The sequence below is a fragment of the Ovis canadensis genome, chromosome 1 (genome assembly GCF_042477335.2).
Source record: "Ovis canadensis isolate MfBH-ARS-UI-01 breed Bighorn chromosome 1, ARS-UI_OviCan_v2, whole genome shotgun sequence".
Lineage (NCBI taxonomy): Eukaryota > Metazoa > Chordata > Mammalia > Artiodactyla > Bovidae > Ovis > Ovis canadensis.
This window is the reverse complement of record NC_091245.1, coordinates 161,454,206-161,742,563: the sequence shown is the minus strand read 5'-3', so window position 1 is coordinate 161,742,563 and position 288,358 is coordinate 161,454,206. Positions and strand designations below refer to the sequence as shown.

The window sequence follows — 288,358 nt, the reverse complement described above, 5'->3', positions numbered from 1 at the left end:
TTGCTCAGTCATGTCCGACTCTCTGCGACCCCATGAATCGCAGCACACCAGGCCTCCCTGTCCATCACCAACTCCCAGAGTTCACTCAGACTCACATCCATCGAGTCAGTGATGCCATCCAGCCATCTCATCCTCAGTCGTCCCCTTCTCCTCCTGCCCCTAATCCCTCCCAGCATCAAAGTTTTTTCCAATGAGTCAACTCTTCGCATGAGCTGGCCAAAGTACTGGAGTTTCAGCTTTCGCATCATTCCTTCCAAAGAAATCCCAGGGCTGATCTCCTTTAGAATGGACTGGTTGGATCTCCTTGCAATCCAAGGGACTCTCAAGAGTCTTCTCCAACACCACAGTTCAAAAACATCAGTTCTTCGGCGCTCAGCCTTCTTCACAGTCCAACTCTCACATCCATACATGACCACAGGAAAAACCATTCCTTCTTACCTGTTTTGCTAAATCCAACTTTATTCCCTTCCTAGGGATCTCAACAGTAAATTAAATCTTCTTTTGTATATTTTGTATATTTATCCAACTTGACAGTAGAATTTTCCTGTAGCGTGGATAAAAGCCATTTCTTTTCCTCCCATAAGTACTGTAGAAAGAGCAACGTGGTAAGCAAAATTCCAAGTATCCCTCTGGTGTTTTCTCCTTTGAGTGGGGGCAGGACCTATGATTTGCCTCTAGCCAAAAGAATATGGTAAGAGTGATTGGATGTCACTTTTTTGATTAAGATAGACAGATAATAGATCTCCTATAAAATTCACTTTCATACTGATGCTGAAGAACCCAGCCACCATAAATTCTAAAACTACCAAAAGAAATAGAATTATAGCAATCTGTGAGAATATTCAAGTAGGTCATTTCTCAGACGAGCCCTCACTCTCAGCCAGGATCTTTACTGCAGCCTTATGAGATTTCCAAGCAGAGGAGTCAGCTGAGCCAGGCCTGGAGTCCTAACTAAGAGAAGATGTGAAATAATAAATGCATGTTGTTTTAAGCTGCTAAATGTGTGATCATTTATTTTCAGTATAGAAAACCAGTCCAATTAGACAGGTTATAGTTTCTTGGATACAAAGGAAGAGAAACTTGGGTAAATGGAGCACTGGTGATGCTATTTCTATCACGCAAAATGTGAGGGAAAAACTTGTGCGAGAATAAAAATTATTTTTGGATAGAATGAAGAAGTCTTGGAAATGAGGAAAACTCATAATAAAAAAGAACAAAAAACCAGGTCAGATGCTTAAGACATGTCAAAAAGAAGAACTATGAAAAGTCAAACAATATGGAACTTCAAAATCAGTATTGTTAGGAACTGGAGAGGGGATAAATGGTGCAAAGCTGGGAGATAATGAATACAGATAAATAGAACAATTTTGGAATTTAAAGACAGAAGAGATATTTTAACAGAAATTGAGTGATGCAGAGTGCAGGGTTAAGAAATGCATATTTCCACATGGTGGAAGTAAGGATGAAGTGGAGATAAAAAGACTAAATAAGGATGCTCTAAGGAGAAGTGATTACGGCATGATACCTGGGGTTCAAGTGGAAGCATCAGTCCTAAAGAAAGGCGCTTTTTACTCCCAGACTGTTGTTAAAAAAGATAAAGGATATGTAAAGAGGACAAGACATTTTAAGAAGCTCACAAAGAATTGTCTCTTAACTTTTTGATAAAGAAGGAAAGTTGTCCACTTCAAAATGAAGGGGAATGATTGGACCCTGAATTGGAGTGAGTGAAGGTTTGGAATGCTGTTGTGCAGACGGTGTTAGAGGATCAACAAGAGATTAATGAAAGGATTAAGAATCAATTAAAGTCAGACAGCGTGAACTGGTGGTAGGCCAAGTATGTAGAGTTTTGCCTGAAATCTGTCACTGATGCTGGGTAAGAGCTAGTAGAGGAGCTGGATTAATGGCAGCTCAGTGGCTCATAGAAAGCACATCACTAATGATGAGACCTGCATACATGACTCGATTCGAAAAGGACAGCCAGAAGACGGAGATTTTAACAACAGATGGCAAATGTACTTTCAGCTAGCTATGACACTGGTAGTTTTTAAAAATTCAACCACTAGAAAACAGAAAATACCCTAGAGTGCTTTAACGAAAGCTTATTTTAGCATTGTCCTTAATAGTCCAGCTAACTTCCTTAGACCAGTCCTTCCTATTCCCCAGTTCCTCATATATTTTATTTTTAAATATGTATAAAGGAATTGTCATTTTCTTAAAATGTGTTAAACAGAAGCTGCATGGTCTACTAGGAATTTCTATGTAGAGCTTAGCATCCTGATTCTATAACTTGACTAGTGCACTGAGAAAGTGATTTCATCTCTTTGTGTCTTAAGTTACTTATCATAAATGGGGATAATAATCTCTAACTCTCAGTGTAGATGTGATAATTAAATGGGATAATTTATGTATTGATACAATGGCATGTATAATGGATTTTCAAATAACGTTATTTAAATTTTTTCGCAGAAGCAATGAAATTCCATGTGTTACTTTTGCTTTTTAAAACAAGCCAGTAAAAAATACTAAGAAAAATTGGAAAACACAGAAAAGTAGAAAAGAAAAAGTGATCAAAAATCCATCATGCAAGCATTAAAACTTTTATTTTAGTACCAAGGATAAAATTGTATAACTAAAGAGACCATTGTAGGCCAAAAGGTTCAATCCTTGCATTTTACAGATGAAAATACTGAGGCCCTGAGAATAGAGCTGGCCTTTCTAAGAGTACAGGGCTTCCCAGGTGGTTCAGTGGTAAAGAATCTGCCTGCAATGCAGGAGGCTCAAGAGAGGTTCAATCCCTCGGTTAGGAAGATCCCCTGGAGTACGAAATGGCAACCTGCTCCAGTATTCTTGCCTGGAAACTTCCATGGGCAGAATAGCCTGGCAGGCTACAGTTCATGGTATCACACAGAGTTGGACATGACTCAGCAAGCATCCGTCTTTTTTTCTTCTTCTAAGGATGCAAAGCGTATTGACTATTGAGCCAAGGCTAGAAATTAGGTCTTCTAACTCCAGTGTCTTTCCGCTCACTGTGATGAGGGAGGTGAAAACATTGCACTGTCAACAGCCAACATTTACTGGGTCCACAAATACTCAGAGAACTCACTACTATGGGTGTATAATCATTATTTGTTGTAATTTCACACATTAGGAAACCAATCGAAAGTATACATGTAGATCAGCAAAAAGACAATCTTTCTAAATAACATGGGGGAAAAAAACACCTTATACCTATACCTGCAGCATAAGCTGTACAAAATTCATTTCCTCCAGTATCATAGTTTGCAAATAGTCTATTTCTGCAAGAGAAAAACATCAATTTTTCAACTGCCCTTGATATCAAGGAAAGCACGATGGCCATAAGTCATCCACTTTGTAAGCTCTTAAAACTCACTCCCAAGAGCACCTGTGCCTTATCAACAGGCATAAATGATGTAAATTAGTCCACTGAAAATTCAGAAAAACTATATTTTCCAGATTGCTAAAGACCTTGAGCCTAGCCCACAGACCTGACATTTAGCCTGCAATGTGGTATGACTCAAATTAGTTTTCTGAGGTGAACAAGGAAAAAGAAATAAAGAAATATGGAGCAACCTCCAAGTGATGTTCCCTGGAGGTCCATGGATGAGTTAATTTGCAGATGATAATTTAGCAAAAGAAATAACTTCAGCATATTCTCTTATAATGATTTAGATGTTAGTCCCTCAAATTTTGTTTGTTTTTTAAAAACTATTTATAAAAAGAACACTTCTGTTGGCTTCTTTTTAAACAATAAGAAGTTGAGGATTGCTACTTGGATGGTGTAACAAGTATTACATCTTCCCTGGTGGCTCAGACAGTGAAGAATCTGCCTGCAATGCAGGAGATCTTGGTTCAATCCCTGGGTCAGTAAGACGCCCTGGAGAAGGCAATGGCTACCCACTCCAGTACTGTTGTGTATTACCCAAGCCTCTAGCCTAGGAGCAGCCTTTCAGCTCAAAGTATGTTTATGGAGTGTGTGCGTCATGTGTGTGGTGAACTTTGGCCAGTATAAGAGTATTTTCATTTGTTTTCATTATCATCTGCCTGCCATGTGCCAGATCACTTTAGGTACCTGAAGAAACAAACCTAAGCAAGTCTCAGGCCCTGCCATCTAAGCTATCATCTCCTGAGAAAAGCAGACACATAAAAAGATAATTTCAATATGTTAAATTAGAGAAATAATGAGGGTGGTATTTGGAGCACAGACACGAAGGAGGAGTAGGCATTACTTAGCCACATCTTTGGTTCAGGATTCCTACAAAAGAAAATGACTAATGTGCTGGAGAGGGTGACTAAATTAGCAAGGCAGAAAATGATGAAAAAGCATCCAGGTGTGGACATATACCTAAGCCATTAGCCAATATAGTAATTCCGAGAACAACAACCGTTACATATAGCTAGAATATTAAAGTTCAGAGCAGAGAGTGGGAAGAAATAAGGATTAAGAAGTACTTAAAAGCCAGATATTGGAGAGACTTATGTACTATGCTGAGTAGCTAAAGAGTTTGGTCCTGATTCTGTAGGTCACAAGTAGCTAATCAAAGCAGGAATCTGTGGTAGAAAGTTCACTACGGGTACAGTGGGGTGATGGGGTGAACTTGAAAGGAACTGTATGAAAAGGATGGGAGCAGCTAGAAGGGTCCAGGTGAAATATGGTAAGATCTGATGCCAGGTAAGGGAAGTGGCCATGAAAAGAATTAAATAGCTGAGTCAGTGATTAAAGAGAGAAGCAAGGAGGGACTTTGGATGTGTCAGACAAGGAGAGGAAGAGTCCAGAATGAAGCCATGGTTTGGGGCATTGCATGCCTTGATATGACTGCCTATGATTATGAAGACAAGAAAGAATAGGGCAAATAGGAAGAAAATGAGGTCAGTTGGGGACATGTTGAAAGTAAGATGCCTATGAAACATGCAAAATAAAAGGTTTGGCAGATGGAGGTTATGTGAGACTGATGCTCTGGGGTTTCTCTTGAGGGCATCTTCCTCCTGTTTTGATGGCTCATGGCAACTCTCCCATGTTACCTGCCCCTGGAAGAACTAACCCAGAGAATCCAAAACAGAAATTTATCCCCTTTGCAGTTGATACGTTTCCTTCTAGGAAGCATCCTCCACCTTTGATAGAAGCCTGGGCTATAGACAGGGACCAAGAGAGGACAGTAAGATCGTGTTACAGATAAACTGTGGTGCCTCCCAGGACCACTGTCATAACCAGTTACTTCAGTCCCCCCGTTTCTACTGCGTGTGGGAGAGCTTCAGGTACTGAGCCAACGGGGTTGCCGATCATACTCTCAGTCACAGCACATCTCTGGGCTCTCCTGTGTTCCTGTCTCCCTACGTCATAACAGAATCCCTTCTGATGGAATTGAATTACTCGAGATCATTCAGGTCAAATTTGCATCTCCCAGAAGCCCAGCTTTCCCTCCCCGCTTGTTTCCCTCTTCCGCCTTGGCCTATCCCACTGCCTCAGATCAGTCAGCTTGTTTGGTCTTGGATTTCACTCACAACATGAAAGATTATAGATATAGATTCTATTTAGTAACAGATTTAATTTTTCTCCTCCCATTTAAAGACTTTGCAGCCCATTTCATAAACTCAAAGGCAAAGTGACACAGTAGACAGATCTATATTTGACTGCCAGTCCTATCACCCACTGGCAAGTCGCATAAGCTGATAAATCTTCATTTCCTTATCTGTAAAATGAGGCTAAAACACTTTCTTTCCAAGACTGCTATGAAAATTAAATGAAGAAGCATGTTAAAGGGCCTAGCATGTGGTAGGTAGATAATAAACATTCTTTCCCATCCTGCCATATTTTATAATTGAAGTAGAGTTGATTTATAATTCTGTTAGTTTCAGATGTACAACAAAGTGATTCAGTTATATATATATATATATATATATATATATATATATATATATACATACACATATATTATTTTTCAGATTATTTTCCCTTATGGGTTACTATAATATATTGAATGTGTTATACAGTAAATCCTTGCTGCTTACCTATTTTAAGTATAGTGGTCTATATCTGTTAATCCCATCCTCTTAGTTTGTTCCTCGCCCTCCCTTTCCCTTTTGGTGACTATAAATTTGTTTTCTATGTCTGTTAATCTATTTCTGTTTTGTATATAGATTCATGTATTTTCTAGAATCCACAGATAAGGGACATCATATAATATTTGTCTTTCTCTGACTTCACTAAGTATAATAATCTACAGGTCTATCCATGTTGCTACAAATGGCAATATTTCATTCTTTTTATGGCTGAGTAATATTCCATTGTGTGTGTGTGTGTGTGTGTGTGTGTGTGTGTGTGTGCTGGGTTGTTTTCATGTGTCTGCTATTGTAAATACTGCTGCTACAAATATTGGGGTGCATGTAACTTTCAAAATTGGAATTTTTGCCTTTTCTGGATGTATACCCAGGAGTGGGATGGCTAGATTATAGGGTAGCCCTATTTTTAGCTTTTTAAGGAACCTCCATACTGTTCTCCATAGCAACTATACCAATTTATATTCCCACCAACAGTGTAGGAGAGTTCCTTTTTCTCTATACCCTCTCCAGCATTAATTTTAAGCTTTTTGATGATAGTCATTCTGACCAGTGTGAGTAATATCTCATACCCCATAATATCTTACAATGAATTCTCCAGGCAAAAATACTGGAAGGGGTAGTCATTCCCTTCTCCAAAGGATCTTCCCAACACAGGGACTGAAACCAGGTCTCCCACAATGCAAGCAGATTCTTTACTATCTGAGCCACCAGAGGAAGCCCAAAATGGGAAACATGACTCTAACCCAAGACTCTACTGTGAGTGTGCATGCTAAGTCGCTTCAGTTCAGTTCAGTTCAGTTCAGTCGCTCAGTCATGTCCGACTCTTCGCAACCCCATGAATCACAGCACGCCAGGCCTCCCTGTCCATCACCAACTCCCGGAGTTCACTCAGACTCACGTCCATCAAGTCAGTGATGCCATCCAGCCAATCTCATCCTCCGTCATCCCCTTCTCCTCCTGCCCCCAATCCCTCCCAACATCAGAGTCTTTTCCAATGAGTCAACTCTTTGCATGAGGTGGCCAAAGTACTGGAGTTTCAGCTTTAGCATCATTCCTTCCAAAGAAATCCCAGGGCTGATCTCCTTCAGAATGGACCGGTTGGATTTCCTTGCAGTCCAAGGGACTCTCAACAGCCTTCTCCAACAACACAGTTCATAAGCATCAAGCATCTTTTAATTTCATGGTTGCAATCACCATCTGCAGTGATTTTGGAGTCCAAAAAAATAAAGTCTGACACTGTTTCCACTGTTTCCCCATCTATTTCCCATGAAGTGATGGGACCAGATGCCATGATCTTCATTTTCTGAATGTTGAGCTTTAAGCCAACTTTTTCACTCTTCTCTTTCATCAAGAGGCTTTTGAGTTCCTCTTCAACTTTCTGCCATAAGGGTGGTGTCATCTGCATATCTGAGGTTATTGATATTTCTCCCAGAAATCTTGATTCCAGCTTGCGTTTCTTCCAGTCCAGCGTTTCTCATGATGTACTCTGCATATAAGTTAAATAAGCAGGGTGACAATAGACAGCCTTGACATACTCCTTTTCCTGTTTGCAACCAGTCTGTTGTTCCATGTCCAGTTCTAACTGTTGCTTCCTGACCTGCGTACAGATTTCTCAAGAGGCAGATCAGGTGGTCTGGTATTCCCATCTCTTTCAGAGTAGTGTCCAATTCTTTAAGATTCTATGGACTGTAGCCCACCAGGCTTCTCTGTCCATGGGATTCTCCAGGAAAGAATAATGTAGTAGGGTGCCATTTCCTCCTTCAGGGGGATCTTCCCAACCACAGGATTGAAACTGCATCTCTTATTTCTCCTGCATTGGTAGGCAGGTTTACATATTTAGGTGCTCGTATATTATGTTAATGAGTAACATCCTCTTCTTATATAGACCTCTTTACCATTATACAATGTTCTTATTTTTCTTTAGGACCTTTGCTTTAAATTTTATTTGTCTGATATGAGCAGTGCTACTCCTACTTTCTTCTCATTTCTATTTGCATGAAGTATCATTTTCCATCACCTTACTTTCAGTCTATGTGTTTCTTTCATCCTGAAGTTTCATGTAGGCACGTTATAGGTTCTAGTATTTTTTTATTCAGTCACTCTGTCTTTTGATTGGGGCAGTTAGTCCATTGACATTTAAAGTGATTGTTGATAGGTGTGTATTTATTGTGATTTTAAACCTTGTTTTCCAGTTGTTTTTGCAGTTCTTCTCTGTTCATTGTTTCTGTTTGTCCGTTGGTAGTTTAATGATTTTTTTCTATAGTATGCTCTCTTTTGATTTTTGTGAACCTATTGTCTGTTTTTGAGCTGTGGTTACCATGGAGTTCAAGTATGTTGTCCCATAACTATATCTACTTGCTACAAACTGATAGTAATACAAGTTCAAACATTCTAAAAGATATATATTTTTATACTCCCCTTCTCCACATTTTGTGATTTTGATGTCATATTTAACACTTTCATGATGCCTCTTTTCCTGTTAATTGGAGCTAGAGTCACTTACAAAAATTTTTGAATGTTTCTAATCTGTTTACTGGCTTAAGTGATCTTCAATCCTTTTACACATCTGCCTTTCCTACTATGATTTTCCCTTATACAGTCTTGCTTCTTTTTCTATTTAATTAAGGCCTTTCAACATTTCTTATCAGTCCAGTTCAGTTCAGAGGCTCAGATGAGTCCGACTCTTTGTGACCCCATGAATCGCAGCACGCCAGGCCTCCCAGTCTATCACCATCTCCCGGAGTTCACTCAGACTCACGTCCATCAAGTCAGTGATGCCATCCAGCCATCTCATCCCCTATCGTCCCCATTTCCTCCTGCCCCCAATCCCTCTCAGCATCAGACTCTTTTCCAATGAGTCAACTCTTCACATGAGGTGGCCAAAGTATTGGAGTTTCAGCTTTAGCATCATTCCTTCCAAAGAAATCCCAGGGCTGATCTCCTTTAGAATGGACTGGTTGGATCTCCTTGCAGTCCCAGAGTCTTCTCCAACACCACAGATCAAAAGCATCAATTCTTTGGTGCTCAGCTTTTTTCACAGTCCAACTCTCACATCCATACATGACCACAGGAAAAACCATAGCCTTGACTAGATGGACCTTTGTTGGCAAAGTAATGTCTCTGCTTTTCAATATGCTATCTAGGTTCATCATAACTTTCCTTCCAAGGAGTAAGCGTCTTTTAATTTCATGGCTACAATCACCATCTGCAGTGATTTTGGAGCCCCAAAAAATAAAGTCTGACACTATTTCCACTGTTTCCCCATCTATTGCCCATGAAGTGATGGGACCAGATGCCCACCAGATGATCTTCATTTTCTGAATGTTGAGCTTTAAGCCAACTTTTCCACTCTCCTCTTTCACTTTCAAAAGAGGCTTTTTAGTTCCTCTTCACTTTCTGCCATAAGGTTGGTGTCTTCTGCATATCTGAGGTTATTGAGATTTCTCCCGGCAATCTTGACTCCAGCTTGTGCTTCTTCCAGCCCAGCATTTCTCATGATGTACTCTGCATATAAGTTAAATAAGCAGGGTGACAATATACAGCCTTGACATACTCCTTTTCCTATTTGGAACCAGTCTGTTGTTCCATGTCCAGTTCTAACTGTTGCTTCCTGACCTGCATACAGGTTTCTCAAGAGGCAGGTCAGGTGGTCTGGTATTCCCACCTCTTTCAGAATTTTCCACAGTTCATTGTGATCCACACAGTTAAAGGCTTTGGCATAGTCAATAAAGCAGAAATAGATGTTTTTCTGAAACTCTCTTGCCTTTTCGATGATCCAGCAGATGTTGGCAATTTGATCTCTGGTTTCCCTGCCTTTTCTAAAATCAGCTTGAACATCTGGAAGTTCGTGGCTCACGTATTGCTGAAGCCTGGCTTGGAGAAGTTTGAGCATTACTTTACTAGCATGTGAGATGAGTGCAATTGTGCGGTAGTTTGAGCATTCTTTGGCATTGACTTTCTTTGGGATTGGAATGAAAACGGACCTTTTCCAGTCCTGTGGCCACTGCTGAGTTTTCCAAATTTGCTGGCATATTGAGTGCAGCACTTTCACAGCATCATCTTTTAGGATTTGACATAGCTCAACTGGAATTCCATTCACCTCCACTAGCTTTGTTCATAGTGATGCTTTCTAAGGCCCACTTGACTTTACATTCCAGTATGTCTGGCTCTAGGTGAGTGATCATACCATCGTGGTTATCTTGATCGTGAAGATCTTTTTTGTACAGTTCTTCTGTGTATTCTTGCCACCTCTTCTTAATATCTTCTGTTTCTGTTAGGTCCATACCATTTCTGTCCTTTATTGAGTCCATCTTTGCATGAAATGTTCCCTTGGTATCTCTAATTTTCTTGAAGAAATCTCTAGTCTTTCTCATTCTGTTGTTTTTCTCTATTTCTTTGCATTGATCGCTTAGGAAGGCTTTCTTATCTCTTCTTGCTATTCTTCGGATCTCTGAATTCAGATGTTTATATCTTCCCTTTCCTCCTTTGCTTTTTGCCTCTCTTCTTTTCACAGCTATTTGTAAGGCCTCCCCAAACAGCCATTTTTTATAGGGTAGGTTTAATAGTGCTGAATTTTAAATTTTTGTCTGTCTTAATTTCTTCTTTTATTTGAAATTATAATCTCGCTGGGTAGTCCTAGATTGTGGGCTTTTCCCTTTCAATTTCTGCAGAAAAATCAGCTGAGAGCCTTATTGCTGGTGGTGTGGTGGGGGGTGGGCGGCAGGGTCGGTTCCCTTGTTTCCTTTGTTTGTGACTCTTAAGTCTCACTCTCCAGCAACTAGGGAGAAGACCCTGCCTCTGACAGCCACAAAGCAAAGAGGAGGCATGATTCCTTTCTTTGAAAAACTGTTTTTCTCTTGCTTCCTTTAGAATCCACTCTCTAACTTCTGCCATTTTAATTATGATATGTCTTGGTTGTGTGTCTGTGTTCAGCATTTTGGCAGACTCTCTGTCCTTTATGTACCTAGATATCTGTTTCCTTCTTTAGGTTTGGGAAGTTTTCAACCATAATTTCTTCAAATATAGTCTCAATCCCCTTTTCTCCCTCTTCTTCTGGAGTCCCTTTATGGGTACGTTGGCACACTTTATATTATCCCATAGGTCCCTTATGTTCTTTTTGTCATTCATCTTTCTGTTTGCTCCTCTGATTGGGTGATTTCCATTATTCTATCTTCCAGATCACTTCTCTGTTCTTCTGTGTCATTTAGTATGCTACTCATACTTGGTTTGTATCTCAGTAATTGGGTTGTCTAATTTTGATTGGCTCACCTGCATAGCTTCTAGGTCCTTGTTACACTGATCTGCATTTCTATCAAAAATATTTCCTCAATTCTTTAGCATTTTTATAGCCTACTTTTTGAACTTGGGGTCTAGCAGACAGGTAAGGTCTGTTTTATTATTTGTGCTTCCAGGGGATTTCTCTTGTTCTTTTAATTGGGAGACGTTCCTCTGATTTTTCATTTTACTTTTCTCTCTTTCTATGAATTTATAAGTAACATCTACCACAGTCTTGAAGGTGTGTTTTTATGTGGGAGCATCTCTGTGCAAAATGTGTGTGTCCAATATTTTTGTGGCAAGGACTGTCTTTTGTATGAATGCCATCCACATCTTTCCTCAGTCTTCTGGCCATTATCCCCTTGATAGGGGGTGTGATTGATGTGGTGTCCAAAGCCTGTGTTGTATTAATATTTGAGGTTGGGCCTCCTCTTTGCTTTGTGGCTGGCAGAGGCAGGGTCTTCTCCCTAGTTGCTGGAGAATGAGACTTAAGAGTCAGATCTGATCAGGTTCCATTGTCCTTGAGTGGGCGATCTGCCCTAAAGGCAGTGATTGCTGAAGCAAGTGAAACCCTTACAGTCATAGTGAACCTATGGAGGACCTGTGTATATGTTCATGCAATTCTCAGAAGCAGTCCAGATCACATCCCTCCCTCTTGTGTTCATCCCAGATAACAAGGCTGTGGTATGGAGTAGACTGGAGCTGGGGATCAGGGCATTGTGGCTGCAGGAATCAAGGTGGCTGTGCCTGGCTCTGTGGATCTGTGTGCCTGGCTCTCCCAGGACCTGTCTGCCTCAGATCTGGGGCTAAGCTGTAGTGTGGAGTGGGCAGAGCTGGGGCACTCCTGCAGGGAAACAAATCACCATGTACTCCTGCCCAGGACTTTACTGCCAAGATTCAGCATCTAACCGCTGCATGTTCCTGTGGTGCCAGCTGGTGCACATGCCATGTCTGCAGAAGCTGAACTTGCAGCCACCACACCCACACTGACAATGGGCTCCACAACTCTGCCTGGATCACATTCCAGGCTCTCAGTTGCCCTGTCTCTTTCATTTTCTCTCATCTCTTCTTCATAATGCATGCTATTTTTGTCCTTCTGCTTTCATATTTTCTAGGGTTTTATTTTCCTCATCCAGTTCTCTAGCCTCCCTTCTCTCCCTTTGTTAACTCCTGCCTGATTTCATACTCCCAGTGTAGATAGTCCAGCAATGGAGAAAACCCTAGATTTTTAAACATGTACCAGTCATAATATCTTTGTTTTCTTCTCACATCTCTTATTTCTTCCAAAAATAAAGTTTCGATGAACACAAAGTCTCTCTTTTTATTTCTGTGGCAAAGTGGCCATCAAGAGTGTACTTAGCAAGCTTTTCTAAATCACTGCTGAGGTGTATCTCAGTATATTAAATACAAGTGAGATTTCTTTTCTCCACCAATTTTCTATGTTGTTCCTATTGTGCTCACATTGTTAAACAAAGGTACTCTGCTTATTACCTGTGTTTCTCACCCCAGTGTCCTGAGATTCCATCTCTGTAACAAAAAGTTGCAGGTTTCTTGCTGTATTTATTAATACCAAGCCTGTGACTATTCAGCTTACCTCACAAATTAAATTACATTGATTCATAAGATCTCAGCTCTCCTAAGTTGTTATAGTTTCTTTAACCATGCTTGAAATGAAAGGAGATATTCTATACGTTGTTTAATTAAAGCATTAAGGAAGTGGTAGTCTCCCCCACAGGCAAAACTCTGCAAATTCAGAGTATTTGGTTGCATCAAATATACTTTCAGCTTCAATTAACAGGAACTTGACTAAAAATGGCTTAAAACATTATTTCGTATATTTGAAGTCCAGAGGTATAGCTTTGGTGCTGCTGCTGCTGCTGCTGTTAAGTTGCTTCAGTCGTGTCCAACTCTGTGAGACCTCATAAACGGCTGCCCACTAGGCTCCTCTGTCCCTGGGATTCTCCAGGCAAGAATGCTGGAGTGGGTTGCCATTTCCTTCTCCAATTCATGCATGCATGCTAAATCACTTCAATCATGTCCAATTCTGTGCGACCCTATAAACAGCAGCCCACCAGGCTCCTCTGTCCACAGGATTATCCAGGCAAGAATACTGGAGTATTCTTGGGTTGCCATTTCCTTCTCCAAGGTATAGCTCATTTGTGATTAATTAAAATGTCAGCCTTGTCATTAAGGACCTACGTGTTTGACGTTACTTTTATCTGTTATCTCTAGCAAGTCCACAATCTATTCCTCATGGTTGCAAATGGTTGTAGCAAGGCTAGGCATCATTTACCAATATGTTTAGAAAAGAAAAGAGGCTTCCCTCCTGTATATTCCTTTTGATTAGGGAGAGTACCATTTCTGGAGTACCCCAGAAGAACTCTGCTAAGTTCCACTCTCCAGGACTAGGTCACATGCTCATGGGATCCAATCATTGGGAAGAGGTGTGGGCAGCATGCTTGCCTTAGACTTATCCTGCCTCAGAAAGATAATGACTCACCCCCAAGGGGAGGGCAGGGAACCTTTGTGAACACAGAAATCTGTGGAGGCAACTGAACAAAACTTGGTATGTTATGAGCGTGACCAAACGGAGAGAAATGGTTGTTGGGGTTGCAACCAGCAGTGTCTTGCCACGCTCATAGCAAATGTTGGTAAGTACTATGGCCTGCATAACACGGCAAACCAGGGCTGAAACAGGTTTGGGGTACAAAATTTAGGATGGCTTTCACTCTTGGTACCAACATGACCCTGACAGTAGATGCCTTCTTAATTTTAGTGTCCTAGGAACTTTGCTGGTTTCACCCTAGTCCTGACGCTAGCTGTGGACATAGCTGTAAGGTATGTGAGGAAATCCGTTTTGCCTATAAATACCTCAATTGATTCCGGAAATTCCATCACTAACAGTTTATTTCTTTGAGTAAAGCCTTGTCTCCTCTCTGTGGTATATTTTTCTACATTCAGATGCAACTTAAGAGAGAGTTTATTACACTATCACATTCCTTCTTTGAAATAGAACAGATGAGATTTGGAATCAAACCAGTAAGTTACTTGCACTCAATATCTGCGTTAGATATGGGATGCTTGAGGCAACTTCTCTACATCTCGGTGAAAAAAATGTAATACTGAGAGATGCTAAGCAAAGGCTGGGAAAAAATGTACTTCAGCAGAGTGTTTTCAGAGCACCACAGTAATCTCCACAGATTTTTGAGGATAGTATCACCGGAAAGGGATGAAGTAGGAAAGTAAATGGCATGGTACTGTAAGCAGTTAGTTTTGACTGCAGTGCAAACCATCATACAGGGCTTCCCAGGTACCTCAGTAGTAAAGAATCTACCTGCAATGCAGGAGGCCAGGGTTCAATCCCTGGGTTGGGAAGATCCCCTGGAGGAGGGCATGGCAACCCACTCTAGTATTCTTGCCTGGGAAATGCCACGGACAGAGGAGCCTAGTGGGCTACAGTCCACAGGGTCACAAAGAGTCGAACACAACTGAAGCGATTTAGCATGCACACAAACATGCAAACCATCATACAGCAAGGAGACTTAAAACAGTAAACATTTCTCATACTCCAGAATCTATGCATCAGAACAGGAGGTTCTGCTGATTTGGGACAGATTCAGCCGGGACAGATTTCTCTTGATTCACTCATGTGTGGTTTAGACAGGAGCTGCATAGTCTGGGATGTGTCTTTCATCCTCCAACAGCTGAGCCCCCACTTTCTCACTGGGTTTTTCCAGTTTTCTATAAGAACATGAGAGCAAACTCCCAAGTGCAAGTGCTTTTCGAGGCCTTTCTTTTGTCATTTTGCTCATGTCCCACTGATCAAAGAAAATCACACCGTCAAGCTAAGAAGCAGTGTTGGGGGAGGTGTTGGGTGTTGGGACATAGCTAGAAGGGTATGCGGATGGATCTTTATGGCCATTTTTGCAGTACAACACAGGAGGGGTTCTTGTTTGGAAGTGACTGCAAGGTACCCACTGAAGGATCCCAGAAATTGTTTGGAGGCTTACTAAAGATATAGATGAACCAGAGAAAAACCCATTACATAGAAAGTGTGCCATCAAGAGTTGCTGCTTCTACAGGAAACAGAAAAGCTTCCATTAGAGCAAACGCTGGCATTTAAGTACTGCCTAGGGGAGAGGTCAGCAAGAAAATGCAAGCGGACCCTCTTGTTGCCTATATCAACACCTGTGGAGATGGAAGTACCAAGTTATTTGAATTATAACTGTCTTTACTCAAGTTTCCTGCTCATAAAGCAAACTCCCTGTGCTCTAACTTCTTATATATTTGGCCCATAGAGAGAACAACACAGGAAAGACAATACGAAGACTTGGTCTGCTGAATACTTATGTAATTCTTCTTTGAATATTACTACATTAGCATTCTAGCTTATATACTTCAGTATCCTGTGAGATTTTAACAGTATTTAAGACTTTATTTCCAAAACAAATCACAGATCTTCTCATATGACATTGTGATGTGAAGTATTATTTATAAAATAGCATTTATGTTCATCACTACTTTACTAGATCCTATTATTTACTGAGTTAACAAAAAAGTATATATTACCATAGCACAAATTATTTCTACTTTTATAACTGTATCGTAACATTTTTTCATTATCAACAATGACTGGATATTGTATTTTATTTTAAGCCTTTAAACAACTATTCTGAAAAAGTGATCCTTAGGTTTCATAAAACTGCAAAGGTGAAAAAGGGCTTTAAAAAAGTTAATATCCTGAGTAAACATGAGCCAGCTTCATCTGGTCTAATAAAATCAAAAGCACTGATAAATGTTATTAGACTTGCAGAGCCTAGAAGCAGATCCTAAACCAAGTGAAATCACCAGGGATCTGCCACTCTTTGTACTGTACTATGACATATATGTCCTAGCATACTTAATAATAAACTAGAAATGCTAAGGATAATTATTAAAGTAAGAGTTCTGGACTAGGCCATATCGAAAGACCATTTCAATCAAGCATCCCACAATTATATAACACTCTGTCCTACTCAAGCCCTACACACTCATTCCATAACTAAATGGAGACGCATATACAGCCTTCTAGAGTGGGATCACAAACAACCATCCGTGGGTCCACTGACTATTTTTGTCCTGCCTGTGAGTAAGAATGTTTTCTATGTTTTTAGTGGTTGCAAAAGTCAAAAAAGAAAAGAAGAAGAAAATTTTGTTGCACTTCAGAAGTATATGAAATTCAAAATTCAGTGCCAATACATTATGCTCTAGTGTGGTACAACCACATCCATTCATTTACTTAATGTCTATGGCTGCTTTGGGGACCACACCGGCAGAGCTCAGTAGATGTAACAGAGACCACATGGCTTGCAAAGCCTCAAATATTTACTACTTGGCCCTTTATCAAAAATTATCACCAAATCCCTGTTTTGGAGGAAGAAAATTGAGTATCTGATCCTCTGTTTCTCCATTCCCATTAATGTCTCATACTTTTTCTAAATTTTCCCAGATTAACCATCCCTAAAATACCTTGTTCTCCTCCCCACCTCTACTGCTGTGTGGAGAGGTTTTTGTGTGTGTTCCACTTCACAAGTAGCATGTCAGGCAAATCATGCATATAATTCACATTTTAAATGAGTTAATTATTTAAGTGCTCAATCTTTTAGTCCATCTATCTGCCAGCATTACAAGGAGGAAATGAATAAACATGAGGGCATTTCATACTCCTCCCTCTATCATTCATTAAAAATATTTCAGAGACTCATTAGTCAGGAGCTTAAGCAGCCTCTATAGTAGGCTGATAAGATGCCAGACATTACTCTCCAAACTACATGAGGATCACCTAAATGGAGGGAGTAAAATTCCTATCAGCTCAGTAGAAATTAACTGTGACTCAGCCTCTCACTGCCTTTCTCTAGCTCTTCAGGAAAATCTAATTCCATCTCTGTGATTTATTTAAATTGCTGGAAAAAATGGTTAAGCGAATAAAGCACTTGGATGCATAAAATGATGCGTCACTTGCATACCACAGAGTGCTTTCTGTTCTATCGTCAGGAAATGAAAAAGAGTAAGAAAAAACGGGCAGTCTTTAAAAGGATTTTAAATCAGAACACGGCATGCCCCAACTCTCTCATGACTCCTAAAAGCCTGTGGTGTACTCTCTCTCTTTTATGGTGTTAAGATGGCAAAAAGTATTCTTGTGCTTTAAATTCACTTTCCAAAACATGTTGTCACTTTTAAACAGCCACACTGGCAGTGCCTCTTGAGTAGCTTGGACTGAAAGGCACACCATTATCCGCATCTTATTCTCATCCGACTGCTGGTTCTCCCACTCGTCACACAGGCACATATCACAGCAGTGCTGTGGACAGTGACTTAAGAAAAGGCCCTTGGGTCCAGGAGATTTTGGTGGCATTTGATGATAATTAGTGTTCACGACCTCTTGCAGTTTTTCTGGTCACATTTGTTTGTTGTGCTCCTTTGGGAGTTTATTAAAATGAGCACTGTTTTCAACAAAGGAGAAATCACTTGAGAAGCGTAATGAGGAAGGGGTTCATGCTTCCGTTTCTTTTTTAACAAAATGCCACCGTCTGGTGAATTAAATAAGTGCCTTTTGAATGCTTATAGTTTTCGCAGTTACTTTTAATGTTGCGAATCCCCTGAGTTCAGCCTGTGTGTACCTAGCGCCAGTGTGGCATCTGTTAGCAAAGGTGGAACAGATTAATTTGTAGACTCCTGATAGCTGCTTCAAGTTCCAAGGGTTAAAAATGTATGCCTTGTGGGGAGAAATGTTTGTTTTGGCAGGGAGGGGAAAGGATGGCGGATTGGGGCCAATATGAACAGAAAAGCATAACAGAGCCTTTTGCTGCCACTTAAATTGAAGTCTGCCTACCTTCTACAAAATGGTAGCAGTTGGCAGCGAAGTACTTCCAATGAAAAATAATGAGCTCTCTCATTAAAAAAGTAATAGTTTGTAAAGCAAAATTTGAAAGCATAATTAATAAGCTTGTGAAAAGTGCCAGGAAAACGGTAGCCTAAATGTCAGTGTTGAGAGTTACACAAGTTTATATATGGCAAGAGATATTAGCTGGCAAGATCTGGAGGCTTACCCAAAACTTCAAGATATTTTTTCTTTTGTGAAAGTATTTTGTTATATAATTACCACCTACGATTAACCATGTTCCCCTTGAGTTTATATTCTAGCACATTTTAATTACAGGTTTTTTAAAAAAAATACCTAGACTGTCAATGTAAGAGAGTTCAAAAGGTTTCCTTTTGTGAGAGCCAATCCCTGTATGCCTGACAGTAGAATGATATCTAATTTTCCAATCCAATACTTTGAACGTGGGGTTACTCAGTGGGATAGACTGTTTGAAATCAGGATTGTTCTAGAAAACCCAGGATGTTTGGTAACTGTAATGAAAAGTTAAATATAATATTGAACATCCCTTTATTCTTAGATAGTGCGGTAAACCATGGTAGCTACCATATTTGGCTGCTTAATCTGCAAGCATGCCTTTCTCATGTTCAGTTGATAAATATTGCCTGATTGCCCATCCTCTAACCAAAAGAATGACTCAGGATCAGTCACGGTGCGCAATACCATTTGGCCTCATGATTCATTCACAGGTAGGTGAATAAGCAAATCCCAGCAGAGTCCCTTCCTGGGTTTGCAGTGTGGAAACTGAGGGGAAAGGGTTGGTTCTCCTTTCTTTGAAGATGCTACGCTGGCACCTACAGGAATGAGGGTGCCAGCAGAAGAAAACTGCAAAACAGTAGGAGAGACTGAGGCTCACACACAGAGAGAGGAAAAGCTGAGAGAGATCTGAAAATAACATTGGTGTCCTGGATCTGGTCATGCTTGGTTGCCATTTCCTTTTTATTTCTCCACCTGAGAAATTCACCTGGTGGTGAATCAATAATGTCCACTGTCTTGCCTGGGTTGGTTTGAGTTGGGTTTCTGTCCCTTATAATCAATAGGTAAGATATTCTCTCATAAAGAGTGCAAGATCTAGCCATAATGAGAAAGTTATTGAAATTGTATTTAATCAATTCCACAGCAACTGTATACAGAGAATAGCATAATGTGCACTTTCCTAGTTAAAATAAAAAGGATATTGAGCAGGAAGAAAGGGAAGATTAATGATGGCTATCTTCAGAACAGAAACACCATAGAATAATATTAGATATACAGACAACCTTACAAGTTTACAGAATTCATAGAAGATGAGTTTGAAACTATAAAACAGACAATAACTGATATAATAATTTTTCTGAATTTTCAGAATTTGGGGCTTTTGTAATTTTCTACTGTTTACCATTGCCGTGCCCAATAGACATTTCTCCATATTGATTATAAGGAAAATCTCTGAGAAGTTCCCTGTCAATAGAGGATATATAAAAACTGAAGATACATAGTACATGAAAGCAAAGCAATATCTAGGGCTGAGTAGCCAAAACTTAGAGAAAAAAAACTTTTAAAATAATGATTTTAAGGTTGTGAAATCTTAAAATTTGTGATATATATATATATATGTTGACAGCACATGCACTTCCTCAGCAGCATAAAGCATAACTGAGCCTAGTTAGCAAGACAAATTAGTCAAAAAAGGGAAGCTGCCAGATGGCACACATTGTTAATAATGCCCATCTGTGAATTACAAAGCTGATTTGCGGGTGCTTTGGGTGCTTCTTTTCTTGGGCAGCAAAGTTGCTAGTAACAACTTTGTAGAGGTGCCTGGTTTCACAGGTAACTTTAGTTTATTTCCAGCCTGGAATTTCTTTTTTTTAAAAAAAAAAAAAAAGCTTCTTCTAACCCAAAAGAATCTCATACTGCACTGAAGGAGGAAAAAGTGCCATCCATACTTGGGGGTTATTGTGAATTTATCCCCTTCTTGAGTAAGTGAATGAGTGAAAGTCGCTCAGTTGTATCTGACTCTTTGAGACCCCCATGGACTATACAGTCCATGGAATTCTCCAGGCCAGAAACCTGGAGTGGGTAGCCTTTTCCTTCTCCAGGAGATCTTCCCAACCCAGGAACTGAACCCAGGTCTCCCACATTGCAGGTGGATTCTTTACCAGCTGAGCCACCAGGAAGCCCAAGAATACTGGAGTGGGTAGCCTATCCCTTCTCCAGAGGATCTTTCTGACCCAGGAATCGAACCAGGGTCTCCTGCATTGCAGGTGGATTCTTTACCAACTGAACCATCAGGAAATTGGTAAAATAAAAAAGTCCTTAGACTTTCACTGTAAGCTGGATGAGGGCATAGCTATGCAAAGACACTCAAGTGAGCCAATGCTCTAGAGAAAGGGATTTGGATCCAGTCTGGAAGCAAAGATAAAGGAAAGGCACAGGGTTTTCAATTTTGGCAGAACCTAACTGTGCAACATACAAGAAAAGGGAGCCTTCAACACATCAACAGATTTCAGGGAGTCCTAGTCCAACTGGTAAGGTTGGGTGGAGGTGTTATACGGAGGTTATAAGCAACAGAGTTTGAATCTCCAGGTAGGTACATAGATAATTCAGGCTACCTTATTCTGATATCATTAGACAGCTTAATTTTTCTGATACCTTACTTATTCTGATTTCACATTCAAAATGTAAATTTCCAATTCCAAAGCTTGTCAGGCTATATGGTAGAATTTTCTAATTATTAGAACCTCAAGTATATCTGTGCAGGTGACAGTAATTTCAATACTAATGAGTAGAGTGGTTATTGATTATTATTATCTTTCCATGTATTACATTAAACATTACAAATGTGCTAATATTTGACTTTTTTGATCTACAAAACAATACTCTCATAGCTTGGCTACATTAAGAAAATGAATTAATAACACAGATTGTGAGGATGTTTGTTCACATGTTATTTATTTTTCAGGCTAATAAACTGGTACTCTCATGTCTACCCTAGATCACTTGCCTTTTACTTAGGATAAGACAGATAAACTGCATAGAATCATGGAAAGTCAGAAATAGAAAGGACTAGATAAAAAATAATCCAATTTTTGAATTTTACAAAGAAATAAACCAAAACCCCAACTGGCTAAGGGACTCATTTGGAGGTGCAGATTGTATTAGTGCCAGAGGTAGAACCTGAGCCTGGCTTCCACTAGAGCTGTCTTTCTATCATCAGATCAGTTCAGTTCAGTCACTCAGTCATGTCTGACTCTTTGTGACCCATGAATAGCAGCACACCAGGCCTCCCTGTCCATCAGCAACTCCTGGAGTCCACCTAAACTCAGGTCCATCGTGTCGTTGATGCCATCCAGCCATCTCATCCTCTGTCATCCCCTTCTTCTCCTGCCCCCAATCCCTCCCAGCATCAGTGTCTTTTCCAATGAGTCAACTCTTCACACGAGGTGGCCAAAGTATTGGAGTTTCAGCCTCAGCATCAGTCCTTCCAATGAACACCCAGGACTGATCTCCTTTAGGAGGGACTGGTTGGATCTCCTTGCAGTCCAAGGGATTCTCAAGAGTCTTCTCCAGCACCACAGTTCAAAGGCATCAATTCTTCAGCACTCAGTTTTCTTCACAGTCCAACTCTCACATCCATACATGACCACTGGAAACACCATAGCCTTGACTAGACAGACCTTTGTTTGCAAAGTAATATCTCTGCTTTTCAATATGCTATCTAGGTTCGTCATAACTTTCCTTCCAAGGAGTAAGCGTCTTTTAATTTCATGGCTGCAATCACCATCTGCACTGATTTTGGAGCCCCCCAAAATAAAGTCTGACACTGTTTCCACTGTTTCCACATCTATTTCCCATGAAGTGATGGGACCAGATGCCATGATCTTTGCTTTCTGAATGTTGAGCTCTAAGACAACTTTTCCACTCTCCTCTTTCACGTTCATCAAGAGGCTTTTTAGTTCCTCTTCACTTTCTGCCATAAGGGTGGTGTCATCTGCATATCTGAGGCTATTGATATTTCTCCCTGCAATCTTGATTCCAGCTTGTGCTTCTTCCAGCCCAGCGTTTCTCATGATGTACTCTGCATAGAAGTTAAATAAGCAGGGTGACAATATACAGCCTTGACGTACTCCTTTTCCTATTTGGAACCAGTCTGTTGTTCCCTGCCCAGTTCTCACTGTTGCTTCCTGACCTGCATACAGGTTTCTCAAGAGGCAAGTCTGGTGGCCTGGTATTCCCATCTCTTTCAGGATTTTCCACAGTTTATTGTAATCCAAACAACCAAAGGCTTTGGCAGTCAATAAAGCAGAAATAGATGTTTTTCCATGCTGAATATACTATGTATCAGAAAAACTGATCCTAAAATAAGGGAGACCAAAGTCTTGTTCTAGTTCTTTCTTCAAGCTTTAACTATTTATGCTTTTAATATTATAAGTATAGTAAAAGACACTACACTACTTACAAATATATAACATTAAAGTTACAATTTTTAAATATGTCTTTAGTATTGAATATTTGGAAAATGTATGTAAAATAATGATTGATTTCTACCCATGGGAAGGTTCCCTTGGAGAGGGAAATGGCAACCCACCCCAGTATATTCTTGCCTGGAGAATTCCATGGACACAGGAGCTTGGCGGGCTCCAGGCTATGGGATCACAAAGGGTTAGACACGACCAAAGCAACTTAGCACACAGCACATTTCTACCTACACAGAAAAATCAATATTAATATCTGGTATATGTCTTTCCTGACTTTTATTAGGCATCCATTTGTGGTTTTTCTCCCTCTCCAGTGCCCAAACAGGGCCTAGGAAAGAAGAGGCACAACACACATGATTAAGGCAAAATTAAGACCTCCCTGGTAGCCCAGTGGATAAAAATGCACCTGCAAATGCAGAGGATACAGGTGGGACCGCAGGTCCAGGAAGATTCCACATGCTACAGGGCAACAAAGCTCATGGGCCACAACTGCTGGGCCTACGTTCTAGAGTCTGAGAGCCGCAACTACTAGCCCCAGTGCTGCAACTGCTGAAGCGCACACACTACAGCCTGTGCTCTGCAACAAGAGAAGCCACCACCACGAGAAGCCTGCATACCACAAGGAAGCCCCCGCTAGACGCAATTAAAGAAAGGTCATGCAAAGCAACAAAGATCCAGTGCAGCCAAAAATAATTTTTGTTTTTAAAAAAAGATACTGAATCAGAGTAAAACCATTCCCTGCTTGTACTGACCAGTGACCTTTGATAATTAATTAGCATCTTCCCCAATCATGAGGTCAGAATAGCTCCTACTTTACAACAAAATTATAAAGACTCATGATATTAACATAATATTTGGAAATGCTTAGAATAGTGCCTGGAATATTATAAGTGCTAAATAAATCTGTGTGCATTCTCTCTCAAGCAGTTTTCTATGTTTGAGCACCTTCAGTAACTGCAAATACAAACCTCCTGAAGCAGCTAATTACCTTCTTATGCTTTTAATTCAGCCTATTTTCTTCCATGCATAGGTTCCAGGTCCATATTTTGAAAACTTAACTGAAAATATAATCCTTGAATCCACAGAGATCATTAAACATTTGAATACACTTCTCATATGACATACATTTTAAATACTCCAACATCCTGAATTTTCTTATCTGAGTACTGACTTTATTTGCTTCTGTTCCTTTAATAATTCGCTAGTCAAAATACAATGTAATATCCTAACAACGGTCTGAGCAGAGCACACTATTGCCTCCCTCACTCCAGATAGAATTTTTCTGTTAATGCCCATTAGCTTTATTGGCTGCCACAACACCCTGCTGGTTCATTAAGTTTCCTGCTAAACACTTCCTCCCACCCCATTTGGTTATTTGTGCAGACACCCAACCTCCTCTTCTCTATACTTATGTCCTTGTATTTCTGAAGTTAGGTTCAACGCCTTATACAGTGTTAGTGACCATAGAAAGCAGTCGATTATACATTCTATTACAACCATTTGCTTATTTCTAGATGGTTTTCCCAATTCTATTTTAATCTCATGTTTGTAAGAGGCATTGTTCAGAAAGAAAATGGATATGGTATATTTTATGTAGGGTACGTGCCATACACAATCATCAAGTGATTTTTCAGCATTTTCTGTTGCAAAATTCTAAGCCAATTTTAAAGGATGCTGACTGTGGAAAACTGACAGAGGAAATAAGTCAGCAAAAGAATTTAAAACACAAAGGACAATGGGAGTATTGAGCACAAAAAATGGCAGTAAGGGGTGGTTCATATATTTAGGGAAATTAGACTGTCATTTTTAAGCACTCATTGGTTCGATTTGAAGCTTGCACCTGTTTCACATAGTTTTGTGTCTAAATCTCATGTAAACATATTAAACAATTAGAATATGTATCTAGATTCTCCACTGGGAGAATTACTTTAATTACATTTAATCCTATTTTGGACTGATAGGCATTATAACAGGGAGACTACATATGGAGAAAGCTCAGGTCACGGATCTTTTAATGTTCTTCACTCCACTAGCATACAGGATCTTAATTCCCCAACCAGGTTTTGAATCCAGACCCTCAGCAGTGAAAGCACAGAGTTCTAATCACTAGGTTGACAGGGAATTTCAAGATATAACCATTTTTAAGATAAAACATTAGAGAAGCAAATCCAGGAAACCAATGGAAGCTATTGTAAGAGGCTACACTTACTTTTAAAGAGACGCACCTTTCTTTGAAAGCCAGACTTGCTGGAGAATTTGTGAAATGATGGAATATCACATTTTAAAATCATGACTTCAGTGTATCTGTTTCTTCTCTCAGGATCGTTCATTATCCCTGATCTACTTCTATCATTCAAACTTGCCTACCTCGTGTTCCATTGCATTGGGAACCAGTTAGCTGACTAGCTAGTTTATTAAAAACTTAAGAATTGTTATTACAGAGAATCTATGTATTTATCTTTGGGGACTCTGGGAAGCTTTGTATAATACCTAAAACTATAGTACCTGGATGCTTTTGCCTTTTGCCTTAAAAGGAACATTACAGAAAGTGGTTTGTGGTTGCCAAGTTTCCTGGGCACCATGTTCAGACACTGCTAGCAATTGCTTTATACTCTAAAGATTATACTACTCAAAACAGCATTGTGGTTAAAAATAAAAGCCTTTATTCAAATCCTTTACTCAAATACGTTCACTCACTGGAGGTATGACATAACCTCTCTGGACCTCCATTTTCTCCTCTGTATGAGGCTATGGCTACCAACTCATTCATGTAAGAATGAAATCATAGACTTTCTCATACATGGAAGGCTTTCAAGAAGTGTAGTGATGATTATATAAGCTCTCCACTACTGTGTAACAAATTACTTCAAGATGTAATAGCACAAAACAACAAAAATCTTCTTTGTCTCATAGTTCCTATGGATCAAGAGTTTGGGAGAAGCATAACCAGATGGTTCCGGCCCAGGGTCTCTCATGAAAGTGTAGACAAAATGTTGCAGTCATCAAAAGCCTTGACTTGGGAGGAAGCATGCACTTCCTGGATGGTTTACTCACAGGCATGTTGACAGAAGTTCTCTCTTCCTTGCCATGTGGGCTTGTCCTCATACTCTGATACCTGGCTTTCCCCAAAAGAAATGATCCAAGAGAGAAAGACTAAAGCTGCTGTATCTTTTGTAACATAGCCTCAGAAATTGCACATATTTATTTTCATAGTGTCCTATGGGTTGTCTATGTCATCCCTGTTTAACATGGAAGAGGACTATAGAAGAGTGTGAATCCCAGTAGAAAAGGACCAGTAAGAGCTATCTTGGAGACTAGCTACCATGATGATGACGGTGACGATGGTGGTGATGGTGATGCTAATGATGGCATAGATCCCAGGAGATCAAGAGCCCACAGAGAAAGTGAGCAACACTCCATTTGCCTCAGAGTACAGAAAAAGTTGAATATTCAATGCGAAACTCTGATCATTTTAAGGAGAGCCAAGAAAAGTCCTGAGTGGTCTTTCATTGGAAGAACTATGTAATTTACTAGTTCCCATGCTCATAAAATTTATTGTAAGGTCTTTCAACAAATATTAAAATATTTGAAATAAATAGTATTAGGAACTGTTCTATTAGTTTGATATATGTCAGTAAACAAAACAAAGATTCTTGGTGGAGTTTCTATTATAATGAAGAGAGATGCAGACCTAGAGAACAGACTTGTAAACATAGTGAGGGGAGGAGAGGGTGGGACGAACTGAGAGAATAGTATGGAAACATATACATTCAGTTCAGTTCAGGTCAGTTGCTCAGTCATGTCTGACTCTTTGCAAAACCCCATGGATTACAGCACGCCAGGCCTCCCTGTTCATCACCTTCTCAGAGTCCACACAAACCCATGTCCATTGAGTTGGTGATGCCATCCAACCATCTCATCCTCTGTCGTCCCCTTCTCCTCTCGCCTTCAATCTTTCCCAGCATCAGGGTCTTTCCAAATGAGTCAGTTTTTCGCATCAGATGGCCACAGTATTGGAGTTTCAGCCTCAGGATCAGTCCTTCCAATGAATATTCAGGAATGATTTCCTTTAGGATGGATGGGTTAGACGTCCTTGTAGTCCAAGATATTCTCAAGAGTCTTCTCCAACACCATATTTCAAAAGCATCAATTCTTCGGCACTCAGCAAAGTCCATTTCTCATGTCCATACATAACTACTGGAAAAAACATAGCCTTGACTAGATGGACCTTTGTTGGCAAAGTAATGTCTCTACTTTTTAAAATGCTGTCTAGGTTGGTAATAACTTTTCTTCCAAGAAATAAGCGTCTTTTAATTTCATGGCTGCAGTCACCATCTGCAGTGATTTTGGAGGCCCCCAAAATAAAGTCTGTCACTGTATCCATTGTTTCCCCATCTATTTCCCATAAAGTGATGGGACCAGAGGCCATGATCTTCGTTTTCTGAATGCTGAGTTTTAAGCCAAATTTTTCACTCTGTTCTTTCAAGAGGCTCTTTAGTTTTTCTTCACTTTCTGCCATAAGGGTGGTATCATCTGCATGTCTGAGGTTATTGATATTTCTCCTGGCAATCTTGATTCCAGCTTGTGTTTCTTCCAGTCCAGCATTTCTCATGATGTACTCTGCATAGAAGTTAAATAAGCAGGGTGACAATATACAGCCTTGACGTACTCCTTTTCCTATTTGCAACCAGTCTGTTGTTCCATGTCCAGTTCTAACTATTGCTTCCTGACCTGCATACAGACTTCTCAAGAGGAGGTCAGGTGGTCTGGTATTCCCATCTCTCTCAGAATTTTCCACAGTTTCTTGTGATCCACACAGTCAAAGGCTTTGGCATAGTCAATAAAGCAGAAATAGGTGTTTTTCTGGAACTCTCTTGCTTTTCCCATGATCCAGCGGATGTTGGCAATTTGGTCTCTGGTTCCTGTGCTGACTCATTGGGAAAGAGTCTGATGCTGGGAGGGATTGGGGGCAGGAGGGGAAAGGGATGACAGAGGATGAGATGGCTGGATGGCATCACTGACTCGATGGACAAGTCTGAGTGAACTCCGGGAGTTGGTGATGGACAGGGAGGCCTGGCGTACTGCGATTCATGAGGTCGCAAAGAGTCGGTCACGACTGAGCGACTGAACTGAACTGAACTTGCATGAAATGTTCCCTGGGTATCACTAATTTTCTTGAAGAGATCTCTAGCCTTTCTCATTCTGTTGTTTTCCTCTATATCTTTGCATTGATCTCTGAGGAACGCTTTCTTATCTCTCCTTGCTATTCTTTGGAACTCTGCATTCAAATGGGTTTATCTTTCCTCTTCTTCTTTGCTTTTCACTTCTCTTCTTTTCTCAGCTATTTGTAAGGCCTCCGCAGACTGTCATTTTGCTTTTTTTGCATTTCTCTTTCTTGGGGATGGTCTTGATCCCTGTCTCCTGTACATAACCTCTGTCATGAACATCTGTCCATAGTTCTTCAGGCAGTCTATCAGATCTAATCCCTTGCATCTATTTTTCACCTCCACTGTATAATCATAAGGGATTTGATTTAGATCATACCTGAATGGTCTAGTGGGTTTCCCCACTTTCTTCAATTTAAGTCTGTGTTTGGCAATAAGGAGTTCATGATCTCAGCCACAGTCAGCTTCCTGTCTTGGTTTTGCTGACTGTATAGAGCTTCTCCATCGTTGGCTGCAAAGAATATAATCAACCTCATTTCGGTGTTGACATCTGGTGATGTCCATGTGTAGAGTCTTCTCTTGTGTTGTTGGAAGAGGGTGTTGGCTATTACCAGTGCATTTTCTTGGCAAAACTCTATTAGCCTTTGCCCTGCTACATTCTGTAATCCAAGGCCAAATTTACCTGTTACTCCAGGTGTTTCTTGACTTCCTACTTTTGCATTCCAGTCCCCTATAATGAAAAGGACATCTTTTTTGGGTTTTAGTTCTAAAAGGTTTTGTAGGTCTTCATAGAACTGTTCAACTTCAGCTTCTTCAGCATTACTGGTTGGCACACAGACTTGGATTACTCTGGTATTGAATGGTTTGCCTTGGAAATGAACGGGGATCATTCTGTCATTTTTGAGATTGCATCCAAGTCTGCATTTCAGACCCTTTTGTTGACTATTACGGCTACTGCATTTCTTCTAAGGTATTCTTTCCCTCAATAGTAGATATAATGGTCACCTGAGTTAAATTCATCCATTCCAGTCCATTTTAGTTCACTGATTCCTAAAATGTCAACATTCACTCTTGCCATCTCCTGTTTGACCACTTCCAATTTGCCTTGATTGATAGACCTAACATTCCAGGTTCCTATGCAATATTGCTCTTTACAGCATTGGACCTGGCTTCAATCACCAGTCATATCCACAACTAGGTGTTGCTTTTGCTTTGGCTCCATCTCTTCAATCTTTCTGGAGTTATTTCTCCACTGATCTCCAATAGCATATTGGGTACCTACCAACCTGAGGAGTTCATCTTTCAGTGTCCTATCTCTCTACCTTTTTATACTGTTCATGGGTTCTCAAGGCAAGAATACTGAAGTGGTTTGCATTCCTTTTTCCAGTGGACCACATTTTATCAGAACTCTCCACCATGACCCGTCCATCTTGGGTGGCCCTACATGGCATGGTTCATAGTTTCACTGAGTTGGACAAAGCTGTGGTCCATGTGATCAGATTGGTTAGTTTTTTGTGACTTTTGTTTCCAGTCTGTCTGCTCTCTAATGGAGAAGAATTGCCATATGTAAAATAGATAGCAAGGGGTAATCTGACACAGGGAGAACTACCAGATGCTCTAGAACAAACCAGGGGGTGGGGTGGGTGGGAGATTTTAGGGGAGTTCAGTGGGGAGAGGACACGTATATACCTCTGGCTGATTCACACTGATGCATGGCAGAGGCCAATGTAATACTGTAAAGCAATTATCCTCCAATTTTAAAAAGAAGGCTGGCTAAAGTGAAAATAAAACGACGAAGAGAGAAGCAATAAAAATCAATAAATTATGTGGTATACTGAGAATAAGTAAGAAAAAGAAAAAGTGCACAGTGTGCCGTAGGGTTGTAATGTTGGTAAGGAGTAGGGGGCAAACTGTAACTCTAAATCTTTGTTAAATGAATGAATGAACAAGTTATAGGTCTACTTCTGGAGCCTCTGGTAGAGAGAACTTCAAGTTATATATACTGATGAAAAACAGCTTAAAACATTAATTGAAAGCAGTAGCTTACAGGGTCTGGGGATGCTGGGCCTCAGAACACATTAGGGACTGCATACAAAGGCCAACGTGCCAGACCCTGTGTGTGTGTGGCCACCAGCAATTATCCAGGGGAGCCAGGCCACTGTGAATGAAGTCCAGTCAAGAGAAAGGGTGAAGGACTGGGAAGAGTCCACCTGCTTAGAGGACTCCAACTTCTAAACCATGTAGTAACCTGCAAAGACAGCATTACCATCTCCATTTCACAGAAGATGAAACCAGCATTCAGAAGTCAAATAGCTTTACTAAACATCTGACTATTTTAAAGAGAGTGTTCTTTTTTATTAGGGTAGTTCTTCTCCAAGATCTTCTTGGACATGTGTGTACATGTGATGGGAGATGAACAGCATCAATAAAGGACTCGAATGAACAAAGACATCGTTTGTGATTTGGAACATGGGACTCAAGAAGGAACCACAAACTTAAATTTTATGAGTACAGTATGGCAGTGTTTGTGTTGATCTCCCTTTAACATCTCGAACAAGATTTCTTAAGCCTCATGAGGCACCATGCTAGACATGACTCAGAACTGTTGTCTTCTCCCAAAGGATCTGGAAATATAATAGAAACGACAAGCAGCAAAACAGAGAGATTACTCTGCACACATGGAACTTCAAGACTTCCCTTCATGTATAGAGGGAGGGCCACACTCCCTAGAACAACCTGAACTCAACATAGAAGTAGGAGCTGATATCAGGGAGAAAAACTTCTCCTCTACTCTCTTAGGATCCCTGGATGGGCTGAAAAGTAAAGTGACAAAGACAGATTAACATGAGAATGCATATTAATTTATTTAATACGTTTTACATGACACGGAAGCCTTCATAAGTAAGAGAGTTCAGTTCAGTTCAGCTCAGTCACTCAGTCGTGTCCTACTCTTTGCGACCCCATGAATCGCAGCACACCAGGCCTCCCTGTCTATCACCAACTCCCGGAGTTCACTCAGACTCACGTCCATCGAGTCAGTGATGCCATCCAGCCATCTCATCCTCTGTCATCCCTTTCCCCTCCTGCCCCCAATCCCTCCTAGCATCAGAGTCTTTTCCAATGAGCCAACTCTTTGCATGAGGTGGCCAAAGTACTGGAGTTTCAGCTTTAGCATCATTCCTTCCAAAGAAATCCCAGGGCTGATCTCCTTCAGAAGACCAAAGAGTAAGAGAAGACCTTAAGAAATTATTAACCTTGCAAATTTTTATATTAAGTTTGATAAAGGGCAGGAAATGATGGGGAAGTGTCATAGGACAAAAGGGCAGGGACTAAGAGTAGTACACTGAGGGAAACAGAAGCGTTCACCAGGTTCTTCTTTAAGCTCCTCAACAGATAAGGAGGCTTTACTTAGGGATTAGGCAGGGGACCTGTCACATGAGAGTGTGGTGGTGAAGATGGAGTCCTGAGACTCTTTCCTGCACCTTCTCTTTGTCAAGTTCCTTCACCTTAAAATACATGCCAATGTGCCATATTTTGGGGTATCATGTTCTGAACCCCATCAACATGAATTTGGATCAAATGATTCTCACTTAGCTCTTTCGACAATCAGAATAAAACTAGTCCTTAATACTCTATTGGAAAATGTCATATGCTATCATATTCATGATTATCAGTTAATAAAGGTAGACCATGTGATTCAGAATTCCTATTTGTGACAAGTAGTTTGACTGCTAAAATAGTGTGCCATAATGGGGAAAGAGATAAAGAGAGCTTGAATATATATTTCTAAGGAATTTCTAAAGATTAGTGATCCTTATATCAATTTTTCCACTTGTCAGAGGTAAAGGTTACTGTTTGTAGCATTGATAGACAAGAGAGAGGACGTCCCTGGTAGTCCAGTGGTTAAGAATCCACCCGCCAATGCAGGGGACACGGGTTCAATCCCTGCTCCGGGAAGATTCCACATGCAGCAAGGCAACTAAGCCGGTGCGCCACAACTACTGAGTCAGCACTCTAGAGCCCCTGTGCTGCAACTAGTGAAGCCCATGCACCCTGTAGCCTGTGTTCCACAACAAGAGAAGCCACGCCAAGGAAAAGCCCATGCACTGCAACTCGAGAAAGCCCCTTGCGTAGCAATGAAGACTCAGCTGAGTCAAAATAAAAAAATTAAAATTTTTTTAAGTCAAGTAGGAGAGACACAGCTAAAGAAATCATGCCCCTAGGAACAAAATGAATGGCATCGAATATGCATAACATGGAGGGACAGTCCTCATCCCAGGGAATCCTTGGCGACTTCCTGCAGTAGATGAGCACCTGCCCTAACTTTGTACAGGAACACGCATATCCTTGCTGTGTGGTGTTAAATAAAGGTACATGACATACAAAATGCATGCCAATGGCTTGAAAGTATAAGAGTCAATATTAGTTTGTCAAATAAATACAAGTTCAATCTCATCTTGTTTTTTGCCAAAAAAATTATATATTCCTACACATAAATCACAAGCTCACTAGGCACAGCCTCATAATTTGACACCAATCTTTCCTCTTGAGAGTTGTTACTTGGGTTTTCATCTCTGAAAGAGAATGGTGACATTTTTGCTTTAAAAAGAACTCATTTTAATTTCTACCCACCGTGCATTTTAAATCAGGATACAGAGCTGAGGACTGCTTGCCTCTGCCCCTGTCAGGCCCAAGGAAGCCAGTCCAGGGGATGGAAAGGGGAAGAAGGGAAACACCTGTCAAGACCTTGAGAGGCCAAGGGTGCACAGGAGAGGCAGAGAGGCCTCGCTGATCAGCACAAGTTTTTGATAGGCATCGTCTCCCCATTGTCATCTTCCCTCTTCCAATTTTTGGCTCTTATCATATTCAAGAATTAAATTCTCAGCTTTGAAGTTGGGGGGCAGTGGAGGGGAAAAAAACGAAGACAATATTTATTCCCCATATTCTTAGCTCTGGTTTGCCAAGCTGATTCCCGAATATGTAAATACTTTGCCCACGGAGATGCAAAAGACTATGTTCTTGGTCTTGTTAAAGATAGGAATTAAGTCAGAACATCCTCAGGGAAGACTGGCAGAGAAGTCAGGAAGATATATTTTCACCAATGTAGTTGTTTAAGCTAATTTATCTAGAAATAGCTAGGTACTTTGTGATTGCTATTTTTAGAAATACAGGTTTACTTAGGCGCTGGGGTAGTGAGCAAATAAAGGGTTTTAAGGAGGAAAAAAAAAAAAAGTGTTTCACTGTTGCCAAGGCTTTTCTTCCAAGGTAACTCACCAGTGAAGTGGCCTGCCAGCATAATGCATGGTTCCCTAGCAAAGCATGGGCCTTTGCTTAGCAATATCGGGCTTTTGGTGAGACATGTGGGAGTCATTAGGCCTTTGAGGTATTTTAATCTCGCTGTGCTAGAAATATGTGACATTAGAATGCTATGGGTTGACAGCATATCATACTCAGGGAAAAAAGAAAAAATTCTTATAGCACAGGGTAGAAAATATGATTAGTACTTCACACATTTCTTGAAATAAGGCATGTCTGTGCAGTCTATCTGAAAAAGTGGTAAGTATTGATAAGCCATTTTCAACAGAGACTTTCCAAGTAAAACTGGACTTTCTGGTATATCTTTTTGCCCTCTAGATTGCATTTCAGAAGAAACAAAAAAGTCCAAAGGAGACAAAGAAATATATAATAGGATAGAAAAAGAAAATTATAACAGAATATTAGAGGCCAGGATCAATGCATTCCACCACCACCCCCATGACCTCCTTCCCAAGTCTCAAATCTTTCTTTGGGGTTACTACTTGCTACCAAGGAGTAAAATCTGCTAAGGATATTTCTGAGAAAGAATTCGAATTTATTCCTTTGATTGCAGGCTACCACTTGATTTAAAAATATGCTGAGGGCTATTTCTATCGGAGTTGAGTCAGAAAAACAAGCCCACATTAGGTCAGGAGGTTGAGCCAAATATAAATACCTTTTCTCAGCACTGTTCCTGGATGAGGTTTACTGAACACTCCCTTATTCATTTACATTTATTGAACACATATTGTCATGGGCAAGGCCCGCTGACAGTTCCCGGGAAATAAAAATAGAATCTGGGTATGAAATAAATCTAACCTTTTTCTCCTTGGTGTTTCCTCATTTCACTTGCTCCTAGAGTGCGGCAGCAGAGGCCTCACACCTAGCCCTTCACACCAGCGTTCCTTGCTCGAAAGGGCTATGTCAACCCCTCAGCTCTGGTGTTGTGTTCAGAAATGCCTTGCAGGATGCTCATCTCAAGATGGTGGCGGCAGGCGGTGTACAGATAACGCTGCACCTAGCGCTGCCGTCTGGAGCGTGAGCTGCACAGCTTAGAGCACTGCCCCACCTGCTGGAGATCCCGGAGTTCCCTATAAAGCAGCCCCGCCCAAGGCACGTGGGGAGAGCGTGTGCTGCGTGTGATTTAGAGCAGGTTTTCGCGTGTCTCCATTCCTTTACTTCTGAACCCAGTTTTCTCCTTCAATTATTGATGGGCTCAAGCAACATGGCGCAGAAGGGCTGAATTACGGAGTGTTGGCAACAAAACTCTGCTCCAGACATTGTTACAGTGTGTCAGAAATAAAAGATAAGATAAAATCCCTGCCTTGAAGGAGCTTACTCTCAGGTGGTGTTCCTTCCTCTTAAACCTCTTAAACATTGGGAATTCTGCAAGTTATAGACATTAAGCCTAAGAAAAATGAAACTACTCAAAATTTAAGAACAGCGTGACTAATCTGTAATGGATACTGATGCAGAGGAAAGTTCATTGGGTTTACTGAAAATGATAATATATGAAAGTGTAAGATTTTCAATTTCTCATAAAATACTAATTGTGTGACAGGCAAATTAGTGTAAAGAAAAATGCTTTATAACAAAAGTACATGAACATATATGTAAGAGATACTGCTTTTTTATACTTGAGCTGCTTGGTGGAGGAGCTGCTTAGTACTTTCTTCTGTACTAAGTGGGTTGCCGGACTCTGTGGGCTGAATGACTAAAGGTGTCATTCAAACATCACCCTTAGGTGCTGCTTGACCCTGCTTGGATACTAAGGCCCAGCAGACCCAGCCCTAAACTGGGAGTCTCAGTACTCATGTTCTAGTCTTAACTCTGCAACCATTATCAGAACCTTTATCTGAAGTGGTAAGCCTTATCACTTTAGAATATGGGCATCCTTACCTGCAGAGCAAGTAAGTGAGTAAGTAAGTGAAGTTGCTCAGTCGTGTCTGACTCTTTGCGACCCCGTGGACTGCAGCCCACCAGGCTCCTCCGTCCATGGGATTCTCCAGGCAAGAATACTGGAGTGGGTTGCCATTTCCTTCTCCAGGTGAGGGATAGAAAATATGCTCAGATTTAGCTGGGACATTCTCTGATTCTTTTCCTCTTGTGTTCCTAGGTCAGCTGCGAATGAACATAATCAAGAGGTAGTAAGATCCAGGTGTGGCCACTGCCATTCCCCCTTACATCCACAAGGTTTCTGTTTCCTCTCTGCTGGCAACTCAGTTTACACAGTCATCATCTTTGAACTCACCAAATTACCAAATCCAATGTTGTTCTGTTCTTTTCTCTGATCTTTTTGTACCCCGTGACTCTGGTGATCAACTGCACCTTCTTAAAATTAAGTCTTTCCTTGGCAGCTCTTGAACTGTCCTGCTTCTCTTCCATCTCAAACTATTCCCACTGACTTCAGCCCTGACTGGCCATCTCCACTGTGATAGCTCCACCAGGGCTTTCCATGACATGTATTGTGTGCATATCCCAAGTATCAATAATCCACTGCTTTTTCCCATCCTCCCCAAAACTTTTCTAGGAGATTTCATCCTTCCCATGGCTTAAAATTTCACTTATATATAACTCCCACTTGTTTGGCTGAAATTCCAATCAGGTATCTCCAATTGCCTGGAAAATAGTTTCACTTAGATGTGAAAAAAAAAAACCCCAAAACAAAACAAATTACGCCCAACATATTTAAAGCAATTCTTTTTCTCCCTCAAAATAGTTTTCTCTATGTTTTTGTTTCCATCAACAATAGTACATATTCACTCTTCTATACCCAAAATCCTTGAGCTGGATGTAATTTGAAATTAGATATTTTCAGTTATTAGGAGAGTAATGTGTTACATGTGCTATATATATTTTTAAGGCTTTCAGGAGTATCTCAGTCGGTCCTCTTTGATTGAACTAGATAACAATACGAAGGCTACTGTCATATTTATACATCTGCTGAGGAGCTGAGTCAGGGAAACAGGAAAAGCTGGGTTATAAGGTTGAACCAAGTATCTTTTCTCACCATAAATATATGAATATTTAGGGAGCAAAAATATGGTTATTTACATGGTAAATAAAGATACAAACAACTTCTCAGTTCAGGTAAATATTTGCTCCTAAAAGATTTCAGGTTACTGAACAAATTATGAAAAATATTTTTTTCAGAGCATTTTGAATTTGGAGGTTATGAATTAAAGACTATTAATCATGAAAATAACAATATTTAAATACCAACTATTTATTGAAAACCAACCATCATTCAAACATTGTGTTAGGCATTTATGTACCTAACAATAGAAATGAGAGTATTTTAAGTATATATTTTTATTTGCCTCATTGTATATATAGGAGCTTCCCTGATAGCTCAGTTGGTAAAGAATCCACCTCCAATGCAGGAGACCCTGGTTCAATTCCTGGGTTGGGAAGATCCACTGGAGAAGGGATAGGCTACCCATTCCAGTATTCTTGGGCTTTTCTTGTGGCTCAGCTGGTAAAGAATCTGCCTGCAATGCAGGAGACTTGGGTTCAATCCCTAGGTTGGGAAGATCCCCTGGAGAAGGGAACAGTTACCTACTCCAGTTTTCTGGCTGGGAGAATTCCATGGACACAGTCCATGGGGTCACAAAGAGTCGGACACAGCTGGGCAACTTTCACTTTCATATGTCGGAAAACTGTAAAATGTTATCATCATTTTAAAAAACACCAATCATTTTTAATTCCCCTGTCTTTCTCCCCCCCATATCTAATTAATCTTGAAATTCTATTAATTCCTCCTTTCCATTCATCCCTCCCTTTGAAGCCCCATTATTATGATATAATCTAACCCTGATCCCATGACTACATAAGCATGTCTCATATCTTTATTATTCAGTATTTTACAAACTGCTGCTGCTGCTGCTGCTGCTGCTGCTAAGTTACTTCAGTCGTGTCCAACTCTGAGCGACCCCATAGACGGCAGCCCACCAGGCTCCCCCGTCCCTGGGATTCTCCAGGCAAGAACACTGGAGTGGGTTGCCATTTCCTTCTCCAATGCATGAAAGTGAAAAGTGAGAGTGAAGTCGCTCAGTCGTGTCAGATTCTTAGCAACCCCATGGACTGCAGCCCACCAGGCTCCTCTGTCCATGGGATTTTCCAGGCAAGAGTACTGGAGTGGGTCACCAGTGCCTTCTCCGTTTTACGGAGTAGACCAATATTATTTTTCCGCAAGTTTAACCTTCCTCAAACTATTACTCTCCTTAGTATATTTTTATGCATTCACTCATTCTTTCTACAGATACGTATTCAATACTTACTCTGTGCAGCATTCCTCTTCTCAAAGAGGTTTAATGGGTTGCCATTGTCTCTTAGGTCCAAACTCCTTGGATTCATATTTGAGGTTTCAAATAATGTAATACCTACATTGTCAATTTTATGTCTTCCAATACAGTATATTGAACTCTGTAATACAGCCAAACTGCCATTCCATGAATACATTTCAGGGCTCCCATGGTGGCTCAGAGGTAAAGAATCTGCCTGCAGTACAGAGCCGCAGGAAACATGAGTTCAATCCCTGGTTCGGAAAGATCCCCTAGAGGAGGGCATGGCAACCCGCTCCAGTATTCTTGCATGGAGAATCCTATGGACAGAGGAGCCTGGAGGGCTACAGTCCCTAGGGTCACAAAGAGTTGGACATGACTGAAGCGACTTAGCATGCACACATATACAAATACATTTCACTGAGTATGAATCTACATTTCTGTTCATGCCACTCCAGCCTCCTAGAATGTCCTCTTCAAATGTCTCCATCTGGTGACACCTTTCCCTTCTGTATAAGTTTAGTTGTGGTCGCCTACTTCCCTTAGCCATTCTTGGCATCTCCAGCTTATAATTATGACATCACTTAACACTCACTATTCATTTTACTTATAGTTATGCATTGCCTTCTACTGTGACTTAATTTCATATTTGTGTCTTACATTTGCAACTAGATTGAAAATTTATCGACAATAAATATAATTTCATATTCCTCTGTACTCCATTCAACATTGAATATATCACATACAAGTGAAATTTATAACAAATTTTCTGTTTAAATTACTTGGTACAGGAGGATAAGAAAGAGAACCAATACCTTCCTAACTTGATATACTTTCAAGTTGTATCAAAGTGTCCCAGATGATGGTGATAATAATATAGCATATAATCGAACTTCCCTTAGAAAAATCTCTTAGGAAAGGGCTATACAGTTGTCTCTCAGTATCTGTGGGAGATTGATTCCAGCACCTCTCCACCTTCCCACCATGAATACCAACATTAAAAATGGTATGGTATTTGCATATAATCTACATACAGGCTCCCATACACTCTAAATCATCTCTGCTGCTTCTGCTAAGTCACTTCAGTCATGTCCGACTGTGTGCAACCCCATAGACAGCAGCCCACCAGGCTCCCCCATTCCTGGGATTCTCCAGGCTACTTATAATACCTAATACAAGGTAAATACTATATACATGGTTGCTAGTGTGGCAAATTCAAGTTTTGAGTTTTTAACTGTCTGGAATTTTTTTGGAATATTTTAAATCTGGTTTGTTGAATCCACAGATACAAAACCCATTAATACGGAGGGCTGATGGTATTGTAAATTTACCAACTGTGAATAAATTTAACAGTCAGATTTTCCTCTCATCACAAAAAAATTACTTTAGCACCTGATAAAAGAGTAAAGGGTCACACTGTATAATTAATATGTGTATATAAATAGTACAATCAGACTCAGCATCAGACGATGCTCACAGCAACAGAGGCACACAGTGAGGGTACATCAGCCACGAATCTCTCATCTTACACTCACTGCCATGCTCACACTCACTGAATATGGAATGAATTGTGACTCTCCTTCTCTTTAGAGACCAGTTTCCCAAAACTTAAATGCTTGTTCATAGGGGATCTGAAATTACCTCTTGTTAGGCAGAATTCTAAGATGGCCCCCAAGAATCCCACCCTCTGTAACCCAAACCCTTGTAGAATTCCCTAGCTTTACGAATTTAGAGCCAGGCCTATAAATATAGTGGAATATCACCCCCATGTTTGGATTAGTATTGATTATTATTTATCAGTTTACTTTGAGTTCATCAAAAGGGAGGTTACCCTAGATGAGCCTGACCTGATAAAGTGAACAGTTAAAGACAGTGGTGCTCAACTGTTTCGGCACCAGGGACCAGTTTTACTGAAGACAATTTTTCCACTGGGGGAGGGGAGGGGGAATGGTTTGGGTTTCTCCGATCGCACACCTCCTGTTGTGTGGCCTGGTTCCTAACAGGCCATGGACCAGTTTGGGGACTTCCTGGTTAAAGGGCTTTTCCTGAAAAAAGAGATCAAAAGATTCACAAAGCGAGAGGGCCTATACAGGGAGCCATGGGACAGGACCTGCCAGTGCCTTATAGTTGTTGGGAGCTAGTATGAAAATTAGCTGAGCAAGCTTGGAAACACATCTGCCCCTAGTCAGACCTCTGGATGAGGGCACACCTGGCTCACATCTTGATTTTTAACCTTTCGATGCAACTATAATCAGAGGGCCCCATTAAGATGATTCATGAAAGCTGTGAGAGCAGTTTGTACTCTTTTTAAGCTGTTGAATTTGTGGTGAATTGTGGAAAGAGAACTGCCATACGACCCAGCAATCCCACTGCTAGGCATACATGCCAAAGAAACCAGAACTGAGAAAGACACGTGTACCCCAATGTTCATCACAGCACTGTTTACAATAGCCAGGACATGCAACCTAGATGTCCACTGGCAGACAAATGGATAAGAAAGCTGTGGTACATACACACAGTGGGATATTACTCAACTATTAAAAATAACACATTTGAATCAGTTCTAATGAGGTGGATGAAACTGGAGCCTATTATACAGAGTGAATTAAGTCAGAAAGAAAACCGCCAATACAGTAAATTAACACATATATATGGAATTTAGAAAGATGGTAATGATGACCCTATATATGAGATAGCAAAAGAGACACAGAGGTAAGAACAGACTTTTGGACTCTGTGGGAGAAGGCAAGGGTGGGATGATTTGAGAGAATAGCATTGAAACATGTATATTACCACATGTGAAATAGATCACCAGTCCAAGTTCGATGCATGAAACGGCACTCAAAGCCGGTGCACTGGGACAACCCAGAGGGATGGGATGGGGAGGGAGGTGGGAGGGGGGCTCAGGACAGGGGGACACATGTACAGCCATGGCTGATTCATGTCAATGTATGACAAAACCACTACAATATTGTGAAGTAATTAGCCTCCAATTAAATTAAATAAATAAATTTTAAAAATTTGTGAATTGTGATACGGCAGAAGAAAACCTAATACATCTGCTTTCCGTATATCAGACACTGTGCTAAGTACTTTAAATTCACAACATATCAATTATCCTGTTCCAGAGCTGAGGGATCTGAAGTTTAAAGAGGTTACATAACTTGCCCAAGTTTTTTGTTGTTTTTTTTTTTAAATTACCTTACAATACTGTATTGGTTTTGCCATACATCAACATGAATCCACCACAGGTGTACACGTGTTCCCCATCCTGAACCCCCCTCCCATCTCCCTCCCCATACCATCCCTCTGGCTCATCCCAGTGCACCAGCCCCGAGCATCCTGTCTCATGCATTGAAACTGGACTGGCGATTCGTGTCACATATGACAATATACATGTTTCAATGCCATTCTCCCAAATCATCCCACCCTTGCCCTCTCCCACAGAGTCCATAAGGCTGTTCTATACATCCGTGTCTCTTTTGTGGTCTCGCATACAGGGTTATCGTTACCATCTTTATAAATTCCATATATATGCATTAGTATACTGTATTGCTGTTTTTCTTTCTGGCTTACTTCACTCTGTATAATAGGCTCCAGTTTCATCCACCTCATTAGAACTGATTCAAATGTATTCTTTTTATTGGCTGAGTAATACTCCATTGTGTATATGTACCACAGCTTTCTTATCCATTCATCTGCTGATGGACATCTAGGTCGCTTCCACGTCCTAGCTATTATAAACAGCGCTGTGATGAACACTGGGGTACACGTGTCTCTTTCAATTCTGGTTTCCTCGGTGTGCATGCCCAGCAGTGGGATTGATGGGTCATATGGCAGTTCTATTTCCAGTTTTTTAAGGAGTAGGACGGGGAGACCACTTACTCCCCCACAAATTCATCAAAAGAACATAACTTGCCCAAGTTTTGTAGGAAGTAACTGAGACAGGATTTTACATCCAGATTTACTAACAATGCCCATGTTCTGCACCACCACTGACAGGAAAGTTGGGCATTCTACTTTGGCCTCACCGCCTCATCTAACATTCTGAAAGTCAAGCTCAGTGTTTTCATCAAACTGTGTGGATTCTTACTCCTTTCTACTGAGAACTTTCTTACTTCATTGATACTGAAAAGTCCTGTTTAATGTATTTCATTAAACATTTATGAAACATGTATGCTAGGAAAGCACCGAATGAAGAGATGGGGGAATTCAAAGATTGATAAGATAGCCCTTGACCCTCAAGTTTCTTATATACTAGTGGGAAAACAAACTCATACATAATATCACAAAGGAGTAATCTTATGCAATAAGATGCAGAAACACATTTACATACTCACTTCAGATGACACTAGATTTATGGGAGCTTCCTGGTCCCTAAGATTGAGAAATAAAGGAATCCTTAACTAATTTTATGTTTGCTCCTAAAATTTTACTTGTTGTCCTCTTAATATAGGCTAAGCATTGCTCTAAGTACTTAAAAGTATCATTTTATTTACCTCTCCCAAAAATCTATAACTGTAGATATTATTATGGTTATTATTATCATTTTACTGATAATATAAGGAAACTATGATACAAAGAGGTTAATAATATGCCTGACATCACAAACTCTGCAGTTTGATTCTGATACATATATATTTAACCAGTGTATATATACTGGTTATGTATACATAATAATATAACCATTTTATTAAACAAAAAAAAGAGGATAAAGGGTGAATAAAAGCCATGCGGAGAATGGGGTATGTGAAGGGAGATAAACAGAGATATTTGCTGCAGTTGAACATGGAATTGAAATATGTTTCTCTATACCCAAGGCAAAATGGGAAATAACTTGATTTACATAGACTTCCTAATCTTAAAATATTCACTAAAAACTAAGAGAAATTCATAATTAAGGCCTTACATGGGAATGACTTTGGATGATACCATATACAATGTCTTATATGAGATTTATTTAAATGTCCCAAAACTGACTGTTATTTGAGCCAAGAACAAGGCAGGAAATTCTGGGAAGTCATATGAAAATGAATTAACATAGTATGATATGTACCTTTTTACTTGATGAAGAAGGGAATGGCTGGTTAGCATTATCTTCAAACTGTAGGTCACAAACCATTAGTGGGTCATGAAATCAACTAAGTCAGAATCAGTTTGTTTTGTTTTGTTTTTAATTGTATGTGTCAGGAACATACAATTTGGACATACAACTTGGCACATCTCAAGTTTAGAGATAAATATTTTGTAATAAAAGTTTCTGTGTCTATGGGTTTATATGTGTGTGTCATCTTATATATGGGATTCACGTTTCTTTACAAAATTTGAGAGCCACTGCCCCAGCTTAGCTCATCTTGACTATTAGTTATCTCAGTTGGGATCTTGTCAAACTCCATAAAAAACCGTACCATATTGAAGTCACTAGAGAGTGTTTGGAATGTAGCTTGAGTTGTTGATTAAAAGGATATCCTCATGCTTTAGATTTCAGGCAAAAAAAGTGGACATGAAGTTGCTTTGTTAGCAAAGATGTTTTTATTTGTGCTTAGATAGAGGAGAATCTCATTCCTGCAGACAGTGGGGACTGCAGGAATGGGTAGCAAAGGGACAGAAGTATTTCTCATGAAGCAGGAGATCTATTTGCTCTATTCAAATGCTTGAGTGCCTGCCCTGACCCTGCCCATCCACAAGATGACCATGTGACTGGTGTGTTCACGAAAGTCCTAGTTACATCAGTTGTCCTGGTATAATTATTAATAGCTTACCCTTCCACTCTCAAACCTGTCCTGGTTAGATGATACATTACATGACCATCCTTTCGGCAAGCAAAAAAAGAAAAAGTCCCTGGTCTGCAAAGAAATATTTGTAGGGAAGGGCTATGGACCAAAGACATGTTATCCTTTTATTTAAATTATGATGTCCACATGCTTCTCTCTCCTGGCAAACTCTCTGAGCCACATTTGTCAGAGGATGCTCCACTTTCCTACTCAAGAATATCAGTAAAGACTAGAGAAGTGTTACTCACATCAAAGCTCATGATTCATAGTTAACAGCACCTATGAGAATTTGGTTAATTTTATATTTCATTTGAGACTATTCTAAACTTCAATAAAAAACACATGTAGGTATACTATGCATCATCTTGATAGTCACAATAATGTGCGTGTGTGTGTGTGCATGCTCAGTCATGTCCAACTCTTTGCAATCCCATGGACTGCAGCCCACCAGGCTCCTCTGCCCACGGTATTTTCCAGGAAAGAATACTGGAGTGGGTTGCCATTTGCTTCTCCAGGGAAATCTTCCTGCTGCTGCTAAGTCGCTTCAGTTGTATCCGACTCTATGCAACCCCATAGACAGCAGCCCACCAGGCTCCCCCGTCCCTGGGATTCTCCAGGCAAGAACACTGGAGTGGGTTGCCATTTCCCTCTCCAATGAAGGAAAGTGGAAAGTGAAAGTGAAGTCGCTCAGTTGTGTCCGACTCTCAGCGACCCCACGGACTGCAGCCTTCCAGGCTCCTCCATCCATGGGATTTTCCAGGCAAGAATACTGGAGTGGGGTGCCATTGCCTTCTCCAGGGAAATCTTCCTGACCCAGGGATCAATCTTGCATCTCTTGCATTTCCTACATTGGCAGGCAGATTCTTGACCGCTCCAGTGCTTATGGTGTTTCTGTTATCAGTAAGTGAAAACCAAGTAGTACTATTTTAAATATTTGTGGAAAAATAACCTAACAAACCTCAAAGTGTTCTTAATAAACAAACCTAGATTCACGGACAGTTGGAGATAAAATGGCATCCTAAGACACCACAAAAACAATAAAGATTTTTTGGAAGTCCAAACAGAGAAAACTGGTGGAAGAATGCAAAAATGATGGGATGCATGATAGCCAAGACACTGAACACAGAGCCCTATACCTTAATAACAGATATCATACCCAGATTTTAAGTGGCAATGTAGTTTTTCAACAGAACAGCATCCTCTGAAATTTTAAATGAATGCTTATTTCAACTTTATTTTTCAACTTTTAAAACTTTTATAGGGTGTTATAGATTTTAAAATTGTATAAAACTATAAGTATACAGAATATTACACACAGTTCTGTTTGTAGCTAAATAAATACTTAATAAAAGCACTGGGGCCACAGAGAATTTTTTCTCTTTAAGGGGGTACTTATATTACCAAAGTTTGAGACTGATAAGAGTGAAAAATATCATGCTTGGAAATAGACTGGTTTTCTGCAAAAAAGCAAGAGAAACAATCAGACTCTCTGGTACATCGATATGTGAGCAAAACAGAATATAATTCCAAAGAGTGTGAGCCAACATGGGCAGCTGTACTTGTCAACTGGACTCTCTTGCCTGCTTCTCCCTGGGATGGTTCCATTGCCTACTCGGATCTTCCTCTTCTGTTTATCAACTTCTCTTAGATTTATGTTAGTTCTCTACTACTGTCTGTCTCTTTCTGCCCATGACTTTTATACCCAATATTAGTCTTTAACTTCAATCTCAACTATAGTCAGAGAAATTTTAAAAAGACATTGGATTAAATAAAACAATACTTAAATAAATACTTGGAACAATGTCTATGATATAGTAATAACTCAAAACATTTTCACTTCCCATAATCTATTTTACTTGAAAACTTAGGTAACCAAGGTTTAGAAAGTGTAAGACCTATTTACTGTCACAGATCAATTTAAAGGCAGAAGTAGTTCCAAATAACAATAATTTTCACATTAAAAAAAAAACCTGGAGTAACTGATAAGTTTATAGAGAATAAGATTTTTCTATCATTCTGCAAGTGCTACTTTAATAATCTGTTTTTTTTTTTTACTGTCCTTGATGTGCTGAAGTACAATTTCCTTCTATTTTAAGACATTCTCATCTACTGTTCTGCCCTTGGATATTCCTTGTAGGTTTGAAGTATCCTCCAGAAGACAATTATGGATTTATCCATTGGCATTCCAACCTTATTACTGAGCCTATTTCATTTTGAGATTTTCCCATACTGTATGCATGCCTAAGCATGCCCATAATATAGTGGATTCTCTATTTAATTTACATCTCTCAGTCGAATGCACAAGCTTTTAAAAATGGTTTCACTATTCTTTCCATTTGCTGTTAAAAAAAAAAAAAACAGTATTGCAGCCCAAAATATATTTATACAGCTTTCAGATAGGAGTATAAGAGCAAAAAAAAAAAAAAACTATTTTAAAATGTTTAGATCACTTTGAAAAAATTACAGCATATCTTCTAGAAGAATTCTAGCTAATTATAGAGTGGGAAATACAAGTTATTTAAAGGGTATCCTTTAAGTATCCAATCAATAAGCTGGAACACTTTATACACTGTGATAACAGACTTCCTCAGTAGAATTATTCATATTTTTATGAGGTTAAAGAGGATGTAATTGTGTTTGTATATCTGTGTGTGAGAGATCTCAAAGCAAGAGAACCTAGCATTAAATGCTAGAAGGATTCAGATTTCATCCTGAAGGCAATGGGGAGTCACCGAAAAATTTTAAGCAGGGGTTTTGTTGTAGGGTTTTTTGTTGCTTCAGCTGCAATAGAAAGCATGGATGGTGTGGTGTGAGGCAGCAGGTGGAAAGGTGAATTGTGAAGAAAATTCAATAGTTCAGGTGACCTTAACTGAGGCAATGCCGAAAATACCGAGAGAGAACAATAAAAAAGGTAAGATTTGGTTATTATCAAGAGGTGAGAGTGAGGAAGAGGAGAGAAAAGATTAACTTCCAGGTTTCTAACTTGTGAGGACAGAAGGATGAAGGTGCTTCTAAACAGAATGAGAAGGAGTATGCATAGGAAAGATTTAGGACATTCACTCTGATGGCCATAATTTTTCTCAGAGAACTAAGACGTGGGAGCACCTTCTGAGAGAAAAGAGCAGAGTGTTTATACAGATGAGTTGTGGAGAACAGCGGAAACTGGGAAAAGTCATTAATGAGAATGGAAAAGGAAGCTGGCCAAAGAACAGTCAAAGTTATTAAAAGCAAGTTAAAGTCTTAGGAAAGGCAAGTGAGCATGCATTTGTAGTGAAATCAATCTGCACAGGTGTGTGAATTTACAAAAAACATCAATCTGCACTACTATATGATTTTCTTTTTTTTCCCAAATAATGATCATCCATCTCCATACATCAGTATAAGCATGGACCACTGGACTTATCTAGAGTTGTAAGTTTAAATACCAGACAGAATGCAAAAGCAAGAAGGAGGTGAAAGCACTGTGAGCAAAATTTTAAGTTATCAACCATAGGGTCGAGGATGGGTTAAGGAAAAGAGACCAGGAGAGAAAAGACAGTAAGGATTTAAGAACAGGGGTGTCAAGAAAATTGGACTGCAGCTTTATTGAGAATGAGAGAGTAAGAAAGCTAGAACAGAAGGTACTGAGATTAAATTTCCCTAAATGGAAAAATTCTAGATTTGTTTTGTCCAATATGGTAGCCACTTGCCATATGTGGCTATTTACATTTAAATTCAATCGAATTAAAAATTGTGTTCCTTAGTCACACTAGCCACATTTCTAGTGTTCAATAACCATGCAGGGCTACCATACTGTCTGTATTGGCCCGGGGGAATAAAACATCTCCATCATACAGAAAAGTCCACTGGAGAGTATGGCTCTAGATAATGCCAAATTCTAGGAAAGTTCCAGGAGTGTAAGTTGAAGACAAATGGAGACAAAAGCCATTGGGCAAGAGGCAGTAAAGGAATCAGGAAGGTGGAATATTTGATTTGTTTCCCACAGTGATACTGAATTCAGCCTGTGGTAGGAACTCCAATGAGGAAGATATGAGCCAGATGCTAAAGTCCTCATCAAATGTTGGGAGCGTGACCAGATAGATGAATGTGTAAACTCTGCTAAGAGTTGTAATGTTTTTCCTAATAGTGTATCTGAAACCCTTCAGGACTGTATAAGTGTCCTTTGCTTCTGAAACATGCTAGATGGACTCAATCTAGACCCAACCTGAGTGATGTTCCAAACCCCACTTAAACCTCTCCTGACCCATTCTCCTGGTTCAAAAATCACCTCTGTTGAAACTATATCAACAGTAGCTTCAGCCAACTGAATACTGTGGGGTGAAAAAAGAACCTGTTAACTCTATGTTGTCAGGTTAACTAGGCAGCTGAAAATAACACATCTATGGCACAGCTTCAAATGCAAGATTTAACAAAAACTATTTGTGCTAGGATATACGACAAAAAGTCATCACTTTGAAGAAGATAGGTAGTTTGGGTATGTCAGTTGTGTTTATTGGGCTTCCCAGGTGGCACTAGTGGTAAAAAATCTGCCTCCCAATGCAGAAGATGTAAGAAACGTGGGTTATATCCCTGGGTGGGAAAGATCCTCTAGAGAAGAGCATGGAAACCCACTCCAGTATTCTTGCCTGAACAGTCCCATGGACAGAGGAGCCTGGTGGGCTACGGTCCATAGGATCGCAAAGAGTTGGACACAACTGAAGCAACTTAGCATGCACACACATTGTGTTTGTTAAACACATTTGTTATAATCTAGGATTTACACTTAACACTTTTTATGATCAAGAGGGATGGCTATCAATAAAACTAGTTATACTAGCTCTTCATGGCTACAAATATCACACAAAACAATTTCCAGTGGCATATGAGCTAGGTGCCACCAGCCTTCCCTTTTCTTAAGCATTGACAGCTATGAGCTACAAAACCACAGCAATCCTGCCCTACTAACATCAATTAACAAGTCAGCACAAGTACTCCGGTCCTCTCATTCCTCAGTCCCTCACCCCAGAAATTACTGTAGTACCAGAATGAGGGTCAAGTTTACCATTTCGCAAAGGTTAGTAACACTCTGGATGAGTAAATTAACAATCACATCACTTAGCAATTATAAGCTAAAATAAGCCCAGTCCCTTTTCTCCTATCACCATTGCTAATTCCATCTTAATTTGCCCATTCTTGTTAGTATCTGCAATTTTACTTTCACTTGTTTTTAAGAACTAGGATGTTTTTAAGAAGCTGGATGTTTCTTATTTTTCAATAGGTTATACAGTTTTAGTCTGTTGATTCTGCTAGGTTATATAGTTATTGGTGTGTAATGGGCTCTTCCACAGCAATATGCAGCAGAAAATTCCTTTTGACAAGCCATAGCAAGTTTAATTGAGTCATGACGTACGCCATCAAACAGCTTCCAATGAGGCAAATGGTCTTTTTCCTAAGGTAGCATATGCTTTCACCCAGTTTCAACATGGCTATATGATCTCACATGACCAAGAAAATTACTTTCTTCACTTATGAAACGTTACAGAAAGGTATGGAGTTAATATTTGATTGAGCTAATTAAATTTTCAAGAGGAATATGCTCCACGAGGCTTTCTTCCCCCTTAGATTTAGTGAAACTTCTTTTTACAAAATCTTAACATTGAATTAACAGGTCAATTTTTTAAGTTTGTTTTTCCACTCTATAGTTTAATCATTCCCTAGTGAGAATCCCAAATCAATTCTTTTAAAATTTCCACTCTATTTTAAATGTTGCCTAAGCAATATTAATAGAAATGACTCTTGTCAATATAGCATCTATGATTCTTTCCTACTGACTTTGCAGCCTGAAGGCATTCCAAATTCTGACATCACTTTTAATGTTTTCAGGACAGATGCTGTTAGGGCTTTCAGCACAAGTAGTAGATAATCAGCAGACATTAGTTAACTTGTGAACCTTCATCTGAATATCCTTCAGATACTCAGGGGATCTGGGTGCTATTAGAGCTCCAATGTCAGCCTGAAAAGTAACATCAGTAATGGGCATCATCCTTACTTCCCTCCCCAGTACAGCAATAAGGCAAGGAAAAGAAGATAGTAAACCATTGATTTGAACCATATAAATGAGATGAACATAAATTGTGCTATCTGTTATATTTGTCCCCAGTGCAAAATTTACCTAACATATAACACAAGTACTCCCATTCAACTGCATCAAAGGACTTCTTGGCATCTAATAAAATTGTTGGTACTGGTTCCAATTTTCTTTTGTATTTCAGATGAGTTGCATTAGCCTATGCAGATTATCTGATGCTTATCTCTAGACATAAAGTCTTTCTTGGATAAGGGCCTATTAGATTTGTGATTACTTCATGTAGCAAGTGTTGTGGTATCTATTATTTTGCGCCTGCTGACATTGTATAAAAGGATATTTTTCATAATTCTGTTAAGGGAGTAGCATGCAATCTTCAGTATAAGGCTATATGGATATGTAATAGTATAAAGATCCATAGGCTGCCTTGATTTCTAGCCACAGATAATATCTGATGCTTTAAAAATTCAGTACAAACCATTTAAATGCATTACACTTATTCACAGTCTATTTCTGAAACTATGGGCTGTTCAGTGTGCTGATGGCAGAGAAGTTAATGTGTTGGTAAGCAACCTAAATTTTTATACAGCTATTCTAAAAGTAACTCAATGCCACAGAAAGTAATATCAATTACTCCTTGCTTTTCAGTTGACATTGGCAGGCTGCTCCAAACTCCTACTCTTCAATTCAGCACCTGCAAAGAAAAAGAAGGCACAGAATACCTCTATGGGAGATTTCTGGGCATTGCAATCACAAGAGGTACTTCCTTCAAACATGGCCTGAAACACTTCAAAGTTGGGGTTCTTCCCCCAAGTATTACTTAACCCTTTCATGCCCTGAGAATAGGGAATTGCATATACCGGGAAGGCTGAGCAATGAAGAATAAGGATAAAGCCAGCTGATAATCTTTAGGGTTCCTATAAACTATATCCCATGAGACATAGCAGAATAGTGAGAAGGAGCTGGACTTTGCAGCTAATTTTAACCTTGGTTCCATTCTTTATTTACCAGCATAGACTTGGCTATCTAGGAACACCACTAAACTTGGGTTTTCTCATTCAGAAAAGGTAGTCATGATACTCACTCCTGGAGTTGTTTTAAAGTTAAAAAAAGTATTATATGAAGAAAAATATTTAATGCTCAATGAATTGTCAGATGTTTCACTGTAATTATTGCTAACAATAGTGAGCTATGCTGCTGCTGCTGCTAAGTTGCTTCAGTCGTGTCTGACTCTGTGCGACCCCATGGACTGCAGCCCACCAGGCTTCCCCATCCCTGGGATTCTCCAGGCAAGAACCCTGGAGTGGGTTGCCATTTCCTTCTCATAGGTATATTTAAATTTGCATTTTTCAGGAATCATAGAAAGGCCTAATCCAACAGTATACCAAGTATTCAAATTAGGCATTGTGTTGGGAAAACAATGACATTCAACAAAGTACACTGTGACAACTTACTTTGCGATTAATCTACACAAAATGGACTTTTTAAACATCACAGTAAGTGAAGGCAGGATTCCAAATTGAAAACACAAACCAATAAGGACAAACTAAACACACATACACACACGTAAAAAATATCTTTTCCATTATTATTACTCTTCTGTATTTATCTGGTATATCTGATTGAGTCCAAGAGATCCAGCTTTTCTTCAAATATATTGGTTAGATACAGAGAAAACAAAATGGTTAATGCAATGAATATACAAAAATAATTCTTTCTAGGACTCCCCAGTTATAGCAACCCAGTTATACAGGTTTGCAAATCAAACAACAACAACAAAACAGTAAATGAGTAAACAGTCTCTAGTGTAAATGCACAGACTGTAATAGTTCAAAAAGATTCAGATTTAACAAAATTTTGTATCTATACAGTTTTTTTAAGCTATTTTTAAATAGATGGAATCTTTCAAAATATACCACCTAAATTTTCTTAATAGTGGGAAAAGGATGTTCGGACTCTTGAGTGAAGCAATTTCTAGAGAAAACAGAAGATCCAAACCTGAGGCCAAAACTCTAAGTACATACACAGAAAAGTACACAATATTCCCAGGATATGTGTAAACAAGGAGAGCCGCTTTGTAAATGGTATTCAGTTTTGGTAATAGTATAATCCACTTTCATTAGGCATTTCCCTCTTGTGCATTAATATGTGACATCATACTCTCAGATAACATTTCATAACAGAGTGAAATAAAAAGCCCCTCCAGATTGCAACTGTAAGATAATCAGATTCTGTAGTGCTCATTATGACTGCAATTATGTAGCAAAACTCTCCAAATATAGTTCAGTTATTGCGGTTATTAATCATTCTGGTTTTGTTTCAAGTACTTGCTTTATAGCCTGCTGGATAGACTCCATTATTCTACAAGCTGAATGTCGAAAGTCAAACATGTGCGTGTGAATCTGCTGTTCTAACGGCCTTTCAACATAATTTACCCTTTCAATTTGTATTTGTGAATACAAAAAAAAAAACGGGGGAGAAATAAAGCTGGTGTCAATAGAGTCACTGACCTTTGCAGTAAACAGAAGATAGTTCGTAACAAAAAACAACTTGGCAAATAAGAAACTTATTTTGCTAGAACTAGAAATACTGCTGCCTAAGAAGTTAGTGTCAGAATACCAATCAGTTCTTACAGAAAAGGAAAAAAAACCTCAGAGAATCTGTATATTTGATAAGGAGAAAAATGATAAGAGGGCCAGGAAACATGCATTTTTAAAGGGTCAAAGCACCAACATTATGGATAGAATGTATTTCTAAACATTTTATGCCTAAAACCATATATTACTATTAATTTAACTACAAAAGGCCAAGTAAGATACAGTAGATTTATTATATAGAACAAACACCAACTGCAGCATCTTAAATCATTACTATAGAAACATTTCTAGGAAAAACATACACCTGAAAAGTTCTGAAATGCCACAGTATTAACTAAATAGGATTCCAATCATATCCAGCGAAAGTGACTTCATTATTATTTAAATGTTTACATGCAGAGAGACTAGAAAAAGAAATATAATAATACAGGCATGTCTTATCAATGTAATGGTTCACAAAAGGCATATCTCCAATTTCAAGTTGTCCATGATTTTTTCAATTTCGCAAAATACATTGGGCCCCAGGCTTTACCCTTATCTGGAATCACCAAGAGCCCACATTCCTGGCCAGTGGGAGCAAATGTGAAGTCGTGGGAGCAAGCCCTTGCCATTTCCTTAATGTCCACAGGCATGATGTTACTGTAGGAGTTTAAAACTTCACTGATCACATCTTGATTTTCTGCCTTGGAAAGTGTGCACGTAGAGTATACAAGCAGCCCTCCAGGACGTAAGGCCTTAATTGCAGACCTGTGTGTCATCAGGAAAATGCAGATTGATTAGATACATTAACACAGAACTATGGAAGCTGAGGGCAAAAACGCTATGTACTTGAAATTAACTGCACTCTGACTCTGACTGTAACAACTTTGGGTGTATAGCCTTACAAACAGCCTTACAACTATTCCTTTCTAATAAATCCCTGAGTGACTAGAAAATTGATAATCAGACCAATCCACATGGGGAGACAGACAGCATGTTTGTGTACTTTCTTGTTTTGTTCTTCTAAGGACCAGAGGATGGAGGTGGAGTACGGAGTAACTCATTTTCTTGGAATACACTGAGTGGTTCTAATGGATAAATGTCAATAACCTCAGATACGCAGATGACACCACCCTTATGGCAGAAAGCAAAGAACTAGAGAGCCTCTTGAATGTGAAAGAGGAGAGTGAAAAAGTTTGCTTAAAACTCAACATTCATAAAACTAAGATCGTGGCATCTGGTCCCATCACTTCATGGCAAATAGATGGGGAAATAGTGGACACAGTAGGTGACTTTATTTTGGGGGGTTCCAAAATCACTGCAGATGGTGATTGCAGCCATGCTTACTCCTTGGAAGGAAAGTTATGACTAACCTAGACAGCATATTAAAAAGCAGAGACATTACTTTTCCAACAAAAGTCCATCTAGTCAAAGCTATGGTTTTTCCAATAGTCATGTATGGATGTGAGAGCTGGATTATAAAGAAAGCTGAGCACCGAAGAATTGATGCTTTTGAACTGTGGTGTTAGAGAAGACTCCTGAGAGTCCCTTGGACTGCAAGGAGATCCAACCAGTCCATCCTAAAGGAGATCAGTCCTGAATATTCAATGGAAGAACTGATATTGAAGCTGAAACTCCAATACTTGGGCTTCCTGATGCGAAGAGCTGACTCATTGGAAAAGACCCTGATGCTGGGAAAGATTGAAGGCGGGAGGAGAAGGGGATGGCAGAGGATGAGATGGTTGGATGGCATCACCAACTCAATGGATGAGTTTGAAGAGGCTCCAGGAGTTGGTGATGGATAAGGAAGACTGGCATGCTGTGGTCTATGGGGTCGCAAAGAGTCGGACACAACTGAGTGACTGAACTGAGCTGAACTGAAATGAACTAATGGGTAGGTGGAATGGAGCACCTGAATGTAAGGAAACTGGTTAGGGCTCAATAACAGATGAAGTTATGGGAACAAACAGGATTTCCCAGGAAAAGGACAAGAGAAAAAAGTGGACTGAAGACAGACATCAAGAGAATACCTATATGCAAAGAAATCAGAACTTAGAAAAAAATTTAGAGGGTTTTTCCACCTGAACATGTAGCTTCAAGGAAAAGATGGGAAGGAAGGTTTTTTCCCCACACCAAAGGGAAGATTTGAACATATCTGCAGATGCAGATCCAGGAGAACAGTCCCAGGACTTCAGGCTGCAAATGGAGGAGATCGCTTCAGAAAAGATGGACTCCAGCTCTTCACCTGAAACAGCAAGAGAGAATGAACTGGGAACTGGGATGTTCTAAGGTAAATGGAAGTTCACGATAGAGCGTCTTGTTAAAAGCAGAGTAGGAAGCAAGGTCATCTACTGAGAGAGAAAACTAGAAAAGTTTCAGCCCTGCTGCTGTGGTTATAACCCCAGAGAAGTTACTAATCAAGAACTTCTCTCTACTGAATTCAAGAGCACAGACAGACCCATCTCACACCTATATTTAAACAACTAGAGCACATCCCAATAATTGAGGCTTCTAATGAAGACCCCGGAGAAGGCAGTGGCACCCCACTCCAGTACTCTTGCCTGGAAAATCCCATGGATAGAGGAGCCTGGTAGGCTGCAGTCCATGGGGTTGCGAAGTCGGACACGACTGAGCGACTTCCCTTTCACTTTTCACTTTCATGCGTTGGAGAAGGAAATGGCAACCCACTCCAGTGTTCTTGCCTGGAGAATCCCAGGGATGGGAGAGCCTGGTGGGCTGCTGTCTATGGGGTCGCACAGAGTTGGACACGACTGAAGCGACTTAGCAGCAGCAGCAGTAGCAATGAAGACCTACATTATGCCCGCAATGCAGGAGACCTGGGTTCAATCCCGGGGCTGGGAAGACACCCTGGAAAAGGGAATGGCTACCTACTCTGGTATTCTGGCCTGGAGAATTCCATGGACTGTATAGTCCATGGGGTCACAAAGAGTTGGACACAACTGAGCAACTTTCACTTTCAAAGTGCTTTGTCGCTCAGTTGTATCTGACTCTTTGCAACCCCATGGACTGTAGACCTCCAGGCTCCTCTGTCCATGGGGACTCTCCAGGCAAGAGTACTAGAGTGGATTGCCAAGTCCTTCTCCAGGGCATCTTCCCAACCCAGGGATCGAACCTAGGTCTCCCACACTGCAGGTGAATTCTGTACCATCTGAGCCACCAGAGAAGCCCTTACTTTCACAGAGCACATCCCAAATAACTGGGGTTTCTAATGAAGATCCACATTATGAAAGTAAGTTCAAATTCTGTTTTCTATATTCAATTATTAAAGGACTGAAAAATTCTAACTCAAGACAAGCAAACTGATGACAAGATTTTTCCCTCTCTCCTTTAGACATCCTTAAATATGTGTTGAAAAATGTACTAACTCAAAACAATAAAGTAAAAAGGACTGAGAAACTCATTAATTAATAGTGACTTTGAACACTTTTCTGAAATATGATATGTAGATAGAGGAGTAGGAGTGAATGAAGAGAGTAGAGAGAGAACTACAGCCACAGAGGGCATAATTTGACCTGTTGAACTACAGAGGAAAAGCACACAAAATGTTACAGGAGTAGGAAGTGAAAACAAAGATATTAATTGAAAGCATATATAATAAACTACAGATTTCACACTCTTATTTATGGCAAGTTTGAGAGCCAGGTAAAAAGTTGGAAGGTTTGTTTTTAATTGAAGCATAATTGATTTACAACGCTGTGTTCATTTCTGCTGTACAGCAAAGTGATTCGGTTATACATTCTTTTCCATTATGGTTTATCATAGGATACCGAATATAGCTCCCTGTGCCATACAGTAAGACCTTGTTGTCTATCCATTTTATGTATAACAGGTTGCACCTGCTAACCCCAAACTGCCAATTTATCCCTCCCCCACCTCCTGACCCCCTTGGCAATCACGAATTTTTTCTCTATGTCTGTGAGTCTGTTTCTGTTTTACAGATAAGTTGATTTGTGTCATATTTTAGATTCCATATATGTGATATCATGGTATTTGTCTCTTTCTGACTTACTTCACTTAGTATGATAATCTCTAGCTTCATACATGAAGGCATCATTCCATTCCTTTTCATGGCTGAGTAGCATTCCATTATATATATATATACACACACACCACATCTTCTTTATCCATTCATCTGTCAATGGACATTTACGCTGTTTCCATGTCTTGGCTATTGTGAATAGTGCCGCTATGAACATGGGAGTGCATGTATCCTTCAGAATTACAGTGTTCTCAGGATATATGCCCAGGAGTAGGACCGCTGAATCATATGGCAACTCTAACTTTTAGTTTTTTAAGAAACCTCCATTCTGTTTTCCATAGTGACTACACCAACTTTCATTCCCACCAACACTGTGGCAGAGTTCCCTTTTTTCCACATCCTCTCCAACATTTGGTATTTGCAGACTTTTTATTGATGGGCATTCTGACTGGTGTGAGGTGCCATCTCATTGTAGTTTTGATTTGCATTTCTCTAATAATTAGTGATGTTGAGCATCTTTTCATGTTCCTATTGGCCATCTGTAAGCCTTCTTTGGAGAAATGTCTGTTTAGGTCTTCTGCCCATTTGCTGACTGAGCTGTCCATTTTTCTGTTGTTGTTGGACTGCATGAGCAGTTGTGTATTTGTGTATTTTGGATATTAAACCCTTGCCAGTTGCATTGTTTGCAAATATTTTCTCCCATTCTGTAGGTTGTCTTTTGTTTTGTTTATGGTTTCCTTTGCTGTGCAAAAACTTTTAAGTTGATTAGGTCCCATTTGTTTATTTTTGGTTTTATTTCTATTGCCTTAGGAGACTGGCCTAAGAAAATATCGGTCCAATTTATGTCAGAATGTTTTGCCTATGTTCTCTTCTAGGAGTTTTATGGTGTCTTAAGGCTAATAGAGTTTTGCCAAGAGAATGCAGAATGAAGCAAGGCAAAGGCTAACAGAGTTTTGCCAAGAGAATGTACTGGTTATAGCAAACACCCTCTTCCAACAACACAAGAGAAGACTCTACACATGGACATCACCAGATGGTCAATACTCAAATCAGACTGATTATATTCTTTGGACATGAGTTTGGGTAAATTCCGGGAGTTGGTGATGGACAGGCAAGCCTGGAGTGCTGTCGTCTATGGGGTCGCAAAAAGTCAGACATGACTGAGTGACTGAACTGAACTGAACTGAATGGTGTCATGTCTCACATTTAAGTCTTTAAGAATTTTAAAATTATTTTTGTGTATGGTGTGAGGGAGTGTTCTAACTTCATTGACTTACATGCAACCGTCCAACTTTCTGGGAGAAGGCAATGGCACCCCACTCCAGTACTCTTGCCTGGAAAATCCCACGGATGGAGGAGCCTGGTAGGCTGCAGTCCATGGGGTCGCTAAGAGCCAGACAAGACTGAGCGACTTCACTTTCACTTTTCACTTTCATGCATTGGAGAAGGAAATGGCAACCCACTCCAGTGTTCTTGCCTGGAGAATCCCAGGGATGGGGGAGCCTGGTGGGCTGCCATCTATGGAGTCACACAGAGTTGGACACGACTGAAGCGACTTAGCAGCAGCAGCAGTCCAACTTTCCCAATATCACCTGCTGAAGACAGTGTATTTTTTCCATTATATATTCTTTCTTCCTTTGTTGATGACTAATTGTCCATAGGTGTGTGGGTTTATTTCTGGCTCTCAATTCTGTTCCCTGATCCATGTCTGTTTCTGTGCCACCACACCATTTTGATTACTGAAGTTCCGCAGTATTGTCTGAGGTATTGGAGGGTTATGCTTGCTTTGTTTTTGTTCCTCAGGATTCCTTTCATAATTCTGGGTCTTTTATGGCTCCATATAAATTTTTGGATCATTTTTTCTATTTCTGTGAAAAATGTCACAGATAATATGATAGGGATTGTATTAAAAATATAGTTGGCTTTGGGCGGTATGGCCAATGTAACAATATTAATTCTTCCAATCCAAGAGCATGGGATATCTTTCCATTTCTTTGAATCATCTCCCATTTCCTTATTTAATGTTCCACATAGTTCTTAGCGTACAAGTGTTTCATTTCTTTAGGTTTATTCCTAAGTATTTTGCGAGCAGTGTGATTTTACAAGGTTTTGTTTTTTTTTTTTACATTTCCTTTCTGACATTTCATTGTTACTATAAATAAATGCGACTAAATTATGTGTGTTGATCTTGTCTCCTGCTATATTGCTGAAGTCATTTATCAGTGCTAGTAATTTTTGTGTGGAATCTTTAGGGTTTCTACATACAGTATCATGCTACCTGCATATGATGACAAGTTTATCTCTTCCCTAAAAGCTGGAAAACGTTTAATCTAAGAAAGTTGAATAATTATTTAGGAAGACCTAAGGCACTCCCTCAGCACTGGCCACAGGACTGGAAAAGGTCAGTTTTCATTCCAATCCCAAAGAAAGAAAATGCCAAACAATGTCCAAATTACCACACAATTGCACTCATCTCACATGCTAGAAAAAACAGCCCCAAATTCTCTAAGCTAGGCTTCAAGAATATGTGAACTAAGAACTTCAGATGTTCAAGCTGGATTTAGAAAAGGCAGAGGAACCAGAGATCAAATTGCCAAATTCTGCTGGATCATCAAAAAAGCAAGAGAGTTCCAGGAAAACATCTACTTCTGCTTTATGAACTCCGCCAAAGCCTTTGACTGTGTGGATCAAAACAAACTGTGGAAAATTCTGAAAGAGATGGGGATACCATACCATCTTATGTGCCTCCTGAGAAGCCTGCATGCAGGTCAAGAAGTAACAGCTAACCAGCTATGGAAAAATGGACTGGTAATTGGGAAAGAAGTACATCAAGGCTGCATATTGTCACCCTGCTTATTTTACTTATATGCAGAGTACATTATGCAAAACGCCAGAATGGATGAAGCACAAGATGGAATCAAGATTGCAAGGAGAAATAACAATAACTTCAGATATGCAGATACCATCCTTATGGCAGAAAGTGAAGAGGAACTAAAGAGCCTCTTGATGAAAGTGAAAGAGGACAGTGAAAAAGTTGGCTTGAAACTCAACATTCAAAAAACTAAGATCATGGCATCCGGTCCCATCACTTCATGGCAAATAGATGGGAAAACAATGGACACAGTGACAGACTTTATTTTCTTGGGCTCCAAAATCACTGCAGATGGTGACTGCAGCCATGAAATTAAAAGATTCTTGCTCCTTGGAAGAAAAGCTATGACCAACCTAGACAGCATATTAAAAAGCAAAGATATTACTTTGCCAACAAAGGTCTGTCAGTCAAAGCTATAGTTTTTCCAGTAGTCATGTACAGATGTGAGAATTGGACCATAAAGAAAGCTGAGCACCAAAGAATTGATATTTTTGAACTGTGATGTTGGAGAAGACTCCTGAGAGTTCCTTCAATAACAAGGAGATCAAACCAGTCAATCCTAAAGGAAATCACTCCTGAATATTCACTGGAAGGACTGATGCTGAAGCTAAAGCTCCAATACTTTGGCCACCTGATGCAAAGAACTGACACACTAGAAAAGACCCTGATTCTGTGAAAGAATGAGGCAGGAAGATAAGGGGATGGCAGAGGATGAGATGGTTGGATGGCATCACCAAGTTGATGGACATGAGTTTCAGCAAGCTCTGGGAGTTGATGATGGACAGGGAAGCTTGATATGTAGCAGTCCACAGGGTCACAAAGAATCAAACATGACTGTGCAGCTGAACTGAACTGAAGGCACCCCATAAACCAAAGACCTCTGCATTCAGCAAATCATAAAGTCACATCACCAGGCAAAAATATCACCCCTTAAAATAACCTCCACATATTTTTTGTCCCATTATTAAATAAAAATGAACAATGACAGATAATTAAGAGAAATGCTTATGTAATATGTGAGATGAAGAATAAAAGAAATAGTGGGGTGAGGTGGAATGTGGGACGGAGTCTCAAGAAGGGAGGGACATCTGTATACCTATGGCTGACCCAGGTTGATGTATGGCAGAAAATCAGCACAATATTGTAATTATCCTTCAACTCAAAATAAATGAATTAAGAAAAAAAGAATAAAAGAAACAAACAAAAAATGGCCTATAAAGAAACAGAAAATTGAGGGACAAAAGAGACATATTAATAACAAGACCTGATAAATGCAGAAAGGTCAGCAAAAATATAGCACCCTCAAAAACAAGAAGAGAATGAATGCCATGAAACTGATGAAGAAGAGAGCTCTTAGGAATGAAATACATGTTATCAAAGTAAAGGAAGTTATGGTTGAAAAATCTTCCAAAAAAGTGTTAACAAAGGATTGACTGCAAATGAGACAGGAGAGACGAATCAAGTAGGTCCGAATTTCAATTAGTAGGATTACTGGAAAGATAGCAGAGAATTGGGGGAGGGGGACTTGAATTAGTGCAGTCATAAAAGAATTTTCTAGAGATGAAAATAAGTGTTCAGATTAAACTAACTCATCAAAAGGCTAGAACATTCATTATTATTTATTCATTATCTATTATGGTGCTGGGCATTGTTCTAGATGTTAGATATACATTAAAACACAACAACAACAACAAAAGCCCTAACTTTCATGAAGCTTACATTCCAACTGGAGGAGATAGACTATAAACAATAAGTCTCTCATGGATTGAATTGAGTTCCCTTAAAATTCATGTGTTGAAACCCTAACCCCTAGTATCTTACAATGTGACTGTATTTGGAGATAATAGCTTTAAAGATGCAACTGAGTTAAAATGAGGTCATTAGAGCGTGGCTCTAATCCAATATGTCCAGTGTCCTTATAAGAAGAAGAAATTTGGACACAGAATTACAGAAGGAAGACCAAGTGAAGACACAGGGAAAAGACTGTTATCCAAGCAGAGAGACCTCAGAAGAAACCAACCCTAAGGACTCTTTGATCTCAGACTTCTAGCTTTCAGAACTGTGAGAGACTTCTGTTATTTAAAGCCATGCAGTCTGTGGTACTCTGTTTTGGTAGTCCTAGCAAACTAATACAAAGGATTTATATATATATGCACATATATATCAACACATACACACATAATTATATATACACATACTCACATACATATATATGTATGTATGTGTGTTTGTTTGCAGGTGTGTTTTTCCCTTGCCAAGCAATCCTCCAGTTTTCTGCAAACACTAACTTCATGTCCTAAAATTTAATTCAATTTTGGGGGGGCTCCAAAATCACTGCAGATGGTGATTGTAGCCATGAAATTAAAAGACACTTACTCCTTGGAAGGAAAATTATGACCAACCTAGATAGCATATTAAAAAACAGTGACATTACTTTGCCAACAAAGGTCCGTCTAGTCAAGGCTATGGTTTTTCCAGTGGTTATGTATGGATGTGAGAGTTGGATTGTGGAGTAAGTTGAGCACTGAAGAATTGATGCTTTCGAACTGTGGTCTTGGAGAAGTCTCTTGAGAGTCCCTTGGACTGCAGGGATATCCAACCAGTCCATTCTGAAGGAGATCAGCCCTGGGATTTCTTTGGAAGCAATGATGCTAAAGCTGAAACTCCAGTACTTTGGCCACCTCATGCGAAGAGTTGACTCATTGGAAAAGACTCTGATGCTGGGAGGGATTAGGGGCAGGAGGAGAAGAGGACGACAGAGGATGAGATGGCTGGATGGCATCACTGACTCAATGGACGTGAGTCTGAGTGAACTCCAGTTGGTGATGGACAGGGAGGCCTGGCGTGCTGTGATTCATGGGATCACAAAGAGCTGGACACGACTGAGCGACTGAACTGAACTGAACACTATACACCTGGTCCCATAAGACTGTCCTTTGAATGCCAACTGCAAGTTCAAGTCTCTGGCACTTCTGATCCACCGGCTATAAAATGGGGGATCCCACAACCCTCTCCTTACCTTAAATAATTTTCTAGAATGGCTCTCTTACTATGTTACTGGTTTATTATTAAAAGATACAATTTAGGAACAGCCAGATAGAAGAGATGCACAGGGGAAAATCTGGGAGAGGCAAGCAGAGCCTCCATGCCCTCTCCAAGCACACTACCCTCCCAGCACCTCCTCTTTATCCTGAAAGCACTCCAAATCTCTTCAGCGACAGGCTTTTATAGAAGCTTCAATAAACACACACAGTTGATTAAATCATTGGCCACTTTGACTGAACTCAATCTCCAGCCCCCTTTCCCCTCTTTAAAAGGGGTGAGGGGTGGCGCTGAAAGTTCCAACCTCTAATCACATAGGCAGTTTCCCTGGCAACTGGTCCCCTATCCTTAGGGGCTGCACAAAAGCCACCTCATTAATGTAAACTAAGGTATGGTTGAAATGGGCTTGTTATGAATAATAAACATTGTTCCTTTCACCCTTACCAAAGCCAGGTATTATAATAAGACATTCCTATCATTCTCATCACTTAGGAAACGACAAGAGTTTTAGGAGCTCTGGCCCGAAACCAGGAACAAAGATGAAATATATATTTACAATATCACAGTTTGCATATATTTTTAACTTAGTGATAGGTTCTATGAAGAAAAGTAAATCAAGATAAGATTTAATTTTCAAGGTAAGAGGACTGACTTCCTTGGTGGCTCAGATGGTAAAGCGTCTGCCTACAATGTGGGAGACCCAGGTTCAATCCTTGGATTGGGAAGATCTCCTGGAGAAGGAAATGGCAACCCACTCCAGTATTCCTGCCTGGAAAATACTATGGATGGAGGAACCTGGTAGGCTGTATAGTCCATGGGGTCACAAAGAGTCCAAAACGACCACGACCGAGAGACTTTACTTTCTTTTTTCAAGAGGATTAGAAGTACTTAGACTGTATCAGAGATTGCACTTTTAAGTAGGATAATTAGAAAAGGGTGACACTTCAGGAAGCGACATCTGAACAAAGATTGAGGAGATAAGGAAGTGGGCCATATAGATATTTGAAGGAAGAGCATTCTGCATAATTGAAATGGCCAGTGCAGAGACATTCAGACATGTGTGAGGAAGGAGGGGCGGCCAGTGTGGCTGTAACACAGGGAGGAAAGAGGAGGAAGGATGAGATCAGGGAGAGCTAAGAGGAGAGTACGCGGAGGATTTTACGTAACACAGTGAAAACGCCAAACTTATGAATGGAAAACATACACACTTAGATGCATTACTGTTAAATTTTAGAACTTTGGGGACCAAGGAAAAATGCTAAATACCTACAGAGAGGAAAACTGGTTACCTCTAACGGTCCAGGAATCATACTGGCATCTGTGGAGTAGCGCGCTCCAAATCCTGGGGGAAAAGCAGTTTAAAGTGGGTGCTATTTTTTGCCATACTGTCAAATAAATATACAGGAGGGAGAAAGAAGCTTTCAGCTATTTGATGACTCAGAAATTTTACCTCTAGCAAAAGGAGGAGGTAAATAAAGAAAGAGGAGAAAGGTGACACAGAAACCAGTGGACACCACAGAGGAGAACAGTGAAGGGAGTGAAGTCCCGGAATGATAACTGCACGGAGCCCTTAGAGAGTAACTGCTCCAGATTAAAGGAGAGGGAGACTCCAGGGAGAAGGGAGTGAGGAAATGAAATAACTGGGAAAACACTGAAGATCTGGCACATGTACCTGGGGCGGTGGGGATGGGGTGGGGAGAGAGAGAGGGAGGGAGAAGAGAAAGCGGGAAGTGGGGGAGGAGGAGATGAAGGGAAAGAGAGAGTCTATTCGCCTAACCTAACTGTAAGAAAATTTTCCTCTCAGTGTCACTCTGATTACAACATTAAACCAACAGAGAAGGAAATTTAATTCTAACATATTAGTTCATTCTGTGGTGAATAATATTTACAATATTAAGTAATTTATATCACTGGCCCTCAATGTTCAGAATCACTCCACAGATTGGTAATGTTTCAAAATAGATTATAGAATCTCAGGAAACATACTGTCAACCTTGGCAACATAAACATAAAGGTGCAGGTAAGGGAGAAATGAAAGACACGGTGGGGGTGTACATGCTCCTATATTACAAAGAGAAATCAAGAGTAATGCCCTGATTATTTCAAAAAAGATTATTTCAAAGTGTGTTTAAAGATACTTTCTACCACCAATAGAACAAGAAATGTAGATCTAAGTGTGCGGCACTAAACTTCTGAGCTCACCGAGGGAGAAAGTGTAATAGGGTGAGAATACAGGTTGCAGAGAGGTGTGAAGAGGTGAGGGAGGTGGAAGTGAGAAAAGCCCCACCAAGAAGTCAGTGCAGGTACACCTTGGAGATAACACAGGTTTGGTTCCAGACCACAAGAAAGCAAATGTCGCCACAAAGCAAGTCACAAGTTTTTTGGTTTCCTGGTACATATGAAAGCTACGAAAGCTAGACTGTAGTCAAATAATCTGGCCTGGCAGATGGCTCAAGAATCTGTCTGCCAGTGCAGGAGATGCAGGAGATTTGGGCTGATCCCTGGGTCGGGACGATGCCCTGGAGGAGGGCATGGCAACCCACTCCAGTATTCTTGCCTGGAGAATCCCATGGACAAAGGAGCCTGGCGGGCTGCAGTCCATGGGGTCGCAGGAACAGACAACTAAAATTGTATGGTATCTAGTATTTCTAGTCTTCTCATGGACCCATTTATTGATTTAAAAAAAAAATTTGGGAGGTGACTACCACTATAGGCTTACTACTTAATCTTCACTGTTTGTTGTTAGTTTCTAAAAAAAGGTTTTTTAAATCTGTCTTCTTGTCACTGCTCCCTAAATATTCTCCACAGAAACTTTTTAAAAAGGCTCAGATCTAGACATCAGAGATATGAACTGTTAACAGGGTAACAGCGTCTGGGAGGAAGAATAATGGACTCTCAGGATGTCCATATCCTAATCCCCAAACCTTTAAACATATCATATCACACGGCAAAAGGATACAAGCAGATGTGATGGAATTAAGGATTCAAAATGGGAAGATTACATTGGATTATCTGATTGAATCCAATATAATTATGAAGATCCTTATAAACAGAAAAGGGGAGTAGGTGAGTCAGAGAAAGAGAGGTGATAACTGAAGCTAAGTTTGGAGTAACAGGAATGCTAGCCAAAGACCAAGGATATGGGCTGAATCTAGAAACTGAAAAGGTAAGGAAATCATTCTCCCTGTCTCAGTCTGTTTGGGCTGCTATAACAAAAATACCAGAGACTAGGTGGTTCAAAAAATAAACAGTTATTTCTCATAGTTCTGGAAGCTGGGAAGTCCAAGAGTAAGGGGTTCAGCAGGTATCAGTGAGGATACCTGCCTCCTGGCTCATAGACGGCCCTTGTGTCCACATTTGGTGGAAGGGGGTAGGGAGCACTCTGGGTTTCCTGTTACAAGGGCAGTGATCCCTATTTTTGAGTGCTCCAACTTCATAACCTGATCACCTCCCAAGGCCTGATGTAATCATACATGGGATTAGGATTTCAACATATGAATTTTGAGGGACACAAACATTGTAGCACTCCCCTAGAACCTCAAAAAAGAAACTGCAGCTCTGCTAACACCTTGATTTTGAACCTATGACCTTCAGAAGTATAAGATAAAAAATTTGTGCTAATTTAAGCCACTAACTTTGTGGTAATTTGTTAATAGTAGCAATAGGAAACTAACACATCTGTTGATGACTTCTTAATTTTTTTTTTTTATAGTGACATACTAAGGCATCAGTGATGGGAAGAAAAAAGTGTTAGTCACTCAGTTATGTCAGCTCTTTGTAATCCCATGGACTGTAGCTTGCCAGCCTCCTCTGTCCATGGAATTCTCCAGGCAAGAATACTGGAATAGGCTGCCATGCCCCGCTCCAGGGGATCTACTGACCCAGGGATCGAACCTGGGTCTACCACATTACAGGCAGATTCTTCACCATCTGAGCCACCAGTGAAGTCCCACAGCATCAGCAGATTTTGCCACAACTGTGGAACGACTACACTCATTTTCATAGCATTAGGTATAAGATCGTTTTTTAAAAAAACTAGATTACTGTACAAGGGATATATACAATTTGAATGAAGGTATCTTTAAACTCCCATTTAAAGGATTTATTTTGATCCTAGTTCCACAGTTAGCGAAGCCAATGTCTAATCAAGTAAGCATGATCCTTTCTCACGACAGTTGTACAAAAGCACGTAGAAGCCTCATCACTTACAAACAATATGTTCCTGGCTTGATGCAAATTTAAGTTAATTTCTAGAATGTTGCCAACATCGGCTGATTCTTCTGCTTTGTTTTCGTTCCAGTTTTCATAATTTATCTTTCTAAAATTAGGTTGGTATAACTTAACTGGCCACATTAATTTCTTAACAAGGAAACTGTGTGTGGTAGCACAAAGGTATTTTTATGAATTGGGCTAATCTCAATGTCTCAGAGCAAAATGTTAGGAATTCCTTTCAAATGGCTGTTGCTGTTTTGCCACTGCTGATTGCTGTTTAAATACAATTTTTGTCCTTTTGCTTACAGTAGTTACAGACCTCAAAAATACCATAATTCTGTATTCAAAGATCAAAGAAAACAGGTAATATGAAAAAAGTTCATATAGAATTCATATAGCCAAGACTTTTCTCTACTGAGAATTATTTTCTTTCATAGTGTCTAGGATAAATCATTTACTTCCATAATCAGTCACATGTATTTTGAAATAGCCTGTAAGAACCAAGTAATTATACTAATTAATTGATTTGGATAGGTTTCATCCAAATCAAAAAGAGAAACCTTTTTAAAAGGCTTTTTAAAGACTGTCCTTTTTTAAAGGCTGGTTAGCAGGTGTGAAAGAGGTGTTACTTCAAGAGAGAAAATATGACAATCAGAAGATATGGCTTAGTAGGTCTTAACAAGCCCAGTAAGAAATTTTAAATTCTAAAAGGGAAAAAAGATTTAGAAGTTATTTAGAGATTTGAATAATACTAAAATTAAACTGGGAAAGTCATGGTAATGGCCATATAAAAACGTAAGTCAGGACTAGAGAAGAAAAATAAGCAATGTTGGACCTGGGATCTGGTAGAAGGCAAAAGGTTGCTCTATGCTTGTGTAAATTTCTATGCCATGTAGTTTTGTGTTTTTTTTTTAATAAGAGGAAGTAAAACTAAACAACTAAGCGACATCCATTCTGGCATAATGGTATCCTCTGCTAACCTTTTCCGAATGAGCTATGTATCTTGACCTCTCAAAGACTTATGTTTCATGGCTTAACAAGATCCTGAATAATGGGATATTTTTCACTTGTGCTATAACACTAACTATATTACATGAAATAACAGGTTAAATTAACATGGGCTTTCTTTACTATCAACTTACAACTGATGGTGGAGAAATGGTCAATAGTGCTTTCTACTCATACTTATCAGTGGAAGGCAGAAAAAAAGTCATGACTAATTATAGAAGATGAAGCAAAGTATTATTTTGATCAGATGAGGTTAAAGGCTAACCTAATATTTTAAACTGAAATGGGAACTAGTAGACATTATCCTGGGTTTTATATATTATTCAGTACACAATGTCCAGCTCTAATGCAGAGCTGGAGGAAGTACTTCAAAAGGAAGCAGGATGGCCACATAATACAATCCCTCTATCGTTTCCCCAGAACACATATATTCCCCTCCTAAGGGGAAGTCTTAGGAAGAAGTCTCCCACCTAAGTGCTGCTCAGGCTTAATCCTACTTGAAATATGAAATATTCTATCCCACAACTGTACTGCAGGAAATAAAGCTGATCTTGATTACCAGTATAGAATAAAATAGTGGGAAATGCTTTTACCACAGTACTCCTAAGAGAAAAAGAATGATGGCTTTCTTGCCACAGAATGTACATCAGATACCCTGTTGCTTCATGGCAGATAATGGCTATACAAATTTTTCCACATCTTTGGTTTTCTTTCAGTGTATTATGGTATTTGCTGAAATGCATTTTATACTTAAACCACCTAGTCAAAGTAAAATGTATTCTTAAAAAACGAAACCATTAAATAGAACATAACATTAAATTAAATTTTTCCCATTTACAAACAGAAAACTGAATTGATTTTTGGCAGTTCAGAGAGTAGACCGAACTGGCACTTCAGATGTACTATCTCTTACACTCCATGGTGAAATCCAAAAAGCTCTGTAAACTGCAGCTTTTTTCTTAAGTTGATGGCAGATTCATTTGGCCTCACAACTGACCTAAAGTGAAGTAAGACTGAGCCCATGTGGTATACCCACTCAAACGTTTTGCTAAAAACATACAAAGTTTGATTGCAGGGTGCTGCCCCAGACCCTATCGAGAAAGGTGGGTGATACGATGAAACAAATATGTACTATACCACTTTTTAAAAAATCAGAATTCTGAAATACATCTGGCCTCAAAGATTTTTAATAAGATTTTTGGGCTTGTAGTTTAGATTCAAGTGAGTCACAATGCAAAGCTAATTAGAATATTTTCTGTACTATAGCTATATGATAAACTAGACACAGAGTTATTTGTTGAAAGCTTAATTATTTCTTAAAGTAAATCATTTAAATGCTAACTTTAAAAGGCATCAAATAGGCAAATCTGCACTCTATATGCAGAATCCAACAGTATTTTCTTATTCTAATGTATATTAAGAAAAAAGCTGGATTATTTTGTGTTCTCTCAATACACCAACAGTTCTTCCTCATCACCCCCTCCCAAATGTATTATGATTTACATGTTTGTGTTTTTGAAAGAACACTTTACACAATCAACAATAAAGCCACTTTTTTAGGAGTTCACTTTGCAATTTTTTTCCAGTGATTTTCACTGAATTTCTCTGTCCTTGAAAGATCTGCTTAGAGAAAAACAGAGCATCAAGCCCAGAGAGCCATTTATAATACTGGCTTAGAAACAAGGCGAGAACATGTTACTTTCCCAGCAAAAAAAAAAGAGAGACCACCTTTATATTTCCAGACTACCAACAAGTAAAGTATAATGACCAAAGAAATAGAAAGAAAAATGATTACCTGATTTTAACATTTGAAGAAAAAAAGTATCGCCTTAATGAAAAAATAACTTCGATGACCTTTAAAAACTAAAAACAAAGAAAAAAACCCTGTAAGACATGTTGGAACCCTGACAGCCATCCAAGTATCACAGGGAGGGTATTTCAAGCCTACCAAACTTGAAACCGTGACACAAGGTGTTTTATTTTTTCTCTGGCAAATCTGAGTATTAGAGAATGTTAGTTTTACAAAGAGCTATTAAAACAATCTAAAACATTTTAAAAATATAAATTCCACTTTTCTGATTTATTCTTCTGGTCCTTGATTAGAAATGTGGCATTCCGCTGGAAGGGTCACTGTTAATTAGATCACTAAATCTGTTTTTTGCATTAAAAAAAAAAACTGAGCCCAAAGAAGAAAACAATGAGCACAGCAATACTGCCATCTTTTGACCAGAGCAGAAAACTGATTTTTCTCCCCTTATACTAATTCCTTGTGATTTACCATCAAGGGATAAACATATTTTTATATCTTCCTGTAATGGGTTTGAAGTTACAGGCACAGCGTCTCCTACCACAACTGCCGGTACAGAAGTAAAACAATCATAGATTCTATATTCTTGAAAATTCAGATTACAGCTAAACTCTACTGTGGTTAATATATTTAGTCCTCACATGAATATGTGCTCAGTCGTGTCTGACTCTTTGAGACCTTATGGACTATAGCCTGCCACGCTTCTCTGTCCATGGGATTTTCTGGGATTGAACCTGGTCTCTTACGTCTCCTGCATTGACGGGCAGACGCTTTACCACTATCGCCACCTGGGCAGCCCCATATTTACTCCTCATCTTTCTTCCTGTCCTTTCTATCACCATTAATGAATCAGGCAATGGAGAAGCAATCGGGTGAACTAGACCTAAAAAATCCCTAAACTGACACAATATTAGCAAGCCTGTTCCCTTCAACTTAGAAACTTCAGCATTAAACATTTTTTTAACCAAGTTAGAATACAGTAATTTCAAAAACTTTAAAATAACATCAATCTTGCAACTGGTCCCTTGTAAGCATTTAATATTCAAGTAATGTTTCAGAAGTCCTATAAAAGTCTACTTTATGAGCCTACTTGCAACCTATGTGAAAAAGAAAAGCAGTTATCTAATTAGTAATGTGAAAAATACATAAAAACTACTGGCAGTCATTGTATTAGTATCTTGCCCAAATTAGTATTTTGCCCAAATGACAAAAACTAAATCCAAAACCAAAAAAAAGGTGAAATGCTTCCAGAGTACATGTATTCTTCCATGAGGAAATTCTTACACTTTCTATAGGATAGAATATTCCTTCATTAATGGGAACATGGATTTGGTCCAAAAATCAAATGAGATGCTGATTCCTATGTTAGCCAAATGAAGGACAAGTGACAAGCCAAATTAATAATGTTACCTTATGTTTATTGGGTGCTTAACTTTAAAGAGCATTTCACACACGGAGTCTTAATAAAACCTTATGAAGTGTACAGGGTAAATCGTCTGACCCAATTTATCAAATGAAGCGTCACGAAGACTCAGGGACTTGCCTGAAGTTACATAGCTAATTAACATAGCACAAAGCTGCCACCCTAACCTAATACTACGAGAAGGACTGCAAGCTTTCCCATCGCTACATACCTTGAAGCAAAGTATCAGTTCAGTTCAGTTCAGTCACTCAGTCGTGTCCGACTCTGCGACCCCATGAATCGCAGCACACCAGGCCTCCCTGTCCATCACCAACTCCCGGAGTTCACTCAAACTCACGTCCATCGAGTCGGTGATGCGATCCAGCCATCTCATCCTCTGTTGTCCCCTTTTCCTCCTGCCCTCAATCCCTCTCAGCATCAGTCTTTTCCAATGAATCAACTCTTCACATGAGGTGGCCAAAGTACTGAATTTCAGCTTTAGCATCATTCCTTCCAAAGAACACCCAGGGCTGATCTCCTTCAGAATGGACTGGTTGGATCTCCTTGCAGTCCAAGGGACTCTCAAGAGTCTTCTCCAACACCACAGTAAAGTATAATGATTGCTAAAATAAATATGGAATCTGGGGCAGTAAGAAAGAGGATGCCACATGTATACATTTTATCATCCCAATGTCCCAAATACTCATTGAAGGTAAAGAATATGAACATTTAGACACTTTTAATAAAAAGGAACTAAGAATTAGTAGGTCTGAAGCTATGACCTGAGAATCCTGGCTACCTGTTGCTTTTATAGAGCATACAACCTTCACCTATTAAAGTGTTATTGAACTGAATTTATGATGAGATCAATGAAAGCAAATTTGGGATATAATTTGAATCTCTTCATCTCAGATTTACATAAAAATCCTCATCCTGAAGAATTTTAACAAATTAGATTTAATGGTTAGAAACTCAAAGGCAGTTACTCCTTCATTAAAATTCCAAATCAGTTCAGTTCAGTCACTCAGTCATGTCTGACTCTTTGCGACCCCATGGACTACAGCATGCCAGGCTTCCCTGTCCATAGGGTTGGAGCTCCAGCTTCCCTGAAGCTTACTCAAACTCATGTCCATCGAGTAGGTAATGCCATCCAACCATCTCATCCTCTGTTGCCCTCTTCTTCCGCCTTCAAGCTTTCCCAGCATCAGGGTATTTTCAAATGAGTTAATTCTTTGCATCAGGTGGCCAAAGCTTTGGAGTTTCAGCTTCAGCATCAGTCCTTTCAATGAATATTCAGGACTGATTTCCTTTAGGATTGACTGACTGGATATTCTTGCAGTCCAAGAATAATTTGGTAATTATTCCAAATTCCAAAGAATCTGGTAATTCCTTTAACCAAATTTTGCTTCCATAACTCTAAATGGTAGATTAAAATATGTTTTCTCACAAGTTTACTGATAAAATGAGTAAAAAGACACCATTGAAAAAGCAAGAGAGTTCCAGAAAAAGATCAATTTCTGCTTTATTGATTATGCCAAAGCCTTTGACTGTGTGGATCACCACACACTGTGGAAAATTCTTAAAGAGATGGGAACACCAGACCACCTGACCTACCTCTTGAGAAATCTGTATGCAGGTCAGGAAGCACCAGTTAGAACTGGACACGGAACAACAGACTGGTTCCAAATAGCAAAAGGAGTACGTCAAGGCTGTATGTTGTCACCCTGCTTATTTAACTTATATGCAGACAGAGTACAATCATGAGAAACTCTGGGCTGGATGAAGTCTAAGCTGGAATCAAGATTGCCAGGAGACATATCAATAACCTCAGATATGCAGGTGATACCACCCTTATGGCAGAAAGTGAAGAAGAACTAAAGAGCCTCTTGATGAAAGTGAAAGAGGAGAGCAAAAGAGTTGGCTTAGCTCAACATTCAGAAAACGAAGATCATGGCATGCAGTCCCATCACTTCATGGCAAATAGATGGGGAAACAGTGGAAGACTACTTTTTTGGACTCCAAAACCACTGCAGATGGTGACTGCAGCCATAAAATTAAAAGACGCTTGCTCCTTGGAAGCAAAGTCATGACCAACCTAGACAGCATATTAAAAAGCAGAGACATTACTTTTCCAAAGATCCATCTAGTCAAAGCTATGGTTTTTCCAATAGTCGTGTATGGATGTGAGAGTTGGACTATAAAGAAAGCTGAGTGCCGAAGAATTGATGCTTTTGAACTGTGGTGTTGGAGAAGACTCTCGAGAGTCCCTGGGACTGCAAGGAGATCCAACCAGTCCATTCTGAAGGAGATCAGTCCTGGGTGTTCATTGGAAAGACTGATGTTAAGTTGAAACTCCAATACTTTGGCCACCTCATGTGAAGAGCTGACTTATCGGAAAAGACCCTGATGCTGGGAAAGATTGATGGGGAGGAGAGGGGGATGACAGAGGATTAGATGCTTGGATGGCATCACCGACTCAATGAAGATGAGTTTGGGTAAACTCCGGGAGTTGGTGTTGGACAGGGAGGCCTGGTATGCTGTAGTCCATGGCATCACAGTCGGACATGACTGAGAGACTGAACTGAACTGAAGTTAAGAAGTTTATTTTCGCAATCACCTCACCATAGTATTTGATCCTGTCATTCATCCTCAGCTTCGAGAAACTTGCTCTCACTTTGTCTTCCTGGATACTGTTCTTTTTTTGTTCATCTCCTACTTCTCCGAGGTTCCCTTTTAGCTTTCTTATCTACCGTTCCTCTTCTTCCTATGCCTGAAATATCAGTCTTCCCTATAACTTTATTTTTGGTTTATGTTCCCCTAAAGTTAGATGTTTTACATACATCATCTCATTCAATCTTTCAATTAAGTTACTATTCTCACTTTGCAGATGAGGTAACTAAAATAAGAGGACTACTTAAGCAACTTGTATGAAACCAGTCTAAGTACCCAAACCAGGATTCAAATCCATGTAATAGTGCTATACAGCTCATGCTCTTAAACAGTTACCCTCAATACCTTCTTTTTCTTCCCACTCCAGAGCCAATGAATCACCAAATCCTATTAATTCTCCATTGACAATATCTTGCAAATCTGACCACATATCTATATTTCCTTCCCATTCACTTAGTTAAGGCCTTTGTCATCTACTTCTTATTGTGAAATCTTCAAAGTGGTTTTCTTGCTGAAGGATTTTCCTTGTTAATTTTTTTTGCATATGCCAATGTCATCTGATCAAGGAATTTCTGCCTGCAACAGACATTTCTAATTGTTCTTCAACATCTGTTCTCACTTCCTTCTGTAGTAATGAAATTTTTAACTGGGCACAGCAAAGGCTAATTTCCTAAACTGTCTTTCACTAAAGGTAGTCATATGTCTAAGTCTGACCCATTAGATGTGAATGGAAGGAAGTAAGGTGAGATGTGCTCTTTCTCTCCTTCCTACTAGTTGCAATGCAGATTAAACAGTAAGAGTTGGAACTGTCCCTCTGGACCATGAGATAGAAGACAGATAGGGCCTGGATCCCTGATGACTGTGGAGTCCCCTGATGATTCTCTGCCTCATTTCTCTAGATGCTTAGTGAGTTCTAATGCCTAGATAAATTATTTTTCACTTTGCTTTTGAGCAGGTGAACTTTAATTCAAATTTCCAGATCCACTTCAAAGCTCACTTAGTCTCTGAAACCTTCACTGATTCGTATTTCCAGACTTACTTCAAAGCTCACTTAATCTCTGAAACCAAGTAATTCCTCCCTCTTATGTTTTTCCTAAGCAATAAATTTTCAGCTCCTTGAAAACAGGATTTACGGTCTATTCATTTTCTATGTTTTTATTTATAGCACAACTAGAAAGTATATTCTCAAAATATATTTTTTGAAATAAGTGAATGAATGAAGGTTACCTTAACTAAGAGGTGGGTCAACAAGAGAACTTTTCAGCGCAAAACAAAGGAATATACTGAATTACAAGTAACTCAAAAATTCTGAGGAGGGAAGAGCTCAAGCAATCTACAACTCTTATATAATAGAACAGATGGACAAAATAGAAGCGAGAGGGTTTGTTTAGGAAAAATAATAATGATAAAACCTTTGCTAACAAGTGATTTATAGGTTTACATCATTTTTATAATTAGTAACAAAGATTTTTCCTCTTGCCAAAAATAAATTTCTACAGAAAGTAAAACAGCCTGTTAATGAAGGTTGCTGCTGCTGCTGCTAAGTCACTTCAGTCGTGTCCAACTCTGTGCGACCCCACAGACGGCAGCCCACCAGGCTCCCCAGTCCCTGGGATTCTCCAGGCAAGAACTCTGGAGTAGGTTGCCAAGGTTACAGCCTAGTAGTTGGGCTCTCATTTCTCATTGAGTGGAACAATTAGGTAATGTTTAGTAAGCGAACTTGTCTTTATAGAAAACTATGGCCATTATTTTAAAACTGAGACATGTGGTACCAAAAGTGCAGCTAACATCTATTTAAAAACAAATGTTGACCCTGACACTCCCCTTCTAGTAACATACGGGAAATTAACAAAGGAGGTAGGGGCAAGAGGAGAGGATCAGTTCAGTTCAGTTCAGTTCAGTCGCTCAGTCATGTCCAACTCTTTGCGACCCCATGAATCGCAGCACACCAGGCCTCCCTGTCCATCACCAACTCCCAGAGTTCACTCAGACTTGCATCCATCGAGTCAGTGATGCCATCCAGCCATCTCATCCTCTGTCGTCCCCTTCTCTTCCTGTCCCCAATCCCTCCCAGCATCAAAGTCTTTTCCAATGAGTCAACTCTTCACATCAGGTGGCCAAAGTACTGGAGTTTCAGCTTTAACATCATTCCTTCCAAAGAAATCCCAGGGTTGATCTCCTTCAGAATGGACTGGTTGGATCTCCTTGCAGTCCAAGGGATTCTCAAGAGTCTTCTCCAACACCACAGCTCAAAAGCATCAATTCTTCAGCACTCAGCCTTCTTCACAGTCCAACTCTCACATCCATACATGACCACAGGAAAAACCATAGCCTCGACTAGATGGACCTTTGTTGGCAAAGTAATGTCTCTGCTTTTGAATATGCTATCTAGGTTGGTCATAACTTTCCTTCCAAGGAATAAGCGTCTTTTAATTTCATGGCTGCAATCACCATCTGCAGTGATTTAGGAGCCCCCCAAAATAAAGTCTGACACTGTTTCCACTGTTTCCCCATCTATTTCCCATGAAGTGGTGGGACCAGATGCCATGATCTTCGTTTTCTGAATGTTGAGCTTTAGGCCAACTTTTTCACTCTCCACTTTCACTTTCTTCAAGAGGCTTTTGAGTTCCTCTTCACTTTCTGCCATAGGGGTAGTGTCATCTGCATATCTGAGGTTATTGATATTTCTCCCAGCAATCTGGATTCCAGCTTGTGTTTCTTCCAGTCCAGCGTTTCTCATGACATACTCTGCATAGAAGTTCAATAAGCAGGGTGACAATATACAGCCTTGACATACTCCTTTCGCTATTTGGAACCAGTCTGTTGTCCCGTGTCCAGTTCTAACTGCTGCTTCCTGACCTGCATACAGATTTCTCAAGAGGCAGGTCAGGTTGTCTGGTATTCCCATCTCTTTCAGAATTTCCCACTGTTTATTGTGATCCACACAGTCAAAGGCTTTGGCAAAGTCAACAAAGCAGAAATAGATGTTGTTCTGGAACTCCCTTGCTTTTTCCATGATCCAGCGGATGTTGGCAATTTGATCGCTGGTTCCTCTGCCTTTTCTAAAACCAGCTTGAACATCAGGAAGTTCACAGCTCATGTATTGCTGAAGCCTGGCTTGGAGAAGTTTGAGCATTATTTTACTAGCATGTGAGATGAGTGTGATTGTGTGGTAGTTTGAGCATTCTTTGGCATTGCCTTTCTTTGGGATTGGAATGAAAACGGACCTTTTCCAGTCCTGTGTCCACTGCTGAGTTTTCCAAATTTGCTGGCATATTGAGTGCAGCACTTTCACAGCATCATCTTTCAGGATTTGAAACAGCTCTACTGGAATTCCATCACCTCTACTAGCTTTGTTCGTAGTGATGCTTTCCAAGGCCCACTTGACTTCACATTCCAGGATGTCTGGCTCTAGATTAGTGATCACATCATCATGATTATCTGGGTCATGAAGATCTTTTTTGTACAGTTCTTCTGTGTATTCTTGCCACCTCTTCTTAATATCTTCTGCTTCTGTTAGGTCCAGACCATTTCTGTCCTTTATGGAGCCCATCTTTGCATGAAATGTTCCCTTGGTATCTCTAATTTTCTTGAAGAGATCTCTAGTCTTTCCCATTCTGTTGTTTTCTTCTATTTCTTTGCATTGATCGCTTAGGAAGGCTTTCTTATCTCTTCTTGCTATTCTCTGGAACTCTGCATTCAGATGCTTATATCTTTCCTTTTCTCCTTTGCTTTTCACCTCTCATCTTTTATAGGCAGTTTGATTTAAAAAGAAGAAAACAAACCTACTCTTTTAAAAATATATTTAAAAAAATAAAAAAAAATATTAACCTAATTTGATGTACTAAGAGAAATAGTTTAATTACTACAAAATCTAACAAATGGTCCTGGAGAAGGGAATGGCAACACACTCCAGTATTCTTGCCTAAAGAATCCCAAGGACAGAGGAGCCTGGCAGGCTACAGTCCACAAGGTTGCAAAGAGTTGGACATGACTGAGTGACTAACATACTTGACAAATGATAAAATCACACTTTTAACCAACTGTTGCTGCTGCTAAGTCACTTCAGTTGTATCCGACTCTACGAACTCCATAAAGCTTGTACCTCTAAGTTGTTCCCTCTGTCTGCCCTCCACCATAATGTTTAATTCCACTACATTTCATATCTTTTCTTTTGGGGAGTTCCGTTTCATTTACGTTTCCTTATCATTTCATATATTTTTTCCTATATCATACTGTTGGCTTCTAGTATTTCTTTCCAATTTTTCTATTTTTGTTCCTTTTCAGCAATTCCCATTTCTTTCATTCTCCCACTGCCTATTTCTTATCACATCACTCTGTATCAGTTTACTACTTCTGCTGGTAAACAGCAGCCACAGCAAGAAAGTAAATATAAAAATCCCTACCATTATTATGTTCTACAGCGAAAGAAAGCATTAAGGTGAAAAGTTGAAGCTCATGTACAATCTATCATATAAATGTAGATGCAAAATTAAGTTTCAGGTACTGTAACTACCTAAAACAAAGATATTTCTAGGTTGATAGTTACCCAGTGCTATCATCAGTTTCAAAAGTATTATTTTACAAGCCTTCAGGGTAATCTTCACTGTGCTCAGAGTAAATAATCAAATATCCAGATATCAAACTGTTTATTATCAAAGAAGTTCTGTAAATTCAAGATAAAGAAATGTGATGGAGCTTGCTATTTTCAGAGACACCATACCCAGAAGCCATTCCTTTGTCAGCTTAAGAAACAAAACTGATAATGCTGATAATTATCTCCTTTCTACTCGAAGTAAGTTTTTTCCTTAAAGAAGAGTTATTTTTAATATAATACTGGTAGAGCAGAGTAATGACACTAGACACTCCTGAAATAGATTATAAATGACAAGTTCTAACATATTTATTATCAATTTCTACTTGTACAAGATGTACAAGTTTAGCATATCTTCCCAACAGTTAAATTACCTCATTATGGGTATGGCAGGGTGGGTTAGGAATTAAAATCTCTCTGCTAAGACTGAACATGAGGAATTTAGTTTTGTGTTGCTTAAATTAGAGAAGAGTGACAACAGAAGACATTAGGCCTGCCAAACTTTTAAGATAAGGTCTTTTATCTAATACCAGATATAGCCTGTTTACTCTTACAAAGAAAAAGTACTAAAAAGCTTTAAAGAAAACCACCAGAATTGACTTGACTTTGGCCCATGAATAAATAGATTGCTTATTAATAAATAGATTGCTTATCACTAGAAAAGAGTTTTTCAGACTTTAATTTTTTTTTTTTTAGTAATAAGAAACTTCTTCAAATAAAATCCCACCAGTTTAATCAGATGGAAATACCATGGTTCTACTTGGATTTGCTGTGATGAACTAAGAGACTGTCCTGGTCATTCCCCCTTCTTCCCTCAAGATGCTCCAAAAGCAATGCTATAGAACCCCTATATAGTTACAGAATAGAGTCTGAAAACCACTGTTCTGTAAATAATTCTTTGGAGGAAAACAACAGCTATCTCCTACTAAAGAACGAAATCATTTAACTCCTGCAGTGGTTGAGTTATAAAAGAATGAAAAGCCCATAAAGTTTACCAAAGGCATTTTAGTGACTCTGTTTTGGTTAAAGGCATGGCAAGTTCAGAGACCTGTAAGTAACTGTCAGAGTGAGGCCAAATGCCAGGAAAACCATTCTGATGGGAGGAAAAAGAGTCACAGGGACTCTTGAGGGATAGGCTGGTCTAATCTTCCTTCTTCAGCCTTAGGTCAAATCCTTTGGATTATAAAAATCATTGTTCCCAGCAGAAAGAAGATTCAAAAGATTCAGCAGAGGCGAAAATAACGCAGACCACCAAATGACAGGAATACTCAAATGACAAAGAAGCACCTCCTCCCAAGTCAAAAACAGCCAGGTCATCCTCAGCCATACTTTTCAATCACTATTTAGAAATCTTGAGAAAAAAGCTTACATTTTTTAAATAGAAAAATTTATGTGCTCCCATTGTCAAATACTTATTATATACTTATACTAAACTTATTTGTTCAGCTTTATTTTGTTTGATATCCATTGGAGGCTTTTCAAGTTATCAATAAAAAATAAATTCTTGTTAACAGTGATATTTTACAAACTGAATCAACTATGATGAGTTAATGAAATGCTTAAGTATCACTTTACTTTGAATACCTTTGTGTCCTAACATAACCCACTGATAATCATTAGTCACCTTGTAAATTTCAACAACTTCCTAATTAGCTTTCCTTTGTGTTTGCACCCTTGTATCCATCTACTATATGGAATTAATAATTCTAATATAAATGTAATCATGTCACTCCAGTATTAAAAATACTTCAGGAGCTCCCCACTATACACTTAACAGTTAAGTCATAGAATAAGCTATTCAAATTAAACATCATTCAGAAGCACAAATCAGTAAAACAAATAGAAGCAGTACTGTCTGACTTGGAGGAGGGCATGGCAACCCACTCCCTACTTTTGACTGGAAAACTCCATGGACAGAGGAGCCTGGCAGGCTACAGTCCATGGAGTCACAAAGAGTTGGACACAACTGAGCATGCACTATCCAGCTAAAGACTAAGTAGGGAGACTAGAACCCCACTTTTTAATAGCCAAAATAGGGTGACCCCTAAGGGTTCTAAAGTTAGTAGGAAAACCACTAACGAAACAAAACTTGTATGCTACAATAACATGTAGCAAATATATAAAGTGCAACTTTATATAAGCAAATATATAAAGTGCAACTTGACTGAGCTACAAGGAAAAATGTACAAATTCAAAGTATACACATCTCATTCAATAACTGACTAAGAATCAGGGTTATTTTTAAGTAACACCATAAAAGATTTGAATAACAAAATTAACAAATTTCACTGAATGAATATTCATTTTATTGAAATGAACATGTCACTGAATGAATAGTATAGAACACTGTACTAATAAAGAAGTATAAAATTCACATTCTTCTCAAAGCACCATAAAATATTCATAAAAATGGACCTAAAGCAAGCCAAAATAAATTTCAGAGAGCAGATATAACATTTGCTTCCTTATCATAATAAAAATAAGAAAATAATAAGAAAGGCAGCCAGAAAATCTCCATATGTTTGGAAATAGAAAACAGAATTACAATAAAAAAGATGAACAATGTTTTGACTACTGGATCCTGATAAATTTTAACAAACCTCAGGAAAGACTGATTAACAAAAATAAAAAGAAGACATCATTATAAATCCTACAAATATTAAAAAGATAACAAGGAGATATTGTGCACAGTTCTATGTCAGTAAGTTTATAGACTTGGATGAAATGGGAAAATTACTAAAAACACAAACAAAAACAAAACCCCCAAACTCATGGAACTGATTCAGGAAGAAAGAAAAAAATTAAGAGTCTTATAACCATTAAAGAAACTCTATCAACATTCAAAATTCATCCCACAAAGGAAACTCCAGGCCCATATGGCTTCAATTGGAGATTCTGCCAAACATACATGGAAAAAAAAAATAATTGCAATGTTACCTAAACTATTCCAGAGTATATAAATGAGCCCACTATTCAATTCATTTTATGTGGCTAGTATACCCTTGATTCCAAACTCTAATACTATTTTAAGAATAAAAAATTATAGGTAGTCTCACTTATGAAATAAATAGAAAAATCCTAAGCAAAATATTACCATATAGATTCTAGAAAAATTATATATATATATATATTTCTACATAATACATAATGGTGTAAGTTTTGTTGAAAATCCAAAAGAATCTAAAGACAAATTTTTAGACTTAATAAATTTACCAATATTGTTAAATAATAGAAAATGTCTATATTCTACAAATTTTAGTAGACTTAATGTAATCCCCAAATTAAAGCCAATGATGGTAAAATAAGGCCTAAAAATTAAAAAAAAAAAAAGTGTATGTTTCTAAGGGACATCCAGAGTATGAAATTCCAGAGATATGAAACAACAGGCCATGAAAATATGAAAACACACACTGTGGAATTTCACAGATGGTGGCTCAGACAGCAAAGAACATGCCTGTGACACAGGAGACCCAGGTTCTGTCCCTGGGTCGGGAAGATCCCCCGGAGAAGGAAATGGCCACCCATTCCAGTACTCTCACCTGGAGAACTCTATGAACAGAGAAGTCTAGCAGGCTCCTCGGGAGTCGCAAAGAGCTGGACATGACTAAGCAACTAACACACTACAAAACGTAATCCCAAACAGAATCCCAACAAGTTTTTCAGGAAACTTGACAAGCTGACTCTAAAATATATAAGAAAGGTGTATGAGACCACCAAAGACCCCAAATAGCCAAGCAATCTTTACAGAAACTTGAGGCAAGGATGGCGACAGCTCTTCCCTATGGTTAATGCTGTCTTCGTGTCCTGGTTAGTAAGTCTGTCCTTTTTCTAGTACTCTGAATTTGACCTCTGTCATAAATCAAATGTCCACATTAACATGGACCAAACTTTATTCTACTTAATTGCTTTACTGATCCTCAAGCTAGTGCTACATTAACTTAATTACCATAGTATTTGTATCCTAATATGTAGGCACAAATCACATCCCATCATGAAGAAAAGAGATACCATTCACTGACTGCATTAGCTGCTTCTCTCCTTATTTCAAGAGGCTCAAGTACATAGGTGGAGACAACCTGAATTGTTCACCCAGAAAACGGCCTACCTGCTACCTTGTGGATAGGTTAGGGGGAGATCTCTTTTATAGAAACTTGAGACATAGATATAATAAATTACATAAAAAGTAGTAACATCTTTCTGTAAAAGACAAAAACATAAAACTCCAAAAGAGTAAAAGGGCAAGCCACAACATGGGAGAAGATATTTGTACTACAATGTCAAAAACTATGAAGGGGCTGATATTTCACCCTGCGTGCAAACTAAAAAGTAAGCCCATCAAGTTTCATGGCTGTTGGCAGAAGACATGAAACTCTTGAATTAGAAATGATGGACAGTTAATTACTCACAACAACAAATGCAGCCAAGTCAAACAAGGTTTGCATTTGCCCTGTTTACCACTGGTACCTCGTGGTCAGTCAGTCAGTTCAGTCACTCAGTCGTGTCCGACTTTTTGCAACCCCATGAATCGCAGCACGCCAGGCCTCCCTGTCCATCACCAACTCCTGGAGCTCACTCAAACACATTTCCATCGAGTCGGTCATGCCATCTAGCCGTCTCCACCTCTGTCGTCCCCTTCTCCTCCTGCCCCCAATCCCTCCCAGCATCAGAGTCTTTTGCAATGAGTCAACTCTTCGCATGAGGTGCCCAAAGTATTGGAGTTTCAGTCTCAGCATCAGTCCTTCCAATGAACACCCAGGACTGATCTCCTTTAGAATGGACTGGTTTGATCTCCTTGCAGTCCAAGGGACTCTCAAGAGTCTTCTCCAACACCACAGTTCAAAAGCATCAATTCTTCGGCGCCCAGCTTTCTTCACAGTCCAACTCTCACATCCATACATGACTACTGGAAAAACCATAGCCTTGACTAGACGGACCTTAGTCGGCAAAGTAATGTCTCTGCTTTTCAATATGCTATCTAGGTTGGTCATAACTTTCCTTCCAAGGGGTAAGCATCTTTTAATTTCATGGCTGCAATCACCATCTGCATTGATTTTGGAGCCCCCAAAAATAAAGTCTGACAGTTTCCCCATCTATCTCCCATGAAGTGATGGGACCAGATGCCATGATCTTAGTTTTCTGAATGTTGAGCTTTAAGCCAGCTTTTTCACTTTCCTCTTGCACTTTCATCAAGAGGCTCTTTAGCTCCTCTTCACTTTCTGCCATAAGGGTGGTGTCATCTGCATATCTGAGGTTATTGATATTTCTCCCAGCAATCTTGATTCCAGCTTGTGCTTCTTTCAGCCCAGTGTTTCTCATGATGTACTCTTGTGGTACTCAATGAATACTTAAAGAAAGAATAAATGGTTAGGGAAGAACTATCACCATCCTGCCTCAAGTTTATATAAAGGAGGAGATGCCCCCCTAACCTAACCCCAAGTTTGCTGGAGTGAACAATTCAAGACTCTCTCCATCTGTGTGCCTCTTCAAACAAGGAGAGGAGAAATAGCTAATACAGTCAATGTATGGCATCTATTATTATTTTTCATTTCAGTTCAGTCACTCAGTCGTGTTGGACTCTTTGCAGTCCCACAGACTACAGCACACCAGGTTTCCCTGTCCATTATCAACTCCCAGAGCTTGCTGAAACTCATGTCCATCAAGTCGGTGATTCCATCCAACCATCTCATCCTCTGTCATCCCCTTCTCCTCCCTACTTCCGTCTTTTCCAGCATCAGGGTCTTTTCCAATGAGTCAGTTCTTCACATCAGGTGGTCAAAGTATTGGAGTTTCAGCTTCAGCATTTATCCCTCCAATGAATATTCAGGACCAATCTCCTTTTGGATGGACTGGTTGGATCCACTTGCAGTCCAAAGGACTCTCAAGAGTCTTCTCCAACACCATAGTTCAAAACCATCAAGGCTTCGGCACTTAGCTTTCTTTATAGACCAACTCTCACGTTCATACATGACTACTGGAAAAACCATAGCTTTGACTAGATGGACCTTTGTTGGGAAAGTAATGTCTCTGCTTTTTTTTTTTTTTTGTCTCTGCTTTTTAATATGCTATCTAGTTTGGTCACAGCTTCTCTTCCAAGGAGCAAGCGTCTTTTAATTTTATGGCTGCAGTCACCATCTGCAGTGATTTTTGGAGCCCAAGAAAATAAAGTCTGACACTGTTTCCATTGTTTCCCCATCTATTTGCCATGAAGTCATGGGACCAGATGCCACGATCTTAGTTTTCTGAGTTTTAAGCCAACTTTTTCACTCTCCTCCTTCACTTTCATCAAGAGGCTCTTTAGTTCTTCTTTCCTTTGTGCCATAAGCTGAGGTTATTGATATTTCTCCCAGCAATCTTGAATCCAGCTTGTGCTTCATCCAGCCCAGTATTTTGCACGACATACTCTGCATATAAGTTAAATAAGCAGGGTGACAATATACAGCCTTGATGTACTCCTTTCCCGATTTGGAACCAGTCTGTTGTTCCATGTCCAGTTCTAACTATTGCTTCATGACCTGCATACAGATTCCTCCAGAGGCAGGTAAGGTGGTTGGTGTTCCCATCTCTTGAAGAATTTTCCATAGTTTGTTGTGATCCACATAGTCAAAGGCTTTGGTGTAGTCAATAAAGTAGAAGTAGACGTTTCTCCACTTATTATTTTTACTAGTGGTTAAAGGCAAAATGGAAAAAAGTCACAATTCCTGAACATCCCAACCTCTCTTGTTCTTTTGGACCTAGTTGAGCTCTGGCACATTGGATCCTATCCCTTCATCCTCTTTTTAGGATTATAGCCAAGAACTTTTATTCTACTTATAAAGTATTTTTCCACATTAAGAAATCTCTTAATTAATTCCCTTCATCCTCTTAATCATATTTCCCTGCAGAGGACATAAGGTGGAGGGCTATTACTTTCTAACAGTTGGCTGGATGAGTTGACTGAGTTCCAAGACTTAGATGTAGGACCGGAATAAGATCCTTGCACTTGGGACTCAGGTCTAAATCATGTTCCTCAATTTAGTTTCATCAGAGATGACTGGCTGGGGTTTGGGGATGAGCCTACACAAAGGACTTTCTTGTCTAATCAGATTCTCATGAACCAGAGATCTTACCTTCAAGCTTTACTAAAATAATTTCAAGTATATAAGCAATCAAGTGGCACAAAAGAAGTAGAGACATCCAATGTGGCTTAAGTCTTGCTTCTATCTCAGAATGTTTTCTAGCTGAGAATAACAGATGATTTCTATAAGCAAAGTTGATGGGTCACTTCACACATGGGGAGCATTTAGGTTATGTCACACATCTCCAGTATACCTTAGGGAGTTAAATGGCTTACACAACATCCTCTAGGAAAACATGCCTCGTAAATCTATAGACTCTAGGTTGTGTTTACCACAGGCAAACCTAACTAGGGACATTCAGTTCAAAGTATGCCATAAGTAAGAGTTCTCCTCTTAGCAAAATTCATTAGTCTATTTACCAAGGAGGTCAGTTATCAACATGTTTAACTGGGTCACCTCCCTTCTTCTTTCTGTGGAAGTATCTCCCTGGATCAAAAGAGAAATGGATCACAGGCCAGCTGCTAACTCCTTCCTCAAAGAATTATCAAACTCTTGCCTGGATCATTAAAAAAAAAACTGATGTTTTCATCTCCACTAGGATATGTTTTTGTAACTATTTCTTGCATTAATGAGATTCTATCATTAGGAAGAGCTATCTTTGATACTCTTAACTACCTGAATGAATGAAGAGATTTTATATGATGTAGTCATTTGAAGAGTATGTTTTCAAAGACTACTTAATATAAACTGTTACTAAAATAAATAAAATATTCCTAATGAAATAAGTGATAAAGATATCACATTATATATCACTATGATTTCCATTATTGTAAGTACTATATGCAATCAAAGGAAGTAAATCCAACTAATAATAGCTTCTTTCAATGGATGGCTTATTTTCTTCTTTATATTTCTTTGTACATTCTAAGTGCTTTACGTGGCTTGATTACTTTCATGATTAGGAAAAATTATTAGAAAAATATCTTCAGTTTAAATATTGATATTTATCCGTTGCTTATTTTGTAAAATGTTACCTTACAAAATGCCCACACCCCATCTTTAACCTGAGCAAAGTTAGGTGTCCCTCCTTTTGTACCCTCTGCACCCTAACTGGTCCCGCTACCACTAAATTTATACCATATTTGATGATAACTTCCCTGAGGATCTTGAAGACAAGAATCATTTCATATGTATTTTAGTATCGTCATGTCTAGCAAAGCTCCTGACACAAAGTAGGTATTTAATAAATGCTGACAAAAACCCTATTTTCAAGATTGTCTTTTACACTGTCAATCTGCCCTTGAAACATATTTTTATGATTGAAAGTACAATGGCTAGAAAGTATAGCTATGGATATTTCCTCAACCCTTTACAATTTCAGTCAATGCTGAATATTTTGATGTATAAACTCTTATGAAAAAGAAACATGTACTTTGCCCAAGTTACAGATTTTTAATCTCAGAATTTCTGACTCCTGCCACCTCACTTAAAGAAAAAAAAAGAAAGAGGAGAAAAACAGAAGGAGGAGGGGAAAGGAAAAGGAGAATTAGCAGCAGCAGCAATAGTAGCAATAACATTAAAAATAGCTTTTGTTTTCTGGATTCCAAATATATGACCAAGCATATAAGGGATAGTATGCAAAGTTAACTAAGTTAAATTTTAAAAAGAAAATATGCACACTGCTGAGGCAGCACTGGCAATCTTCCATTCTGTTAGAACAATATGCCCAAAGACTATGCTTCTAATACATACGTATCATTGGTCACTGTGTTGATGAATGATGAAGACCATGCTCCACAGTCCAAGGTATCCCTCATCTCAGCTCAAGAGCATGACAGAAGAGATGTTATTGATTTTTTTAATGTTTCTTTTAAAACACAACTCTTACTGCAAGAGTAACACTTTTTAAGGACTATTATCTGAATGATTTATACAAATTTGCAAAACATTATCAAATAATCTAAGCTTCCTTTTTCAATGACTTCACAAATCCGATTTTACTTGTCAAGTAGTGAGAAAAGAAAACCAGAAGGGGTCACTATCTTAAACATGATCGATTTCCTCTGAGGAAATGGGTGACATGATACATTACTGCAATAAGACGCTTATATTTTTGTTATAAATCAAACTCTTCAGTTCATGCTTTTGCATCTAAAAATTATGTAAACTTCTTTTGCACAAACGTGGAGCTTTCTAAAAAGACTATGTCTATATCACTTTCAGTATCTTTTCCCATTTTGTTTTCTTAATGTAGTTAAATAAAAATGAGGCAAAAGAATTTTATTATGTAGTGTGCACATACACAGTATGTTACTGAAATGACTAGTCTCAGAAATTATTTTGAGAAATGATAATAAATGTATACTTTCAAATGGCACTTCACTGCTAGAACTGGCTTGCTGCTGCTGCTGCTGCTAAGTCGCTTCAGTCCACTCAATTAATTATTCCTTATATCTTCATTCCACATTCTCATGATATGAAACACGTATGAGAGTTGTATATATCTTATATATTCATGTTGTATGAATTTAATAGAAGATTCTAAATTTTCTACCTCTGTATGGATAAACTGAAGAGTCCTCAATAAGTGTACAATGAATTAATATGGTTTGGGATTTCCTGTCATCACTATGCCTTCCAATAAGCTTTTCATGCAAAAAAAATCAGATTACTATTTTCTTGATTATGTATAATTATATACATGCATTAATTTTTTAAAAGAATTTCTAAAAAACAGTTAATACTACATATCTACTAATATTACTCCTTTTAAAAATTTAACATCAAGAAACTTTTAACTAAGATATTGATTTTCACTGAAGCATCACATTCATAAACAATAGGTGCAAGATTAATGTTTGGCTGTAGAATAATCAGTAACAGAGTATTGGGTTTTCAAAAGCTAAAATTCTGAATATTATACATGTTGCCTATTTAATGTAAATATGAATGATTTCTGGTAAGTGAATAATAACCACGGAAGGCATAAAATATTTTTGAGCATCGTATCTGTCAGCAGACAAATGCAGAAACGTACAAATCCAATCTTTGACAAAACAGTACAAACAAGAAGCTTTCCTTATTTGCCGCTTAACTGTCCTTCTCACTTCTTTTCTCTCTTGAGTGTCATCTTCTGTCTCCAGTATCAGGCTAGGCAGTGTTTGCTTGCTTGCTTTCTAATTGTTCTTTGCAAATGCAAATAAGGATCTGTATCAATCCTTTATACCTCTGACTAAAACTCATACACATCAATGTATTCACTCTCTTGCATGTGCTTGCATTTAAACCTTCTATTCCTTATTGGAATAAAATGACTGCCTTTTATTAAAAGATGGTAAAGCAATAACTAGATGAGGAAGACTTGGGAGAAAAGAAATTTCACTGTACGTGACATAGTAGTAAAAGAGCTATCTTTGATGAGAAAATTACTAGAGTTATTTTTCATTATTTGGAGGCAAGGGCAGGAAATAAAAGAGAGATTATGGCTGGCATTATCATTTCTTTTCTTTATCTTTTTAACCTGCAAATTTGTAGATGTCAGGGAACAAGAACCATTATCTGTGACTACAGCATTGGTATTACGCTCTTTCCCCTTCAGCATCATAATCACAAAGCCAAGGGGCTCAGAGTTTCAACTGCTTCAAGTGGCTCTGAAACCTCTCAGGCAGACCAGCATCAGAGGCACTGAATGCAGAGTAGCGGCTCAAGGAAAAGAATGGGAGGGGGCTGATGTGATGGTCTTTCCCAATCATGTATAATTACATGAAAACCAACATTCACTGCGATTGCTATGTCAATTCTGCAGCCTATTAATATGTTACTAAACTGATGTGGTCCTGAAGCCATTTCCTTTAGGGAGTAAGACGATGGGAGAGAGGGGCAGACAGTAAAGAAGAGCCTCAGCTTTTGTGGAACAAGGCTGTGTGGATGTAAGGTTTACAAAGATGCATGATCTTTGTGCTGATGATCAAAACATTATATGATGTCAAGGGAAATGTATTAAACATCTCTAAACAAACTAAAACCACGCTTGGGTTATGTAAAACTAATACTAATCAAAATAAATCGTGTGAATTGCTTTACATTTATGCCTAATTACCACGTAACATAATAATGATTATGTGATTATTTTTGTCAGATTAATTTTTATATAAATTTAATTACATGTGTAAATTCTAAATATTCAGCCCTCAAAATTTAGTGCTTTTAAACAATTATTTACTGACCCCACTCCCTCTTCTACATGCCAGATACCAAACTACATACTGGGAATAAAAACAAGACAATCCTTCCTCCCATGGGGCTTACAGTCTTGGGAAAAAAAAACAAGTATGAGGCAAATGTCAAACAGAAGAACTGACAATCGATGAACTTTTAAATGAAGGTAAAGACATGAAGGGAATACCAATGCCAGTCCTAGGGTATCAGGTAAGGCTTCAGTCCCTCAGAGCTGATCCCTGAAGACCCAGTAAAGTTAGCCAAAAGAAAGAGGAGAATGAGTTAGTAATCCAACACAAGAAACAGGAAACTCACAGGCCTCAGAAATGAGACCCTGCAAGGTGAGTTTGAAAAACTGCTCAGCTGGAACACAGTGCAAGAAGAGTCCTGAGATAGTAAGGTTAATGAAATAAGAAGAGGCCTTGAATATCATGCTGCTGCTGCTAAGTCTCTTCAGTCATGTCCGACTCTGTGTGACCCCATAGACGGCAGCCCACCAGGCTCCCCCGTCCCTGGGATTCTCCAGGCAAGAACACTGGAGTGGGTTGCCATTTCCTTCTCCAATACATGAAAGTGAAAAGTGAGAAGTGAAAGTGAAGTCGCTCAGTCATGTCCGACTTTTAGCGACCCTATGGACTGCAGCCTACCAGGCTCCTCTGTCCATGGGATCTTCCAGGCAAGAGTACTGGAGTGGGTTGCCACTGCCTTCTCCGGAATATCATACTAAGGAATTTGAAATCGTAATAGTAATGAGGAACCACTGCAGACTTCAAAAAGGAGAATGACATGATCAGATTTACGTTTCACATCAGATGTGGCTTTACTGTAGGGAGTGAAGTAGTAAAGCTCATACCTGGAGGTGAGCAGGGCAGTCAAAAGAAGCCAATTGCAATGATTTAGATGACAGTTGCCAGGGGTTCAGGTTAGGCTATTAAGAACAGAAAGAAGTGAATGGGCTTGAGAAATATGTAACAGGTAGAATTGAAATGTCTTAGTGATTGATTAGGTATAAGAGAAAGAGGATTTGGGGATGGATTCCTGACTTAGTCAAATGCATGATGCTATGGTATCTCAGCAAAGCGATCTATTACTGAGATAGAGAGGAGAGGAAAAGAGGCAGGTTGATGGGATTTCTATTTGATTTTTGTTGATTTTGACAGAGAGGCATAGGAGAGCATTCGAAATTATGAGTTCCTCTAGGCAAATTCAGTTCTATGTGTCTGAGGAGCGTGATCTCTGATAGATGATTGGATATAGAGGTGTGAGGCTAAGAAGAAAGACCTAAGAAGAAAGACACATGTTTGGGAGACGGCATCTTATATCAGCTGAAGCCATCAGATAAACAGAGAAGAGGGCCAACATCAGCAGCTCAAGGAAACCCAAAATTTATGAGATGACCTGATTAAGAGCCAATTAGGAAAATAAGTAGGAAAAAAGCCAGTAAAGCACATGATCACAAAAATCAGGGAAAGGAATATTTTAAGAAGGAACAAGTAGTCAACAAAGTCAAGTACAAAAGAAAATGCAGACTGGTATAGTCATTTACAATTCAATAATCTGTACCTATTAAAATGTCTGGTTCTTAATTCCATTTCTTGATATTTAATCAATAAAAATGTTATCCTGCGTATCCAATGAGACAAAGAATAGTTTATAGAAGTAAAAAAGAAAGAATGTAAATATCCAAAAACAGAGAATTGACTCAAATATTATAGACTAACCTTGTTGAATATGTCACAGAACTTGAAGAGAACAAAATAGATTTATGAGAAAAAGACTTTAACGAATGTTAAATACAAGAAGTAGCCAGTTTTAGAACAATGCATACATAATAACAGAAGTTATTTTTTAACATATTTCTCTATGCATATATAAGAAAAACTACAGAAAGAGTTGGAAGAGTATACACCAAAGTCCAATAGTCAACTTTGTGAAGAAAGCTGGTATTTTGTTGGGTCTCTGGTCAAGGAGACCTTTTGCTTTATTTGTATTTTTTTTTAATTTTTACAGTGAAAATGTTTCCATGTAACAGTTGCATAATAAAACACATTTTTTAAAATGCTATCAAGAGATCAAATGAAATTAAAATTGAGAAATAACAATTAATTTAATGGTTGTTTAGTAACTTTAATAAGCATAGATTTGGAAGAATAAAGGAAATAGAGGTTACATTATAATGAATTGAGACAAAACAGAAGGAAAAGCAGTACACAGAATATAAAACAGGAAGTGTGGTATGGTACAGAAAGAAAAAGAAGTGAAAGAAGGATTTTTTATGAGAAGGAAGAAAAATGATATTCTCAGGCAGCCTCTCTGCTGAAAGGTTAAAAAAAAATTAGAGATAACAAAGCTAATAAGGCACCAAAAGACCTGGTGCCTGTTACAGTGTCAGGCATAACAATAGCAAAGTCTGGAATAACAAGAGTAACTTACTAAAGAGCCAGATCAAGGAAGTTTAGGTGAGAAAAAAAGATTTATTATGGTTGGATCTATGCAACATCCCAAAACTAACAACCAAAGAGAAGAGAAAGGTGGAAAAGAATTCTCAAAATATCTTAGGGTTATAGCAAATGAAGGGCTGACATTGGAAGAATACAAATAAACAGTCTAATTGCAAGATGATAAATGTTTTACGGACCAGCTGGTTGGTGCCACCTGGAATGACCAGAATGAGCTGAGACATAATCCGGTACAAGAACAAGACTATTAGTATTGGCTGTAACACTTAGGAAATGGTGTATATTCATTGCTGTGAATCAACCAGAATTTGGAAGTAATGTATGTTGTCAGCAGGGCATATTAACTGTCACTCATTCTGCTTCAACATGTAAGAAGTGATGAGTGATGAAGCATCATTTAGGTATATTTAACATAGTCCAAGAATTTTGGTTCACCATTAAACACTAGGAATTGCTTAGGATTAGGGTATAAATATAAATCTCTTTTGAAACCAAAGCAAGATGTCCCCAAATGGCTCTGTTCTGAAGAACCCAAGTCTCTCTCAGTGGTCATGCCTTTCTGGAAAAGTCTTAGATGGGAGATAAGTGCTAACAACAAACTAAAACTTCTTACTCACCCAGAACAATGTGTCCTTACTGAAAAAAAGAAAAAAAGAAAAAAAAAGAAATCCTGGTCCAAAGCTACTCCTACAGAGTGGCTATTCACATCCTGGTAAAAGAATAGGGTGATGAACCCTATGCTTTGGATGGTCCTGATAACCGAACAACTTTAAATCACAATAAAATCATTTGTGTCCTTTAAAAGACAATGCATAGCAACACTGGATTTCATTGAGCGGGAGGGCAGAGGTGACATTACAACATGAGACTCAAAAGGAAGAGACAGAATCTTCTGGGTGCAGACGTCAGAGAATTAATTATTGACACCTACACGGGAAATTCTCCATTTGGGCACTGCCCTGTGTCATGTTTTGTCATGACTACTGAAATTATATTAGAAACCAAAATAAACTTTTGTATTAATAGCTCTCACCTTAAGAGTTCTATCTGTAGAAGAGGCAAATTTCTCCTTTGGCTTATCCTACAGGCAGCCTTCTGAGAATCAGAAGAGAACAACCAACTTCGATCATTTGAACATGGAGCATCAACTAACACCTATAGAAAAAGAGGACACATAAGGCATACATGCACTGAAAACATATCCTCAGACACAAAGTATACAGGGAAGCTACATAAATTGTGGCAAAAATTAGAAACTAAATAAGTAAATGTATTTTAAAACTAAAAATACACCTTGGTAAGTTGTTTACAACATTTCTTCACTAATACCTTACAAAAGAATTTCCTGTGACTTTCAGCATTTAAGTCTTTTTCAGTGGAAAAGGGGAATGAGAGGACTAAAAGTCTACTAATGTCTACCAACATTTCATATTCTTGTTGACTATAGCAAAAACTTTTATAAAAGTTACTCATTTCATTTTTTTAAGTTACTCATTTCAAACAGATGTTACTATATTCCTGAATTCTCAGCATTTATATTTAAGAACTAATAATTCAATTTCAGTTTACTGAAATGCTGTCTTTTTCTTCAACTGTCATACTCTGATACGAAATGTCACCGAATTAAAGCAATACAGTGCACAAGCTTGTGTACTGACTCAGATAATATCTGATCTCTTCCTGAGTATCTTTGAGGTACCTGGAAATAAAAAGCATTCGATAATCCCCAATCCCAATGTTACTGCTTCCTTTGAACATGCTGACCATCAAATAAAAACTGCTTCCATGTTCACTTTATCAGAATTTCCCAGGGTACTGAGAAATTGTATCCAGCTATGTCTGGAAGCAGATGGGAAATAACCACAACAAAGCAACATAACAGTAGTATCACTGGGAGTCTATCAGTCTGTCACAATGTAATAAAAGTACCTTGTCAAAGGTTTCAGGCTGGGCATCTCCCATTTCTCTGCCATCCAATTCAGACACTTTAATTACATTTACCAAAGGCTGTGGGATGAAAGATTCTAACGTCTGCCTCAGCCACCTTAATCTCAGACTATCGTATTCGTTACAATGAAGATAACCTAAATATAAAGGAGTAAAAAGTTTAAAAAAAAAGAAAAAGAACACAATAGAATTGTTAAATTTCCGCTTTTGATCAAATAAACTTCAGAAATACATTGGTTCATCATAGTTATACAGGAACAGGGCTGAGAGGTAAACATTATGATTGTCGTGTTTAAAGACTTAAGTACACTCACAAACACTACATAAAACATTTACCATAGTCATACCTACAGAGCCTCTCAGAAGCTCTCACCATTATTCATTCAAATTTAATTCTGAAGGTAAAAACCTTTAGAAAATTATAGATTCCTAAAGATATATTATACAACCAATACCTTAGACACAGTTCTCTCCTAACACTCTTAAGAGTAAATGATATATAAAGTTCCTTCCAGGTCAGAACACCTTGATTTTAAATAAAGGAAGGTATGTGGCATGTGGAAAAAAGCATGTAAAGTGTTAAGTGGCTTTATGATAAGAAAGGCATAGGCTCAAATTAAGAATGGTGAGACTCCGGAAACCTGACTCAGCTCTCCTACAGAGTCTCACTTTCCTTATCTGTAAAATGGGGACTATAATAGTGAAGGAGTTTAGAACACTCCACTCCAAAATATGCTGCTTTGGCATACTGATTATTTTGAGTAAAAAGCACTTGAATAACAGCAGATGTGGGAAGGGCATTGTGACCTATCTTTTTCTTCCTGAAAGCAAGAGATGAACTCCTATGTGAAAGACACCCTCCCTATACCAAGAGGAAAGAATATTCTTATCACCAGAGATAGAGAGTCAAGGCCAAGAGAAAAATGCATGTATGCTTTACTCCTGTCATCCCGTCTTAAGTCAGTCACTGCCAGAAGCCCTAATAGGATACAGGAGAAATTTTACTACCCCTGCCTTACAAAGTGGTTGTTAAGATGAAAGGCTACACCTTAAACTTATACAGTACTATATATATGTAGATTGTATCTCATAATGAAACTAGAAGGGAAAAAAAAAGATTAACTGTGATAGTTTAGTAACATATCTAGCATGTGTGATGTGCTTAGTCGCTCAGTCATGTCTGACTCTGAGACCCCATGGACTGTAGCCTGCCAGCCTCCTCTGTCCATTGAATTCTCCAGGCAAGAATACTGGAGTGGGTGGGTTGCCATTCCCTTTTCCAGGGCATCTTCCCAATCCAGGGACTGAACCCAGGCCTCCTGCATTGAAGGCAGATTCTTTACCATCTGAGCCATCAGGGAAGCCCAGTTCTTTTAGCACGAGTTCTTTTAGCATTGAACTGTAAAAGTAGTAACAAGAAATGTTCATAATGATTATTAACAACACATGTAGTAGTAGTGGCTGCCCTGGAGGCTCAGTTGGTAAAGTCTGCCTGTAATGTGTGAAACCTGGGTTTGATCCTTGGGTGGGGAAGAGCCCCTGGAGAAGGAAATGGCAACCCACTCCAGTAGTATTCTTGTCTGGAGAATTCCATGGACAGAGGAGCCTGGTGGGCTATAGCCATGGAGTCATAAAGAGTTGGACATGACTGAGTGACTAATTTTCACTTTCTTATAGTAGTAATTATTATCTTGAGTCCCTATTAAGGGCTAGGCACTGTTCTAAGACTTTACATGTAGTAACATATTTAATCCTCACAAACCTCGGGTAGATAATTTTATTATCATTTCTCTTTTACTGATAAGGAAACTGAGGCAAAGAGAGGTTAAGTAATTTGCTCAGGTTTACACAGTAGGAAACCAAGATACCTTGGTTGCAGAGCCTACCTACTTTTCAGCACCATGCTATGCTGCTTCTCAGAAATAGAAGGCATTTAGCAAATTGTTCTCTCCCTAATAAAAAATTGTTTTGTTTTTCCTATAGTTAAATATACATTTATAAATATTTGTATATATTTATTATAGTAACATAAATTTCATATAACATTAAAGACAAGCATATTTTCAAATGCACAAAAGTATAAAGAACACCAAAAATTACCTAAAACTCAGCCTTCAGATAAGCATCATTTAACATTTTCATTAAATAATCCTACCATATCTCTTTATGTCTACACCTACATATAAAACCAATATAAATGGAATTATATATTTTTGTAGTGTCTTTTTTCCATCTTACTCTTTATCTCCCCACTGTCAACTGCCCAACCACCCATCAAAAGGAACCTATATTATCAAACTGATATACATATGCTTATATAATTATCTGCATATACAGAATTTTATTTACACACTTTTCTGTCTCCTGACTCTCCACGTCAATACTTCAAAGGCAATACCACCAACTCAATCAGCAGAGATGCGAATCACTCTTAAAGGCTAATGAATAGTATACAGACAAAAACGTGTCCTCTTTTATTCAACCATTGCCAATTTCAGGGCATTCACACAATAGTCATTAATAATAATATGCTTTTGAACTGTGGTGTTGGAGAAGACTCTTGAGAGTCCCTTGGACTGCAAGGAGATCCAACCAGTCCATCCTAAAGGAAATCAGCCCTGAATAGTCATTGGAAGGACTGATGCTGAAGCTCAAACTCCAATACTTTGACCACCTGATGCGAAGAACTGAGTCATTTCATGGCTGCAGTCATTGTTCACGATGATTTTGGAGCCCAAAAAATAAAATCTGTCACTGCCCCCATTTTCCCCCTTCTATTTGCCATGAAGTGGTGGGATTGGATGCCATGATCTTAGTTTTCTGAATGCTGAGTTTCAAGCCAGCTTTTTCAGTCTCCTCTTTCACCTCCATCAAGAGGCTTTTTAGTTCATTTTCTGCGATTAGAGTCGTATCATTTGTATATCTAAGGTTGTTGATATTTCTCCCAGCAATCTTGATTCCAGCTTGCGATTTCTCCAGCCTGGCACTTTGTATCATGTATTCTGCGTATAAGTTAAATAAGAAGGGTGACCCTATACAGTGCTGACATACTCCTTTCCCAATTTTGAACCGTCCACTGTTCCATGTCCAGCTCTAACTGTTGTTTCTTGACTCGCATACAGGTTTCTCAGAAGACAGGTAATGTGGTCTGATACTCCTATCTCTTCAAGAATTTTCTACAGTTTGTTGTGATTCACACAGTCAAAGGCTTTGAAATAGTCAATGAAACAGATTTATTTCTGGAACTACTTTGCTTTCTCCATGATCCAACAATTTGATCTCTGATTTCTCTGCCTCTTCAAAACCCATCTTGTACATCTTTAGTTCTCTGTTCCCATAGTGCTGAAGCCTAGCTTGAAGGATTTTGAACTCAGAGGAGGGCATCAATTTAGGGAGCGGTTTCAGAAAGGAATAGAAAATCACCTTAAAGCTTCATTTGTACAGGTAGAACATTCTTTTTTATTCAGTCTACATTGTTTATTTTGAGTAGTTTTTGGAGGATTCACTAATGCAGCTTATGGATAGGTAGCTGAAAGCTTTTGTCTTAGCCTGAAATCACTAGAAAACAGCCTAAGACAAAAGTTTACATCACAGAATAGTACAATCCCAGGGAAGCAAGAGTGAGAAATAAAAAGAAGTAAATCATGCAAGGAGGGAGCACAAATGTAAGAGGGTTTATAATCAAGCTAGTTATGGCATTGTTCAGTTAAATTTCATTCCACTTTTCTTTTTTCTGGTTTAAATATCTTATATTCTATTTCTGTTCTTTTAGTGGTAACCCTAAAGCATTTAACATGCATATGTAAAAGAAAAACCTAAAATAAGTCAATCTACACCATTTTTCCTAAAAGATGCAAGAATCTCATAACATTTCCTCCTAAATAAGATGCTATTGCATTGTATATTGGGATTTATTTGCGCTTATATTTTTTAACTGTATAAAATGTTATTATCATTGTCTTCTATATCCAATGACTGTTAGATTTTCCCCATGTATTTCTCACTTTCTTCTTTCTTCAATTCTTTTTGTATCTTCCATTTTCCACCTAGGATGGCTTTCCCTTTTCCTTCAGAATTGCTGGTGACAAACTACACTCTTACTCTCTTTCTAAAAGAAAAGTCTAATTCACTTTTTTTCTTCAAGGATATTTTGATGTATGTATTTCTGGATTGACAGTCATCTTTTCTTAGCACATTGAAAACATCATTCCTCTGAATGCCAGCTTCCATTATTACACTAAGAGGTCATTCCTCAGTCCAACTGTTGTCCTTTGAAGGTAAACTGTCTTCTCTGACTGCTATTAAGATTTTTATTTTCATAATTCTGCAACTTCACTATAATGGTCTACACTGGCTTAACTCTGGTTACAAAGTTTCAGAGGGTATGTCCACTCCTCCCCTACCACTAAAACTGAAAACAATCTTCCTTTCAGTTCTTTGGAGAGGACAATTTCTTCCTAGTTTACCTTACTGGAGGGAAAAGTATTTTGGAGTCTCAGGTTTATACAAGTTAATTTCCTAATAGATGGTTTAATTGAGCAGGCTCTGGCTTCTTTTATCCACACATGTTCATGAAGCAGTAAGTTTTCCAGGTGAAGCAAAAAAAAAAAAAGAAAAAAAAGTGCTCTCAAGTGAAAACCCAGCTTCAATGCTCAATTTACCTCCCAGGTTCTCAAACTGTTAACTTTCGGCCACTGAGTATTTGGGGAACGTTGACAGACTTTAAAAAGATTTTGCTTTTCTTTAATATTATATCCCATACTTTTCAGTTATTTTCAACAGGAGACTTGGCTAAAACACACAGTTTGTCATATCACAGGAAACAGAAGTCTTAGTTACCTCTCTGTCCTTCAGAGCTCTACACCTACCATGCAATGCCTCACACATAGTATGTGCTCACCAAATGTGGCTCACTTGATATAAAATATGGCATTATAATAAAGATATTTAAATTGCTAAAACTGAAAATCAGGGCAGCTTTTCATTAAATTGTAGCTTAAGTCAAGATCCTCAATTCAGCATTTTAAAGTAACTCTCAGTTGAAATACAGCTTTATGCTATATTACAGTTTGGTCTAGACAGATTTTATTTGAAATAGAATTGGTGAAACTTTAAAAAAATATACAATATAAGGCATTACAATCCAAGTTGCATACACACACACACACACACACACACACACACACTCAGACTCACTACATTGAGAAAGAATTAATTTTCAAGCTTAAATTCCCAAAAATAAACCGAAATTTTTTTTTTCTCATCTAAGTAGAAAAGGGGATAAATTTAACAAATTCTTGAAAAAGTCATTGAGCTTTTTCGGGAATAGCATTTGGAATCTCAGCTTTACTTTTTCTTTTTTCTACTACATGCTCAAATTTATCACTGTTGTTATTATTTCCAAAAAGAAGATGCATCTAATGCAGGGAGTTCTTGGAAGGCTTTCCAGGAAAGCTGATTTCTGAGTGAAGACCTGAAGAATGGAAAAGAATTAGCAAAGAGGAAGAAGGGGAAAATGGTACCTGTAGGGTGTGCAAAAGGCTCAGAGGGAGAAGGGCAAAAGCAATTCAATAAAGAGTCTGATTAATGTTCTCTACCACCAAAAGCTAACTAGATATAAAAAGGGTATTATTGACAGCAAAGAGAATTTCATGTCAACCCTCAGCAAGAAAGCTGATCAAGCCACTCTATCAGGCTGGGTCATTCTTAACTTTTTAATGCTTTCCTATTTAGAATCAAAGGTGGTTGTTTTTTTTTTTTTTTCTTTTTCTGTGAACACCAGGACATTACAAAGCCTCCACTGACAAAAACAGAACAATAAAAAACACTGGACAGTCCCTCACCATGCTAACAGGTAGGAGCAGCTAGACCAAAAGAGTAGACTAATTTTTTTTAATCATCCTAAAATATGAGCTTTTTAATTATTCATAGCTGTGAGCCTCCTGACCCAGAATAAAGGCCAGTACTGATCTGAAGAAATTCAGAGGATAAATGCACATTTAGTGCAGCCATCATTTAAAGTTTTGCTTATAAAAGCTTTTTTTAGCATGGCATCTGCATTCCAGATTCAAGCACTGTAGCTAACCTAATTTGGGATTTGAGCATCAGCATGAAGACATCTGTACTTCTTAGTAAACCATTATCATTAGCCCTTCTTAGATGAAAAGCTACTTTACTTGGACTACTGCCTATAACTCATTGCCCTTGATGTAAGAAGAGGAAGATTCTTCTATACTTCAAACTCCTAGAATATATCCATTTGCCTTTGGATTCTTAATCTGAATTTCTTTACCATAAACATGTTAAATATTTATAGCCTACTAATGAGGATAATCTAGGATTAAAATGCCCTCTTTTCAAAATGGTACCCAAATTTGGCATTTCTCTTCCATTTTTCACAATACTAAAAATTCTATATTCAAGACTGATGTAAGAAACAAAATAAGCATGCTATCAAAGAATAGAGGGTAAAAGTAGTAACAAATACTCCTTATAACACGATTCCATAAAATTTCATTTTCAGCTCAAATCGTAAAAATAATAAAATAAACTTACAAAATAATCTTATGTTGTGATTTCTTACCAAAAAAAAAAAAAAATACAGCAAGTTTCAATAACAGTTATAACCACAATTTGAAAACACAGTATTTTTTCACCTAAAATATACATTTAACTAGTATACTTATACCAATGCCTAGTACAACTGGATTCAGAGTTCTCATAAAAATGTTTATAAACTATTTCAACAGGAATGCTCTTGAAGGAAGATAAATATTAGCAGTTCTCAAACTAGGATATGCATGCCCTGGGGATACATAACAACTTTTAAGGGATAAGCATTCTTAATAGCCTAACCTGAACCCCTGGCAACTGTCACCTAAATCACTGCAATTGGCTTCTTCTGACTGCCCTGCTCACCTCCAGGTATGACCTCTACTAACTTCACTCCCTACAGTAAAGCCACATCTGATGTGAAACGTAAATCATGTCATTCTCCTTTTTGAAGTCTGCAGTGGTTCCTCATTACTATTACGATTTCAAATTCCTTAGTATGACAATCTGGAGAAGGCAGTGGCAACCCACTCCAGTACTCTTGCCTGGAAAATCCCATGGACCGAGGAGCCTGGTAGGCTGCAGTCCATGGGGTCGTTAAGAATCAGACAAGACGGAGTGACTTCGCTTTCACTTTTCACTTTCATGCATTGGAGAAGGAAATGGCAACCCACACCAGTGTTCTTGCCTGGAAAATCCCAGGGACGGGGTGAGCCTGGTGGGCTGCCGTCTATGGGGTCGCACAGAGTCAGACATGACTGAAGCGACTTAGCAGCACCACCAGCAGCAGGCTTAGATAGTTTCAAAGGAATCAGTTTTCAGATCATCAGCTTCTTAAAAAAGAACACCTCTGGTCAAGGCTTCTCCTAGCTCTTCACCAACTTTATAAATAAGGAGCACACTTCCTACCCATCCAGAATCTTATTATAGCAATTTGTGCCAGGGCACAGAAACCCCCCAGAGCACTCCAAAGGCAGTTCAGCACACTAGTGCTTTGGCTGAGAAAGTGAATGAGTCTCCTAATTAGGCAACACAGTCTTAAAATTGGTTTCCAATCCTTTGCCTTCTTCAAAATCAAAAACAGACCTAGTGTTTACACAGGTTTACATAGTTCTTACATTGGTTTACATAGAGTATCTATATAGTAGATGATTAAAATAATGCTTAGTGAACGAGATCTATGTGATTAGGGTTATAATTCAGGAGTTTAAAGAATTAGTGAGATTACTATAACACAGTTCTCACCATTTCATCTTTTCATCTCTGTGAACAGCATTTGCACTTATGAAAACAAAACTATGAAACAAAAACCAGATAGAATTGAGGCTGAACCCTGTCTAATCTACCCATAAGTAATTTTCACCCAGGGAAATCTGAAGTAATAGTGTAAAAGTCGCACTGTCTCATTAAGAAAAGAATTCGCAATGAATGCATTACTTTTAACAAATATATAAATGTATATTACATATATTTCATCCTTTTTGTACTACTAATAATAGCAATGATAAGTCATTTCAAAAGAACTTTAAAAATCTTTAGAATTGCACCATCCAATACTATACCCACTTGCTACATGAGGCTGTGAGCACTTGAAATGTGACTAATCCAAATTAAAATGCACCCTATGTGTAAAATGCATACCAATTTCAAAGACTGTAAGAAAGAGAATGCAAATATCTCATTGATAACTTCTATTTTGATTACATGTTCAAATAATATTTTGAATGTGTTAGGTTATAATGTATTATTAAAATTAACTTTACTTGTTTCTTATATTAATGAGATTGCTCAGAAACATAAAATTATATATATACTTCATGTTATATTCCTATTGGACAGAACTCTCTTAGAACCTTATGGTCCAATAATACAAAAAATGAGTTTAAATGTGTATGTTTTTGTTGCATAAAAGTATGACCAGGACATCAATACAAGACTCTGAAGTGTAATAGTAACAATAAAACTTTAAAAATCTCATCAGGTTTCATATTATCTGATAGATCTGTGTTCACAAAATGTTGTAGTTTTGTTGTAGTTTCCCAATTACCTGTAAGGACTAAGTAGCCGGGGGGGAAAAGTTATTTACACTATTTCCTCAGTAAAACTTCCACTCTTCTCCACACTGTCTTGGTTTTTAGGCTTTCAAAGTCTGAAAATTCAATCTTACATTTCTCCCTGCATATTCTGAAAGTATTCTGCAACGTGGATATTTAAAAGCTGTCAGTTATGGAGAGAAAAGTACATTACCTGGATAAGCGCACTGCAGCAGAGCTAGAGATTTCCCTCCAGGGGCAGCACACAGATCCAGAACCTTCTCCCCATCCCTCAATTCCAGAGCCAGTACTGGGAGAAGGGAGGCAGCATTCAGGAGATAGTATTGTTTTAGGTTTCCAACTTGGTGTCTTTCTGAAGGCATTCTGTGAGGAGTTCTGCTAAGGTAACATTTCATTGATTGAGGATAGTAGGGTAAAGATCCTTGAAAGAGGGAGTGATAGCCCTTCAAATGTAAATTCTTTTCCAGTTCAAAAGGGTAATTGAATCTGTTAAGAAGAACAGCATATTGCCAACAAGATGGAGATGTTAGTATGTCCCTAGGGAGAAAAAGAAAAACAAAGGGGTATTAAGATAATACACGGTAATACAATTTTATACTAAGTCAGTGAACTAGGTCCTAGTCTTACGCTTTATTTACCTATGATTTCAGAACCAGGAGAATTACTTTTTCTTTTGCCTCAGGCTCCCAAATGACTCAACACAGCACTGTTTTGATCCTGTTTTTAAAACTTTGATATTTTGTTCATCGTGGGTTTTTCTCTTTGGTATCAGTTTTGGTCATTAAAACAGTATTTATCTTGGTTCCTAAGTTTTAGGGGCCCCTTAAAATCTGCACCAAAGAGGAATGCCTCACTTGCCTCTCAATCTTGTCCCTCCCTGCACATTATCTTGCAAAAAAAACATGACCTGTCTTTCAGTTCAGTTTAGTCACTCAGTCGTGTCTGACTCTTTGTGATCCCATGAATCGCAGCATGCCAGGCCTCCCAGTCCATCACCAACACGCAGAGTCTACTCAAACTCATGTCCATAGTCAGTGATGCCATCCAGCTATCTCATCCTCTGTAGTCCCCTTCTCCTCACGCCCCCAATCCCTCCCAGCATCAGAGTCTTTTCTAATGAGTCAACTCTTCACATCAGGTGGCCAAAGTACTGGAGCTTCAGCTTTAGCATCAGTCCTTCCAATGAACACCCAGGACTGATCTCCTTTAGAATGGACTGGTTGGATCTCCTTGCAGTCCAAGGGATCTCAAGAGTCTTCTCTAACACCACAGTTCAAAAGCATCAATTCTTTGGCACTCAGCTTTCTTCACAGTCCAACTCTCACATCCATACATGACCACTGGAAAAACCATAGCCTTGACTAGACGGACCTTTGTTGGCAAAGAAATGTCTCTGCTTTTGAATATGCTATCTAGGTTGATCATAACTTTTCTTCCAAGGAATAAGCGTCTTTTAATTTCATGGCTGCAATCACCATCTACAGTGATTTTGGAGCCCAAAAAAATAAAGTCTGACACTGTTTCCAGTTTCCTTATCTATTTCCCATGAAGTGATGGGACCAGATGCCATAATCTTCGCTTTCTGAATGTTGAGCTTTAAGCCAACTTTTTCACTCTCCTCTTTCACTTTTATCAAGAGGCTAGTTCCTCTTCACTTTCTGCCATAAGGGTGGTGTCATCTGCATACCTGTCTTTAGCATACTTCAAAATCCATCAAAATAAGATTTTAGTCTATCACTCTTTGCACAAGGAAGTGTTTAAGAAAAAATTTTAAACCTGAGTCTTAATTTTAAAGGGAAAAGTAGTACATTAAAGGCTGTTCGAAAGAGTCAAGTATTCAAGTTTTCCTCTGATGAAGATAAAAGTATGGAAAGCTAACTACAGTGAACACTACAGTAAAAGAGTTAATGAGGCAATCAGTGGCTCAGAGGATACAAAACCAAGGATGGTTTAAAAATCACTGATGGACTGATGGTGCAGGTTTTCCCTGCTCTCACCTCCCCAGCAGATGTACCATCCTAATTTTTTATTCGGTCCAACAGTTAGATCTCTTGACAATCACAAGCTCACATCAACTGACAAATGATACCGCAGGAAATATTTATTTACGAGCTGACCTTTCTAGCTGAGTTATTTAGGAGCCTCATTAACCATGGTCAATTAAATAAATTCCAGCTGCTACTCACCCTGGTGTTGCCTATGTGAGGAATGGCTGGATTGAAATGCAACACCTGCGACTCTTAGAGTGCCATGTGAATTTCAATTGAGGCTAACATGTGGAATTGCTTTATCTCATCACTTCCACTTACTATGACAGTGCATCACAGAAGCCCAGCATTTCAGCTCTACCGGAGGATGACAATCTCTTTCTTTAAAAACATGCTTCATAAACTTTGACGTGCATCAAGTGACTGTAAGAGATTGCTGGGCCCCATCTGGGGTTTTCTGTTGTAGGTCTAGTAAGTCTTCAGGTGATACTAATGATGCTGATCCGCAAACCATACTTTGGGAACCACTGAATTAAAATGGACCCTAAAAGGAAATCTATTGTTGCAACCTTATGTCAGTCCATCCTAATTATACTCTCCAAACTGGCTGAATATTGATCCAGAGTTTTGAGTCATGTAGTAACAGGGAAATAATGCTCAGAAGTACAATTTTACTAATACAGACTGGAGCAGCTTGGTTTACATCATGTGTCCATCCCTCAGCCAACAAATGGCTTTACACACTTCCAATTGGTTAACATCTGGCAGGGCACTTTTAATTGCCTTTATACACTTTCAACTGGCTTTAAACACTTCCAATTGGTTAACATCTGGAAGGGAAAAATCTAATTTTTTTTCTTCATAATTTCCAAAGCTCTTTTAGAAAGTTTATTATTTCAGGTGAACATGAAAAGCAGTTAGTTAAAAAAAAATCATAAAATATTTGTAAAGATATATTTAGCAGATTTCCTTTAGGATGGACTGGTTAGATCTCTGGCAGCAAGGAGATCAAACCAATCCATCCTAAAGGAAAGCAGTCCTGAATATTCAGTGGAAGGACTGATGCTGAAGCTAAAACTCCAATATTTCGGACACTTGAGGCAAAGAACTGACTCATTTGAAAAGACTGATGCTGGGAAAGATTCAAGGCAGGAGAAGATGACAGAGGATGAGATGGTCGATGGTATCACCAACTTGATGAACATGAGTTTGAGTAAACTCTGGGAGTTGGTGATGGACAGGGAGGCTTGGCATGCTGCAGTCCATGGGATCACAAAGAGCTGGACACGACTGAGCGACTGAACTGAAGTGATTTAGACAGATAAAAACTTTGACTAGGATTATATTAAATGTACTAAATTTGGGGAGAATTAACATCTTTATTGTATTCACTCTTTCTAACTTTCATCACAATATGTTTCTCCATTTATTCACATTTTCTTTCAGATCCCTTAGCAAAGGTTATTAATCTTGCATATTTTATTTAACCTTATTGTATGCAAGGACTTTAGTTCAGGAACACTATAGATTCTTGTACACTATCCAATATGCTAAATCTTGAAGGATGAGGAATTAGCCGCAGGATGAAAAGAGAACACAAGTTCCGAGGCAAACACCACAGCGTATGTACAGGTACCAAGGTATGATAGAGAACAGTACGTTTGGGGAATTAAAAGTAGCCCAGTGTAGCAGAAGATTACATGAGACAAGTCCAAGATTATCAAGTTTTAAAATTTTATCTTATAAATTTTAAATTCCTATAGATGAGAAGTCATTGAAAGACTCTAAGAGGGGACAACCTCTTTAGATTTACTTATAGCAGGATGTGGCAGGAATCTTCAGAAATTAATCCTATCTCGTTCTCTAACAACTAGATAAAATAAGCCCTTGTTCAGAACAAACCAATTTTCTGATCCCTCCTAATCTATACCCAGCCAACTGAACTACCTGAATTTCCTGGAGCAAGTTTTCTTTAGTCTTTAACAATCTTAGGATTAACTGGCCCCTCTGCACTAAAATGACCTTTCCTCTCTCACCCACCTGCAGCCTGGCTAACTCTTCTATTTGCTATTAAGCCTTCTCTCTCCAGAGAAGCCTTTCTACCTACCATCCAATCCACTGGCTCCACCTCACCCTGACAATATTAACAATAATAAAGACTACTGACCAGATGCTATGTGCTTTTTTGTGAGGGGCAACTATTATGCTTATTTTAGAGGGCAGGCTAACTGAGGTTTTCAGAGATTTGGCAACTTCCAAGGTCACATCACTATTGAAGCAGAAGTCTTTGATTCAAAATCCTCTGGCTTTAAAGTCTAGTAGGAGTGTGAGACTGTAGCACAGTAGCACAAGTGGTACAGGACAGGAAGAGGAAGAGAAGTTCTTCTCCAAACCTCAGTGCCAGAGCCCTTCCTCTCCGAAGCAGCCTATTGTCTAACTAACAACGGGAACAGCTTGACTTAAGTGGCCCTTAAGGAGCAGCTACAACAGGATCAATTCAATGATGGGACTGCTAAGGTTGCTCAGGGTGGCACTTACCAGCCCTGAGAAAGAAAAGCTGTGTATTAATGTGAATCTCAGCTCTCCCTGGCACTCTAGTGTCTGCTCTGGTGGGTTGATGCCCCAGAGCCTACTCATTTTGAAAGCTCTGATGGATGGGCGAGTAGCCCAGCAGAAAGTGGAGAGAGCATATACTAGAAGACTTAAGAAGACACTGGCCAGATGCCATATTTCAGGCCTCCTCTCAAGATTCTGAAGCTGCTTCAGAATCTGGTCTCCAGATTCTGGTCTCCAAGCCAGAAGTTCAACTACACCAGCAATCAGCAGAACTGGGACCTAGATGATCAGTGACCTGCAAATGTTTTGCTAGCATATTCACTGACATCATTTGGGAAAAAAAACTCTGTACCCTCTGCAAAATTTTAAGTTGATATCAAAATCTTCACCGTATGTTTAAGGATGTAACTTCCAGCATACTGTAAAAATTGACATTTTAAAATATAAATTACACTACTTTTTAAATCTATCCTGTGGAACCTAAATACCAGAGTGATTTTAAAACCCATCACTGTCCATTTAAAAATTCATGGACTGACTCTTCTTGAACAGGTGGAAATTTTACACTGTTCCTTTCCCTTTTCTTTTTATTTCCCCACATAACTTTTATAACTTTAAGTCCTAATACAATTTTGTGCTTTTAATCTTTATTACCCTATATTTCTCTCTCACACATACACACAGACACATGTGCATGCATATACTAAATTTATTTTCATTGTAGCCTTAAAGTTCTAAGTGTTAAAACAGTAGCTTCCAGAGTAGTTATCAACAAAATTATTAGTACAAAATTGACCAAAATAACTTATACATTTGATAATTATCTATACATAAAAAGGGGCTTCCCTGTGGCTCAACTGGTAAAGAATCTGCCTGCAATGAAGGAAACCTAGATTTAGTCCCTGGGTTGGAAAGATTCCCTGGAGAAGGGAAAGGCTACCCACTCCAGTATTCTGGCCTGGAGAATTCCATAGACTATATAGCCCATGGGGTTGCAAACAGTCGGCCACAACTGAGCGACTTTCACTTTCCTTCTAAACATAAAAAGAAAAAATTCATAGGAAATGGCTCCCTTAATGAAATTAGATGCATCCAGGAATGAATATTACCCAGTGCTATAATGATCAGGGTTCAACATCAATTTCTGTGGTGGCTCAGTGGTAAAGAATCTGCCTGCAATACAGGAGATATGGGTTCAATCCCTGGGTCAGGAAGATCCCCTGGCGAAGGAAATGGCAATCCACTCCAATATTCTGGACTGGAAAATCCCACGGACAGAGAAGCCTGGTGGCTGCAGTTTAGGGATCTCAAAAGAGTCAGGACACAACTGAATGACTAAATAACAACAACAAATGACCAGGGTTCAACATCAATTCTTATTTTATGTTTTTAGAAGGGGTAAGAAAAACCTTCACTTATGTAAGTAGATGAGAATTAAATATATTTTGTTACAGCAATGTCTCCCTTTTGTTAAAATATTTTCTGTTATGGTCTCCAATCACTAAATTAAATATCTTCAGAAATATTTTAAATGATTTGTTAGCTAACAGCTCAATTGCAAGTCCTTTACTTTTGCTGAAAGCAAAACTTGAAGACCATCTGATCTGTCAAAGAATCCCGTAGTAGTCATTTACACTAGCAGTCCCATAGTTTCTCGCAGAGGGATTTTTGACACCCTGGCGGGAATGCAATGTGGAAGAGTCAAGAGAGTGAAAGTGAGACAAAGACAACTGGAGAAGGACAGACTGGGAAAGAGGAATAAGCACCCCCTTAATCAAAGGAAGCAGCGTAATCTTCTGAAAGAGCATATATGAAAGCTGAGCATCCGGAAGTCAATTACCATAACTTGCCTGTGCTCACATATCCCTTGAAAATTGCATATTATTTGAACAAAGTCTGTTACATAACATGATTTTCAACTTTTCTATGATTTCTTTTCTTTACTATTCTATTCTCCATTCTTTCTAATGATGAGGATAAAAAATTATCTTATCTAGACATTGCTAAGTACCATTGCTTAGTTCTGTGTAACTGCACAGATTATAGAACCCACAGAGTTCATAGTTAAAATAGAGATCCCTTTTGCTTTATTGCTATTATTGCCCACTAGAGAGCGCTCAAACAATCATTTTAAAAGTCTGGTTTAGAAATCCAGAAATAATCAGTTCACAGAAGTGCCTCAAGATACGTTCTTGAGCCACTTTCCCTTCAGTCTTCAGGGACTTCAACAATGAGCTGATGGTCTCCTACTCTAGCCTGACATTGTTTCCTCCTTTCCTCCCATGTAAGGGCTGCACCACAGGAGATGACGGCCTGCTGCTGCTGCTAAGCCGTTTCAGTTGTGTACGACTCTGTGCGACCCCATAGATGGCAGCCCACCAGGCTTCCCCGTCCCTGGGATTTTCCAGGCAAGAACGCTGGAGTGGGTTGCCATTTCCTTCTCCAATCCTCGAAAGTGAAAAGTGAAAGGGAAGTCGCTCAGTCGTGTCTGACTCTTCGCAACCCCATGGACTGCAGCCTACCAGGCTCCTCCGTCCATGGGATTTTCCAGGCAAGAGTACTGGAGTGGACTGCCATTGCCTTCTCCGAAACAGCATACTGAGGGACCTTTAAAGACGTGACATGAATGGGCTCACCTGAAGAGCATGTAAGTAACAAGGCAAAAATCGAATCAGGGTAAATTCAACTTCAAAGGGCTGGTCAAAGAATGACGGCAAGAAAGATTTTTGCGGAGCAATAAAATTAAACACTAAATCTTCCTCACTACTATAACTAAGAATACTGAGCAAATTATTAGCTTTCTAGATAGCACAAGAACCCACTCTCCCTTCCCTGGTAGTACATAGCCTCTGCAAGCACAATATTATGTCTTGGAAATAAATAGTTAAAAAACAAAAACACTTCTGTTCTTATTTCCCTGTGCCATGCTCCGTGCTCACGCTACTTTCTAAGCAGAGAAAGCCTTTATTTTGCTTACGGCAAATTTAGCACATGTTTATGCAAAACTTAAATTACCATGAAAACCCAACAAAAAGGTAGTTGAAGCAGAAGGCATGGCTAATCAAATGGATTTGAGGTTCACTGCTCATTTTGGTTAGGGTCAAATAATAATTTATAAATCTGTCTGAGCACATTAAATATAAAAATAACTCATTACAGGGTCTGAGTAGCCAGATTACTGTTAAGTCTGAAGACAATACACCTCTTGAAATTTTTTTAAAATCATACATTTATGCCTAATTACATCTGAGGTATGAGAGGTATATGGAATAGGAGTGAGCAGGAGTTTGTGAACCAGAGAGGCACACAAACCCTTGTTCTGTCACTTAGTAGCTGAGTGAACCTGGGCAAATTTTAATACTTAAACTCTGTGCAGTTCCCTCATGTGAAAAGTAGGAAACCTGGGAGCTTTCTTCCAAGCATCAAATAAAGGCACTATTGCCTGGCACATAATAAGCACACTGAAGATGTCTGGCTATCTGGTTCTTATTCTATCTGAGTTAACTCTGCATACTGAAAACCTCATGAATTAATTACACACTCCACTGTTCATCCCTCTTTTCTTCTCTGTGACAGAAGACACTCATTTCACTCACTTAAAAACTCTAGTTTTGAAATAAATCTCCAACTATAAACTACATTTTCAAGCTACAGTGTTTACAAGTTTCTAAAACAGTTGGTCTAAGATTACTTCAGAACCATCTCATACTTTGTCAAATTACCAAGACCTGGCTTCTCCTTAGGTCTTTGCTGTCATCAGGCCTTGTTACATGGGACTGGGTACTCCTGCCTGCTTCTATTGGGATACTTATGGAATTAGCAGTTTATATAGTTTTAATCATGTTCCTTCTCTCCTATGAATACCAGAACACTGGACATGGGGACTGTCTTCCTGTGTTTCACAGGGTATGGTATAGTGCATCAGACACTCAATGTAAAGAACCCATAAGAGTTAACATACTGACCAAATGCAAAACTCACTGACATACAAATCAAACTTCTCTCATGTCTATGCATTATTTCTCATTTCTGTTTTCTATAAAATATTTAAATTTGTGTGTGTGCGTGCATAGGCATGTATGTTCAAAACACATAAAGCTAAAGGCATACAGAAGAAACATGATCACCCAACAGTGACTTCAGCCATGATAAAGCAGTGATGGCTTTAAAGATTTGTCGTGTTATCTCCTGAACTTTCAGAAACTAGTCAAATATCCTCAGAAGTTTAAAAACCTTTCTGTTACAGTATAATTAATTTTGTCAGACTGGTGGGCAGTCCTGTTTCAAAGATCAAAGCAATTAAACAGGGCTAGGTATAACAATTTTTGCTTATAACAAAATTATGACTACAAAGTTTTCTTTCTCCCCTTTCCATCTTCCTGATTCAAGCTATTTCCTCCTCCTCCTCCTTCTTCTCTTCTGAAGCTACAGCAAAAAATGGTTTAAATTCTTTTATCTTCACAGTACCCCTATCCCAGAAGGGTTTGTTTCTTGTTCTTTCATAAAGCATCAAAAGATTAATTATACTAACCTTACTGTATTCCATGCATCTCCAAGTTCTTTGGAATACTGCTTTTCAAAATGATCCAGAACAACTTTGCAAATCTGTTTTGCAAGCTTCCTCTCTGGTTTTGCTTTCAGCTAGGATGATAAGAAAAGTTTGCTGACACACTCTATTACAAATTTACTGAATTTCAACATTACTAGCACAGTCTTTTTTCTTAAGATAACACCCTTTCTTCCCCCTGATAATTACCAGTTAATATAGGAGCTATACCTTACACTTAATAAAACTATATTATCATAATCTACTTATAAAAAACGTTTCTCCAAATGATTGTTGCTCAAATGTAAGGCAAAAGGTGAAGTGGAATTGTGGTGCTAACATAGGAATGTGTGTCAAAGGAACAAAATTAATCTAAGCCACTCTAGATGTTAACATCAGGGGAACTCAGGAAAAAAGCATGTATTATCTTAGCAATATTTTTGTAAATGTAAAATTATTCCAAAATAAAGTGCATTTAAAAGAAAAGTTACGTTAGTTTCCTGTGGAAACTTCGCTGCAGTTTTATTTCATTTACTAATCCAAAGAGTTTATCGAAGGCCAATTATGTAACAGACATTCTTCTAATCTCCCAGGATAACACGGGGACAAGGGCAGTTTCAGCCTTCCAAGAGCCTGCATTCCGCTCAAAGTTGAAAGGATATTAAAGCCTGCAGGCTAGAGTGCAGACTGGTTATTAGCAGCGGAGGTGAATCGGGAGAAAATAGAAAACGCTCAAGAGCAAGCGTCGAAACACTCAGCATTATTCTACAGCCTTGGACTGAAGCTAAAGAAAGCCTGAAATCACCAAGTTCCCCGCATCCCAGCCCCCTCCCTCGCAACGTCATCGGTCGGTAATGCTTTTGGCTCAGGCACGCGGCTGGGTGCCAGCCCTCACCAAGGTTAACACCATCCCGTCAGGAGAGATCAAACAAGAAATCAATTCCACAGGGTATCTAAAGCTTCCTGGGAACAAATGGACAGCCTGTCTTAGGATGTTCGCCGGAATTCTCTACCATCCCTCACGTTTCCGGTTTAACTTCTCGCGAGATTCTGCTTTGCCCAGGTTACGAAATCTCGCCTTTTAAAAGATCCCGATCGCGCGAGGCTTTACCTGGCGGCTTAAAAGGTAAAGATTGCGTGCAGTGCAGAATGCGTGGGTTCAATCCCTGGGTCGGGAGGATCCCCTGGAAAAGGGAGTGGCAACCCACTCCAGTAATCTTGCCTGGTGAATTCCATGGACAGAGAAGCCTGGCAGGCTATAGTCCATGGGGTCACAAAGAGTCGGGCACGACTGAGCAACTAACACATGTCCCGCGAGAGGCAAGAGCAAGTGAAAGTGAAGTCATTCAGTCATGTCCGACTCTTCGTGACCCCATGGACTGGAGCCTACCAGGCTCCTCCGTCCATGGAATTTCCAGGCAAGAATACCGAAATGAGTTGCCATTTCCTTCTCCACGGGATCTTCCTGACCCAGGGATTGAACCCGGTTCTCCCTCATACCAGACAGACACTTTACCATCTGAGCCACCTGACCAGAGGAGGCAGTGCCTACTTACTCCGGGGGCGTGGCCGGAGCCCCTGTTTGGAGCTTTGGGCAGAGGGTCTTCAGAAACCATGCCTCACTCTGAAAAATTTGTTTCTGCGCTGTATTTGAAGTTCAGAAAAAGAATGGAAGTGTTTGTCACTGTTGTTCAATCGCTCAGTCGTGTCTGACTCTGCGACCCCATGGACTGCAGCTCGCCAGGCTTCCCTGCCCTATCACCAACTCCAGGAGTTTACTCAAACTCATGGCCATTGAGTCGGTGATGCCATCTAACCATCTCGTCCTCTGTTGTCCCCTTCTTCTGCTACCTTTAATCTTTCCCAGAATCAGGTGTCTTAGTCAGCTTGTATGATGGTTGTTTTAAGATGTTCTCAGAGGCAAAGATAGCTACTGCTAATATACCAAATCTGAAGATTCCCATTAGCCCAGATTCAGGACTCAAGATAAAAGGACAGATACGATGAAAAAAATTGTCACGTGTTTCTTAGAGATGGCTCAGTGGAATAATCTCTCTTGTGGGGAGAGGTAAAGGATTAAACTGATTTAAATACACAATTAAAACGTTTAGCATAGAGATCAAGAAATAGTTAACACCCAAATGTTAGCTGCTACTGTGTTTTATATTCACTATCTTGATCTTAGTGATTATCATCAAGTTCTGATACCAAATGCTGACTAACAAAATGACCTTACATTCGATCACCCTAAAAAATGAACCTCTTCACCCACTTTTACTAGGGAAAGTGTTACTGGTTCTCTGGAAAGGATCACACCCATTCTGATAGGAATAGCAATTTATTTGCTCTTTTAGTGTTACTCTTTAGTTGTTCCCTTGTAATATCAATTAGCAATTTATCAGAGAAAGTCAGTGCTAAGGTAGTGCCTAATATTTAATGAGCATCATCATTTTGAGACCCTTGATGCTCAAAATATCAATGTTTAAGTATATACTATAAGTACGAATCTTAAGACCATATAAAAAGACAATTTTATTATCTCTAATCTGAAGCTTAATGTATTTATTTAAACAAGTTATCCAATAACCTAAAAATGAATTTAGATTTGGTATAAAAAAAGTACAGTATTAAGGAGTGAGATGATTAAATGAATCATTTTGTTGAAAGTTTAAGGAAAAGTCATTAGTCTACCTTTAAGCCTCTAAGAGATTTCATATAGTTTTTTCCTGTACTTCTTACAGATGGTTGCATTTAATGAATCAATGTGCTAGTAGTATAATTGCAATGTAGACATATAAAAAACTTAAGGTAAAAATCATATAAACTTTTTCTTTAAGGGAAAGGGGATATGTTGAGGATATGGAAAGAGGTCATATTAGTTATTACATTGTTTTGTAACTTCTTTAGCATAATTGTTTTCTGATTTTTATTGAAGAAAAAACTTTTAACCCTATGAGAATGAAAATCATGCATAATGCCAATAGTTCAGTTCAGTCGCTCAGTCATGTCCGACTCTGCGACCCCATGAATTGCAGCACACCTGGCCACCCTGTCCATCACCAACGCCTGGAGTTCACTCAAACTCACGTCCATCCAGTCAGTGATGCCATCCAGGCATCTCATCCTCTGTCATCCCCTTCTCCTCCTGCCCCCAATCCCTCCCAGCATCAGAGTCTTTTCCAATGAGTCAACTCTTCACACGAGGTGGCCAAAGTACTGGAGTTTCAGCTTTAGCATCAGTCCTTCCAATGAACACCCAGGACTGATCTTTTAGAATGGACTGGCTGGATCCCCTTGCAGTCCAAAGGAATCTCAAGAGTCTTCTCCAACACCACAGTTCAAAAGCATCAATTCTTCAGCGCTCAGCTTTTTTCACAGTCCAACTCTCACATCCATACATGACCACTGGAAAAACCATAGCCTTGACTAGACAGACCTTTGTTGGCAAAGTAATGTCTCTGCTTTTTAATATGCTATCTAGGTTGGTCACAACTTTCCTTCCAAGGAGTAAGCGTGGCTGCAATCACCATCTTTAGTGATTTTGGAGCCCCCCAAAAGAAAGTCTGACACTGTTTCCACTGTTTCCCCATCTATTTCCCATGAAGTGATGGGACTGGATGCCATGATCTTAGTTTTCTGAATGTTGAGCTTTAAGCCAACTTTTTCACACTCCTCTTTCACTTAATCACTATTAACATTTTGGTGTGTTTCTCTAATTCTATGCATTTTCAAGTTTGCTAAAACTATGTGAAATTGTATCCTGTTTTTATAAGTATTTTATTAAAAATTCTTCATATACAGTATATAATTTCTAGAAGTTGCATAGTATTTGAAAGTATTTAGGTTAACATACTATCTTATTGATAGACTTTTTTTTCATGATCTTTGCATGTCTGATAATCTTGTAATTTTCAATTATGTCCTTAGTCTGGTAGATCTTCAAATCTTATTACTATATTTCTGTTGTAAATTACCTACTCATATCCATTTATCTGGAGCTATCTTAGTGCTATTTAGGTTTACCTTTATATTAGAGCTATTAACCATATCACATTTTCAAGTACTCTTCCAATTTTTCTTAAAATCATGATTTTAAACATGAAAATTTTAAAAATAAATAAACATGAAAATATTTTAAATTTGTATGCAATTGTTTGTAACTGATACCACTGCTTGGAAATTTCTTCTCACAGAGGGGAGCTGCTTCAGTTTCTTTCTCTTTTTTCTTTAGTTTGACCTTTCTCATTTAACCTGCTAATCTATTAGAATCAATATCAGTATCATAAGAATATTAATGGATTTCCCTTACCCAACACCAAATAGCTACTGGAGAATAAACAAAGTTCTACACTTAGTTTTAAGAACAGAAACTATTAGAGAAAGACTTGTTTTTGTAAACATGAGATAAGAAATTAAACTGACACAAACACCAGAAATTGTACTAGGGTTTTAAAATTGTTATGATAAAGACTGAGGCAGCTTAAGAATATAAGGACTTACTGCTATACGGGAAAATAAATTTCTACATACTTATGCAACTTTATTGTTGAGGTCATTTAATAAGTGTTTCAGAATAAACTGAATTTTCATATTTATATAAAATACCTCTGAAAGTACTTCATGTTTAGGTTTATGCATCAAAAAGGTACAGACGGGATCTGTAAGTAAAACAATCTGATATCAAGAGAGTGTTAGCTTCTTAAATTCAATGGCAGAAAAACACAACAGAGAAACTTACCATCAAAGCAAGAGAGCAAAGTATAGTTACAGGTGAGGCAATCTTGGACATCACTTTAGTAGTCAGCTGAGGCTCTCACTTTTTTAATAACAGCCCTCCAAAATGGTGTCTACAAACTACAGCTGACAGTAATCCTCTGGAGCTGGGAAGTGAATGTAGTAACTTGTTTTAACTTTTTTTCTAATCTTTAAAAAAAAGTTAGGAAGGCATATATACAAAATATGGGAGAATATGTATATTAATGAAGGGCTGAAACTTTTCCCCTGAAAATTCATTATGTTGAAGCCCTAACTCTCCCCTTCCCTGCCCTCTCCCATCCATTACCTCAGAATGTGACTATTTGGAAATCGGGCCTTTTCAGAAGTGATTAAGTTAAAGGGAGTCCTTTAGGGTGGGTCCTAATCGAATTGATTGGGGTCCTTATAAAAGAGGAAATTTGGGCACACTGAGACACTAACAGCAAATGCACACAGAGAGAAGATGATGTGAAGACAACAGGAGGAGGCGGCCACCCGTAAGTAAGCCAAGGAGAAAGGTTTCAGAAACGGTTACCAGCGTCTTGATCTTGGACTTCCAGTCTTCAGAGCTATGAGAAAATAAATGCCTGTTGTTTAAGTCACCCAGTCTGTGGTACTCTTTGTTCTGGCAATCCTAGCAAACTAATACAGTAACTTTATATTTAATGTATACCAAGAGTGTTTACTGAAAAGGACGTATAAAATTTGGAGATCACTGTTTCATTTACCCAGGACATAAGTTGTTTTCTCATCAGCAGGCAAAAGGAATTCACAACTCCTGCTGTAACCTGACAAGTGACTTTCTTCATATTTTCCCTTTAACATAAACTCCCATTCAATAAAGAAAATTCATTTCTGATTTACTATTTTTAAAAAAAAGACTTCTATTGTGTTTCCACAAAGACAATGGATTATTACTATTTTGATAATTTAAAGCATTTTTAATGTAAGCTTTGAAATATATGATTTTTTGGATACACTGGAATGTATTTCTTGATAAACTAGAGGGTATTCGCAGAATCTCAACTGCAAAGTATACTTCAGTTAGAGAAAAATTTAAGTGGCAGAGCCAAGGATAACACAATATATAACCTACAGCTTTATTTACATAGGCAGTGTCATTTTTTATAAGCTTTTGCCATCTGCAGGAATAGTATTTCTTTAATGGGAGAAACTGAGTAATATAAAAAGCATAGCAAATAGAACCAAGTAGCAAATAAAATACTGCCACAGTAAAAGAATACTAAGTAAGAGATCAGCCTCAAACATAGTGGCATATTCTAATGCTGAATGAGTCTCAATTATTCACAGAAGTTTTACAAATTCAGTTCAGTTCAGCTGCTGTTTTGCGACCCCCATGGACTGCAGCAAGCCAGGCTTCCCTATCCATCACCAATTCCTGGAACTTGTCAAACTCATGTCCATTGAGTCAGTAATGCCATCCAGCCATCTCATCCTGTGTTGCCCCTTCTCTTCCTGCCTTCAATCATTCCCAGCATCAGGGTCTTTTCTAACGAGTCAGCTCTTCACATCAGGTGGCCAAAATATTGGAGCTTCAGCTTCATCATCAGTCCTTCCAATGAATATTCAGGACTGATTTCCTTTAGGATGGACTGGTTGGATCTCCTAGCAGTCCAAGAGACTCTCAAGAGTCTTCGCCAACACCACAGTTCAAAAGCATAAATCCTTTAGCACTCAGCTTTCTTTATAGTTCAAATTTCACATCCATACGTGACTACTGGAAAAACCATAGCTTTGACTGGATGGACCTTTGTTGGCGAAGTAATGTCTCTCCTTTTTAATGTGTTATCTAGGTTTGTCATAGCTTTTCTCCCAAGGAGCATCTTTTAATTAAAAGCATCTTTTAATTTCATGGCTGCATGCAATGTTTACAAATTAGGTGAATTCTATTCCATAATTTGGCACTTAAAAAGCATTTAATCTTAAACCTGCAGAAACATGACATTTAATTTTTACAAAATAATGAATTTGCTTCCTCCATTATAAGAGACAAGTTTAAAAAAACCTAGTTTGAAAAGCTGAGGAGAAAACAATAGCTAAAATAGTTTAGCATTTTTCAACATTTCTTTCTACTGTTGTTTCTAGAAATGGTATAAAAAAGTATTTGATACTCATAGCGATGACATACAAAATTGTATATATGTTATATATTTTACACATAAAGGTATACAGAATTATCCTCCAAATAAGTGAAGCTGTATCTTTTGAATAATAGTTTTATCTCAAGAGACAGACCTTGAATCATCTAGAATCATAAGGCAATACGATCTTGTTTTTCAGTCTTTAAAATAATGTTTGTTTCATATATGTAAAAATGTATGCAGAGGAAAAAGTTTTTAACGAAAACAACAAAAATGTATTATTTTAATTTCTCAACTTGAAATATCAACAATCATATTTTTTCAAATCCTTTATTTTACTACCAAAAAGAAATCTTTAAGTTTCTCGAATGAAAAACAAAACAACATACTGATACAAGCTATTTTTATTGTGTGAAAATGTCATAATTCATAGTGATTAAGAATGAAAAGGCAGCATATAACAAAATAGGCATTTGTTAAAAGCCACGTGGACTTACAAAACTAAAAATATTTTCAGAATGCGTTAAGAATACAAATTAATTTTTGAGATATATAAAACATTCTATTTTACCATATGTTTAATTTCAAAATCTTAAAAATGATTTTATTTTTATTAAGTGAATTCAGTAATTATTGTACACTAATCACTGGTAGGATACAAAAATTTTAAAGATACATGTATTCCCAAACAAGATGAAGAGTAAAAATGCAAAAGTATGAGTTTAGGTTTTAAAAAATGAACTAATGTAAATGTTACAAAAAGGAACCAAGAAGATATACAAGCCAGTTTTTTCTCTAATGCCAATAGAAAAGTTACATTCTGACTTCCTGTGTTACTTTTCCTTACACTTCAGTCACCTATCAAATTTATTATGAATTTTGTATCTGAAACAGAATGCTTTCTACTCAGTGTGCTAGGTAAGCTCCATGTACAAAACTCCAAAAAACTCTATATGATGCTCAAAACAAAAATTTTTTAAGTAAATAATTGTATTAAACTGCCTTAGACATGCTTAATCGTGTTACTGTTAGGTATCAGTGTATGTATGTATATATATATATATATATATATATATATATATATATATATATATATATATATATATATATATGTTATCAGTACAAGTTGCCAAACTGACTTACCAATTTTAACAAGGTGATTTCTGTTTACAGTATTTTCACCTTGATGTATATGGATGCTTTTAATTAAACATTTTAATCTATTATTCAAAATATATACCTAAAAGTTTGTCTAAATGCCAGTTGGAAGACAGAATATATAGATGCCATTCTTTAGTGCAAGGGAAGTACTATTATTTGAAATTAATTATTTTGGAGTTGTTTCTTTATAAATGTAATTTAAACTAACATTTTATTCTTATTTTGGTAGTACCCAAGCGTTTCCCACTTATAAAATAAAGTTTTGGACTATAGTAGCTTTCTCAGTCTTTTTGCCTTTAATTTCAAGGCACAAAAGAGGTAGAATAATCTACAAGAGTTACTGAAACTTCTGACAGAACAAGGGAGTGAGAAGGAGCACCTTGATTTCTGAAAAGATCTAATCTTTGAAAGAGGGGTTTACTGGGATTTTTTAATAGTATCTCATAAAACATTCCTACTAACTTAAAAAGCATTTAAGTCAAAAGGAATTGCAAGTGTCTTTCATTTATTAGAATGTCATCAAAGAAAACAAACAGCAATAAACATTCAATTAATTAGTGCTTTCAAATAATAATTTGGTAAAATAAAAATGTGAGAATCTATTTTAAAAATATCTTAAGGTCAAATTAAGATGTATACGTAAAGAACAATACTATTATAAAACATACTTTAAACCATATAAATATATCTCCTTTGTATAGTTCATGTCTGTCAAGTACATCAATTCCATTTTCCAGACACAGTTGAAACGAAGTATCTATAGAAAAGTGCACAGTCAATATCATAGTAATTAAAATCCTTAAAACTTTTAGAAAAATATAAAAAGTTAAAAATTGAGGTTATAAATTCCCAAGAATCCCCTTTCCATGCACATATATCTTACAAACATTTAAAATAAAGACATAAAGACTATTAAATAGTAAAGGAAATGTACAGAGTCCATTGGCTCTTTTTCTGAACAGGCTTTCCTTCAGGAATACACCCATATGTGGGGATGTATAAACCAGAGTCAATACTAACTCTTGCTAACTTGTTCCAAATGCTCATCCCATTTGCTGGTCTTTTTTTTTTTTTTTTTTAAACCGTGAAGACCATGGATAAGCAATTTGAACAGTCAGGTCTTTGGCTCACTGATATTGCTATGGTTATCTTGCCCCAGTCATGGATGTTCAAGGTTTTCCTCTGTTGAGAAAGGCCCTCCAGTTCATCCTGCTGATGTAAAGAGAGCACATCCATATGACTTGGTTATGAGATGACATCGTGAGCATCACTGTTAGGTCTCTGTCGCACAGCCACGGGAGGTAGTGGCTTTCCATAGAAATCTATATAAAGAAGGTATACCAACAATATATAATTGTTATGGTAAATCAAGATTTCTAACACAATTCATTTATTTCCAACCAACACCTTTAAAAGAGTAAGAAACTGGGACCTTGTAAGTGAAGCATTGCATAGGGCAGATTGGGGAAAAAAGTCTGAACTGGAAAAAAGTTGAATAAATTCAAAAAACAACCACTAGGGTAAATTTTTAACTCAAGGTTATAAATTAATCTCTACTGATTTAATATAAAGCTGCACCTAATATATATATTATTATTATTTCCAAGTAAGTGTTCACATCAGAACAAAACAAATAACAAACATCCAAAACTAATGGAACCTGTTGCCAAAGCCCTGATAAAATCAGTATTTGTACAATCCATGTTCTTATCCAATGTCTATTACTTCTAAGAATTTGGTAAGAAAAATTAATTATCTTACTGTTCTGGTATTAGGAATATTTTACAATGATACTTCAGTATAATTCATTGATATAGGGCATATCTGAGACAAAAACAGTCTTTTAGTTTTTACTTCATAATAAGTTCCCAGCCCTTAATTATCATAAATAGGTTTATAAATTTATTAGCATATGGAAACTTCAGTTTTTCTGGCCTATTACTCAAAAGTTATTCTAGAAGCAAAGGTGTTCAAGGTCACTTGAAATAAATATATTAAAAATGTATTTAGGGACCCATTTCCAGTTTCGCACGTGCCAGAGTTCAGCTAAGTGGCTCCATGATACTGCTGCCTCAGCATCCGTTTTGTCTGGCCAAGTGGCCTAAGGGGGTCTTAAATAGATACTAGCACCACATGCAAACAGCCTGCAAAATTAGATTAGTTGTAAATGTATATTGCAAACTCTAAGGCTGCCATTAACAAAAGTCTATGACAAAGGAGGCAAGAATATACAGTGGAGAAAAGACAGCTTCTTCAATAAATGGTATTGGGAAAACTGGAGAGTCACGTGCAAAATAATCAGACTGGATTACTTTCTCACACCATATACGAAAATAAACTTTAAATGACTAAAAATAAAATCCAAAACCATAAAACTCCTATAAGAAAACACAGGCAGTACACACTTTGACATTGGTCTTAATATTTTTTTGGTATGTCTCCTCAATCAAGAGAAACAAAGGAAAAATAAAAAAGTGGGGCTATATCAAATTAAAACGCTTTCACACAACAAGGAAACTATCAACAAAAGCCTACTGGGAGGAGATACTTGCAAATAATACATCCAATAAGGAGTTAATATCCAAACCACACAAAGAACTCATACAACTCAATATCCAAAAACAAACAAAAAAAATTTTTAAGTGGGCGAGAAGATCTGAAAAGACTTTATTCCAAAGAAAACAGACAGATGGCCAACAGACACATGAAAAGACGTTCAACATCACTAATCATCAAGGAAATGCAAATCAAAACCACAATGAGATTATCACCTCACACCTGTTAGAATAGCTATCATCAAAAACAACACAAATAACAAATGTTGGTGAAGATGTGACGAAAAGGAAACCTCATACATTGTTGGTAGGAATGTAAACAGCACAGCAGCCACTATGCAAAACTGCATGGTGATTCCTCAAAAAATTAAAAATAGAACTACCATACAATCCAGCAATTCCACTTCTGGGTATTTTTCCAAAAAAAAAAAAAATACTAATTCAAAAAGATATATGCATCCCTATATTCATTACAGCATTATTCACAGTAGCCAAGATATGGAAGCAAACTAAGTGACATTCAACAGATGATTGAATAAAGATGCGATACATACACACACACACACACAATAACTAAGCCGTAAAAAAAAAGGAAATCTTACTATTTTTGACAACACAAATGGACTTACAGAGTATTATGCTAAGTGAAATAAGTCAAAGAAAGACAAATAGCGTATAATTTTACTTATGTGAGGAATCTAAAAAACAAACAAAAAAACAAAGGAACAAACAAAAGAGTCACAGACACAGAGAACAAACGGGTGGCTGCTGGACAAGGGAGCGGGATGGCAAGGCAGCAGACGGGGTGCAGGAGTGAGGGAAACTGGCGAGGGAAATTAAGAGGCACAAACTTCCAGGTACAGAATAAATAAGCCACAGGGATGAAATGTACAGAGTGGGGAATATGGTCAGTAATAACGTAGTATCTTTGTATGGTGATTAAGGTGGTCAAAAGGTACAAACTTCCAGTTATAAAATAAGTACTAGGAATGTAATGTAAAACATTATTAATATAATTATATAATTAACACTGCTGTATGTTATATATGTAAGTTATTAAAAGAATAAATCCTACGAGTTCTCATCACAAGGAAAAAAATTTTCTTTTTTTTTCCTTTTTAATCTGTATGAGATGATGCATACTCACTAAATTTACTGTGGCAAACATTCCATGATGTATGTAAGTCAAAACATTATGCTATATACTTTAAACTTATACAGTGCTTTAGATTAATTATATTTGAATAAAACTGGAAGAAAAAATAAAAAATAAAATAATGAAATTGAACAAATTTCAAGGAAAGAAAGAGTAATAGACAATTACAATTACGCAAATACCACAGTAAAAATTATCGCACACACAATCCAATGACAGATGCTAAAACGGAAGCTAAAGTTGTGGAGAAAAGAATACTTGCATATCCCAAAGCATCACTTCTATGACATCTACTAATTACAAAGAAAATAGCAACACTTTACAATGTGGCAAATGTCACCTTATTCAAATGATGAAGGTTGGCACCACCAATAATGAGACTTATCAACATCACATACACCCCTATTTCAAACATTGTATCAAGTTGGTTCAACAATGACAGGTGCTCTTGTGTCATCAGTTTGCAGCCTCTACCAGAGGGTACCGTAGACAATACTATATTTGCCACAATTATGTCATTACTTTAAGAAAATTTAAAATAAACTGTATATTCTCTCCTTAAAAAAAATTAGGAGAAAATGATTGTTCAAGCAACTATAAATTTAAAGCAAATACTAAGCTGCCATGATGCTCTAACAAATCTTAATATAACAATGTCAATAAAATGAATTAAAAGTATGGATTTCAAAGCTGGACAGACCTAATTTCAAATTCTGTGTCATTTATAGCTGTGTGAGCTTGGGTGTAGGTTTCTCACACACAAACTGCTCATCTTACAAGGCTATTAGAGGAATTAAAATGAGATAATGTACTTGAAAGTGCTTAGCAATATGCCAGGGACATAGTATACAGTTATTAGTACTGCTATTAATAAAATTATAAGATACAATTATTTTGATAAATTTAAAGTATGCCTTTTCTAATTTCTTGCTTTCAAAATTAATGAGAATTTTAACATATCACAGAACTCATGATTAAACCAGAATGAATAGTTTCTATTATGTTTTACTTCTAGAATTGAAAAGTACCCAAATCACATACACATGACAAGAAGTATCAATTGCAGTTGATTCTGTATTATTTCATTGCCAGAATATTGTATCATTCTATACAAAATAGGTTTCTTATTGCCTTAACTGTACGGGATATAAGTTGACCATACTGACCAACTGATATGACCAAATTAATTGATACCCATTTTAATAAAGGGCTTCAAACTTCACATACAAAATGTAATCTTCATTCATATTTTAATATTTGAAAATATTCTTTAGTTTTATACTTGGCACTTTTGGCTAACAATGTTTATTTCTCATAATGTATAACATTTTTGAAGTATGGATTAAGAGTATTTACAAAGTGAATATAGATTCAGTTTTTAAGCCTATTCTCTGAATGTATGTCTTATGTATTACCCAGAGTGAGGTTTAGAGAAAATAAAGCAATTAGAAAAGTAAAACTGCATATAGGGTTGTCATTATCATCTTTCTAAATTCCATATATGTGCACTAATATTCTGTATTGGTATTTTTCTTTCTGACTTACTTCACTCTGTATAATAGGCCCCAGTTTCATCCACCTTATTAGAACTGACTCAAATGTATTCTTTTCTGTAGCTAAGTAATATTCCATTGTGTATATGTACCACAAATTTCTTATCCATTCATCTGCCAATCGACATATGTCCTAGCTATTGTAAACAGTGTTAAAATGAATATTAGGGTACACGTGTCTCTTTCAAGACTTGTTTCCTAGGTGAATACGCCCAGCAGTGGGATTGCTGGGTCATATGGCAGCTCGGAGGGGTGTGGGAGGGGGTTCAGGACGGGGGGGAAACATGTACACCTGTGGCTGATTCATGTCAATGAATGGCAAAACCATCACAATATTGTAATTAGCCTCCAATTAAAATAAATTAATTTTTTAAAAAGGAAAAAAAAAAAGAAAAGTAAAACTAAATTGCCATCAAGGAATCAGTGTCTATAACCAAAGAATAAACAAGAATCTGCCTTAATTCCTAATTTAACTATAAAAAATTATTTTTCATCTCAATAAATTTTAAGTGCCAAACCCAAATGCAGTTAACTTAATTATTTCCCTTTGCTCATTATATGTCTGTCGTCTACTTCCCATCAACCACATTCAAATAAATACATATTAATACAGTTAGGAAAGAGAAGAGGATGCAATGATAAGATTGGCAACTATCAGCATCTCAAACAAAAATCTCACAATAAATACTAAAAATTAATTTAACTTTTTAATTAAAATTTTAAATTTACTATACCTACTTTCTTCTCCATAATGAAAACAGAGTTGATTATACTTTTTTTTAGCTATACAAGGTATACTTTGACTTAAAATTTACGGAAAAAAATAATGAAGATATTTAAAAACTTGTAAAGTTAGAATGCTTAATTTTCTGCTTTAAGAAGTTAAATTTATTGATTTACTTAAATTAACTGATATATTAGAATAACAGTGGTCTTAAATTTAACTAATTCATTATAATTCTTTTCTAGGAGTTCTAATTTTAAAATATAGGAAAGCAAAGAAAAACAAAAACAACTAAAAACAACCTTCTTATTAGCCCATTTTCAACCTCTTTTTTAGTTGCTTTTAACTAATGTTCCCCCAGATGCTACCATTCTTTTCTCTTTATTCTACATACTTTCCCTCAGAAACAGGAAACTATCATTTCTTCAACTGCATTCATTCAGTAAACAAATATACAATATCTATTAGGGACAAAGCATTTCTATTCCGTGATGACAACTGGAAAACAAAACAAAAACTACCTACATACCCTTCCACCCACCTGAGTCCCCTTTCTCCAGAGTTCCAGAATCTTATTTGCACTGATTTATAGACATTTCCAAATAGATAAGCCTACAGACACCTCCAAAGCAAGTTTCCTTTCTCCTCATGTATTGTCAGTATTAGAGATAGCACCAACCTTCTAGCCCCTTCAACCAAATAATATTCTGTTCCTATCTTCTTTCATCCCATACATTCATTCTTCATATAGAACTTACGATTGTTTAAATATTCTCTCAACACATTTTTTATTCTCCATTCCCATCCCCAGTCTTCACTTCTCACTCTGACTACTGCAAAGCTTCTAACTGGGATCCTAACCTTAGTGTGGGCACAATCTAGTCTATGCTGCTGCTGCTGCTGCTAAGTCACTTCAGTCATGTCTGATTCTGTGTGACCCCATAGACAGCAGCCCACCAGGCTCTGCCGTCCCTGGGATTCTCTAGGCCAAGAACGCTGGAGTGGGTTGCCATTTCCTTCTCCAACACATGAAAGTGAAAAGTGAAAGTGAAGTCACTCGGTCATGTCCGACTCTTTGCGACCCCATGGACTGCAGCCTACCAGGCTCCTCCATCCATGGGATTTTCCAGGCAAGAGTACTGGAGTGGGTTGCCATTGCCTTTTCCAATCTAGTCTATACATACATAGTGACAAAAATTACTTTCCTAAACAATAACTCTTGTAATACTATTTCCCTGTTAAAAATGTATATTGTCTCTTGTAAAATTATAGCGAGTCTAGACATCTTAAATATATTTGTGAGGCCCTAAACAATCTGGCTATAAGCCATAAATTCTAGTTTCAATATCTCTCTATAACTTTAAACTTCCTATTTCTTACCTGTTCCACCTACAAGAACCTAAGCTCTAGTCACAAGTAACTTCATACTATTTTCCAAATTAAGCAATGTGTTTTCCCACCTCTCCATCTTTGAACAGTTTATTTCTTCTCCTTATTAACTCTTCTCACACATGTACGCATGTATATATATTTATATACACATACATTAGCACTACCTAATTGTTTCTAACAATATAGTGAATATTTAAGCTTATAATATATTCTAACACAATTTCAAAATATAAATAGGAACTAATCTATTATAGTCAACAAAAACATAATGATGTTAAGTTAGCACCAAAAAGACATGTGACTTCCCTGTTATTCTGAAGTTGAAGGACAAACCTTCTGTCTTTAGAAATTAAAAAAAAATCTTTTAATTTTCACTGCAAAGCGATCAAATCAGTCAGTCCTAAAAGAAATCAGTTCTGAATATTCATTGGAAGGACTGATGCTAAAGTTGAAGATCCAATACTTTGGCCACCTGATGCGAAGAACTGACTCATTGGAAAAGACCCTGATGCTGAGAAAGACTGAAGGCAGGAGAAGGGGATGACAGAGGACAAGACGGTTGGATAGCATCACCAACCTGATAGACATGAGCTTGAGCAAGCTCCGCGAGTTAGCGATGGACGGGGAAGCCTGGCGTGCTGCAGGCCATGAGACAGCAAAGAGTCGGACATGACTGAGTGACTGAATTGAACTGAATGATTACGAAGAAATATTTCATTATTGATACAGTATTCAGAAAAAGAAAGCAACCAGCACATTTACATTTAAATACTTTTTGAATAAAATGTTTTATATAGTTTGATATAATCTCAAATTACATACAATGTTTTTCGAAAGATTAAACTTCTGAATTTTTCTTTTCTAATAAATGGATCTTCTTAGGAAACCAAGTTCGAGATTAGGTAAACAGGGTTATCAAAAAGGAAATGAGATGTTCTTGATGAATTTTATTGAGCTACAGTTCTATATGTATAAATCATCCTTTTGCGTGTTAGAAATCAGAACTTCTGCCTGTTGTAAAGGGCAGTTCTATATTCCCCACTGTCCTTTTTCAAGTTTCCAGGTGGAGCTCTTATACCCTACACTGGCTGTACTATACCTTATGTTAATTTCATCCAAAAAAGTGTTTGCTTGATTCAATGAAGACTTTAGTAATTTTCTTTCTAGTAAGCTGAATTTCCCTGGTGGCTCAGATGGTAAAGCATCTGCCTACAATGCGGGAGACGTGGGTTCAATCCCTGGGTCAGGAAGATCTCCTGGAGAAGGAAATAGCAACCCACTCCAGTATTCTTGCCTGGAAAATCCCACTGGACGGAGGAGCCTGGTAGGCTACAGTCCATGGGGTCACAAAGAGTCAGACACGACTGAGCGACTTCACTTTTACTAAGCTGAACTTTCTTTGGTTTACTAATTTGGTTTCTGATCTTACAAACTGCATTACTCTTTTTTGTAATTTCAGCAGCTGAATATCATTAGAAGCAGAGAAAGAGCAATTACATGGTATTATCATCACTGGGGCCTCCCAGGTGGCGCCAGTGGTAAAGAACACTCCTGCCAATGCAGGAGACATAAGAGATGTGGGTTTAATCCCTGGGTTGGGAAGATTCCCCTGGAGAAGGAAATGGCAGTCCACTCCAGTATACTTGCCTGGAGAATTCCATGGACAGAGGAGTCTCACAGGCTACAGTCCACGGGGTCACGAAGAGTTGGACATGATTGAAGTGACTTAGCATGTATGCATCACTGGGTATACTGAGCATATATAGGACAATGAAGTTTTTAACACCATAATTATACTGTCTCATATTTAAGCTGCTTAAAATCTTTCTCTTTTACAACTATTTACATTAATATATAATGGAGAAACACAAGCTATGATGGTCTTTACCTCTGTTTTCTAAGATAAATGTTAAATCAAATTATATTGAGGCAAAGGACACTTAAGAATAAAAAATTAAATAAATGAAAGTGAAGTATAATGAAAAGGATGGTTGTGGATTTGAAAGGCTCCCCAAAGTAAAAGTTTATTGAAGCAATGAGGTAAAGAAAAATAAATGTGATGTGTATAAATATTTGAAAACTGATCCTTTTGCATTACCATTATGACGTGTTTCACCAAGAGGCTCAAGTTTTGGAAGTCTAGTGACTTTGGGGGTTCCCCAGCCAACTGAAGAAAAAGAAAGACATTTAAAAACACTGTTAAACAATATTTCTTTAGGTCTGTTAAGAGGATCCCTCTCTTGACAGCAATGTTTACAACTTTAATGTCAATTCATACATATTGACTGATATAGTACCAAATAACCATAAACCCATTTTAAATGGTTTCTGTTTTAAAATGTAATTTTAGGTTGGTAATATTTGCTTTAAGTTTTTGTTTCCCTTTAGTAAAAAATATAAGCATCCTCACCACCATCATAAATAACCTTAGGTTACTAATCTAAGTCCCAATAAAAGCTAAAAGAAATATACACTTATTAAATGGAATATCAGAAATGAGTCCTAAAATGGGGCTCAAAGGAAAATGTTACCATCTTACACCTTCTAGCAAGACTAACAGAAAACTACAAACACATACATTGTAAGGTATTTACTGAATATGTGAGGTACAATGCTTAGTGATGAAAAATTTCTCAAAATTACTATGCCCCAGTGTTTTATATACAGCATTTCATTTAATCTCCATAATATTAGTTAGAAGGTCAGGATGTATGTTGGAAATATAATGGAAACATTCAAACATCTTGGCTTCAAATGTTAATTTTCAGGATGAGAGATCCAATTTTTTAAAAGGTCATACTAACCATCCATTCATTACAATTACATTCCTTTTAGCAATCTGGGTACTGATATTCCAAACAGGACCTGAATCCATTATAGGAGGTACTTAAGAAATTTGTCTTATTAATTTTTACTATTTTTTTACTTTCATAAAGCATTTTTTTCTGAATTTAAAAAATCAATATCTATGATGATAAATTCTGAACTAACCAGACGGAACAAAGAATTCTACCTTTCTCACAAATTCATGAGATTATGAATATGCTGAATAAAAACTGCAAAAATTTTTTTTTCTTCACTGTTTAAGGCAGTATTTCTAAATTCAGTATCAATATCAATTTACTCACCAGGAGGAGGAGGTGGGGGTGGTGTTGGACTCTTAGGAACAGAATCATCTGTATTAACAGGTTCTACACGGTGGCTCCTTTTCATCCTTAGTTTCTTAGTTTTCTTTTTACTGTTATCTATAAGAATATAAACATGAAACTTTATGCCTTTTGGAAAAAGTTACTTCCATAATAAAAAAAAAGAACAGAATTAGAATACTGATATTATTATTACCAGAGAAATATAACTTCAACTTAAAAATTACCAATAATGAAACTGTGAACTTGTCTTTTCTAAGAATAAATTTGTAAGTGCTTATTGAATCAATGATTAAAAATACGATGCAAGTAGCAAAAAGTTATATTTTAAGTTCTATGAGAAGTGATTCAGAATACAAAAAAAATCCATATTTCCAAAGGTAACATTTTTTTTCAAGGGTCATAATAAATAAATGGGAATATCTAATTACAGAGACTTCTACAAAGCTAGGGATGACCTGGGGGGGGAAAGAGAGGTATCAGTTTATCTCAGTAGGATATACAGAATGATTCCAGCTCTAAGCCCAAAAATAATCCTTTGAAATGTGAAAAAAGACCCTAATCAAACTGAAGCACATTATCTATGAAAATAATGCCCAAAATGTTCAATATAAATGTATGTAACCAAAACTCAGATCTTACAGAATTGAATCTTAATCTTCCTAAAAAGATTTACAAACTCTCGCTTAAGCACATATAGACATTTTAAGTTAATCTATGTTGTTAACATGTAAACTTTAACAACATAAACCAGGATGGTATAGTAGTTAAATAATCAAACAGCAGAGCCACTGAAATATTTTAATTGATAATCCCAAATCACTACATTTATACATATAATACATTTTCTAAAATGGAAATTATCTTACACAAGAAACAGCTAACATCTATGAAACCTATAAAGCAGTAAGAAATACAAGTATATTTAGAAACTCATTATTTTTCTAAATAAATTAGAGTCACTTGAGAACATAAACAGAGACATCCTTTTACAATTAAAGCTATAAGCTTTGCAGCTGGGAGAAAGGAAAGAGAGCTTCCAGAATCAAATGGTACTTTAGCATGGGCAATAAGTCAGGGTCATGGAGGAGCACAGGCTATGCAACAGAGGATCAAAAGTTGAGGGAAGTGTATACCAGCACAGCCACAGATGAGACGTGTGATCTCAAATTACTCAGCCTTTCCAAGTCCCTGGTGTCCTACTCTACATAATGGGGAAAATACACCCCAGGATTGCTATGTGAAGTAACAATTTTGTGTTAAATAATATTTTCAAATCATCTACCAAAACATTTTGTTCTTTAACAATGTATTAATGTTATCAGAAAGAGTTCTTCCAATATATTTAGAGACCGCTTTAAGTCTATATTTTGTTTTATTCTGTTAACAGAGTGATACAGGTACAAATGCGGATACCCTAACTTCCCAAATTACAAAAAGTATAACTTTCAAATCTGTGTATTTTTATATAGCAAAACATCCATGTTAGGTACTCTGCATCTCAGGGACTGAGATCTTGTTTTCATAAACTCTTTGAAAGTGAAAGTGAAGTCACTCAGTTGTGTCCGACTCTTTGCGACCCCGTGGATTGCAGCCCACCAAGTTCCTCCGTCCGTGGGATTCTCCAGGCAAGAATACTGGAGTGGGTTGCCATTTCTTTCTCCAGGGGATCTTCCGCACCCAGGGATCAAACCCAGGTCCCCGGCATTGCAGGCAGATGCTTTACCTCTGAGCCACCAGGGCAGACCCCATATTAAATTCTTTAATACTATACAAAAATTCTTATATACCATCCTTATAAATACATCATATACCTAGTTATTGTATCACCAACTAAGAATGGCAAGGAAGCAATGGTTACTGGGTATCTCTCATGTATCAGGCCCTGTGCTAGGAACATTGTAGAGTTACTTTTATTATAAGGAAACCTAAAAGCCTGATGCAAAAAAAAAAAAGATGAAAACTCCATTTTTGAGAGGAGAAAAACAAGGACTGAAGAACACCACATAACATAACATACATCTAGTAGATGAGAAAGTCTGGATGCTACCTCAGGTTGTATGAGTCCAAAGACATACAAAGACACCAAAAGACATAAATTTCCTGTTAAATCACATAACTAGTTTAAAAAAAGAAAAGTAACTATAAATTAAAGATTTCATATAATATTAAAATAAGAGGAAAATGGGTATTTGGTAATAAAATAGCTTTTAAATTATATTGTTTTAATTTACTTTAATTGATGGATAATTGCTTTACAATATTGTGTTGGTTTCTGCCATAAAGCTTTCAAAATGTTCAATTATGTCTGCATCCCCTAAAAATCACAAGTAAATAAAGAAAATGATGCTGACTATAACTTTATGAAGATTAAGAAAAACAAAACAAACCCTCCAAAAATTTTAAACATTGTAAATATACTCTAAGGATTTCTGGGGCTATGCAATATTCCTAATTATTGAAAGTGGAATTTTCAGCTGAAATTCTTTTCAGTTAAAAAGGGCTAGGTTTTAAGACACCATGAATAAAAACATAAATTAGCAAACTAATGAACTAAAATTCATGAAAAAAACATAATAAACATTGCATTTGGAGATGAAAAATCTTATGATACATTTCTTTGTGAAAATAACCGTGACAAAAGAATATTTTTAAGTTTTATATAATGTTATTTATGTCACATATAATACATAAAACTTAAATAAAAATAAATGACCATAAAAATAAATACTTTATATATTTTTAATAACTAGATTTCTGACCTGATTCTGATGACCTCCAGTCTGTCTCATCTTCATTTTCCAACTGCTGTGTTAGTGCTTCCTTATAATTTTCTACTACTCCGAACTCACAGTTTTTTTGGCTGCTGTCACTGATCTGGCTCTGCGTCTCTATTTGCTCATGCTCCATTTTATGTTTCAGGGGGCAGCCGTCACCGTCTTCTGTATTTTGCCTCTTTTTCTCTCTTTCAAGTTTTTTTTCATTCTGACAAAAATGAAATGTATCATTCTTAATATAATGGTCATATCTAAGATAGCTTAAGGGAGAAATCAAATAATTCATGAGCATTATGTAACTTCAGGGCACTGTGATATTTCCATTAAAAATTATTTGAATGTATCATTAAAACATGCTAATTGCCAAACACTCAGAAAACAGAGATAGTATAAAGAAAGAACACTTATATTACTAGTAATTCCACAGTCTAGATATGATCACTATTTGATGTACAAATCACTGAGAGGTGCTTTTCTTTGCCTATCCCACACATACGACATACACATCCACAAACATACACAAATGTGACTGTCTCTCTATATATACATATTTATGTATATTTTTGGAGAAGGAAATGGCAACCCACTCCAGTGTTCTTGCCAGGAAAATCCCATGGATCGAGCAGCCTGGAGGGCTATAGTTCATGGGGTGACAGAGTCGGACACGACTGAGCAACTAAGCACAAGCACATGTATATTTTTAAACAGAAAAGAGTCAAAGATTTAAGAATACATACTTCTTTCTCTGCCAATCAATTTATGAAGCGCTTACAATATTGCATGGCATATACATAGTTAGTGTTAGCTATGAAAGTATTATATTATGCTACGGTTTAGTCGTATGCTACGGTTTAGTCACATCTGATTCTTGCGACCCCATGGACTGTAGCCCACCAGGCCCCTCTGTCCATGGGATTTCTCAGGCAAGAATACTCTGGTGGGTTGCCATTTCCTTCTCCAGGGAATCTTCCTGACCCAGGGATGGAACCAACATGTACTGCATTGCAGGTGATCTACTGCATTGCAGGCAGATTCTTCACCACTGAGCCGCCAGGGATTCCCTATATTATAATGTACATGTAAGCTACTACTACTTTCATCAATTACACTATTGTTTTGAATAATTCTATCATAACTTATTTTACCAACTCCCTCTCAATGGACAAAGACGTGATTTTCAATTTTTCATTATTACAAGAAATACAATTATTGAATTAGTTCTCCAGAATAAATTCCTAACAGTCATGCTGCTGGATCAATGAGTAAAGCACATTTTAAAGTGTGACTAATGTCAAATTACACCCCTGGAAAAGGATTGAAAGAGTGACATTTTCCCACATCTTTCCTTGTTTTGATTGCACAGTGCAGCATATAGGATCTTACTTCCTCAACAAGGATCGAAACTGCATCCCCTATACTGGAAGTGTGCAGTCTTAACCACTGGACTGCCAGGGAAGCCGCCCACCCCACATCTTTTTCAGTGCTTTTTTAATCATCGTGCTCAGTTATTCAGCTGTGTCCTACTCTTGGCGACCCTTCGGACTACAGCCTGCCAGGCTCCTCTGTCCATGGGATTTTTCAGGCAGGAATACTGGAGTGGGTTGCCATTTTCCCCTCCAGGTTTTAATCATTATCAATCTTTTATATCTCCACCAAACTAATAAATACTTTTTTACCTCAGTGTTGATTTATTATTTTTATTACTACTGAAGATGTTATAAAATATCCTCATTGTCATTTAAATTTTTTCTATGAGGAACTACCCATTATAACCCAATGACCTTTTTTCTATCATATACTAATTATTTACCCAGTAATTTTTTAAGGATTCTTTTTTTTTTTGGTCCCATGTTTCTCAAATATTTTTCATTACCATTAGTTTGGTTTGTTTTTTTTGTCCTTAACTTTGTAGAACATCTTTTTAAAAACTGAATATAATAAGATCTACTTTATTTTTCCCATTTTATGATTTTTCACTCTGTGATTTGTGGCCTCACTGTCCTGCTTTGAAAGTTTCTCCTCCTCCAAGTTTACAAATGTCTAACTGTATTATACCAAAGTGTTTTTAAGGCTTCTTTTTTCTATGTTTAAATCTTTTAAAATTTAATTTAGTATACAGTGTTCAATAAGTTTGCTTTTTTTCCAAATGACTCTTCAGTTGTTTCAATATCTTTTTTCTCCCAGATTTGAAATGCTACCTTTCTCTTATACTAAATGTTTATATATAACTCTGTTACTATTGTTTCATTGTGTATTCTGGAACCAACATCTCACCATTTTCATTATCTGTGATAAAAATCAAAGGAAAAAAATGTCAGGTAACATTTTAAAGGAGAAGTTTTGGGGGGAAGAAAACTTGCTTGATAAAAAGGATAATTTATTTCCATTTATTTCATTTCTTAAGTAACTTAAAACTAAATATCTCATATTGGCAACTATTTTGCAAAAATAAAGCAACCAAAAACTATACAATCATCTTCTTACCTGTGGAGCTGCCTCCCTCCTCAGCAGCAGCCCCAAGGAAGAAATATCATCCACCTTTCCAGATGAATACCTGTGTGGAAGGAGGCAGTGATAGGGGAAGAGGGATGGAGAACACACAGGTGGGGCATGCGAGCCACCTGCCACATTAAGCTCTGAGTGAATGGAGAGGTGGTTCAGGAAGCTCTGCCACTGAGGAAGCATAGCTGCTGGGAGTGACTAAAGCAGGACCAATGCAAACTCTGAACATCAGTAGAAAATGAAAACAAAGACACAGATACACAGACAGATATAGAAACACACACACATACGCACACACACATACTTTCTCTCACCCTTAATTTATGATTAAGATCTACAAATTAATTTTAAACTTCTGACATTTAAAATTAAAATAAGTGATATTCAGATATAAAAGAACATATAGTTTCAAACATTAAGTATCCTGGGAAAATAGCTAGTAAGTCATTTACATACTCTAATGTTTCATAAACATCTAAATATTACTGTAAAAAGACAGTAATAGCAATATACAGGGATAAAGACAACGTAAATAAGAGTAAATACTACTATCATAGGATACGTGACAAAATATATTTATCAGAACAATAAGATAGTTGTACATCCTATCTTCATTTTCATTCTCAGTGAATTCTGCAGCCATCCTTCCTTTTTATACTAGATCAGAAGGGAAGATTGAAGAGGAAGAAAAAGCAGCAAACCTTTAGCCTGTCTCCCCCTTTTAACTTCTTTTACAAATAATTAACCCTGGTGAAATACTTCTATCTCCCTGCCTCCTTTCCCTACTCCTCACCTCCTTTCTGAACTTCCAACTTTATAACATATAAAAATTAATTTGCCACTATCCATACCTCAATGATTACAGATGCTATTGGCTGGAAAGGATTAACAATAACTGGTTCTGGGTCCAACTCAGCCATACCACTGGTTCCATGGAGTTCAGCCCGTTCTTGCTCTCTTTGTTCTCTATATTTTGAAGGAAAGAATTTGGAATTCCTTATGAGAAAGTGATAAACCATGTTTAAGAACACTTGCAATAGGTTTATGGCTACTAAATTCAGTATTTAAACATATGGATATGGCTTTGAATTACTGGTTTTCAGATATCCTTATGCAGGTAACAGGCCTCTATCTCCATGTAAAGATTGATCGTTTGAATTTTAAACGAAAGAAATGCTGACAAAAATGACATTCTCTATGACTGACTTCTTAATGTCTGCAGTACAGATTATTTTTCTATGTAATAAAGATTTATATTTATCAATTTATTAATTACCCTCCCAAACCAATGCTATCCTCTTCTCTAATGGTAACTAGATATGTTCTACTGTTAAACCTCTTAAGAGCTGTGTACAGTTATATATCATAAATGAACCAGATAACAATTATTGCTTTGCATAAGTAGAAAAGGCTATAAAAACAAGTTGCCCTTTGTCACTCAAACCAAATAAATATTTCTATATTAGTTACTACTGAGAATTTTATTACCTGTGACTTAAAATTAATGTTGCCCCAGAGATAAAGGTAATAAATGATTAAAAGAAGCAGCTATAGACAGAAACATGACTATTTTAGATCTGCAACTAGACGGTAAGTATAGTAGAACAATGTCAATGTTCATTACTATGGCATTTATTAATTAAGTTCTCTGATGGGAAGATATATTCTCTCATCCTAAACCTAGAAAGCCAAGATTTAGTGATCTGCAATTTACTAATTCTGTGACCTTGGTCATTTATCTGCATACTTGAGCCTCAGCTTTCCCATATATGTGGACAAAATACCTATCTCATAGAGCTATTCCAGGTAAATTAATGCATGTGGAAAGCTCTCTGTATATAAACATACTTACAGGACACTTATTCATTATTAATGTTATTGATTTATTAGTAAGTAATTTCAGGTATCTGGTTTTAACATACTATTTTCAGATACCAATAATAGCTGCTATACTTTTTTTTCAAAATTAGCTAAACCTATAAAAATCTAAAAACCTATTAAATTGTATTTAACAATCAAAAGTTCTTTTCACTCTCATCTAAATTTAATTATGGATTCTGTTAAACAGGAAAGGATTCAGACCACAAGTGGCATGGCTAAGGGAAAGGAGGAAAGGGGAGAGGGGTACCAGAAAAGCCAGCCATAACGTGATCTGGAATATCAAAAAAAATCTAAATTTCTTTTATTCAATCTTTTTTTTCTTTTTGCTTGTTTTCTAAGAGGAGGAAAAGCAACAAAACTTTTAGAAAACTATGGCCATATATTTTGTTTTCATAAATACATAGAAGGTATATTTACATGAATGGTTGGGTGTATTTAGCTTTATATAATGAAAATATACACTAGAATAGAAAATCAAAGATTCTCACAGGAACTAAAACCTCTTGTTGGTTCAAGAGAGACCTATGTCACTGATCTGCTCATGTTATTGAGCACTTAAGGATAGAAAAGTTATCTCTCCAAGAGATAAGTCCTGACTCTGAATTAAATGAAAGATACCAGTAATCAGAGGATTTCCTTGACAGTGTGAAGGAGGACCTCACAAAGGCATCACCAAGGACAGTTAGTGGGTTCTTGCCTACCAGGCTGCAACTGTTAAAGCACACAGAAGGCCAGTATTACTTAGGTAGATGGAAGACAACTTTGGATGCCACAAGGGCTCACTTGGAAATCTTTTTGTTTCTTCCCTCCCCTGACATGTAACAATCAAATGAAGAAAGAAAATCTTGGGATTATGAACTAAATTCAACATCTAATCAAATCTGAGAAGCCAGTTCAATCTCTCTGTCAGGAAGATGCCCTGGAAAAGGGCATGGCAACCCACTCCAGTATTCTTACCTGGAGAATCCCATAGACAGAGGAGCCTGGCAGGCTATGGGCCATGGGATCGCACATAGTTTGACACAACTGAAGCAACTTAGCATACATGCATGTAGTCAAATCTGAGTATTATTTTACTCCAGCATAAATATTACTATAACTGATTCTGTGATAGAATTTATGTAAACATTTTTTTAATTTAGAGTTTTAAAAAAATGTTTTTAAAACCTGAGATAGTGCAATTCATTCTCCTTTCAGACAAAAACTAGTGTTGAAGATCAGATTTTGCTTCAGCTGGTTCATCCACTAACAGCTTACCTTCTATTTTCACTAGAAGGTAAGATATGAGGAGTATCTCAGTCTATAACACATCCTTTCCTATGGGAGATTGTCCTGTGCATCACGGAATGTTTAGCAGCATCCCTGGCCTCCACCCTCTAGATGCCAATTACATACCACCTCCCAGCCATGACAAGCAAAAATGTTCCTAGACATTGCCAAATGTCTTCTGAGGAGCAAACCACCCTGTGGATTGAGAACCACTGCACTAAAGGTTGTCATAAGAAATTCAGAAATAAAAATTATAAAACGGTGACAGATAAATACCTCAGCAATAAATATAACTACTATACCACCATTAGGAAAATTAGAACTGTATCAACCAAACCTGCTAAGTCTACAGAAATAAAAAAAATTTACCAAGAAAAACCTGAATAGGCAAACTAAAAAACTATTCATAAAAGTGAGGTGTTTCTGGCTTTTCATACGCACTGCGCTATATAATTAATCTACTTACCTTTCTTCTCGTAATTTCCGTACACGTTCAGCCCTTTCTCGCTTCTCTTGCTCCTCAAGAGCACGTTGTTCTGTTGTGTCTTTTTGGATGCGTTCATTTAAGGCATCAAAGTCTCTTGCAATGATATGTAGTAGCCAATAAAGGCCCTTTTTAATGGACTTGTCAATTTTCTTTCCATATCCCAAGACTGCTGAACAAGGTTCCTTAAAAATAGAAGTTTATTTGACTTAAAGATTAAAACTAGAAGTTCTCTATAAATATTTATTCATAAACCATTAGTATAAGTACTGGAAAACCAAAATCAATTAACTCGTTAAATAATGACATAAGGCACCTGCTTCTTTCACTTATAAAATACATCTTCGCATTTGTACTACATTAGTATGTATATATGAGCTGAAATATTTTATGGATTATACCTGCAAGCTTCGAGAGTGATTATGACTCAAGCAGTTGGCAGTTCATTATAAATTTTCCTAAGTATAAATTGTCTATTTATACTTCCACCATTTTACAATATTTATAGAATAACATGTTTGTATAGCTTACATATTTGTCAGCAATGTTTAAACAAAATCAAATCTAAAGACTTTGAAATGATGGAAGATATTTTAAAGAAGTCAGTAACAACTAAAAAGAAAACAAATATCACTGTATTAAGTAATTTCAAATGAACAGTGAGATCATGTATTTCCTGAGTAAAATATTTAAAAAAGAAACACTAATAAATTATTTTGCTAGCTGCCTACCCTCTAATTGCTTATCACCTTTACAAAAACTAAGTTATACCGAATATAATTTATAGGGCAAAAGAAGCCTCAAAACTTACTATCTGACACAAGCACTTGTGCTCATTGACCAGCTTTTCCAGAGAAAGACATTCAATCACATCAGCTTCTCCTAGAGCCCCTTCCTTATCCTGTTTATTTGCCAACCTAGAAAGACATAAGTGAAGTGGATTTACAGCAAATATATAACCAGACAGCTGCTTAAAAACACTCTCACCAAGTTCCTACTCCAAAGTTTTAACCCTGCTGATTACAGAACATGCTGGTTTTACAGAGCAATGTACTATCTTTTATTCCATCATTTTTCCTTTATTAAGTTTGTAAACATTTTTTTAAGATTTGGCCTACAAGGGAAATCAAGTAAACAGAAATGTCAAGAAAACAAGCAATAGGCCAACAACAGGCCAACAACAAAGTACAAACAGAAAAAGAAGTGGACTAGTTTCCACAGCACTCAGCCATCAGTTACACCTTTCACCTTAGAGCCTTATCTTCTTAAAATACGCTGCATCATGATGCAAAGGCCCTTATCCCAAGTCTTTTTTCTTCTTTAAAATACAAACTGCATCATGTTTCACATACCTAAATATTCATTCAAAGCTTGTATTATTTGAGCTAACCTGTATTTCCAGGGTGTGGATGTGTTCACATAAAAGTGCAATTTACTGGAGAAATGAGGTCACTTTTATCTAATTTATTTAGCACAGCACTGGACATAGAAAACCTTACACTCAATTAGGAACAAGCAAAAAAAACAAAACAAGTTCTAAAAAGAGTTAGGAATTACCACAAAATACTGTTTCCCTGGAAGCCTGGCATGCTGCAGTCCATGGGGTCACAAAGAGTTGGGTACAACTGAGCGACTGAACAACAACAACTATTTTCCAATCAGATGGCAGAGGTCAAAAGGTAATAAAACACTGTCTTGGAAATGGTTTGATAGTATTTCAGGAAAACATATATATCATAAATATGTAGAATAATCAATCTAATGAACCCTATCACCTATCTTTAAAAATTTATACCATTTTTGCTCATCTATATTATCTTCCATGTTCCCATCAGTCATATCACTTCACCTCAAAATTTAAAATTTTCTAATTCTATTAGAATTGCTGTTCTAATACCACTGTCACACTTAAGCTCTGAAAAAAAAATTAATATTCTTCAATACCTTTTTTAAGTGTAATGTCCAAATTCAGACCCAAACCAGATACACATTACAATTTATTCTTTTACGTGTTTTTGAATCAGTATCACCCCCAATGACAACACTGCCTACTCCTGCAACATCACTATCAATACCTCTGAAAAGACTGAATAAAAATGGCAGTATCGTCAATTTTACTTATAATATCTAACTATAAAAACAAGTCAGGGAGGGTACAGTGGAAGGATGAATGAACTTTCATTAGTTTTTTATTAATAATATAAACATGTACATGGGAAAAATGGTATTTTAAAGATCACAATTTGGACACCTTGGCTATTCACTGGTAGTGATTGGTTAATAGTTGTTTATATGTGTTTCTATACCTTCCCTTTCTTCCTCAAAAGTCAGCATACTATACATACTCCTGCGAATCACTATGCTTTTTTTTTTCAAACAGTAAATCCTAAAATTACTCTGAAGCAGTATAAAGAAATCATCTTTATTACTATATTCTTTACTAATAAAATGTTCATTATATGCATGTTTCATCATTTACTCAGCCACTAAAGAACTACATGCAGTGTTTATGGGTAGTTCTCAATGTTTTGCTTTTACAAAAAGGGCTGTGAGGAATAAGTGTGTGAAGGTATTATTCCTTATTGTGGGAACAGACTTCAGGAAATGGGATTACTAAACCAAAGAATAAATACAAATGATATTTTGATAAGATATTATAGCAATGTCCTGCCTCTCGTCCTCAATTCATAACACCTTAGGCAAAGAAAAAGTGTAAGAAAAGTTAGTCATGCAAGAGAAATTTCATGTCTGATTTTTCCTACAAATATTTCACTCTGGTAAAACTTAATTTTGAATTTTTGATATAATAAACAGCATAACAGCACTGTGCAATTTCAGTCTTTTCATGTGGAAAATTATGAAAGAAACTTAAAAATAGCAGGCATACCAAAAAGAAAAGTAAAGTTGCCAGTTTAAAGATACTATCTCTTTTCTGGCTGTTATAGTTCTGAAATTTGGTAATTTTCTGAGTTAAGAAAATAAGATGGAATTCAACTATTTAATTCCCTAAGTGAAAGTTGCTCAGTCATGTCTGACTTTGCGGCCCCATGGATTACACAGACCATGGAATTCTCCAGGCCAGAATACTGGAGTGGGTTGCTGTTCCCTTCTCCAGGGATTCTTTCCAACCCAGGGACTGAACCCAGGTCTTCTGCATCGCGGGCGGATTCTTTACCAGCTAAGCCACCAGTGAAGCAAATTCCCTAAAATAAGATGGAATTCAATTATTTTAAAGTAAACTGAACAAAAAGCCTTCACCCAAGGTTCTTTTCATTCCTATTTATTCCAAATTCCAACAATTTAGCAAAGTTTCACACCTTTAGAAAACAAAGTAATCTTTGTTTAATTACAAACGCCCTTTTCTGTGAGTAATGTATTTGATATATACTATAGGACAGGAATTTCAGAGACTATGCCAAGTTTTCTATAGCAGACAGTTTAACAAGGACTTCCTGTTACCAACTAGCTCCAGTGAAAACAATCTTCCTTTAATCTAAAGAATAGGGAGCTAACAGGCAGAACCGGATTCTCCAGGTGTGAGGTAAGCAATCTGTTCTCACTTGATACGAACTGCAAAACAACTTTATATCTAAATTATTTGACTTCATTATGTGGCTTTCAATTACATTAACTAAATGAAAACCATACAGAGATTAGCCTGTGAACTATAAGACAGAGATTTAAATAAAATATGAATAAAATGTTCCAGGTAATACTCAAGATTTTCTCTCACAGGCAAGACTCCAACTACGCAGGTGGAAAAGCAACAAAAACAAGCCAAAGGAACAAGACAAAGGTAAACAAACCACTCTTTTCTGTACTTTTAATGTGAGACATCCAGAGATTGAAATCTGTGACATTTAAAAAGAACTCAACAGATAATTGAAGCTACCTGTTTTGTTCAGATTTGGATCAAGCTACAGGCAGCTGATCCGTTCACATATACTATCGATAGGCTGAATGAGATAGGAGTTTAGAGTCCCTAGAAATAGACCACTACAAACAAAATCAACATTTCCTTTTAAGTCCTTTAAAAAATATCTTTCCATTTTGGAAACACTAGAAGGTCAGAACCTATAAAAACAAACTTCAAATTCTTTCCTCTATAAACAGACTATATAAATTATACTGTGCTTGCTTTAGAGAATATTTTTCTGCTTAATTCCGAAAAGAAGTTTATACCCAACTTGCCACATGTGTATAATGTTTAAAAATTAAGGAAAATTTTCTATAAGGCCTTAATTTCTTCATTGCTGTTTCCTAGACTCTTTAAAATTAATTTGAGGAAATTAAAAAATAATCATGTTGTAAAAGGACTACTGTAAAATATCGACATAATTTCTTTTTAAGTACTCAATTTTAGATGTTTTAGTACTTAAATTATAAAATTTAATATCAATATTATATTTGATTTGATAATTTTAAAAACTTAAGTCACCATCACTTAAATGCAAACTACACAGGTAGTTCCAAATGTAAGTTTAGAGGCTTAATCAAAACATGTTTTATTTTTTGATATTTCTTCAAAGTTATTTTACAATTGTTATGTGAGATTTTAATATATAATATTTCAAATCAAAATAATATTTCCATTAGTAAATGCTTTAAGGGTAAATGTGAAAGCTATGTAATACCCAGAACACATTACCTCTGTGACAATGCAGTTTTAAATTTAATATAAAAATGTTATATATGTACAGCTTACTTTAGTCAGATATGAGAGTTCAAAATTACATGAGTCTTAATATTTAAACAAAATAGTCTTACTGTTAAAGAGTTAATTTTACAGTTATTTACACTAAACAAAAAGTAGAATTTAAAAAGCACTCAAAGGTTGCATTACCAAAAACTGTATAATAATTTTAACTGGTGTAATTAACATAATTCGCAATATTTTTTTTAATTTGTTTTCTTCCTGTAAGCAGCCAAACAGGTGAACATTCCAATAATAGCTGCTTTCACCTTGAACTAGGGAAATGCTGCACACTGTCTTCATATACAGAAGCAAAAAAAATTCCATTTTTTGTTAAATAAACATTTGTTACATTTCTTGAAATGTTTATTCAAAGTGAAAAGTTAAAGTGTAGTCACTCAGTTGTGTTCGACTCTCTGAGACCCCGTGGACTGTAGCTAACCAGGCTGCTCCGTCCATGGAATTCTTTAGGCAAGAATACGGAGTGGATTGCCATTTCCTTCTCCAAGGGATATTCCCAATCCAGGAATCAAACCTGAGTCTTCCGCATTGCAGGCAGATAATAGTAACTATAAAAAGAAATGTCTTACTTTTAAAAACTCTATAAATTATATAAAGTATCCATCCAGGGCATATTTCCTAAAGCATTAGAAAAATTTTACTCATATTTCTGTTCCTAGAAATGTTCCCTATCTGCAATAGGGTGGAGAAACTTTTTAGTCATATGTTTGCTTTTGTATTTCAGAGAACAAATTGTCAATTTACTTACTGTATTTATAAATCAGTGTTCTAACTTTCTTTTTGCAAATATTACATTTAAGCTCAAAGATACAATCAGTTGTTAACAGTAAAATTCAAAACTGTATAGCAAAGCAGTACATTAAACATGCTGAAAGATGACATATTTGAATAGAACTCTCCTGATATTAAAAAAATAAATTTAAGGTACAGAAAAGATTGCATAAAATGGTAGTATCATCAATTTCACTTACCTAAACAATTAAATGATTTCACAACTATGTGCTTAATATTTTATGCCTTCATGAACTCTGTCTCTTCCAACTTTAAATTCTAATACTTAGATATCTCACTTTGTTTATATAATTTATAAAGATAGAAGATCATAAGATAAATTGGAAATAGTTATACATAAAGTTATGAGTATGCAACCACTGGAAAATGCAATTTATCTATAGAATGAAAGTATACCCAAATACCTACATTAAGTTAGTTTCTACAGAGATGAATATAAGGATTTAAGGAATATCTGAATTATGTAAACTCTTTAAAGTAATCACCTATGACTTTCAGTGAAGATGCACATATAAAGAAATTCCTCCTCTTGCTAGAAACCTAAAGAAGTGCTTGATATAATCTTACGGGGAAAAAAAGAAAGACAAATTTCTAAACTACATTATTATATCTGAAGTAAGAAAAGGAAATTTCCAGGTGCCAGAAATGAAGAGCAAAACCACTCAGAGCCAAAGTGGAGAGCAGGAATTAAAGCTAACTCCACTGGTTACTGGGCTTTCCTGGTGTGTTAGTGGTAAAGAATCCACCTGTCAGTGCAGGAGACTCTGGTTCGATCCCTGGGTCAGGAAGATCCCCTGGAGAAGGGAATGGCAACCCACTCCAGCATTCTTGCCTGGGAAATCCTATGGACAGGGGAGCCTGGTGGGCTACAGTCGATGAGATCACAAGAGTCAGACATGACTTAGTGACTAAACAACAACAACAACAACCAACCACTGGCAACTAGGGGCAAACACTTTTATCTTAGAGGCTGGGGTTTAGAGTGTGCATAATTGGGAACGAAAGTCAAGTTTCCTGTATAAAGTATTGAACCAGAAAAAAATAGAACACAGTCTGCATACAGAAAAAGGAAAATCTCTGTTGGTTTGTCCAGGACTACAGCAAGGAGTGATGTATTCACTCAGGCTACAAAATCACTACAGAAAAATCAGGCCCATACTTATACTACCTGAGCTATAGAGATCCCTAGAGAAAGGTCAGGCCCACACACTCAGTATCTGCAGGTCCTATGTCCATGGATTCAACCAACATCGGATTGGACAATATTTAGGAAAAAATCCAGAAAGTTCCCAAAAGCAAAATTTGAAATTTCCATGCACCAGCAACTATTTACATAGCATTAACATTTTATTTACAAACATTTATATATGTTACATTGTATTAGGTATTATAAGTAATCTATAAATGACTTGAAGTATATTTTTTTAGTAAAAACATACAAGAGGATATATATAAGTTGTATGCAAATATTACATCATTGTATATAAGACACCTAAGTATCCATGGAGTTTGGCATCTGTGGGCGTCATGGAACCAATCCCCCACAATATGCAGGGACAGCTGTATACTAACTGGGCTATGATAGTTTGAGTATGTCAAACTCATAGTTGCGGCAATCATAAAAATGAGGTTAAGAACATATCCATAATGCAAGGCCCTAGGGGCATTCCTATATAATTCCCTACTGAAGATAAACTGCTGATGAAGTTTACTAAACACATTTGTCCATCACCAAGAAAAACAGTTGGTGACCACAATAAACAAGGTAACTATTTCTAAGTAATGGCAACCCACTCCAGTATTCTTGCCTGGAGAATCCTGTGGACAGAGGAGCCTGAAGGGCTGCTATCCATAGGGTTGCACAGAGTAGGACACGACTGAAGTGACTCAGCATGCATGCATGCATGCATACATGCATGCATTGGAGAAGGAAATGGCAACCCACTCCAGTGTTCTGGCCTGGAGAGACTCCCAGAGACAGAGGAGCCTGGTGGGCTGCCATCTATGGGGTCACACAGAGTCGGACACGACTGAAGCGACTTAGCAGCAACAGCAACAGCAGAAATAACCTAACAATGTAAAAGGATCCTGAACATAAATATATTTCAAATGTTCAAAAGAAATAAATGAAGACATACACAAGATGAACGCAGTAAAACTTTAGTTGATTTTATATAAATATCATTTACTATAACATGCACACACTGAAAGGAAATCTGTTTTTCCTTTAATATCAGTAACATATATAGCTTTATAGAAAAAGATTAAAAATACTTTCTTTTGCTAGTAAATTTACTATGATTAATGAATATGAAATACATATTGATACATTTTAAAGAGTTCTTTAAAGTATCTTTTATTCAAATATGAAGCTGTGGTATTCCTTCAGGCAACTGTTATTCCAAAAACACAGAAACCCAGGATAAGATCACCTTTAGAAGGGTCAGAGTCAAATAGCTTCATTTCCAAAATCAGTGACAGTAAAATTTACCTCCTTAAAAGCACTTTGCAAAAGCATATTGTGCTACTATATTTGAAATACCCTATTTCTTTAAAAAAAAATAATTTAAACTATGATGCTTCAAAAGGAGGCTTTTGATGGCACATGGCACTGTTCATTCATCGATTCATCGATAACTAAAACAAAAAATAGAAGAACCTAACTTGCCGTAAGTATATTAGAGTTTATTTCGGGGTTTGTTTCAAGCCATGCAATCAAAGAGAAAATTATACGCACTGTAGTTATTCACAACTGCGAAATTAAAAAAAATTTTAGGCTACTTAGCACATAAATAAAAAATTAAAATCTGTTTTGGTTTGATACCCACTCCCCTTATTTCTCATCTAAGCCTCAAATACTCTTTTCTTTTCCCCATATTATGAGGAACAGAAGTCAATTTAAAAAAAAGTGCAACAAACATCATACCTGCTATGTACAACGTAGTTATAAAAATTCATAGTAACAGGTTACATGTATGTAAGTACATACATGTATGTATGAATAGGATACATAAGTCTGTGTACATAAAAAGGAATGCAATACACCTCACTTCCTATCTTATCTTATATTACAACTACAGCAGAAGAAAATATAAGAATGCCAATTTTTTCACGGTGCCAAGGCTAGAATTCAAAAAATTTTAGTAGATTTCCCATGACACAGGTATATGAGATCAGAACAAATTATTTTTCTTTTTCTAAAGTACTTAATTTGAAAAATTCTAATATGCAAAATCCTAATACAGATGCTAACATAATTATTTTAGATCTAATATGCTACACTACCTCCTGCAAGAACTTTTTTCTTTTAAACACAGCATTTATATTAAAAACATAATATCTGATACAATTCAACTTCACTTATAACATGTTTCATTTAGGATAATCTAAATTAAAAAAAATTTTAGGCTACTTTCTATTTATTATGAAATAAAGAAAACAGATCTACAATCAAGGGAGGAAGGGAAGGTGGAAGGAAGAAAGAAAAGAGCTTATGACTGTTTCAAAAGCAACATGACATCCTAAACACTTTGGGAAGGAATTAATTTTCAGCATCAATATGGTAATACCAGAGGAAGCATATAGATAAGTAAGTGATAAACACTAAGAACAGTACGGAACTATTCAAGATAGTTCACTAAACTAACCAACTTTAATAAATTACTTCCTTCTATACTGGAAAGATTAGTCTTTATCAGAGGCATATAATAAATCATGTGTGATAACTCTGCTTCCTCAAAGTTATTACATGATAAAAATTTCTATAATCACTTATCAATAGTTTTTAGTTCTTTTTGAAAATCTTCACCAGCATAATCATCAAATATTTATAAAACACTGAATACAAAAGAGCATATAGACAATGCCAGCTTTATATAACATATATATTCTAGGAAATTTATATTAAACATCTTATAATGTAAAAAAGCACTGGCCTAGCAGCCAGGAAGTTTGCATTATTATACTAGTACTACTAACAAGCTCTGGGTAAGACATTTAACTTCTCTGATTTTCAATTTCCCCATGAGAAAAATCAATTAGTTAACTCTAACGATTAGTTAGATATTGATTAGTTAACTCTAAGGGTTCATTTTGGAAATTACAATATTCAATAGATGTGGAAAAAACCAGGTTCATGACCTCTCTTTCGGAGAACAGGTGAGGACTACACATCACGACCATCGTCCTTCAGTTGGTCGAGGAGGTGCAAAGCAGAGTAACATGCTCTGTTTCATTTCAGGGCTACAGCATGTTAATGTCTATGAGAACTCTCCAGTACTTCCAACTGCCCTACCAACCTACCACATTCAGAAAGGTGGAGCTTAGGTCTCTGAAAGACCAAGATGGGAATAAGAGCCCCTGCCTACCCAACATGGACATGAAACATGAATGAGAAATACATCTTTGTGGTTGTAATACACCAAGATTTGGTGACTGGATATTACTGTGACATAATTATGCAAATCTTGACTGATAAAATGGGACCACAAGAAAGTTCTCATAAACTGAATTATTTAAAACTCACAAGAAGTTCCAACCTAAATTAGTTTATAAAGCTAAAAATCTTTACAATTTATCTTTTAAAACTGAATTTTTATATTAAGAATATTAGGTTAACTACAATTAATTATAATTATAAATAACTATGAAATTATATATATAAATTTCAAACATAGATCTCCTGCATTACAGGCAGATTCTTTACCCCCAAACCACCAGAGAATCCCCCATACAGTCTAAAAGATGTGAAAAATATAAAAATTGATAACATCAAACTTTCTGCACATTTAATTGGCTGCTCTAGTACTGAAATCTTTCTCAATTAAAATCAGTTTGTTTTTACTTTAATAAAGGACTTAAAAAATAGTATGCTCACATACTATTAAATAAATTTCCTCTATTTTGTCTATTTCCTACTTGTAAGGGCAAAGGCCAGTAAATACATTCCTAGAAGACATGCTTAACACGATGGACAGATAACTGTTTTATACTGATCTACTTTCCTAACACCCAAAGTCTGCAATCTATATTGCCACCTTCTCATCATCTCCCTTAACTAATCTTTTCACAGATTTTCCAGGCTTAATGTTGTAGCTTATTATTTTTTTCCCACAGATCTTAGCAAGCCACTAGATTGTGTTAGCTCTATTTCTAAAGTAGAGAAATTATTCCTTGCAAATAAGGTAGAATACAGACATTGGAAAGGTGGAGAGAGAGGGAGAATAAAATCCTTTCCCTACATAGAAGTCTCTTATTTGCATATATTATACAGACTGAAACTTTTTTAACTTCTAATATAGCAAATCAGTGGTAAAATAAAAGACCTATAGCTATTTGAATTACATATTTAGATAATTTAAAATACATAGCAGAAAATTATAAGTGCATTTCAGGAAACAAAAACTTGCTGTTAAATGTTTCCAACCAATACTTCAAATGCTCAGCAATTCAGGTACACAGAAATGTCTCTGAGTAAACAGTTAATATCTATAAAAGACTTTTTCTATCAAAAACAGATTTCAACGTCTTATCATTTGTGATCTGCCTTCTTTCTCAACCACTTCATTTAAATAGCTGCCTCTTCTGAAAACTTACCTGAACTGATCTCTATAGAGCATCTGACACCATTGAAAAAGGCATTATATTATAGCAAAGAGGGAGTCATTCACACTAGACTGCCTGAATTTGAATCCCAACTCTACAAGCTGACATCTCGGTTAAGTTCCCTAAGATCGGGTCCGAATGTTATTATCTGTAAAACAGAGACTATGGTAATACTTAATTCAGAGTTCTTAAACTTAGAACAGTGCCTGTCAAATATTAAGAACTCAAGAAAACACGAGGTGTAAGGAGCTCAATATGAGAACTTGAATAACATAAGACTTGTCAAGGCGCTAGAAATACAGAATGAAAAAATATCCTTGCCCTCATGGAGCTTATATTCAGGGGATAGAGCAGCCAATAAAGTAAGATAAATAAGTAAAATGTAGTGAAAAGTGCTAGGAAGAAAACTAAAGCTGGGGATGCTGGTTGCAGTTCCTGATAGGGTGCCCAAGGACAGCCTTATGGAGAGCGGTGTTATTTCAGTAAGATTTCAGATGGTAAGTGCTAAAGCCCTAAGGCCAGGTATGTGTAAGGAATAACAAGGAGAGCAATGTGGCTGAAGCTGAGAAAGTGAAGAGTTGTGGAGGCAGGGTCAGAGAGGCAAAAAGAGGGGTGGAGAAGTCATACAGGACCTTGTGGTGGTGGTTTGGTCACCAAGCAAGTCTAACTCTTGTGACTCCATAGACTGTAGCCCGGCCTCTGTCCATGAGATTTCCCAGGCAAGAATACTGAAGTGGGCTGCCATTTCTTTTTCCAGGGGATCTTCCCAACCCAGGGATCAAACCTGGATCTCCTACATTGCAGGCAGACTCTTGACAGACTGAGGGAAACAGACCTCAGGGAAGCCTTACAGGACCTTCCTCTGAGAGATCATGTTAAAGGAGGACTTTAGATATAGGAATGATGTGATCTGACTTACATTTTAACTCTGATCTCTATACTAAGAAAAGACCAAAGGGGCAAAGGAGAAGGGGATACAAAGGAAGAAACAAAGAGACAATTGTAATAATTCAGGTGAGAAAGGATGGCGCTGACTTGAGTCAGGGAGGTAGTTCGCCATGTACCCTAAAAAGAGATTGGCAAGATTTGCTATTAGTTTAAATATAAGGTATGGGGGGAGAGGGGATGGGGGGAGGACACAAAACAGAATATTCAGAATGACTCCAAATTTTTTGGTCAAGTGACCTGGATGAAGACTGCAAGAAGAGACCAGAAGAGATGCCACTTACTGAAATGGAGCAGCAGTTTGGGAGTTCGGAGGAAGATCAGGAGCTTACTTTAGACACAGACATTCAAACGGAGCTGTTGAGTAGACAGGTGTTATGCGAGCAGTCTCATAACACTTGAGATATAATTTTGAGTCATCAGCTAACAGACAGTATTTAATGCTGTGAGGTTTGAAAACAATGGTGGATAAAAAGAGAACTGTGTGGAAGCATTCCAGTATTCAGAGGTGGGAAGACAAGGAGAAATCAGAGAGGAGAAAAAGATGAAGAAAGAGCCAAAGAGGCAAGAGGAAAGTCAGGAGAAACACTTGAAAGCATTTGAGGAAGTAATGGTGGTTACATGCTGCTGAAATGTTAAAATCACCAATAAGTCCTATTGTTTCCACCTCCAAAATATATCCCAAATGGTTCCCATTGATTCCATCTAGTTTCATCATCCAGATCTCTCCTGGAGGTCATCAGAAAACTATTTTCTATACAGTGATAGAATTCCAGTTGAGCAATTTTAAGTCCTCAAAGATGATGCTGTGAAAGTGCTGCACTCAATATGCCAGCAAATTTGGAGAACTCAGCAGTGGCCACAGGACTGGAAAAGGTCAGTTTTCCTTTCAGCCCCAAAGAAAGGCAATGCCAAAGAATGCTCAAACTACCGCACAATTGCATTCATCTCACATGCTAGTACAGTAATGCTCAAAATTCTCCAAGCCAGGCTTCAGCAATATGTGAACCATGAACTTCCAGATGTTCAAGCTGGTTTTAGAAAAAGCAGACAAACCAGAGAGCAAATCATAGAAAAAGCAAGAGAGTTCCAGAAAAACATCTAATTTCTGCTTTATTGACTATGCCAAAGCCTTTGACTGTGTGGATCACAATAAACTATGGAAAATTCTGAAAGAGATGGGAATACCAGACCACCTGACCTGCCTCTGTCAGAACTGGACAGGGAACAATAAACTGCTTCCAAATAGGAAAAGTAGTATGTCAAGGCTGTATATTGTCACTCTGCTTATTTAACTTCTATGCAGAGTACATCATAAGAAACACTGGGCTGGATGAAGCACAAGCTGGAATCAAGACTGCTGGGAGACATATCATTAACCTCAGATATGCAGATGATACCACCCATATGGCAGAAAGTAAAGAAGGACTCAAAAGCCTCTTGATGAAAGTGAAAGAGGAGAGTGAAAAAGTTGGCTTAAAACTCAACATTCAGAAAACTAAGATCATGGAATCGGGTCCCATCACTTCATGGCAAATAGATGGGAAAACAGTGGAAACAGTGGCTGACTTTATTTTGGGGGGCTCTAAAATCACTGCAGATGGTGACTGCAGCCATGAAATTAAGAGATGCTTACTCCTTGGAAGGAAAGTTATGACTAACCTAGACAGCATATTAAAAAGCAGAGACATTACTTTGTCAACAAAGGTCCATCTAGTCAAGGCTATGGTTTTTCCACTAGTCACATATGCATGTGAGAGTTGGACTATAAAGAAAGCTGAGGGCTGAAGAATTAATGCTTTTGAACTGTGGTGTTGGAGAAGACTCTTGACAGTCCCTTGGACATCAAGGAGATCCAACCAGTACGTCCTAAATGAGATCAGTCCTGGGTGTTTATTGGAAGGACTGATGTTGAAGTTGAAACTCCAATACTTTGGCCACCTGACGCAAAGAACTGACTCATTTGAAAAGACCCTGAGGCTGGGAAAGATTGAAGGCGAGAGGAGAAGGGGACGACAGAGAATGAGATGGCTGAAAGCCATCACTGACTCAATGGAGATGAGTTTGGGTAAATTCCGGGAGTTGGTGATGGACAGGGAGGCATGGCATGCTGCAGTCCATGGGGTTGCAAGGAGTCGGACACAACTGAGCGACTGAACTGAACCAAATATAGTTATCTATTAAAAACATAAACCTTAGGTCAATATCCTATTTCTCTTTTAATTGTCATCCCCTGTATCAAAAATAAAATCTAAACTCCTTACTTTGTCCCACAAGGCCATTTATGATCTGATCCCTGCCTACCGTCCTGATTTCACTCCTTCAGTGTTACTGCTCATATTAATTTCTACCTCTCTCTAAAGCTCTAAAGTAGCTAAGTCGTGTCCGACTCTTTGCAACCCCATGGACTGTAACCCACAATGTTCCTTTTCCACAGGACTTTCCAGGCAAGAATACTGGAGTAGGTTGCCATGCCCTCCTCCAGGGGATCTACCGAGGCATCGAACCCAAGTCTCTTAAGTCTCCTGCATTGGTAGGCAGGTTCTTTACCACTAGTGCCACCTGTGAAGCCTGATTTCTATTTACACAGGCATTAATTTTGTCCTTAAAACACAGCAGTCCAATTCACTGCTCTAGCACCATGTGTCTAATTCTCAGGATACACTTCCTTGGCTCTTCATCTTCTTGATATTTATGTCATACAGCTCAAACAGCTCTTTAGAGAGGCCTTGCCCAATTGATCTATCAAGATCTAAAGTTATCTCATTTATCTGTTTAATTGTATATTGTCCACCCCTCTTCAGAGAGTAATTACTCAAGGACAGGTATTATTGAATATACAATACAGCATTTAAAACTTTGCATTAAGTAAGCTTCAAAAATTATCTGACAATGTCAATTTCTTAAAAGCAAAGGGATATTAGTTTAACTTTTTATGTAATAAAGGTATCATTTCTACAATATCCTTTATTGAATCATCATTCAAGAATATCTTGAACATCTCTAGAGATGGCAAGGTTTTTATGTCATGAAGCAGCTCATTCCATGTTCAGACAGCTCTACTTATGTGAAACGCCTTCTTTATACTAAATCAAACCTCACTCCATGTAATTTCCACCTGCTGCCTTTTGGAGTTATGCCAAGTAAAGCCTAATAAAGTCTAATCCCTCTTATATATACAGACCTACACATTTTAGAAAACAGTTGCAGATATTCCCTACACCTTCTTTTTTTCAGAATAAATATCTCTTTTTCTTTCAACAACTCTCCATATACTACAGCCTTCCAATATCATCCTTTCCATGACAGTCTGAAAATACCCATTTATGAATTTTCACTTCATACTTAACACAGTCCCTCTCCTATCTGCTTTAACTAGCACAGAATCAGCGAAACAAATATCTTTCTTAGTCTAAACATAACACTATCACTCATGAAAGCACAATAATTATTCTGATACTTTTGATTAAAAGCTCAAAATTAACTAAATCTCTAGTGATTTTCATAGGCCCTGCTATGAACTCAATGGTATTCCATTTTATAGATGTAAAGGTGTTTTCTAAACAACTAGGTGAAACATTTCACACCTATTCAGTTAAATATATTTTTTTAATTTCAGTATAGTGTTCCATGATATTTTAATTTTCAAATACCAATTCTGTACTTCAACATACTAAAGAGCTCTCTAAATTTTGCACCATCAACAATTTTGAAAAGAATGCCTTCTGTGACATCCAAATAACTGATAAAAAATATTTGCATAAATGTATCAAACACTGAGTGTGATAGCATAACAGCATAACACTAGAGACCTTTTCTCCTAGTTGATATTGATATCACGTGTGGTTCAATGAGCTACTTGTAACTTCCTAATGACTTCTTATCCACAAAAATATCATGAAAGGTATTCTGAATGCCTTTCTAAGGTCAAGATTAACTATGAAAATAAAGTATTTTATTAACAAGGATTTCCTTTTATTCACTTCATTCACATATGCACATTATTATACATGTATATGCATATCACTATATGAAACTATGTATATCAACTGATTCCCTGAATAACTACCAACACAGGATAAAGTGAATCTCAATATCATCGGTGTCTCTCAAATTAGATTTTTATATATCCTATAAAAAATACCACTTATTATGAATTTATATAAACAAAGCTATGTCAAATAATGTGTTAGTCAATTCCAGAAGACTGAGAAATTTTAAGATAAATTCAATATTATCTATATTGCTTAAGGCTTTCATTTGGAATCTCCTGTCATTATACTGGTTTTAGTTGAATTGCACATATGGGCTTCCCTGGTGGCTCAGACAGTAAGAATCCACCTGCAATAAGGGAGACCTGGGTTCAATCCCTGGGTCAGGAAGATCCCCTGGAGGAGGAAATGGCAACCCACTCCAGTATTCCTGCTTGGAGAATCCCCATGGACAGAGAAGCCTGATGGGCTACAGTCCATGGCGTCACAAAGAGTCGGACATGACTGAGTGACTAAACACAGCACAGCAAAATGAGAATGTTTTTAACATTACATAGAGCAAACTAACTGGGAATTGTATCTTCAGTAATAAGGACACATTCAGAGTGACCTTAAAGTCCTAAAAAGATCTGGTCAAATCATCCATTCTAATATAAATCTTCCTAAATCAAGAAAAAACTATTCTGTGGCAGTATCATGATACTGAAAAACTTACTTTGGGGCAATTATTTCTCTATCACTGCTTACTCAGCTACTTTACACAACTGAATAGGACTCACAGAAACCCTGAATTATGTAAAGTAATTTATAAGACATTTTACACTACTTTTCCTAGTTGAGTAATCTTTATGAGAAAATTCTTATCAATTTTTCTTATTTTTAACCATCTTCTCAGAAAACCATGAGGGTTTTTCCTGTGAGATAGATGTAGCTATGTGAAACCAACTCCTACTGGGGGAAAACACCAATTTTTTCTTTGTTCAACACCATCATTTTTGCTTTTAGGAGAAAAGAGAAGATGAAAGACCGACTTCAAGAACTGAAGCAACGAACAAAGGAAACTGAGCTCTCTAAAGATAAGGATGTGTTGACTACAGAAGCAGAGGAACACGGGGTGTTTCTGCAGCAAGCTGTTATTTATGAAAGAGAGCCTGTAGCTGAGAGACACCTACATGAGATACAAAAACTACAGGAGAGTGTTAACAATTTGACAGATAATGTTCAAAAATTTGGGCAGCAACAGAAAAGTCTGGTGGCTTCAATGAGAAGGTTTAGTCTACTTAAGAAAGAGTCTAGCATTGCAAAAGAGATAAAAATCCAAGCAGAACACATTAACAGAGGTTTGGATGATTTAGTAAAAGAAGTTAAAAAGTCAGAGGATGAAAGTGGTCCATCATCAGTGGTCACAAGGATACTTAAATTTCAGCATGCTGCAATGTTCCGCCAGTTTCAGCAAACTATGTTTACATATAATGACACAATAGCAGCGAAACAAGAGAAGTGCAGGACATTTATTTTCCGTCAGCTTGAAGTTGCTGGAAAAGACCTACCTGAAGAAGAAGTAAATGATATGCTTCATCAAGGAAAATGGGAAGTTTTTAATGAAAGCTTACTCACAGAAATCAGTATCACTAAAGCACAACTCTCAGAGATAGAGCAGAGACACAAAGAACTGGTTAATCTGGAAAACCAAATAAAGGATTTAAGGGATCTTTTCATTCAGATATCTCTTTTGGTAGAGGAACAGGGAGAAAGTGTCAATAGTATCGAAATGATAGTGAATGGCACAAAAGAGTATGTTAACACTACTAAAGAAAAATTTGGACTAGCTGTAAAATACAAAAAAAGAAATCCTTGCAAGATATTGTGCTGTTGGTGTTGTCCATGCTGTGACTCAAAATAAAGAAGCTATTTTAGAAATTTTTCCAGTGCAATGAAGGATGTCCTATAATTTACTGTCTCATATCACCCTTCTTCATTTCATAGAGTCACTCATAAACTTTCATCACTACTAAGTTAGAATTTTCCCCTTTCATTCTTACCTACTAGAATGATAGAAATTTCTCAAGCTAGTAACATAAAACAAGTCTTCGATTATTAAACTAAATATAGTATATTAGCTTCAAACTCACAGGCTAACTATTAAAAATGAGATGAATCATCTTAAGTTTCTAGACAGATAACAAGCTCTATCACATATTTTTTGTAACTTTTAATGCCTAAACAAGATAAATGTCAATAAATGAAAACTACTTAATCCTTCAGGTTCCTTTAAGAGCATTCTGGTAGTTAAGAATTGTATAAAACAAGACTTCAAGGAGTGCTATATTGAAGCAAAATCAAACTGGAAGCTGTATAAAACCTTTTATGTTCAGATAGGTCAGTTAACTCAGTGGTGAACAAATCCTAGGAAAACCCAACATTAATATGTTCTCAATAAAGAGTCTAGTTGGTAACTAGGAGCTGATTCTAGCTTAAGGCCTAAAAAGCTAAGTGAAGGCGCTGTTTTCCTGCCCTTGGATCCATTCAGGACACTGTATTACAGATTAAGAAAATTGGCAAATAAATTAAAAAACAAAGATAACTGTATTATTCTTGGAAGTTTCTCCATCACTTCATTGTGAAGTCAGGCAGTAGACTAGGGACTAGGGATACACTCTGAACTAACGTGGGGATAGAGTTTTGGAACTAACATTCTAGTGGAGAAGGGACATAACAAATACAAATAATTAGACAATGTTAAGCTCTGGGCAGAGATTTAAAGTAAGGATGATAAGACAGACTGTCAGAGCGGCTTCTTTTGACTGGGTGGTCAATATAGACCTCTCTAAAAGGTAATGTAAGTGAAGATCTACGTGTCGAAGACAAGGGAAACATTTACTCTAGGCACACGAAACAAACAGTACAAAGACCCTGAGGAGACTATAACTTACTCCATTCAAAGAAGAATGAGCATACAGCTGTCATCAGTGGGGAAAGAGCAGTGAGGTAAGAGATGAGGTTAAGAAAGGTCAGCAGGGGCTAGACGTAAAGCTCTGCAAGTCGGAAGTTTCCAGCAAGTGTAACGAGTGCAAAGCCCTCAGGCTATTTCTGGCCTGGGAATAATGTTATGGAATTTATGTTTGAGAAAAATCATCCTGTCTACTGTAGGAGAATGGGTTAGAATGGAATTTAGGGCAGGTGAATAGAGGACTAGCACATACGTATAAAAAACAATTAACAGGCTAATGCAACAGTCCCAGTTAAGAAATGATGGAGGTTTGGGATAGGATGGGAGGGCTGGTGGTGATGGTGGAATCAGCAATACTAATACTCAAGACTGATAAACAACATGCTTTCTATGTCCCAGCACTGTTCTAATGATTTTACAATTTTACAAATAAGAACACTGAAGCACAGCAAGGTTAAGTAACCTAACTTGGGCCATAGAAACTGTACAGAGAGCTGGGATTTGAACCTAAGCAATATGATTCCAGGAAACAGTTCTTAATTACTATATACCATGTTGCAATGATGGGGTAAAAATTAAGACTAAAATGTGATAGATTTAACAGCTATTATCCAATCTGACTGGATTATAATACCATTTATAATCAGAAAAGACAGAGATGAAGGTTTCAAAACTATGGGTGAGGAAGAAATCAAGAAATTCTATCTTGGCCAAGATAGTCTGAAATGACCATAAAATGTCTTAAGTGAAGGCTTCTAAGATACTAGTTACATCAGGAGGAACTTTTGGGAGACGTCAAAGCTACAGATTTGGGTCATCTGAGTAAGTAAAATAAGGTCTCAAAAGTATCTAGATGTAAAAAACTGGAAGCCCAGAAAAGAGCCTTAAGTATTCTAAAATTTTTATTTAAAGGATAAGAGGAGTTTATGAAGGAGACTAAGAAGAGGCCATCAAAGAAGTAGGAGGAAAACCAAGAAAAGAATGCTGTAATGCAAAAGTATTTAAAGAAAAACAAAGTCATAGTATCTGTACTTCTGCTCAATGTTATGTGGCAGCCTGGATGGAGGTGAGTTTGGGAGAGAATAGTTGTAGTGTTAGTTGCTCATTTGTGTCCGACTCTTTGAGACCCTATGGACTATAGCCAACCAGGCTCCCCTGTCCGTGGAGATTTTCCAGGCAAAAATACTGGAGTGGGTAGCCATGCCCTCCTCCAGGGGATCTTCCTGACCTAGGATCAAACCCGGGTCTCCTGCATTGTAGGTGGATTCTTTACCATCTGAGCCACCAGGCAAACCCTGGGGAAGAATAGATACATGTGTATGTATGGCTGAGTCCTTTCGCTGTTCACCTGAAACTATCACAACATTGTTAATCAGCTACACCACAATACAAAATAAAGAGTTTTAATTTTTTTTAAAAAAAAGGAAAAACAAAGTTGAGGAAATAAAATAGAAAGCTTAAAAAAAAAAAGTTGAGGAAATAGTCAATTTTTAGGTAAAATAAGAATAGCAAAGTAACAATGGATTTGGCAACATAATTTGTTGAGTCCAACAAGAGCAGTTTCAAGGAACTGTAGGGAAAGAAGCACAAATGCAGTATGCTGAGGAAAGAATGTGATATAAAAATGTACAGATTTACTACCGGAAATTCGTTCCAGAAATTTGAATAGAATCCTATAAAAATGAGAAAACAGAGACCTTGAGTCAAATTTCACAATATACCACAAAACACCAGAGCACATTCTGCCGACGGAAATGGTCCAGGGAGACAAACTCAATATAAGAAAGGGAAGGGATAACATACAATAGTAGAAAGAGGTGGGATCTAGAGCAAAAATGGAGAAGCTAACCTTAGATAGGAGTAGCAACACATCTTCTATATTATAGGAGGGAAGGTTAGGTTAGGAATAAAAGCAGATAACTGAGCAAATTTGGTGGTGGGAAAAATGAGACAGTTCTTATATGACAGTTTTTATTTCCTTAGAAAACCATGGGGCAAAATTATAAACTAAAAGCCCCATGATCAAGGAAGAAAAGAAATATCAGTATGTATGTGTGTGTATATGTATCTCCTAACACTATAAAATGGAGAGGGCAATGGCACCCCACTCCAGTACTCTTGCCTGGAAAACTCCATGGACAGAGGAGCCTGGTAGGCTGCCATCCACGAGGTCGCGAAGAGTCGGACACGACTGAGTGACTTAACAGCAGCAACACTATAAAATAATTTCAATTTATAAAATAATAAATAAATTGAAGAGTTTTATACTTTGCTGCTGCTGCTGCTGCTAAGTCACTTCAGTCATGTCCAACTCTGTATGACTCTGTAGACGGCAGCCAACCAGGCTCCCCTGTCCTGGGATTCTCCAGGCAAGAACACTGGAGTGGGGTGCCATTTCCTTCTCCAGTGCATGAAAGTGAAAAGTGAAAGTGAAGTCGCTTCAGTCGTGTCCGACTCTTAGCGACCCCATGGACTGCAGCCTACCAGGCTCCTCCATCCATGGGATTTTCCAGGCAAGAGTACTGGACTGGGGTGCCATTGCCTTCTCCTTATACTTTGCTAGTTACCATAATTACCAGCAGAGAAGGCAATGGCACCCTACTCCAGGACTCTTACCTGGAAAATTCCATGGACAGAGGAGCCTGGTAGGCTGCAGTCCATGGGGTAGTGAAGAGTCCGTTACCACTGAGCGACTTCACTTTCACTTTTCACTTTCATGCACTGGAGAAGGAAACGGCACCCCACTCCAGTGTTCTTGCCTGGAGAATCCAGGGACGGAGGAGCCTGGTGGGCTGCCGTCTATGGGGTCGCACAGAGTCGGACACAACTGAAGCGACTGAGCAGCAGCAACATTACGAGAGACAAAATGTTTCCTATAGATCAGCTTCAGATATTTCAGTTCAGTTCAGTCATGTCTGACTCATGGTGACCACATGGATTACAGCATGCCAGGCCTCCATGTCCATCACCAACTCCTGGAGCCTACTCAAACTCATGTCCATTGAGTCAGTGATGCCATCCAACCATCTCATTCTCTGTCATCCCCTTCTCCTCCTGCCTTCAATCTTTCCCAGCATCAAAGTCTTTTCAAATGAGTCAGTTATTCGCATCAGGTAGCCAAAGTATTGGAGTTTCAGCTTCAACATCAGTCCTTCCAATGAATAAAGTAAATCAGGACTGATTTACTTTAGGATGTACTGGTTGGATCTCCTTGCAGTCCAAGGGACTCAAGAGTCTTTTCCAACACCACAGTTCAAAATCATCAATTCTTCGACACTCAGCTGTCTTTACGGTCCAACTCTGACATCCATACATGACTACTGGAAAAACCACAGCCTTGACTAGAAGGACCTTTGTTGACAAAATAATGTCTCTGCTTTTTAATATGTTGTCTAAGTTGGTCATAACTTTTCTTCTAAGGAGTAAGCGTCTTTCAATTTCAAATGTTTACTGCTGCTGCTAAGTCACTTCAGTCGTGTCCGACTCTGTGCGACCCCATAGACGGTAGCCCACCAGGCTCCCCCGTCCCTGGGATTCTCCAGGCAAGAACACTGGAGTGGGTTGCCATTTCCTTCTCCAATGCATGAAAGTGAAAAGTGAACGGGAAGTCACTCAGTCGTGTCCAACTCTTTGCAACCCCATGGACCGCAGCCTACCAGGCTCCTCTGTCCATGGGATTTTCCAGGCAAGAGTACTGGAGTGGGGTGCCATCGCCTTCTCTGTCAAATGTTTAAGATAAACTCCCCAGCTAATCAGGCGGTGAGTTTTTCTTCTGTCCCTTCTAAAGCTGTGCTATATCCTTTTATGTAGTGCCTTACTGATACTTGTTTATAACTGTTCCTAAACTGTTTATCATGAAAACTAAGAAAATCAAGTACTATTTATTATTCATTAGCATAATTATATACAGATGGTTTCAGAAAATAGCAATTTTCTATAGTAATATTTATATCTCAACATACTCCTTTTAATACAAGACAACCACAGAAAGATTCACAGGATAGCGATATATCACATATATCACAGGCTTCAGCAATATGTGAACCATGAACTTCCAGATGTTCAAGCTGGTTTTAGAAAAGGCAGAGGAACCAGAGATCAAATTGCCAACATCCGCTGGATCATGGAAAAAGCAAGACAGTTCCAGAAAAACATCTATTTCTGCTTTATTGACTATGCCAAAGCCTTTGACTGTGTGGATCACAATAAACTGGGAAATTCTGAAAGAGATGGGAATACCAGACCACCTGACCTGTCTCTTGAGAAACCTATATGCAGGTCAGGAAGCAACAGTTAGAACTAGACAGGGAACAACAGACTGGTTGCAAATAGGAAAAGGAGTACGTCAAGGCTGTATATTGTCACCCTGCTTATTTAACTTCTATGCAGAGTACATCATGAGAAACACTGGGCTGGATGAAGCCTAAGCTGGAATCAAGATTGCCGGGAGAAATATCAATAACCTCAGATATGCAGATGACACCACCCTTATGGCAGAAAGTGAAGAACTAAAGAACCTCTTGATCAAAGTGAAAGAGGAGTGAAAAAGTTGGCTTAAAGCTCAACATTCAGAAAACTAAGATCATGGCATCTGGTCCCATCACTTCATGGGAAATACATGGGGAAACAGTGGAAACAGTGGCTGACTTTATTTTTGGGGGGGGCTCCAAAAATCACTGCAGATGGTGACTGCAGCCATGAAATTAAAAGACACTTGCTCCTTGGAAGCAAAGTTATGACCAACCTAGACAGCATATTAAAAAGCAGAGGCATTACTTTTCCAACAAACGTCCATCTAGTCAAGACTATGGTTTTTCCAGTGGTCATGTATGGATGTGAGAGTTGGACTGTGAAGAAAGCTGAGTGCTGAAGAATTGATACTTTTGAACTGTGGTGTTGGAGAAGACTCTTGAGAGTCCCTTGGCCTGCAAGGAGATCTAGTCAGTCCATCCTAAAGGAGATCAGTCCTGGGTATTCATTGGAAGGACTGATGTTGAAGTTCAAAGTCCAGTATATTGTGTATATACCACACACCTGATGCGAAGAGGTGACTCATTTGAAAAGACCCTGAGGCTGGGAAAGACTGAAGGCAGAAGGAGAAGGGGACCACAGAGTATGAGATGGTTGGATTGCATCACGGACTCAATAGACATGAGTTTGTGTAAATTCCAGGAGCTGGTGATGGACAGGGAGGTCTGGCATGCTGCAGTCCATGGATCACAAAGAGTCAGACATGACTGAGCAACTGAACTGAATTGAACTGATATACCACATACAATTTCATTGTTATACTTCAAAAGCATCCCATTAAGCAACAAAAACAACATATTTAATTAGCTGCTGAATATATTGTTTATTCACATACAACACATATTAAAAGTAGTCATTTTTTCCTTAAAATTACCTTAAAAGAAAAAATTCTTAAGCATTAGAAGCATAATATTAGGAAGCTACTGGCTCAGAAAGTAGGCAATAACGAAAATAGTGAAAACTACTTTGAGCACTTGGACTCATTCTTACTAAGCCATGTCAGTTTCTGTAAATCAAAAGCTTCATGTAGCGTGAAATCACACAAGATACTTTAAAACTGCTCTCCTAATTCAATCTACCTGGGCACCACATATCAGCAATCAACAGCAACTATTCATTTCCACAATCACACGCACAGAACACTAGTAAAGAACTGCACTAGATGCTTTAAATACATTATTTCAGAATTCATGCAATATAAATATTAAAATCCTTATTTACAAGTGGAAACATAGAAGCTCAGGATGAGTACTCAAGGCCTGGCTGACTCCAGAGCCCATGCTTTCCCCTATACCAGTAGATCCCAATTTCTGTTGTGCATCAGAGAGACCTGGAGAACTTGTGGCAAAAATGGAAGCATCCTTGGCCCCACTCTAAAAAAATGTAGCTTGGTCTGATGCTGATACAGGTGATTCCTAGATAACATCTTGCTGCTTAACAACACAGTCAACAGGTTTTTCTTTGTTGTTTTGTTTTATAATAGAGTGTGTTAGGACAGGGGAGGGAAAGGATAGGAACCTCTACGGGTTCTTGGAGCATAAACTACTTGGGAAGTCAACCAGCTAAGAAGCTTTACTGTAAACTACAGCTGCTACTAGTGAAGCTGGATGCCGTAAGAGACAAAAGGTGGCCCTCAGCAAGGTAATGCAGAGGTAAGTCTACCATGTAACTAAATAAGGTTGATGAAGATGACAGCTTGGTTAAGTTTCCACTGAAAGAAAAGAAATCTTAAGCCAATGGGCCCTATAAAGTGAGTAGAGGTTTCAGACAGTAAATTAAGGGACTCACCACTACAACTAAAGATCAATTGATTAAATGATATAGGTTGTCCCCACTCCCATACTTAAGGGTTTCCAGAATTTGACAAAGGACCCAGGTTCTCCTATTTCTCACTGAAAGCTGTAACTCTGTAAAAGTACATTTGACTTAAATTCTAAGGACAGTGTTAGGATAGCCCACAACCTAATTAACTTCTCTTGGGCACTTACAAGAAAAAAATATCACTCAAACTAACAGTTTTCCATAATACTGTCTAGAAGAAAGCTGAGTCAAGTAGGTATATAGAAGCTGAAAAATCCCCTTATCAAAAACTGATAAAATCCTGGTTATTATTTCTCCTAATATAAAAACTCACTGCCATTTTTTTTTAACCTCTTTGGTCATGAAATCCTTTAGCAATTTGAAGAGAGCTAGAATCTGCTCTCAAGAAAAATGCACAAGCACTCAGAACTGTGTACGTGATTACAGAGGATCTGGGAAGCCATCTGTGGTACAAAGACCTCTAGGTCAAAATATTCTTTTTCCCTGAAATGTTCATAACATCTAATCAGATTATAAAAGAGATATTACATTTTCTTCCCTGAGTGAATCTCCTATACATTTAACACTTTTGGTGTGAAGTATGTAATTTATGAGGTTTGACTAAAAGTTAAGTTAGGTCATATAACTCCACAGGAAAGCAGACAGTACATAAGGAGAAAGTGGCACCATTCCAAGAGTTCAAGTGTGCTAACACAGGTAAGAGTTGTTATTATTCTGGGAGGAAATTTTAGGCAGTGGATCTCCAGAGTTATTTCAGTTGGCAGTATTAGGAGATTCAACCACAAAAAGCGAAGGGTAATTTACATTCACTCTAAGGGCAACATTTAAGACTATATTAGAAAGAAGAGATACAGAAAGAACATGCACCTTCTTATAACATTAGTGTAACCTTGGGTTGCTGAAAATTTCAGCTTAAGATGTTTAAAATACCTGCCAGCTCAGTCACAAGGAATCAACAAACAGCGCCTTGTTTTATTGACAGAAAACTTCTATGGTGGATGTTGAGCTTAAATTTTGAAATTATTGCTGATTTCAGTGCTACTTATACAACTGCAAAAGTTGTTTACTTTTTCTCTTGGAAAGGTCTTCTTTATCTGACTATGTAGCATTAGGCTTTTAACAAAATAATTAAGTTATAAATGGTTAAAGTAAGCATGTGTATGTGGAGGGGAATGTGAGGGTAGATAATATATTTCAAACCTTAGTTAATTTGAGTACATTGTTTTTGTTTAGTCCCTAAGTTGTGTCTGACTCTTTGCAACCCCACGGACTGTAGCTCCCCAGGCTTCTCTATGGGATTTCCTAGTCAAGAATACTGTCGTGGGCTGCCATTTCCTTCTCTGAGGGATCTTCCCAACCCAGGGATTGAACTCACGTCTCCTGCATTGGCAGGCAGATTCTTTACTGATGAGCCACAAAGGAAACCTAATCAGAGTGTAGGTTCAAATTAATCTCTATAATAGTAGATATGAGAGAAAAGAAGCTTTCTATTCTAGGTAAATACACAGCTTAACATGATAACATGGTAACATTTAATATCTTAGAGCAGATATTTACATCAAATCTGTTTTTAATTTCTTTAGAAGAAATACAAATCACTTCTACCTTTTTACCAAAATGGATTCTTCACATAGACTATACTATGGTTCACATTATAATATACAGCTGAATACAATATTTTACAGATACTTTTATTAAGGAAGAGGTATTTAACCATTAGGGCTTCCCCGGTAGCTCAGCTGGTAAAGAATCCACCTGCAATGCAAGACACCTGGGTTCGATCCCTGGGTTAAGATTCCGTGGAGGAGGGCATGAGAACCCACTACAGTATTCTTGCCTGGAGAATCTTCATGGAGAGAGGAGCCTGGTGGGCTACAGTGTATGAGGTCACAAAGAGTTGGACACAATAGAGTGACTAAGCACAGCACAGCATTTAACCACTAAGCCCAAAGAAGTAAAGTGACTTGCCAGGGTCATAAATTCACAATTGCTCTTAGAATCCAGGTTCTAAGTGCTCCATCTTCTCCCTAAACCCATGTTTTTTTCAACTTTTCATCACTTATTTCAGAGATCTGACTAGAATATTATGCTGATTAAGAAGTAAATACTACGTAACTGCCAAACAGAACTTCCAAGCTAATAAAGCACAGAAGCCTAGTGATCTGTGATTCTGACCTTTCCCGAGAACCCTCAAGTCTGTGACATGAAATGACACGCGACTGAGACTTTATGTGCAACAACACACGCTGTGAGACCAGTATGCAGCATCCAGTCAGGCAGAGCTGGAGAAGTGTCCAGGACCTGCTGTCGCTGTCATCTACTCTGCTTCTCACAGCATGAACGACTCCTGCTCTACCAATCTGTAACCTTGTTTTTACTGATAATTCGTCCGGTTTATTTCCTTCTGTTGAAGGACTGAATCTTCTTACAGGTCTGTTGTTCTCTGCTCATAGAGGATGGGAAGAAAAAATAATCAAGGGGTTGAACTGAGTTCTGAGAAGCTTTGCAGATCCTAAATCCACTAGTTGAGGCTCAGAAAAGTGGCAAGCAGAAGACATTAGATGTCATAACTGGATTTTTCAGCTAAGAAGTCCAGATGTCCATGGCAGGAAAGAAGCAGCTGTGTGCAACAAGGAGCACTGTAGCCAGCCTCTTAATTGGGTAGCCTTTCCTCCATTTCCATACCTGCCAGCCCAGAGCAGGGACTTTAGTAGGGCTCTACTGGAGGCCCTTTCCACTTACTAGCCACTTACGACCCTTTCCTCTTACTTTTCAATGCCATATCTATTATATGCTAGAGTTATTATCTGAGTTATTATGCTAGAGTAATTTATCTCAATGATAAAACACAGACTTTCCTATCTGCAAGGAGCTATGAATGCAACCTGGACTCCAGGGAAAAGTAAAATGATCAAATCTGCATTTAAAAAGGAGCTCTTAAGTACTTTATTCTTGCATTGTTTCACTTATGAAAGCATACACCAGTTCTGTGATTTGAAAAATATCAAATAAAAGGGCTTGGGCTCCTGCCTTCAGTGTAGAGGAGAGCTTAGAGAACAGGCAAGATGCTAGCAGGGAGACTGGTCTGGAGAGTAATCAGTAACACAAGGGAGAAGTGAACAAAGGTTGAAAGGAGTTAACCTCAAACAGAATAGAAAGGAGTAAAGAGCCTCAAATATTAAAACAGTTAACATCAATAAGACAAACACTGTAGGTCAGAGACAAAAAAGGTAAACAGTAGAACCTTCAAATATGAGACAAGTGGATATTGAAGAGGGATTTATAAACAGAAAAAAGGGTGGGATAGAAAACTGTATATATTATATGAACACTACATACATTACATGTTTTACAAAAATATGCACAGGAAACTCATAAAAATGATAGCAGCGGTTGGCTTTGCATGATAGGCCAATCATTTTTTATCCTCATTCTTTCTTACATCTTCTAAATTTACTAAGAATATGTACTTTCTGGTAAACTGGGCGCATTTTTGAAGCACACACTTCTCAAAACTTTAGCCTAATTTACAAAAATTCTACAGTTGTAAAACTCCCTTAAGAAAAATCGTTCAGATGGTGAACCATTTTATGTTTCGTAAACCTATTATATGATCTATAATTAATTCTCATGTCTTTGTGAGATCTCACTGACAGTTATATTGTAATTGTGAGCAATCATTCTAGTTGTGAATTGTTTCCTTTTTTCCAATTCTGCAAATTCACTAGCTAAGAGAAGTGACAGAGCTGAAAGCAGGTATCTTGCTGACAGTTATCAAACCATACAGTAAACACTGCAGACACTTACCAATTGCATGGCTCTGCCTCGGGCTTTGTCACAGACATCTGCAGGACTGACTCTCACTTCCAGTGTCATCTTCTCAATAAGACCTTCTACGATTATTTTAAGAGTAACATGCCCGTCACCACCACCACTACAGGATTCCTGATCTTCTTTTACTTGTTTTGTTTTCAATATACTTATCACCTAATGTGCAATACAATTTATTTATTACATTTATTGTGTGTCTCACCTCCTAGAATGTAAGCTCCTGAGATCACACATGGAGTTTTATTGTTGCTGTTCTCAAATGTATCCCTGTAACTAAATGGATTCCTATACCAGAACAATGCCCAGCGTATACTGGATGCAACAAATATTTGCTGAATTACTACTTGTATGAGTGAATGAAGGCATGAAAGAATACATGAAAAAAAAGAATAAATAAATGACTACTGGCTTAAAAAGCACACTCAATTATTTTACAAATGAACATCATTTGTTAGTACTGTTTATAAGTCACTGGTTCTCTGCTTCAACATTTGTAGAGACTAATTTAGCCTATGGGGTTCAACAAAGTTTACTCTTTGTATACATGTCTATTAAAGTTTCTTTCAGATTCAATAATAATTAATTATATCAAATAACTTCTCTAATTAGTTAAAAGTATAAAAATTAAACAGTATAAGCTTAACAATAAATGTTACAATAACAGTTTATTTTTTGTAATCAGAGTTTTCAGACTGCCTCATTTAAAAATGTTCACTTATTACTGAGGACCACAGAGACAGTTTGCTTACACGTTCCCATTTAACCATGTTGATAGGTTGCTTAGTTTTTTGTTTTTTTCTTATTCAATCATTAGTTATGAATTGCAAGAGAATGAGAGAAACGAACAAGAAGGCAAGAGAACACATAGCACCTACTCAATTTTAAGAGCAATTTCAACTACTTTTCACTTGACTATGTCTCAAAGTCATAGCACCACCTTGTGTTTACTCTCCAGAAATGCTATGAGGGCAGACAGTGCAAAAAGGCTTTGTCGTTTAACTTTTTAATGTTTAAGCAGCTGAAGAAAATGATGCTAAGCCTATGACTAAGTTGATAACAACACAGATCACACGCTGATAACAACACAGATCACATGCTCAGATTGGAAATACAAAAGTAAAAACTGAGAAATCAATGTGGCCTTAGAAAAATAAACCACCTAAGAAAGTTTCAAACAAGAATACTCAAGGAAAAAAAAGAGGCAAAACCTAAATGTTACTAAAAGAGGAAAATAAGTTGAAAAACATTTTAGAACCTCATTAACAGACCATCTGCAAAATCTGACAAGAGTAAATTATCAAATAAAACAAAGAGCTCACATTTGAAAATCCAGGCGATCTAATTATAAGATTTTTTCTTTACATAGCCTCTGCCCTTAATCCCTACAGACAGCATTATAACAAAGCCTTGGTATATTAACAACTCCCAGTAAATTACATACATTTGATTATGTGAGAGTGTGACAACACTTTTTCAGTGTTTTGTAACTTCGGGAGATTTCTTTAATGACTAATGCTGCTGCTTCTTTGTTTACAATAACACCAACATCGCGCAAGCTCAGTCGCTCAGTCGTGTCGACTCTTTGCAACCACATGGACCCAACCAGGCTCCCCTGTTCATGGGGATTCTCCAGGCGAGAATACTGGAGTGGATTGCCATGCCCTCCTCCATGGGATCTTCCCAACCCAGGGATTACACCCAGGTTTCCCCCAACTGCAGGTGGATTCTTTACTGTCTGAGCCACCATGGAAGCCCAACACCAACATTACTTACACCAATATAGGCTTTCCAGATATCCTAGGGTGTCTCAGCACTTCTGACATTGTCTCTTTTGTTTCCTCCATTCTTTCTTCATCACTTGAATCCACAACAAATATTACCCCATAGGACTCAGCATAGTAATTCTTCCAGATTCCTCGAATTCTTTTTCCACCTCCCAAGTCAAAGATGGTGACTTCAAACTTTCCTTGTCTAAGGTCAATTTTGGAAAATCCAACAGTAGGGGCTACATCTTCAGGATATTCTGTTTCAAATGATATAAAGAAAAAGAATCTTGAGACTTCAAATTAGTAACATTAATTTAACTTCACAACTTAAATGGCATAAGTGTATTATTCATCATATATTAGTACTAAATAGAATGTTTATTATTTGTTTACATAATAAGCATTACATCTAAGCAAACTGGTTTGGAGGAAAGGTAGATACTATACAATATCCAACTAGAATTTACACTCCTTGCAGACAGGGCTTTTTGTTTGCTTGTTTGTTTTCATTGCTATAACCTCAGGTCCTAAAATAATGCCTACAATATAACAGGTACTTAATAAGTATTTGTAGAATAAATAAACAAATGAACCTTTGCCTTTAAGGCTACAGATTCTCCAAGTTATGGAAAATAAAAATTTCAACTTTCGATACCACGGCCATCCCCAGGGACTATTACAACCCATGCACAGTTATAAAGAAAAACTAAACATTTAGAGAATAGTTTAAAACAACCAAACAATGGGAGAAGCTACGAAGAGCATGGCAGAAAGCAAAGAGGAACCACAGAGCCTCTGGATGAAAGTGAGAGGAGTATGAAAAAGCTGGCTTGAAACTCAACATTCAAAAAACTAAAATCATAGCATCCGGTCCCATCACTTCATGGCAACTAGATAGGAAAACAATGGAAACAGTGACAAATTTTATTTTGTTGGGCTCCAAAATCACTGCAAATGGTCACTGCAGCCACAAAATTAAGACGCTTGCTCCCTGGAGGGAAAGCTATGACAAACCTAGTATTTGTGTGTTAAGTCACTTCAGTCATGTCTGACTCTTTGCAGTCCCATGGACTGTAACTCGCCAGGCTCCTCTGTCCATGACAAACTTAGACATCATATTAAAAAGCAGACATCACTTTGACCACAAAGGTCCATATAGTCAAAGCTATGATTTTTACATTATTCATGTATGGAGGTGAGAGTTGGACCATAAAGAAAGCTGAGCACCAAAGAACTGATGCTTTGGAACCATGGTGTTGGAGAAGACTCTTGAGTCCCTTGGACTGCAAGGAGACCAGACCAGTCCATCCTAAAGGAAATCAACCCTGAACATTCGTTGGGAGGACTGATGCTGAAGCAGAAGCTCTAATACTTTGGCCACCTGATGCAAAGAGCCAACTCAGGGGAGAGCACCCTCATGCTAGAAAAGATTGAGGGCAGGAGGAGAAGGGGGCAACAGAGGATGAGATAGTTGGAGGGCATCACTGACTCAATGGACATGAGTTTGAGCAAACTATGGGAGATAGTGAAGGACAGGGAAGCCTGGCATGCTGCAGTTGATGGAGTCACAAAGAGTTAGACACAACTTAGCAACTGACAACAATGAAGAGTATGGGACCATTCTTTTTTAATTAACTGAATAAAAGCTATAATTGGAATAAAGAAACTTTCAAGGACAGCTTATAAATGTAAAGAGTAGATTTTATTTTTTCTACAAGAAAAGAATACAGGATATTTTCATAAATTATAATTGAATTGCTTTGTACGTCTGCATATGGCAGCACAAAGAAGTACAGGATATATACAATTATAACTGCCAAGGAATGGTAATGACAATAAGAGATTAAAAAGATCACTAAGGGTCAAGCCTTGAACTAGGAGCTGAAACCTAGACCTTAAAGCTGCTGCTGCTGCTTCTAAGTCACTTCAGTCGTGTCCGACCTTAAAGCTAGGCTGAATTTAAACAGTCAGATCGGTGATCTAAGTAACGGGAATTGAAAAGGCAAGACATACAAACAAGCTGAACACTGTAGTTGAAGCAGATCTTTAATATTGAATGTACACTGAAGAGGGTTCTGAAGACAGAACTTGGAGCCACAGGCATTTCAGCAGACCAATAATATAACTGAGATGACTAAAAAGGAAAAAGGAAAGAGAAGTCGCTCGGTCATGTCCAACTCTTTGCGACCCCATGGACTGTAGCCTAGCAGGCTCCTCCATTCATGGGATTTTCCAGGGAAGAGTACCGGAGTGGGTTGCCATTTCCTTCTCCAGGGAATCTTCCCAATGCAGGGATCGAACCTGGGTTTCCTGCACTGTGGCAGACTTTTTACCCTCTAAGCCATGAGATGACTAAAGTAGTCCATTATTGAGATTCATCTTTGTAAAAGTCTCTAGAACTTACTGAAAATGAGAGTGACAGTCATTTTTTAGAGAGGCAGGAAAACAAAAAAAAAAAATAGAAGCAGGGCAAGAGAGAATGCATGAGCAATTAACAGATGCAAGTGACTCAATGGTTACAGAGAAGAGTTCAGACTTCATGTCTGTCTCCTCCATTCACTCACCACTGTGGTTGTTATCGTTCAGTTGCTAAGTTGTATCCAACTCTTTGTGACCCCACCGCCTACAGCCCACCAGGGCTCCACTGTCCGTGAGATGTCTCAGGCAAGAATATTGGAATGGGTTGCCATTTCCTTCCCCACATCATCATGGAATTCACAACAAATATTACTCCCCTGAACTTTGTTTATAAAGTCAATACAGTGACCACAAACTACATGAGGATTTCAAAGTTAAATCAAACTTATATCAAAAATTCAGTTCCTCAGTTGTACTAGCTGCATTTAAAGTGCTCAAGAGTCACATGCGACTAGTGGCCCACCCCACTGAACAAAGCCAATGTAGAACATGTCCATTACTGCAAACAGCTCTACTGAACAAAACTGGTGTAGAGGGTATTATCATTCCCACATTCAGCAAAACATTTGCTACTACAAAAATAAATTTGAAAGGCATTTGCTTTTAGGCTTAGGTATGTCTGAGAAACAGACTTGCAATGTACCATTGCCTCTCAGCAAGCATCTTATTACAGTTTAGACAGCTCCCTAGAAAGTTAATAAAGACAACCACAAGTCACATTTTTAAAAGACCTGCCTTATCTAGAGGAAGAAAAAAGCAAGTTTAGAAACAATATAAGCAGACATATATTTCAAAAACAGAATTATACTAGACATTTAAAAATGTGGATCTAGTCCAGACCAGAATTGGTTTCACAGCTAAAACCGACAGCTATCTTTAGGTACAAATTGAAAGGTACTCCCCCTCTCCCCTGAAATTATCAGCGAAAATAAGTCAACTGTCCTGAGGAAGAAATAAGAAAAATAACATATTCAGAATAACCTACTCAGTACCAGAACCTTGTTAGGTATTAAAATGTAAAGATGAAAAAAATAGGGTTGCTACCCTCAAAGAATATCCAGTACACTTCAGAGAGACATAATATTAATGGAAATAATATAAGAACCTACATGTTCTGTGAATAAGTCTGGAGGGGAAAGTGTAAAGGTGTAATAAACTACATGGTTATGTCCTAGCCAAATTCATCTGCTGAAACCCCAATTCCCAATGGTGATGGTATAAGGAGGTGGAGTCTTTGGGAGGTAATTAGGTTTCAGTTCAGTTCAGTTGCTCAGTTGTGTCCGACTCTTTGTGACCCCATGTACTACAGCAGGCCAGGCATTCCTGTCCATCACCAACTCCTGGAACCTACTCCAACTCACGTCCATCAAGTCAGCGAGGCCATCCAACCATCTCATCCTCTGTTGTCCCCTCTCATTCTGCCTTCAACCTTTCCGAGCATAAGGGTCTTTTCCAAAGAGTTAGTTCTTCACATCAGTTGCCCAAGTTTCAGCTTCAGCATCAGTCCTTCCAATGAATATTCAGGACTGACTTCCTTTAGGACTGACTGGTTAGATCTCCTTGCAGTCCAAGGGACTCTCAAGAGTCTTCTCCAACACCACAGTTCAAAAGCATCAATTCTTTGGTGCTCAGCTTTCTTTATGGTCCAGCTCTCATATACATACATGACTACTGGAAAACCCATAGCTTTGACCAGATGGACCTTTGTGGGTAAAGTAATGTCTCTGCTTTTTAATATGCTGTCTAGGTTGGTCATAACTTTTCTTCCAAGGAGCAAGCATCTTTTAATTTCATGGCTACAGTCACCATCTGCAGTGATCATGAAGCCCAAAAAAATAAAGTCTCTCACTGTCACCATTGCTTCCCCATCTATTTACCATGAAGTAATGGGACTGGGTGCCATGATCTTAGTTTTCTGAATATTGAGCTTTCAGCCAACTTTTTCACTCTCCTCTTTGACTTCCATAAAGATGCTCTTTAGCTCTTCTTCACTTTCTGCCATAAGGATGGTGTCATCTGCATATCTGAGGTTATTGATATTTCTCCCGGCAATCTTGATTCCAGCTTGTGCTTCTTCCAGCCTGGCCTTTTGCATGATGTACTCTGCATATAAGTTAAATAAGCAGGGTGACAATATACAGCCTTGAAATTCTGCTTTCCCAATTGGGAACCAGTCTGTTGTTCCATGTCCAGTTCTAACTGTTGCTTCCTGACCTACATATAGGTTTCTCAAGAGGCAGGTCAGATGCTCTGGTATTCCCATCTCTTTCAGAATTTTCCACAGTTTATTGTGATCCACACAGTCAAACGCTTTAGCATAAGCAGAAATAGATGTTTTTCTGGAACTCTCTTGCTTTTTAGATGTTCCAGCGGATGTTGGTAATTTGATCGCTGGTTCCTCTGCCTTTTCTGAAACCAACTTCAACATCTGGAAGTTCACGGTTCACGTATTGCTAAAGCCTGGCTTGGAGAATTTTGAGCATTACTTTACTAGCATGTGAGATGAGTGCAACTGTGTGGTAGTTTGAGCATTCTTTGGCATTGCCTTTCTTTGGGACTGGAATGAAAACTGACCTTTTCCAGTCCTGTGGCCACTGCTGAGTTTTTCAAATTTGCTGGCATATTGAGTGCAGCACTTTCACAGCATCATCTTTCAGGATTTGAAATAGCTCAACTGGAATTCCATCCCCAGTGGGTCTGGTAGGTTCTATTATTAAATTCTAATCCTGTTATCCTAAAATGTAACTTGTGGGAGTGGGTCTGGTAAAATTTTACAACCTTGAGATATTCTTTTGATTTGTTGTAATAATTAAGTAAAAAGTATATACTTCCCTTGCTAAAGACTTGATCAGTCCTAGGTGTTCACTGGAAGGACTGATGCTAAAGCTGAAACTCCAATACTTTGGCCAACTCATGCGAAGAGTTGACTCATTGGAAAAGGCCCTGATGCTGGGAGGGATTGGGGACAGGAGGAGAAGGGGACGACAAAGGATGAGATGGCTGGATGGCATCATTGACTCAATGGACATGAGTTTGAGTAGATTCCAGGAGTTGGTGATGGTCAGGGAGGCTTGGTGTGCTGCGATTCATGGGGTCGCAAAGAGTCAGACACAACTAGGCGACTGAACTGAACTAAACTGAAAGACTAGTGAGGGGAGTACTCTCTGATCCCTTCTGATGTCTATGTCAGAAGCTTTCTCTGTCCCTTTTTCACACTTTAATTAAACTCTGCTACACAAAAGCTCTTGACTGATCAAGCCCAAAGCTAAATCTTCTTCAGAGATGAAGAATCTGACACCATTCACCATAAGCTATCACTGTTAAATCTTTAATTGGCTTTGGAGGCTGTGGAACTCTGATATATAGTATTTGTCAATTTTCATGCTGTAAATACTACCACTATGGCTACTTTGAAATTACCAATATGAGGCACCTGACCATAAAGTTGGACAAAGAGGTACCTAATTGGCTTTCACTGACTTTATGAGCCAATATGAGCAAGTAGGAGCCAGCTCTAGAACACCACAGGTTGCAGCCAACAGCCTGTGAACTGTAGTGATATGGTGGCTTCTGGGTCACACACTTTGAAAAAAAAGAAGGACAGTCTCCTTTTATCCTTTTTACTTCTTCCTTCTGGCTGAAGTACATATGTAGTATTGAGTCCAGGTTGGTCCTGGACCAGGTTGGCAAGGGAAAATACTAGGAACGGCAAAGCAAATAGGAAAAGGACCTTGAGTCCCTAATACCATACAGCTGCTATGCCAGCCCTAAACTACTTCTGCCTGTGCTATTACATGAGAGAGAAATAAATCTCTATTTTGTTAAGCCACTGTTATTTCAGGCTTTTTAGTACAATCGAACCTATATCCTATTAATGCAATCACTTTAACAGCCATGAAGAAGAGAAGATGAATGAATGAAATGAAGATAGGGAAAATACTTTCAGATTCAGTTCAGTTCAGTCGCTCAGTCGTGTCCGACTCTTTGCAACCCCATGAATCGCAGCACGCCAGGCCTCCCTGTCCATCACCAACTCCCGGAGTTCACCCAAACTCGTGTCCATCGAGTCGGTGATGCCATCCAGACATCTCATTCTCTGTTGTCCTCCAGGAAATTATAATAAAATCATAGATGAAACACTAGGGTTTGGACTTAGCTGATCACAATATAGTAAGAGAGGAAAATTATCTCAAAAGAAAGGAGGAAATATACAATAAAATTTGCTTTTAATTAAAAAAAAAAACAAAAAACAAAACGAGAAGAGCCATAAATAAGCTAAAGAGTAGAAGCCATGGGAGAAATGTTTTAGGAAAACAGCTTACTATACCCTAAGGCACCCCACTCCAGTACTCTTGCCTGGAAAATCCCATGGACAGAGGAGCCTGGTGGGCGGCAGTCTATGGGGTCTTGAAGAGTCAGACATGACTGAGCAACTTCACTTTCACTTTTATGTATTAGAGAAGGAGATGGCAACCCACTCCAGTGTTCTTGCCTGGAGAATCCCAGGGATGGGGGAGCCTGGTGGGCTGCCGTCTATGGGGTCGCACAGAGCCGGACACGACTGAAGCGACTTAGCAGCAGCAGCAGCAGCAGCAGCAAGGCATGACTAACCTGGGACACCAAAACAAGTAAAACTGCCCTTGGGAATGTACAGTCTAGAGAGGTAAAGAAATACATGAATAGAGGAGCAATTAAGCACTGATATACATATTATACACAAACAGGAGTAGACAAAAATAGTAGTAGCCAATTGTATTCATGGTGGTGATAAGGTGTGAGGGCACCAGGAGACCAGAAGGGACTTCCTAAAGGAGACAACATGACAAACAACCGTCTTTAGAGATGAGCAGATGTTCTGTCTTTAAGGAAAAGTTTATTTCTCTTTAATAAGGCAAATGGGAACAGTATAAGCAAAAAACTAGGCATCAAAAGGCTCAATCAAACCTATATCCTAGGAAAACTCCCAACTAGTTCTATATAACTGGATTCTTTAGAAGAGAAAAAAAGGTAAGAAATCAGTCACCGGCTGAAGAGTAAATAAAAATGAAGAACAAAAACAGAGTCAGAAGGCAGCTCAAAGTTGAAGGCAGCTTTGACTTTTTTGTTCAGGACATGACACCTTGAACATTTTCTAAACTAAGAAAATGACACTGATAGATATATAAAGGTGTGATTTAGAAAAAAAAGGAAAAAAAGACCTAATGGAAAGAGGATATTCTAAGTACATCCAAATAATCAGATGGATTTATTAGCAAGTTCCTAGATCCTGTTCCCTTGAACCTAAGGTTTTGAAGGTAATAAAAGAGAGGATGTTTGGATAAGGCTTCATGGACTGCAGGCCAGATCGGGATAGCCACCTGTTTTTACATGGCCCTCAAGATAAGAACACGTTTTACATTTTAAAATAATTCCAAAACAATTCCAAAGGATATTTCATAACACATCAAATTTTAGTGTTTATAAGGAGAGTTTCATTGTAATATGGCCATGCTCATTTTTTACATAATGTCTATGGCTCCTATCAAACCAATGTGTCAGAACTATGTAGTTGGGAATGGGACCGTAAGACATTCAGAGTCTAAAATATTAGTATTTACTATCTGGGATCTCCCTGGCGGTCCACTGGTTAAGACTCCATGGATTCAATCCCTGATTAGGAAACTAAGATCCAATATGCCATGCAGTTTGGCCAAAAAACTAAATGAATTTATAAAAATAAAATATTTACTATCTGGGTCTTTACAGAAGAAACTTGAAAACCATATTTCAATTTAGTTCAGTTCAGTCACTCAGTCGTGTCCGATTCTTGCAACCCCATGAACCGCAGCATGCCAGGCCTCCCTGTCCATCACCAACTCCAGGAGTTTACCCAAACTCATCTCCATTGAGTCGCTGATGCCATCTAACCATCTCATCCTCTGTCATCCCATTCTCCTCCTGCCCTCAATCTTTCCCAGCATCAGGGTCTTCTCAAAAGAGTCAGGTCTTCGCATCAGATGGTCAAGTATTGGAATTTCAGCTTCAACATCAGTCCTTCCAAAAAACACCCAGGACTGATCTCTTTTAGGATGGACTGGTTGGATCTCCTTGCAGTCCAAGGGACTCTCGAGAGTCTTCTCCAACACCACAGTTCAAAAGCATCAATTCTTCTGTGCTCACATCCATACATGACTACTGGAAAAACCATAGTCTTCACTAGACAGACCTTTGTTGACAAAGTAATGTCTCTGCTTTTTAATATGCTGTCTAGGTTGGTCATAACTTTCCTTCCAAGGAGTAAGCATCTTTTAATTTCATGGCTGTAATCACCATCTGCAGTGATTTTGGAGCCCAAAAAAATAAAGTCTACCACTGTTTCCCCATCTATGTGCCATGAAGTGATGGGACCGGATGCCATGATCTTCGTTTTCTGAATGTTGAGCTTTAACCCAACTTTTTCACTCTCTTCTTTCACTTTCTTCAAGAGGCTCTTTAGTTCTTCACTTTCTGCCATAAGGGTGGTGTCATCTGCATATCTGAAGTTACTGATACTTCTCCCGGCAATCTTGATTCCAGCTTGTGCTTCTTCCAGCCCAGCGTTTCTTATGATGTACTCTGCATAGAAGTTAAATAAGCAGGGTGACAATATACAGCCTTGACGAACTCCTTTTCCTATTTGGAACCAGTCTGTTGTCCCATGTCCAGTTCTAATTGTTGCTTCCTGACCTGCATACGGGTTTCTCAAGAGGCAGGTCAGGTGGTCTGGTATTCCCATCTCTTTCAGAATTTTCTATTGACTTGTGATCCACACAGTCAAAGGCTTTGGCATAAGCAGAAATAGATGTTTTTCTGGAACTCTCTTGCTTTTTCGATGATCCAGCAGATGTTGGCAATTTGATCTCTGGTTCCTCTGCCTTTTCTAAAACCAGCTTAAACATCTGGAAGTTCACGGCTCACGTATTGCTGAAGCCTGGCTTGGAGAATTTTGACCATTACTTTACTAGCGTGTGAGATGAGTGCAATTGTGCGGTTTGAGCATTCTTTGGCATTGCCTTTCTGTGGGACTGGAATGAAAACTGACCTTTTCCAGTCCTGCGGCCACTGCTGAGTTTTCCAAATTTGCTGGCATATTGAGTGCCCCTGATTTAGACGGTGACAGTTCTTCGAGGATATAACCTAAGTGACTGCATGATGGGTACAAAAAGCCCTTAGAGGACTGCTTCAAACAATAATATATAGTTTGTTGGACTTCCCTAGTGGTCCAACGTTTAAGATCCTGTACTTTCAATGTAGGGGGCACAGGTTCAATCCCTGGTTGGGGAACTAAATACCACACATCACGAAGTGCAGCCAAAAAAAGAAATATATAGTTTGTATCTAACATTATAAAACAGAATTGGGGGTGACAAAACATTTTTTTCCAACAACAAGTTTTGCAAGGTGTCAATTTTCTTTCATAAACCTTCCCAAGTAAAAGTTCCCTGTTTGTCACGTATATCTTTGTTGCAACATTTATTTTCAGAAACAAATATATGTTAGGTTTTTTCCCAGTTCATACCCTTAAGATGCGTGGCTCATGCTACCTCTTCTGGGTACACAACAGACTCACTAGTACAGCAACTTCTATATTATAGTTACAAAGCATTAAATTAAGACTAAATAAATATGTTCGATGAAATGTAACATAAATGACATAAAACCCTTCAATGTATCTTTAACATAAGTGTAAAAAACACACATCATATTGGAAAAAAAAATCAAGAGATACAAAGAGAGCTGTCCTGGCTATCTGTATTTCTTCCTTTCTTTCACTGAGTTGTAGCTCTTTAACTAAATTCTGGCCAAAACAATGTAGACGATATGCATCCTTAATAGCAGGGGCATGTCCATTTTACACTTTTTCGTTCCTACTAGCTAGAAGACAGCTATGACTCCTCCTAGGTGATCAAAGACCTCAAGGAGCCTCCATATCTTTGCATTCATTCAAATCTGAAACTGAACAGGCTGGTACTATTAAGCCAGAGTCTATTCACCATATTAGACACAAGTACACTAAGAATATAAAGTAATAGAGTACACAGTATCTCTACCCAATGAATATGTAATAAAGAAATTTAAATAAATAAATCAGAATAATTCAATAATAATTTTTTTCAGCTTACCTCCTTGGATTCCCTTCGCTGTCGCCGTTTTACCAGCATTATCAAGTCCCACCATCACAAGAGTCACCTTTCTTAAAATAATAAAAATTTAAAAAAAAAACATCACCTTCTGAGTGAATTAAGTATGGGGGAGGGAGGGGAATAAAGGCAAATACATTCATCCAAGCAATACTTAAGAAGCAACTACTATGTACAAGTCAGTATGCTGAATGCTAAGGGGTACAATGATGAACAAAATATATATTCAAAAAGCAAAATTCTTGAAAAATACCTGTAAAGTGCCATCCTTTTGCTCTCTAAGCACAAAAAAACAGAAACTGTACAGTAGATAACCTGAAGGGTAGAGAAGAAATTAAGGGAAGAAGAGAGAAAGGGAGAGAGAGAGATGGATTCTAGAACATGAGTTATTTATCACATCTAAAGATTCAATTTTCTAGTTAATAGAATTCTAACCATTAGCAAAAGTTTGTTTTTTCCAGTGAAATTATGTAAGAAAAGAATTAGGTTAGGTTCTATACACTACTAGTACACACAATTGTTTTTATATATGTAGCACCTTACCAAATACAAATCTTATAGTACAGTAACATGATTATTAACCTAAGATCTAACGTATTTTAAAAGAGGGTTCCTAAATTAGAAAATTTAATATTTTTTTGATTATATAGCTAAACTTCACAGAGTAAGGGAAAAAAACACAATCCAGTTCAATTTTACAACTAAAGAAGCATAAGCCTAGAATCATAAGCTAAGACAATGAATTGGTTACAGTCAGAAAGTGAAAGTGAAGTCGCTCAATCGTGTCTGACTCTTTGCGACCCCAAGGACTGTAGCCCACCAGGCTCCTCCATCCATGGGATTCTCCAGGCAAGAATACTGGAGTGGGTTGCCATTTCCTTCTCCAGAGGATCTTCCCAGCTCAGGGATTGAACCCAGGTCTCCCACATCGCAGGCAGACACTTTAACCTCTGAGCCACCAAGGAAGCCTGGTTACAGTCAGAACCAGAACCTAATTCACCTAACTTCTAGGAACTTCTTAAACCTGGGACAGGTTATAAAGGAACAAACCTACCACACAGGTCCTAGTATCCTGGGGATTAAATCCAGCACTAAAGCCCATTTCTGTTCCAGGCTTAACTACTGCTTAATATAACAAGTGGTGAGACCACTTATTAACACCACACACTTGGGAATAGAGAGAAAAATCACAGTATAATTGGGCCACATTTCCATGGAGTGGAGGCAGGGTTTCTGCCAAATACAGTCATTCTTCACGGGCAATCATTCCAAGAAGGGTTAAAAAAACAGAACTTAGATGGCAAGAAGGGTGTTTTCCATCTGGCTAAGCCTGGCTTTCCTGGAGCTAGACTTTATTAAACAAATAGTTACTAAACATTTTCTGTATACCATACACCAGTGTTCTAGGTACTGAGACACCTGCTTATTAAAATAACCACAACAACAATGAAAAACAAAAAATGATAAACTCTTCCCTTATTAACTTATACTTTAGTTGCAGGAGACAAATAATAAATGTAAGAAATAAGTAAATTACAAGTTATATCCTAAATTAGAGGTGATTAAATACTACAGAAAAAAGTATAGAGAGGGATAAAGGGGAGCAGGAGTCGGGGTGGAGGTGGACAGAAGCTTTATACAGGGCGATCAGGGCAGGACGCACTGAGAAAGGAGGTAAAGAATGAGCAAGGTCTTGAAGGAAGGAAAGAGAGCACAGTGAGGGCCAAGGCACTAAGGCGGTGGGCATGGTACGTGTGTCTGGAGGTGTTGACATTAGAATGTTCCAGAATCAGCAAGGAGGCCAGTGTGGTAAAACTCAGTTAGGGCAGCGTAGGGAAGAAAGACAGGAGGTTAGAAACACCTCAGAAGCCAGAGCAGGTGGGCCTGGCAAGCCATGGTGAGGACTGTGGATTTTGTGAGTGAAAATTAACTCTTCATGTCAATTAATTCTGAAAGACATGGGCATACCAGATCACCTGACCTGCCTCTTGAGAAACCCGTATGCAGGTCAGGAAGCAACAATTAGAACTGGACATGGAACAACAGACTGGATCCAAATAGGAAAAGGAGTACGTCAAGGCTGTATATTGTCACCCTGCTTATTTAACTTATATGCACAGTACATCATGAGAAACGCTGGGCTGGAGGAAGCACAAGCTGGAATCAAGATTGCCGGGAGAAGTATCAATAACCTCACATATGCAGATGACACCATCCTTATGGCAGAAAGTGAAGAAGAACTAAAAAGCCTCATGATGAACGTGAAAGAGGAGAGTGAAAAAGTTGGCTCAAAGCTCAACATTCAGAAAACTAAGATCATGGCATCTGGTCCCATCACTTCATGGCAGATAGACAGGGAAACAGCAGCTGGCTTTGTTTTTCTGGGCTTCAAAATCACCGCAGATGGTGACTGCAGCCATGAAATTAAAAGACGCTTACTCCTTGGAAGGAAAGTTATGACCAACCTAGACAGCATATTAAAAAGCAGAGACATTACTTTGCCAACAAAGGTCCATCTAGTCAAGGCTATGGTTTTTCCAGTGGTCATGTGAGAGTTGGACTATAAAGAAAGCTGAGCACCGAAGAATTGATGCTTTTGAACTGTGGTGTTGGAAAAGACTCTTGAGAGTCCCTTGGACTGCAAGGAGATCCAACCAGTCCATCCTAAAAGAGATCAGTCCTGGGTGTTTATTGGAAGGACTGATGTTGAAGCTGAAATTCCAATATTTGGCCACCTGACGCAAAGAGCTGACTCATTAGAAAAGACCCTGATGCTGGGAAGGATTGAGGGCAGGAGAAGGGGACAACAGAAGATGAGATGGTTGGATGGCATCATCAACTCGATGGACATGGGTTTGGGTGGACTCCAGGAGTTGGTGATGGACAGGGAGGCCTAGTGTGCTGCAGTTCATGGGGTCGCAAAGAGTCGGACACAACTAAGCAACTGAACTGAACTGAACATGTCAATTTCCTCTGTTATCCAGGAGCCTAAGTCTTTTCTAAATGCTTCAACCATCCCTATATCCACCATGAGGAATAAACAAAAGTGTGTCTACACTTGAGTCAGTGGTAAGTCAGTTAGCAGCCGTCTCCTACCCCATTCCCGGTCAGCCAGAGATGGGGTTGGTGGAAATGTCAGAGACATGCAGCAGACTATGAATTTATGGAGCTGAGGGAGTAGGTGAGGTCTAGGTACTTCTATCCACGTGAAAGTTTTACCTGCATCACTAACTGAAAAATATGTTTACTTCTTAAGGAAGCTTTGAGATACATAGAATATAATTTTACCACTCTCAAAGTACAAGATTAAAGTACAAAATAATTTCCTAAACAAATATAATAAATGACTATCCAAAAATATGGATGATATAGCACAAACAATATTTGGATAATTCAAGTTACTAAATACATAATGAATTAGACCATAATATTAAAGTTAATTCAATTGCTCTTGAATAATTTATTCCAAGATCTACAGTGTTTCAAACATCACCATAACCAAAATAATTACTTTGGGGGACAAATCCCCATTTTCTGTTGGTTTTCTTTATTCTGTAAATCTTTAATCCAGTTTTCTGCTGATAGGTGGGGCCTTGTTCCTTCCTGGTAGTTTGGCCTCAGGCCAAACTATGGTAGGGGTAATGGCTACCTCCTTCAAAAGGACTTATGCCAGCATACCACAGCTCCCAAGACTGCTGTAGTCAGTGCCCCTGACCTTGCAGCAGGCCACTGTCGACCCACCACGCCTCTGCCCGAGACTCCTAGACACTCATAGGCAAGTCTGGCTCAGTCTCTTGTGCGGTCACTACTCCTTTCTCCTGGGTCCTGGTGTACACAAGGTTTTGTTTGTGCCCTCCAAGAGTCTGTTTCCCCAGTCCTGTGCAAGTTCTGTGGTCAAATCATACTGGTCTTCAAAGTCAAATTCCCCAGAGTTCTCAGTCTTTTTGCCAGAGCCCCAAGTTGGGAAATCTACTGTGGGCCCTAGAACTTTTACAACAGTGTGACAACTTCTTTGGTATAATTGTTCTCCAATTTGTGGGTTGTCTGCTCAGCGACGAAATGGAGCTAAGAGCTAATGGCAACCTCCTCCAACAGGACTTATGCCACACCAGGCTTCAACAGTATGTGAACTGAGAACTTCTAGATGTTCAAGCTGGATTTAGAAAAGGCAGAGGAACCAGAGGCCAAATGGCCAACATCTGCTGGATCACAGAAAAAGCAAGAGAATTCCAGAAAAACATCTACTTCTGCTTCACTGATTATACTAAAACCTTTGTGGATCACAACAAACTGTGGAAAATTCTTAAAGAGATGGGAACACCAGACCACCTGACCTGCCTCTTGAGAAATCTGTATGCAGGTCAAGAAGCAACAGCTAGAACTGGACATGGAAAAACAGACTGGTTCCAAATTGGGAAAGCAGTATGTCAAGGCAGTATATTGTCATCCTGCTTATATAACTTATATGCAGAGTACATCATGAGAAACGCTGGGGTGAAAGAAGCACAAGCTGGAATCACAATTGTTGGGGAAAATATTAATAACCTCAGATATGCACATGATACCACCCTTATAGCAGAAAGCAAAGAACTAAAGAACCTCTTGATGAAAGTGAAGGAGAAGAGTGAAAAAGTCAGCTTAAAACTCAACGTTCAGAAAGCTAAGATCATGACATCTGGTCTCATCACTTCATGGCAAATAGATGGGGAAACAGTGGAAACAGTGTCAGACTTTATTTTCTTGGGCTCCAAAATCACTGCAGATAGTGACTCCAGCCATGAAATTAAAAGACACTTGCTCCTCGGAAGAAAAGCTATGACCAACCTAGACAGCATATTAAAAAGCAGAGACATTACTTTGCCAACAAAGGTCCTTGTGGTCAAAGTTATGTTTTTTCCTCTAGTCGTGTATGAATGTGAGAATTGGACTGTAAAGAAAGCTGAGCACAGAACTGATGTTTTTGAACTGCGGTGTTGGAGAAGACTCTTGAGAGTCCCTTGGACTGCAAGGAGATCCAGCCAGTCAATCCTAAAGGAAATCAGTCCTGAATATTCAATGGAAGGACTGATGTTGAAGCTGAAGATCCAATACTTTGGGTATTTGATGGGAAAAAATGACTCACTTGAAAAGACCCTGGTGCTGGGAAAGATTGAAGGCAGGAGAAGCGGACGGCAGAGGATGAGATGGTTAGATGGCATCACCAACTTGATGGACATGAGTTTGAGCAAGCTTCAGGAGTTGGTGATGGAGAGGGAAGCCTAGCATGCTGCAGTCTGTGGGATCGCAAACAGTGGACACCACTGAGCTACTAAACTAAAATGAACTAATACGTTTCAAAACATTGTTCTTAAAGCAGTTACCAAGAAAAGTTGTTAGATTCTATCTTAAATGCTTTCTTTTTTAAAACAGAATATTAGATTCAAACAAAAAAAGTTCTTCAAATGTGAAAATCACTTCGAAAAATTATAATTATGCTGAAACTACATGAATAAGTCTTTCTGGATTTATATTTTTATGTTGACTATCCCTGCAAGTACATAGTCAATATTTAAGATCATTATGCCATATACTTGAAAACAAGGCTTTAATTAAATATCTGAGGTAATTAAAGCCTTAATGAAAAAATATAACACTAGCAGGACAAATGAAAATCACAGCATGAATTACTGCCATGCCTGACAGCAATGCATTAAACTTATATTTTCAGAACAGAATGGGTTTAAAAGGCTAACATTCAACTATCACTCACAATTCTATGGAACTTTTAAACACTGAATATGTTCAATCTAACATATACCAAAATGTACATGTCATTATAGCTTTTTAAAATATGAGAAATTATCATTGATTGCGAACAATTTGGCTGTGATGCTATATAACAACAGAGAAATAAAAGACTGTCTTCTGATTACTGATCAAATACATCAGCTCTTCAATTGAAAAAATAATATACAGTGTTCTTAGGTTTATATCGTCTTGAAAGTTGACAGCAGCAATAAAAGCCAACATTTTGTCACTGAGCTAGACAGTTGTAATTAATAAAAGTAGACTAGGCATTTGAGTACTACAGACACAAAAAAGCCTGAGCGAATGCCTGAGACATGGTTTCTATCCCAGAGTGCTTCTCTTCTAATGACAGTGACTAAAATGTGAACAAATATTTGTACATTGTGACACTATGAAAGCTTAAAATCCTTATCCATATACACAAGATGCTCAGGGAACACAGAGCAGAAGACTTCATTCTAGAGATACAGGAGAACGTCTGGGAAACTTCTTACACAAGGTGATGATGCCTCAGCTAAGTTCTTAAAATACAAAAGTTTGCCAAGGAACAGGAAGATGAGAACAGGAGGAAGCATGAAGAGGTTCTAGACTAAGAACACTCCTGAGACACCACACCGCGAAGGTAAGAACTGAGTGCTGAGTCGCTAAATCCAGGCAATTAAGAACACACCTCTGGAAAGCAGCCTTAAACAAAAGGAGAACATGCATACACACCACAACTCGATACAACCATGTATTGAATCTGAAGGGAACTTGACATACTTCCAGTTAAGAAGTATCATTAAATAGTTAACAACATGAACTTCCCAGAAGCTCAAAGTGATCACTTTGCTCTTATTACAGCTATCATTGAGTCTTGAATTATATACCAAACCAGAAAGGCTGATAAGGAAAGGACTCTATTGTAAGAAGTGCAGTATGCTTGTACTAGTAATAAGTATCACAATAGAGATAATGGGTATTCTGATATATAGCCATAAACTTGGTTTTAGAGCAACCTCTGCTCAAGCCCCAGAACTGTCATTTCCAAGCTATATGACCCAGACACATTATTTAACTTCTCAGAATTTTATCGGTAAAACGGGATAATAAAAATATCCATCCCATAGGATACGGTGAAATTACGTAAGACATGCAAGTAAAGCGCACAATGCCTGTGGCACACAGTAAGTGCTCAACCTATACCTCAACCTATTACTACAGCATAAAATCCAAGACACGGAGTCTACAAAATGAGAGTCGCTAAATCCAGAGAGATGGAAAGGGATTAAGTAACAGAGGAGGATTAATGGGTTCAGTTTTGCATATGTTGACAGAAGTGGGTGTCTCACACTTAAGTCTGAAGCTGGAGGAAAGATATGGACCAAGATAATGAGATTATTATATATGCTAATTCAAACTACAGGAATAGATGGAAGAGCACAGAAGAAAGAGCTAGGGGACAGGGGACACGGAACCCTAAGAACCTTTGAAGGAACTCTTACAATTGCAGCCAGAAAGAATTGAGACCAATAATGATGCTGGGATGGGAACAGTTTCCTGAAGGGCTAAGAGACGAACAATATCAAACACTACAGAGTTCTGCAAAATAAAGGAATCTTTTTGGTAACTGCCATCAATTAAGTACCTCAGAAATAAATGCTCTCAGCTTTTCACAAACCCTACAATACCAATGCTTTGAATTTATTTCATAATGTGTCTTGATAGTTCAAAGCTATTTTACCCTATCATCTATTTTCACACCATCCCTGAAAGTAGAGAAGATCAAAGTTACCCAAAGTTACAGTGCTAGTTAGTTAACAGCAGTTTCTACGGGAAGTTTAAATACAATGATTCATAAAAACAATTATTATTAAAGGGCAACTGGAACCATCTTGTTTATCCTAAAATTTACCCACATTCATATGTATACATACACACACACAGATATACACCAGATAGCCAGGTTCTCTGGCTCATTTTCATCAAAATATTTTTTCCCCACGTTTCAGTGTATCACAATCATAACCTACTTGTTGGAGCTAAGACAAGGTAGATTAAACCTAGTATCACGTAGATTAACTAAGGTAATGAGCTGCATGCTGTTAATAAAACCTAACTGTGATGTTAATGAAAAAGCTAACAGTGACATTTTTCTGTTTAAAATCCTTAAACAGAATCAAGTCCAAACTCTTCCAGCCTCCTCTTCTGTCACTCCCCAGCAGGCCTTTAAGGCTGGGAACTTCCTAGGTCTTCTTGACCAGGCATGTTATCACAGCAAACAAACCTTAACTTTCTCATGTAACTTTTAATTCAGTCTTCTCAACTAGAACTTGTCTTAACTGTGCAACCCCAAGATCAAATGTGCTGAGCATACACCTTGTACTTTTACTGAATGAAACAATATAAACGTATTTTCCGATCCCTGGGCTTCTGATCCCTCTCTTCCCTGGGCTCAGTTGGTAAAGAATCCGCCTGCAACACAGGAGACCCCAGTTTGATTCCTGGGTCGGGAAGATCCGCTGGAGAAGGGATAGGCTGCCCACTCCAGTATTCTTGGGCTTCCCTTGTGGCTCAGCTGGTAAAGAATCCACCTGCAATGCGAGAGACGTGGGTTCAATTTCTGGGTTGGGAAGATCACCTGGAGAAGGGAAAGGCTACCCACTCCAGTATTCTGGTCTGGAGAATTCCATGGACTAGTCCATGGAGTCACAAAGAGTCAGAAAGGACTGAGCGACTTTCACTTTATTTGGTAAGTAAACATAAGTAAAATTAAAACATACAACTTTAAGTTGAGACTGTACTGTAATGGATTCAATTTATATAAATCTTCAAATCAAAGTAACAGCTCAATATTAGAGAATGTAATTAAAATTACCTATTTTCTTATATTAAATCAAAGTTTTCTGAGTAGATCTACATGCTGTGGTTTCAACACAATAATTAACAGTGGGAAATATTTTTAAAACTAAAATAATTCTGAGTTAAAAAAAAAAAAGTGGGGATTAAGAGAGCCAAAGAGTTTTATATACATTATATCTCAGGGTCCTTTTTTATATAAAAGATAAATATGCCAGAAATATAAGTCATATTATATTAGCATTTTGAACTTAGAAAACATGTGAATTCTGAATCGTTTCTGAATAGTATTATTACAATTTTTTGAACTTTTTTTGAACATGTACAACTTTAAACTTCCTCATATGTCAACTAAGGAAGACAATACTTCAAATGAGATAATTATATAAAAGATATTTCTAACTTCAAAAATGTTATGCAAGTTAAAATAGAACACTGAGAAAACTAAAGCAAAATTTAACACAACAGAACTGGTATTTATTACTTAAAAAATTTAAAACTACATGGAACAATTAGCAAATAACAAATACATATGAAAAGGGACTTGGAAATACTGCCTTATGATGAGTGTGTGAGAAAACAAAAAACCTACCACAAAAAGAATGAAATGAAAAAACTTACCAAACCATTCATTTATGCTGTGATTTTATTTTTCTATTATTTTATAATTACTATTTTCTGGTATTTTAATTCAGATTGTACAGGTCAAGATAATACTGCACCAAAATCACTATCTAAATTTATGAAGTACTAAAAATGGGACCAAACTTGGGGTCATATGCTACCTTTGAAGCTTGATCAAATGAAATTCTTATTGTCTGCTTGTTCATTTCTAAAATATCAATATAAAAAATAAAACCTCAACATAAAGGAATAGTGTAAACTGTGGACTTTAGTTAATGATATGTCACTATCTGTTCATCGACTGTAACAAATATACCTACCCCACTAATGCAAGATGTTAGTAAAAGCAGAAACTAGGAGGAGGGAGGGTGTAAGGGAACTCACTGCACTTTCTGCTTGGTTTTTCTGTAAACCTAAAATTGATCTAACAATAAAGACTATTTTTTTTAATCAAAAATAAAAACTAAAACTAAAATACAAAGAGGTAGAATCAGAATATCTCTAGATCCTTTTCTCTCCTAAAATTCTGAGATTCCTACTATGAATAAACAAGAAGCTGTAAGGGGATAAAAAAGAAATGTAAGAAGTTCCAGTTCTGCCATGACACATCAGATAATCCTTGCTAATCTGCATGTACAGCTTACTTAAGAAATAAGAATCAGCAATTTCCATAAATAGTCTAGGATTTACAGTTATATTAACTTAGACCAAGAAAGATGGTTTATAGGGTACTGCTTCCCCTAGCAGAGATAACATACCACATTACGGCATGTTTTACCAGATACAACGCTGATACACAGAAAGCAACAAGTCACATTGCTTAGTGTGACATTTGAGTCTCCTCTTTTAATGTGGCCATGATGAATAACAATTTACTAATAAATTTGAAGCAAAGCTTTGGTAGGCTGACTTGTGACAATGAAAAACACAGATGAGTAAGAAACTACTTGCAGCTAGTGGGAAGTTGTAAGAGACAAACACGGTGCAGAAACTTCAAAGATTTATCCACTTCTTCAGGAAAAAAAACTTACATCTGATGACCAAACGTTAATATCAGTAAAACCTTGGGAGGCAAGCACATGAGTACTGATTACATTTTTCTTTTTGTTTAAATATTGCAAAAGATTTTTTTACTATTTCAAATTATATTACATAATTCTTGCTGCCAAAATTGCTTCCTTTAAACTGATGCTAATTTTCTGCCTCTCTAGGTGGGCTACTCCTGAAATCATGCTCAGGGAAAATACAGGAATCACAAATTTCTTCAAGACCCAAATAAAATTACACCCTTTCCAAAATTCTGCTTGCAGTCCTTGCTAGGAATCTTAGAAATCATCTTTAAACTCTTACATATTCTATCACAGGGCTTCCTAGGTAGCACAGTGGTAAAGAATCCACCTGCCAATGCAGGTTTGATCCCTAGATCGGGAAAATCCCCTGGAATACAAAATGGTAACCCAAACTAGTATTCTCACCTGGAAAACTCCACGGACAGAGTGCCTGGTGGGCTAAAGTCTAGGGAGCTGCAAACAGAACCGACTGAGCAACTGAGCACGTGGCATATTTTATCATATTATATGTAATATTTCAGCAACTAGATGCTACTTGGTATAAATAATTGGAGTTCTGAATATGTAGATGACAATATGTAAGAGTGAGGACCTGTTGACAGGGTCCAGATATTTACTGAGAACCATGGAAGTGGCCACAGGACTGGAAAAGGTCAGTTTTCATTCCAATCCCAAAGAAAGGCAATGCCAAAGAATGTTCAAATTACCGTACAACTGCACTCATTTCACATGCTAGCAAGATTATGCTAAAAATCCTTCAAGGTAGGCTTCAGCAGTACATGAATCAAGAATTTCCAGATATACAAACTGAATTTAGAAAAGGCAGAGGAACCAGAGATCAAATTACCAATATTCGCTGAATCACAGAAAAAGCAAAGGGAATTAAAAAAAAAATCTACTTCTGCTTCATTGACTACGCTAAAGCCTTTGACTGTGTGGTTCACAGCAAACTGTGGGAAATTCTTAAAGAGATGGGAATATCAGATCACCTTACCTGCCTCCTGAGAAACCTGTATGCAGGACAAGAAGCAACAGTTAGTACTGGATATGGGACAACAGACTGCTTCAATATTGGGAAAGGAGTATATCAAGGCTGTATATCGTCACTCTGCTTATTTAATTTCTATGCAGAGTACATCAGGCAAAATGCTCAGCTGGATGAATCACAAGCTGGAATCAAGATTGCCAGGAGAAATATCATAAATTCAGACATGGAAATGGTACCACTTTAATGGCAAAAAGCCAAGAGGAACTAAAGAGCCTCTTGATTAAGGTGAGAGAAGAGTGAAAAAGCTGGCTTCAAACTCAACATCAAAAAACGAAGATGGTGGCATCCAGTCCCACCACTTCATGCCAAATAGATGGGGAAAAAGTGCAAACAGCAACAGATTTTATTTTCTTGAACTCCAAAATCACTGCAGATGGTGACTGCAGCCATGAAATTAAAAGACGCTTGCTTCTTAGAAGAAAAGCTATGACAAACCCAGACAGGGTATTAAAAAGCAGAGACATTAGGTCTCTGCCAACAAAAGTCCAACAAAGGTCCGTCTAGTCAAAGCTTCAGTTTTTCCAGTAGTCATGTACGGATGTGAGAGAAAGGAGGGTGAATGCCAAAGAACAGATGCTTTTGAACTGTGGTGTTGGAGAAGATTCTTCAGAGTCCCGTGGACTACAAGGAGATCAAACCAGTCATTCCTAAAGGAATATACATTGAATATACACTGAATATACATTGAAAGGACTGATGCTGAAGCTGAAGCTCTAATACTTTGGCTGCCAACTCACTGGAAAAGACCTTGCTGGGAAAGACTGATGGCAAGAAAAGAAGGGGGAGTCAGGATAAGAAGGTCCGATGGCATCACTAACTCAATGCACATGAGTTTGAGCAAGCTCAAGGAGAAGGTGAAGGACAGGGAAGCATGGCACGCTGTCGTTCACCAGGGTCGCAGAGAGTCAGACACAACCTGGTAACTGAGTAACAACAACAGTGGCTTGTGTTCCAGAAAAAGGCTGCTCCCTATACACAAAATAAATTTCAAGAGAGTCAAACGTTAAAAATTAAATTAAAACATAAAGTACTAGAAAAAAGTATAAGTGAATATAATCTTGGAGGGATGATGAATTTTCTATATATTACACTGAAAGAATGATACATTGGAATTTAAAAAGTTTAATTTTTATACTTTAAAAACTACCAAAAAATTAAAAACATAACAAAAGAAAAATATCCGTGATGTGTATTAGAGAAAAAGGGTTACTAGCAATAAACACTTAAAATCTCCCACAGAAATAGCAATAAGAAAATGAAACTCTCCCAATAGTAAAAAAGCAAAGGGAACCTCTGAGAAATTCTCAAAAAAGTACAAATATCCATGGGGAAGTAATCAAGAAAATAGAAACTAACATATCCACCTTAACCTAGAAAAACGAAGAAGTGACAGCTCTTTTTTTTTTTTTGTGAGGAAAACAGCACTCTTACACCCTGGTGGTAGGAATAGAAATTGGTTTTAAAAAAAAAAAAAAACAAGAAGCCTGTCTGAAGAGTAATTTGGCAATATATATAATACACCTTAAACTTTTTCTATCATTTGATCTAGAATCCCAATCCAAAAACATTTATATAAGGATGCTCACCAAGGCATTTTTTAAATAGTACAACATTTTAAACATTCTAAATATTTAATAACTGGAATGATTAAACACACATTGGTGAATTAATACAACACATTACTCTGCTATTATTAACAAAAAGATGTTGAACAAAAAATATGCAATGATACAAAATGATGTTAACTATGCATTAAGGCAAGATAAATAAATAAAAAGCTGTGAAACAGCACTCCATTATCTCACTACTGTTTAAAAATATTTACATGTATAGAAGAAATTATACACCAAAATGCAAAAAAGTGGTAATCTCTGGCAGATGAGATTGTGAGTTAACTTAAATTTGCCCCATTCTGCTTAACTGTGCCTTCAAGGTTCTACAATAAACTACAATAAAGTAATTATATTGCTTTCAAAAACAATAAACACATATCACTTTTAGATGTTTTTAAATAACAACATCTCCTGTCCAGGAGACATCCTAGATGACTAGGGAAGGTGAATAAACATTACAATACATGGATAAGTAGAGATCAATACAGGGGGTTACTTAGCAAACACAATGCAAGGTAAAGAATCTAGCTGGAATGCAAAGAAAATTTCCTGAAGGAAAGAATCTCCCGAGTGAGATTTAAGCACGATGAGGAATAGTCAAAAAAATAAAAAATAAGAAGAAGGGCATTCAGGCAGGAATGTAGGAACTAAAAAATTTAATTACTCCAAATCTGGAATGACAGGAAGAAAAAGAATGTCTTATGATGAGTTCATATAGCCAGGCTCAGGTCAAGTCACAAGTATCCTCTAAGTAATAAGTTTGGATGTGATCCTAAAGGCAATTAGGAAAGACTCAAGGTTTAAAATCAGTTGCATACTAAAAAGACTACTGACAGTGGGGAGGATAAATCTGAGGGCAATAGTGGAAAGTCTGTCAAAGAGATCTGGGAGAGAAATAATGGAAGCCTTATTTTAAATGGAGCGATGGTATGGAAAAGCTGAAAGTGCAAAACACACAAGTGGTATTCAGTAAGAAGAAACCAAAGGACTTGATGATTTGAGATAACAAAGCACAAAGAGGTACCCAGGATTACTCTCGGCTTCTGAGCTGGGTAAGAAGAAGGCAGCAGCAATTCAACATGAAAGAAGACGTCAAGTTCACTTCTGGATGTGCTGCTATTGAAGATTCTATGGTAACGGGATATGTAAGTCTTCAAGTGGTTGTTAAGTCTTTGGGTGGGAAATAAGGACTTGAGAGTCAACGGTGACATGGTAGCTCAAGTCCCATCTTGTGAGACTGATCATAAAGAGAGCATACGTAGAAGAAAAGAGAGTCGAAGACAGAACCTGGAGGAAACTCAGGAATCAGGTGAAGAAAGACTAACTGGCAAAAAGAGACAGAAAAGGAAATAGGTTAAATAGAAAGGTTAAAAAAAAAATTAAGAAAAATAAATCAGAGAATTCCCAAGAAGAGAGTGATCTTAAGTGTTATTTGATATCAAAATATTGAAAAGTATCCACTGGATTTAATAACCAGACAACATCTAGTGTAGCAAGACAAACTGAAGGGTCTGGGTAATGCAAGAAGTTCAAGAATGCATAAGAGGGGAGGAAACTGAGAAAGTACCAGTCATATGAGGTCAGGTGTTAAGTCTGGAGTAAAGGGAAGGAGAAAGGATAGTGGCTCCAGGCAAAAGATTGTTTAGAATGGCAGACACAGAACAACAAGCTCCTAAAGATGTCCACATTCTAATTCCCCAAGCCTGTGACTGTGCTAACTTACCTGGTAAAAGGAACTTTGTAGACGTGATTAAGCTAAGGATCTCAGATAAGGAGCCTATCTTGGAATATTTAGGTAGGCCCGATGTAATCACAAGCCTCCTTACTTAGAAAAAGGAAGAGGAGATCACAGAAGACAGAAGATGTTATGATGTTGGCTTTGAAGATGGTAGAAGGGCGTCACAAGCCAAGAATGTAGGCAGCCTCTTTTTCGGCTGGAAAAGGCAAAGAAAAATATTCTCCCCTAGAGCCTCCAGAAGGTAAACAAGCAACCCTGCTGATCCATTTTAGAGCTTTGATCTCAGAACTGCAGGCTAATAAGCTTAAGTTACTAAGTTAACAACAATTTTTATAGCAACTTTAGGAAACATTTCATTTGGTTTATTTTTTAGGTAAGAGAGGCTTATGTATGTTTACATACTAAGCAAAGAACAGAAGCAAAGCTCTGAAGACAGAAGAGAAAGATTTTGTATTTTTGATGATCAAACTGGACAATAAATCTTGGGATAAAAATTTAAGTTTAATCTTACATCCAAGAAGTTCTTTCTGTGATCTCTGGCTGAATGCTGAATGACTGAGCTTCACCAGGAAATGGGAAGAAATGGAATAAACAGAATTAATTTATTTCTAGAACTAGCTTTGGAAAAAGAACCCTTCTACTAACAGAAAGAGAGGAAGGGAAGGGTATTTATGCTGAAAAGTGCAAAATGAATTGAGCAAGTGGTAGTTTAGTCGCTAAGTCATGTCCAGCTCTTGCAACCTCATGGACTGTAGCCCACAGACTCCTCTGTCCATGGGATGTCCCAGGAAAGAGTACTGGAGTGGGTTGCCATTTCCTCGTCCAGAATTAAGGAAAGTAACCTACTAATCAGCATTTATCTCCTAAGATCAGAGTTATTATTTACTCAGTGACTACTATGTGCAAAGCATCAAGTACTTGCATAAATTTTCTTTCTTAAAATGCTGCAAGACAAAAATTATGCACACTTGACTAGGGGGAAAGTGGCAAAACTCCTAGGATTCAGATGAAAACTTGTATGACTCAAAACACTACATTGAGAAATCTGGTAGACACTACCATAACTCAGTGATTAAGGTTAACAGTACCAGTAATAAGACATATTAAAATCAGGTACCCCTTGATATAATGTACTGAAAAGGACATTTCACCTCCATGGTATTCCTTTACCCAATTATGCAGCAACACTTTTATCAAATCACAAGAAAACAATGCCAATGTGAGGGATATTTTACAAAACAATTGACAAGTACTCTTCAAAGTCTCAAGGCAATGAAAGACAAGAAAAAACAGGAACTATTACAAACTGAGAGAGAACAGAAACACAACAAAACAATGTGGAATCCTTGATTAGATCCTGGACAGGAAAAAAAAAAAAGCATTAGGTATTAAAACAAGTGAACTCAGAATAAAACCTATAATTTAGTTAATAGCACTGTACCAATGTTAATCTCTTAGCTCTGATCACTGTATCACGAACTCAAAAACTTTAAAAAACAACAACAACACTGATTCTACAGGAGAAAGTCACTTAATGATGAGTCTAGCTTTCAGTCTATTCAAGGTTACCTTTATGGAGCAGCAGAGCCTATGTTTAGGTTCTCTCTGGTGGTTAATAGTACATATGGTATTCCTGAATTCCCTGGCATTCTGGTCTGACTCCTGTCCTAGACTGGTGCTTGAACACTTGACCTCTGACTCCTGCCTTGGTCCTATCCACACATTCTGACTATGCAATCTAATCCCTGATTCCAATCTCCAGAATAATATGCTTGTTGGGAGAGTATCTAAGTAAGGACAAATAGGTAAATACAAAGGGTGCATGCAAAGTCAGCAAAGAAACCTCAGAATAGAGTGTATTAATGATTATCTTCTCTCTTACACACATTCACTCCTCACATTTGCAAACGTATCTTCATAAAATATAAACATAAAGGGGAAATCTCAATAAGGAGCAGTATAGCCTAAAACGTAAAAACTACAGAGCAATATATCATAAAGCCACAAAATTGGATATATTTTTACAATCAGCTTGCTCATCTTCCGTTTGTTCTGGCAACTGGACTACCTGCTAGTATTGTTTCCTTACGGATTTGCAAAGGAGTAATCAAACTACATACAATACTTTGCAAATATTTACTCAGCCATTATTATGAACCAGGCATCAACAAACAGGGTACTTAAAACACAGGTAGAACTCATTTATTTTTACGTTATATGACAGTCAGCTCTATCCAACATTGAGAGATTTTATTCATGTCCTTCATATTAGGCCATGATTTAGATTAATGAGGTCCAATAAAAAAATATAGTGCAAGCCATATATATAAGGCTAGATTTTCTAGTAACTGAATTTTTAAAATGAAAATAGAACGTGAAAGGTCATGTAATCACATTGAAAAAAAAAAAGGAGTGACATTTACCTTTTTCCTTCCTGTATAATAAATCTTCAAAATCTACTTTGTATTATACACTTTGCATGCATGCGTGCTCCATGGTGTCTAACTCTTTCGAAACCCCAGGCTCTACTGCCCCCAGGCTCCTATGTCCACGGGATTTCCCAGGCAAGAGTACTAGAGCGGGTGGTAATTTCCTTCTCAAGGGATCTTCCCCACCCAGGGATTGAACTGGTGTCTCCTGCTTGAGCAGGCAGATTCTTTACCACTGAGCCACCTGGGAAGCCCTGCTGCTGCTGCTAAGTCGCCTCTGGCGTGTCTGACTCTGTGTGACCCCATAGACAGCAGCATCTCAATTCTGACTAGCCACATTTCAAATGCTCAACAGTCATATGCAGCTATCACTACCCTACTGGACAGCACAGATCTTGATAATACTATTTATTAAACAAAATAAACTGAGTTATAGGGTTAAATTTCAATTTGCTTTATTAATCAAATCAAATCCAATTATGTTCTCTACTCAGAAATCAATACATTCTCTGTTCTCTGAACTCTGTACTTTCTTTAATCATCCCAAAGATTATTACATTACAGCTACTGAGAGAAGCAAACACAAAGAATAATGAATTAAATTGAAAACTTATTTGCAGTGAAAGGTTTTTGAATGTTTTTAGTTAAAAGGACACATGCTACTACTGTGCTTTCTTAGAAAAATAAAGCATATTTTTTAAAAACCAGACACGTCCTCCAGGCTTAGTAGAGACTGCAATCAGACCAGAATATGTTGAAAACAAATTAAATCAGTCTACACATCCAACACATCTTTGATTCTTGAAAGTTGATCATATCACTTACAAGATTCATATTCATTTAAGAGTTAATAACGGGAGAATTCAAAAGTTTCATTTAAGACAAATTTCCAAATACACACATTTATTTTTCCTTATATGCATACCTTTTCATTCTTTAAAAAATAGTTCATCTTTATGGCAAATATGTATTTGAAATGTTAATGTTTTAACATTAACATTGTTTTTTTAAAACCCAAAACTTTTGCTATAAATTACCCTTGGCTTAATTCTAAAGTAGAATTATTTAAAAAACATTATTTATAAAGACAAACTCAAGGTTTCTTTATAGGTTGAGTAGCTCAATTTTAAAAACATCATTTTCACTGACTTCTTCCTAGCACAGTGCCTGGCACGTGGTATTTTCTCAATAAATGAATGAATATCAAGTAGCGGGCTCTAAATATTAATATATTTAGCATTTAAAACGAAATGTTAAAAAAGCGGACTTTTTCAACTAAAGGGCTTAACTAGATTTCATGTAAAAACTGAAGCTACGCTACAGTTAGGAACACCTTCCATTAGTTATTCTCATTTAACTCAACACTCCTAGAGCACAGATATTATCACCCTCTTTTAACACGAAGAGGGTGGAGCCAAAAGTGGGAAAGTCATACAATTATTAAGTAGTGGAGAAAGATTTCAAGTCCAAGTCCTCAAACAAAATAGTGTGTGTAGTGGGAAGGTGTTTGTGGACTTTATGAAAAATATCTCATAATGCCCTATTTTTTTAAAAAATCCCATTACAAAAGTTTCAGAGGAAAAATACACAACGGATAGACTCCCACTCCACACACACACACACAAAACCCACAACTTTTTAAGAAATTAGGACCCATTTAAATTATAACAACAATAAGTATTACGGATTAGAACTTAACTGCAACTAAACAGAAAGGCTAGTCCTCCTATCGCAGCCTGAGGAGATAAATCAAACTGAGGGCGAAAGCATCCCTAGCGGCCTGCGAGAGACTTGAGCTGGAGGCCGAGGAGAGGCGGCGCCCCTTCCTGGGGGCGCAGCTGGCCCCCTCCCCTAGGAAGGCACCTGGCCAACTGGCTCCAGCCTACCTGACGGGCTCCCGCCACCGCTTGAACCAGCTGCAGCAACTGGCCATCAGACTGAACATCCCAGGCCGCTCCTCCCGCCGCCTCCCATCCGAGCCCGGAGCAGAGATGGGCCGCTAGTCCTCCTGGGCCGAGTCCTCGGGGACGCCGCCGCCGCTCCGAGGAGGCCCAGAGGAGAATGGGCCTGGAGGAGAGGCCGGGAGGAGGGTGAGGGCGGTCACTCTCAAAACCAAGCCCAACAACCGCGCCTACAGGCGAGCGGAAAACCTCGCTCCTCGCCCACGCAGTGGGGACCAAAGGCGCAGCTACACGAACCCCAACAGGCTTCCCCAGCTGCCGGAGAAAACCCCCGCGTCAACGTGCTGACGTTCCCCCCAGGCCCGGAAAGCACCGCCCTTACACTTCTCCAATCACCGTTGGATGGCCCGTCGCGAGGCGCTCTCAGTGGCTGAAGAGGTCCGGCTCCCCGCCCCCACCGGGGCTGGGAGGGAGAAGGGGGAGTGGCTTGAAGAGAGAAGGGGAGGGGGAGGGGGGCAGGCGGTTCTCGTAGCTAGGCAACGGAAGCGTCCAGAGATGAGTTGAGGGATTTCCGACAGCTCTTAGGCTAAGAGGGATCTGTACACTTATCCAAACTATGTGATCGTGCTGCTCCTTGTCTGTCTCCAATCCCAACTGAGATCCGGAGATCTCAGGTCTTGTGCATGTTTTATTTTGTTTCCTAAAGCAAGGAGTGGATCCTGTGTGATGCCAGCGGACACTGGCTGCACAATTACAGAAACAATACACTGAGACAATCAAGTTAAGAATGAGGGCAAAATTCGTTCGCTAACTACCCAATAGTTTAGATGAGAGTGACGTTTTAGTTTTTTGTTGTCGTTCAGTCGTGTCCGACTCTTTGCCACCCCGTGGATTGCAGCAAGCCAGGCTTCCCTGTCCTTCACCATCTCCTGAAGTTTGATCAAATTCGTCTACATTTGCTCAACTCAATTGCCATTGAGTTGGTCTTTTCCAATGAGTCGGCTCTTCGCATCAGGTGGCGAAAGTATTGAAACTTCAGCTTTAGCATCAGTCCTTCCAATGAATATTCAGGTTTGATTTCTCTTAGGAATTGTATATTGTTACATAGAATGTGAAATGGAATTGTATCATATATACTGTGTGGAGGTTATGCTTACAAAAGGTATGTTCATTTTGGAAAGTACGAAAAGGAAAATGATGAAGAAAGTAAGATCTCATAAAGGAAAGTGAAGTTGCTCAGTCGTGTCCGACTCTTTGTGACCCCATGGACTGTAGCCTACCATGCTCTTCTGTCCATGGGATTTTCCAGGCAAAAGTACTGGAGTGGGCTGCTATTTCCTTCTCAAGAGGATCTTCCAACCCAGGGATTGAACCTGGGTCTCGGATTGAATCTGGGTCTCCCGCATTGTAAGCAGACGTTTTACCATCTGAGCCACCAGGGAAGTCCCCACTTAAAGGTAACCAGTATTAAATTTTGATGTATGTACTTTCAGGATTCTTAGAGACATAGATTGCTAGCTGTTTAGTTTCTGGAAGATGGAGATCATGTCGTTGTTGTCCAGTTGCTTAGTCATATCCGACTCTTTTCCTCCCATGGACTACAGGACCCCTAACTTCCATGTCCTTCACTATCTTCCGGAGTTTGTTCAAACTCATGTCCATTGATTTGGCGATGCCATCCAAACATCTCATCCTTTGTCATCCCCTTCTGCTCCTGCCTTCAATCTCTCCCAGCATCAAGGTCTTTTCCAACAAGTCAGCTGTTCACATCAGGTGCCAAAGTATTGGAGCTTCAGCTTCAGCATCAGTCATGCCAGTGAATATTCAGGGTTGATTCCCTTTAAGATTGATTGGTTTAATCTCCTGGCAGTTGAAGGGATTTTCAGGAGTCTTCTATAGCACAACAGATCAAAAGCATCAATTCTTAGGGTCTCAAAATTCTTTACGGTCCAAATCTCATATCCGTACATCATTACCGGAAAAACCATAACTTTGACTAGACAGACCTTTCTCAGCAAAGGGATGACTCTGCTTTTAAATATGCTATCTAGGTTTTTGCTGCATTCAATATGCCAGCAAATTTGGAAAACTCAGCAGTGGCCGCAGGACTGGAAAAGGTCAGTTTTCATTCCAATCCCAAAGAAAGGTAATGCCAAAGAATGCTCAAACTACTGCACAATTGCACTCATCTCACACGCTAGTAAAGTAATGCTTAAAATTCTGCAAGCCAGGCTTCAGCAATATGTAAACTGTGAAATTCCAGATGTTCAAGCTGGTTTTAGAAAAGGCAGAGGAACCAGAGATCAAATTGCCAACATCTGCTGGATCATCAAAAAGCAAGAGAGTTCCAGAAAAACATCAATTTCTGCTTTATTGACTATGCCAAAGCCTTTGACTGTGTGGATCCCAATAAACTGTGGAAAATTCTTTAAGAGATGGGAATACCAGACCACCTGATCTGCCTCTTGAGAAATCTGTATGCAGGTCAGGAAGCAATAGTTAGAACTGGACAGGGAGCAACAGACTGGTTCCGAATAGGAAAAGGAGTCCATCAAGGCTGTATTGTCACCCTGCTTATTTAACTTATACGCAGAGTACATCATGAGAAACGCTGGGCTGGAAGAAGTGCAAGCTAGAATCAAGATTGCTGGGAAAATTATCGATAACCTCAGATATGTATCACCCTTATGGCAAAAAGTGAAGAAGAACTAAAGAGCCTCTTGAAAACTTGAAAGAGGAGAGTGAAAAAAATTGGCTTAAAGCTCAACATTCAGAAAACTAAGATCATGGCATCTGGTCCATTACTTCATGGCAAATAGATGGGGAAACAGTGGAAATAGTGGCTGATTTTATTTTGGATGGCTCCAAAATCACTGCAGATGGTGATTGCAGCCATGAAATTAAAAGACACTTACTCCTTGGAAGGAGTTATGACCAACCTAGATAGCATATTCCAAAGCAGACACACCACTTTGCCAACAAAGGTCCATCTAGTCAAGGCTATGGTTTCTCCAGTGGTCATGTATGGATGTGAGAGTTGGACTATAAAGAAAGCTGAGCGCCGAAGAACTGACGCTTTCAAACTGTGGTGTTGGAGAAGACTCTTGAGAGTCCCTTGGCCTGCAAGGAGATCCAACGAGTCCCTCCTAAAGGAGATCAGTCCTGGGTCTTCACTGGAAGGACTGATGTTGAAGCTGAAACTCCAATACTTAGGCCACCTGATGTGAAAAGCTGACTCATTGGAAAAGACCCTGATGCTGGGGAAGATTGAGGGCAGGAGGGGAAGAGGACGACAGAGGATGAGTTGGTTGGATGGCATCACCGACTTGATGGACATGGGTTTGGGTGGACTCCAGGAGTTGGTGATGGACAGAAAGTGTTGGCATGCTGCAGTTCATAGGGTCACAGAGTCAGACATGACTGAGGACTGAGCTGAATTGAACTACGTTTGTCATAGCTTTTCTTCCAGATAGCAAGCATCTTTTAATGTCATGGCTACAGTCACTGTCTGCAGTGATTTGGGAGTCCCGCAAAATAAAGTCTGTTAATGTTTCCATTGTTTCCCCATCTATTTGCCACGAAGTGATGGGACTAGGTGTCATGATCTTAGTTTTTTGAGTGTTGAGTTTTAAACCAGCTCTTTCACTCCTCTTTCACCTTCATCAACAGGCTACTTGCTATTTTGTAACATATTGTATTTTATTTAGAGAAATATGTAATATCTGCTTTTCTGTTATATTTTTTGGAAATAAGTAAATGGCAGGTACATTTCTATAGAAAGAAATGAATGCATTATATGTAGGGACACATGTGTCCATTCAGTCTCCAGTTACATATTGCTACTGCTACTGCTAAGTCACTTCAGTCGTGTCTGACTCTGTGGGACCCCATAGACAGCAGCCCACCAGGCTCCCCCATCCCTGGGATTCTCCAGGCAAGAACACTGGAGTGGGTTGCCATTTCCTTCTCCAGTGCATGAAAGTGAAAAGTGAAAACTGAAAGTGAAGTTGCTCAGTCATTTCCGACTCTTAGCGACCTCATGGACTGCAGGCTACCAGGCTCCTCCACCCATGGGATTTTCCAGGCAAGAGTACTGGAGTGGGGTGCCATTGCCTTCTCTACCAGTTACATATACTTATTTTCAAATTCTAGTAAAACAGAGACAGGGCCATAGGAAGCCCAGTGTGTTCAAGACAAAATAATGATTTGGGATTAAGGTAGTTCTAGTTTTAAAATTAACTTCTGTCTTTTACTCATTCATGAAACCCTAATCCCAACTCATATAGCTTCAGTACAGTTCAGTTCAGTCGCTCAGTCGTATTCCGACTCTTTGCGACCCCATGAACTGCAGCACGCCGGGCCTCCCTGTCTATCACCAACTCCTGGACTTCACTCAAACTCACGTCCATCGAGTTGGTGATGCCATCCAGCCATCTCATCCTCTGTCATCACCTTCTCCTCCTGCCCCTAATCCTTCCCAGCATCAGAGTCTTTTCCAATGAGTCAACTCTTCGCATGAGGTGGCCAAAGTACTGGAGTTTCAGCTTCAACATCATTCCTTCCAAAGAAATCCCAGGACTGATCTCCTTTAGGGTGGACTGGTTGAATCTCCTTGCAGTCCAAGGGAATCTCAAGAGTCTTCTCCAACATCACAGTTCGAAAGCGTCAGTTCTTCAGCATTCCACTTTCTTTATAGTCCAACTCTCACATCCATACATAACCACTGGAAAAACCATAGCCTTGACGAGACGGAACCCTGTTGCTAAAGTAACATCTCTGCTTTTGAATACGCTGTCTAGGTTGTTCATAACTTTCCTTGCAAGGAAGAAGCGTCTTTTAATTTCATGGCTGCAGTCACTATCTACAGTGATTTTTGAGCCCCCTCGAAATAAAGTCTGACAATGTTTCCACTGTTTCCCCATCTATTTCCCATGAAGTGATGGGACCAGATCCCATGATCTTTGTTTTCTGAATGTTGAGCTTTAAGCCAGCATTTTCACTCTCCTCTTTCACTTTCATCAAGAGGCTTTTTAGTTCCTCTTCAACTTTCTGCCATAAGGGTGGTGTCATCTGCATATCTGAGGTTATTGATATTTCTCCCAGCAATCTTGATTCCAGCTTGTGCTTCTTCTAGCCCAGCATTTCTCATGATGTACTCTGCATATAAGTTAAATAAGCAGGATGACAATATACAGCCTTGATGGACTCCTTTTCCTATTTGGGACCAGTCTGTTCCATGTCCAGTTCTAACTATTGCTTCCTGACCTGCATACAGGTTTCTCAAGAGGCAAGTCAGGTGGTCTGGTATTCCCATCTCAAAGAATTTTCCACAGTTTATTGTGATCCACACAGTCAAAGGCTTTGGCATAGTCAATAAAGCAGAAATTGATGTTTTTCTGGAACTCTCTTGCTTTTTCGATGATCCAGCAGATGTTGGCAATTTGATCTCTGGTTCCTCTGCCTTTTCTGAAACCAGCTTGAACATCTGGAAGTTCACACTTCACTTATTGATGAAGCCTGGCTTGCAGAATTTTAAGCATTACTTTACTAGCGTGTGAGATGAGTGCAATTGTGTGGTAGTTTGAGCATTCTTTGGCATTACCTTTCTTTGGAATTGGAATGAAAACTGATGTTTTCCAGTCCTGTGGCCACTGCTGAGTTTTCCAAATGTGCTAGCATATTGAGTGTAGCACTTTCACAGCATCATCTTTCAGGGTTTGAAATAGCTCAACTGGAATTCCATCACCTCGACTAGCTTTGTTCATAGTAATGCTTTCTAAGGCCCACTTGACTTCACATTCCAGCTTGTCTGGCTCTGGGTGAGTGATCACACCATCATGATTATCTGGGTCGTGAAGATCTTTTTTGTACAATTCTTCTGTGTATTCTTGCCACCTCTTCTTAATATCTTCTGCTTCTGTTAGGTCCCTAATATTTCTGTCTTTGATGGAGCCCATCTTTGTATGAAATGTTCCCTTGGTATCTCTAATTTTCTTGAAGAGATCTCTAGTTTTTCCCATTCTGTTGTTTTCCTCTATTTCTCTGCATTGATCACTGAGGAAGGCTTTCTTATCTCTTCTTGCTATTCTTTGGAACTCTGCATCCAGATGCTTATATCTTTCCTTTTCTCCTTTGCTTTTCGCCTCTCTTCTTTTCACAGCTATTTGTAAGGCCTCCCGAGACAGCCATTTTGCTTTTTTGCATTTCTTTTCCATGGGGATACTGGCTCTGAGCTCAAATAACCTCATCTGTGAAATGGGAATCACAATACCCACTTTGCAGGGCTGCTAAGATGATGAAATGTGAAAAATAAAGCTCAGGTGCAGTTTCTAGCAAACAATAGATTTCTGAAGGTGGTGATACCTGTCCCATAAATATTTACGATATATCTCCTCCCATAACTGTCTCCAAACTGTTAGGTATCTTGTTCTCTGTTCGCATTTTCCTGTCTTAATAACTTCAGCTTTCTTTCCAGCTTCTCCAGAGTGTATGACCTCTAGTGACTTTCCTAACTGAACCAGCCATTCCTCATCAGTGCTAGACTGCCTCTCCCCAGAGTGCCCTTCCAGATACTATAACACCTCTGTAACTACAATTAATACGGTTAGCACTTCTAAAATTCCTTACTTCCTTGATTTCCACAATTATATACTATTTTGGTTATCTTCTGATCTCACTGATTATTCCTGTATCAGCTTCCTATTTATAGTCCTTAAAATCTGACTTTGTTCCTCTACTGTTTCTTAAAAAATATGTTCTCTTGGAGAATCTAATAACTATTAGACTTCTGTACCTGAAGAGCTGTACTATACTTACTGTCTTACTGCATTTCTGGAACTGTGCTTAACCCCTGCTCTACTTTATGTCAAGCTAATTCTGGTAGTGGTACATTACCAAACATTTCTGATACCAATATACAGTTGGTCAGTTAGTTAACTAGCTGACTGTTAGTTTTTCATTATATTAAATGGTTTGATGGACATGTACTGCTCACTATTTCCAGTTCTCTTTTACTTTTACTAACACATGGGATAGATACTCCCACTGTCTTGAAGACATAAGACCTCCTTTGTTCAATGAAATATGAGTGTGCTGGCTGTATTACTTTTCGGTGAAGGCATTTAAGAGCTGGTCCACAATTCTTCATGTTCTATCTTCTTGTGCAATGCTAACTATAGAAGCCTACTTTACCTCTGAAGTACTACAACATAAAAAATAGCATGGAATGATGAGGCAACACATGGAAGACAGCTGCCTAGAAAGTCCTATAGTAGACTGCCTATAACCAAAAAGTAAACACTTATTTTAAGCCACTGTAATTTTGTGGCTGTTTTGCCACAGTACAAACCTATTTGTTATGAATGAAAAAACAGTCTTGCTGTCATCATTCTAATTAAGACTCTTGCTTAATTTTTCAGACACTGTTGAATTTGCATCCTAAATGTTACCTGGTTTCTTTTATTTCTCTCCAGTTTTATTGAGATAAAACTAACAAAATTGCAATATATGTGATGTGTACAATCTGATGATTTGATGTATGTATACATTGTGAAATGATTTCCACAATCAAGTTAATTAACACATCCACAGGCTCACATTCCTTTTTTTTCTTTCTTCTTTCTTTTGGGGGAGGGCTGAGACTTTGCTACTGCCTTAGCAAATTTCAAGTATACAATACAGTATAATTAACTTTAGTCACCACGCTGTAACTTAGATCCTCAAAATGTATTCATCTTATAACTGAAAGTTTGTACCCTTTATCAGCCTCTCCTCATTTCCCTACCTCTCAGCCCCTGAAACCACCATTTGACCCTCTATTTCAATTAATTTAACTTTTTAAAAATTGTACATGTAAGTGATTACATGCAGCATTTGTCTTTCTCTGTCTGGTTAACGTCACATAATACCCATGTATAAGTGTGAAATATACATAGATAGAGAGATACATAGATAGATAGATTTGGGCATAAATGTTATCAGACTTATACTGTTAAATTGAATTTAGGTAAATGTTTATGTATTAGTCACTATTCTCGGCACTAAGAAAATAGTTGTGAACAAAACATTTAAAAATTCCTGCCCTTGTGGTTGTATTTTACATTCTAGTAGTTGTGGACTAAAAAAAAATGCACAACATGAGAGTTGCAAGTTAGATGTTTATTGGGGGCAAAATGAGGACTACAGCTGGGGAGAGAACATCTCAAATAACGCTAATAAGCTGTTCTAAAGAGGTAGCAGAAAGGTCAGTATTGTATGATTTTTGTCAGGGGTGGGGTGGTATACGTAAGCAAGCCCAAATTTTGGCAGAGGCTTACTGCTAGTGACATGGAGCGTCTATCACTCTTAACAGTTTTAGTGGTTTTCTAGATATGAGGAGATGCAAGAATTTGGCATCATAAAATCTGAAAATATGTAACTTTCTGAAGGCCCATTCTGTCCATTTTTCCCAGAGCACAGAGTGCCTCATTCCTGATCTCTACCCTGAACTTGAACTCTGTTCAGGGTCTGTTGAAGATAGCAGCTCCAGTGGCTAATGACTTAATCTTTGTAGAGGCAGATGACCAGTATCAACTTTTAGTAGACATGGTAGAGAGTAATGAGGATGCAGATAATAGACATAATAAGTGGGAAAATATATTAGTAGAAGATTATATGGAGAAATGTAAAACTGGGCGAGGGAATGGGATTAGAACCAGGAAAAGGGATTAGTTTGCCAGTCAAATTTTGGATAAGATTTAATTACAAATTTAGAAGTGTACTGAAAACAAATTTTGACTAAGGGAAATTGACCAAATGCTAATCAATATCGAGCTAAAGGTGAAATCATCCTCACAGAGTGAATTCATGCAATAAATTAAAAACCTGAAAAATTTCTCCAAAGATGTATTATTAAATTTTAAAACATTTCAGGGTATAATTTTTCAAAATTCAACATTATAGTGTAGGTAGGACACAATTTTTCACCATTGACAACCAATCTTAGGACTGTGATGTACATTTGTGGTCTTAAAATGATTTAAAAGTTTCACACTCGGTTGAACTTTTTTAAAGATCAAGATTTTTTTTTTAGGTCCTTTGCATTTCGCTAACCTTTCTTCATACTCTGTATTTTTTAATGTCTATATGGGTGATGCTTTGTTATGAACGCTATTGATGCATGATATTTGAAGTCTTCCCTTGGGAAATATTGATATCTCAAAGCCAATATTCTACTCTTAATTCTTCCTCACGAATGAGGCAATGCTGTGGCTTAAATGCATTTAAATATTCAGTAATTAAATATAATACTTAAAAGTCATTTTGTTTTATGTTCTGATTGCTAGCACACCAAACAATTCTACAGAGATTAGACATATTTTTAATTAAATCGCCTGGGTTTGGAATAAATCTGAATAGACTGACATGGTAGGTTCAGACATAGCAAGAAGGAAGTTAAAAGAGGGAAGAATATGGATATGTTCAGCAACTCTGCACATTTTCAGAAATAGTGACCCACATAAACTTCCATCCAGCTGGATCACAGAACCACAGAAAGCTAGAGCTGGGAAACACCCTTGAGAGAGCATCAGGCTATTGACTTTGACACACATAGAAAATCAGTTGATACATTGATTAGGCAGAAATACTGAAAGTGATACTTAGGAAGTGTGCCTTAAGTACGGGCTACCCTTTAACACACTAATTGCCTCACATGTGTTCTCTCTCTAAATTCTTCCCTCAACACTGTAAAAACTTACTATTATCTCCATTTTACAGATAATACAATTAGTAAACTGCAGAGCATGGCCACTCTAATCTAGGCGGTTCTTAAACTTAGTCTTAAACATTAATAACATGTTTCAAATGTGCATGCCTAAACATAAAAAGCAGAGGTAATATGCAAAAACCAAAGATGAGCTATTTGAAGGTGATAGAATCCGATACATTCGCTTTTCTCCGCAGAACATTTTTTTTTGCTATACTTTACACTATAAATGCAAGAACAAAATTAAAACGTTGATGATCAAAACCTCCATTAGCTCTGTTCTCCGCAGCCAACTTAGAGTTCTCATTTTTTCCAGATTTTGGTTAACATCTTCATCGCCAACATCAGATTTTTTCCTTTTAAACTTTAAGCCTGGATACCCCGATCTTTAAGAGTCAGACACGATGAGCGACTGAACTGAATTGAACTGAACCCTGATCTCTGAGTCCTCGGTCTTCTGGGCCACTCAAGTCTTCCACTCCGGCTCGCTGGAGGTGGTGGAGATGGTCGTTTTAAGCGCTTTTGCTTCCTGTTGTTGGCAAACTTCATATTCCGGAGACCAGAACGAAGCGCTGAGTCTCGAAAGGGCCAGGAAGGATGTCTCGACAGTGTTTACCAGGCCTCCAGTTCTCTCCCTGAGCCCTGCCCCCAGCTCCGAAATGAAAAGCTTCCAGGAAATGTCCCTGTTATCACTTCCCCGCCGGGCGGGGGGCTGGGAGCGGGCGGTCCCCTCCGCCCCCGGCTCCGCGGCTCCGCTGGCGCACTGGCGCACTGGCGCACTGGCTCGCAGGCGCCCCCGCGCCGCAGTCCTCAACTAGCGGCGCCCGGGTCGTAGCTCCGCCGCGCGCTGGGCGCTGGGGTCCCCGCCGCAACGCGCCGCCGCTTCTGCCCGCGCCTCCGCCCGTTTCGCCATGAGGGTCCTGGGTGGGCTCACGGGGACGCTGCTGACGTGCCTCGCCCTAGTGCTTCCCCTCTTGGAGGCGAACTGTGAGTAATCAATAGCGTCTTGTCTTCTTTCCCTCAGCGGTGCCAACTGAACTACGAGCCCTGTTGGACGGGTTTTCTTTTCTGGGGCTGCAGCCTCCTAGAAAGTTTCCAGTAAATGCTTCCATCAGCAATGTATCTAGCGGGCCTTGTAATGGTGGGGCAGGGTCAAATGGGAGTCGTTTTTGCCTACGGGACAGATTCTAAAACAAGAGTGATACTAAACATCAGTGAAGGAGTTAGAACACCTACCTACCAATTGCCCCTAACAGTGGAAGTTCTCAGTCAGATGACAAGGATGAGCACACTGCAGTATAAAAGTAGGGAGGAAAGGCAACCCCCTCTTGTCTTCCATTTGTACAAGCGCCTGACCCCAACCGGCACCCCCTGCTGCAGCCTACCTCCCTTCTGCAATTTCTGGACTTTGATCTTGCTCTGCTTATCTCAACATTGACAAACGAATTGTTAGGAGATGACTGCGCGTTTGCATAGCAGATCATTTTTTTAACCTTGAAGTCTAAAGGACTGTTAAATATTGTAGTTCTCAGATCGTTTTTTACTGACAGTTTTTGGCACTGAGTGCCGCTCTTCTGAGATCATCGCAGGAATTCTTTTTAGTTTATCTTCGTATGTCTTGTTCTTTATGTTTCCGTGCCTCGATTCAAGGCAGGATATTGAGTTTTCTGTGAAAGAATATAATCATATCAAGGTATTTAGTACGTTTTAGTTGCCACTTAGTTTGTTCTCTAAAGTTTAAGCACATTCGCTGGTCAAAAATGCTTTCTTGTGATATGTTTTATTCTCAGGAAATGGCATGGGAGAGATAAACTGAATTACACCATAAATGGTTAAAGCTCCATTGTAAGTTTCACAAAGATATAATTTCAGGAGAATTAAATAGGAATTTACTAACATTCCTCGGTGTTTAAGTGGTAAAGAAGCTGCCTGCTAACGCAGGAAACGTGGGTTCCATCTCTGGGTTGAGAAGATCCCTTGGAGGAGAGAACGACAACCTACTTTCTGGGAAAATCCCCTGGAGAGAGAAGCCTGGTGGACAACAGTTAATAGAGTCACAGCGAGTTAGACAGGACTGAAGCGACTGAACATAACACACACAACATTCTACTGATTTTTCTTAGTTACAGATCAGGATGAATGTGATGTTTTAAAATTCTAATTTAAAGGCTAAAAGAACATTTATTGATTTTATATTAAAGGTCTGTTGCAGAACTTCGACATACAAACCTCTGTCATTAAGCCTATATGTGGACCACATACACTAACTCATTATCTATATAGCTCAGTAGGACAATCAAGTGTTTGTCTGATAACCAGTGTTTTGGAAATGAGAAAAAGGCAAAAATGGCTTGCTACACTTACTGCTTGTCACCACAGAAATTTGCTAAACCATTTGTTTTTGTAGAGATTGTTACATTTTTGTTAAATCTTTTGTTGTTGTGTAGTTGCTAAGTTGGTTTTACAAACCATTGTCTGTAGCTGAGTTAAAAATGATGTGTGCTGTGTTTGTGATTATACCCGTGTAACCATGCCATACATAGGGAGAAATACACTTGTTATATATACACACTGATAGAATAGATAAATTAATTCTTCTATAAAGAATTAATTTGCAGAATTAATTCTTCATATGGCCATAAAGAATAGGTGGCACTATAACACCTTTGTTTTAAAAAGTATGATAGTTTAATGGGATTAAAAATCATTTCTGGCTTACTGATAAGAAAACTGAGATATAGATGGAATGTGTTTACTCCCTGAGATTTTAAACTTGAGATAGAATTAAAGTTCTATTTGTTATATGATTCATTGTTTAGTCCATAGAAATAGTCATTAAAGGAAAAAGTTTATAAACTTTTTTGAAATTGTTCAGAGATATGAACTGACTTTTCAGACATGCATACATATAGATTTGGATCTATATGTATATCTATCTATTGATTTAAAGTTTATTCTTTTATATATTGTATGCCACACTAAAGGCTGTGTGAAGAAAAATAGAGGAAAGAGGATGTCCCCTTTGGCTGTGCTAATTTGGTCCTTTCCAGACATCTACTTCTGCTTAGGTGTCTACCCTGGACATTAATGACTCATGTTTTTCTTCTCTTTTCTACTTTTTCTTTCCTTTTCTGAATTTTTTTTTTTTTACCATTTATCTAGCTTTGTCTTTTCTTAAATTCCCTTTATTTCAGAGTTCAAAATGTGTTGCAGTGATGGAGAGATTTTTATCAAGTTTAGATTAGAGTTGGGGTTGGTGCTGGAAGAGTTAGAGACAATGTCTGGTATACAGCATCATCATCAATAACAACACCCTGTGCCATATTCTTCTGCTGTTAATCACATCTAGGATGTAGAACCTTGCTTTTCATAATCAATCTTTTCTGTCCACCAAGTTCAGTAAAACTCTTTAATAGCTAAGTGATATCTATTCCTATTTAAACTTTTAAAATACTGAGAAAAATGTGAGAAGCCTGATAATACCTATATTAATTAATATTCTTTAGCTATAAGCAACAGCAATGACTCTTGATAACTAAAGGCAAAGGGAAGGAAGAAGGAAGAGGAAGAGAGAAAAAGAAAGAAAAGAAGAAATAAAGAAAAAAAGAGGGGGAAAAAAAAGCTGAGTGAATTGATTGGAAGACTAGGGAAGCCAGGGACTTGGGCATTTAGGTGATCTATATAGTGGAAACTCATGTGCTCACTATGTTAGGAGCTGCCATCAGATAACCCAGTTCTAACTACCTTCTCGTTCTGTGTATACTTGTTCATGATTGAATTTCTTAGAAAAGAGAGCCTGATTATTTTGGCTTAGCTTATTTCTGGAGTCCTGTGATTGACCGCTCACTAGAATCAGGAAGAGTGTCAGAAAGACCACTCTCACAAAGGAATGGATGCTGGGAAGGAAGCAGAAACAACAGAAGTCTACACATTCCAATTGGCTGTACAACATGCATACATACACACAACATGCATACATACACACAACATGCATACATACACACAACATGCATACATACACACAACATGCACACATACACACAACATGCATACACGCATGCATACAACATGCATACAACATGCATGCATACATACAACATGCACACATACAACATGCATACATACAACATACATACATACATACATACATACATACATGCCCTTTATCCATGAACAGTTTGAAAAATACTTCTAATGCAATGCAGATGTTTCTAATATAATGCAAATAACTAGTGTACAGTAGAAAGGACCTCTCTTGAACAGATTCCAGTCACCACACTCAGAGAAGAAGGCTCAAGGCTACCATTTCCTAGTTTAGTATCATCAGATGATATCCATGTAGTTCAGTCACAGTTCTGTGTCAATGTGATGTGCTTTATGGATTGGAACGATATATTAGAATACAACCACATCCTATATACCAAAAAATACTTTTACAAAAAACAAGCAAGGGAATATGGGTACTGGCTTTAGGGGTTGCCTGTGTCTCTTGGTTTTAAGCTAGGACTGGTATTCATGACTTCCTGCTTCACTACCCAATTCATATGTCTCTTGCTTTTAGGCAGTTCTTCATGTTTGATTTTTTTTTTTTTTTTTGTTCTTCTCAGTGAGATGAACCACACACTTATTGAGGAAGAATCTGAGCCCTGTTGTTCCTACACACACAGCTATACTGGAGAAGCAACATTTTGAGACTCTTTTTGTCTCAAAGGGACAAAAAGAGCTCAAACTGAGCTCTCAATAATTGATCAGTGCATAATTCCATAAAACATAATGAACCAATGAAAGCCAAAGTCATCATCCCATTGACTTATTTCTTTTGTGGAATTAATTCCTTGGAGGTAAAGTTGGGTGGCTTAGCATAAAGCATTGAACAAGTCTACCAGTATTCGTGCTGATAGAAAAATTAAGTCTAAATGAAGAGTAAATCTCTCTACCTTTGAGTACGAATTGCTGCTTCTTCATTTAAAAAGTGCCCTAGCTAGTCAGCCAGTCACCAGGTAACTGGTTGGATTTTGTAATCTGTCCCATTTCCAACACCTGAATGAATAGCAGTTCTGCTAACAGATTTGGTGGGTCTTTTTTAGGAGCAAGAGTCTGGTCTGGTGGCCCTCTGTGAAGGAAAATCTATGTAATTGAGTCTATATGTAGTCTCCACCCTTGCCACCACTGCTGCTTTTTTTATGAGTATTGAACAGACACTAACCTGAGAGAACAAAGCAACAGCCGGAAGGCCATATGTACCACAGACTTGTGTGTTACTCCTTGTAGCAGTTTAAAAATCATAAAATTTCATCTAAAAATTTGTTTTTATGACTTCTTTGGAAAACAAAGATCTGGCAATACTGGGCCCACGTTCTAACATAGCAAGATTCAGCTAGAGCTGATTCAGAGCTACCTTTTTTTTGATGAAGTTTGAAAAAATTATAGAATTATTTCTTATTGTGAAATCACAGTGATTGTTACATTTAAAGTAGAGTGGGAAGCAATTATAGAAAGACTTAAAATTCTTTGCCAGTCTTCTCAACTCTCCTTGATCTTAGGCCAAAATTGTTTCAACACGTGTTTTGTAAAAACTCAAATGTTTGCAACTTTCAATGGCATCCTAGTGAACAATTAGAACTTCCATTTATTGGAAAAGTCTATTAATTTGGCTTTGAGGGATAACCGTTTGCTTACTTGAGTCATTGTGTCTTGGTAGTGAATGAATGCAGTTGAGTAAAACTAGGTCCTTGCTGTGAAATCAGAACATGCGAAAAATCAAATACAGTCCTAATCAATGACTAAGCCTAAGGATTCTAAGGAGTGTAGGACCTGTTATTTCAGGAAAATGATTTAAATTGGCAAGTGTAACCTAAGATAAGTACTGTGTAAGGAATGTTCCCTGTGCTAATATTAACCTGGATAGGAAATACCTGAACATTGATGTTTTTATTTTTAATTATCTAGTTATTGGTTAAACTTCTACTTATAACATAGTTAAGCATTTTCATATGCTTGTCACTACCTCTCAGCATTTAGCATTTTTAAAATATTGAGCAAATTCTTTCTAGTCCTCAACTATTAAAAAATTATACAAAGTTGAAGAAAGTAACTTTTGAAACATAGCAAAAACTTAAGTGCTGAATATTCAGTTATACAAGCAAATAGTACATAGAAAGTCACTGGGGAATTCCTTGGAGGTCCAGTACTTAGAACTCAGCACTTTCACTGCCCTGGGCCTGGGTTCTATCCTGGTCAGGGACCCAAGATCCTGCAAGCCATGTGGTACAGCTAAAAGTAAAAAGAAAGTCAGCAAACTTCCATGTCTTCTCCACTAATGATCTAAGTTTTCTTTATCCATTTGATTGTATCTGATTCTATAACCTCGTATAACCACAGCTTCGTTAATGAACCAAAACAAACAATATTGTCAAAATTTTTATCATGATACATTTGCCACTTCTTACCAAACATTTATTTCCATTTAAATTCATCTCTCAGTGATTTGGAGGACTTCCCTGGTGGCTCAGATGGTCATGAATCTGCCTATAATCCAGGAGACCCGAGTTTGATCCCTGGGTGGGGAAGATCCCCTGGAGAATGAAATGGCGACCCACTTCAGTATTCATGCCTGGAGAATTCCATGGACAGAGGAGCCTCCTGGGCTACAGTCCCTGGGGTCGTAAAGAGTCGGACACGACTGAGTGACTAACACCTTTTTTCTATGGAATAAACCATCTCAGTAAATTCCTTGCTGGCTCAGATGGTAAAGAATCTGCCTGCAGTGTGGCAGACCGGTTCAATCCCTGGGTTGGAAAGATCCCCTGGAGAAGGTAATGGCAACCCACTCCAGGATTCTAACCCAGAAAATTCTGTGGACAGAGGAGCCTGGAGGGCTATAGTCCACAGCGTCACAGAGAGCTGGACCTTCTCAAGATTGCCGTAATTCCAAGTATTCCTCATTGTTTGTCACCAAATTCTTTTCCCTTATTTATGGAACCTAGCTGACGCTTGTTGACTTTTGAGTTTATGAGCCTTGCACTAGATTACCTTGAGAAGAAACACAACTGACAATCATTAAATGGGCCATTGTATCCCCTTTTATAATTTAGAATCTCTGGCATGGGCCTGTCTTGTGAACACTGTCTTGGAACACAAATATTCTCAGCTCTGGGGCAATTCTTGGCCAAACTTCTTTGTTTCTAGGCCTAAGATCTAACTCTTAGCAGGTCTCTGAACAGCTGGACAGACCGTTTGTAACCAGTGAGAGAGTAGCCTAGATCCTGATCTCAGATAATTTTTTATTCTAAGCAAAGTGGACAATGAGAAAAACTGCTTATCCGTCTGCCCATTGTGAGGGTTTTGTTTCTCCCATGCCCATTAGGATTACCCTTGAGAGAGGCTGCAGTTCATTTATGGCTGTAGCTTTGTAGCAGGTCTACCTCTGGCTCATGTTGGTACATCTTTTCATTTTTGTTGTTGGTCGTAGGCCTTTCCTCTTGAGTCTATGAAGGGACTAAAGGGACAGAAAGAAGTCAAGAGAGTGAGCAATCAGCCCAGGCCACTTAGCATTCATTTCAGCTCATCCCATTCATACCATTTGAACACTGAACTGCTGCCATAACTAAATTTATGGCTGGATGAAAAACATGGCATCTAGTTCTTGATGAGCTGTTCAAATCACAAAGTGGTCCTGTGTTCAGATCTTCACGTAAGTCCAAAAGGACACCAGGAACAGTTTCTCAAAGGGAAAATAGTTGCTGAAAGAAATGTGACTTGCTCCCAACTCAAAGGGAACACTACTGAAATTCTTCTGGGGCTTGCTACAGTCTCTCAAGTGTACCCTGCCATCCTGTGGACCATTTGACTCCAGTTGGATCTGATGAGTCATTGGCCAGCCTACATGACAGACTGCGTGAGGTGAACTTTGGACTAGCTGGAGAGCATTCTCTTGTTTTGGTTCCCACCTACATTTGGCAGTTTTTAGACTCATGGTTAAAAGCTCAGAGTAGAACATCTAAAATTGGAATGAATATGCCTTAAATATAAGAGGTCCATCAAAATCTATTCTGCCATCTTAGTGGTAGACACCCAGGTATATAACAACTTGTTTCTCACTTGAGCAGGAATATTCCAATGTGACCAGATTGCTGCTGAAAACAGTTTCATGTTCTCAGATCTTGGGAAGAAATCGCAGTTTGAAGACTGAGTCTTATGGGACCTATAGTTTCAGGAACGAATTCCCTTTATCAGCTGAGGCTCATAAACCTCAGTTCTAAACAGATACTTCATATCTTAGGTGTTTTGATCTTAGATCTTAGGTATGTAATAATGAGTAATGTTTTGGGAGTCTCTTTCCTTAGTGCAGTTACTCAGTGCGTTTATTTTGCTTTGGGGAAAACTAGGAAAAAAGTTTACAGATGCTTCCTCAAAGGCATCTCTCTTCTCCTTTATTCAAGAGATTCTGGCTCTATCCAGATTCAATATTGCTAATTAAGATGAGGTGGTGATTTCATTGTATTATTTGCTAACCCAGAGAATTTTGGGGTGAAAACCTCAATGAATAATTTTTTGGGTTGTCTTTCCATTTCGATCTTGGGAGATCCTTGCTTGTTAATCCTTTCTCCAAGATTTGACTACTGACGATTCAGGTCAGTATAGGCTGATGCCTAAGCTCAACCACCCAGCTTCCTCCCATGGCACTTGAAATCTGGGAGCCCAGTTTTTGTTGCAGCCCCTCCCAGAAGGATTTCTAATCTAGGGAGAACAGCCAATACAGTTTTTTAAAAAAATCTGATGATTTCCTCAATAATCTATGATAATCATGAAAACATATTCTTTTTTTGTCTGTATTAGGAAGTGGGGAGGATAAGTAAGGTGGTGAATAGGTAAGAATCACATGAACAATTCGGGCAGAACATCAATCTCCTATCCTTTGTATAGTCTTTCTTTTATATTATGTCAGGGAGTATCTGGCTTCTCAGTGCTGTTCAGTGTGTGCCAAGGTTTTGTCTGGGATGGCATTAGCCAGCCTATCCAGCAGTTAGAACTGAAGCTGGTGGCTCTAGCTCGCACATGGAACAAAATTAGCAGTCCAACCAGACAGCATATTAAAAATCAGAGACTTTACTTTGCCAATAAAGATCCATCTAGTCAAAGCTATGGTTTTTCCATTAGTCACATACGGATGTGAGAGTTGGACTCTAAAGAAAGTTGAGCACCAAAGAATTGATGCTTTTGAACTGTGGTGTTGGAGAAGACTCTTGAGAGTCCCTGGGACTGCAAGGAGATCTAACCAGTCCATCCTAATGGAAATCAACCCTGAATATTCATTGGAAGGACTGATGCTGAAGCTGAAACACCAGTACTTTGGCTCCCTGATGTGAAGAATTGACTCATTGGAAAAGACCCTGATGCTGGAGAGATTGAAGGCAGGAGGAGAAGGGGATGGCAGAGGATGAGATGATTGGATGGCATCACCGTCTCAATGGACATGAGTTAGAGCAAGCTCCGGTAGTTGGTGATGGACAAGGAAGCCTGGCATGTCGCAGTCCATGGGGTCACAAAGAACTGGACATGACTGAGCGACTGAGCAACCTAGATAGCATATTCAAAAGCAGAGACATTACTTTGCTGACTAAGGTCCGTCTAGTCAAGGCTATGGTTTTTCCTGTGGTCATGTATGGATGTGAGAGTTGGACTGTGAAGAAGGCTGAGCGCCGAAGAATTGATGCTTTTGAACTGTGGTGTTGGAGAAGACTCTTGAGAGTCTCTTGGACTGCAAGGAGATCCAACCAATCCATTCTGAAGGAGATCACCTGTGGGTGTTCTTTGGAAGGACTGATGCTAAAGCTGAAACTCCAGTACTTTGGCCACCTCATGCGAAGAGTTGACTCATTGGAAAAGACTCTGATGCTGGGAGGGATTAGGGGCAGGAGGAGAAGGGGACGACCGAGGATGAGATGGCTGGATGACATCACTGACTCGATGGATGTGAGTCTGAGTGAACTCCGGGAGATAGTGATGGACAGGGAGGCCTGGTGTGCTGCGATTCATGGAGTCGCAAAGAGTTGGACACGACTGAGCAACTGAACTGAACTGAGCGACTGAACTGAACTGAGTACATCCAGCCTGATTCAAAATCATATATACCTTTTTGCATTAGCTTTCTATTGTTTTGTAACAAATAACCGTAAACCTAGCATCTTAAAACAATACAATGTATTATCTCATAGGTTCATAGGACAGAAGTCCAGGCACGAGTTCAGGGAGCTGAACCTGAACTCCATGGTAACTCCATGAGAGAACCGAATAAAAGATAAGATATGGGGTGATAACACTTTAATCCACAAATCTTCAAATTAATACTCAAATCACCACATCTCAGTAACTTAGCAAGATGAGTTAATTTTTCAGTCGTGTGAAGTCCAGTGTGGTTTGTGTAAATCTCTTACATCTTTAGTTGTACCATCTGGAACACATGGCCCCCATTGTCCCTGAAAGAAAAGAAAGCGATGGAGGAGCCCTGCTTGTTCTCGACTGCATAGCATGGAAGTGACAAAACTCACATCTGCTTATACTGTAATAGCACCCAACCCAAGAAAGCACATGGAATGTTTGGCATTTTCCCTGTTACATACATTTTTCCTCCAAGGTTAAGATTCATGTTTCTTCCTCTAAGAGAAGGACAAATACTTATTGCCCATTTAAACTTTTGGTAATGTATATTACACAGTGTGAAGTTGTTTTAACTATCTGAGTAGAATTTGTTATAGAGAGAGAGCATAATTAACTATTCCTACTAACAGACTCGAAGAAGGTGATGGCACCCCACTCCAGCACTCCTGCCTGGAAAATCCCATGGACAGAGGAGCCTGGTAGACTGCGGTCCATGGGGTCACGAAGAGTCGGAACGACTGAGTGACTTCCCTTTCACTTTTCACTTTCATGCATTGGAGAAGGAAATGGCAACCCACTCCAGTGTTCTTGCCTGGAGAATCCCAGGGACGGGGGTGCCTAGTGGGCTGCCGTCTGTGGGGTCACACAGTGTCGGACACGACTGAAGTGACTTAGCAGCAGCAGCAGCAACTAACAGACTACCTGGGAACTTAGTATAATGACGTTAAGTTGGCTGTTAAAGTGGCAGCCTGAAAAAAAATATTGTAACAGTTAATATTAAAATTGTTCCTATGGTGAGAATTGTTATTTTAGAAATTGCCTTGAAAATGCCTTTAGACTTAGGCTGTGAAGTCCCCAATAAATGGTCTATAGATTTACACTCAAGTGTCATCCAGTGACCAGAAGCATCATTGAAAAGTGAAGTCACTCAGTCGTGTCCAACTCTTTGTGACCCCCATGGATTGTAGCCTGCCAGGCTCCTCAGTCCGTAAAATTTTCCAGGCAAGAGTACTGGAGTAGGTTGCCATTTCCTGCTCCAGGGGATCTTCCCGTCCTAGGGACCGAACCTGGGTCTCCCGCGTTGCAGGCAGACGCTTTACCGTCTGAGCCACCAGGGAAGCCCAATTACTGGGGAATTTATTAGAAATGAAGGGACTTACTGCAGTCCAGTGGTTAAGACTTCACCTTCCAATGCAGGGGATGCTGGTTCAGTGTCTGGTCGGGCAGCTAAGGACCCACACACCTCATTGCCAAAAGCAAAACATAGAACAGAAGCCATATTTTACCAAATTTAATGAAGATGTTAAAATAGTTCATATTAAAAAAAATTTTTTTAAGAAAAAAATGAAGTATACCAAATTTAATGAAGATGTTAAAATAGTTCATATTAAAAAAAATTTTTTTTAAGAAAAAAAAAGAAGTATCTTTAGCACCACTTTAGACCTGTTAATTCAGAAAACACATTTTAACAAGACCCTCAGGTAATTCTTCACTTTGAGTTTGAGTCATTCTGGTCTGTAAGGCCATAGCAGAGAATAGAGATAAATGATTCTGTATAAGAAGTGAACAGAAATTTGCCAAGGTGACAGTAGGCAGTGGCCGGGGAACGAGAAAGGGAGAAGATGTCAGAGAAGGGAGAAAAGAAGCTGAGCCCCATGGAGGGAGAACTCAGCTGTAAGGAAGGTCTCCAGTAAAAAATAATGAGCTATGCGGTAACAGAACCTTTAGGAACTAGGGTTTCAAAGGTTCAAGTTAAAACTATGAAAGTTGCTTTAATATTTTAAAGTTGCAGTTTTGGTTTTATAAATGTGACAAATTAAGTATTATTAAGTCTAGTATAGGCAATAACTTCTTCCTTTAAGAGGTTTATTTATATTGCATTGTCCAGATATAGAAATTGGATTCTCCAGGCTGGAGGGACAAGTGGAATAAGGGTGATTTACCCACATAGATTCTGAACCTTTCTACAATGGAGTGAAGCAATAGGGACCAGCTCTTACTGGTTCTAGTCTATTAGCATAATTCTTGTTAGTCCTCTGGTCCATTTTTTGGAATGGACTTAAAAGGGACACATTCAAGAACATTTGCTTTTAAATCTCCATAGAAGTGGTAAAACTGTAACTTCCTGCAATTATATGATATTTTCCATCTTTCAAAATAGCCTACTTGGCATTTTCTCCTGAGTTTCACAGCTATTCCGTGATGCACTTTCCTAACTTGAGGAAAACATTATGCTTCCTCTTCACCTCTATTAAAGTTATTAGCCACTCTTTCACTTCCTATTCTCACTTGATCTTCTTGAAGAAACAGTTCCTTCTGGAGGTCTCCTCTCTTCTCACCATCCCATGGGTATTGAGGACAGAGAATGTTAATGGTGATCCTATTGTTAAGCCAACTATATACATTTTGACACTGTTGAAACTTATCCTTTTGAAATTGACCTCCTTTTATGTCTAGAAGCATTATCTTCAAATTTTCTTTCTGCCTCTACATATGTGTTACTAGTTCTGTTTCTGTTGTTTTGATGATTTCTGCTTTTCTTTAAATGTTAGAGTTTCCTAGGGTTCCATTTTGACCTTCTGTCCCTATTGGACAGCTTTCCCCAACTTAAACTACTAGCTATATCCTACTATCTCTTTACATTTTTAAACCGTGCTTAATATAATGTGCTTAAAAAAATACATCTATAGCTTCACTAGCAAGAGACCAAAGTGACATTTTGCTTTATATTTTTCTAATCCCTTTTTTCTATATGTACCTACTTAGAAATTAAAATATGTAAATGAAAGAATGGAATTTTGCCCTTAATAGTATTTGTAACATGTTATTTCACCTAAGAATGATGATTGTTTTTATATCAATAAATCAAAATCTATGTCACACTTTAAAACAGATTTACAATTTTCCTTTATGAATGTTCATCATAATATATTTAAACAAAGTCATATTTTTGGACATTTATATTATTTCCAGTGATCTGCTTATATCAACAGTATTATGATGAACATATTCATATATATTTCTTTACATATGTCCATGTTCATTTCCTCAGTTTAATGTCCTAGAAATGGAATTGTTAGTTGAATATCTAAAGAGTGCACCTTTTTTTTTTTTTTTTTAACTGGTCGAAAATCTTACTCTTTAATGTAATGAAAAATTCTAAAAATATCTACCCAGGGAAAAAACAGAATAATGATTACAAAGTACAGAAAACACCCAAAGGGCAAAATTAGTTTGGCCTGTGGTAGACAGCCTCCAAGGTGGCCCCCAATTACTCTTTTTTTTCTTAAATAAATTGTATTGGAATATAGTTGATTTACAGTGGTGTGTTGGTTTCTGGTGTACAGCAAAGTGACTGGGCTATTTATATAGTTACAATATTCTTTTTCATTTTGGTTTATTACAGGATATTGAATGTAGTTCCCTGTGCTATGTAGTAGGACCTTGTTGTTTATCCATCCTATATATATTAGTTTAAGAGTGTGACTATTAAAATGTTTTAGACACTTATTGTTATTATTTAGGTTGGTGCAAAAGTAATTGCATTTCACACCCTGAATTTTAAATCATTGTAACTAGGCTCAATCATATCTTTCTTAATCAAAATAAGAATGATTACAATCAATACATTTTTGCCAGTTAGAAATAAGTTTGTTTATTCCTGTAGCATAAAAATCCATGCTTCAGGACTCAACGAACTCTTGGAAAGCAATTTCTGTGTCCTTCCGGTTGTGGAAGCATTTTTCCTGCAAAACGTTGTTGAGATGCTTGAAGAAGTGGTAATTGGTTGGCGAGAAGCCAGATGAATACGGCAGATGAGATAAAGCTTCATAGCCCAATTCGTTCAACTTCTGAAGCTTTGGTTGTGAGATGTGTGGTGGGTGTTGTCACTGAGAAGAATTGGCACTTTCTGTTGACCCGTGCTGGCTTCAGGCATTTCAGTTTTTGGTGCATCTCATCAATTTGCTGAGCATACTTCTCTGATGTAATGGTTTCACAGGGATTCAGAAAACTGTAGCGGATTGGACCGGCAGCAGACCACCAAAGAGTGATCGTGACCTTTTTAGGGGGTGCAAGTTTGGCTTTGGAAAGGGTTTTGGAGCGTTTTCTTGGTCCGACCACTGAGCTGGTTGTCCCTGGCTGTATAAAATCCACTTTACGTCACAGGCCACAATCTGATTGAAATATGCTTTGTTGTTGTTGGGTAGCATAAGACACTTCAAAATGATTATTTTTTTAATTTGATTTCAGCTCATGAGGCAGCCACTTATCAAGTTTTTTCACCTTTTCAGTTTGCTTCAAATGCCAAATGACCGTAGAATGGTTGACGTTGCGTTCTTTGGCAGCTTCTCATTTAGTCGCAAGAGGAGCAGCTTCAGTGATGGCTTTCAAGTGGTTATTGTAAACATCCAGTGGCCATCCACTGTGCTCCTCATCTTCAAGGCTCTGGTCTCCTTTGCAAAACTTCACTGCACTGTATGTTCATTAGCAGTTCCTGGGCCAATTGCGTTATTGATGTTGAGAATGGCTCTGCTGCTTTATGGACCATTTTGAACTTGAATAAGAAAATGGCTCGATTTTGCTTTTTGTCTAACATCATTTCCATAATGTAAAATATATATAAAGTAGACAAGTAATAATTCATTAGCAAAAAGTATAAAGCGAGAAATGCACATTAAAATGATGTATAACATAACCGCATTGATTTCAGAATTTATTCCAATATCAAATGGCAAAGTTCAATAATGCAAAACTGCAATTACTTTATAATAGATATCCTTTGGAAATCTGATTTCAAAAGTAGATTTTAAGAGTACCTAATTCCTTTCATCTTTGCCAACGTTGGATTTTAACTTCTTTTAAAATCTTTGTCAAAGCAATAGGTATAAAAAAGGGCTGACTTTTTGAGGTGTGAGGAGTAATCCATACTATTTTTTAATTCATCCTTTAACTTTTTTGGGTTAGGAAGATCTCCTGGAGAAGGGAACAGCTACCCACTCCAGTATTCGGGCCTGGAGAATTCAAGAGTCGGACACAACTGAGTGACTTTCACTTTCACTTTTTTATTTCTATATAATATTTTAGTTCTCTACTTCTTTATCATGACATACTTTCATTTTATAGATGCCAGATTTTCTCAGTTTATTTATGATATTATTTACAGATTTTTGAAAGTTAGCTACTATGTCTTCGGTTACCTCTGTTTCCTTTCGGGTCTATATGTTCCTCTTGCCCTTCTCTTTCATGCTACTAATTTTATGCGATTATCTAGTGATTTTTAGCTGTTATTTCATTATTTTTGAAGATGGTCATAAGTTGATTACATTGACTAGGTAGCTGGTTTAGAATTCTTCTGTGGTGGTTCAGTTCAGTTCAGTTCAGTCATTCAATTGTGTCCTACTCTGCAACCCCATGGACTGCAGCACACCAGGCTTCCCTATTCATCACCAACTCCAAAAGCTTGCTCAAATTCATGTTCATTGAGTCGGTGATGCCATCCAACCATCTCATCCTCTGTCGTCCCCTTCTTCTCCTGCCCTCAATCTTTCCCAGCATCAGGGTCTTTTCAAAAGAGTCAGCTCTTTCCATCAGGTGGCCAAAGTATTGGAGTTTCAGCTTCAACATCAGTCCTTCCAGTGAATATTCAGGACGATTTCCTTTAGAATGGACTGATTGGATCTCCTTGCAGTCCAAGGGACTCTCAAGAGTCTTCTCCAACACCACAGTTCAAAAGCATCATTCTCTGGTGCTCAGCTTTCTTCATAGTCCAACTCTCACATCCATACATGACTACTGGAAAAACCATAGCTTTGACTAGACAGACTTTACTTTGTCAGCAAAGTAATGTCTCTGCCTTTTAATATGCTGTCTAGATTGGTCATAACTTTCCTTCCAAGGAGCAAGCATCTTTTAATTTCATGGCTGCAGTCACCATCTGCAGTGATTTTGGAGCTCCCCAAAATAAAGTCTGTCACTGTTTCCATTGTTTCCCCATCTATTTGCCATGAAGTGATGGAACCAGATGCCATGATCTTAGTTTTCTGAATGTTAAGTATTAAGCCAACTTTTTCACTCTCCTCTTTCGCTTTCATCAAGAGGTTCTTTAGTTCTTCTTCACTTTCTGCCATAAGGGTGGTGTCATCTGCATATCTGAGGTTATTGATATTTCTCCCGGCAATCTTGATTTCAGCTTGTGTTTCTTCCAGTCTAGCATTTCTCATGATGTACTCTGCATATAAGTTAAATAAGCAGGGTGACAATATACAGCCTCTGTGGTTGTTAAGGTCTATGTTTCTTTCTTTTTTTTTTAATTTTTACTTTATTTTACTTTACAGTACTGTATTGGTTTTGCCATACATTGACATGAATGCACCATGGGTGTACATGCGTTCCCAAATATGAACCCCCCTCCCACCTCCCTCCCCATAACATCTCTCTGGGTCATCCCCATGCACCAGCCCCAAGCATGCTGTATCCTGCATCGGACATAGACTGGTGGTCTATGTTTCTAAAGGGACAATGCTTTTGGGAAACTTATGAGTCCTAGGTAACTGGGCAGGCTTCTATTTAAGACTTTGTGGGTATTGGTCAAGGGTAATTGTCAAGGTAAAGAGCACATTACTCTTTGAAATAACTTTTTCTAGTTGCACTACTTGATCCCACTCAATATACATTAAATGCATCTTTCCTTATTACTTGTTTTATTTTCCTTCTTTTCCTCAATTTCTTATCCCAATCATTTTTTCTCCTTTCCAAAGTTATCATTTTACTCCACTATTATTTAGACTGTGTCTTACAGCCTTTTAGAAAGTCCACAGGGAGTTCTGAAAGGTTGGTAGAAATTATGTTGAATTATAAACATCTAGTCAATGCTTTACCAACATTCCAAATAATCTTATTTCTACATCATCACTTAAAAAATAGTTATATCCTAAGAGTCTCCCTGGTGGGACTCCCTGGTGACTCAGATGGTAAAGAATTCACCTGCAGTGTGGGAGACCTGGGTTCGATCCCTGAGTTGGATAGACCCCTGGAGGAGGGCATGGCAACCCACTCCAGTATTCTTGCCTGGAGAATCCCATGGACAGAGGAGCCTGGTGGGCAACAGTCCGTGGGGTTGCAAAATATTGACACGACTGAGCGACTAAGCACAGCACAAGAGTCAAAATGGGAAGCCTTTGAGATCTAGTCTTCCTAAGCCTCTAAGCATGCTTCATACTTATTGCTTATTGGGGAGGTCTGGGAGATGGTGCAGGAAGAGGGGTATTGCAGAATTAGGCCAGCTCTTATTGTTGCCTTTTGCTTTTCCAAACGTAAATACAGACACAGGCCACTGAACTAATAATATTAATTGACGCCACCCTGACAAAATAGGTCAAATAGAACGAAAACAAAACATTTACTGGGCTGTAACCTCTTGTTACATGACATCAAATCAGATGGTGTTTTGGTGTCCTAATGTGTAGGAGGTAAAAAAGACAAAGCAAGCTGACTACATAAATATCTTGCTGCACATCCTAAAAAGAGACCTCTTGTTGTAGCCTCAGAAAGTATAACCAATTTACAGTATAGTTGTTTAGAGGAGAAAAGAGAGGGCTATAGAAATTTCCTCTTTAGACCTTGCCAAACTCTGAATTCTGAGTTCCTTCAAAAATACCTTAATTTATCACTTACTGAGAGCAAACACATGAAATAACAGAAATGGACAATATAGTTTATTTCAAGGTAATAAGCTGCCTGTTCTGTCTTTTGGGTAGAAGTATTTGTAGTTTTGGAAGGAGTAACTACTGTGTACCCCTGTCTTTGTCTAGGGCTAAAGCAAAGGTTTAATCTTGGAGATAATTGGCAGAGTGTTCGATTTACTCTTTTATCCTAGACTAGGGGCTGTAAATTAGTTACAATTAAATCTTCAAGTAAGAAGAGGTTCATTTCACTTCTTTTGTGACTAAACAGTTCAAGCATTGTTTCCCTACTCATTTGATCTGTTCTAGAAGGGGGAGGGGGGTCAATGATCACATTTTTTAAAATGCCACTGCTTTCCTACTTCTAAATGCCAACCCTCATTTCTCCTAATCCAAATGTTATAAAACTCACCTTTATATGTATACTATCTACTTCACAGGTTGTCTCCTCTTCTTCTTTCCTAGATTTAGACCTTATCCAGACCTACCTCTTACGGTTTCCCTTATAGCTCAGTTGGTGAAGAATCCACATGCAATGCAGGAGACCCCGGTTCAATTCCGGGTTGGGAAGATCCGCTGGAGAAGGGATAGGCTACCCTCTCCAGTCATTCTTGGGCTTCCCTTGTGGCTCAGATGGTAAAGAATCCACATGCAATGCGGGAGACCTAGTTCGGTCCCTGGGTTGGGAATATCCCTTGGAGATGGGAAAAGATACCCACTCCAGTATTCTGGCCTGAAGAATCCATGGACTGTATAGTCCATGGGGTCGCAAAGAGTCAGACATGCCTGAGTGACTTTCACTTGCTCACAGACCTACCTCTTACAGTATTTGATTCTCTTAAATTGTTTCTTGTCAGCCTTTCATTGCTTAGTCCTCTTGAAAGACAGAGGCATGGTTCACCTTTACAGAATACTTTTTAAAATGTTTTCCCAATCCGTAATATAATAATATGAGAAGAATCAGTTGCTCAGCAGTGTAGTCAAGGCTACGGTTTTTTTGGTAGTGGTGTACAGATATGGGAGTTGGACCTCAATAAGAAACAAATGTGAAATGTAGAGAAGTGTATTAGCTAGTATTTTAGCTCTCTTTAAAAAAAAAATAAACTTTACTTTAAAAGAATAGACGTATAACATATGTACAGACATAACATTTGTTTCTTAAGGCTAACACAAGCTTTTCTGAAGTTGTAATAATTATGTAGCCTGATGAATGCCTAATTAAAAATCTATCTTTGGTTTTTTTCTTAGTCCTTGCAACCTTCATATTTTTAACACCCCTCCTCAATTGTAAATATTCTATTGTATAAATCTTTATAATAAAAATCAAAGATTTTTACACTTAATATGTGATGATTAATTTTTTCAGTCTTTAAACTTTTTATGTTGTATTGGAGTATAGCTGATTAACAATGTTGTGGTAGTTTCAGGTGAACAGCAAAGGGACTCAGCCATACATATACATGTATCCTTTCTCCCTCAAATATGTGATTATTTAAAATGAAATTTGTAAAATAAAATTTCCAATCATTATTAACTAATGGTTTTTCTATATCATTTGGAAAATAACAATAGTAACTTCCTATATCAATCAAAAATAGCAATTCTATTTTTACCAGTCTTTGTGTAAGCAAAACATGCCATTTCAGCAGTTGAGAGATAGGAGGCACAATTACATCTCAAAGTGTTATCTAATTGTCCTGTTTGTACATTGGATGCCATTTCCCTGACCCTGTCCCACACTGAAGAAGAAACAAAGATTCAAACACTCTGCCAAACCAAAGGCTAGCCTAAAATTCCCTTCTCAGATAAATTCTTTTAGGGACAGTTTTTCATTTGGGGGATGCCAAGAGGGGCTAAAAGAAGAGACAGAAAGCAGAGTTTAAAAAGGTGAGTTTTAGGAGGGAGGAATGTGAGAACTATCTCTGCAAAGGTAAGAGATCCAGAGGATGAACTAGCCTAAAGTTTGGGTCTCCTCCGTCTGCTACCTCACCTGCATCTGACTGATTGGTTTTGGACAACGTGCAGTTCTGACCCTTCTGAACAGAAGAGAGCAGGCTTGGACACCTAAGTGGGAAAGGGGCTTTTAACGTTTTTTCTTTAACTCTTGATGGAGGTCAAACTGAACTGAACAGTGAGGGAATTTTCCTGTGAGAAGAGGCAATGCTGAGCTTCCCTGATGGCTCAGCTGTAAAAGAAATTGCCTGCACTGCAGGAGATGCAGTTCTGTGGGTGTGATCCCTGGGTGGGGAAGATCCCTTGGAGAAGGAAATGGCAACCCACTCCAATATTCTTATCCCATGGACAGAGGAGCCTGGGGGGCTATGATCCATGGGGTCACAAAGAGTTGGACATGGCTTAGAAACTAAACCACCACCACCACCACAGAGGCAATGCTAACTCCACTATCCTTATGACAGGTGTTAAATGAAGTATGTACCAACAACAATAAATTATTTTTTGTTGTTTAATCAAATTTATGCTGAAAAAAATTTTTGCTCCCATTGAGGGAGTCAGTGGTTGTGTTATTGACATAATTGTTCAGCTTCTGTGGTCGTTATTTTGAAGAAGGGATGACTCCGATAAGGTAAAAAATCAAGCCGATTCAGTCATGTTTCTAGGGCTACTCATAACAAAATATAACCTAAAAATTTTGATCTGAATGTAACACTTTCAAACGTGTTAGTTGGCTTTTCACAAGGATTTTCTTGAAAAACTTTTTAATCTAAAAGAAGTGAAACAAATGATTAGAGACAGTGTGATGATGCAGAAAGAGAGTGGGTTTTGGAGCCAGGCTTGATGAACTTTGTTCTCAGTTATGTGAATTTGGTAAGATTAAACTCCATTTCTCTGAGTTTTAGTTTATTATGTGTTTAACAGTGAGACAGGGTTAATAGGAGATAATACAAAAAGAGCATGTATGTGCTTATGGTGCCATATTTAATATTATGATAAATAATTAAACTTCTTAGACACTCCTGCATGCCAGCAGGATAGATATTTGGGGGCAGATAGACTTTGAGCCAGTGATAAGAACACTTCAGAACATATATTTGTCTCATCCTACAGTTCTGTAGTTTTAGTTTAGTTCCATGATGTCACATTTATAGCTTTTTGACAAGGAATGGTAGATTCCTTTGAAAACACATTCTGTTAGATGAGTGGGTTTATTTTATAACAGACAATACATGTCTTATTTAAGATACCAAGTATGTCCACTACACAACCACATAATTTATTTTTTTAAATCAGATACATTGTGGGCATTTAAGTGGTAGAATACATAGAAGAAAGAGCACTGGAGGATAGGTATATTTAAATTCTTGTCCCCATGTCCGTCCACAGATGAATGGATGAATAAACTGTGGTACATATATGCAATGGAATGTTACTCAGCCATGAAAAGGAACACATTTGAGTCCATTCTGATGAGGTGGATAAACCTAAAGCCTACTATGCAGAATGAAGTAAGTCAGAGTGAGAAAAGCAAATATCATATATTAATGCATATGTATGGAATCTAGAGAGATGGTATTGATGAACCTATTTGCAGAGCTGCAGTGGAGACGCAGACAGAGAGAACAGACGTATGGACACAGTGGGTGAAGGGAGGGTATGACAAATGGAGAGAGTAGCATGGAAACATATGTACCACCATATGTAAAATAGTCAGTGGGAATTTGCTGTATGATTCAGGGAACTCAAACTGGGGCTCTGTGACAACCCAGAGGGGTGGCTTGGTGTGGGAGGGTGATTCAAGATGGAGGTTCAAGAGGGAAGGGAAGTATGTGTACTTAAGGCTGATGCACGTTGATGTATCGTATTAACCAACACAATATTGTAAAGTAATTATCCTCCAATTAAAAATAAATAAATTTTAAAGATTCCTGTCTCCTTAGCACCACTTTGTAGCTCTGTGATCTTGAAAAATACATGTAATTTCTTTCAGCTCCGAAATTTCTTCAATAAGAAAATGGAAATGATAATTTTATCCTGTAGCATATTTCATTATTTATGTAGGATCAAATGAAATCAGTAATATGCACTTTGAAAGTTGTTCTGGCGTGCTGAGATTCATGGGGTCGCAAAGAGTCGGACACGACTGAGCAACTGAACTGAACTGAACTGAACTGATACACCATCCCAGTTGAAAGTATTATTGGGCTGAACCTAGGTAAACTAAAACAAACTTTCAAATTCAGACAAAATTTATTTAGACAGAATCATTTTTTAAAAATTATTAGCTTTGTTATCCTTTAGGTCAGAGGTGTGACAATTTTCATTTTTAATATTCCTCTCATTATCAGAGATAATGACACTTTTCCCTCTTTTCTGAGAAGCAGTAGTAAATAGTAGTGGATAGTTGCAGGTCTGAGCATTGGGGTGCCTGTGATCTAAACTGTACTTTTGTTGTTTATAAGCTTAATAACTTAGAGCAAATATCTTGTGTGCTCTGGATTTTCATTATCTCTGTAGTAATGGAGTTTGCTGTGTTTTCTTCTGATTTTATAAATTTATGTGAGCTTTTTTTAAAAATTATCACTTAGTTCTCCCTGACAATTGAGAACTTCCTCAAAGATAAGTATAATATGTGTTACTACACATGGTCTGTGTCATGCAATGAGGCTCTTATAGGGAAAGAGATATTCTTAAGCATCAATATTAACCTCTGAATTCTAAAGTTTGATATTCTGTAAGGAAGAAATACTAAGGAGTGATGTTTACGGTTTGTTTTCCAATTGCATCTGACCTCGATTATTTTGTTATTACGTCAGTATATTCATCTTTAATACAAAGTGTTATTGTTTTCCTTATAAAGGCTAACATATTTTCTTCGACATTCAGAAAGGCTTACCTGGTGGCTCAGATGATAAAGAATTTGTCTGCAATGCAGGAGACCTGGGTTTGATCTCTGGGTTGGGAAGGTCCCCTGGAGAAGGAAATGGCAACCCACTCTAGTATTCTTGCCTGGAGAATCCCCATGGACAGAGGAACCTGGTGGGCTATAGCCCATGGGGCCACAAAGAGTCAGATATGACTGAATGACTAAAGCTTTCTCCTTTTCAGAAGGGCCAAGATTTTGCTATATTATTGTCAGGTAGCATGCTTAAAACTATTTCAAATAAATGAGATAATTTTAATCTCAGACCATTTCATTGTTGGTTGGGCTGCCATTTTTCAGTTAACAACACACTTGGTGGCTGGCATGCTCACAGAATAGCATCTTTTAGATGCACACAGCCTTAATTTATCTTGATCTCGAGCAGCAATAAAAATGGTGAGAGATATATGGGAAATAGACAGGGAAACAGTGTCAGACTTTATTTTGGGGGGCTCCAAAATCACTGCAGATGGTGATTGCAGCCATGAAATTAAAAGACTCTTACTCCTTGGAAGGAAAGTTATGACCAACCTTGATATCATATTCAAAAGCAGAGACATTACTTTGCCAACAAAGGTCTGTCTGGTCAAGGCTATGGTTTTTCCAGTGGTCATGTATGGATGTGAGAGTTGGACTGTGAAGAAAGCTGAAGAATTGATGCTTTTGAACTGTGGTGTTGGAGAAGACTCTTGAGAGTTGCTTGGACTGCAAGGAGATCCAACCAGTCCATTCTAAAGGAGATCAGTCCTGGGTGTTCATTGGAAGGACTGATGCTAAAGCTGAAATTCCAGTACTTTGGGCACCTCATGCGAAGAGTTGACTCATTGGAAAAGACTGATGCTGGGAGGGACTGGGGGCAGGAGAAGAAGGGGACGACAGAGGATGAGATGGCTGGATGGCATCACCAACTCAATGGACATGAGTTTGGGTGAACTCCGGGTGTTGGTGATGGACAGGGAGGCCTGGCGTGCTGTGATTCATGTCCGACTCACAAAGAGTCGGACACAACTGAGCGACTGAACTGAACTGAACTGATTGTTAGAAATATATTCAATATAACTCAAATGCTTTTGTTAGTTAATCATCACGTTTAAACTTCTGTTTTGTAGGTGAGGAAACCCATATAAAACTAAAATAAACATAAATCACTCTTGAAAGGTGTTCAGTTATCCAACTAATAATTATAGTAAGTGTTGACTAGTTAGTCCTTTTGCTGTTCTTTTTCTTCATTCTATTGTCAACTTTTGATGATCTAGTCCTTATTATATACTGGGTTATGAGAGAAATAAGAAAAAAATTAATTTAGCTATTTACATTATTTGCTTATCTTTCTAGTGAAATAACCATTTGTGGTTAAAAATCAGGATTAAAAATTTTATTTGTAGATTTTATATGTGATTTAAAATTTTTTCATTAAGAAACCATGTTTTTTCATATACTAAAATGATAAAGCCCAAACTATATTCACCACTCTTTTCTTCAAATATAACTACAGATGATAGCTTGAGTGTCTTTCCAAACTCTTTTCTCTGTATTCTGTCCACCTGATATTTACACATCTACAAACATGGCTGGTATATATAGGATTATGCTATAGATGAGGCATCTATAATTTGCACTTTTCAAGGAAGGAAGGAAGAAGAAGGAAGGAGGTAGTACCTTCCTTCTTTTAAATTTTTGCAAATCTATTAGGCAAAAGTCTGATTGCTTTAAAAAATTTGTGTTGAACATCTTTTCACATGTTTATTGGCTACTTTTTCTCTGTATTGGTGTTTGCATGATATTGTTTTGTTTATATTTTATTTACACTTTTTATTTTGTTTTTAATCTTGTACACATGGCTTCTTTACTTTCAGCTTACATTGCAGGAGACACAGGAGATGGTGGGTTCAATCCCTAGGTCAGGAAGATCCCCTGGGGGAGGAAATGGCAACCCACTCCAGTATTCTTGCCTGGAGAATCCCATGGACAGAGGAGCCTGGCAGGCTACAGTCCAAAAGGTTGCAAAGAGTTGGGCACTACTAAATGACTAAGCACACACATACACTGCACACATACCTGTATTGGTTGCCATATTGTATTATTTTTTATTTAATTTGCAAAAGTTGTTTATAGATTCTAGATGTCAATCTGTTGCTTGATTTTGAACTTTGTTATTTTTATCATTGTTTGTCAACTGCTTTAAATTTTTTATATACTCTAAGTTACCATTTTTTTTCTCTTTGCCTTCTGTATTTTGTGCTTTGCATATGGTCTTCCTTTTGCCATGGGTTTTTATTGTCTCATTTGTATAGATAACCAGGTGTTTTAGCCTATCAAATATCTTTCAAATAGCTGATTGAACTGTACTCCTACATTTCTCAGAGATCACACAAGTTTTCCCTTAAAACTGAAGAAGTTTGTTACTCTAAAGATGCTGTGGCTATGACTTTTGACAATCATTTCAGCGTGATGTTTTTCCCAACATTGTCATAATGAAGTAAACATTGAATTTTCATTAGTTATGTTTGACCTCAAGCACAAACTTGAATAATTTGTGCAAATCATTAGACAAGTGCTGTAGCTACACACCGAACTGCTCTTTGGGTTGTTAACCAAGGGGCATATGTATCTGCATTTTCCCCCTCAGTTTAACCCTACTTTGAATGCCATGCAATTTACAGACAAAAAAATGATTTAAATTCTCATGTTTAAAAAATATTTTAGAGGAGAAATGAAAGATTTGTTCATGTAAACATATTTTTTTTTCCTTCAGTTTTGTCGAGGCAACATGCTTCACAAGTCCTGGTTAGGAGACGCCGTGCAAATTCATTGCTTGAAGAAACGAAAAAGGGCAATCTTGAAAGAGAATGCATTGAAGAACTATGCAATAAAGAAGAAGCCAGGGAAGTCTTTGAAAATAACCCGGAAACGGTAAGAACTCATGAAAAGTGGTCAGTTAGTATACCTGAACATATAGTTACAGACGGAACATTTCCAGCTTTAGTCTCTGTTCCCTCGTGTACCTTTTTAAAGTTAATGATTGTGTATATCACCCTCTGTGGGCTCAATCCACCCACCAGTGCAGGAGACACAGGAGATGCGAGTTTGATCCCTGAGTCGGGAAGATCCCCTGGAGAAGAAAATGGTAACCACTTCAGTAATCTTGCCTGGAAAATCACGTGGACAGAGGAGCCTGGTGGGCTGCAGTCCATGGCCTCCCAAAGAGTTGAACACAGCTTAGCAACTGAACCACAACAGTATCACTTCTGCATTTTCCCACTGAAGCATTTCAGGAGGCAGTGCCTTCAAGGGTGGGCGTGTTAGGGAAATACTATTTGCCGAAAGCAATATGCTCTGACCAAACTATAATTCAATTATACCTAATTATCACAAATAGTATGAATTCCATGGTTTGTAACTACTTTCTTTCAACCAGTATTTTGTATTGTTGGGTGAGGGGAAGGCATCTCTAGTGTGCGTGTGTGTGTGTGTGTGTGTGTATGACTACATCGTTATCACTATGCTTCATTAATTCTCTCCATTGGCATTTTTAACTAAGCTTTAGAAAACAGGACCTCTAATTCAGAGCTTGGTACGTAATAGGTATTCAGTGAATGCTTACTGAAGAATTCATTTCAATACTGTGTTTCCTAAGAACACTTTTAATTTATTCCATAAACTCTTGGGAAGTTTCCTGAGCCCACTTTAAATCATTGATAATCCCAGGAGTAGAATTTATATCTTTAGTGCATACATTTTTCCAAGTTAGTCTAGAAAACTATAAAGATCCCTAAATATCTTACAGAAATAAGAGACCCTTAGAGCTGATCTTTAGCCCCCCAGTTCTCCTAGAGAAGCCTTTCTCTAACTTGTTCTGTGGGTAGCAAGAATGTAAATAGTGCCTCTAAGAATTAGGATGAGGGTGACCTTGAGAATTAAAATTTGATGACCTTTGGGGTTACCCTAGATTTTTTTCCTGTATGAACTGTATATCCAAAAGGAAACGAGGGAGGCATATGTATCTTCAAAATACTTCCTTTACTTCTGACTTAGCTCCTGGGACCATGAGACTAGATAAGCAATAACAAGCAGGAATCATTTGTCTATAGTGAAAGAACTTGTCCAGGACAGTAATAACTTGTGTTTTCTGGGATTACCCTTTAATCCTCTTACCTCCACATACTCTAATAGTATTTTCCCCAAGATACTCATTTTTAACACTCTCCAAGTTTGAAACCAAATGTTTCTCTTAGTTTTGCTGTCTTTTGTGGAAAAGCAATTGACAAGGCAAAATATTTTATTTCACACAAGGTAACAGTGTACTCTTATTGTGTAGGAAGCAAATACACAAATACACATATACATAAATGTTTCTTTTTATTATGGAAATTGAAACTATTTCCTAAAGTAGGGACTCCTTCCCTTTTCAGTGATTATCAACCATCTGCTATTCTTGTTCTGCCTATTCTGTACCCCACTCACTCTAATTTTTGTTTGTTTTGCCAGAACATTTTAAGACAAGCCTGCATGCCCAAGATTTCATTTTATTATATCACCCATCAGTACTTAAGCATGTATTTCTAACACTAAATATGTTCTCATAGTTTAGCCTCTGAGTAGCAAATGGGGAATGAGACAGAAGACATGTGGAGGGGAGGGAAACAGTGGAGAAAAGAAACTCTTTACGTGCTTATTCTCCTCCACTCATTCTGATAATGGTGTTACGGATAGAGGAAAAAGAGATGATGGTGAGAGTGGAAGAGAGGAAGAAATGGGAGAAATGAAAGAAAAAGCATTTGTTATTGTTTCTCACTTTCTTTCCTTTTCCAAACACTCCCTGTCTACATCCCTCATGCCCTAGTCCAGACTCCCAGTCACCACCTTATTGCTTATCTCCCCATTGTCCCTCACATAGTCCTTTCCCCATTACATTATCTCGTGTTGAACCCATTCATCATTACCTACGTCCTGGCTTTTCCCCAACCTCTGGGATCTAATGCCTGATGATCTGAGGTAGAACTGAAGTAATAATAATGGAAATAAAATGCACAATAAACATAATACATTTGAATCATCCTGAAACCATCCCCATTCCCTTGGTCTGAAATAAAAATTGTCTTCCATGAAACCAGTCCCTGGTGCCAAAAGGATTTGGGGACCATTGCTATAGAAGACAGTATCAATGTCTGAATTGCTTAGTGGTTGGATCTCATTCTTAGAAATTAGTAGATAAGTGTTGTGTAGGTTTATATGTGAGAGGAGGAAAGAATAAGGACTTTAATTGTATCCTGGATGAAAGTTATGCTCTGTACTTGAGGTTGTTTTTGTGTAGAAACGTTTGTTTCTCCTGAGGAGTTCTTATGCTATAAGTGTTGCGCATTAGATATTTTATAGCTTAAGAAGGCTTTTGTGAACCAGCCTGGGGACCTTTCCATCAGAAAATCACTGTTAACATTTTTCTCCTTTTGGTAAAGTGTATTCCTTAGTCCAAATTACTGATTTACAGAAAAAATTTCTTGGTACATCACCAGTTTATAACTAAGGTATTACATGTACATAAGATGCTAAAAGATAAGTGACCACTTCAATTCAAATTATGTTATTCAGCAATTAATCTAGTGTGTGTGTAATCAACATGATGTCAGATATATCGAATGGGTATCTAATCATCATGGAAATATTAAAGGATTTACAAAAAGGGGGCATATGTAGTCGCATTTAACATCTTCAGTGGAACCTGTTTTCATTTTAGAAGTCTTTGAAGAATGATTTAATTGATCAGTATTGCTTTAAGCCTAAAAGCATTTTATTGGCTTAATGCTATTAGCCATATACTTCTGGTGTACCTTTTACTATAGAAAAAATGTTATACTGTAATGCAAAAATGACAGTTATATGTAATTTATTGCATCTTTAATATAAAAACATGTTTTAAAATTAAATGTTAACTTTATTGTGAAATTTACCTTTGTTAAGATATATTTTCTTTTCTATTTTTCTAGGAATATTTTTATCCAAAATATTTAGGTAAGTTTAAAAGATCTCAATTATATAATCTTAAAAATGATAGAAACTTAACTATGATGAAGTCCAGTCCTCCATTTATCTATATTCCACCCCATACAATTTCATTAGCCTTGGGAGTAAGATCTCATTCTGTATGCAGATTTGCTATCCTTGCTGTCCTTTTATTTAAAGACATGTACCCAACTTTCACTTTTCTTTGCCTATCTTATTTGGCAGCGTAATAGAAAAGCTGAAGTCCTAAGAAAAATAATAATAATATGATGGGGACTCTAGTCTCAGAACTGAAAGTTTCTGCTGTGTCAGATTGGGCAACTTATTTAACTTTTTAATTTCTGTATTATGTTATAACTTTATTTTCTAACTTCAGAGCTATTAGGAATACCAAATAAACACATGAGTTAGATAGATTTTTAAAAATTATGTCAAACTTTCTTCAAATGTAAAGTATAATTCAACTGATTTATATAGTTGAAAAAAAAGTATGACCTTTTTTACTGTGATTTATTTTTGATTCACATTTTATATTTTGGTCTTTATTTAGTTATATGTGATGAATTCCACTGTTGAGAACAGAAATGCTCTACCTTAATTAAAACCTTTTTGTCATTTGATGTGTATATTTTGTAGGCCAGTGTTCCTAAGTGGGAAAAAGAAATGTTTATAATCCTGTTTCTGGTAAACTTAATAGTAATTTCACTAATTATCACAGCTCATGCTGGGAGCTCCTTACAGTGAGATAATGTCACCCAAGAAATTAGATCACTATTACCTATTTTTCGGACAGTATTTGGATTTAGAGTTGTAAGAGTTCAGGAAACATGTTAGTCTATCCACATCCTCCATGCAGTGCGCTAAAAACATGGAATTTGGGCAAAAATACTCAGGGCTTCATTAGATAAAGGTAAGTTTTTAAATTGTGTTCTTTTCCTTAGAAAATAGAGTAAACAACTCTGCCGTCTGTGTAGGCCTGTAAAATATCACTGGATAAACTGGATGATTAAATTTATGAGCGAAAAACTTCTTGGGAAGAATGCTACATTCTGAGCCAAAACGTAAACATCAGAAATAGCTTTTAGTTTTTAGTTCTTGCCCAACTGGTGGATTAGTTCAGACTGCTGACTTTTCTTAAAATCATCTCAAAAGAAGCATTAGCTATTCCAGGTGCTAATAATAACAAAATATAATGAAAAAAAGGTCAGGAAATGTGAGCAGTCCACGGATAGACTGAAGACGGCCTGACCCACTATGTGTGTGTGGAGACCTGGCATGCTGACTTCTGAGGCAGTGGTAAGAGGACACAGTGGGTATTTTCAAAAGAACCTGAGCATTCAAATCAAGCAAACTTTTAAAAATACAAGAGAGAAAACCCTGAGTAACAAAAAAAATAAGGAAATAACAAAAATAAGGATAGAAGTAAATGGAAAACAAAGAGAGGATTAATAGTAGAAAATCTCATTCTTTGAAAAGGCAAAGTAAGGAAAGTAAATTAGATGAACTTCCAGCAAGAATAAACAAGGAAAAAGAGAAAAAGGGAAAGAAGAAATACCAAAACACAAAATGTAGGTTAAAGGGGGAAACTACTATAAACCTAACATAGACTGGATTTATAATCATAAAATAAAGATTCTAAAATAAAATATAATCATAAAATGTTGCGAAAGATAATTGTATGACAATATGGGTATAGGAGCTGTCATCGTCTAGAACCAAGATTTCTTTCTAGTGTGTTCTGTCCTGACCACTGGAACCTCTCCTGAAAGTGCCTCTCTCTCAGGCTTTCCTCCATGATGGCCCAAGTTTCTATTCCTAATTCCAGTTCTTGGGAGAGCTTCTGCTTCAGGCTACAAAAGCTAAGACGATCTCTCTCCAGTTCTCACCTCTCTACCCATTCACTCTCTCCCACATCCTGCCTTCCTGTTGGACAACAAGAAAGAGAAATGGGAAAGTAAAGGGTAGGATTACACTGCTTTGAGTAACCATGCAGCTCACCCTTCACACTGTACTTCTAAAAAAATTAGCAAAAAATTCCAAAAAAATGTTATCACTGTATTAGTATGGACTCATATATAAGGTGGTTTATGGGTTAAACGTACTTTGTAGTCTGGCCTGGTGTCCTAATCACCATATGAAGCATTTCACCTGAACCTCTAGCTTAAGGGTTTCGAATTTTGGCTGTCTGATTTGTCCAGAACTGCAAAATGAGGCTTTCTTACAAGCCAGAATCCTAATGAAATATTCACGCTAGAATAAGATAATTCTGGGAGTGGGTGATTCAAGAGGAGGAACAAATGAATTCAGGGAAAGAATACTCAGGACCTAAGATTGCCTAGGTCTCACTGGGTCTCCAGGAAGACTACAATGTAAGTATAAACTATTGTTTTTGTGGGAAAATATTATAACCTACCTTGGTAGGCTAAATAGTGACTGCCTCCCTTCAAAGATGTTCATGTCCTATCCTTAGAACCTCTGAATGTTACCTTAATTGTTGTCTTTGAAGATTTGAGTTAAGGATTTTGAGATGAGAACATTATTCAGTGTAGTTATAAACAGTCTCACGTATGGGAGGCAGGAGATCAGAGTTTGTAGTGTGATATATGACAATAAAGCAAGAGTTGAGAATGATACGAGGTTGGAGCCATGAGTCAAGGAATGCAGGTAGCTTGTGGAAGCTGAAGAAACAGAGGAAATAGATTCTCCCTTAGAGTCTTCAGAAGGAACGCAGCCCTACCGACACCTTCATTTTAGGCTTCTGATCCCTGTAACTGTAAGAGAATGTTTGTGTTATTTTCAGCTGGTGAGATTGTGATGATTTGTCACAAAAGCAGTAAGAAAGGAATATACACACAGACTTCAAATGAGCCTTTGCACCCATCTGTAATAAACTGTGTTCTCCAAAGATGACTGCAAAAATATTTCCCATCTCACATATGCTTCTGTAATGTCATCTTGCCACTTTCCCGTCACCGTGTGAAATCTATCCTTTTCCCCCTCCCCCAAATCTGGGTGGACCCTGAGACTGCTTTGATCAATAGACTATGATGGAAGTGACACAGTGCCTCTTAATTGGCCTGGCAGCTTCTTTCTTCTTCCTCTTGGAAGCTAAGTACCACGAAAGCAGTGCCACTTTAGGACTGCGTACTCAGGGAAACGCAACCATGTGGAGAAGCCCTGAAGCATGGCATATACCGTGTGGAGACAGAGATGCCAAGAAGCCTGCGCTGTTAAACATGTGAGTGAAAAGTCATCCAGAAAGTGCATCTTCCAGCCCCAGCCACCCTGACTGGTCCCGTGTGCAGCAGAGACAAACAGTTTAAGTAAATAAACCCTTTCTAAATGTTTGATACATAGATCATAAGTAATATAAAATGATTATTTTATAAGCCACTAATTTGGGGAGTCTTTACTCAGCAAAAGATGACCAAAACACCACCTTTTTAGTGGGTTAGTGACTGTCTATACCTGTCCTGGGAAATCCTATATACCGGAGGCTGGTGGGCTACAGTCCATGTGGTTGCAAAGAGACACAACTTAGCAACTGAGCACTAACAACTATCTGTACAATGAACTGATATATACACTGTTGTCTTCAGTGGCTGTTAAGACATGTTATGTTGTTGGTCTTAAATGACCCCGGGTTAAAGTCCATACGTATTTTATTTCTGTTTTTCATCTTATTTCTGCCAGATTGCTGAATCTAATTTCACAAAGTTGTTTTGAGAAATAAAATGAATAAAGTAAACCTGCTTTGTAATATTGAGGCACTATACAAACATTATTTTATTAATCTCTATGCAACATTGGAAGAATTGGAAGTTGCCTACAACAACCAGAAACACTAACTCATTCTATTCACTTAATAATAGACAATTTCTAAATTAGGCTCTGGTCTACAGATTTGAGGGTAACTTTAGGTCTCTGCTACAGAATTAAGAACATAGATTTATGTGGCAATAAATTTCTTTGCTAATCCAAGATATTTTCCCTTTCTGGCTTTAAGGCTCTTTTCTAAAGAGAAGCTTCTATAAATATGTTTTTCATGATTATGTATACATTGCAATCTTGCTTGTAGATTTTTGATTTTTCAAAAAGGTGGATGGAGACATTTAGGATTGACATTTTGATTGCTGAATCATGTCAATACACAGAAGCATAAATATCCTACTGCTCTGGATAATTTCTACCGTGATTTCAGATCAAGTTTAGTGTATCAGCTCTAAGATGACACTTGTTTGTGTTTTACAGGCTGTCTTGGCTCTTTCAGAGCTGGATTATTCACTACTGCTCGTCTGTCAACTAATGCTTACCCTGACCTGAGGAGCTGTGTCAATGGTAAACACTTCTACCATCAGTTTAAAAACCAAAATGACAAAAACCTGCAAGTAAAGTACACCCATGTAAATATAACTACTGTTTAAACATCAACAAATGAGCCCTTGAAGGGCTGGCTGTAGGCCACGTAAGGAGGTTTTCTCAAAATACATTTGAGGAATAGTGTTTTTTTGGGGTGGGGGTATGCCACATGGCTCTAGCACTGGATCAAATTGGCCAAATAATTATTTCTTTCAGTGTTTATTTATTATTTACTTAGTTTAAACTTTTAAGTATCATATAACATTTGTATGTATCAAAAATATACAAGATGAATTCTTTTCTTCTTTTTGGCCATGTTGCACAGCTTGTGGGACCTGAGTTCCTCCACCAGAGATTGAACCCAGGCCACAGCAAGGAAGATCCCTAACCACTGGACTGCCAGGGAACTCCCTGAAGGAATGTGTTTTTAGATGTAAATGCTGCTTAAAATGAATTTTCTAGCTAACTTTTAAATTGAAGTGGTCCTTATTTGCCAAGCTTTACATCATTGGCTTCAGAATTTTATTCCCAAGAGCTTTTTGACTGTTGTTGCATAATCATGTACTTTTGACCAAATGTTGCAGTTGACTAATAGATCACAGGGAAGCCACATTTATTTTTCTGACTTTTGGTATAAATGAGGAAATGTGGAAATATTGGTATATTACTGGTATACCACATTTGGTATAAATGTGGATATTAATGTGTAAAATATTGTGATATCAAGTTAGCCTTTTCCCTCTGAAGTTCACATAAGGCCTAATGATAAATCTGGTAGATTATTTGTCTCTAGTTTATCAATTTCCTGACATGCAGAGACAAAGGTGAAATTGAAACATGTAAATTGGGATGTTTGTCCAGTGAATATTTTACATGCAGCATTGGTACTATTGAGATATTCACTTATCTTCACTTTCTATAATTCAAAATTAGCTGTAACTTCACAAGTAAAACATTTTGCTTGAACATGTATATTTAATTCATACTTTATTGTTTTAATTTACCCAAGGACAGAAAAATAATTTTATAATTTCTTGATTAACCTGTTTTCTATTCTTTTAACTAATATATGGACTTCTCAGATATCCCAGTACAGAATCCACCTGCCTATGCAGCAGATGCAAGAGGTGTGGGTTTGATCCCTGGGTTGGGAAGATCCTTTGGAGTAGGTAATGGCAATGCACTCCAGTATCCTTGCCTGGAGAATTCCCATGGACAGAGGAACCTGGTAGGCTATAATCCATGGGGTCACAAAGAGTCAGACATGACCGAGCAACTGAGCACACACACATAACTAATACCTAATAAATTGCTAATTTTCAGAAAACTTGCTTTTATGAGGACATTTTTTGAAAAGTTCAGTGATTAGATTTTAGTTAAATTTTTTAAAAAGTGTTTTTTTGCAGTTAACAGTTTGCTTTGCTAACTTAAGGAAAATGTCAAGGAAAGATGAAAGGAATTTTCAGAGTTGGCTAGGAAGGCTGGAGAAACAGGTGCGGGAATATGCAGGAGCCAGGAACCATTGCAGTGTCTAGTGAGGCGAGAGAGACTATAAATAATTCAAGAAATAAATGGGGGTATCATTTAAGATAGTGATAAAGTGCTGTGACACTTTATGAAAGAAATATCCTTGCCTTAAAAATCATGGTGTTCTGCTGCCTGGTGCCCAATGTCTGAAAACCATTTGACTAGAGTTCTGTTTATTTAAAGCAGGAGAATAAATCTGGTCCCTGTTATTCTGTGCTGTGCTCAGTCGCTCAGTCGTGTCTGACTCTTTGAGACCCCATGGTCTGTAGCCCACCAGGCTCCTCTTTCCATGGGGATTCTCCAGACAAGAATACTGGCGTGGGTTGCCATTCCTTACTCCAGGGGATCTTCCCAAGCCAAGGATCGAACCCAGGTCTCCTGCATTGCGGGTGGATTCTTTACAGTCTGAGCCATCAGGGAAGGCCCTCTGTTATTCTGTTATCCCAAGTTGGAAGTCTCAAATTTTTCTGTTGGTACTGAATAATTTCATTGTTCTGCCTACCTCATGAAATTGTTTTAAGGTTCAAATAAGGTAATATATAAAAAGAATATTAAATTGCAATTATTAACTATTGTGTATATTTGCAAACATAAAAGTAGTTATGGGGCTTCCCTGGTGGCTCGGTGGTAAAGAATCCGCCTGCCAATGCTAGGGATAAAGGTTCGATGCCTGATCCAGAAGGATCCCACATGCAAGAAGCAGCTAAGCCTGTGCACCACAACTATTGAGTTTGTGCTCTAGTGCCTGGGAACTGCAACTACTGAAGCTCACAACAGAGTCTGTGCCCTGCAACTAGAGAAGCCACTGCAGTGAGAAGCCTGGGCGACACAACTAGAGAGTAGCCGTGCTCCCAGCACCTAGAAAAAGGTCCGAGCTCAGCAAGGAAGATCCAGCAGAGCCGAAAATAAACAACTAAATAAAATTATTTTTTAAAAGAGTGGATTTAAACAAAAATTAGCTTTCTTTTGCAGAAATAATTATAAAACTTTAATAGATCCACTTTTCTTCTTGAAAAAGTATTTGAAGAACTCAGTAGTATTTTTTCCCATATACCATAGACTTTGTTCATGAGATTTCTATTAAAGGACATAAGTTTCTATTGTACTGTGGTGTGTTATAAAAATTAAATAGATATGTATTTCCTTTAGCCATTCCAGACCAGTGTAATCCTCTGCCATGCAATGAAGATGGCTATATGACCTGCAAAGATGGCCAAGCGACATTCACTTGCATTTGTAAATCAGGTTGGCAAGGAGAAAAGTGTGAATCTGGTATGTATAACATACCCAGCTGGTATGAGTATGTATAACATACCCAATCTGAATTGACTTCCTGAAAAGTTCTCAGAAGGCTTTATTACTTTGAAAGTACTCTGCTTTCTCCTTTCAGATATAAATGAATGCAAAGATCCTGTAAATGTAAATGGAGGTTGCAGCCAGATTTGTGAAAACACGCCTGGAAGTTACCACTGTTCCTGTAAAAATGGTTTTATTATGCTTTCAAATAAAAAGGACTGCAAAGGTAAGAGTAAAAAGGTAGAGTAAAAAAAAAGCATTTACTGTGTAAGAGCAAAAATTCAGAGGAATTTCCCCAGGAAATTAATAGAAAACTCTTGAGTTTTAAGTGTTTATAATAAGTATACGTTATTATCCACCTGGATGCCTGTAATTCTGTGAGATTGCCTTTAGTTTATTGTTTATTGGGTATTTTTTTATTTCAGAGTATTTTGTTGTTTTCTTATTGTGTATGTATGTGTGTATTGATACATGCACTTGCACATGTTTTAATGAAGAATTTCATTATATGGTGATAAAGTGAAGTTTTAATTCAAGTCTTCACATACTACAGTATTTGCAAAATCATTGTTGATCTTATTTCTTCCAGACTCTATAGTATCCAGGTGGATAATTAAGTAAGCAGGGTGACAATATACAGCCTTAATGTACTCCTTTCCCAATTTAGAACCAGTCTGTTGTCCTATGTCTGATTCTGATTGTTGCTTCTTGACCTGCATACAGGTTTCTCAAGAGGTAACTAAGATGATCTGGTATTCCCATCTCTTTAAGAATTTTCCACAGTTTGTTGTTTTCCACATAGTCAAAGGCTTTAGCATAGTCAATGAAGCAGAAGTAGATGTTTTTCTGAAATTCCCTTGCTTTTTGTGTGATTCAGTGGATGTTGGCAACTTGATCTCTGGTTCCTCCAAATGGTGGTTTAGTCGCTCAGTTGTGTCTGACTCTCTGTGACCCCATGGATGTCAGGGAATGTTTAACAGGAGGATTCCTATGTGCTGTTTCTCATAAATCTTCTGTTCCTTATTAGTTTCTGTTATCAGAAGCCAGTGGAGGGGCAAGCCACTCCCAGGACTGAGGTCATAAGATGAAACAGGCTTGAATCTCCTTCAGTAAACATTCTCCTTAGGACAAAACTGCTTAGTCTCGACCCTCTTTCTTAAGATATGGATTGTCTCCTGACCTTGTGACCATTATTAATCCCTAGTTCCCTTGGTAACAGTTGCTGTAAGTTTGCTTTTGAAAGGTTGTTGCTGAATCACGCAAACACGCCAGGATTCTTGGCCCCCGGAGGAGAAGAATTCAATCCGGAGCCAGAGACGAGGCTTGATCGCTCAGAGCTTTTGTGTAATAAAGTTTTATTAAAGTATAAAGGAGATAGAGAAAGCTTCTGACATAGGCATCAGAAGGGGGCAGAAAAAGTACCCCCCTGCTAGTCTTCAGCTGGATGTTATATAGTCACTAGCAGTCTGTTAATGAAAGAAAGGAGTGTCTTAAAAGTCAGAATGGCACCAGGCCTCTCACCCATAAGATGCATTTTGGGATAATCTTGGCACCAAATTGTTCATCCTGGGCCATAAAATGATTAACCTGAATCCTGTAGAAAGACAGATTACCATACAAATAGTTTCGTTTACATAGATTAGGGCAACAACATCTGAGTATAACATACTGGTTTGTCATTAGGCAGGACCAACTTGAAGACGGAGTTTGGGGTAAATGCATGGTGCATTAGCATAGCTTAAGACAAACATTTCCATAAAAAATGCATTGGTTATTTCAAGGTTTGAGAATAGTTAACTTTAGGTGAAACCAGGTGTCGTGGCAACATAGTAATTTAAGAGAAACCTCCTTTTAAATTTGTATAGAGAAGGGAAAAAAATATCACTAGTTTGTTTCCTCCTGCTGCTTAAGAGAGATAAAAATGTCTGACACTTGCAGGCTATTTCCTCTGTTTGGAGACCCCTGGCCTTCCTGCCTGTTACCCTCTCAGTTTTCTGATCTTTATCATTGTCAAAAGAAATTTCTTGTACAACAGCCTATATATACTCACAGAAAGATCATTAAAGCACCTTTGCTCCATCAGAGCTTGGGTCCCGTGTCTTTCTTTCTTTCTCTCTCTCTCTCCCTCCCTCCCTCTGGCTCTCTCTTTCACTTTCTTATCATCCACTCTGGACCACCAGGTCCCAGTCCATTAGGACCTCAACACATGGACTGTAACCCACCAGGCTCTTTTGTCTATAGGATTCTCCAGGCAAGAATACCGGAGTGGGTTGCCATTTCCTCCTCCATGGGATCTTTTGACCCAGGGGTTGAACCCGGGTCTCCTGCATTGTAGGCAGATTCTTTACCAACTGAGCTACAAGGGAAGCCCTCTGGTTCCTCTGCTCTTTCTAAATCCAGCTTGTACATCTGGAAGTTCTTGGTTCATATTCTGTTGGAGCCTAGCTTGAAGGATTTTGAGCATCACCTCGCTAGCAAGTACAATGAGTGCAGTTGTGTAGATTTGAACGTTCTTTGGCATTTCCCTTTTTTGGGATGAAATGAAAACTGACCTTTTCCAATCCTATGGCCACTGCCAAGTTTCCCAAATTTGCTGGCATATTGAGTGCAGCATTTTCACAGCATCATTTTTTAGGATTTGAAATAGCTCAGCCGGAGTTTCATCACTTCCACTAGCTTTGTTTGTAGTAATGCTTCCCAAGGCCCACTTGACTTCACTGTCCTGGATGTCTGGCTCTAGGTGAGTTGATCACCCTATCATAGTTATCCTGGTAATTAAGGCCTTTCTTGTACAGTTCTTCTGTGTATTCTTGCCACCTCTTAACATATTTTGCTTTTGTTAGGTCCACACTGTTTCTGTCCTTTATTGTGCCCATCTTTGCATGAAATATTCCCAAGGTATCTCTAATTTTCTTGAAGAGATCTCTAGTCTTTCCCATTCTATTGTTTTTGTCTATTTCTTTGCATTGTTCACTTAAGGCTTTTTAAAAAATCTCTCCTTGCTATTCTTTGGAGCTCTGCATTCAGATAGGTATATTTTTCCTTTTTTTTCCTTTTCCTTTCGCTTCTCTTCTTTGCTCAGCTACTTGTAAGGCCTCCTCAGACAACCATTTTGCCTTTTTGCCTTTCTTTTTTTTGAGAATGGTTTTGATCACTACATCTTATACAATGTTACAAACCTCCATCCATAGTACTTCAGGCACTCTGTCTATCAAGTCTAATCCCTTGAATCTATTTGTCACTTCCGCTGTATAATCAAATGGGGTTTGATTTAGGCCATACCTGAATGGCCATGGGGTTTTCCCTACTTTTTTCAATTTAAGTCTGAATTTTACAATAAGGAGTTCATGGTCATTTCCTGGTCTTGTTTTTGCTGACTGTATAGCGCTTCCTCATCTTCAGCTGCAAAGAATATGACCAGTCTGATTTTCGTATTGACCTTCTGGTTATGTCCACCTGTAGAGTTGTCTCTTGGGTTGTTGGCAAAGGGTGTTTGCTATTACCAGTGAGTTCTCTTGGTAAACCTCTGTTAACTTTTGCCCTGAATTCATTTTGTACTCAAGACCATACTTGCCTGTAACTCCAGATATCGCTTGACTTCTTACTTTAGCATTCTTGTCCACTATGATGAAAAGGACATTTTTTTTTTTTTTTTTTGCTGTTAGTTCTAAAAGGTCTTGTAGGTCTTCATAGAACTGTTCAACTTTATCTACTTCAGTATTAGTGGTTGGAGCATAGACCTGGATTACTGTGATTTCAATAGTTTGCCTTGGAAATGAAACAAGATCATTCTGTCATTTACTATGATATCATTTAAAGTGTAGTTAAGTGACTTTAAGGTGAACTGCATAAACTAACAGTTTCTTATGACCAATTATACAATTTTAGATTATATATCTTTCTTGTTTGCCTATTTGAAGGTGTTTGAGGGTAGATATTTAGAATACCAGTATCATTAGAACACTAGTTACAGAAAATCACCATACTGAAAGGATACAATATGCATTCCATAAGCAAATAATATCCATTTGTACTTGAACATCTAAATACTTGAAAGAATTTGTGCTGCTAAAGAATTTATGATTTACATTTTAATTAAGAGCAATTTAATCCTTAGCCATTGAGTTAATACACATTAACCAAAAGTTCTCTTAGAAATGAGTGTCTCTGTTGATCAGTACATATGTTTCTGTATGGTTCATTTACATAGTGTTTTGTTCACGATACATAAGCAATAAAGTACAAAATTAGTAGAAGAATATATATACAATTGTTACAACAGGGCCTTTATTTAAAATGTGAATTTGGTTGGGATTAAGTTGCCAGTAAATTTCCAAAAATGCAAGAATAAACCTTTTCATTAGACATTAGATGTCAGTGTAGAACCATAAAATGTATATACTATAACCCACACTCATATAATTTAAAGGAATTCGTGTAATATGCCTCAAATCAAATAAATTTAGTCATGCTTTTACTTCCTGTTAAAATACATATTTTATAGCTCTTTTTTAAAAATTAAGTGTTTTTTGAACTAATTATAGATTCACATGCAGCTGTAAGAAGTAATAAAAGACATCCCATGTACCTTTACCCAATTTCCCCAGACAGGAATACTTGCAAAACTATAGTACCTCATAACATACAGAATATCAACATTGATACAAGCAAGATACAGGAAAATTTACTTGCCACAGTAAATTGATTCATTTATTTTTTGTGCAGGTTATTTTAAATAGAGAAATGTCTGAAAATTTGGCCAATTTTTGGAAAAATTAAACCATCAGCTTTTTCGAGCAGAAAATCTAGATTTCATTGTCTTTCCTCAGAAAGTACAGATGAGAAAGTTCAGTTCAGTTCAGCTCAGTCCAGTCACTCAGTCCTGTACGACTCTTTGCAACCCTGTGGACTGCAGCACCCCAGGCCTCCCTGTCAATCACCAACTCCCAGAGTTTACTCAAACTCATTTCCATTGAGTCAGTGATCCCATCCAACCATCTCATCCTCTGTCGTCCCCTTCTCTTGCCTTCAATCTTTCCCAGCATCAGGGTCTTTTCCAATGAGTCAGTTCTTTGCATCAGGTGGCCAAAGTATTGGAGTTTCAGCTTCAGCATCAGTCCTTCCAATGAATATTCAGGACTGATATCCTTTAGGATGGACTGGTTGCATCTCCTTGCTGTCCAAGAGACTCTCAAGTCTTCTCCAACACCACAGTTCAAAAGCATCAATTTTTCGGTGCTCAGCTTTCTTTACAGATGAGAAAAGTTCACTATAATAATTATATCTCTATTGAACTATTTCTGTCACTTGGTTTTTTCACAGGCACTTATTCAATAACTAGTTGCAATTTGAAATTTCTGAAATATTAATTTAATGTTAAAATTTATCCTGAAAAAAAAATTAAAAAAAATAAAATTTATCCTGGATTAGCTGTGGCTTCATAGTTTGAGACCTTACCCAATCCCATTTTAAATTTGAGTCACTCTTGAATAATTTAAGCAGTAATAGTAGTATGCAGATTTAGCTATTGTCCATTTCCAAAGGAAAGGTGTAAGAGTGATGAGCCATCTCCTTTTTATCCTATTTTTTATATTTGTGATAATACAGAGTAAATAAGCTTTTTTTATTTTTCAGTGTAGATAGGCTTTTAAGACTATATTTCAGAAACATGTGGTTAGGAATACATGTTAAGAATATGATGAGTCTCTTCAATTTATTTTCATACTGTAACCTGGTAGATAAAAAAATAAAGCCTTTTTTTCTTTTACGTGATTACAAGGAGATAGCAGACACCAGTCAAATTCCCTATGCATTTGTAGAAAGAAACTGTATTAGGTGAACTAAAATGTGATGATAGATTTAATATTTTGCTATTTCTGATCCATTTTGTTGTCTTATTAGATATATGAAACTAGACCCAGGAAACACAAAGCAAGGGTTCTTTGCTACTGTCTTCTGGTATGGGGAAATTGTTTTTAATATACTTGTTTCATTTGTAGATGTGGATGAATGCGTTTTAAAGCCAAGCATTTGTGGCACAGCTGTGTGCAAGAACATCCCAGGAGACTTTGAATGTGAATGTGCTGAAGGCTACAAGTACAATCCCGTATCAAAGTCTTGTGACGGTAAAGTTCTGTTGGTATTATTGGTGGTGGAGGGGGTGAGTTGGCACCCTGATTTGAAATGAGATGCGTTGGTTCTCCTTGATATCAGTAATCAGATGTTCTCAGGTGGTAAAATCCATGCTATAATTTGATCAATTGGGTAGTGATGGCTTCCTTCCAGATTAAAAGTATGGACCCATGCATGTTCTTTAGTGCTGTGCAATCTGATGGCCCTCTAAGCTGTATATGAATTGCAGACCTCCCATATATGATAGAAGCAAAAGAAACACATAATATTCAAAAATAAAAAGAAGCTGAAAGGAAACACACACACACAGAAGAAGGAAGACAAATTTAAAACAAGGTGGTTAGAAATGTTTGGTTTTATGCCAGGCTTTTCATTGATTTTCTGTGTGTGTTTAAGTGTATCATTTTATTGTAAAATAGTAAATGATCTAATTCCGTTATAATTAAATATATTTAAAAAGAAAATCTTATCATAACCAGATGAGAGCCAAGCTCTAAAACCGTGAGAAGCAGTGATTAGTGATGTCTGTGTCTGGATTTGGGAGAGCTCTTGAAGCTTGGGATTACTTCATTCGACTCCAGTTCTGCTGCCCAGGTAGCTTAGATGTGTCATAGGGTTATTTTTTTAAAATCATGGATATGTACAAATTATCTCACATCCTCCCCTGATTTTTTAAAAAATTTTAAAGTGAGTTTAATATCATGACTGAAAGTGAAAGTGAAAGTGAAAATTTCTCAGTCATGTCAGACTCTTTGCAACTCCATGGACTATATGGTCCATGGAATTCTCCAGGCCAGAATACTGAAGTGGGTATCCTTTCCCTTCTCCAGGGAACATTCCCAACCCAGGGATTGAATCCGGGTCTCCCCCACTGCAGGTGGATTCTTTACCAGCTGAGCCACCAGGGAAGCCCAATATCATGACTAAAACTAATCCAATTAACAGTAATTTTTCTATTATGGCAAAATACATGTATAAGATATGTGCCCATTAGCCATTTTTAAGCATACAATTCAGTGATATTAATTACAGTCACACAGTTATGCAGCCATTACCATTATCTGTTCCAAAATTTTTCCAAATGGAACTCTGTAACTGTCAAGCAATAAATTCCCCCTCCTCCCTTTCCCAATCACTGACAACCTCCAAACCCTACTTATCTCTCTGTGAATTTGCTTAAATTGATAATAATCTTAGAATAGATTTTTTTCAACTATTTATACTCCTTTTGAGATTTTGATGTCTTATATCCTCACGTACTCAATAAACAATATCTCCCCCCACACACTATTTCTACTCTCCCACCCCTCCAAATAGAAATTACCATGATCAGCCCTAAGCATTTGCAGATTTATTATTAGCCAACTTCATCACATTGTATTGTATTGTAGTTATATTCATTGTATATGTTGAATAACTACAGTGACTTTGTTGTTGTTCATTCGCTAAATCATTTCTGACTCTTTGCCACCCCATGAACGGTAGCACACCAGTCTCCTCTGTCCTCCACTATCCCCTGGAATTTGCTCAAATCATGTCTGATTCAGTAGGGATGCTATCTAACCATCTCATACTCTCTGCCCGCTTCTTCTTTTGCCTTCAGTCTTTCCCAGCATCAGGGTGTTTTCCAATGAGTCGGCTCTACACATCAATGAATATTGTAGTTATATTCAATGAATGACAGCATTTTTTTAAAAAAGATTTAAATGTGGTATCAATTCCGTTCAGTCGTTCAGTCATGCAAACTGTTTGTGACCCCATGGACTGCAGCACACCATGCTTCCCTGTCCATCATCAACTCCCGCAGTCTACTCAGACTCATGTCCATTGAGTCAGTGATACCATCCAACCATCTCATCCTGTCCTCCCCTTCTCCTCCTTCCCTCAATCTTTCCCAGCATCAGGGTCTTGAGTCAGCTCTTTGCGTCAGGTGGCCAAAGTACTGGAGTTTCAGCTTTAGCATCATTCCTTCCAAAGAAATCCCAGAGCTGATCTTCTTCAGAATGGACTGGTTGGATCTCCTTGTAGTCCAAGGGACTCTCAAGAGTCTTCTCCAACACTACAGTTCAAAAGCATCGATTCTTCAGCACTCAGCTTTCTTTATAGTCCAACTCTCACATCCATACGTGATTACTGGAAAAACCATCGCCTTGACTAGACAGACCTTTGTTGACAAAGTAAGGTCTCTGCTTTTTAATATGCTGTCTAGGTTGGTCAGAGCTTTCCTGCCAAGGAGTAAGTGTCTTTTAATTTCATGGCTGCAGCCACCATCTGCAGTGATTATGGAGCCCCTCAAAATAAAGTCTGCCACTGTTTCCACGTTTCCCCATCTATTTCCCATGAAGTGATGGGACCAGATGCCATGATCTTTCTTTTCTGAATGTTGAGCTTTAACCCAACTTTTTCGCTTTCCTCTTTCACTTTCATCAAGAGGCTCTTTAGTTCTTACCTTTCTGCCATAAGGGTGGTGTCATCCACATATCTGAAGTTACTGATATTTCTCCCAGCAATCTTGATTCCAGCTTGTGTTTCTTCCAGTCCAGCGTTTCTCATGATGTACTCTGCATATAAGTTAAATAAGCAGGGTGACAATATACAGCCTTAACTTACTCCTTTTCCTATTTGGAACCAGTCTATTGTTCCCTGTCCAGTTCTAACTGTTGCTTCCTGACCTGCATACAGATTTCTCAAGAGACAGGTCAGATGGTCTGGTATTACCATCTCTTTCAGAATTTTCCACAGTTTATTGTGATCCACACAGTCAAAGGCTTTGGCATAGTCAATAAAGCAGAAATAGATGTGACATACATATATACAATATTTTATTACTTTAGTTATGCTATTCAATTTCAATAGTATTGAGGGCTCACTAATTTTGGGGTTCTATTTTAAGTGGAAACTATGCTATAGCAGTGTTTGAGTTTGGGAATTTTCAAATATCACAGGGTATATTCATCTAAAAGGTCAAGGATCTTACATATTTCTAAAGTGTATCTAAGCTGAAGCATCTTATTAAAACTTTTCAAGAATGATTTTCTTAAAGTATGGATTGGGACAGGGACCATAGAGGGAGGTAATAGCACAGTGAGGTTTTTTTTTTTTATGTCTTTAATAAGTTAAGAAATAAATATATGTCCTTAAATTTATTGCCACCATTAATCGTTGCATTATGGAAAGTGATATTTTCTTGATATAGTCATTTAATCTCCAACTACATTGTTGTTTAATTGCCAAGTTGTATCCAACTCTTTTGTGACTCCATGGACTATAGCCAACCAGGGTCCTCTGTCCATGGGATTTCCCAGACAAGAATACTGGAGTAAGTTGCCATTTCCTTCTCCAGGGGATCCTCCAGACCCAGGAACTGAACCCACATCTCTGGCTTGGCAGGTGGATTATCTCTGTGAATCACATTAACCTTCAGTTAAAAGGGATGTTTTCTTCCCTTCCCGGTCTTCCTGTCCTCCCCTCCACTCCTTCTTTTCCCCCTCCTTTTCTTTTCTTCAAAGCAAAGAGTTAAGAAGAAAGTGTCAATGGAATTCATATGATCAGATTTGACAGTTACATTGAGACTCTGTTTTTTTCTTCAAAATCGTAAAATTAGCACAGTTGTTATATCTTTACTAATTATTAATTACTGAAAGTTAGTCATTAAATCTGTTAATTCAGGTATATAAACAAATTGAAACTACATTTGTGACTCATTTAAATTTCTGTGGCAAGTGCACAAAGGTGATTTGATATCAAAGAATTTCTTTCACTAAGGATTTATTATCACTGACTATCTTATACTAGAATCAGAATAGTCCTTCTTCTGTTGGGTTGAACATTTAGGAGATATTAAAATTTATTTTCTTTTCCCCCAGATGTGGATGAATGCTCTGAGAACTTGTGTGCTCAACTTTGTGTCAATTACCCTGGAGGTTACTCTTGTTACTGTGATGGAAAGAAGGGATTCAAACTTGCCCAAGATCAGAAGAGTTGTGAGGTAACACTTTGTAATACTAACCTTGCCATCTCTTTTTACAAATGAGATCCAGTTACTTATTTCCATATAGTTGAGGCAAATAAGAATACAGATTTCTACTATAATTGCTATAGTTCAAAACAAGCTATGAGTCACAATCTATTTACTAATTTTGACCACGTAATTTGGTAAACATTGGGAGGAACTTCCCAGGTGGTGCTTGTGGTTAAGAAGCTGCCTGCAAATACAGGAGACATAAGAGACGCAGGCTCATTTCCTTGGTCAGGAAGATCCCCTGGAGGAGGGCATGGCAATCCACTCCAGTATTCTTGCCTGGAGAATCCCAGGGACAGCAGACACTGATGGGCTGCAGTCCACAGTGGGTGACAAAGAGTTGGGCACAACTGAAGCGACATAGCTTGCATGTGGATAATTAGCGACTAGATTAAGAAAAAGCTGCAGGGCCACAGTTCAGAGAGTGCTCATCTGTATAGCCCGTACTTTTATAAAATGCAATGTGTATGCTTACTTAAAAAACTGTAAAAAGCTAAGCTTTATACTTCTCTTTGTGAGAAAAAATCTTTCATAGAAATTTCAGTGAAAACATTTTTCAATGTCTACTTTTGTTTATCACATTCTGACAAGTTTGATCATGGTTTAGCCATGTTAGTTCTTGCAAAAGTGTGCATAAAATCTCAGGTGCAAACAATTTTTTCAGAGTAGGGTTCAGTTGAGGTTTAAGTATATTGAAATTCAGAGGGGTCAGTTTTGTTATTATCTCTCCAACTTGCTTCTAGGTTACTCAAATTCAATTCATAATTGATCCAGAAATTGAATGTTGGGGGTAGGTTCTAATATTTCTTCCACTGAAGAAATCTGAAGCTCTTTCCCCTCACCCCCAAGTAAGGATCACATTAGTGATCTTTAATCCAATTCATGAATCTGTTCTAATTTTTAAAAGTGAAAGTGAATTGTCATGCTTATGAGGCAGACATGAAAAAAAAAGAAATACCCTTAACTGATTATTTAATAGTCATTGATTTACACATATACTCTCTATCTGCTATCCAGAGAAGCTGTATATGTTTAAAAAATGTCAACATTTCCTATTATGCTACCTATTTGGTAAAGGAAGGTAAGGAAAGCTAGTTGGTATATGTAGTAACTTTGGTAGTGCTTCATTGAAATGTATTGTGTGCATGTTTATTTTGTAAATTGATATCCTATTATTTCAGTATTTCTTGTAGTTACACATTGCCATCTTCCTTGGAATAGATTTACTAAAGTTCTAAGAGGAAATGAGATATTATTTCAGGACCTAGATTTAATACAGTGCCTTTTGCACAGTTTTCCCCAGAATATCCCTGGATGTATGCCCAAGAACTTCTCCTTTAAAAAACTTTCCATTTAGATGTTTGTTTTTACTCTTAAAAGAAAAAAAAAAAAAACCTTGATAATAGTTCATGCGTGTGTGCTAAGTCACTTCAGTAATGCCTGGATCTTTGTGACCCGGTGGGTTGTAGCCTGCCAGGCACCTCTGTCCATGGGATTCTCCAGGCAAGAATGCTGGAGTGGGTTGCCATGCCCTTCTCCAGGGGATCTTCCCAACCCAGGGATCAGACCTTCGTCCTTTATGTCTCCTGCACTGACAGATGGTTCTTTACCACTAGAGCCACCTAGGAAGCCCTGGTAGTAAATCACCTGACTCTAAATCTTTTTTATTTTTTGGTAAATTCCTTTGAGATTATGATGATATCTTACTTTATATTTATCCTGTTCAGGTTTTTCAGCATTTCCTTTGATATCTAGAGAGCACATTTTTGCTCAGAAAAATTTTGGCTTAATAAGGCTTTAAAACAAATGGAGGGTGAGTGGGAGGGAAGCTCAAGAGGGAGGAGATTTGTGTATACATATAGCTTATTCTGCTTTAAAGAATCTGCCTGTAATGCAGGAGACTTGAGTTCACTCCCTGGGTGGGGAAGATCCCCTGGAGAAGGGCATGGCGACCCACTCCAGGATTCTTGCCTGGAGAATCCCATGGACAGAGGAGCCTGGTGAGCTACAGTCCATGGGGTCTCAAAGAGTCAAACGCAACTGAGAGACTAACAATATCATAGCTTATTCACTCTATTTTACAGCAGAAACTAGCACAACATTGTAAAGCAATTATACTCCAAAGAAAAACAAATAAGCTAGGTACGGAGGAAAAAATAAATAAAACTGGCTCAGCGGTAAGGAACCCACCTGCCATGCAGGAGCCCGCAGGAGACAAAGGTTTGATCCCTGGGTCAGGAAGATCTCCTGGAGAAGGGCATGGCAACACACTCCAGCATTCTTGCCTGGAGAATCCCATGGACAGAGGAGCCTGGCGGGCTACAGTCCATAGGATCATAGTCAGACATGACTGAAGTGACTTAGCATGCATTCTTGGAGATTACACTGATGGACTATACAAGGAAGTAAAAGATATTGCTTTGTTATTACCATTGGTGTTCTGCATTTATTTTATTGTATCAGAGAGGATATGTTTGACAAGAACACTGTTGCTGCTGCTGCTGCTGCTAAGTCGCTTCAGTCGTGTCTGACTGTGTGCGACCCCATAGACGACAGCCCACCAGGCTCCCCTGTCCCTGGGATTCTCCAGGCCAAGAACACTGGAGTGGGTTGCCATTTCCTTCTCCAATGCATAAAAGTGAAAAGTGAAAGTGAAGTCGCTCAGTCATGTCCGACTCCAACGACCTCATGGACTGCAGCCTACCAGGTTCCCCCTTCCATGGGATTTTCCAGGCAAGAGTACTGGAGTGGGATGCCAGTGCCTTCTCTGGACAAGAACGCTAGGAACCAGGAAAGCATGATATACTGACACGTACACTAAGCAGTAACCAATGCTTTTTCTTATTTTGTTGCCTTTTCTCCAGGCTGTTCCAGTGTGCCTCCCTTTGAACCTTGAAAAAAATTATGAATTGCTTTACTTGGCAGAGCAGTTTGTAGGGGTCGTTTTGTATTTAAAATTTCGTTTGCCAGAAACCACCAGGTGAGGTACCAATGTCAGTGATAATTATAGAAATAAGCAGGTCAGGACAGAAAGGAGTCACTGAAAGGTTTAAAATCCATGAAATTTTATTAACAATCATATAAGTTAGGTGTATTATCAATCAGATGATATTGGGTACCCTAAATTTCTTTTTTTCCTTCACACATATTTTTCACGCTTGAATCATCTGGGGTTGATCTAGGCTGATCTTCCCTAGTGATCATTTTACCTTAAGCCAGAGTTCTTCCTATTCTAACGAATACATATTTTTAAGAAGCTGGAAAAGAGGATTTTATGTATTTGTGAAAGTTTCATTCTTTTTTTATGCTTTCTAAGTAATGGGAATAATTCAAGAAACTGCTTTTAGAATATAGTTATATTCATAATTATTAAGGAAACTATGATAAGATTGCTGAAATATTTTAAAGAAACGTGTCACATGATTTTAGTTGACTGAGTACTTTATCTCCTCTTCCTGTAGTTAGGTTGACTTTGGAGAGGGAGTGATTGCTTCTGTTTTTGAGTCATGATGCTACTTTATCAAATTTTCTCAAAGCCATACATTGTTGGAACTAGGGGAAAAAAAATTGGAATTTTGTGGGAATAATGGAAAGGAAACATTTGAGACTGATTATAGAATCCAAATTTTAAAATATTTTAATTGGATAAGCATGTATATTTAGAATTTAATCCATTAGATATATGAGTGAATACTCGTTAAATAATTCAACTCAATTCATAGAAATTTTATTATTAAGGAACACTGAAATTTATTCACTGATATAATTGTGCCCTTTCAGCACTCTGATTTCCCCTTTAAAATGTGGTTTTCCCCTTTAACATCTCAGAGCAAAGACTATCTTCTAGTGATATAGATTGGAGACAGCCTTTCCTTGCTATGAGAATAATTATGAGACAGAAGAATTAAGTATCTCAGACACTTTCAGAGGTATTCATTTCTCACCATTCACAAAAGCTTGGGCTCTAACATCAGATAAAATTGGTCAAACAATTGTTTTCTTTCAGTATTTATTATTTAGTTTAAACTTTTTATTGAGGTATTATATGTATATATACACACATACACACAGAGAGAAATATACATGTAATATACATATATCTTACATACACAGCTTGATGAAGTTTTGTAAGCTGCTACCTGTGTAAGAAACACAAAGAACAGCTAATGCTTTTTGTTTCTTTTTTCGCAAATTTCTTCAACTCTGTTTCCCAAGATCAAATACTTGTGCTGCCCCAAAGTTAACAAGTTCACTTTTTTCACTGTACAATACTTCTGAAAGAGAATGAATTGTTCCCCAACGTAGTGAATCAGTATGCTGTTGTATTCCAGACAGAAAATATGCAGAACACAACTCTTTGAATTACTGGTTTAGCATGTTTTTACAAAGAGAAGGAAATTATCTCCATAACAGGATCAACTTGTAGAAAATCTTGACCATACACAGATTCAGGTTTTGGCAAGATAATATATACTTCACATCAGCAAAATGTGATGAATATGAAAGAGAATAGAAGTCCCTACTCAGAGCAAAATGCTTCTTTTAAAATATAATCTGAGTTCCTTAAATTCCTAGTAAATTGTGATCTACCCAACAAGCTTTACTCCACGTTTACTTCTTTATACTATTTCCTTGGAATTCTCAAGGCTAGAAAGTTTATTCTGTCACTTTTTCTTTGTTCTATTTTAGGTAGGTTTGTGCCTATTACAAATGATGCCTCTATTACTATTACTATTGTACATAGAAAAGGAAAGAGTCTGGGATTCTTTCTTGCCATATTTAATAATTATCTGAAATCTTAATTTTTAATTTAAATTACCTTTATTTTAACTTAACTCAGATGACTAGTAGTTATACAATTATTTTTCCTGTTTCCTGTTTATCTTTTTTCAATCATTTTGCTTTACTGGTCCCTTGGAAACTTTAATGCTGATTTTCATTAAAGTATCATAAGGCCATGAATTGATATATGTTATTTTTCAGTCCAGCATTCTTAAGATTTTTATCCTTCCCTGTAGTAGCTACATATATGTTCAATGTCTTAATAGCAACAGGAATTGTCAGAGCTCAGATTGCCCCAAAACGTGGGTATATCTTTTAAACTCTCCTTCTATGTACTCCGGTATAGTGATTTGTGCAATTAGAGATTTGGAGAGCTTTTAAAATTAAACTAACAGATACATTTAAAAGTTTTTGATTTTACTTTCCTTTACCACACATGAAGACTTAATTATGTTAGAAATCATTCAGATACTATCTTGTATATCTCTGTGAGTGATTCCTTCCTGACATATATGAAATCATAGGGAAAATTTGCTCTTTGATGGATGAACCAATCGTGGATTAAACATCTTTTATTAATCATATATGGATACAGAAGAAAAAAAAGAATCTTCATGTTAGATTATATAGTGTATAAAAGGCTCTGAGACAATATGCCCAATATTTGTACATGTGTATTCCAGCATTTAAAAGAGCTTTCAAAACAAATGCCAAAAGATGAAAAATTTATCAAAGCATATGCTCATTTGGAAAAAATGTTCCACGAATAAGCAAGAAAGTAAAACAGCTTGATTTAAGTACACATGGAGCCAGAGATAATACAAGAAGAGCTTAATCCTGCCCTTTTTTATCTTTTCTAGTGAAAGAGTTGTCTCTTTCAACATACTGCTATTTGCCAGTTCGAGAGTAAAAGAAAAACATGATCTTCATTATTTCTCACTATTCAGGCTCTCTCTTTGTCCATTGTTCAGATTTTCAGCTGAATTTGATTTCCGGACATATGATTCAGAAGGTGTTATCCTGTATGCAGAATCTTCTGATCACTCATCTTGGTTCCTGATTGCACTTCGTGAGGGAAAGATTGAAATTCAGTTTAAGAATGAAAAGACTGTCAAAATGACGACTGGAGGCAAAGTTATTAATGATGGTTTATGGAATATGGTATGTTTTGCAGAACTCATAAAGAATCATTCCACTCTGATGCAGTTTGTATAAAATCATTAATCATTACTTTAATAGTGATACCAAACCAAAATAAGTTTGGGTTTATCTGATGTGTGAAGTGTATTCTACACACTGTAAATACCTGAAACGGTCTGAGAAATTATTTTCTCTCAACAGTGTGGATTTCCCATAACTGAAGTTGTTTTCAGTTACTAGCTTTTTTAAAAACAACTATTTTGTCTTTAACTTTTTACCTTTTTTAGTGGCTGTCACTGGTGAACTGTGATATTGCACCTATAAGTTCAAGGGTTATGCAAAGGTAACACTGATCTGGGACAACTACAATGGATAGCCATCAATATTTTTAATGCAAAAGAGAAATACACGTAGTAACAAAATTAAAATTTTAATTTAATTTTAAATATTATCATATAGATTAATAGATTTATACAAATAGGATGGCTGGAACAAATCAGAATGCTTAGAAACTAGCATTTTTAGTTAATCCCTAAAAGTGAGTCTTTATTTGAATAATCAAGAATAGAACTTTAATCTACTGTATTCAAATGGAACTTATCTTACAGAAGGGATTACTGTTAGTCTACAGAGGGCAGAATATCAATTAAATCAATGCTACTTTCAGCAGAGAAGAGCTGAGAAGATCAGCTTCACCTTGGAATGTGGTACCCCAAAGAGACACTTTCTAAGTCTATGGGAACTGACAAGAAAGGTCCATGTTAAGCAGCCATGTAAAGTCTTCACTAAATTATTTCATTGTATTTATCCACTCTTGCAATCATATATTCAATAAGGATTTAGTAAATGTGTTTAAAATGCTATATTCCTGAGTCCAAGGGGCTGAAACCACAGTAAGAGATTGTCCATGTTCTTTGAGGTTAGACTCTCAGAGTTCAATAGTGGGTGTGGCCTTGTGAACCAATATGGTGTAATGTGAAATACGTTACAGGAAAGTGTCATAAAGAATAGTTGGGTGCAGATGTGGTTCGCCAAAAAGGGGGCTATCTGTTGATTGGCAGCCATGGATTTTGGGCTCCTAACTTTGAAAGAATTGTGGCTTCACAGGATCAAATGCAACTGTCAGAGAAGTTGTTAAAATTCTTTGACTTATGTTGTATATTAGTATAGTTTTTTTTTACCACATCTTACCCACTACGTCTGTATCTATAATATTTGATGCATACAGCTATTCCTCCAGTATACTGAAGAATACACTTTAATGCCAGATGTCCCTAAATCACCTATCTAAAACCACTAAAATCACTTTTGCAGTAAAGGAGAGTAAACAGAATTCTTTTTTCAATGAGTTTATACAAATTGGAAATATCAGCTGTTTGAAGGTGAATTTAAATACATTTCTAGGTAGGATATAATGTATATAAAGAAGGTAAATATTTATCTGTGAAGTGATCATGAGTTGCAAGTAGTGTTTATTAAAGAATTGTTCATGGGCTATATCTTGTTAAAGATAGAATTTGGGTTGAATGGAAGGCAGCTGTTCAGTTTCTCCTATATTTATGATTCTTGTTAAAAAGAAACTATGATTCAATGATAATGCCCATGTTTTAGCTAAAGCATTCAAATTAAAATCTCCCTCTATAAACTGAATACAAGCTTATAGAAAAAATAAAATTTAAGAACAGTAACAAGTCAGAGAGAAACTTTGGTAATAAATTTGCTGCTGTTGTTTTTTCTTTAAATTGCAATTCAATATTTTAACAATTTTTGCATTTTCCACCCCGCTGATAAATAGGATTTCTTTTTTCACTCCATACCTTTTAAATTTAAAAGATAGTATGGTAGCATGGTAGTCCTACTAACTTATAATCCTGATGATTTATTAATGAATTATACTGTTTCAAACAAATTTATGCAACACAGAAATTATTTGAAATAAATATTTTAAATAAGTATTTAAATTTTAATTAATGACAAAGTGATTAAGTTAAACTAACATATAAACTGGACTATTCACTTTATTGCAGTTGTTTTACTAATTTTAAATTATTTTTAAAAAAGTATGTTAAAAATAAGAAATTAAAATGTATAATTAGAATTGTTTTAAAATTCAGGTAAATAAAATTGAATGTATAATGATTGTCATTAGAATGGCTATAACTGTAGGAATATTTATTCTTATAAGTGATTATTATATTTCATAGCTGGGTATAATCCTAATATTGGTGGAAAATGTATAATTTGTATAATTTCATTTATCCAACAAAATATTTTATGAGCACTTTGTGTGCTATTCCTTCTTCTAGGTGGTGGGGATGCAATAGTGAATAAAACAAAAGTCCTTGCTCTTATGGAGCTTGCATTTTGGTGGTGAGATGAAAACCACAACCGTGTCAACAAATAGCTATGTCAGGTAGTGATTAATGCAATGAGGAAAAAGAAAAGCAAGGCCAGGCAGTAGAGAAGGATGATGGTGAGTGTGCATATGCAATCAGAAAAGTCATCTCTGATGGGATTGCATTCAATCAGAGACGCGAGGGCACATGACAAGCAGACATTTTGGAAAGAAGATAATTCCGTGTCACATGAACAGCAAATACAGTCTTAGGCTAGAGGATGTGTTCGTTTTTATTTGAGCAGCAACATGAAAGTGAGTGTAGATGCAGTGGAGTGAAAAAGGGAGAGAGTAGTAAAAACTGAGGTCAGAAATGTGGTCTGGAATAAGACCTTGAATTTTGTGTTAAGTGGAAAGACCTTTGGTGATTTTGAGAAGTGATATGATCTAACTTGCATCTTAAAAGATGATCTTGGTTAGACCTAATGACTTTGTGGAAACTGTAGAGAGTAAAGATAGTGGCTCAGTGGTAAACAATCTGCCTGCCAATGCAGAAGACACGGGTTCAGTCCCTCAGTTCAGTTCAGTCACTCAGTCGTGTCCAACTCTTTGCGACACCATGGACTGCAGCGCATCATGCTTCCCTGTCCATCACCAACTCCTGGAGTTTGCTCAAATTCATGTGCAATGAGCCAGGGATACCATCCAACACCCTTCTCCTCCTGCCTTCAATCTTTCCCAGCATCAGGGTCTTTTCCAAGGAGTCAGTTCTTCGCATCAGGTGGCCAAAGTATTGGAGCTTCAGCTTCAGCATCAGTCCTTTCAGTGAATATTTAGGACTGATTTCCTTTAGAATGGACTGGTTGGATTTCCTCACAGTCCAAGAGACTCTCAAGAGTATTCTCCAACACCACAATTCAAAAGCATCAATTCTACGGCACTCCACTTTCTTTATAGTCCAACTCTCATATCCATACTTGACTACAGGAAAAACCATAGCTTTGACTTGACGGACCTTTGTTGGCAAAGTAAGGTCTCTGATTTATAATATGCCGTCTAGGTTGGTCATAGCTTTTCTTCCAAAGAGCAAGTGTCTTTTAATTTCATGGCTGCAGTCACTGTCTGCAGTGATTTTGAAGCCCCCAAAAGTAAAGTTGGCACTGTTTCCACTGTTTCCCCATCTGAAGTGACGGGACCGGATGCCATGATCTTAGTTTTCTGAATGTTAAGTTCTAAGCCCACTTTTCCACTCTCCTCTTTAATCTTCATTAAGAGGCTCTTTAGTTCTTCTTTGCTTTCTCCCATAAGGGTGGTATCAGCTGTATATTTGAGGTTATTGATATATAAGGTTCAGTCCCTGGTCTGGGAAGATCCCACTTGCCTCGAAACAACTATGCCCGTGGGCCACAACTATGGGCTTTCCTGGTGGCTCAGACAGTAAAGAATCTGCCTGCAGTGTGGGAGACCCAGCTTCAATACCTGGGTCAGGAAGATCCCCTGGAGAAGTGAATGACTACCCAGTCAAGTATTCTTGCCTGGAGAATTCCATGAACAAAGGAGCCTGGCAGGCTGTAGTCTGTGGGGTTGCAAAGAGTCAGCCGCGACTGGGTGACTAACACTTTCACTTTCACAAGGGTAAACCAGGATATGGGATTAGGAGACTTGCAATAACACAGTGAAAAGATGACAGCTTTGACTGCAGTGTTGATTGTAGGAGTGCTGAGAAGTGGTCAGATTCAGGGTATATTTTTAAGATCCAGCCTTTAATTTAAGATAGACTAAAACCTTTTGGAAATTCAGCATAAAGAGGGCCATAAAGACACCAAGATGAGTTATTGTCAATCTGCGGTTTTAAACTCTATCACATCCAATATACTGCTCTAAATATTATATTAAAAAGAATATAATTTATTAAAAATATGTTTCAATATGTAAATACTTAAATTCAAGTATAATATTTGTCAAAGCTTGCTCCTATACATAGAATAACATAAAAGCTACAAATGAAGGCTTATGCTGGGGTGTTATTTTACTTTAGAGCATAATTTTTCCCTTCCTGTGGTAGTGCTTTGATATGCCTATTGTCTGGTTACCCTGATTGATAAGTAAATGCAGAGTTTGCATTTTGAGTCCTACAGTTTTACATGAGGAAATTGCAGTAATGGTTCTTCAAATTGCCTTTATAAGAAAAAAAATTTTATTGTTTACCACTGCTTCCAATTTTTTTAGAAACCCAAACTACTTTCAAAATTGGAAAAACCCAATTTAATTTAATGTATTATGCTTTCTTATGACCTCAACTACTTTTGAATTTTGAAACAAAATATAATTTAATAAACATAATACTGAATGTACTAGCTTCTCTTATTTATATTAAAATTTATTTACATTATTGATTTCATATTTATACTATCAGACAAATGCAAAATAAGGGCACTTAAAAGTTTCCTAAGATTCTGTAGAGTGATTCTCTTTTTTTTTAACTGTTAATTTTATGGCACACTGGGATTGAAAGATATATATTATAAATGAATGTTTAAATGTGATAGAAAAATACTGATTTTTAAACTTTAAAATATGGTATTGATTTAGTTTTGATCAAGAATTATCACACTAAAATGAATTTTTATCACCTTTATACTAATTTGACATGTTAAATGTATTGGAACAAATTAACAAATGCATTAAAATGATTACCTTGGAAAATTATGCACTGGAATAATAACAGGATTTTTCAATCTTAGTGTTTAATATGAAATGCAGTAATGTTTGGTTGTTTGATAATTTTTGTCTTTTTAATTGTAGGTCTCTGTGGAAGAATTAGAACAGAGTATTAGTGTAAAAATAGCTAAAGAAGCTGTAATGAATATAAATAAGCCTGAAAGCCTTTTTAAGCCCACCAATGGGTTTCTAGAAACCAAAGTATACTTTGCAGGAGTACCTCGGAAAGTGGAAAATGCACTCATTAGACCGGTAATGATCCAAGATTGTATCATTCATCATGGATGAAATCTTTCATCTGTAATAGATTTGAAAATGTATTTTTTTGAGAGTCAAATGAAGTTATTTTGTTGAACACACCAACTGTGAAAACTTGAATTGAACGTGGAAAAATAACATTATCAACCTTTGAAATTATAGTAAGGAAATAAGAAAATGAATGTAGTGTTTTTGAGCCTGTTTAAATTCTACTTCATGGAGAAGTAGATTTTTAAAAATTCTTCAAGCATCAGTTAAATATTAATATCATAATAGTCCATACTCAGCCATTAGACATATAAATGCGTATATCTGAGTCCAAAAGTACATTATTTTCTAGAAGCCAGTCAAAGTAAAACTTTCTTAGGTCTGTTTTAGGACTAAAATTTGGGAGACAAGTATAGCATGTAAGGTGGAATTTTAAAAAGAAAATCTTTGATGGGAATAAAACTGCAGCCTGTCATAAATTGAAGCTAGATATAATAGATGATTTTTCTATATGTGTTTGTCTAACTTCTGTGGAAAAGGTTCATGAAGAAGACTGATCACTGACCTTGAAGAGTTTAAATTTTTCATTTGAAGTCATGGATCTGCCAGTGTTACACTTACTGATTTAATTTAAATATTTACTATTTTATATATATTTCAGTTGCCTTAGCTTTTCAAAGATTTGTGATATGATATAAAATCTGAGTTAGTTAACTCATGTCAGAGTGAATATACCTGTCCCTTTGAAATTGATAAATCAAGACATTTTAAAAGTAAAATAAATGATTCAAAAAGAATCAACTATCTGTGAAATGGCTACACATCTGAGTGTGGCTGGATGCTTTGGTGAGATTAAAGAATGCAAAACATGTTTGTTCCTGAAGAGGCTTCTATCTGATGGCAAGACAAACCTATGTTGTAAATACAGTTAATGAAAAACAAAAGCAGCTGAGAACCCAGGGCCACAGCTAAAAGCGTACATGGAACTAGAAAGCAGAAAAGTTAGTGCCCGGATGATACAGGAAAGTCAAGTGGGGCTTGAGGTGTTAAAAATCATTAGGATAGGTGTTAAAGATCATTAGGATAGGTGTTAAAAATCATTAGGATCCCAATGAAGGTCTCTGATGTTATAAACGCACTTTTACTGAAAAAGACTGTCATCTGCAGGAGACCTTGAAAAAAGTTTAGATAAAATTCTAAATATTTTAAAATGTCATCAAAGGAAGAATTTTGCCCTTAAATGAAAACCTGTATCCAGTAATATAATCAATAAATATAGTAATATAATCAATAAAGCCCCCTTTTTTAAGTTTAAAATGCATTCATTGGTCTATATTTTATATTGTTAGATTAACCCTCGTCTAGATGGGTGTATTCGAGGCTGGAATTTGATGAATCAAGGAACTTCAGGAGTAAAGGAAATCATTCAAGAAAAACAAAATAAGCATTGTCTTATCACTGTGGAGAGGGGTTCCTACTATCCTGGTACTGGAGTTGCTCAGTTTAACATAGATTATAGTAAGTGATCTCCTATTGTATCTTTCTCTTCTCACTAATGTTTAAATTTATTCATTAACAAATAGCAAAAATTCCTTGCTGTTTTGAATTGAAACTAAATCTGTGTCATATCTAAAACTGGTCGTATTGATTGCTTTTTCTCTTAACTATGGATTATTTTTCTTCTGTATTTAATAATTTTTGGCTTAAAGGTGGGTGTCAGATAAAACAATAGAGACTGAGATAAGTCATATTAAAATTTAGAGATAAGCATATCTGTCCATTTGCTAGACTCTTAATGAGAGGGCTTGAATCAATCTAGTCAAGAGTTAAACTGCTTAGGTTTTCTTGTTTTCATGCTGCTGCTGCTGCTAAGTCACTTAAGTCCTATCGTGTCTCACTCTGTGTGACCCCCTAGACTTGTTTTCATGACTACCCTTCAGATTCCTTTAATATACATTGTGCTTAGCATAATGGCTGCTTTGCCAGAGGACCACCCTTTATCAATTTATACTTTTACCAACAGAAGAAAGTTTATGCTCAAGATTTGTTTCTAATTAGAGAGTTGAAAAAGTGAATCTTGTAGCTTTACTTATCCCAGTTTCTATTGAAATTGAATATCTCAGCATATTCTTACTAGATATTTGTGTATCTTAATTATTTTGTTGGCTTCTGTGTCATTTTCTGTTTTATGAGTTCATTATGTGAACTACTAACAGTATTTAGTATGAATTTAGGGTTAATTTGAATATCTCTGATTTAAGAAAAAGTCATATTTTAACTTTATTTGCAGCCTTAAAAGTATCACTACAGTTTCAAGGAGGCATCTTACTATTGCTCTCTGTTTTCTTAACGTAAATTAATACAATGTCATTAATTTTAGCTCTGTTCTGAATATGAAGGTTTCTTTTTTTTAAAATATGTTGAGTTGATGATTGAATATAGAAAGAAACTAGGCCTATGATAATTTGTTCCAGTGGAAAAAAAGCTCTGAAAAGAAAGTGAAAATAGTTTTATTGTACCTGAATTTACTTTCATAAATAACTAACTGGTTGTTTCACAGACAGCATAAACGTGGCCTACTTTATAATTAATATTTAATGCTACATTATAATTTCTCCACATCTGCATGTTCATTTTGAGTTTGTTAATGTCCTACAGTAAATTTACTTACTTTAAAATGATTATACAGGGTTTTTTTTGTTTTTTTTTGTTTTTCCTCTTGGGTGGATTTTAAAGGATTATAGTGAAAAATGTAATAGTACTAGATGTGGCTAAATGGAAGAATATCTTGTCAAAGGAGAATTATTTTCTCCATTCACATTCACCCTTTTAAAGCCTCAAAGTGGTATTTGGGCTATTGTTATACATTTCTTTGTATTAAATGGGGAAGACTTCATTCAGATCTTAAGCTAATATTTTCAGATTATTAGTTTACAAACTTTTTCAAATTATTAGAAATCAAACTGTTTTGAAATCATATTAGTTCAGCAAATATTTGTTAAGTGACTACTGAGGAAAGCAGTAATGATAGAGACTTGCGGAGCTTGCCCTCTAGTTGTGTAGACTATTAACCTAATAATTAAGAAAAAGAATGTTAAGTATTATGATAAGAGAATTACAGAAGAGTTCCTATTAGAATTTCAAAGTTAACTGTTGACTTCAGAATATTTCTCTATTATCAAACCATCCCACACCCCTATGTATAGAGATTGGACTTTTCTTTCCCACTGCTCTAACCTAACTCCTATAAGGCAGAGAAGTACTGGGCTGGGGTTGGCAGCTGTACTCAGATTTTCCCTCAGAAATATTACAATAAATTTGTTGAGCTTTCTTGTATTTTATAATACAATCACTCTGAGATTTGAGCATTGGAGAATATATAAGACAGAAGGGAGAGCTGTTAAAGAGCAACTGGAAAATTCGTAATAATTCTAAACACCACAATCCAGAATTCTGTTGTAGGAAAAACTAAAGGATGAGGTTCCATCTGTGTGTTTCTTGCCTGCATTAAAAACTATTTTCTTTTGCTCTGTTTTGCCTAGGTTATATAGATCACTGGGAAAGAACTAAATTCTTTAATATCACTCAAAGATGGCTTTGAATATTAATAAGATTAATTCCTCTGGTGCACTTAAGAGTACATTGATCCTGCTTCTGTTTCATTGTTTAAACAGAGAATGAATCCAATCCTGAGGCTTGGCAAATCAATGTGTCCTTGAATATTCGCCCATCAGCAGGCACCGGTGTTATGTTGGCCTTGGTTTCCGGTAACACAGTGCCCTTTGCCTTGTCCTTGGTGGATTCCGCCACTGAAAAGCTTCAGGTAACTTTACTCTGAACCTTTATGATCCTTGTTTTGTAATTTTTAAAAAATCAGTAACATGGATAGAATAACAGTGTTTGCCTTAAAGTAGTCTTTTGAAAATGAAATGAGATAACTTATATAAATTATTTGGCATGTCATTAAAGATTGAATAAATATTCATTATTGTTACTTTTTTCTGGCTTATTTCCAAGGTTTGAACCGAGCGGTTAAGGGGTTAGGGGAGAATGGAAAAACCTATGTATTGTATCTATAGTTTAGATTAGACAGACTCCCACAAAGGCTGCTTGGAGCCTTCTCTGAGTACATAGAGATCCACCCTTATTCAGACTCTTTGAAGTATCATGGAAATTTATCTGTACTGTACTAACAGAATAGAAGTCAGTCTGATTGCAGTCCACTCTGAAATATTCAGTGTCTAATTATAATTTTTTTGTGCTTTCTGGTACTCTTAATCTTTTCTCCCATAAATAAGTTAGGAAAGACTAGGGAAAACTAAAACCAGTCTACTTGGCTTCCCACTGGCAACTCTGCCTTGAAATTAGAAGAACAGGAAACACTCTCAGATAAAAGAAAACATGAGAGTTATCAGAAGGGCTGTATTATTCAGCCTTCTGTTAGAGGCTAATAATTCTGTCCTTGTGTCATCCACAGTGGATTCCAACAAGTTACAGCAAGTAGCTTTCGTTTGTGCTATGGTTGACTTGGATGTTCTCTGTGGCTTGTAGAAAGAGACATATAATTGAATAATGCCTATAGTGATAAAAAGAGATGCTGTTTGCAACTTAAGGGATGGTTGTGGGGTTTCTGATGGTTAACTGTAAGCAACCTGAAAAAATCCTGTTAAGTTTTGCTCCAGTTGACCACAGGATCTTGCTACATTTGGGTTTCAGCTAATTGTTTTTTTTTAAAAGCAAAACAGAAATCCTGCCTTCAACACTACATTCAGTTAGTAGAGGAGGTTAACACGTGCCGTGTCCTTGAGATTTATTTTATCTTGTCTATGTTTTCTGTGTTTCTGTAAATACCTCAGACTATCTTTCTGCTATCTGGAAAGCATCATAACACCCACCTCCTTAGTTTTGATTTTATTTTCTCTCCCTTTTTATATTTTCTCTATATGCTAGTAAGCTATATGCATAGGTGACTCTTGGCAAGGTGAGTAATTTAGTGTATCAGCAGTTTGAAACATTCAGAAAATAAATAAATAAACACACACACGTATATATGTATGTATATATATTTGACAACCTTCCGATAAATACTCTGTAACTTACTGTCCTGGTTTTTCTTTCTCAGAGACTTCACTCAGTTTGTCCCAAGTCTGCAGGATTTCTTGTGTGGCACAAATAAACCTTTCGGTCTTGCTGGATGTGCTTACTAAAGCACTTTAAGTTTTCTAACTTTTTTCCCCAACAAAGAATGATTCAGCTCCTTCCTTTTCCATATGTAAGTTTTAAAATTGGGAAGGCTCATAAAAAGAAATTTATTGCTTAAGATACTACTTAAGTTCCCATTGATTTCTTGAATTTTCAGAACCTGCTGTACATTCACATCTTAGCTAAACCTGGAGTTTGTAAAACTAATGTATATTCAAAAATAATGATTATGATAATAAAAGTTTTTTCATTTAAACTTGAAGGCTCTATCATATTTTCCCCACCTCACTGAAATTCAGTTTTTTGAATTTTAAAACCAAAGTCTCTTTTATTTGGCATTACTCTTAGTATTTGTTTATAATGAGTCTTTGTTCTTCAGGATATCCTGGTATCTGTTGAAAGTATGGCAATAGCTCGGATAGAGGCCGAAACTCTATGTTCTGATCAGCAAACCTTTCTGGAAATCAGAGTCAACAGAAACAATTTGGAACTATTGACTCAACTTAGAAAGGATAGCTTCCACTCTGAAGACTTTCAAAGACAATTTGCCATCTTGGATGAAGCAATGAAGGGAACAGTGGCCACTTACCTGGGTGGCCTTCCAGGTATCTTCTCACTTTGTCTTCAGTTTTAGAAAGTGTATTTTCAATGAAATTGATAGTATTTTGGATATGCAATGTTAGTAAAACAGCATCTGTATATATAGAGCATAAGTAATTGTAGTAAAGGGGTATCAGAAAGGAAGAGAAAATTCCAGTAACCATTATTCTTTTTCTGGGGGCTTGCATGAACATTTTATTGGTCATTTTTATTTAATTTTTTTAATGGTAAACTGAAACTGAGTTTTCATGCATTTGACTATCCTAGCGAGAAATGATTTGCCATTTTTATTTTATACTCACAGTTGTCTTCTGAGTTTAATATTTATTCTTCAGTTCAACCATCACTCACCCAATATTCATTAAGACCCTATGTCTCAGGCAATAGAGACACATCAATAAACAAATGGATACAATCTCTGCTGTTAAGACCTTTACCATCTAGTGAAAGAGGCAGATATTAAACAACTGATTAGGAAAATATTTTAAAAATTAAAATTTTCATAATTTCTATGAAGGAAAAGTTGGGGTTGCTTTTAGAGCCTGAAAAATGAGGCCTTGATCTGGTTGTGGGGGCCAGGAACAAGCTCTCTGAGGAAGAGAATAAGATACAGCTCTGATATTTGAAGGATTAAATGAAGTTTACCAGGTAATGAGGGTGGAGATTGGAGCTAGAATGCAGATTGCCCATGGCAGAATGGAAAGGGGTTGACATGCTTGAGGAAGGTATAGAAGGTCAGTACCGTGAGAGCACATTGAGCAAGGGGGTGGTCATGCAAGAGGAGGCTGTGAAATGGGTGGTGGGTGGGATGATTATAGACCTGGCTCAGAATCCTGCATCTTATTGGAGCCGTAAGAATCGTTAAAAAAATTTTAGACAAGGAAGTGGTATATCAATGATGCAGTTTAAAAAAATTCCCCTGCATGCTGGATGCAGATGGACAGGGGGAGATATAAGTGGATGAGGTGAGTTGGGGGCTAATGAAGCAATTCAGATAAAGAAGCAGTTACAGTAACAGTGGTGACAACTATACTGCCTCCAGTGGTGCATAACACACAGTCTGGGCATTGTTCAGAGTGTTTCAGGTGTATCATTTAATACTTAAAGTAGTCCTATGAGGAAAGTACTTTTGTTATCTCCATTTTGCACATGAGGAAGCTGAGGAAGCTGTTGGACCGGGGTGATGTTGGTGGAGATAGTATACAGTGAATAGATTGGAGATAATGTGAGAAGCAAAGCTAATAGAAACTAATGATTGAAAGAATCTCTTAGGTATTTGGCATGAGCAGTTGCATAGGTGAAGTTTCCATTTACCAAGATGGGGAAAACTGGAGGAAAAGTGGTTAATATGGAAAAATATGACATTGGCATCAACACTGCACTTTAAATGACAAAAAAATTGAGGCAGAAAGTTTTTTACAAACATTTTTGAATAGTTTGGTGTCTGAACTTCTACTAATCTTTAAAATACTTGGACTGCCCAGTGTGTTCATTTCCCATATATGGAAATTTCCTCTAGGTTTTGGGGGAATATAATAGACTGTAGCAGAATCCCCTGGTGGTCCAGTGGTTAGGATTTAGTGCTTTCATTGTTGCACGTGCGTGCATGCTAAGTGGCTTCAGACTTGTCTGACTCTTTGCAGCCCCATGGACTGTAGCCCGCCGGGTTCCTCTGTCCATGGAATTCTAAAGATAAGAATACTGGAGTGCGTACCATTTCCTTCCCCAGGGGGTCTTCCTGACCCAAGGATTGAACCCACATCTCTTGCATTGGCAGGCACGTTCTTTACCACTAATCCACCAGGAAAGCCCTTTCATTGCAGTGGCCCAGGTTAATCCCTGGCAGGGGAACTGAAATTGCCAAGCCAAGTGGCACAGCCAAGATATATATATATATAAAAGATATAGTAAATAGATTATAAAAGTTATAAATAGATCCGTTAGATAGCTATATCCATTGATAGGTATACATGCATAGTTACATTAATGTGGTTAATTATTAGGAAGTATAATTATGGTTCAAATGAATAAATTCTAAATACATTGAAATCCACCTACTACCTTATTCACAAATTAGTTGAATGTAATTTTAGGAAATCAAACAAACAATGAAAGAGTTCAGAACTAAAAATGTCAGAATTTCTGTGGTTTCAGGACTTTGTCAACAGCACTGAGGACTAATTTTAAGCAAGGTGTGTTTAGAAAGCATGAGGAGAAATTGAGAAAAAGTTGAAATTGAGACATGAAGAGTGTGAAGGAAAAAGCAAGAGAGCTGCAGAAAAACATCTATTTTTGCTTTATTGCTTACTGAACTGAACTGAACTGAAGAGTGTGAACTAGGGAATGGATAATTTCTTAATTGATATGCAAAATAGACATGCTAAGTCACATATTATGAATTAAAAATCAGGTGAAATAGATGATTCCAGGGATATTTATAACAATGGTATAGCCTATGATAGTCAGCCAGACTTGAAACTGTTTCTTAACAAATGCTGAGCCCATAGAAAAGTATGGATTTATTCACTACATTGGCAAGTTAGAAGTGGGAAATTTGAAGTATATATATATATATATATATATATATATATATATAAAAGTATATATTTGTATAAGGTACTGAGGAGGAAGAATAAGAGCTGAAAAATATCCATTGGGAATTAAAAGTTATGGAGATGAGATGCCAAGAAAAGAGGAAGCAAGTAGAGAGATGGCTGTTTTGAAGATGAACCATAGTTCTCAGGAATCCAAGGATGTTGCCTAAATATTGAGTTGATAAGGCGAGTAAAAGTGTAGTAAAGCCTTGAGGCCCTATTCACTGAAGTATTATTAAAACTGTTATTTTTCAGAACACCAAACATTACATAATAGTGAATTCCCTATTATGACCTGCTACTGTATGGTCAGCAAGACACTATTTCTTTGGAAAATACAGAAATCTACTTATATTCCAGCAATTATAAAATAGACATATTTATTGTGCCCTTTAAAAAAGATTTCCAAATAGCTATAATTTTGAATTGAAAAAATGTCTTAATAATGATTAACCTATCCCTCAGATTTAAGGAGAAAATAAAGTAGAACACCACAGGTAAGAATATGCTATTTTCTACTCTTTCTAAAGCATGTTTATTTATCTGAGGTTTGGCTGGAACTTTTACAAAATCAGAGGAACTAAGCTATGCTGAATTTAGTACCAAACACAACAACTTATAACACTGAAGTCAATTAATATGAACTGATTGAACAGAAGAACATTATTGACTTTTCCTTTAGGATTAGAATTTAATTGAAAATGAGCAGTCTGAATAATTCCTCTAACGATAAGCAAGTAAGATGCTAAAAGTCTTGGGCTAATATTTTAATATTCTGTTTTAACAGATGTTCCGTTCAGTGCCACACCAGTGAATGCCTTTTACCAAGGCTGTATGGAAGTGAACATTAATGGTGTACAGTTGGATTTGGATGAAGCCATTTCTAAACATAATGATATTAGAGCCCACTCGTGTCCATCAGTTTGGCAGAATACAGAGCATACTTAAGGCATTTTTTCTCTGCTGATAATATCTTTTTCCTGTGTGTAATTATACTTATGTTTCAATCATAGCTAAAGTGTTTTACCTACAATGTGCATATCTCGATTATTTTGTGGTACTTTAACCTTCCTGGAATTTTAAAAAGGTCCTTTTTCAAGAAAACAAGATTCTCTTGTGATATGAATCACATTAAAAATATTCTTACCTCTGTTGCTGTCTAGAAATTAATGAAACCTATAAAAATTTTTAATTTGAATTTTTTGTGACAAATGACATTTCTTCTTTTTTTATGTTTGTAAAAGTAAAGTTTAATTTTATCATCATGAACGTGGATTTAAATATCTGTTTTGTTTGTGGGAGGGGAGGCGGGGGGAGGAGTCAAGGAAGTTAAACCTCTGTTAGAATACAAACAAAAGTACGTGTGACTAAATTCCATTGTTACCAGTCCTCCCAAGTCAGTCTTCAAATAAGGGACCTTCTGCCTGGTGTAACTTGAACCAATAGGAGACCGAGTCTGGTTCTTCAGAAGCAAAGGAAGGTTATCCTTGGATCAGAGAATGAGAGGTGGGAGTTCTAGCTCTAGAGTACAAGCTCCTCTGACAGGCTGTGGGCCGGGCTGCTTTTCAGGGATCTCCTTTGTAAAGTGGGAGGAGGGTGGGATGCGGTGGGAGGCGGTGGAGTTCTAGCAGAGCAGACTCAGCTTTGCTATTCATGCTCCAGAACACGGTGTGGAGGGAAGCGTTTCTGCACAGGGGCCACCACCTCCGCCATCTTGAATGGAGGGTCCTGCTTCGTGTTTCTGCACACAGGCCCCTTACCTGAGGTGTTGGCACAGCCAGCTCACAGGAGGAACTCTGATCCGAAGGGCTATGTATGAGGCCGCTGTTTGTGGCCCCACTCTATGCAGCCCCCTGTGAACAAGTGAAACTTAAGCACAAAGAAAAAGGTTAGACTTTATTTTATTACCCAGATTCTGTTTTTATATCCCAGGAACTGTTCATTGGTTTTGCTGCTGACACTGTTGATCAGAGGAGATACTTTGTTTTCATTTTTTCTTAATGAAAGCAGAAGAGTTAAGTGTGAATTAAGTGTGAATTGAGTGGAAGGCCTTAAAGCTTTATTCCAAAACAGTCCCTCAGGGAAACCAACTTTGAATTCATCTTTCTGTTTTCACATTTGAATTAGATAATGAGTGGGCTATTACTGAATTACATAATGAGTGGGACAAATTTTCATAAGAGCAGCACATGAATTTTGCTGGTTAGTGACTGGATTTTAAGAGGCTAATGTACTGTGTTGGAATGGGTGTAGAAACCTGGGGTGGGTACGTTCCTTAAATCTGGCTGCGTGAGTCACACAAGTGTAGATGAGGAAAGGCAGAACCTGCCGATGGAAAGAACAAGTGAGAGAATGAGTGATATGAAAGTTTCTGGTTTTCCCGGAATCAAACCTTAATTACCAGAGTACAATCCTAGAATGTGATTGTTGAAGAACAAAAGGAGCTATGAAAACTAGAACAAATTTTAATGAAAGGATAAACCACAGAGGGACATAGTTAATATTATGTCTTTGTAATATCCTTGCCTGGAGAATCCCAAGGACGGCGGAGCCTGGTGGGCTGCCGTCTATGGGGTCGCACAGAGTCAGACAAGACTGAAGCGACTTAGCAGCAGCAGCAGCTTTAAAGTAAGGAGGTAAGATTTATATATTTATTGGTAATGCATTTCAAGTAGCAGTTTTATTCTTCTCAAACCTGCCATTCACATTGGGTATGTATTAGGTGTTTCACTGAGTTTTAGAAAGTAAACTTTTTTCCACTGTAGACATTTTACATTATGTAAGACATAATTAACTGGTGATATTTTGAAAATTTATATGAATAAAATCTATATTCTATCAAGTCTTGGAAGAGAACATAAAATTACATAATATTCATGTAACTCTGATGCAGCACAGTAGTGTTTTAAGAAAGACAAATGAAGCTGTAATATTTGATTAGTAGTTATGGTTGAATTGTGGACTGGAGCTCAGAAAGGAAAGAGAAGCGAAAGTAACATGCTGAGTGTTTGACACATACCAGAAATTGTGCTAGATCATTTTACTGGATAGAATTTCTCCCCTGGCTACCACCATGCATAGTGGATGGTGAATTTCAGTGAGCAACTATTGATAATTACAGTGGTGTAAATAAGTAAGTGAAGACGCTCAGTTGTGTCCGACTCCCCGCAACCCCATGGACTGCAGCCTCCCAGGCTCCTCTGTCCATGGGATTTTCCAGGCAAGATTAATGCAGTGGGTTGCCATTGCCTTCTAGAGTTATACTATTACAATCATTGATCATATATCAAACTATACATTTGATCAACTGCTTGTAAATAAGTAAGGAAGTAGTAAAACTGGAAGTAAATGGAAATTCTTAAAAAAGAAGAAAAGAAAAAATGAATTTTCTTTCAGAAGGAGTTCTCTAATTCTCATTTAATCATGCCCAGATTCAAGGGTCAGTATGGGGGTCAATTTCACTTTTCCCGTGAAAACAGAAACTTTCCAACATGCAGTGATCTTCACAGAGGTTCCAGAGACTCATTTATGAACAATATTTATCTTTGAGATGCACTTAAACAATGGCTTAGAAAGAGAAAGGGTCTGGACCTTTGATCTTTATCTTTGCCAGGACACACAGGCTCTTAAAGAGTGGTAGAGAACAGTGGTTTCATGAAGGACAAATAGGATATTTGGTGCTTTTTGAGCTGTGTATATTGAGAAAATCTAAGTGACAGGGTCATTACAGAGTCCCATACACCTTACCATTTGCAGAGATGGATTGCATATCAGTGAAATAACGGTTAATTTGTGAGAACAGAGTTATTCACCTTTTTCTCCTGTTGGAAATTGTAATTCGAGTCTCAGTCACCATATGTGAGTCTTATAACGTATTTCAAATTTTTTATTTTTCATTCTGGAACTGGTATTATTGCTGGACAGAGGACTTTTTTCAAAAGTGTGCTTAATAATTGCCTTTATTTCTTTTAGAAATCCCTTAGACCTTTAATCTCTATAGTCAGTATAGAAGAAGACTGTGTTATTTAAAATATTTTCACTTCAGATGTCTTGATACTGTTACTGATAGTATGAGCTTGGGAGAAGACAGGGACTCTGGAAACTCCCGGGACAAGTGTTGTAAAAATCTAATTTGTTCATCAACAAATATTCTTCAAGCACCTAGTCTGTGCAAGTGAAACTGAAGATGGTAAAATGTCTGAAGAGCTAATTTCAACTGAATAGAAAGTGGTAGTACTCAATAGCCCTGTGAAAGTTAAAGTGTTCATCTCTCAGTCGTAATCCAGCTCTTTGCAACCTCATGGACTGTAGCCCGCTAGGTTCCTCTGTCCATGGGATTTCCAGGCAAAAGTGCTGGAGTGGTTAGCCATCCCTTTCTCCAACCCAGGGACTGAACCTGGATCTCCTGCATTGAAGGCAGATTCTTTACTGCCTGAGCCACCAGTTTGAGGTAGACCTCAAACTTGTGTTCCTTGAGCAGTCCAATTAGATTGTGTCAGAAATTGAAGCAATACAACTTAATCATTGTTCCTATATAGTAGTAGTTTGTTTCTTACAAATAAAACTGATTTGACAGTGATCTTGCACATGGGTTACTTGCCATAGCAGGCTTCTAGCTTTCACAGAGAACTTATATTTGAAAAATAAGTCTTGTCCTGTAGAAGAGGCATTGGTCAGAGGTTCATCCAGTGATGGGCTTGGGTCCAGCCCAGCCCATGGTTATCTTGCAGTCATGTTTACAGAGTGTAAAGGTGAGGAGCAATTACATGGAACAGCATCCTATGAGGCCAGATTATCAAAACAGATTATTGAACCAAGGTATGTGAAGCAAAGAGGATCAGAAATAGAGGGGAACTGAGCTTAGAGCAGTTTGAAACAAGTGGCAGGACGTTGAGGCTGGGAGACAGTTCCCGAGCCACAGTCTGCTACTTTGTCAGTAGTTTAGACCTGCAATTACCTTGTAGATAAGAATAGCATCCAGAGAACTTACTGACTCAGTCTTTGCTTACCTACTTCCCATGAGAAGCCCTTTCCAAAAAGAATCCTAATTCTGTGAGAGAATAATGTGACAAAATTTGAATTTTACTAGTGAGAAATCATCTTTCTTGCTCAAGTTTTAAATGGTGGAGTCTAAAGTCTCTTTCTGTTACTTGTCTCCAGATGGAAGAACCACTTGTTTAACTCTGATTATTTCTCTAAACTGATTTGAAGAAAAGGAAGATGGGGATAGTATCTAGCTGATGTAGGAAGGATCTAACATTATTATCTGTGGTTCACAAAAATAAACACCTTACTTATTTAAATATAAATAATAAATATAAAATAAATAAAATGCAACGAGTATAAAAATTTAAACAAAGCATTTTGGACACTGGAGCTGAGGCTGGAGACTTCAGAGGTGAGAGTATCTTCCTGAGCCAACTTGGCATGTATAAGGTAGCCAAGGAAACTAAGAGCTGGCTGTTCTGAAAAACAGGCAGTCTGAGACTTCTTTATATATGTAGCAGGTTGGCAAGCTGAGATTCAAACCCAGGATGCCTGGCTCAAGAGTCTACAGCCAAATTCAAAAGTTCATATTTCACCGATATTCTTAACTAGTTATCCCATCATAATATACGTTAGTAAATAACTAGGTAGAGAAATGTTATATTATTATATAGTGAATGTTATATTGTTGGAGTGAAAAAATTCTGTCTCTAACTGTACATATAACCTGCGGTGTCAGTAGAGTTTTAGTTGGTAATAATATCAGCTTAACGGTTTTAAGACAAATGTATGTTATTTAATTCAGTTAAACAAATGCTGATAATGACTCTAAAAACTGACCTACAGTGGACCCTCTGTAGGTTCTGCATAGGCAGATTCAATCAGCCACGGATGGAAAATATTTGGGAAAAAACTTATTCCAGAATGCTCCAAAAAGCAAAACTTGAATTTGCCACACACTGGGTAACTATTTACATAGTATTTATATTGTATCAGGTACTATTAGGTTGGTACAAAAGTAACTGCGGTTTCAGACTGTGAATTTTCAGTCACTATAACTAGGCTCACATACATCTTTATTAGTCAAAATAAGAACCATTACAATCAACACATTTTTGCCAAAGAGAAATAAGTTTGTTTATTCCTGTAGGGTAAAAATCTATGCTTCAGGATTTGATGAACTCTTGGAAAGCATTTTCTGCCTCCTGCTGGTTGTGGAAGCCTTTTCCCTGCAAGAATTTGTTGACATGTTTGAAGATGTGAGAGGTTGTCATTTGGTGAGAGGGCGGGTGAATATGGCAGTTGGGGCAAAATTCATTCAACTTCTGAAGCATTGATTGTGCGACATGCAGTCGGGCATTGTCATGGAGAAGCATTGGGCACTTTCTGTTAACCAACACAGGCTGCAGATGTTGCAATTTTCTCATCAATTACACCTCATCAATTTGCCAAGCATACTTCTCAGATGTAATGATTTCGCTGGGATTCAGAAAGCTGTAGTGGATCAGACGGGCAGCATACCACCAACACTGATCATGACCTTTTTTTGGTGCAATTTGGCTTTGAGAAATGCTTTAGAGCTTTTTCTTCGTCCAACCACTGAGCTGGTTATCACCAATTGTCATATAAAATCCACTTTTCTTTGCACAGAAAATGGTTTGTTGTTGCGTACAGAAAGAGAAGACGACCCTTCAAAATGACAATTTTTTTGATTCGTGGAAATTCATGAGGCATCCACTTATTGAGCTTTTTCGCCTTTCCAATTTCTTCAAATGGCAAAGTACCATAGGATGTTCAATGTTGAATTCTTCAGCAACTTCTTGCATAGTTGTAAGGGGATCAGCTTCAGTGATTACTCTCAGTTGGTCATTGTCAACTTCTGATGGCTGGACACTGCACCCCTCATCTCAAGGTTCTCATCTCCTTTGGAAAACATCTTGAACCACCACTGCACTGTATGTTCAATAGCAGCTTCTGGGCTAAATGCATTGCTGATGTTGCGGGTTATCTCTGCTGCTTTATGACACATTTTGAACTTGAACAAAAAATCGCTTGAATTTGCTTTTTGTCTAATATAATTTCTATAGTCTAAAATATATATAAACAAATAACACATCATGGCGAAAAGAATATAAAGCGAGAAATGTACATTAAAATTATATATAACATAACCACATTCATTTAAGACTGTATTCCAGTATAAATGGTAAAGTTAAAAAATGTAAAACTGTAACTACTTTTGCACTAATCTAAATATAAGTAGTCTGGAAGTTATTTAAAGTATGTGGGAGGACGTGTGCTAATATGATGTTACTTTATATAAGGGACTTGAGCATCCTTAGAGTTTGGTATCTGTACGGAGAAGGCAATGGCACCCCACTCCAGTACTCTTCCCTGGAAAATCCCATGGACAGAGGAGCCTGGTGGGCTGCAGTCCATGGGGTCGCTAAGAGTCGGACACGACTGAGCGACTTCACTTTGACTTTTCACTTTCATGCATTGGTGAAGAAAATGGCAACCCACTCCAGTGTTCTTGCCTGGAGAATCCCAGGGATGGGGGAGCCTGGTGGGCTGCCGTCTATGGGGTTGCACAGAGTTGGACGCGACTGAAGCGACTTAGCAGCAGCAGCAGGGAGCTTTTGGAACCCGTCTTCCTCAGATACCAAGGGACTACAGTAATTGGAACTCTAGGTGGATACTGTCCTAGGAAAAAGTGGAGAAAGTGCCCCACTTCTGTTGCCAATATATTCACAGTTTAGGGGATACCAGACAGATGGAGAAGTAATTCAAATATGAGCCCAAGGTTGGTAAGAGCTGCACCAGAGAAATAAACATTTGCAGGGGGTTATGAGGAGGCAGAAATGGATTTGAAATGGAAAACTAGTGAGGTGCTATTTTGAATTAGGCCCAGTAAGATAGAACTTTTCATTAGTTTCTCTGCCTCCAAGTCCTATTGCCCACAATGTATTCAGATGATGTCTCACACAGAGATCTTGTTTCACTATAATCCTCAATACCCAAAAGACTTTTCCTGTCAAACATTGCTAGAAGTACATATATTTAATCCTAAGCTTTCAAGGACTTTCATCTTTAAACCAGTGGATCTCAAACCCAAAAATGCTGATTAGATTCCCTGGCTCCATCTCTGGCAACTAAATCAGAGGATTCCCATTTATTTAAAAGATAACCAGAGTAACAAGCCTTAAGTCCAGCCTCTGAGGACTCATGCACCTTCTTCCCCATTCTTATTTCCCCCATGTGCATGTGAATGTGTACAGACACACTTAAACACACACACTCACACACATGCATGCAAGCATGTGCACACAGATTTAAAGCAAAAACAAAAATGAGAAAAATAGAAACAGGAGAAAAGGATAGAGAGGAGCAGGGGTTTGTATGCATGTATGTGAACAAAACAAGTAGGGGAGAACAAGACAACAAAGAGAAAATGAGAAAAGATACAAAGGAAATGAAAGCAGAGGTTCAGTGAAACATGTGATAAGATACAAGATAAAGAATAAAGGAGAGGAAAGAGATGAAGCAAAGAGTACGAAAAGATACTGGGTGAAGAGGATAAGGCAGATAGGGGAAAAATACAAACAGAAATATCTTCTTCCCTGTAAACAAATAAAAGTAGGTAGTGATAAGTTGAGATCTACAGAGAGATTAAAAAGAGACAGATAATCAAGTAGAAATTTAAAAGAAAAGGTGAAAGAAGAAAAGGTTAGGGAGAACAAAGGGAAAGAGGAAAAAAAAAAAAAAAAAACCAGAAGAAAAAACCAGGTAAATTTAGAGAAAAATAATTGGGTAGCACAAAGGAAGATGAGCCAAGCATAGAGAAAGCCTGGGTTAAGTGCTAAATATACAGTCAACAACGGTGTGAAGGTAAAATGGGCTTACATTAAACTGCTGCTGCTAAGTCGTTTCTGTCATGTCTGACTCAGTGCGACCCCATAGACGGCAGCCCACCAGGCTCCCCCGTCCCTGGGATTCTCCAGGCAAGAACACTGGAGTGGGTTGCCATTTCCTTCTCCAATGCATGAAACTGAAAAGTGAAAGTGAAGTCGCTCAGTTGTGTTGACTCTTAGCGACCCCATGGACTGCAGCCTACCAGGCTTCTCCATCCATGGGATTTTCCAGGCAAGAGTACTGGAGTGGGGTGCCTTTGCCTTCTCCGTACATTAAACTAGTGGTTCTCAAGCCGGCTGCATAGTAAAATCACCTGTGGACCTTTATTTTATTTTAAAAAATATTTAATTGGAGTATAATTGCTTTACAATGTTCTGTTAGTTTCTGCTATACGGCAGTGTGAATCAGCTGTAAGTATATCATATCCCCTCCCTCTTGAACTTCCCTCCCTCCCACCCCACCCCCACCCCACTCCAGCCCACCATCCCACCCCTTTAGGTAATCACGGAGCACGGAACTGAGCTCCCTGAGCTATACAGCAGCTTCTCACTAGCTATTTCTTTTGCTTATGGTAGTGTGTATCTGTCAATACTACCCTCAATCCATCCCACCCTCTCCTTCCCTGGCAGTGTCCACAAGTCCATTCTTAGGTCTACCTGTGGACCTTTAACCACGCTGACCATGCCTGTCCTCTCCTCCACCCCTGCTCCACCCTCCAGCCTCCAGCTTAGGATTCTCATTTAACTGGTTTGGTGTGCAGTCTGGGCAACAGAGAGTTTTAAGACTCTATAGGTGATTCTAAGGTGCGTCACAGAGATATGCATCTCCCAGGAAGCACGGTGGATGGAATGGACGTGAGAGTCCAGGCCACCTCAAAGAAGAAGTCCTGGTAACCCCTTGTACATACCCACTAGGAAATAAAATCACCTGCTCTTTCTCAGCAGTGTTCTTATTTTAGTCATTTAGTAAAAGCTATATTGTACAACCCATTTTTAAAATGTGACTTATTTTGCCATGTTTTTGATAAAAAAGGTTTTATTAACAGCATACCAAAAAAGTCCCTCTTCTACTATAGGAAAAGTAACTTATCCTAGTATGTAATATACTTTTTATACCTTTTGAAAAATAATGGTTGCATAAAAGAACTCACTTTAAGTGTACTTTTCATACAGAAAATAAAAGCCTGAAAATGTGTATGGTTCTAAAACAAACCACGTTTTTGGCAGAAAACACACACTGGCAGATAACTCTTTTTCTAAGTCTTCTTCCATTATTAGGAAAATATTGCTTTGGCAGTGGATCTGCTGAGGCAAACTCTTCTACAAGTTTCGTGCTGTGCTTGTTACGGCTCTTAAAAATGTTCTGAAAACAACCCCTTTTGGATTGAAACATCAAATTTTCTCTTGAATTTATATGAGTTTAGAGAGTTTTGGTAAAACTTAACATAGTTCTTTTGCAAATTATCACATTTTCTGAATTTATTGTTCAATTTGGTTATATCAGAAGTTTGGAATATAAACAAGTACTCTTGCATGGATATAACTACATGGATTTCTAGGTGAACTGGACTACATTTATGTCAAAACTGTGATTCAAAAAAAACTTACTGGAACCTAACAACCAGATTTCAAAGATTTTGGCATGTAGATATGAACAATTATCTCAAATCTGCCATTGACAAAGCTGCAATTGGAAACTAAATTACTTTAGGTAATCTCTACTAAGCACAAATATTCTAAAATTGGGGGAAAATAAACAAAACTCTATGCTTTCTACAGATGCTTTTGTTATAAATACAATACATGGTGACATATTGGTGGATGAGGTAATCAAGAGGATGTGACCCCCCTTTGATCTGAGAGTTGGACCTGGGCAATTGAAGTTTACTCCCCGCGTTCCATGTGCTTAAAATATACACTCTCCACTGTTCCCACAGTGGGAGCCTTTTTCAAGAATGCAGCCTTGAGAGACCAATGTGCTGTTGAGACTATCTGGATGGTAGGTGTGATTGAACCCAGTTGAGGCCTCTTCAAAAACTTTTAAGATTCTGGCAGGTGGGTGCAGAAATCCACTGGTCTTGCAGCTGCCCAAAACAGCTCATTAAACCTCCCATCTGCCAATTGAGAGTAGCTTGCCAATTTCTTTGGTTTCTCCCTGCCTTCCACATATGGGGCCAGTTTCAGATTTCACCTGGGAAACTCCCTCCCAAGGAAGTTTCTAGCTAACAGTTGGCAAGCTAGCCAGGAGACCCAAGAACTGAGTGCTGGGAAAGAGCTTCTTTGGAGGAAATTCTGGGTTAGCCGTTGACCTCCATATGGGAGAGTAGGAGTGGCATTATGTAGGATACTTGTGGACAGATGTCCTTGAAAACACCAGCTGGTCTAATGTGCTTGTTTGAGCTGTGCAGAGTGTACTGCGGCAGAGAAAGCAAACACATGGCTGCCACAGTGGGCTGGTCTCTACTGCGGGCAAGTCACTGAATACGGATGCCCAACCAGAGGCTGAATCTCAAGTTAGAAAATTGGAAGAGCTGAGGTTAGAGAAGGACGTGTGGGTGCCCACTGCCCTGCTTTCTTCGCGCTGGCAGACAAGGTAGAACAGGATATGAAGGTGGAAACCTTAGTGTGTGTTTTGCAAAGCTCAGGGGGTGCAAACTGCCATGAGTCAAGGTCTTTCCTTGTGACAAAGCCTGATTAGGACCCTAAGAGGCTGAATCCCTGGGAAAGCGAGGAGAGTGCAGAGGAGGGTGCTGTGGTAATAGTGAAATGGAAGAAATCTCCAATGCCCTGTCTGACCCCTGATATAAAAGAAAGGAAAAACACAGCAATAGTGACCCAAGCCAGTGGGGCAGCTCCCAATTCAAGAAACATTCATGATAAGAAAATAATTTCTCTCTGAGCTTATTGATACAGCTGCCAAGTTCCAGTAAAAGGCCCGGGAAAGCATCCAGGCTGGTTGGCGTGGCTGCGGGATACAGAGGGTGATGGCATTTCTTTGACCCAGCAGGAGGCAGAGAAAATGAACATCATCACCAAACACACCCTGCCCTCCCTGCAGCACCTGCATGGTGCTGCGGGGAGGGCAGTCAAGGGACTCATTCCCTTTACGCTTGGATTATTCTGTCCTGCAGGAAGGCTTGGTTAATGGGAGGGAACTCCTGGTCATGTGGAGTCCTGAAAATACATAATGTGCCTTTCTTTTAAGTCGCTTCAGTTGTGTCTGACTCTTTGTGACCCTATGGACTGTAGCCTGCCAGGCTCCCTGTCCATGGGATTCTCCATGAAAGAATGCTAGAGTGGGTTGCCATGCCCTCCTCCAGGGGATCTTCCCAACCCAGGGACTGAATGCAGGTCTCTTATGTCTTCTGCGTTGGCAGGCAGGTTCTTTGTCACTAGCACCACCTGGGAAGCCCTGAAAATATATAGAGGAGGTACAACAAATTCTTAGTTAGTTGGGAAGGAGACAGGCAGACCATCTACGTCCCTGTCTTTGCAGGCCTTGGTCAGGCCACGCTCGCTTCAGGGATGGAAGCTGAGATCCACCAGTCCACCCCCAGCACCTGTATGGGATGCGGATATCCACACTGAGTCCAGCTGTGGGACAGGACATTTAGGATGTTGGGCAGTCCATTGCTGATCTGGGGAAACAAAAATTTCAAGAATGGGCACAGGCTAGAGGAAAAGCCTGAGACAGAGGGAGCTAAGAGAGCCAATAGTCTGTCCTAATCAGCTGTGAATGGTCTGGTAAAAGTAACCCAGAAGCAAATGTGGTTTGACTTCATGGCTCCAGGTCCCCAACTGAACAGAAAGACTGATAACCCAACACTGTGTTGGTCAGCCTACGGAAAGTCTGAAAACCTGAATAGTTCAGACCTGTCTCACCTGCCCCTAGCATCCCGTTGATCTGGCCTGCTCCAGTAGCGGCCTCAGGGCTACAGTCCTGTTAGGGGTAGGTGTCGCCCTAGTCTGGTATAGTATATAATACAGACCAAGACTGCCTCCAGGTGAGGGCCACCGGAGGCAATCGGAGGCCTCCTGTTACGCTCACTATATGCTGCCCCACCGCCCCCCACAAGAAATAAACAAAAGGTGGTGATTGTGCGGACACTAAAGCCGAATGTAGTCTAATACACGGTCACCCTCAGACGTCTTCTGCACCCCTCCTCCAGCGCCATCAATGGTTACCAAGGGCAAACAGTCAGGAAGGACAGTCCCTTTGATAATGACAATCAGGCTTTCTCCCACACGAGAATGCCCCAAACCAGAGAACATGGTGGACACTGATATCCTACAAGGTCTAACTCTGCAAACCTCTGTTGGTGAATTCTGCCTCTGAGTTAGAGCAATCAAACCAATGCCAAAGAAAATGCCAGCTGGGAACATAGGAATAAAAGAAACTCTCCAGGCACTGCATTGAGAGGGTACTGTACATCTGCCCCTGGTGCTTTCAACAGCCTGGCGTGGATGGTAAAAAGACAGATGGCAGTGCTGGCTGGTTTGGCTCCTGAAGGGCAAGGAAGAGACGAGCTGCTCCAGGCCTCTCTCTCGGGCTTGTAGACGGCCATCTCTCCTCTGTATCGTCTCATTTCCCTTCTTACACATCTGCCTCCAAATTTCCCTTTCTTCTAAGGACAACAGTCATCCTGGGTCAGGCCCCACTCTAATGACCCCGTTTTAATTACTTCTGTAAAGATCCTGCCTCCAAATAAGGGCAGATTCTGAGATAATAGGGGTTAGGTCTTCAACACAGGAATTTTGGGAGAGCACAGTTCAATTCATAACAGTTCTGTAGCTTTCGTAAAAGTTTTGATTTGGAAGGAGAAAGTAAAAGGTAAATCAACAGACATTCAGGCAGTAGAGTCATGTTTATAGGTTTTATGCTGTCAGCATATCCCCCAAGTTTTGACTTAAAATGTCTTTTGGCTT

General features: G+C 38.0%; 4 protein-coding genes across 6 annotated transcripts; 2 read left to right on the top strand and 2 right to left on the bottom strand.

The window, feature by feature from the left end:
• Window positions 1-50,876: 50,876 nt before the first annotated feature.
• Window positions 50,877-111,918, bottom strand: NSUN3 (NOP2/Sun RNA methyltransferase 3). Its single transcript, XM_069579001.1, has 6 exons — window positions 111,763-111,918; window positions 110,853-110,962; window positions 101,971-102,314; window positions 93,154-93,308; window positions 92,258-92,379; window positions 50,877-52,653 (listed from the first exon to the last, which is right to left on the bottom strand). Exons 1-6 carry the CDS (start codon window positions 111,775-111,777, stop codon window positions 52,383-52,385), a joined length of 1,017 nt encoding a protein of 338 aa, XP_069435102.1. The 5' UTR covers window positions 111,778-111,918; the 3' UTR covers window positions 50,877-52,382.
• Window positions 111,919-118,110: 6,192 nt separating this feature from the next.
• ARL13B (ARF like GTPase 13B) lies at window positions 118,111-199,229 on the bottom strand. The gene is made up of 11 exons (XM_070292318.1): window positions 198,880-199,229; window positions 179,829-179,895; window positions 169,277-169,526; window positions 139,136-139,241; window positions 138,307-138,509; window positions 135,542-135,686; window positions 132,174-132,396; window positions 129,394-129,510; window positions 128,364-128,432; window positions 118,831-120,207; window positions 118,111-118,772 (listed from the first exon to the last, which is right to left on the bottom strand). The coding sequence occupies exons 2-10, from the start codon at window positions 179,881-179,883 to the stop codon at window positions 120,131-120,133; spliced, it is 1,245 nt and encodes a 414-aa protein (XP_070148419.1). The 5' UTR covers window positions 179,884-179,895; window positions 198,880-199,229; the 3' UTR covers window positions 118,111-118,772; window positions 118,831-120,130.
• STX19 (syntaxin 19) lies at window positions 141,817-156,944 on the top strand. 3 transcript variants are annotated; one of them, XM_069579028.1, is made up of 3 exons: window positions 141,817-141,865; window positions 142,060-142,120; window positions 155,377-156,944. In XM_069579028.1, exon 3 carries the CDS (start codon window positions 155,390-155,392, stop codon window positions 156,272-156,274), a length of 885 nt encoding a protein of 294 aa, XP_069435129.1. In that variant the 5' UTR covers window positions 141,817-141,865; window positions 142,060-142,120; window positions 155,377-155,389; the 3' UTR covers window positions 156,275-156,944. The 3 variants fall into 3 exon arrangements, with proteins under 3 accessions (XP_069435129.1, XP_069435118.1, XP_069435140.1); XM_069579017.1 differs by lacking the exon at window positions 141,817-141,865 and having other exon boundaries at window positions 142,038-142,120; XM_069579039.1 differs by lacking the exons at window positions 141,817-141,865; window positions 142,060-142,120 and adding an exon at window positions 152,372-152,447.
• A 10,098-nt stretch (window positions 199,230-209,327) lies between the features above and the next one.
• PROS1 (protein S) lies at window positions 209,328-275,804 on the top strand. The gene is made up of 15 exons (XM_069578977.1): window positions 209,328-209,626; window positions 234,336-234,493; window positions 237,565-237,589; window positions 241,832-241,918; window positions 244,616-244,738; window positions 244,857-244,988; window positions 250,762-250,887; window positions 254,761-254,882; window positions 257,780-257,895; window positions 260,669-260,858; window positions 265,978-266,145; window positions 267,489-267,657; window positions 269,814-269,962; window positions 271,721-271,946; window positions 275,323-275,804. The coding sequence occupies exons 1-15, from the start codon at window positions 209,551-209,553 to the stop codon at window positions 275,481-275,483; spliced, it is 2,028 nt and encodes a 675-aa protein (XP_069435078.1). The 5' UTR covers window positions 209,328-209,550; the 3' UTR covers window positions 275,484-275,804.
• Window positions 275,805-288,358: the final 12,554 nt, after the last annotated feature.

What these genes read in the sequence shown, in the direction of transcription:
- NSUN3 (XM_069579001.1), bottom strand. An exon ending in GATGCATGGAATACAGTAAG is followed by an intron (nt 102,315 to 110,852) that starts GTTAGTATAATT and finishes TTTTCTCCCTAG; the next exon opens with GGACATACTAACATCTCCAT. An exon ending in AGCCTGAAACCTTTGACAAG is followed by an intron (nt 92,380 to 93,153) that starts GTACTTTTATTA and finishes CTTTTTCTATAG; the next exon opens with GTGTTAGTTGATGCTCCATG.
- STX19 (XM_069579028.1), top strand. Translation starts at nt 155,390, where the DNA reads ATGAAAGACCGACTTCAAGAACTGAAGCAACGAACAAAGGAAACTGAG.
- ARL13B (XM_070292318.1), bottom strand. Translation starts at nt 179,883, where the DNA reads ATGGTGGGACTTGATAATGCTGGTAAAACGGCGACAGCGAAGGGAATC. An exon ending in AGCGAAGGGAATCCAAGGAG is followed by an intron (nt 169,527 to 179,828) that starts GTAAGCTGAAAA and finishes CATTTGAAACAG; the next exon opens with AATATCCTGAAGATGTAGCC. An exon ending in ACCCCCACCTCCTCCTCCTG is followed by an intron (nt 128,433 to 129,393) that starts GTGAGTAAATTG and finishes CTTTTTCTTCAG; the next exon opens with TTGGCTGGGGAACCCCCAAA.
- PROS1 (XM_069578977.1), top strand. Translation starts at nt 209,551, where the DNA reads ATGAGGGTCCTGGGTGGGCTCACGGGGACGCTGCTGACGTGCCTCGCC. An exon ending in CCTGAGGAGCTGTGTCAATG is followed by an intron (nt 241,919 to 244,615) that starts GTAAACACTTCT and finishes TATTTCCTTTAG; the next exon opens with CCATTCCAGACCAGTGTAAT. An exon ending in CCGCCACTGAAAAGCTTCAG is followed by an intron (nt 269,963 to 271,720) that starts GTAACTTTACTC and finishes TTTGTTCTTCAG; the next exon opens with GATATCCTGGTATCTGTTGA.